Source organism: Anguilla rostrata, chromosome 13 (assembly GCF_018555375.3).
Source record: "Anguilla rostrata isolate EN2019 chromosome 13, ASM1855537v3, whole genome shotgun sequence".
NCBI classification, from domain to species: domain Eukaryota; kingdom Metazoa; phylum Chordata; class Actinopteri; order Anguilliformes; family Anguillidae; genus Anguilla; species Anguilla rostrata.
Window position 1 is genome coordinate 26,089,467 of NC_057945.1, and position 288,358 is coordinate 26,377,824.

Genomic DNA, 288,358 nt, shown 5'->3' on the forward strand with positions numbered 1-288,358 from the left:
TGATTTATATAAGCTGTTGCTTTCTTGTCGCTCCTGATTAGAACATGTTTATTTGCCCCAAAGATGCTGTGATCTCCAGCACATTGATTTGAGCCAGAGGAGGGTCCCACAACCCGCTTGCCTGCCATGCCATTGCAGACTGCACCCCACCCCTTGGTGGTGGCATCTGTGTACACAGGAACATGAGAGGAGATTGTGCCCATTAGACCACTGACACTCAGCATCTGGACATTCCGCCAACTGCAGAATGCGAAACAGCTTTATGTGGTCTCTCATGGGATCGAATTTCATTCTCCTGAGCCACAGTTGCACCAGTCTCATGCGTAGCAATCTGAATGGGACAATAGCAATCGCAGCTGCCATTTTTCCCAACAGGCGCATCATCGTGATCCCACTGATACAGCAACTTGGGAGAAACCTGCGAGCGCAGTCTCATAGGGAAGCAGTTCTCTCCTGAGAGAGGCGTGCCATCATTGATAGTGAGCTGAAGGCCAAAGTATTGAACGTGCTGTCTTGGGGTGAAAACACTTTTGTTGCGATGAGGGTGAACCCAAATTCTTTGATGTGGGATGTCAAAATCTGAGTATGTTAGCTCACCCAAAGCTACCTCCAGGAAAGCAGCTAAAATGAGCCAGTCATCTAGATAGGTTAAAACCTGTATACCCTTCTGATGTAATAAGGCGATAGCAGCACGTACCACCATCTCAAAGGTGCGTGGTGCCAGGAACAGCCAAAATTGGAGTTCTGTAAATTTGTATGTTTTCCCCAGAAAGGCAAAATGAAGGTACTGTCAATGGTGCTGTACAGTGCCCTCATAGAAATAAGCATTGTTTAAATCTACATACATGATCCAGTCCCCCCTGGCTGATTCAACACATTACAGGTTGGAAAACATTGTTTCTCCAAATGACGGTTCAGCGTCCTCAGATCTAATCTTGGACTCATGCCACCACAGTTTTTCAGGACGAGGAAATAGAGGGAATAAAAACTCATTTCATTGTGTTTGGGGACTAAACAGACCATACTTTTTGGGAGGGGGGAGCCTCTATGTCTAGGGAAAGAGCACTACTTAAGTGTAGGGACATATTTGTTTCCCTTACTCCTAGAAAAGGAAGAGGAAGGATAGCCCACACTGATTGCAGTCACGGAATCAGTATGCACTTCTGAGTCCATGTTCTGAAATTGAGTGTGGACCTGAAACCACTTCGGACTGTACTGCGGGCTTCTGAATTTCCTGCAGAGGCTTGGCTCTGAGGTGGGGGTGGGGCTGAGTTCACACCAGTGACCCAGTTTTTCCCTGACATACCAAAAAACCTGGCCGGTTTTGCTTTCAACCGAGCACAGATGCTAATGCCGCCCCAGGGGAAAAATATGTTTTTGACTGAGGTCCACCGAGCGCTGATGCCAGCGGAATGCTTGTGCGAGATTGGTGAAAGTGTGCTTTGTGACAGTGGGGGCCAAACTAGCTCCAGAGCAGGCGCCAACAATGTTTGTGGCACAACTACACAGGACTCCGGTCCACTGCTTTTACACACTCTTGACACAAGTCCGACATGCTTCAGAGGTTTGGGTTGTGGAGGATGAGTCCTGGGTGCAGCAGGGTTGAATGGTCTTGTCTAAGCCTTGCCACCAGCTTTGGCAACATCTCTCTGACTACCAGGCAGCTCTTCAGATGAGCCCAGATGATATAATTGGGAGCGATGACCTTTAGCCCTTGCGCGACAATCCTGGCATCTTGCCTCTGAGGCAAAAGGCAGGTGTTTCTGCAGGGTGGACCTCTACTCATCCAGGTGTTCAAACCTTGCGAATCCTTGAGCTACAAAACTCTTCAGCCTGCAACTTCCGTTGGCTTTCCACTGCTGTGAAAGGTGCATAAGAAACTACTGGCAGCTTAGTTGAAAAAGATCTGTGCCAGGAAAGTTCAACATGATGCTGCACAGACGGGCACATTGGAGTTGGTTGCACACCGTAGTTTGACGTGTTGTGCCTGTTCACTGGAGCCACCAGCTGGTAAAAAGGCACTGAAGGGGTGGGGGCCAGGGGAGCTCTACTCTGGTTGGTGCCATTTTCATGATGGCTGGGAAGTCACTTAATTAGCCACTGTATGAAAATTTTGTCACAAAAGTGCATCCTTGCCCTGATTAGTCATCAAGATGTCGTTGCGTAGATCTTTTCAGTTTTGTGATTGGATGAAATACAATTCCCATATGTGGCTTAAAGTGACGCTAATAGGAAATAGAACTGAGGCTATTTGTGATATCTATTTACAACGTGTATAGCCAAAGATCTTAAAATAAATATAAATGCGGCACGATTCCCATGGGTGTGGCATCACCAAAACATGGAGGTTTGCAGTTCACATTGTATTCACCCACCTGCCTCATGTCCAGCTGTGAATGTGTTATTTGCATGCTGTTTATGTAATAAGTGATTATATACATTTATTTGATTATCCATCATTATGCCTATTTATGTTGCAAGTTCAATAGTGAATTAATTTCTAAACCCTGGCTTCTTCATTGTCTCCTTTGGTGCAGTAAATTTGATTTAATTATTTAATAGGAACCTTTTACCAGGTGTGTCTTTTTAATACCGTCATATTAGAACATTTGCATTAGTGCGCAAAAAAAATCAGCATTCTTAATATATTTCTACCACCATATCAACATATACAGTATATCGGCTCAGAAATAGGAGAGTTGCCGGGTAGCTCAATGTGACACTACTTTAGTACATGGGCCTCACTGTCTAGTATATTCAGATTGTTCCATTGAGCCGTGGTGTCACAAAGGGATGGGAGGATTCCAGTTGGCTGGGAAGACCATGTCTCATTGGGAATCTGCAAGTTCTAATTTTCTGATGAACGTTATGTCAGTGCAAGTTTGATAAATGATTTCACACAGTGGCATTATGCAATGACCTATATACTGCTAATATTATTATATTATTATATATTATATATATATGTGTGTGTGTGTGTGTGTGTGTACATACATACATACATACATACATACATACATCTCAACAAATATGTGACAGCATGGACAAAGTATCAAAAAGTCAGTATAAATATTTCACATCACCGTTCATATCTAGTACATTATTTTGACACAGAGATATATATTGGAAAATATCATGGTGCTACTCAGAAAATACTGAAAAGTAATTGAAACAGTTACAGTTCCCTTGTCATAACATCCAATTCCGCTTGAAATGAAAACCCACTGGATTCAGCCCCTGAGGAACATAACAAAACCTTGGTTTTCAGGACCACAATAAAAGGACAGGTAGTGAATATAAATTAGAGAAGCCAGACTCAAAAAGAGGCATACACCACATGTATAGGTAATAATGAGAAATTTAATATATCACAGAGCTAACCAAGAGTATTGCACAGATCTCCAGACCTGTGGAAAGTACAGCTTGCAGCTGGAGTTTAAGATACTAGCATTTTGCTGTTGTGGAATGCAATGAAAATCTGTTACATTTCTCTTGAAATTTCACTTGAGGGCCTTTATGCATAGGATTTCTGCAAAGAAATAAATAAATAAATAAATAAATACATTTTTACCCTGTCAACCATTTTAACCTGGATAAGACATTGCATTTGAATGGTGCTTCTTTAGATTGCTGGTCATACCTGTCAGGTTCAGTTAAAGTGTTGCTTTAGAGTGCTGGCCTCCGATGCTATCTGCTCCTCTGTTCTCCACTTTGCCGGCATGTCCTCATCCTCCCGATCATGTTTCTGGAGCTGTCAACAGAAACATAATATATCTAATATGTACTGATGAGTCCCCTGGGCCCCTTTTCCAACCACCCATTCACTCCCATGGGGGATCAAGTTCTTATTTGGGGGGACTGCTTATGATGAATGTGAAATTATAGAAATCCATGAGGCACCTGAAAGTTCCATATGGTGTTGACTGTTTCTGACATGTCCACCAGTAAATACTACTGGTGGAACTACCTTACGACATGTACAAATCTTAAATAATAGCTATGCATACTTGAAATAAGAAATATTATCTTGTATTGGATTATTTAATATATTAGCACAATGCAAAACCACACATCCAAAATGTTCCTATTTGACTTCTACAATGTATATATTATTTGTTTTACAACTAGATTTTTTAACCAAATTTCTACCAAAATAAATGGTTTGGAACATCATTGCTATAAGAGAGAAAGAGAGCATTGGTGAGCTCAGTAATCACAAAGGGCCTGTAGGCCAAGGAAGACCTCTACAGCTGATGACCAAATAATTCTCACCATAATGAAAAAAAACACCTTATACCCGACCAAACGATCAGAAACACTCTCCAGGAGCCAGACAGGTTGGCCAGGTTACATTTAGTTAAGAAGTACCTAAAACAGCCTGCAGTTATGGAAAAAGGTCTTGTGGACAGATGAGACCAAGAGCAAAATGTGAGGACAAAAGTAACTGCCCAAGATCCAAAGCACCTGACCTCATCTGTGAAACATGGTGGTAGGGGTGTTATTGTTTCAGCTTGCCTGGCTTCCACAGGCACTGGCTCACTTTTCTTTATTGATGATGTAACTGCTGATAGCAGCAACTGAATGAATTCAGAAGTGTACAGAAGCATCTAATCTGTTCAAATTCAAGCAAATGCCTCCAAACTCATTGGATGGCACTTCATCCTACAGCAAGACTGATCCCAAACATTCTTCTAAAACCTACAAAGGAGTTTTTCAAAGCCAAAAACTGAAAAAATCTTGTCTGGTTAAGTTCACCCAACCAACAGAACTGAACATGGGTTTCATTTGCTGAAGAGAAAATGTAAGGCAACTAGCACCCAAAATAAGCAAGACTGTACAGGAGCAGAAATCACATTTTTACAAAGAAACATGTACTTGCTCAAACAATATGTGCAAGAGGGATGTGTTTGTATTCATCAAGGACAGAAATTAACAACAACAAATGTGACACATTAGAGACATCTGTTTTCTCCCTTTTCTTTTTGGATTTTGTAAGAAACTGGATATTTCTCTCACACCAATATATCTCAGCCTGGACAGACTCAAACCAAACCTGCAATTTTTCATAATACTCACAGCCAATGGCTGAGCATAGAGAAAATTACACACAAGTACAACACCATTACAGCAGGGAGCCTTTTTGGCCGCCTCAGTAACACACTTTGCAAGTTGTTTGTGTAATGTTGAGTTACATAGGTCCCTTAAGGGAGTACTGTTTGGGAAATCAGGTGTCGTTCTTGTTCCCAAAGAGAAAAAAAGAAAAACTCTGTAATTTCCTCTTACAGTATGTCACAAAAGATTTTTATGCACAAGCTTTGAAATGGACTTTATAAGATTGAGAGAGGCGAAGACACAAAAAGTTAGCAAACAAACTAAAAAGCAAGTAATGGCATCATGAAAATGGCAGCACACACAATACATATCATATGTTTGAACGTATTTTTTAAATCACTGTTGAAAGCATTAGGCTGACATTATTTGAGTGCTCTGTTCTTTTTCTAAATGCTTTGCAGGAGCTAGCCTATGTAATATGAGACCATCCTTTTAACCTTTTAATACAGTTCATGATTTCCCGCAAACTGGGTGTTTATTTGTTTTTTGCTGGGAAGGAAATGTGATCTGCATGATACTGGGGGGCGGTGCCACACTTACACCAGTAGGAGTTACGGGAGAGGGGAGCACTTGGGGTCACCAGTACAGAGACCTCCAAATGAAACATGATAAGTGACTGAGAGGTCTCAAGCCGAGACAAACTCCTGATGCAGCTTCTGCTCATCAGTGACAATCACATCACATAACAATCTTCAAGATAATACCTCTGCCACAACTCCTGACCACCCACACTCATTACCAGATGCTCTCTCTCCCTCTTTCTCTCATTATAATTTCAATTTTGTTCAAAATAATTTGACTATATTTGAATTATAAGAGTATTTGAATGCTAATGCAAAAATACAGAAATTGCAAATCAATACAGTCAATCTACATCTCTTTGTTACACCTACAGAGACTCACAAGTGCCACAATAACTTACAGTGTATTCTGAAAGACTGACTTGAAATTGTGTTATTGGTTTGAACCTGCATGTATTTCCTAGCACAATTTTAGTTTCACCCTTCACAAGGAGTTTACAAATTCTACCTTTCCTGTCATTGATAGTAATTCCCTTATTTCCCTTCCAAAATCACAAGGATAATACCCCCCTTACCAGTTGGTACAGATGAATGATACTAAAAAGTAACGATTCACATAGTCTACATTCATCAAAAAATAAAGTAAGCTATATTGTAACTGAATGAAAAATATATGTAGGATGCCCAATTTAAATTAGTTCACTCAACATGAGTTTCAAGAGCAATTTTTCACTTTGAACAGCACCCTGAAAAGGTGAATCTTGTGTCACCACGGTGAGGCTCTAGTACTTAATATTATTTTGCCAAGAATGTCTCAAAGGGCAAAAATGTTCAAAATTGAGGTTGAATGGGTCATTAAACTTAAAACAGATGATCCTCTGAAAACTAGTGAGGCTGAGAGTGTCGACACACCAGCATTACCTTAGAGGAATGCATTTTCATCTATAAAACAAAAGCATTCCCTGAGCAGAACACATAAAACAGATATAACCTTTAAAAAAAGACTTCAAATAAGTGTGTTTGGCAAAACAAGCAGTTATTTTTGGGTAAGCAAACCCCATTTCCCAAACTGGCAAAACTAATTGAAATTCAGAAAATGCTTTATATTTACTCTGATACTGTATCTGTGTTTCCAGTTGCATGGAACTGAGAAAATGTCTTATTTTTGTACATTCATACAATAAACCCAATTCAAGTCGACTTTCAGACCTTGCAGCTTTTCAGTAATTTCCACTGAATTGAGCTATACATAAAATTCATGCTCAGGTTTTAGTGCACCACTTGACCTGATATAATTCCTGCCTCTTTAATAGGTACAATCCACTGTCAGGACAGCAGAGTAACGGATATTCATACCAGTACTCCTGCCATAAGCTGTCTACATATAAAGAAACAAGATCCACTTGGAGGCAGCGTTCCGGGGTAAATCCTTAACAAATACCAACATGTACAATTTGAGACCACTGCCCTCACTCACTAAATTCTTAAAAGCAACAACACTGCTACTATCAGCATGTCCATAATATTGCAGTTGTAACCAATATGTCCACATTTTGCAATGTGATGAACAGTAACAGATGTGAAAGTATAGCATGTCTTCAGTCCCATTGCCTAACATCTAACTTCTTACATTATTATTATACAGGAAACTCATGTAACAACTGTAACACATTCAATCAAATTGGGACCATTTCTATATAAGAGTCAGGCCCTTTTCAGACATGTACTTTGTATCCAGATATGTCCAGATTGAGTCTAGATTCAGTCGAAATGGATGTCAGTTCACACCTGGCATCAGAATATCTCTCCACATGCGTCTCGAGGGACCACTTGTGATCGGATCTCACTTCCCCGCTCAATATGCAAATAAACACGTACATCATTTCCGTTTGCAAAGACCAAATGCGTTGTTGTTTTTAACCGGCGGGAGGCAGCAACGCATTTATGCATTGCTATGTCCAGAAGTCCTCAATAATAATAGTTTTTTCCAAGAAATTACAAAAAATCGTTGACAACATTTCTTTAGGTGCAGCGTCTTTTACTGCTACCACAGAGTGATGATAAGAACATTTTTGGTTACGCTGACCAATGGAACGCTATTCCAAAAGCAAAATTAGACATGCTACACATCGTTAGAAAGCTTATACTCTCACCCACTGAATAAATGAATTGTCAATCAAGCCAGACTGTACTAAAAAGGGCGACAACGCCTTAAACAACACATGTGGTATTATGCACAGCTATTTTGGATGGTATCCAGGCATCACAAATGCCTGCATTTTTCACAAACCGATTATTCAAGACAATATATGACCGCTCAGTCTCAAAATGGACATCTCTACGCATAAAACCAATGGTAAGGTTGTATATTTATTAAATATTTAGTCCCAGATATTGACTGTAGAATGACGTGGTATCATTTTTTAAAACTTTGTCTCATTTATTTCGTTATTCAGTGTGGCTTCTTCTTGTTGTTTTGCACTTTAATATGACGCCGTTGGCGCGCGAATGAGTATGTACTTCCGCTTACGCAGAGGACATCAGTTGCCTAGGCGGTCCTTCAATGTGGCCCAGGACGCATTCGTGTACACACTGCTAAAAGAATGTGGCCATATGCGACCCAGACCACCGATGAATGTGGTCTGAGTGATCGGATCTCAATGCGTCCTCAATGCGTCATAGTTAGAGCTGTCCACTTGTGATCGGATCACCCAAGACACATTTTAATGCCAAGTCTGAACAGGGCCTCAGACCAGAAGATAGTAATTCCCCAAGTATAACCCGAAAGAATGGACCCTCACCAGCTCCCCACCAACACACACAGACACACACACACACACGCACACCCACAAGCACACACATAAACACACACACACGCATGTATGCACGCACGTACGCACACGCACATGCACAAGAACACACACACACACACGCCAAATGCATTTGAAAAGCATATTGTAGGTCTGCTCTGCTGGCTTCCTATAGAAGCAGCACAAAGTCACCTCCAAAGACAGGTGGGGGCCTAAGAAAACCCTTTACCCGTAGCCACGGATACAGTAGCTGATTCTCAAAGACATCAATAAATATTGTCCCAAGGGAGGCCTTCTCTTGCCTCATCGGGGGGTGTGAACAGGAGCTGTTCCACACGTGCAGACGTGCAAACATGGGCAACTCTTCCTCAGAGGGCATGAGCAGCCTTTGTATTTCAAACAATGGACTATGCAATGACTTACCCCTCCAATCTGAACAAAGCAACAGTATCCACACTGTAGCTCACAATATTTCAGTCATTCCTGTCATACATGCGTATAAAACTACTCCTCTGAATACTGATATCATGCCTCCTGCTTTGCGCATTAGAATCATACATACGAGAGGTTGTTGGAGACAGCTGTCTCATAATCTCACAGAGCTGCCATTGGATTTTCAGTTCACATTTGCTAAAAATAAAAAAAGAAGGATTTACAAATTTACCTTGGTGCACATTCATGTATTAATCCAAGGCTTTATTAAAGATATAAATGCGCAACAATGGAATGTAATGGGTTTTTTAGGATCTTTTTGACATTTAACATCACTCAAATGAAAGACAGCAAGCTGTGTTATCTGGTTCTTGACTCCATGACCTTGACTTATTTTAGCAGCTTTAAAATGTGACATTGGATGTCACCAAGTAATTAGATAAAAAATAAAATAAAAAAATCAAAGGGCAATTTTTTTTTTTTTTTTGGAAGCTGATATGGCTAATTCACATTACTAAAATTAATTGACATTCTTAAATTAAAATGTTTAAGGATTGTTACTGTAATAATTGAAGATTGAAGAAACCTGTGGGGTGGATTCAATATTGATGGAAAATGAATTAATATGAATATGGTACAGTATTTCAATGTAGAATATTGGCTACCCACTGCACAACTATAAGAGTATAATTCCTGGACATAATTTTTAAAATATACATATTTTTAAAAAACAAAACTTGATCACATGGAAACCTTATGCACATTATTGTTTAATTCAACTGGAGACTCTTAGTCAACATATAGTATAGTAGCTATCCATCCAAAATGTTTTCATTTGACATTGGGTTATATATGCTCATTGTTGTTCCAGCACTATCCACATTATCCTTCTGAAGGTCACATTGCCTGCAGCTATACCATCCTGTAGCCCTTTTATGCTAAACAGCTGAAGCTTTGTAGGATTTAATTTGTTTAGTAAAAGGATTGAGTTGGTGTGCCAGTAGGGGAAGTTCCCCCGGCACTGACTAAAATCCACTGCCCTTGCGCAATGATATAGGCACATCTCAATAGTTGTACGAGATACTATCGTTCTGATTAAATTTAAACCAAGCTCTTGACTCAATGGTTATTAAAGATCCCATGTTCCATGGTTCCCAAAAATCATTGAAGGGTTTCCCATGATCCTGGCTAAATTCCAATCTAGTTTTATAATCCTCCCCATTTTAATCGGTCTAATAAAGACAAATCAATGTGGAAATGCATAGTGGCTGCTGTGCTGGTGCTATGGTGGTGGCTGTGGTGCAGCAGTGTAGCAGAATTACCATATCATTTACATTATTTGGTCTTGCGCAAGAAAACTAACAAAGGGTTTAGAGTTAATTCATAATAAGCCAAGGCTATTCAACCCAAGGTGAGAGCATTCATAGGGAATCTACTGGCATCCAGTCCTCAGTAGATTGTGCCAATTGATTTTACCATATTGGAAGTTACAGTCAGGAGTTACAGCAGAGTAACGGGTATTCATACCAGACTGGAGTTACAGTCAGGAAAATGTGTTGGTAATAACTGATGTCTTTTCAAAGTTCACCCTACTCTACTGTGGATCAGAAAGCCAAACCATAATTCACATTCTCACATAAAAGTGGTTGTACACATATGGAGTCCCACAGCATATCTATTCCAATCAGGCGCAAGGGGGATATCTTGAGGCATCTATGTCAAGTGTATGACACTTGGGAAAAGTTGTATGTCCTCTCATGACTCAGAAGGTGGGCAGTGCGAAATATTCAGTAAAATGCTACATGACCTTTGGACCCTTTCTTGAGAGAAGAAGAGAAAATGGCCTCAACACCTTCCTCAGGTTCTGTTTGCATATAATATGACAGTACACCAGTCTACAGTTACTCCCATTTTGAATTAATGTTTGGGCAGAAGCCTCAACTGCCAGTAGACTTTTTGTTAGAGGTCACAGAAAAAGATCCAGCTTGTGTGGCTGCAGAACACAGCGTTGGGGAATATCAAGAGCACCTTAAGTCCTAGTGCTAGCGCTAACTGACAGCTTGTAGCTGTGGTCACCCATCGGGCACATCAGCTCATGGAGGCAGCAGTCTCCATCCTTCCTGAAGGTATTGTAGTGTACCGAAGAAATCATGTCCAGGGTTGCAACAAAATTGCAAATGTCCGGGAGGGTACCAGATACCAGATTGTCAGGTGCTTGGATGAACTAGGTGGGGTGTATACCATCTGTCCAGTAGATTGAACTGGACCAGAGATAAATATCCATCACACAGAACTGTGGGTTATTCTGGCTGGAAGCCCAGCAAGGCAGGATGGAACCCACTATTCTCTGTACCCGTGAGTACATTGCGGTATCCTACAAAGGATATTTTACCGGTGAAGTATACATCCAATGCCGCCTTGAGAATTGTCTTAATGAAGGCACCTTAGCAGGCACCATTTTTTCTAACTTTCGAATGAGATGTGACTCAATGCCTTCCTGGCATTGAATGGCTGCATTTTTGCCGTTTGAGACGCAGCCATAGTTTTGCATACTAAATCCAATGTAAAGCCTGAATCGGAAGCAAGTGTTGCATGTAACACTTTTTTGTTAACTTCTTGGGGCAAACGTTATTGGGGTCTAAACAGAAATTTTTATACTTCTTGTTCTTACAAAATAAAACTTTGCTTTTCTGTGTATCAGTCTTCATTTAGTTGAATAAATCCTGTGCGTGGAACCATAGCCTTAACTTACACCACACAGGGTCTTCCAGCCTTGTTTCTTGGGAGTGGAATAATCATGTTTACCCTATACTGTTTTTGCCCTTGCTTGTAACCAGCCTGGGCTCACATTATTTAAAGGGGTAGGAAGAGAAATAAAAAAGCAAGTAGAAGTAGCAGGGGTATTTTACTTTTTTATGTTAGTGCTGTATTCCGCAAGAGACCTATCAAAGTCTGACCAACTATTCACCCCAAATTCAACCTACAGTTTACTGGCTAACAATTTCTTGCATTTCCTCTACAATCTGTTTCTCCACAATACCATTTCAAAATTCTCAAATTCTCAGATGACCTTCCTGGCTGATAAGATAAAAAGATCATTAAACAACGAACCACAGCCAAATCTGTATGCAGGGTGCGTTTGAGAGGAAATTAGGATAACTATCTAGAAGAAAAAAGGACACAAGGGGTTGGAGCGATTAGGACTATTATGTAATACACATAGCTCACAGTGCACAGTACATCATTATAATAATAAATAAATAAATATGTCCTTTTCAACAATATCCTTGGGAATATTCCATATTTTCCTGTAATTTTGTAGTCACCACACTCAAACAGCTATAGACTTCCATGTGAGTGATATCTTTTAATCAGTACACATAATTGCCTATCACAATTGGCAATGGTGGAAATATTTACATGAGTCTAATTAACTGAAGCTTGATAAAAAGCCCTTGGTCTTTATGTGGCAGGACACAGAGTGAATGATTCTGATAATACTGCGAAGCTTCTCTCCATCTTGTCCTAGACATTTTCCATTGACATTGTCTGACAGCTCCTTTGTGGTTAGTCACAGATGTTCTTTCTACTTGTGTCCTACAGATGACTTTAAGAACAAGCAACAGTAGCCCATAAACTAATTATTTAAATCATCATGCACGCAATGCGAACACAGAAGCATTTGGTTCATATTACTGCCACTTCGGGAATTACAGAGTATTCATCTACTACATTTTTTGCAGGTAATGATTTAATTATAGCTAATACAAAATTAATCTACGATCAGATCAAAGGCAGATTCAACAAGAGCTTTTCTTTGATCAATATGCATCTCTAGTCTTTTGTCCATTAGTGTGCGAGTCACACATTAGCTATTGTTTTCATTGCAATTAACTGCATGTCATATTAGACATTTGTAATGCAGGGCTGCTTGTGCAAGGACAGTGCCCACAGAGGGATGGCATAGATCCTTGAAGCTCAGAGGTCTACAAATGTCAGAGAGCTGTGAGACTTGAGTGTAGCCCTGGGACCCTATCATTATTGCTTGCCATACTGTAAGGTTTCAAGACCTGTTTAAGAGAGAAATTCTGTATACTTGGCTGGGGAAAAAATAATAAGCAAATGTGGTATGAATCCTTATTAATATCAGGCTACATTTTCTATTGATAAAAATGCAAACTATAACAAAGTTTGACAAAGGAACGTGTCTTCAGAAAACCATAGGTACAAGCATAATATTATAATATGATAAATATTTAGAACTATGTTAATATATATGAAAATGATGATGCCATTGTAGTGTTAGCCATTTTAGACAAATGATGAATGGCTATGTATGGCAGGGGATTTCAACCTTTTCTGATCCAGGGACCCTCACCGAGGCTGAAAGGTATCCAGGGGACCACCATCATACACGAGGTGATTCTTATAGGGTAAGGTTCTCTTCCCAGGTTTTATTTCATTGAACCATGTATTCTTTCAACAGCTCACTAATTAACTCCAATTTGTGAATAGCCTCAAGATATTGGGTAGCAGTGTGGCACAGAAGTAAGGAAACTAGCAAATAGCAACTTTCAGGTTTCAGGTTAGAATCATATCCCCAAACCTGAACTGCATTCCACAAATAAAACAGACTATCATTGATCGCTACTGCAAATCTTTCTTTGCCTATTCATCTTTGTCTTGCCACCATAAAATGCTTCGATTGACTGACCAGGAAACATTTACATTGTCTGAAAGGGGGGAGGGGGGTGGTCGTCCTACGGTCCCCTGGAAAAGCAAACTATGAAGAATGACTGTAAGCAAGATTAACTGTTGGGGATATAAGCCCATCCCCATCAGCTCACTGAAATGACTGTGACAGCACAACTCTCCCCAGCTACCGAGATGCAACACACCAAGGAGGAGGTGGCCCACTGGACCAGAACACAAGGCCTGACAAGGCAACAAGAAGCATTAATTATGTTGATCCAGGCAAACAACTCTACACAGGATGATGGTTCTGAGAAAAAGGACACACAAAAACAGCACCGCTGACGGAAATAGATTGCCACAAGCCCTGATTTATTTTGGAAATGTTCTTACCGATGGTGTGAGTGTCAGAGCTACTCTCAGTGGTGTACAGGGGGAACGGGGGTATTGAAAGGTGCTCAGGACATTAAAGCCCCCCATCCCCACAAACACAGACACACAGGAACATGCACACACACACACTCCCTTCATTTCTTGCACTCTGCAGACTGGGTATTGTTTGTCTCTCATTTTTTTCTTTCTTTCTTTTTCTCTCTCTCTCTAGTCTTCTCCTGTCTCACACATACACACTCTCTCTCTTTCTTTCTGTCATGCTGAAGTACTGAAAGAACATGCAAAGAGTATGATTATTTAAGGGCTATTGTGGAGTGTATGCATGTCTGTGCTGTACCCTGTGCTTGGTCATCTTTTGTGCACATGACGTCAACTTTAGCAACTTGAAATATGTAATAATGTAATAATACACTCTATTTTTTGGATTTCTAGGATTTCTAAAATGCTAAATTTTACTTAAAAAAAGAACAGCTTCAAGACCCAACACACACCCAGACATGCACACACTGAGAGAGAGAGATAGAGAGAGAGAGAGAGAGAGAGAGGGAGAGGGAGAGGGAGAGAGAGAGAGAGTTTCCGCAGAATTGGATATTTCATTACATGTACAGTGAAGCACAGAAAATATGGTGCAGTTTTTGATTAATTTTCTGATTCAAGCCAGACCGAAGTTCCTCAATCTCTATGTCAGTGTTTGCCTGCTGGCATTGTGACCTAAGTAACCCCAGAAAAGGAAAGCAAGATTTGCAAGACCAGAAATGAACAGATTGTCTACCCTTTCTTTTGGATTTTCAGCTGTGGATGTAGCCAAAATACATTATCAGCAGCTGGCTATTAACTGCCCCCAAAAAAGGGAGAATAAAATCGCAATGTTTTCAGGAATTCAGGAAGACAGCTTTTGAATGCGGATCAGGTCCCCAGTGCCCTGATGAATTTTTAGTGAGGATGTGCAGTAATGTTGACTCATTAGGCAGTAAAGAAAATATAGACTGAATTCATTCCATGGTTCCTCATTATCCCGGATACCTTAGAGGGATGGGTTGGTGTGATCAAAATATGACTTGTCTAAGATTAGAGCACACATCAATCTTATATGCCAATGACTGCTTACTTCGAAGTATAAAATGGTCATATAATATGATCAGAGTTCCTGACTGATCAGTATGGTGACCGTAACAGCATGAACCAATGAGAAACGAGGAGTGAGTGAATGACAAGGCAATATGTTCCTAATAAACCCCCAGTGAGATGGAGGTATTTAGTTTGTTATATCAGAACTGCCTCTGTGCTGGGAATGATCCATAAATTTTGCATCATACTCTGAACATGAAAATGGAGAACATGCCAGAAGGGAAGAACTCATATATACTTAACAAAAAAAATATATTGAATAACTGAGCATCATGTTTTCAGCTTTCATAAAAATATTTATTTGATGTTTCAAAATACATAGATCCAGTTGTTAACATGTTATAGGCACGGACGTGGAGGAAAAACAATTCCGCGTCTGTCACTGTTCTCAATAGGGACACACCGTAGATCAACTAATGATCATTTGTTTTTGTCATAATATCAGGAAATTACATAGAACCATTGTTTTTTAAAGGCCAGCAGGGGTATTTTGGCAAAATAATCTTGATACAAGTGCTGTCCTAATGAGTTACAGAGTGGACAAATGATCCAAGGTGTCATTCCCTGATATCTTCTATCTTACTGAATCCCCCAGTAAGGAACCACGTCATCTAAATTATGGTCCATGACCAGGAAAACATTAGCTATCTGACCATAATCAAATGGTTTCACTTTGAACATTTGATTTCAGAAGCAATATTAATGATGTCATTTTATGGGCTAGTGCCATTAGATATTGTTATACAAAATAAATAAGTGTTATTGTTGGAAATAAATAAAAGTGAAAATCTGGGTTTTTAACTCAAAGCAAATCATCAAATCAATCTACAGTAAGCCACACAGTTTTTTCATTTTGAAAATTGCAATGCTTTTAATATATAACTGAATTTTGTCTTAATTTAAAGATATATAACTGACTATTGATAAGAAACTGCCAAGGACAGTTTATGGCATTTTTCTGGGCGTGCCCTCACTTGCCAACTGTATCTATAGAAACTTTACACACTGCAGTGTGTGATATTCTGCAACAATGTCAAGCTGGCGAAATCACACAGAGGAAAAAGTGAATTGGACTTGATTAACCCCCCTGTAACCCCATTTTCTGGCATGGTGACAATGTGCCATACCATATACAGGGCAGGACCCCATAAGGACCCCATAAGCCAAGGAGGACATGCTATCATTAAGTAATGGCCTTGGGGTCAGGGGTCATAGGCCCGGGGCATGATTTCTGAATTACTCACTTTTTACCCACCCCAAGATTACTGGAGCTCCTCAGGTCTGTCCTATAAAGGTCAAGGTTCTGACCTGTGGGCAATTTGGCAACGTCACCAGATTCCCAAACTAGCTACTTTTAATACTTTTGAACAGAGATAAGCATTAAGAATCCACTCGTCTGCCACTTAAAAAATCTGACTGACATGACTCCATGCCTCCTTACCAGCATGGCATTTGATCCCAAATCTAGATGAATGTTCTTGATTTGGGATCAAGTGTGCTTCAACCGTTTTATTTTGCCCATTAAAAGAGACCATTATCTAATTGTACATTCTTCCCACTGGGACTTAACTGAAAGTCAAGTGTGTCTGTGAGAGAGAGTACTGTACCTGTACTATACATAGTTGTTTATATTAGAATAAATATAATTTGAATGAGAGAGAGAGAGAGACAGAGAGAGAGAGAGAGAACAGTTTTCTAGTATATTCAAAACTGTTTTGTACAAAAATGCTATCTGAGTGATTTAATAGCAGCTCTGTTTAGCTGATAGTTCATCTGGAATACTCCCTGATGTATGCTCACCACCTGTTTTCACATCCCTAATCCCATGTCTCTCACTGCAATCTGCCACAATGAAGAACTAGGGAATAAGAAAATATGAAGAGAGTAGACAAAGGTAATGGGCACAGTAATTTAGAAAATTCTGTAACTGGTTGCAATATTAAGGAATATTATTGTATTATTTCTCGGAAATTGCAGATTTATTTATTATTATTATTATTATTATTATCTTATTTGATAATGGATAAATAAATAAATAAATTCACATCAAGACTCAGATAAAATATTTACATGTAAGAGTTTTGTCCCTCTGACATACCATAACAGATACCAATTATATTTATAGCATTTTCTCTCACGTGATAGTTATGTTTACTGCAGAAGGCTGTGCCGCTGTAGTCCTTGCCCTGGGATTCGGATTTACCTCACACAAAAACATAGACATTTGCAGGTCTCCAGCACATAAATAAGTCTTTATATTCAGAAAAAGCACTGAAGCAGTCCAGAATTGTGACTATGCCAAAATGTGGGATCCAAAAGAACCAATTCTGACAGAACAGCAAGGTGTGACCTTCAAGGAAGCAGAAACCCTGTCCTTTACTGTGACCTCTTTCACCACATCGTCTTTCCCTTGGCTTATTTTGAGCCTCACAGACTCCATAATTTCACTAAGTCATCCTGTGTGTCAGAGTAATGTTTTCTCCATTTGACATTCCGTCACTTGTGCTCATAGGTAACGCAGCCCACTGAAGAACTAGATTATAATGACGGACAGCAAATTAGTTCACTTGGAAAACTTTCAAGAGGGGGCACTGGGTTTAGAATTAATTTTGTATTTAGGAAGGTATTTACTTTAAATCACTAGTGACAGAAAAATGCCTAAACAAAGGTTCTCAACAAGCAAAACAAACCTTGTACTTACAAAAAGCCTTCATAATATGTTTAGAAAGTCAAAAGGGCACAGTTAATTTTCTTAATAATTTTTCTCTTGATTACCAACATTTCTGCTGAACTATGGTGCAAAAGAAAAAGCCCAAGATAACATACAGCAATATAAAAAAGAAAACCAAAATTTATGAATTAATGGAATATTTTTCACTTAAATTATTTGCCTTTGTGATAAATTTTAAGTGCTGTTGAATTTGTTTCTTAATAGTGGCTGGGATCCTGCTTCATAGAGAGGATGGGGGTTGGATTGGGGTGGGGATACAGTCCCACAAGTGACCCGCTTACGTGACAGGGCCCTGTGCGTACAGGTGGGCAATCAAGCGCATGTCACCGTGCCAGGGCCTCCTTCTCCAGCGATGAAGAGTAATTACCCACTGCATCAAATCCTGGCCCCCACCCACCCCTCCATAAGGGAGTGAAACTCAGCAGAGCCCGGGACCGAGCTGCTCTGGATGGGTATGGCTGTACTAATTGAGCCATGGCTGTCGTTCCCGTCTATGCTTTTGCTGGCACACAAAGCGGCCTCACAAGCCCTGATCTACTTCCCTCCCTATTCCCTGTCTTCACCTCTCCCAGCAGCTCGGCCTAAAAATGTCTGCCACCAAAGTGTAGTCAAAAGTGGCTCAGATTCTGCCGTTTGGGGAGAGCTGGAGGTACTCCAACTAAGTGTCTGCACTCACTAGCGATGGGAGAGCAAGACATCATTCATCTTAAAATGGATGGAGGTACATCATGCTGTCAATCACAGACTGGTATGATACATTTTAAATGAAAACACAATTCTGCAATCAAACTGTAAAATGGAAAACATCTCCACCCTTATCTATATTTTAGGGAGGAATATTCTCCCTACTGCATGCAAAATTGAATGCTCCATTATTTAGTCATTTTTATAGGGATCCTTTATACGGCACCATGTTAGGAAAGAAACTTTCCCAAAAATGCATAGCTCACCTCTTATTGCTATGCCAGCCCTACACTAACAGCACGGAAATCTGTGGAATGATGTGTTCAAGTTAATAAGAATAAAACAGATTCTGACTTTGTAATGAAATTAAATACTATAATGCTAAAACTGCTCATCTCTGTAAATGCTAAAAATGCTAACTCTGTAATCCTGCTTCAAGAAATACCCTCCCAGGTTCCATCAGGAATGTATAATTTGCCTGTGTGACTTCTAGTTAGTCCGTGATTAGCCTGTGAAACTCAATTTGAGAATTTCCTTCAATTTTATAGCAATGCGACATTAGTGGGAGGAGTGATAATGAGGATTGCGGTTTTCAGTTTTGTTGTAAATTTTCAATGACATGCTTCAATAGTTGACATGACGGAAACAAGCATAAACACCAGCTGCCCAAACAGATGACAGTTTCTTGGATAAGAGCACTGTGCATCCGTGGATATATTAAAAATAATCTCACAAGCAGAATCCACTTGCGCTTGTTTACATACTCCTCACTGAATGATCTTCAACCTGAAAGCACAGCCTAGACTTCAATTATTTCTACTTACAGTAAATTGAACAGATGGGATTTGCTCAGGTGCTACAACAACAATGGTAATGACTGGTCTGCCTCAAAACAATTCACACATGCATAAATATTTAAAATTCAGGTCCCAGAGAGATTGTATAATACGACAACATTGACAGCCACCACATGCCATGATATTGCAAGGAACACAACAGGAGACCATAGCTTGGATTCAATTAACTTGGACTTATACATAAAAATGACAGTAACCGTTTTCTTCAGAAATACAGTTTGGTGAGCTTATTTTGGTGATAGCTCAACTCAACAAACTGTAAAATAAAAGCTTACATTCAACTGACAGTCAAGTTAAACACAATATTTGAGTCCAAATGTTAAAGATGTTTAATTTATTTACTGAATGCGTCAACTGAATTATTAACTGAATTAATTTTGGGCACACTGTTAAGGTCGGCCCCTGCAATAGTAAAAATGCAAAAGTGACTTTCAATCAACTGACAATCAAATGCAGCCAGAACACAAATTGTAACAATACATATTTTCCTCTAGAATGTTCTTTTGATTCCCAGAATATAATGGAAGTTGAGGTAAATGTGTTTTGTCTGCTTGAATTTGTGTATGGAAGAAGATCTTTGAACTTGGTTGTTTAAATCCCAATTTCCAATCTACTTTTCAACATGAATGAAGTCATTCCCTTAATTTCTGCACACTGGTCATTTTAAAATTCAAGAACACACACTGTACTGTTTTTCCACTGTTAACAGAGAAGCTATAGCACTTAAATGTATGAATGTATGAAATTGGCATTTATAAATTAAACATCTCTATTAAATAAGTTAGTGTAGCAATTATGTGAGAAAGGAAATATCAAAAGCTCTGTCTCTCTAACCATTGATTAGATTCTTCAGTAATCTGAGAATAACGGGCAAAGAGGATCAGAGGAAGCAAGCAGTACATACACTTCCAACAGCCAAATGAATCCTCTTTAATGTTTGAGGTTTGAAAGAGCTTTTGATGTGCTTTAACAAGGTTTCTCTCAGTTACTCTACCTAATAACAATCATTTTTATTTGCAATAATATTAATCTTATTCTAAAATACATTGTATTTGCATTACAAGATTTTAACAAATTAGGTAACTGTAGAGTGACATTATTATTAGATTCACACTGTTTTGCACCATGAAGTTAAAATTAAATTCAAGTTATAAAGACCATTTTGGTGGTAGTAAACACTGATGATGTATTTTGTGGATGCAGACAAGCCAGTGGCAGAAAGAACGGTCTCTTGAAAGTTTGTCTAATGTAGCATTGGTAACACAAGAAAGATCTGAGCATGAAACTTTCATTATTAGCTTGTTAACTGATAATAAAGAATATTATGGATTCTCAGAACACCATGTATAATTTTAAAGGTTTGTTGGTACAAGACAAATTGAATTACACCAATAAGAATAGATTAAGAGTGTTCACTACTCCCAGTCAAGTGAGGGGACCAACTGCCCAAGGTGGAGGAGTTCAAGTATCTCAGGGTCTTATTCACAACTCAGGAAAAAAGGCATCGGGAGATCGACCACTGTCTAAGTGCAGCAGCCGCAGTAATGCTGGCATTGTATCAGAAGGTGGTGGAGAAGGAGCTCAGCCAGAAGGCTAAGCCTTTGATTTGCCAGTCAATCCTCATCTCTACTCTCATCTATGGTTACATGCTATGGGTAGTCACCGAAAGAGATCATGAATACAAGTAGCCTAAATAGGGTTTCTCCATAGGGTGGCAGGACTTGATAGGGTGTGGAGCTCGAATTGAAAGGAGTTAGTTGAGGTGGTTTGAGAATATGATTAGGAAGCCTCTTGGGCGCCTCCCTTTGGAGGTGTTCCGGGCACGGCTATCTAAGAGGAGACCCCGGGGGCAGGCCTAGTATATGCTGGAGAGATCTACTGGCTGGCCTGGGATCACTTTATGATCCCCAGGATGAGTTTCCAGATGTCACTGGGGAGAGGGACGTCTGTGCTGCCGCTTTGCACCATTTTACTCTACCAACACGCCCCCAAATTGCAGATACCTCCTTACATCCAATACATACTAAAGTTGGTATGCATGATATTTGGAATAAGTTTTCAGTCCATGACAAAGTATCCCCCAATGCACTATAGCTCATTAGTGATTGGCCTCCGATATCATTGCATACAGCTATTATTATTATTATTATTATTATTATTATTATTATTATTATTATTACTATTATTGATAGAGATCCAGCAGCTTAATTGCTTGGACCCTAAAAATAATTAAAATGCAGGACACAACTTAACCACCTGGTCCCAGAAGAACAAAACATGTCCCAACCTCCAAATCTAATGTCTGATTTAAAGCTGCCATAAGGGAGACATTTTGGCTCCAAAAAATTCAATTCAGGATGCTGTCAACATTATTAAAACATTTTATTTTTGTAAATATTTGCAACTGGAACTAATATATTTCTTTGCATTGTGATTAGTGATTAAAATTACCCATCATTTTAGTAATTGGATGATCTAAACTGTGATGCTTTTAATGCTCTCTATGTATGGAAGACCCCCTCCCAAAAATGTATTCTTACTATGGATGAAATGAAACATACAATGACTTTCCCCACCTCTCACCATCCCCATTAGGGATCATTACATCATTTCAACCTTTACAAACCCCTTTTTCTGTAACCTGTGTGGGTGACAGTATTACACTTAGTGTATTAGACACTGGAATGCATACCCTCTCAATATTTATTTTAGGTTATGGGGGTGGTTTTAATGCATTGCTCTCATTCAAGTATATGCATACTAAATAAATTACGTAAGACCAGGATTTCTGAGACATGAGCAGAATGTCCTTCAACGTATCCCTGGGTTTGACTGTAAAATGCATACATGTAGGTGTTAATCTTTAGTCTAGATTTTCCATAATTATGGTTAAACAATGTTTGCTTAAACATTATAATCTGTTGATTGTTCTTCTGGTAGCTAAGTGTTCTCTACTCCACCTCCCCAATGAAGTACACTTAAATTAATTCTGAATGTAACTCTTAAATTATTCTGATTATTTCTCTCAGAAACAAGTCTCTCAAAGCAAAATTCACAATATCATGATATTCATATTTTCCATCGTGATGTTTTTTGCTTAATAGTTTATTGTTTATAATTTATTTCTCATTCTTGTGAGGTGTCCAGAACCGAACGTAACAAGAAAATCATAAACAGGTTGTCCCCCAGCAGTGTCAACACCTCCAATTTAATTGGGTGGGGGACAATTAGGCTCCTTGACACCTAATGTTGGTAGTATGAATACAGTTAAGCCAAGCTTTTAATGAATAAACACTGGACTAATTTGAAATATTTAGCTAAATTTGGATGGCATTGTTCTGAAAAATATGGAACTCTGGCACCTGCTTTTGACGAATGGCATATACAGTAGGAGATTGCAGAACCTGGCAAATCATCTTGCAGCTACCTATTTTTTGGTATATTGGGAGCTACAATCCAATCACAAAAAAAACAAAAAAACAAAAAAAAACAACAACAAAAAAACAAAAACAAACGGAAAAAAAAGAAATTCAAAAATAGTTTTGTACTTTGTTTTCCTATAGTGGTTCCATCTACTTCTTGACAAAATCAGATTTCTTTGATCATACCCCAGGATGGACACAATACCAGGATAAAAGTTTAGAGTGGATTGAACAAATCAATAAAATTTGACATGTGTTTTTGGCGGGCCCAAGTGTACTCAAAACCTTGCCAAATGGAACCAAACCTCTCCAAATTGGAATGTATATTCCATGGAATATTGTGTGTATATACTTTTTAACAACCATATTCTACTTTCAGACGTTAATTCTATCGATGGTGCTATATGCCCTTCATTTAACCATTTTCGATTTTTGGCTAAGCCCTGTACTTCAGTCATAATGTACCATTTTGGAAAGCTTTAATGTACAAAACATGTCTGTAATGGTTACTTATCACACACACTAAATTATATAAGAAACAACCAAACCACTTGGTTTTGCCTTGCTGTCTGCTCTGAACTGCACTCTGTAAGTCTGACCTGTAAGCAGTAAGCAGGCTGCTGCAATTTACATATGCAGACAGTGACTGTATGACATGAGGCAGAGCCTCCCAGCATCCATTTTATGAGTTATCAAAGCTTACAAAGGAATTTCACTGCGATGTGAGGGAGCTCATGCTTTTCACCAACAGCCTCACATGCAGACACACATACACTCACACATATGTGAGCAGGCAGTGCTCTCAACAATAAGTTGATTCAAGTGTGCTAACCTCGCACATTAGACCTGCACAGTGTTGAAAAAGCCACTAGTGCACTATGCGAAAACAGAAAGTGAAAGTAACTCAGATTGCAACAGAATAGCTAAGACACTATTTTTAGCTGGAAGGAATCTGAAAACTATGTTCAGAAGCTGTGTAAATGAGCTTCAAGAACACAAGATAAGGTTACTGTAATGTATGCTTGTTGCCAAGCAAGGGCAAAAGCCATGATGGGTAGATCATAGAGAGGGTGGTTTTTTTCAGGTAGTAGCTGATGGAGACTGGTCCATATTCCACCCCCAATTAATTGGTGGAAGAGACAACTAATGTGGTCCAAGTGGGGAATCAAGCCCAAACTTATAAAAACAAAGCTGACAAGGCCAATTGCACACTAAACAAGAGCCTCAGGTATCAGCTCATGTTTTAATTTTAGAGGATGTGATTACATTTTTAGGGTGTTCATCTTAGCTCCATAAAAGTAGCTCACAACTGCAAGAGGAGGAATACACTGAAGCAGGGACCACAGAGATGTAATAGTCAGTGAGAAGTGCCACCTCCCTGTGGACAAAACCCCCAATCCCAAATAAGACATGTCAGAACATCAATGGGTACATTTAGAGGAGGTTGTTTAGTTATTAAGTGCCATTGATTTTGTAGTCACAGTCGTACACTGCAGAGAGCAGGATTACTTTCTTTAGTGAAATCTCATGACAAAGAGTCTCTCCACATCTGCTTCAGTTAATGCCAATATGCTCTATTGATATTGATTCACTGTGTATCCATACTGCCCGAGCCAATTGCTCTCTGAGCTTTTTCAGTCAAGTAGGCAAGATGGAATGAATTCCTGCTTTCATACTGGCGCTTTGATCTTGATACAAGCCTACAGTTCTAGGCCAGTTCCTCCAGAGATAATAATGCATCATTTTCGGAGCCTATCATCAGGATGTCTCATAAGAAGAGGTGCTCTGCTCAGACCTCAGTTGGCCCAACAATTAGTCTAGCCCTTTTATGAACAAATTTATTCAATTTTATGGCATTTTAACTGGTAAAAATGTGGCTAAAAAGAAATAATATTCCTGTAACATATTCTTTTAAGCATCCTTTGCAACCCCCTTAAAAGCATGCAGTGTAAAATGGATTGATGTCATCTGTCGGACAGCAAAAAACCTCAGCTACCTGAGCTTCAGGTTGTTCCACATGCTTACCATCTACTCGGTGTAGGTATGTTATTGAGCCTGTGACAAGAATTTCATTTAACCTGCCATGGAGACCTTCACAGTCATTATAAATAAAAGAATCTCCCTAGTCCGGATTATTGTCAGCTATTAAAGACACCCATCACTAAACAAATATATGTAAAAACAAAATGTGCACACAAATGACAAAGAAGGTAAATAAATACTAAAATACATAAACAGATGGTGCATTCACAGCAATTATCATGTGAATAATACAAATAAACTCTTGAAAACCGAGGTTCAACTATGTTCCTCTCTGAAAACCAGAGACCCCTTTGGATATCAGCTCATGGTGACAACATCAATATTCCATTACATCACATGACAACTGCAGCAGGCAAGAAATCCCACTATAAACTGTACTGACTTATTCATTGTTCTTTATCAATTAAGCCCAGAACATCAATCTTTAAAGGCTATGCAAGACAATATATTGTGACAACTGGTTTTATGCCTTTGGTTCTAGATGCAGATATTAATCTTAAAGTATGTCCCTATTCAATCTTAATGCAAAGCATCCTGTCCTTTTCATTGTAAACTAAACATAATGTGTTTTTTAAATTATTTTATTTTAGTTACATTCACACCTTTGTCTATATGAACAACAAGATAGTTCAATCAATAATGTTCACACTTAATTTATTAATGTGGAGGCCAATATGCTGGAATGCACTGGGAGAGAAAACAATTCCACACTTGACTCCAATTATGCTACAGCATGCACTGCATGGATTTAACCCATACAGCTATCTTCATAAGGGATTGATGAGTCCTGGGCCAGGTGCAGGACACACAAAAATGCTATATTCATTCATAAATGTAAAATAAGTAAACTAAATAAATTGGATTTCTTTTCATTTAATGTAAAAATAATACAAGGCCATGGTGAAAACCTGATGGAAGAAATGTGAACGTATCCCCCAAAGCAATCGCAGGTAACAGGAAATGCATCAGAAAACCTGTGGATGCCGCTGTTCAATTATCTGCTCAGTCTCAAGGGGCCTCGAATACATTCCTTGCCTTGATTGCACCCAACGACAGGTTTCTGAGAACACCAGTATCCTTTAGACCTCAACGTCCTTCCCCCTAATGTTCCCCCATATCTGTGGTTCATGACAGGTGGCTGGTTAACATCATTAACAATGCATAGGACATTCCCTAACCCTTGACTGTTTTTTTAATTACACTCTTTAATGTCTGATTAATTCTGTCATCTTGTGATAACAACGCAAGATCTGATAGTGACTAATTAATATGCAAATTCACAAGACTTTATTGGTAATAAGATTCTGTCCTCTTTGATAGCTTCACCTTTTCAATTTGTGCATCCATGGTTGATGTTAAAGGGAGGGGGAAACCTTTGGAGAGTCACAAGTTATTCAACTTGACAGACATGTTTTGCTTGAGAAAGTCAATTTAACCTGTCAATTGGTATTACCTGGATGCCACGATTAATGTGTTTTGTTTGTGAAACATTAAAAATTCAATACTTGAATGAATCATTAATGCATGAATGAATCATTAATTTACTCATCCCGTGCATGTACTGTAGATTATTTTACAAAATTAAAATAAATAAATAAATAAATAAATGTGTGTGTCTAGTTGTGTGTGTTGCTGTTAGACACACAATGCAGGCTCTATTTGAGACAAGATCTAAAGGATTGAGTATGTAGAGCTAAGAGCGGAACACCAGCAGCAGAAATTGGCAGCTACTGCACTTGTGTGTATGCCGATTTGGGGTGAGAAACTAGCCAAAAAGAAAAAAAGATGTCGAATGTGGACAATACCATGGTTAGGCAGATGGAGACAACATGAGTTGTCCTTCCTGCAAAGAGAATTGTAACATTCAGTGTAGAACCGCGACTTGCCAGTTTTGTTGTTTCTCGCCTTAACCGTGTGTAGCCATCTGTGCATGGTGCTGATGAGAAAAGAGCTCAGCTCATTGGGAATAGACAGTTCTGGGTTAGAAATCACATTGTTGCACATCACACACTATGCGAGCCATGCCTAAAGACTGCCAATAAAATCAAACCTGCTTGACATGCTCAGACATCCAAGAGAAAGGATAATTGGGACAGAGTCAATTGCATTGCTAACCATGCCACACTGACAGTCATGACAGGGGCATACCCCAATAAAGTTAAAACTGTGATGATTTCTCTCTGGTATTGAAAACTTTCTGTGCCTGCAAAATCACAGCAAATGGTGTATAGCATATTGGCTGTGATATCATTCAAGTCCAACACAGAAACTTAATCACAATGGTTGTTTCAGGACTCTTATTGAATCAATCCTTAAATTTAGTATAATATAAAAATGGTTCCAATATTTGTTGATTTGTTATGGAATATATCAAATCAGACAGTTTAAGAACTAAACGTCTAAACCTGAAATATTTGATTCATAATTACTATAAAAGGTATGACAGTGAATAAAGATAATACCCCTAACTTTAATATAAAAAACAAACTTGAATTATGCTTCCTCCACATTAATTTTATATTTCAGTATGATTTTCACAGAAATCTGATAAAAGACTTTAAAACCTTACCTGCTCTCATAATGTTCAATTAAAAGCCTCCTGATGAGGAACGCTCTAACAGTCCTGTTACTGCAGTTTAAGGTCCTAATCATCTTTAATTACACTTATTGAGAGTATAAGTATCGGGGCAATTATTTGTTCTCATAATCAGGACATGGCAACGAAAGCTTTAAAAACGCACTTATCTGAAGGTAGTTCACTGATGCACACATCTGGCTCACCTTCCTATTTCAAAGACTGATCAAAACTACTGCCATGCTGTGCGGAACCTCGCCAAGCCCTGGGTACCATATGCAAATGCTAGTGAATGCCCCTAATCTCTAAATTAGGCAGAGAAGAAATGCAGTACTTCATAGAACGCATGTCAAAAGTCATGTAATTAGAATATTCTCCCACATCCGATTCCTTCTCAGCAGACTATCGATTTTGAGTACTATTTCCACCAGATGAGAAGTCTCGCACTGCCTTTCTAAAAGACACAAAAGGTTTTGGTGGTTCTTCATGGCATATACTTAAGAGAATGAATAGACATCATTTAGCTGAATGAATCAATGTTCTGATGCACAGCCACATGCAAGAACACGTGTACAAATGGACATATTGCATGTGCACATGCACACAAACACAGATCAGAAAATACACTTGTACAACATAGTTTACAGCACAGCGTACTTATAGTTTGCTTACTATCCATCCACATACTTTACTCAACCTCTGGTTGAGCTAATATGCTAATCCTGATGCACACAAACACAAAGATGATGACACAGTCATGCAGTACAAAACTATTTATAAACAGCTCAACAGTGTCCCACAGGTCTTCAACTGAATGTGTTTTCTTGAATGCATCTGTAACTCTCATTTGCATACCATACTTATAATTAAGCCACATGAGTATAAGTAAGGGCATATGACAGCTGAAGAGCTATGGGGAAAGAAACCAGCTTCTTTGGCAATCCAAGTTGCTGGCTGGCTAACTAGCTGGCCACCGTGTCTTGTGAATGGTTTGAGTGTTTCTGTAATACTTCCTGGTTTTATGCACAGTTATTCTGAGATTGAACAGTGAGATATCCAGTTAGGCTTTAGCTGTTGTGTTTGCCAGATTCAAACAAACTATATATATATATATATATATATATACATACTGATTGTATGATATGACTACTAAGCTTCATGTGGCTGCTGTCATTTCTGTACAAATCCATAAAGACCAAAAAAAACTTTAACTGTCAAGATTCCCAATTGAAATTAAAAGGGGGATTTGTGTTTCTTTGTGTTTCCTTCTATCATGTTTTGCCCATGCTATCTAAAATATGTGTCAGTCCCCACAGGATGTCTCAGACATTTTTCGCTTTAAAGGTTTCTGAAGGGAAAAAAGCTATAACAGGGCAGAAAAGAGGGGGGCAGAGATGGCTACAGAATGGCAGGTGATTTTACTTCTCGGCCCAAGGATTTTCCGGAATCAAATTACAGTTTCCCAGCAGGTACGCCTCAGAGCTGCAATTTTAGGATGCGTCATTTACCGCTCCCCGGGTAACTCGCTCGCTCGTGGTGGACATGACAGAAGTAAATCAGACATGATTTCTACAAAGGCTATCAGGCATCATCCACTCTGGCTTTCTTTGTTGCAGGCTGCCACTTTCGATAAGACCACACTTCTAACACAAAGACAATATTTTGAGATTTGACTGTTTTGCCTGTAAGACAGACTTACGTACATTTCTGATTATCAGTGACATAATATTATTGACATTGCTTTGAGGAACAGGCCACAAAGTGCTGCATAGTGCATTCTTGGATCTGTCTATCCATGATTTTACATTTGCTTTTACATTTGCCATATGTTCTCCTGTTTATGTAGATACATACTGTAGATTTAGACACTACAGATGCATACATGTTCATCATCACTCTAAACCTGAGGGCCCTATTTTTGCAGTCAAAGCACAATTGTCAAATGCTAGCCATAACACAAAGTGCTGGTGAATTAGGGCGTGTCCCAACTCAATTTAGGCAATTTTGTAACTCCAGGCTTTAGCACAACAGCGGTGCAGTTGTAAAAGAGGATGGTTTGATGGAAATAACTTAACTGTAGTTGTGGTTGGAGTTTCATTATGTCTATATCAGAATGCCCTCTTTCATTTCCTTTAAAAATTATGAGTTAGCACCACAGTCAACTGCTAATTTTCATCATGGCTGAAGAACAAGCGAGTCATAAGAGGCTCTGTTTCAAGCCTCTGTACAAACCATTACTTTGTGATATCAAATGGTGAGACTAAATAGTTTTAATTTTCATATTAGCCCCCCCCCCCTCACAAAATAAATTTTTCCATTTATATGCCAGTGCTAAAAACTATAATAAATTGAGTGAATAGTCCCAGACTGGGCAAGAGCAGGAGGCAGCTGGCAGAGAACCTCCCACCCCCACCACCACCAGTCGGCCACTCCGTTCTGCAGCTGCCGCTGCTGTTTCAACTTGGCAGGCATCCTGCCTGCAAACCAGAAGACAGGAACACATTTAGTGTAAATTTCATAGCATTGTTTTTGTTTTCTTGCGGTCAATTTTTGTTTTATAACATTATTTAAATAAACCAAAAAATCATCACTTCAACTAGGTTTAATTAATTTCAATGTAACCTACCACCTGTCCAGTCCAAACATCAGAAATACATTTTAAACATTCAGAAGGTTTGCTCGGTCATTGACCTAGCCCTTCCAAAAGGAAGTTGGCAGTGTGTTCTGGGCTCAATGTATGGAGTAGCCACAATTTTTATGCCGAGCTATTGTCCCTTAATGACCACCCATCCAGGGAAGCCCATCCAAATGCTGCAGGAATGACAGAGTTGGCCAGGATAAAGAGTCATGGCTAGACCCTGGATAATTTAATAACACATGTCACCCTGCAGTTTGCATAACAGACTACCTAGATATTGATGGAGTGGTCTCCCTTCTGATTCACTCAAAGGCAAATTCTTTGCACATTCTTTGTCCGTGTCTCAGGTATATCTGACGGATTTTTAGCATTCCCAGTTGCAGTCAGACATTATTTTCTCTCACCCTCATCTTGTGGTAGCTGGTAAAAAAAATCCTTCTTTCGCCGATGTGAAACCCTTGCAATTTTCCACGCTACTGCGAAGTGGCATTTTATTTTCAGCAGAACTTAAGCATAAAAGTAAACTGAACTGAACACCATAAACCTTTCTTTTTTTTGTGGTTAGCTCTCAAAGAATGGCCAAGTAGTAAAGCCCAGCCCCTCCATTTGTATTCTTCAGGAATGACAGCCTGTGACTGTCGTTGTCACCACTGTAAGTGTCTGCCCCATTGTAGTTCATAGTAAAGGAAACCGATGCATGCACTGCATGGACAGAAGTTTGAGGCTGTACCTCTGCACTCACAAAGTTGGTTGAAAGCCTGACAACCAGGAGGAACAGCGATGCTGACAACAGTCAACAGGAACATCTCATGTTGCTAGTGTTCATGCTAAGAAAATGCAGTGGGGCAGGCTCCACAAAATTACTCATGTTATGAAAGGGTGAAGTATCCCTTTAATTGATTACATACTGATGGTGCATGCAACTGCACATGTGCATAGCCAATAACACCCATGACCCCAGGGAATCTGCATTTCTCTTCGAACACTTCTGGAAGAAGTTGTGCTGCCTGTAAATGTGCTCCCTGTAGTGCCATCTCATACGGCAGCCCATTAGGGACTTTAAGCATGGATGGCTACGGGGACAGCTACAGTGACTGGAAATAAACCTGTGTTTATGCGGTAGCCACGGAAATCAAAGTCACTAAGCAACAGCTCTTCAGAATCAATTGTCATCTTGAGGAGCAGAAGACATGCCTTCGGAAAAATGGGAAAATCTATTAAATAGGCTAGTTCTCTGAAATCACTGAAAGTGTAGTGTCATTACATATTGTAAAACAAGTTTTAACAATAAAAAAGCACAATAAAAATGGAAAATTCACTCACCTAAACCACACATACCAACTATGTGAAAGTAGTGTTTTCCCTGTCGTAGATCAGCAGGCTACAGTGGCAGATGGGAGCAAGTCAAGGTCACGCATGCATCAAAGAGCAGATTTATTTCTGGTCACCGTAGCAGTCCCAGCAACCGTTAATGTTTAAATTTCGTATGTACTTTATTCATGTTCCTGAATCTGAATACGATATTTGGCAAAGCACAAATAATTTGTTTTATATGCAAATGTGTTCCTTCTGAATTTCTTCAGTATTATTTATATTCGGAATCATGGCAAAAAGCTATAGTCGACTGAAAATAAACTGCTTGACTTGCTTTTCGCAACTGACTTCAGATGGAATGGGGCATCGTTTGTTTGTGCTCATGGGCAAGTTTTATGATAGGACATCACTTGCTGGACACAGGGTGGAGAGAGAGAGCTACCGGTTTATAGCTTACGCTTTGTGCACTGCAACACAAAAAGTTGTATTTTGACGACTAATGTTCATTTATTACTAATTACTAAATGGGGAGGGTAGTAGCCTAATTGCGTTGTCTTTTCTTCTTCCATGGGGTCTGCGCACCTATTCTGAAACTTAAAGGACCATAGGCCTCAGATGTTGTATCATCAGCATTTTCGAGACCTCCGGATCAAAAAAATGCATGGCCTATGGGAGAAATTAATGGTGTTTTCCTAATTCCTTCAATCCATTCACATCATTGCACTGACACAGGCCAAGACTGGTGCATTCTGACAGGTAGTGTTCAATGCAGCCTTTCTAAAATGCCATCAGGAAATCAGCCTCATACGCACACACATATATTTATAATGCACATATTTATGTATATAAGGTATTGTACCACTCAAGAGAACACGGAGTACTATGCTGTAAACAGAGAGAAATTGTTAAAAAAAAGTATGACTGTGCCTTAGGTTCATGGCTTCAAAATAGTACCTCTCCAAGTGGGGTTTAACAAACTGACGGGCAGTTTTGACTGCTAAGGCATTGGGAAGTGATAATAGCCCCACCCCCCATCTCATGCTCATTTGTATTCCAAACAAAATGCAAATAACCCTTCTCTGACATCTCTCTACCCTTACCTTGCAATTCACTCACAATGAAATTCAAATCACGTTCAGCTTAAGCCGCTGTATGCCTGTCACCGATGAAAGTACACATCAGAAAGGTGTCTATTTTTACTGGCTAATTTGTTACTTCTTCCTCCGGCTGGATGCAATTCACATGTGGTGGCTGGATGCATGGGGGTCTGTTTCAATTGGCTATTCCACATGCTCAGCTAAATGATCTATGCGTTATGCAGTCATTTGAATAATTAGCGGAACCATCAACTGCAAACGCTGTCAGTAGCAGGTTGTGGTGAATGTGTTTTTGACCTGATGAGGCCAGGCCCCACAGGAGGCTGGCTGTCACTCTCAGTCACTCCTTCCATCTCCAGGCAAGGGGCAGATGTGAATCTCAGAGAGCTGTGAAGACTTGATGCGCTTTAAACAACAGGAGGGAAGCAATGTGCGTATCAAAAGCCAGCACTAAGAAATCAATACTTAGAGCATGGCTCTGCCACCCATGGTTCCAGATTAAATTAGTGATAGACCTTCACTCAGAAGTGTTCAGGGAGCGATCGATTTTTCACTCTTTCCAATTTGGAACAAAAAATTATAAAAAATACAAACAAATAACGAAATACATGAGTGGCTGGTTTTACTGTCAGGTCATGGAATATTATGTCATGAACAATAATTTGTTTGTAAACAAATAAACAAACAAATGTAGCTGTATTCTGAAACCTGAAGTGGGCATGGAGTATACCGTAAGTTCTGTAAACACAAAAAAATGGCAGGTTCCCAGCTTTAAGTGCATTGGTGATGCATATGTTGTACATTCAAAACACACCTATCTGCGCAAAAGTAGTGCTAGATCCTGCCACACTAGACAATGTCGGTGAAGAGGGAGCGCACAAATTTGTTAAACCTCTACCAGCTTTAATGATCTTCTGAGTCCATTAACAAAAAAATCTGGATGTTGCTCAGGTGTTTCTTTTTGCATGGATTGTTCATCATCATGACAGAGAAATAACTATGGCTTGAAAAAATTATTTGAAATCTGAGAGAATAGAAATATTCATAAAGAAAGAAACCACTGCTGGACTCAGACATAAAAACTGTACAGTTCGGCCAAGGAAGACAACTGCAGCAGTAGTAACATTGATTGATCGGGCTAGCCTAAAGCCTATTATCTGGCAGCAACCGCGTTAATTAGCACAGTAAACCTCAGGGAGAAATAGCCTATTAATATATAAATAACTTTAACTTATATACAAGTAATAATGAACTTAGCAGGTGAAATAAAACGATTGAGGTGTTGTAGCCTATCGTGTTGGTGCACTGATACTAGCCTGCGCTCATGTACTTTGCACCAAGTTCTGTTCCGCTGCACAATGTATATGAAGCATTCTGCTATAAATTTTAAAATAACCTTTTAAAAGCACGTTTGATTAAACGGTGAGCAGCTACATTTCATATGTATATTGATGGACACATTCATTCAACTCCACTAATATAAACCCAAAGTGAGAATTTAGCATTTCGCATATTTTGGAAACAAACTCTTCGTATGTATACTGAGAGATTACTTGCCCGCTGGTCTGTGCTTTGCTTGTGTCCTGACAGAAAGCTCGCAGATATGAAGCGAAAGGGTAACATCTACTATCCATTTGGTCATTGTTTGCACAAAGAAGTGCACAATGGGCTCTTTATCTCTGTAATTTATCTACACCTTAGGTGGAAACTCATACTCACTCCCGTTGAAAAATAGCAAATTTTGCCTCTCTGATAAAAATGTTAACTAGGTGAGTGTCAGCGAGATGGATCACAGACTGCCACTGCAGACAGGAACATGAGGATACATTGATATTTCTCATTAAATTGCCTGCTCCCCCCCTATGTTCACTAATAACACTGCCACAGAGGGGATAATAAATCACCAGCACAAATAACGGCCCAGCTCATCGCTTGCATATGATAGGTTTGTCTCAGCATCTCAAAACTTGCGCTGGAGAACCATTGATAAAGATCTAATGAGGAACGGTATCACACAGCATCATCGTCACCAGGGACTAGTGCGAAGCAGAAAATTTCACTGTGGAGATATGTCAGTATAAAGCTGGACCTTTTGGGGGAAAACGGAATTGGAACCGAAAACCATCTATCGATTGGAAAGGTAGATACTGAAACAAAAGATAACAATCAAAGCTTAAATAAGTGAAATTCATTCTCCACCCCTGGGGACTGCAGTTTTTAAGAGCGAAAAAGCACATTGACCAAGCAGATGCAATTTATGAGCTCTATGCTCAGCATTCAGGTCATCACAAAGTAATGATTTTTGCTTTTTTAATTCAATAGTTTTCTATTAGATGCAATAATATCCCTGGCGGTACAGAATTCTTCCTGATATATGTAGCTACAGAGAGCCATTCTGTGGCACATTTGAGTTTATTTATTCTGTGGTTAAAAAAAAACTACATGATTCTCATGATGGTATAATAAGGAAAACACTTTTTTAAAAGCATGCAAGTTATTTTAAGCAATTATTCCTTGTGCGCAAACATCAGAAATGGTGCCCTATTGCTAGAATTGCAGGTGCAACTCCATCATGGGAAGAATAAAAAACATTAAAGATCCTGTACTTTATTGTGGGGCCGATTGCAAATGGTTCACAGCGGTAGATCTGCCAGGCCGCCCAAATGGACTGCTGGCACAGAGGTCTCCCTGCGAAGCAACCACAGGGGCGCGCTTCCAATTGAAGCTCCTTACGCAGGTTTGCTCCAATGACTGAACCGTGTACAATCAAAGTTCAGTCAGAGATTGACTAATGGGGAAAGTGAGAGAATTTATGATGCACATCAGTTCCAAGCACAGGCCATTATTGTAACAGATATAAATGAAACAGGGGAGCTACAAACTGAGCCTTTTACATTTACTGCCCATAGAATTGAATTTGAGCAGCAAACATTGAATTCGAGAACAGCATGCCAGCCAATCTTTAAAGTGAAGTTGGTGATCAGTTGGTGTTGTGGTCAGATAATACTAAAATTTTGTTTTTTGGCCAAGGATACCAGCAGTGGCTTTGGCATTGGAAGAAGGACATTAAAAAGAACATACCTATGGATAAATATGTTGATAGATCTTTGATAGTAGATTTTTGAGTAAATAATATAGCTACAGCCTTCTTTGCTTATATTGATCATGGGTGTGAATAATTTTGGTGGTCCCTATATGTACCTCCAAAATCAGATTGCACAGTGATTGCTGTCTATTATTTGCCCTTCTCACCCAAAGACCCTGGGGAAAAAAGATGAAGTAATGAGACCTAAGTGGAGGAAATAACATCATTACAACTTATAATCATTTCCTGACATTGTTCTCACTAACAAGCATGGCAGCTTCATAATTGAGTTCCTACTGATCTCCAAGGCGACTGGGAGCAAAGGCAATCTGTGCTGCCACTGTCGCAGAGCTTTCCCCTAATTAAATACCCATAAAGAGACGCTCTATCATCTCGAGAAACGTGGATTGCGTCCTCTGTCAAGGCCTCCTTAAAATGAGAGAGGAGGAGTCCTGGGGCCAAGAGGTATAGTGAGTACTTTGGCTATATCCTTCAGCTGGCATAATTTCAATCAAGAAGAATGAAATAATTGTCATTACTTTCAAATTACTCAACATGTGGGAAATGTTTATTGAATAAACCTCATGCTTAAATTTTTCCCATTAACTTTTGGCAGCAGGGAAGAATCCTCAATTTCTCCTCAGTCAGTTCAACCAATCAACACATATCAACTAATAAGCACGGTGACTCTTGACAAATATACAGTATACGTGGTCTTAAAACGGTATGTTTTTCACCAATCATATGCCTGAATCATTTTTGTATTTATTTTAAACACAAATTTAAGTATGAAGGTTGACTTAATTTAGACCACCATTATCTCTCAGGGGTCAACAGGTTTTCAGATCAGTCACTGTATAATAGTATGTGTGACACTATGATGAAGTGGTTTAATGAATGTGACTAGACATGAACTTTTCTGATACTGAAGAAGAACTTAAAGTAAAGTATGTAACACATAAGCTACTGTGTATAAGTTGCCTCAAGGTAGCGCAAATGGGGGGTGGGGTAGGGGGGTGGGGGGAGCTACTGTGAAATTATCCAAAAGGAAGGATTGCTACAGGGATGAAATTGTGTTAGATAAATGGCAAATGTGATTCAGTATTTTTTTTCTGGCCGATTAAAAGGTCAAAACACTTATTTTTGAAAAACCCCTGACCTTTACAGGGTGTAATGAATAGAGCCTTTGGAGATTGCTATTGAGGTGAGCAAAAGGGAGCATGAGCCAGGGTAGAGCATCCTTATGTTTGCATTCCTGGCCATGTTCCTGGAGGAGGATGCTCAGCGCTGCCCCAGACTGACTGGTCACCACACATATTCATTAATCCCTTTGTTCATCTATTTCCCTTTGTTCCTAATTGGGTGCTTTTATCGCAAAAAGGTTCAGCATGATTCCTGACGCATGCTAACACATTAGAGTTAGCTGTAAGGCCTGCATGTAGATGAGACCATAGCAAATTTTTGCCTTTGAATTTAGAATGAAGTGATAGAACCTGTGATATGCGGAAGCCTATGACTGATTTATGGCCGAAAGAGTATCCCTTTTTTGTCATATCTTTCTCCTTTGATACATATAATACCTTGACCTTTACTATAGTCCATGGTTTGGACTCGACATTGCTGTCAAACATACCACACATACAACATGAACAAACTAAGTTACAGTAGTTCTAACTAGTTTCCACCTTCCACATAATCCTTCATCCCATCAAAAACAAGTACACAGCTTTTATTAGTCCTTGATGCACACCACTTAATTGATGACATTTTCCAAAGTATCAACATTTAAATGTGAATTCAAGAAAAAGTGCATTATTACCTGAGCAAAGCCATTACAATACAGCAGAAATGTCACAGATTGAAACATCTCTTCTATTTTGTTATGAATGCACTCAGTCACAATAACAGAACTGTCAAGGTTTGTCCTAGACTGTACCTACTTGTGAGTGCTCAACAATGGAAAGTGACCTTGTTTGAGTGTAACTTTTGTTAATTAAGGGAGAGGCAAACAAAATAAAAGGAAAGCTAAAAACAAAAAAAATGAGACCAAAAATCAAAATGTGTTCCTCAAACAAGACTATATAAAATTCAATTTTATTCTATTTCCACTATTTCCTCTGAGCATGCAAGTACATAACCATAGGTAGTAAAATTGCATTGCATTTACAGCCTTGAAGAAACATTCTTTTTAGTATGAGTTTTCTGAGTAAAGATTAGCTTCACAAAACACTTTGAGGGCATATCCCTCCCTTTATTCTGTACAATAAAAAATTGGGGCTTGTTTTACAAAAGCGTTTTGTGAAGATTTTCACAATCACAGTATCACAAGATCTCAAAACACATTTCACGAAAATGCGTTGCTTGCGAATCAGAAATAAAATGACTACAGGCCTCTCACTCAATTTTTTTCCTTCTAAGTGTGGCATTTGTGTAGAGTGGAAGCAGACTCCAAAAAGAATCTTCCATGATCATCCCCACATCCTTGATAACTATGGAGATGATGACTTGATCAAACAATATATATTTCAATGGCATGAAATATTATGTTTAATCAACCTTCTTGACAGAGATCTTAGGTCAGTCACTAACACAAGCATGACCCTACCAGTCTCTTCTGTGTGCCCTTACAGAAAAGTAATGCATAAAGAATTTATTTTTAAAAAGTATTGACTACTTAAGTTCATCAAGCTTATTTTTAAAGTATTGTTTTAGTACTTTATAAACTAAATTCACCCATTTAAATTATACATAAAGTATTTCCTGAAATACATACACCATTTATTCAAAACGACTTTTTATTTACTTTCATTTTACTTTCACTTTTTTTTTTACTTCTAGGTGACAGTGGATAGGTTTAATTTCAATATTGCAAATAGCAAAATGCCTATTGTTACTATTATTTATTGGCTATGTATACTGGGGAGACTTGATAGTTCAAATACAAGAAATTATTAAAGTTATATTTTCATATTACAACATATAATTCCAATGTACCCCTTGGAACCTTGGCTACTGACAACTGTGGCCAGCCCATGTAGAGAAGGGAAATGGTACCCAATGTTGAGCACAAAAGTTCAATATAAAACCAAAACAGGGTAGGGAATGAGAACGATTGCTGATTTACTGATTGCCTACCTGATTGTGCTTTGCGACGTGTTTGTGGCAACAGTGATTTCTTTGTGAAACACTTCAAAAAGAGCAAGAGAAATCTATCACATCATACATAACCGCATTTGTAAAACGAGCCCCTGATTAACTGAAGATGCATACATATTGTAAAATAATTTGCAGATAAAGATGTTCATAATGCCTCTCACCCAATGCACACTGGGATAGGCTTCAGCACCCCCTGCAAACCTCACCTGGATAAGGATAATCATACAGGTGAATGCAAACAAGCTATACAGGGATACGGAATGAAAACACATTTCAAGATATGAATATGTACCAATCAGATAAACAAAATATTTTACTGACTGAAAACATCAAATAATAAATTACAGCATCATTAACAACAACTGGCTTGGCATCTTTTCTGATGTGGCTCTACTGAAAGTGGAATGTGTTGATGAGTGATTTAATCTTTTTTGCTTAAATGGTTGCAAAACTATCTAAAACATAAAAACAACCAGCAATTACAATAAAACTTAAAAAAAAAAACGAACTTAAAAACAACTATGATATGCCATGACTGTTTGAGGATATAATGCAATAAACTGCTGTGGCTTCTTGGCGTACTCAAAAAAAGACAATGGAATGCTGAAGACTATATCTCATGTAACATGCTGTCAGAGGGAAGACAGGCTTTTTCTGCTCCCGCATTACGAGCAGACAGGCATGTGCAGCTACATCTAAATAAACTGACAACTAAAACTGTGCTCCAGAGAGCCTTCCAAGCTTAAGACAAACCCCTGGCTTTGACGTGTCTCCAGCTGTCACATCTTGGTGTCATGTTCCTTGGATCCCTGGTAACAGTGTAATGACTGAGATAACGGAATAATAGAGCGCCCAGGTAATTAGCTTAGCGCTCATGCCACTCGTGCTTTGAGTGTGGAAGAGAAAATGCTCAACTGCTCATCCTGTAGGATTCATTCCTGCTGCCATGCCAGTCTCTCTACTCTACTACTCTTCTGCCTCGAAGTTGAAGCTAAGTGTGGCTGGGCTTGGTTAGTACTTGGATATGAGGCCTACTGGGTGGTTCTGTAGGTCAGTAGGGGAAGTGTTCCCTTTGAGCCAAAGAATAAAAACAACAGCAAAGTGCAATAATGGGAACATTGAATTGTAGGGGGTGGTGTCCTTCTGATTGGATGTTAAATCAAAGTCCTGACACTGTATGGCCATTAGAGATCACACTGCACTTCAGGCAAGGAGAGCAGAAGCTGGTTTCAAAACGATCAAACAGTAATGTCTTTTGAGAAATGTCCTACATAAATACAATGTATGATTATTATGAGTTTTATTATTATTATCGCACAGACCGAACAAGCTTGGGATTTTTGAGTCTTTGTGAGAATTGTTTTTAGTTCATGTTATGAAATATTTAGGGTATGATGCACAAGGAGAGAAATCGATGATTATTTATATGAAAGCAAAACACCTCAGAGATATGTACTTCATCTGCCATAAATTACAGAAGAAATATTAATGGCAGTGCTGCTTTCACAATACTCGGTGTGATCACATGCAAATTAAAAACAAACCTATTTATATTTTGCTTGTGCAGCATTGATGTAGATAAGGTCTCCATCTCCCCAGAGAAATATAAGCAAGCTTCCCATTCATTGGATGAGGTTATCAGAATTTTCCAAATGAATGTTGGCCAGAATATTTCATCCATAAAACCAACTGACTTATGGGGTTATAATGTCACAGAAAAACTGAAAAAAACATCATCGAAAGGAGTCTGGTGGTGTGATACATTTTAATAAATGTGTTCACCACTGTTGTTGCGATGTAGCCTGCCCTAGGCTGCACTGCTGATAGATAATAGACAATAATAGAACATGCGCGGTTTCTGAAAACAGGCTGGGTGCAAAACATGCCTTAATATCATTGGTCTCAATCACAATCAGAAGATGGTCATGCTGAACCCGAGTGCAAAACACACAAACAGGCCCCTATCCCCTCCCCTCCCCCAACCATACACATGCAGTACAAACAATTGTATGTGCACACTGTAGTCCTTTGACTGTAGCCTTCAGACTTACAATAGGGAAATTATTGCACAGTTCAGCACCGTGAGGACAGTGCTCAGAGCATTTTTCAACTCACTGTGACAGATAAGCATCAGCCGCAGGCACATACAGTAAATACTAACAATATGATTAGAACAATTGGCAAGGCAGCCCAATGACATAACCAGAACAATTGGCACGGTGGCCCATTAATATAACCAGAGCAGAACAATTGGCATGGCAGCCCATTAATACATCCAGAACAAATGGCATGGCAGGCAGCCATATTATAAAGCCAGCACAATTGGCATGGATGCCCATTGATGTAATGCTTGCAGCCAAGTTTAGGTAGCAAATAACAATGGCAAAAACTTCTGATGTCATTTACATAGCTACTGTAAGCACAGATTGCTTAGCATGGCAGTCAAACGCAATCAGGGCTCATTCAGAAAATACATAACTTTTGAGGTTATTCAAAAGTTATGAAATTCAATCTTATACTAGAACTTTTTGTTCATTAGCATGCTGTTCTTTTCTGTTCTGAGTGTCATATTTATGTTTATAAAGCATTTTCGACCGACAGAATTCACGTGCACTCCTGTCCAGGTTGACCTTTCAATTTTGGCAGTTCTTGATGATGACAAAGCACATATTTTACCCAAATTTTCAGCCACACATTCATGCTGCGAACCTCCTGTTCCACTTTATCCCAAAGGTGCTCTACTGGATTTAGATCTGAGGACTGCGTAGGCGATTAGGGTAGCCTGAAGTCACTGTCATGTTTGTGGAACCAGCTTAAAATGATGCATAATTTGTGACATGATACATTATTCTGCTGGATATATCCATTTGAAAAAGGGTAGACTGTGGCCATGAAGGGATGCACATGGTCAGGAACAATACTTACCTTTCTATGGCATTCAAAAGATGCTTAATTGCTATTAAGGGGCCTAATATGTGCCTAGACAACATTCTCTACAGCATTACACCATCACCACCAGCAGCCTGCACTGTTGACACAAGGCAGGATGTATCCATTGATTCATGGTGTTTACACTAAATTCTGACCTTACCAGCTCCATGTCAGTGGAGAAATTGAGATTCATCAGATATAGCCTTCAGTTGTCCAGTTTAGGTGATCACGTCCCCACTGTAGCCTCACCTTCCTGCTCTTCGCTGACAGGAGTGGAACACAGCGCAGTCTGCTGCTATAGCCCATGCACTTCAAGCATTCTGAGATGCCCTTCTGCACACCACTGTTGTACACAGCTGTTATTTGTGCAGTTGTGGCCTTTCTGTTAGCTTGAACAAGTCTGCCCATTCTCCTCTGACCTCTTTCATTAACAAGGTGTTTTCACCCACAGAACTGCCTCTCACTGGATATTTCTTGTTTACCGCACCATTTGCCACCCCATTCTCTGTAAACTCTAGAGATTGTGAAAATTCCAGGAGCGTAGCTGTTTCTGAGATGCTGGAACCACCACATCTGGCACTGTTCTACCATCATAGCACTTCTGGGCCAAAGTTTCTTAGATCATGCATCTTTTCCATTTTAATATTTTGTCTGAACACCAATTAAACCTCTTTTATTGTCTGTTTCTCATTGTTTATGTTTCTCTTTTCACGAAATGGCTTGGGGAAACAATTAAAAAAAATTTTTTTTAATTATGCATAAATATATATAACTTACCTCATCATAAATGCTGTCATTTCTCTTAAAGTCCCCAGCCCTTCTTGGGAGTACATGAACATGAACATGCTGGAAAGAAAAGCATTCGATTAAAACAAGGCTGCCATAGTTCATATATAAATACAAACAAAACTTATCTGTTTTCCATAAAACAGGATAAAGGAGACTACCTCATTTCATTTACTTTGAGCAAGCAACACTGAAACAGCTCAAGGGACTGCTCGGTGGCACATCATTTTAAGACACAGAGGCCACACAGTCTGGTGTCAAGTCCTGCAGACCAGTAAGTTGGTGCCCAAGTAGGGCCTGTTCTAGGCACAGGTGGACACCTAGGGCGCTGTCTGTATGGGGGACACCAAATGAAGGGAAGAAATGTGGAAAAATCGAACACCCCTTCACAATCAAATCAGACCATAGTGTCATCCCAGGAGAGAAGGTGTCAGTCAATTGGACTGCCCACTTCTCCTCACAACAGACAACCCCATCACTCAGTTGGGTGACTGCAGTGTTTATGCATCAACTGTACATGAACTGTGCTCCTCCACTATATAGAGACTAGACTGCAGTATGAGAAGAATTAGCAGCTGATTGAACACTTCAGAGTAGAGCTTGTGCTTGTCTCCACTCTCCCAGACTGATGCAAGTCATTAACTTATGGAAGTCATTACCAGTGCACAAACAAATACGGCTGGGTATCCCATACTGGGTGAGAAAAAAAAAAATCAGGCTCAAAAAATTTTGAAAGCTAACAAAGTGTAGGGTTTGTAAAATGTACACCACTGATCATTTTGAAAATGTTGATATTGACAGATTGTCTTTTGCAATACCCTCGGGCAAACAGTGGGAACAGGACCATTTAATGAATTCATGTTTAATGTTTTGGCCAGCTGCAGAGCTCATTTAAATTTACGTCCTGACAATATGCTCGGCAACAAACAATGATAACAAAGCAACGCTGGAAATTCTTACAATATTATTTTGTGGACAGTTTGCCAACATGAAAATTTAACATCGTACTACACAATACAATACAAATACAGCATTCTATATATAGACTAGTATGTTTTCTGATTTCTTGCTATGACACCAGCAACAATTACGTTTTTAATTGTATTTCTAAATTTACTTGTAAGACACAGAAGTACACAGAAGCCAGCTGTGAAAACACATGAACATCTGCGTGTATTCTGAAGCTCACTAATGAAGCATTGCTTTATAAAGACTAAGAACCAGGAGGGTCAAGCCTACTATCCGGTAATTGCAAATGTTTTAAATGGCATGCAGTCTTGCTGAAACAAGACCAAAGTAAAATGGTTTTACCCTTAATATTTGCTGAATGCGGGCAAGTTTTTAATTAATTCAAGAACAATGCATTTATGTTTCTGCAATAAATATTGTAAACGTTATTTTGGTGGCATTATTACTCATTTTATTTATTATTATTATTATTATTATTATTATTATTAATATTATTATTATTAGTATTATTATTTTATTTTTATTTTTTATTCAGGTGGGATGTATACTGGAAACTTCAAAGGAACACAATGACATGCGACATGACTGTTGAATGGATTCATGGGGGAAAGAACCTCATTTACCTCTGACACTGTTTCAGTGCAAAGAAATCTCAAAGTTGTAGCCAGCTATTGTAATTCACACTGACAATGCAGCGGGAATACAACAAATCATTGTGTCTCAACAAGTAGAAACAATGACAGACGAGGACTGAAGGACTTCACTGTCAGTGCTATTCATATTTAAAAATCTTTCAAAAAAAGCAGAATCTTTGTTCCTTTGAATTGTCAATATGTATTCATATATCCTTAATTTTTGTTAAAAAAAATCTCCACCATCTTTGTTTCCCTTATGAAAACTGACAAAAGTAATTGTCTTTGCCTCTTTGAATGGTTTGATTTACCAATTTGAAGAAAAGAATCCACCAAGTCTTGATATTCTGAAAAACAAATAACTCTATATTCTAGAACTTTTCTGATCAGTTTCATCAGTTAACTCCTTTTAAAATGTTTATTTTTGAGGTTCATTTTTGAGGACAAAAAGCAGAATACAACTATATTTTATATAATTGGGTGACAATAGGAGAGTTGCAATATGGGTTTACACCTAACAGCTGTCAGACAGGCACATCTCATAACTCAATTGATGTAGTGTGATGATGACCTCAAACACATCAAAAATACAGAGGTGGGTGATTTATTAAATCTATCTCATGAGACTCCATAGCTTCTAGAAATAACGTTTAAAGGGAGAAGAGAATATATATTCCTATAGCACTGCTTAGTCAACAGCATACAAGCCTTTGTCTTCATTCCTGTAATCAAACATGTAGTAATGCTGTTCTGTCTGCACATTTGCCAAGAACAATATAAACTTTTTTTATTGTTAACAACAGAATCAGAAAAAAAATTAATGGCTGCATTGTGCACATTTTGGCAAAAGAACCTAATTTCCTACTTTTATTCACATTTTATATTTCATCTGACTGCTCTATGATAAACAGAACAGCCTGTGCAAAGAACTACTCGAAAGTGTTACAGATAAAATAATGTGTTAAGAAGTCCATTCTGTTTTACAATACATTCTCTATTTAATGAGTTAGTTGGCATAATGCATTATTTAATTGTCATATATTGAGGAAACAAAGGCAAAAATACTGCATATTCTTCAAGAATACATTTTAAAACTCAAGGCGTAGTAGATACTAACCAAGCACTTACAAATATGCTTAATTACCAGAAATGTATGGTGAACCGGTAGACTATTAGTCTCACTGGCTAGTTTACATTTTATTTAATTATACTATACGTCATGTTGAGGAGTCCGTACATTTGAATTTTTGTGAGGATGTCAAACCCCTGATCCAAAAGGGGTTTCCATTTTTCGGGGTGGTTGAATCAGCAACATTATAATTTGAACTCAGATGCTATTGATTTTAATTGGGACTGAGATAGAAGTCAAACAGTAGGTTTACACTTATGGGTAATTATAATAAGAATTATGGTAAAAATAACGCAATTGATTTGTCACAAATTCTGATGGTTATAACAGGCGTCATGGTGAAAATGCTACAATAGGCTTTACATGGTTTATTGACATTATAACTGGAACCATAGTCAAAATGGCACTGTACATGTGACACTCAATATGGTAGTTGTAATATAGACTATGGTTGAAATTGTAGAGTGACATCGCAAATGCTTGTCCTAAACTGTAACAGTAACAGACAGTCGCCATCCTGTACTATCACTCTCTAACCTTAAGGCACTCTGCCCATTTGTGTCACAGTACAGCTGAAGAAGGAAGATGAAGACATTCATTTTTTTCCAGAGAATTCAAGGATATTAACTTTAAGGTAAATAAACAGAAAACATAATCAGCGAGAGACTGCTGGGAATTCCTATTGTTGTACACACAGACATATCCCCAAACACAGAGTAAACTTAGAGAGGCTGCGGTCGGGCTGCAACCAAACTTATCCTAGTAAGTAACCTCTCGCAGCTTCACTGCCAAGAAGGCTCCATTGTCTTCCTTTTCAGGGGATGTGGTGATATATAAGAGCTCTAAATCTAAGACACCCTATTGTGAAAACTGCAATTGGTACTCAAAGCAGACCTACCAAGAATTGAAGCTCCCTCTCCAGAAATCACACTATATTGCTTCATAAAGTTAAAAAGAAAACGAAAAAACGAAATATTTCCCTTATTCAAAATATATTGTGTAGATACAACCAACTGAGGAATAGTTTGGAGTCACCGCCGTGTAATCTGTAAACATTCATGGAGCATTGCAGCTAAAGCATGTGTACTCTTCTGATGCAATAATCCATGAGCTATTGATCATAAACCGGTCTGATAAAATGTTCAGACAAGTACAATATCAACGAAATATAAGTTAAATTATGCTTACATAGTACCATAATACAGACGATCAATCGAATGATTCACATAGCTAACACGTATGAGAATAAAACTGCTGTTAAAACATAATTTCACAAGAAAAAAAGTGCTGGGGGTTGGATTTAGAAGGGAGCCAAGACACAGACTGAAGAGGTGGGTCTCCACGGGACACAAAATGCATATTAATCAAGATCAACCTTTAAATGGTTATCTAGTCAGGGTTTATTTAATGCAATAATTGTTCACTGTCTCCAACATAGCATGCATTTGTTTCATTATTTGCCCTTTAGGAAACCTATGGTAGTGTCCCGCAAGCAGGGATATACAAATCATAAAGTTATTTTTTCCCAAACCTAATTAAAACAGATGTCTATTAATTAGTTCCTGACTGGAAACAAATGAGTGAAGTGATTATACTGCTATTTATATTGTTTAGGGTAAATCTAGTAAGACAGGCAAACAAATGCATTTTGTCACGAACAGCTGTGTTCCCATTAAGACAAGGTTTGGGGGAGGTGGTGGGGGGTGGGTAAGAAACACAGCTAAGCATCGAAGCTGCTAATTAGTGGGAGAATGATCCATCCCATCCTGCTTTGCTTCCTCTGCAAATCAGCCACTTAAAATAGGAAAACAATTTACACATAGATTCATCTTGCTTTATGTTTTGATTGGACACTTCATACTCCTACAGTAACATATGTGCTGAATTGCCCTCTGAAAAGGCTGTCTGTAAAAAAGGGCAGCCAGTGCTAACATTTACATAGCCTCTGGTCAGGTCAGACTGGCATATATACTTTTGGGGTAAGATAAGGGCTCAAAATGAATTATAAATACAAATAGTAAAGTATAAAGTAGTTTGTCAGCTCTATAACACCCTATAACTTCAGATTACAAAAGCAGCGATGAAGAAATGTACACACTTTCGTCTTACTGGCCTCTATGGCGCTTTTCTGAAATTAAAAGTTTTAAGCATGACCTGGAAATCACAATAACATCTTCGCAAAAAAAGTATGATTTAGACATTCCTTTCCCATCATGATTTATGTCAGAACACATTCTCCAGTGCGACAACTGGTTTAGTTCTGAAATACAAAACCCTGAAGAAAAGAGCAAGCAATGCTTCCTGTATCATCAGTCTTTTCTTTAAGTGGTGTCATATACTATATATATTTACATATTCTCTCATTTCAGTACTTTTCTACTAAATTGATTCCAGGTCGTACATTACAAATACCCAACATTAGAAATAAATGACAGTATTTGTTTCAGTTTTGAGGGTTTTCGTCTACATTCAGCCAGAACTTGTGCTCTATTTTGTCTCACCAGTTTGTTTAGCAGTTTAAATCTGTCATCATTCCCTGACCTTTCCAGTCTGTATGAGGTCATTTCAGACTTTAATTTCTCTCATAAATCAGTCTAGAATCTTCTGTTAGTGAAGGGTCAGCCTGCTGTGGGTTACAGGACCATCATCTCACTGTCACACTGATTAGAAAGCTCTGAGTCAAAACAATTGGTACAGACTGCTGCCACAGAATTATAATGTGCTACACTGCTGACCTTTAAGATCACTTTTAAGCTGAGGCTAACTTAATGTCATCACGGCCATTACTACATATCTAAATTTAAACTCCATCTCTGGTCTTGTCTGGAATCATATTGTGGTCCATGTCTGATTAAAAGCTCTTATTCTTCACCATCATCATCCCTTAGAAACTTTGGTGCCCTGAATTTGGGGGGTGGGGGGTGGCATGTATAAAAACCTGTATAAAAACCACTAAAATGTCTACAGGATGAAAAATGTATGAACGTACCTTTCAATAAAAGCTTACAATCTGCACTGCAACCACGTATAAATTGTTTGCTTACAAATCTAAAATTGTGGTGTACACAGCCAAATCAAGAAAAAAACCCTTCATCCCAACATTATGGAGATCACTGTATATATATGAACACATAATTAGACACCCCCTTCAACTCATCCCTCCAGAATGCTTGGGTGAGTTTGAAAAAGCAAGGATTTCAACATTTTTGTAATGCATCATTTGTGAACCAATGGATCAACAGAGGGTTACAGTTAACATCAGGGTCTATTTTCTCACCACCGACCAACACATCCAGCGATACCATATTCCCAAAATAAGTGTGAATGAGATCAAATCACAGGGTGATGTAATAACAGTGATAGAAATCACTGCAGCCAATTATCACATAATTGGCCACTACTGCGCAAATCCATATCACGGCAGCCACACCGCAGCAATATCGGACTTCTGTTCTGTGACTTTTACTATGACCTCGGAATAAACACCAAGCTTTGTCACACCTCCACAAAACAAGTTTATACAAGTAAATAGGCATAACCTTCTGGATTCTTTTTTTTTTTTAACAAAAAAAAACGTGATACCATATTTACTATACACAAAATACAGTACACATTTTCAGATTCCACTTCTATCTTCGGGAGGACCTGAATTCACAGAAGTGCACCTGCCGCAGTAGACTGCTGTGCACCTATTCAATCAAAGGGCCATTTTTTACCACCAGCACACTGCACCTGATCACAGCAATCCGGGTGATAGATCTAAGCTTTGCAGAGTCATAGCAGATACGCTGCATGTGTGCGTTAATCTGTTTTCATAAAGGGCTAAGCAGGATTCTCATTTACAATAACATCACGTTTAAAATTAGTCTATCAAATGTGTACTGCTTTCTCCTCACACAGTCATTAAACATTAGCAACTCCTCTATGTTACAGACCTCATCTAGTACTGATAGGTTCTTTCCCACAGATTAATGTGAACGTATTCTCAGTGCACATTCGTTCTCATTGATCAGTTCAGGGCTTTGCTGAACCAAAAAAGAAATTTTCATCTTGCCATCTTCTTGGGACCCTACAAAATAATATTCCAGATGAAATCCTCACCCAGGCAACAACAAGATGAAATTGATAGAAAGAAGAAAAAAAATGGTGCAAAGCTGGAACAAGACCATGCCTGTTTGCCTCAGCCTGGTCTTTCTTTGTGAGGGACACGCCTGATCGGGCTCCAGAATTTTCTGAACTAAGGACTTTGCAGATATTTATTATTCATGTTGGTTATTACATTGCTGAGCTGAAAACTTGGATGGGCAAAAATGGCAGCCAAACCACAGGGTGGGTTGGACACTTCGATGTGCTCGGCACAGATGGGGGACTCTGTCCCGTTGAGCCCATCGGAGCCACCAGCATTATTCATAGGTAAGAGGGGAAACCGGGAAGAAAATACAGAGAAAAAGAATAAAAAAGAGACCTTTAAGAAACCAGAGTAGTGAAAGATCATTTAAAGTATTTCCTCACACAGAGATGAAACCCTGGCATTCATTTAATGGAATGACTGCAAGGCTGTTTTTCTCAGCTGGAGAGGACTGATGTTCCTTACATGCTGTGAAAAGCTAATGAACATGAAAAAGAAAGAAAAAAATCAAAAGACAACTCAATTCAACAGCCTCAAAAATTCTTCATTGAGTAATGGCTAACTTCAATATAGCGTTGCTTTGTTACCCCATTTGCAAAAAGTCATGCATGAAACTGAGAATAAATGGTAGACAAGGCACAGAAACACTGGTTGAATTAAGGAGGAGTAGTTCAGGTGTCACAGACAGAGTCATTCACCATGATGTCCTGTTAGTTTAGGGAACCAGTGCTGATTTGGCCATGGCATATCATTTTGAAACATAAGCTCTCCATGGAGATAGTTTGACAAGTTTTAAGGTTAATGTGGCTATCTATATAATGAAAAAAAGGAATATTTAAAATAAAAATTAATTGACAGGCAAAATTTTCTTTGATGGATGGCACAGTCAAATCATACCCTTTCATTGACTTTACATAAGAAGATGAGGTTGGCACAGATTCACCTGTGCTTCAGTAGTGTTTGAAATAGTTTTGAATGATAACCTTTATGTTTAATACTCGCACAAAATAGGCTGTGACAGACAGCTCTGGCTCGTTGGCCCCCTTCAAGCACCCCACCTTCTGAGCCTGTTTTGTAACAGATGCAGATTTGGCATTTGTCAGGAAGAATGTAATTAGCATCTATCACAAACTCTGCAACCGATAAGAAATCAAAAGTGCTGCGATGCTCCCATGAGCCTTTGAGGGTGAAATAATAAAAGCAGCGCAGTTTACTGGCTTCATTGACGGTGCCATTTTAAGAGCTGCTTAATTTGCATGAAGACAGATATCCCACTGAGAAGACAAAGTATACATCTAACATGCTTTAGGCGTTCATGGTAAATACCACAGGACACTTCTGAGTTTGCTCGTGTCACGCTCGGTCAGGGTAATGAAAGGCTTTTGAATTTAATGTGGTTTTCAGTGATTAAACATTTCTGCGCCAGAGTCATTATCTAGGGAACAGGGAGCCATTTGAAGAAGGGATATGTACACTCATTCAGAGACCTCCTCCAGTGAGGACACTGATAATTCCAACAAGACTAATGTGAACAAGCTTATCCAAGAAACACTGAAGTGCTTAAAAAACAGATAAATGTACAGTTCTGACCCCACGCACCTGGTCACTGACCACTGTTTTGCATGAGGTGTTTGAGGCTTCTTGACTAATTTGACAGAGATATGCAGTAGGTACTGTATACAGTACAAGAGCCAGAAAGGAACATTTACAAGAGGTTCTGACCTTACCTTATTATAAATGACAGATGCAAATTATGCACATCTGTAATGACCTTGTAAGTTGATCCATATCTTTGTGCTTGTTAAAAATAAATAATAATCCTAGCATAATTGTGAGTTGCATCTGTGTGCATCCTTCACTAAAAAGCCTGTCCTTTTATTTTTCACACTGCATTTTCTTCATTGCACATTTGCATTTTTATTTATTAAACATAGTGGGTGGCAACTTGTATATTGCAGAAACTTAACAAGCATGATGATTCTGAATTCTTCTGTTTGCATAATTTTCATAGCCACACTTAAAAATAAGCAATTAGCATTCTTCAGTGTTATGCCATGGTTCATAATAGCCACAGTTCTCATGGTATTATATTTTTAATATTGCAGTGAAATTTAAAATGAATGTGTGGACATTGGGAAATGACTTAATAAAATATGCAGTAAAGAAATCTATGTAGCAAAAGTATTCTAACAGTTTTCTTTGGGGAAATTTTTGGGGATATATTTTAACTAATATTTGAGGCCCATGTATTTTGCTTATTACTAAGGTGTCTATACAACTCCCCAAAATAAATACTGAATTGTGGAAATTTATAAAACAGTCAAACAAAGCTCATTGTTTTGGAAGTTTTTGGCAAAATTGTGGAATCTGCCAAATTGTAGAACATGTTAAGATTGATGTACTGTTTGTTTGTATTCTGTTTAAAACATTCCTTCTTTTGTTTGTTTTGTTCCTGTGTCTGTGAGAACCTGCCAGATCTTGAAGGTTGCATGGATATTATGTGTAATCAGATTCTTCACATAGTACTTGGACTGTAAATGAAATGAAGTAAAAGAAAATTGCAGGACCGCTGGTGAAATCTTGAGCTCAGTTGAGGATAGGTAGTTACACTAGTATTTTGATAAAATAAAATATGTGAAACTCACTGTTATTTTTTTATTGGATATGCCAACAGTAGTGTTTTCTATGATATTCTTTCATGGAAAACTGAATTTCACATTTGCTACACACTGTCCTTTGGTTAAATTTTATATCTGACATCTATGTGTTCTGAGAAAGGCACGGCATCACAACATAAATATTCCATTACTTTATCCCAGTTTTGCTCTATGTTCAAAGCAAAAGTTTTGCATGCTAACAAAATGAGAAGACTGTTTGAATTTATGACAGAGTTCATGGCTCAGAGCCAAGGGAGGCACCCCCTGGCCCCCACCCGGCCCCCACCCTTCCAGAAGAATGCCACTCAAACTGTCCCCGAAAAGACAAAGACAGAGCATTTAAAACTGCCCCAGCATGTAAATAATTAATATGCTCCAAGAATTTGGGACCTGTAAATGAAATACTATTATTATTTAATGTGATATAACTGTCACAGAGATTTTGTAATATATTCAAAAGAAGTGCATTATTAAGTGCTCACCTTCACAGTCTGTCCAGCTTCGGGGCCATCCTGGTGGGCAAAACCAGATAATTAGATACCATTGGGAATTCAGGGATATTCTGTTAATAATTCAGTATAATTTTAATTTCAGATGAATCACAGTCCTTCCACATTTTCCTTGAATCTTTAAGTTTTTTTGTAGGTGGGGGAGGAGGGGGCATGGGCAGGGGCAGGGGTGGGGGAGAGATTTGGAGAGATTAATTTTGGTCCATGTCTAAGTGCAAGTGCTCGCATGTGAAGAAATTTGATGGATTTGGGGTACATGCTCACAGACTCAAATAGTTTTATGATTAGAAAACAACAGCATAAGAGCAATTGGCATTAAGTATGGATAGTATGATTGTATGTTAATACCTTAAGTTAACTAACATCCTAAAAAAAAGTCATTTTTAAATTAATTAATAACCAAAGTAATTAAAAACTAAAAAGCAATTCAGTCTGAGTAATAAAGAAAGATATGGGCATAGGATAAACAATATAAACTAGAATTGTGCCAAGAATTATAGATATGACTTATAGCAGCAGCAGTAGAATGAAATTAGTTTTTATTGCCATATACTTGAGGCTTTTGCATATCTGAGAATGGAATGACTTAATGCAAAAACAGCTGTTCTGCTAATGGTAAAACATGCACGTGAAAATAAATTATGAAATAAAATCTGATTGTCTGTACTTTTATTTCATATTCATCATTTGATCTCAAATCCAAATGCCTAAAGTACATATCAAAAAATAAATAAATAAAAAATTCATTCTAACGTTCCCATAATTTGTAGGGCACTGCGTACATGTAAAACAGTGGATATTCTACAAATGCATAAACTATGTATGACAAAACAGGGTATTTTCTTTGCCAGTGGAAGAGAAGATATTCTTTCTAACACTTCTTTGTAGAGTATACTCTGGCAATCAGGCACATAGCAAGAGCAAGAATGTTTATTTAATTTTATTTAATTTTATTTTATTTTATTATTATTTTTACTTTCTGTGGTGCATAGCAGAGTATATACCCAGTATGCATATACCCCAGTACAACAGACAGCTTTTCTTACTGTGTTTGGGCAGTTATCTGAAGAAGTCAAGTGCAATCTAAAGTCATATATAAAAGTACAATTATATAATAATGTAGATGAGTTTTTGTTTTTTTGTTTTTTCAGAGTAAATGTGGTAGAGTACTGCATGTAGGCCTGCGTTACTATACTGACAATGTCATTTGGGAGTTACCATATAGGCATTATGAAATATATCAGCACATTTCCAAGAGTACGTTAAAGTCTGCTGCACTGTAAGTCACTCCAAAACTGTTTCTTTATTATTCCAGCAGGTGGTGTTCTTCTGTTAAATCTCAATAGAGCAGGCCTTGGCTGATTATCATATTCAAAGCATATTCATAAGCATGTGAAATGTTACATCAGCATTCATCCTCTCTACAGTTCTGAAACTAGAAAATTACTGACACAAAATGCTAAAATAAAAACATTTAATCACAAAGGTATGCAAGAATACCTTCATGGTCAAAAAAAAAGCTGAATAAATGCAGTTACACAATAAATAAATAATTACATTATCATATAAGATCATCCCTTGAAAACACATGTTCATAAATAAATTAATGCACACATATATGAAAACACATTCTTTAAGGGTATGTTTCTCAGTCACATTTCTGATGTCGTGAAAAAATATTCACATGTTTTGTATTGTGCTTAGTATTCATAACACCCCTTTCTACATTTGTATTAATATTAATATTGTAATTCTAATAATATAAATGAACAATGGCCAGCATACTCTAAATGCCATTTTTCTGAGCAGGTTTTTCATCTACTATATTTTAGTATTTTGTCCCAATAAAACTCATTGCTATAGCCTACTATTATCAGTGCTCAATCCAGCACTACTGTTACGGCATCAGATTAATCAGAATCAGATTAATAGCATCAGAATAATAACTGAAAGACTTCAAAATAATTCAATTAATGAACAAAACTTTCATAATGTGGGTTGCATAAATTCTCAATTTTAAAGCAGCCCATACTATACGTTAGGATTGCTCATAACAAAGGGTGTGTGGGAAATGTAGGAGAAATTACTAAAAAGGATGTCAGACATGAGAAGTAATAGTTATGCCTGCAGCTTCAGCTTCTAAAAGACTACATTGTTAAAAAAAAAATTTAAAAAAACGAAGCCTAAAGAAATATTAATTATTTACTTTGACATGAAGGTGAAGGGGTCTGTGCAAGACTATACAATTAAGCACTGCACAAAAGTTAGTCAGTTTGCTGTATAAAAAGAGATTCAAATAGCTAGCTACCAACATTCAAAGCTGATGGGATAATACAATTAGGAATGTGATTGTTCCTCTCTTGTTGCTTTTGACAGTGAATGACAGAAATACTGCCACGTGTATATAACACCAGACTTCAGATACAGGTTCACTTCCCACTTAACACCTCTATTTCAACTTTCAACACTTTCAAATTCACGTATGGCTTGCTGTTGTTTCTAAAATTTTACACTCCTCATAATGATGGAAAATTGAGAGTAAAAAAAAAATCTAAATTTTTCAGACACAATCACACATTTCAAAAGAATGTCAGTGAGCACAACACATTTAGTGAGATCATTACATTTAGTAAGATGTATGGCACAACCTTAGCCTGTATGACCCACCCTCTTACATGCCACATAGTGCATACCTGGATAGCGATGGTCAGGGAAGATCCCTGGAAGTGCTTCTCCACAATGCCTGCCACTCTTTGTGTTGTCTTGAATAAGTCGGCTACCTCCTCTGGGTGCAGGTCACAGAAGCGTTCGACAACACGGAGAGGACACACCAGCACATCTGAAAGAGGCACTTGTAAAGGAAAAGACCCAGGAGGGCATAGCAGAAGACCCATAAAAAAAACAGAACAATAAACTGAATTATAGTACTGTACATTCAGGACATACAGGAGCCATTCTCATCCAGTAAAAACAGGATAAATAAAAGCATAGATATTACAGAAAAAAATAAAACTATAAATATATATAATATAATAACCTTACACCTAGTATAGTCAACCACTAAATGGTTGACTATAATCACTAAAATGATTATATGATTTCAAGAAGACTCTCGTATCCTACTCTATGTGCAATGCATAGGGTTAAGCTTCCCACTGTTCTGCAATCACGAGGGACCGGTATTCCAATAATGCATGTCTGATATTATATAATGATACCAAAATCGATACAATTTACATAAAAATAAATAGCTTCTGAGTTGAATGAGCAGTACAGCTAACCATTCAAAAAAATTATTTTTTTTTGTTAAAATATTCAGCCATTTGCCATTTTAAATGACATTTGAATATAAGTAATGCTGATGACACTGATTATGACACTTGCAGTCACTTGGGTTTTTTGAGACATTTTTCTGCCACGCTTTAGCTTATGCCACAGCACAGCCAATCTGTCTGTAGCAGCTTTGATCATTAGCACTCGGTCTGGTCTGAGCAGATTTTGTGTGGTGCTGACCTTGTGTAGCCAACAGTCTTTATTCTGCAGTCTTTATTCTGCAGATTGTCAAACCACAGTTTGCTAGGTGCATAAAAACTGGCAAAGTCAGACTTAACCTAAAATATACTAAGCTCTGCAAAATGGATGCTTCATTTGCTTGAGCATGAGGCTGTTCAATTGCAGCTATCCTTGCTTCCTCATATGGACCCCACTCTTAGTTTTATGAAGAGAAAATGTAAATGAAGATAAATTCACATGCGCAGGGTTCCAGTTATCTTGTTTAGATTCTATTTGAAGAGTGGGACCAAGATGAAGTGAGAGGGGGAGAAGAGGGGGGTTTCGTTCATGAGGAAAGCTATTGACACAGTGAAAAAATATAAGTCAGTTTTCCAGGTTAAATTATTTTGGTCATTTTTGATGCCCTTCATTGATTTTTCTAGATGAAAAAGCTCAGATGTGCCTTTTGTTGTGTTCAGATCACACAGAATAGCTTTTCTAAGGTAATAATGCACAACCATTTTCTGATAGTTTAACAGGAAATGCCTTCAACAGCATACACCATTTGTCATATACAGTGTAACACCACACAGCTCTCCTCACCAACAGCGTAATTAGCAGTTCTGCTCATCTGCAGTGTGATTAACAGTTCTGATCTGCCAAAAAATACAGCATACCTGAATGACTGCAAGAGAGGGCAGTGGTCAATAGGTTACTTCTTGCATAAACAGTACACTATCTGTACTCTGGAGAAGAACTGTGCATAAATACGATTGTATTATAATTCAAAGTGAAGACAAAGTAAAGAAGGGATAATATGCATGAAAGAAAATTAAAAGAAATCAAAACCAAAAAAGGGGTGAATTTACGGAAAGCAACTTGAACACCTAACTGGTGCGACTGTACTAATATTTCTGTATTATAAAACTAAAAACTAATGTGTGTGCCATTGTTACTGATGAAAATTAGGGACTTTGTACATTTAGTTCAGATTTAAATTTTTTTTTTTTTTTAAACCTTCAGCAAAGTAATTAAAAGCTGTGTTTCAGCACAGGGACTCCAAGGTTAGTTCCAAATAAAGTATTTCATCATGTAAATGCATTTGTTAAGTCCCTCCCTGCTATGCTTTGTTCTTGCCAAAAGGCAATTAAGCATAAGTGTTTGAGTAATTATCATACTTTATTCATGATGTTCTACCTTGATTTCAGACAAAGGAGTGTTGTGAAGCACAAGGGCCGCATAAACAATAGCATTGAATGTACGTGGGGAAAATCAGTCACTGCATTTATTGATGTTTTTCCATTTTTAAAATCAAATATACAATGTAAAAAAAAATGGAAATGAAAAGATAAAACCGTATTGTTGCATATATGTAGATACAGTACATAATGCATTTTTGAAAGGCTCATGCCTAAACATGCTGAGTGGGTATTTTTACAACTTTTTGTTTTCTTGTTGTGACATTAGTGTATAAGTTACCATATAATAAATGTTTCCGTAAACTAAATAAAATCACTTGTATAATCAAGTTCATCACCTGCCTTTTAATGTTCAAATTCACTTATGGTGGTATTTCAGAGTGTACAATATGGGAATACATCATGAGGATTTTTATTAACATGAAAGCACACACGAACACAATCAGCACTATAAAGGGTGACATTGAGACTGTTCAAGATGATTTTTATCCACTGTATAAGCAAAAAGTGTTCTTTTTATTTTATTTTTTTAAAGGGCTGAGGGCAGACAGTGTGCATACGGGGACTCTGTTTTTGGTTACTGTCCTCAGTGCTCAGAGTTTTGTTTTCCCAGAGGATCACATGCATTAGGTTTCACCCATATCAAAGAGGTAATTAATTAATATTATTTCTGTTGAGTTTTGACTGTCATAGCGTACACTGAGAAATCGTTTTGATTGGGAAAAACCTACAATTTTACTTCTATTTGTGGAATAATATAGCCTATGTGTCATAACATATCTCATTCTTTGAATTTTGCCTGCACATACAGGAATAGATTGTGCAAAAATGTTGGATTCCCAATGAAAAATGTTTCAGTGTGAATAATTGAGTTAAATGTTATAGGAAGCTAAATAAACAACAGGTGGTGTGTTTTTTGTGTTGGCTAGGGATTACAGGCTGTTGGCTTTTGTGTTGAGCAGAGTGATTCTACAATCTACAGTCTAGCGCTCAATAAGATATTTGGCTTCGCTCGTGCAATGCACCCCGTCCAGTCTCACATGTGTAGGCTATCTCTAACAATTTTTTGATGTATCCAGTGTTTGGAACTGAACTTGTGTTTTCGTGTTTTGCGAGCCTGTCATCAAAGAAATTGATGAAATTGAGTACTATATTAGACATTTATATATTATACATCATATTAGTCTTATATTATCTATTGTTCGGAGAGATCTAGACAATCAGGTATATAGTGTACTGATCATTATTGAAAATTGAATAAACAAATAAATAGCAAAATACCAAGCCAAATAGACTGTGTAAAACTAGTTTAACGCTAGAAGTTTATCAAGGCGTATTACAGGCCCATTGAGAAAAACATTAAAATGTAAGTGAATTTTAAGTGATTACAGTACATGTGCGAAATCAGTTTCTACAGTAATTTTTCTCAATGTGTTGGTCATTCTGTTATCAGAAGCATTCCTTTCTTGGTAGCCAATCAACACCTTCTCCCTATTGTTTAGTGGGGGAGGGGAAGCTTTTACCACAGACCTCTGCAACATCTGAACAAAGTGATGTGCCAAGTTGTGGAATTGCGAGGAGGACCAACTGAACAAACAGCGCTTTATTTAAAGTGTCTGTGGTCTTTTGCTGTTGTTTTAATAATATCATTAAAATCCCTTTCCTCAAATATCTTGGTTTGAGTGAATTTATTGTCAATTTATCCATGGTAGCACAAAAGCCTACAATGAGAATATAGTATTCAATGTGAGTTTAGTCTCATTTTCCAACTGAACATGTGTTTCACTTGCTGAAGATGAGACTCAAGACCCTCTGCATACCTGCCATCCCAATTACGGTAAATATACTGTGAAATATATTACAGCATCTTACGGCCAGCAAGTTACTGTACATTTCACAGTATTACTATTACAGTGTGTAACAAACATGAACTGCAGATGGCTGCAGTGCAGGCCCAGCAGAGCAACACCAGGGAAGATCCCAAGCATCTGGCGATGTCAATGTGTCGCAGACTTCAGGAAATCATCGACTGCAATGATTTGCAATCAAGTACTAAATAGGATGACTTTATTTCAGATAATGTTCATTTGTCCAATTACTTTTGCTCCCCTAAAATTGGAACTGTGTGTACAAAGGGCTGTAAGTCCTACACAAATCACCCTATATGGATGTAAATACCCTCAAATTAAAGCTGACAGCCTAGTTCAGATCCGATGTGCTGGATTACAGTGCCAAAACAACAGAAATGATGTCACTGTCCCAAAACATTTGCATTGAAACAGTGGTGTGTTTTCTTTCCAGTTTAAATTAAAGGCAAAATCTGCATAGCCAAAGATACCAAGGCTCAGCTCCACATTGAATCATTTGAATCATATGTAACAAAATGACAATGAAACAACAGTAGTGTGAGAATGTACAAGCAACATGAACAAGAAAGCACTAAGTCTACGTTCTTTGTGTGGTATCTGGAATGTACAGAAATGAAAGATTTTGGGGGAAGGGGTGTGCATGTGTGTGTGTGTGTGTGAGAGAGAGAGAGAGAGAGAGAGAGAGAGAGAGAGAAGGAAGAAAGATTATCAGAATATCAATAGACCTGATGAGACAGATAAGTCTATTTGAATTGGAAATTGCAAACTGATTCAGATAAGATTTTCCACTTCATTGAAGAGGAGTCAATACAAACCAGCAATTTTATCATCCCAGGAGATAAGCATGTTCCATAATTCACTTTGCCACTTATTAGCATAAACAAATTAATTACCGTAAATCAGAGAAACTGATGTTCATTTCACTAATTCATATACTAATAAACACACTGACCTTAAAACAACACAATCCATAATGCAGTGAATAACAGGTTCAAAAAATGCATGTTAGAGTTTAATGTAAAGTTATTAACATAACATAACATACCATAACATGACAAAAACAGGCCATTCAGCCCAGCAATGCTTGTCATTTTCCTGACTGAATTAATACATTAGCAGGTAAGCTAAAAGCTGTCAAGTACAACTTCTGACCAGCAGTAGTGGCATTTCCCAGCACTGCTCCCTCTCCTCTTCACTCACAGACATTAAATTTGATGTACACTTTGTGCCTTTGCTCCTACCCACAATCCTATGCAGCACAAAATTCACAAACTTACAGTACATATGCCATTCATTGTTCATTTCTAATGCTTGCCATTATGCTCAGATCAGTGAATGCCATCAAAACTGTAATGACTGTGTGAATAACACTTAGCTAATGATAGCTAAAATTTTTTATTATGTTTTATTTGTAAAATAAAATTTGGATTTGATAATCCAAGCCAAATATAATTATTTATAAAATGATATCATACTAAATATTAAATATGAATATAATATTCTTTGTAATACACTAGAAATAAGGACACAAATGATAATTAAATAATTAACGGCAAAGAGCACTGCTACAACCATCATGTTGAAATTCCCAGAAAAATCATGCAATCCCATTCCATATGATGAGCATAATTTTATTTTTTGCTCAACAGCAGCTGCATTTGAACGGGATTAATCTCTTAAGACACAAAAAAGCCTACATTTTCTCCTCTTTAATGGCCTGCTCTCTTCTTAGGAATTAGATATGAAATCATGCCCTTCCATCTCGATTATGAAGATTAATAAATAAATAAATAAATAAAGAATAGGGCAACCATTCATTCAGATGCATGCTACAGCTGGTTAAAAAGTCCCCCTTGACCACAATTGCAAAATACAACCTGGGAAGTATTTTATTTTTATAAATTCAGACTGTGTTCATCTTAAATTTGACAATGTCTCTGCTGTCAATATGGAAATTCTTACCTGCCAAAATGGCCCTGGTGTAAAAGCAGAAATATGTTCTAAGAGCACCTTATAGCAGCTTATGACGTCTGTGTTGTATAATGCTGCCTAGGAAACCAGTCAGCTACTATATTTTGAAGGTGTATCGCTACATCAGAGCTAATGAAATTACGTTTCAATGAATTTTAAATGATTTGAAGTAGACAGGAGAGGTAGCATTAAATCAATTACAGGAAAAAAGACCCAGTGGTAAACAGGGGTGTAAACTGTCTGTGAAACTGAAGTCTTCATACAAACAAAAATGTATCATATTAAGCTTTGTTTACCAAGCAATAAATGGAATTAAAATGTAATAAATGTAAGCATGGTAGGATGATTACATCAGTGCTATGAACCTCTGGTAATTACTTCAACATAATGCCTTTTAAAAATAAACTTCAATTTCTACTACATTGTATGTGAACAGCACTGCCAATAACTGTCCTCATATACAAAATATGTGATTATTCTTCAACATCAAGGTTACATGAAGCAGAAGTAAAATGGTTCTGAAGGACAGACAAAAATTCAACTTTTTGAAAAGGGGAATATTAGATTAAAAAAAAAAAAAATCAAAGGCACATCCATTCAAAGCAGGCCAGGGATTTAAAGCAATCTAATTTACAATCACTAAATACTTCTTCACGTAAGGAGGTACCGTCTGGTGCCACATGAGCTACTTCAATCTCCATCTCTCAGAGGAGGCACGCTAAATTCAGTTTTCTCTGCCTGCAGATGGGAACTTGTGGGGCTGACGATAAACCCTTTCTGATCTTAGCATTATCTGCTATAACAGATATTTGACCACCTTCATCTAATATGCACCCAGGTCTCCTAGCTTGTAATAAGAAAAATTGGAGTAGATTGCTTTTACATTGCAAATGCAATCACTTCTTTAAGGGAAAACATCTGCCCAGAATGTTATCATTTCTGCTACATTGCTGAGCCGTGTGACACATAAAAAAGGACAAATCAATGAACAGTTTTCCTGATTAGGCTGAGATATGAGAATATTTCACAGGTCAAGCTAAAAAAAGTCCCTCTGCCTTTTGCTCACAAGGCCAGTTCTGCAACCACTATGGCACACAGTGGTGCTTGCAAATGGCGTAGCACTATATATCATCATTTTTATTCAACTTTGATTTACAAATGGATGTCTGAAGATGTTGAGCGCAAAAATTCTTGTATCGGAAGGTCTGAAAAATCCCTGCCTGGAACCACAAATTTTCCCAAATAGCCCCATCCATGGTTCTGACATTACACAGTACTGCTGTGGAAAAGTCAAGAGAAGGTTGGGGGGGGCATGACCTACGTTACATGTATAATACCTAAAGCTCTTGACATGCACAAACACATGCACCATTGCTCTCTGAGTTTCTTGGTGAGCGCAGTGATCTTACAGGGAACCAATCTGGCCATTGCCACATGCTTGAAAAAATAAAAATGCTGAGAAACATATCACAGGTTGCAATTCTGTCCCTCTCACTGATCACTGCTCTGGTTAAAATAACCCCTCTGGAAAAAAAAACCAACGTGGAACTGCTGATATAAGTATATCACAAGGGTTTTCCCCCTTGCATTCTCTCTCTGGTGTAGGACCACAAGAGACTGTTTCCCCAGCATTTTCCTACATTTTGTTTCTCTCTCTCCCACCCTCTCTCTCTCTGTCTCTCCTCCAAGAGCATCCATTACCCCCCAAGGTCACCTTTGCACACAAAGAAAAAAAAAGAAGAAAAGATAGAGAGAAGAGGGAATGCAGAAGCAGAACTTACAAATCAAAACTGAAGTGGCTTCCTTATTTTGCATTCCATGATGCCTTTGAATGCTGCAAGGCGAGCTCGATTATGAAAATTACACTCACAGGGTTTAATTACTATTGGGGGCCTTTGTTGAAAACACACGCACACTGCAGAATTGGGGTTTATTACAGTCACAAGCTCTCTAATCAAATCATATGAGCAACATTCCATTAAATATTTAAGCTCTTACACAAGCTGTTCAGCTGAGTTGCGGATGGATGTTGCAAAAAAAAACATTTTTAATTTCAATTTGTAAAACAATAAACGCAATTTTCGCCTGAGATTTTCACTGAACTGTGGCTCAGCGGTGTGCAGCGTCATGGGCATCTTTGTCTGTCAAAAACAGGCAAGACGGCGTAAAATGAGTGGATGAGGCCCTGCTCAAATACACTCCTTACATTTCCAGCCAGATGCCACTTTACATAAACAGTAATTAAAGAGCCAACACATCTAATTAGAAGCTGAATCATGATGACTACCCAATGGTGGTGTTGGTGGTGGTGGTGGTGGTGGTGAAGGGAGGGGGGGGGGGTGGCAGGAGAGGGATGTGATGTTCCACTGCTATGGTTGAGGATGTCAGAATGAACATGGAGGAGAAGGGTGGTAGAGCATGAATCATGCTGAAAAAGTCCAGCCTTTGACAGAGAAGAACTGGGAACAGAGGTCAAAGGACTGTAGATCCCCCACTTCTAAGACACTGCATTTGGAGCCAGGAAACACTACCATGTAAGGATTTTGTGAATGGAAAAAAGGTTTCTAGATTTAATGGCTCAGTAGTACAGAGGAATGCGGAAATAAGTGAGCAAGTAGATAAATTAATTAGCAGGGGGGGGATGATCGGGTTCAAAAATATGATATCATTTTACAAAATACTACCATTTGCAAAAATACTTTTCAATAAAACAAGTTTATATGTATACGGATAAATAAAATATAAAAGTGTACTTTTAGTATGTCTTCTTCATTCGTTGCAGACATTCGTTGCGTTTCAATGCAAGTGCATGTTTTCCAGCTGTAAGAGGCTCACACTGTTAAATAACACCTTGATTTGTTCAACAAAATGCACCAAATCACTCTTAGGCAGTGCAAAACCCATACTAAAACTCAAGAATGATAGGTGATATTGTCAAATATTTAGAAAAATGAAATCCACTTCCTACGGCCACTTGTGAGCACTCCATGTACTTTGATCTTTGCTTGGGTTAATGGCACTATTCATTCTAAGGACACTTCATGGCCCTTTCGATCTTCCCTTCAAAATGACAGACAGGAATGTCAGGATCCTCACAATCCTCGCCTTCACCTGATTGCAAAGAGAGGAAAGAAATCACTAGTGGACAGGCACTCAATGCAACACCTGCGCAATGCTCTCTTTCTTCCCCTGACATCTGGAAGCAATCTGAAAGGGTACCATTTCAAGAACGTCCAGTGGACCCCGTTTGTGTGTGTGTGTGTGTGTGTGTGTGCGTGTGTATGTGCGTGCGATTGTCTGTGCAGGACACCAGAATCTGCCAAACTGGGATGGATGGATTGATGTGACACAAGGCATCACTGATAGTGGAAAAAACACAAGAGCCTGTCTGTCTGTTTCAGTTAATGTCAGTGAATGGAACAAACCATCAACCCCTGGGATGGGCTCAGGAATAAAAGCTCTGCTTCAGCCCTTCAGACAGAATAAGCTGCTGAGGTGGGCCTCGACTGTCAGGCCAGTCAGAGAAAAGCAATTCTTGCTTGAAGAGAGAAAAAACACCATCTCCACTTGCCAGGCAGACAAATAGCATTGTTGCCACTTTGTTCTGAAACTATTATGGCTCTGTTTTATTTTTGAATCTCTTCAAGGTTTAAGCATTAAACTACTCACAACTTATTTGTGTAATAGTTCTTTAGACACATACCACACACATGCGTCCAGCACCAATGGGGGCACTTCCCAAACATTTATATAAAATTTAAAAAGAATTTCTTTAGATAGAAGGTTGGCTAATCTATATCTGTCTGTCTGCCTGTCTATCTATCTATCTATCTATCTATCTATCAAGGACGGAGTGTGGCACAGTGGGTAAGGAACTGCGCTTGTAACCGAAAGGTCGCAGGTTCGAATCCCGGGTAAGGACACTGCCGTTGTACCCTTGAGCAAGGTACTTAACCTGCATTGCTTCAGTATATATCCAGCTGTATAAATGGATACAATGTAAAGTGTGTAAGTCGCTCTGGATAAGAGCGTCTGCTAAATGCCTGTAATGTAATGTAATGTAATGTAATATCTAAATGCTATGTAAAAGGTTGTGCACCACTATATTACATTACATTACATTACAGGCATTTGGCAGACGCTCTTATCCAGAGCGACGTACAACAAAGTGTATAACCATAACCAGGAACAAGTATGACGAAACCCCTAGAGAGAAGTACCGGTCCAAGTACAGGGAACAACCGCATAGTTCAACCTGGACCCTGGTGGTTAAACTGATTAACACTAACAACGAGAACGGCAACAACGCAATCTATGGAAAAATAAAAATAAATAAAGATACAAGTAGTCGTTAAGACTGGCGCATCAACTAAGTCACCTATTAAACAGCTGCCTAGTTACAACCCTAAGTTTAGTCATTTACAGGGGGGGAAGGGATGGGGAGAGGTGCAGCCTGAAGAGGTGGGTCTTCAGTCGTCGTTTGAAATGGGTCACAGTCTCAGCTGTTCTGACCTCCACAGGGAGGTCATTCCACCATCGTGGGGCCAGAACAGAGAGGAGACGTGTTCTGGAAGTGCAGGTGCGAAGAGGGGGAGGTGCTAGGCGTCCTGAGGTAGCAGAACGGAGGGATCTGGCTGGCATGTAGGGTTTGAATATCTTTTGAAGGTATGCTGGGGCTGATCCCTTGACTGCCTGGTATGCTAGAACCAATGTTTTGAATTTGATGCGAGCTATAACAGGCAGCCAGTGGAGGGTAGTGAGCAGGGGAGTTACGTGGGAGTGTCTGGGTAGGTTGAAGACCAGACGAGCCGCAGCATTCTGAATGAGCTGCAGGGGTCTGGTGGCAGATGCTGGTAGTCCAGCCAGAAGAGAGTTGCAGTAGTCCAGGCGGGATAGAACCATTGCTTGGACCAGGAGCTGGGTTGAGTAGGTGGTGAGAAAGGGGCGGATTCTGCGGATGTTGTATAGGAAAAATCTGCATGCCCGGGTTACTGCTGCAATGTTGTTGGAGAGGGACAGCCTGTTGTCCATCATCACTCCGAGATTCTTGGCGCAGGGTGATGATGTCACTACGGTGTCCCCTAAGGAAATGGAAAAGTCGAGGAGGGGAGAGGATAGAGCAGGAATAAAGATTAGCTCCGTCTTTCCCGGGTTGAGCTTCAGGTGGTGATTGTCCATCCAGCTCTGTATGTCCCTCAGGCAAGCGGAGATGCGGGCGGGGACCTGTGTGTCCGATGGGGAGAAGGAGAGAAAGAGTTGCGTGTCGTCGGCATAGGAATGATAGGACAAGCCATGGGCAGATATTACAGGGCCAAGGGATCTGGTGTACATGGAGAAGAGAAGGGGACCAAGGACTGAGCCCTGGGGAACTCCGGTGGTGAGGGGACGGGGTGGTGATACCTTACCCGCCCAGGCAACCTGGAAGGAGCGGTCAGAGAGGTAGGACTCAATCCAGTCAAGGACTGTGCCGCGGATCCCTGTTGCTGCCAGGGAGGACAGGAGGGTAGAGTGGTCCACAGTGTCAAATGCAGCGGAGAGGTCTAGGAGAATCAGGACAGAGGAGAGGGAGGCTGCTCGTGCGGCATGGAGTGACTCACTGACCGAGAGGAGTGCAGTCTCAGTCGAGTGGCCAGGCCTGAAGCCAGACTGGTGGGGATCAAGCAGGTTGTTCTCAGAGAAATAAGCAGAGAGCTGGTTAGATGCAGCACGTTCGAGTGTTTTGGATAGGAAAGGGAGGAGAGATACCGGGCGGTAGTTCTGAATGACTGAAGGATCTAGTGTGGGTTTCTTCAGCAGCGGGGTGATGTGGGCCTTCTTGAAGGATGAGGGGAAACATCCAGAAGATAGGGATGAGTTCACGAGGGAGGCGACAAAAGGGAGGATGTCTGGTGTGATTGCTTGAAGGAGAGATGAGGGGATAGGGTCGAGGGCGCAGGTGGTAGGGCGGTGGGTGAGCAGAAGCTGGGAGATTTCAGTGTCTGAGAGGAGAGAAAATGTGGAGAAACAGGGGGCGAAGGACGCAGAGGGGGCGGAGGACGCAGAGGGGGCGGAGGACGCAGAGGGGGCGGAGGACGCAGAGGGGGCAAAGGAGGTGCGGATGTCTGCAATCTTTTCGTCAAAGAATGCTGCAAAGTCATCTGCAGTGAAGGAAGATTGGGGTGGAGGAGGTGGCACGCTGAGGAGAGAAGAGAAAATAGAGAAAAGTTGACGAGGGTTAGAAATGGAGTTATGAATTTTGGTTTGGTAGAATTTTGCCTTAGCGGCAGTGACAGAAGAAGAGAACTCTTTCAGGAGAGACTGATAGGCTGAGAGGTCAGATGGGTCCCTGGATTTGGCCCACTTCCTCTCAGCAGCGCGGAGGGTGGCCCTGGAGGTGCGCAGGATGTCAGACATCCATGGACTGGGAGGGGATGAACGTGCTGGCCTAGGGACGAAGGGGCATAGGGAGTCGAGTGCTGAGGAGAGAGATGACGTCAGGGTGGAGGATGCAGAGTTAGTGGGGAGCTTGGAAAATGATTGAAGAGTGGGGAGGGAGGCAGTCACTCTGTGAGCAAGAGAAGAGGGTGATAGGCTGCTTGGCCATGGAAACCCATTTCACGAAGCTCTTGACGAACAGTTCTTGTGCCGACATTTTTGGACAGATGATTTCTACACTACACGCTTCAGCACTCAGCACTCCTGTTCTATGAGCTTGCGTGATCTATCATTTTGCAGCTAAACAGTTGTTGCTCCTATACGTTTCCACTTAACAATAGCAGCACTTAGAGCTGACTGGGGCAGCTCTAGCAGGGCAGAAATTTGACAAACTGACTTGTTGGAAAGGTGGCATCTTATAACAGTGATACTGAGCTCTTCTGTATGACCCATACTACTTACAGTGTCTGTCAATGGAGATTTCATGGCTGTATGCTTGATTTTACGCAGCTGTTAGAAATTGGTGTGGCTGAAACTGTTAATTATATACCCTATATTTAGCAATAAAAGGAGATAAGAAAGAAGTAAAGCTAGAAAATAAGAGCTGCTCACATAAACCACAGTACAAAGAGACCGAGTGCTTCATAGATGTCACAGAGTGACTTGCCAGTATGTATTGCTAGATACAGGGTGACATTGACAGCACAAGCAGGCTGTTAGCTGAAAAGACTGCATCCAGTCATGCTCTCAGAAGAACAAAGCCTTGCTTTCATAAGTGTCACACCTTGCAGTCTGCACGTTTCAACATCCAGTCTCAACCATACATCATTTGGAGGGGCATATTTGACAAGCACGAATAAGATGAGTAACCCAATGAATCTCTTCAGTTCACATGGCAGGTACAGTGTCATTTGCCATATAGCATATCCTCAAAAAAGAAAATACAGAAAAGAAATCACATCACCAATGCACAAAATGTGCAAACTGCCACCGCACTCACCCCGCAACACACACACACACACACACACACACACACACACACATAATTTTCAGGCCACACAGTCTCTGTCTTCATGTGTCAACTCCAGTCAGTGGAGAAAAAACTAAGAAGCCAGTAGACAAACCAGGCCTCTTTAGAAAAGTAGCTTGCACCTTTTTAAGTGCCAAGGAACCATCACAAACAATTATAGCAAATTAGTAGCATAGTTAACCTCTCATCTAAAAGATTGTATTGCTGCACTGGGGCATTGGTTTCTCATATTTGATCCAAAGTGAAAACTAACCCCTGCTGTTCCATCAATGATATTTTATCAATCTGGCTTTCCCAGGAGGTCTACCATTCAAGCTTACAAAACCCTGCTCCACTGATCTTCTGCCAGTTTTACAGTGGCATAGCAAATCCAGTGTAACATTGGTTTTAGGTTTATTTTATTATTGCATGGATGTGTTTTTTCCCCACCTGAATATGGCAACCCCCCTTCCCCCCGTACCACACACAAACACTCACACAAAACATCTGTATGCTAAAATGTTTATCCACACACGTGCACAAACAAACAAACAAACAAACACATACACACACATACACACACACACACAAGAAATTCTCCCATCAAACTGGCCAGGGAGTGAAGGTTTCAGTCAGTTTTTAAAGTGGGGCTGACATTAGGAAATGGAAAGGGGTAATTTCATCTGACAGGAAGAAGTGGGCTCTCTTGCATGTGACACACAGCTGAGAATGGACAAGTATTTACAGACACAAGGAGCTCTGTCACATCGTACTAGGAAACAGCACACAAACTCCAAGGTAAGGCATCATTAAAAAACATAATACTTCTGTTTTCTGCTCCTTATTTTTGTATGCAGACCAGACGTTATGGGAAACTACCATTTAGTATATAAGGATAATTACAAGAGTAAGATAAAGGCCAGATTCAAATAACTGCACAAATCTATATGTATTCACAATATGAGAAGCACTAAAGAGGTGTCTAATGCAAAGCTACCCTAAAGAGTAAACTGTGTCATCTTTTCTTTTCCAGCACCCATTTCACCTTAGATGCTGTCAGCTCAAGGTATGAGGTATTTTTGATATTGCTCATGTGTAATACCACTGCCTAAAGACTAAAAGACAATGTATGCTAATCACAAAATTCAAATCATTTTATGGTTAGTCTAGAGAGTGATTCCTCTCTAAACAAAATTCAATCAGTCATCCATTTGTGGTGTGGTCTAATAATTTAACTGACAGTCCAAACGGACTCACAATGGGAGCTTCCTGACATCATGTTACTTGACACTCCTTTCTTCTGGATACTGAAGTACATTTTACAGCACATCTCCACAGTGCCTAGCCAATATCAATCAGGCTGTCAAGTTAGGTGACAGTTTGTTTTTGGGGCGTTTCATTCATTACCCAGGCCTTACTTTGCAATCCAAAGGCACTGAACTATGTCAATCTCTCTTTCAGTCATACAGATACAGACACACACATGCACACTCGCATTCACGCATGCACGCACACACACACACACACACACTGTATCTGCATGCTGAGTTTATGCTGTATGAATGCTGTCTAATTCCTTGGCACAAACATATAGAATGTGGGCTGACAGAAACCCCTTATATAAACACAAGGGTATGCAAACCATTATGCCTGCAGCAAGAAGAATATGCCTTCGAGTAAAATTATTCAGAGTGATGTCACTTTTGTGATATACGAGGGCAATATCATCCAGCTTGAGACATGCTGCACCCAAACGATAAATAATCATATTAGAGAAGATTCAAGGCTTGAAATAATGTTCTTGCAACTTCATATTCGGCTCATAAAACTGACATGAGCACCTTTAATTTGTGATAGATATACTGCGAGTGTTGCAAGTGAACAGCTATATGAGACTTAATTGAGAGAGAGAGGGAGGGAGGGAGAGAGAAAGAGAGAGAGAGAGAGAGAGAGATGTAGAAAATAGCTGGGGAAACAGGGTCTTGTGGCTCCTGGTTCTGCAGAGTCCCACGCCATGCAAGGGTGACAAAAAATAAGGTTCCCATCACTTTCAGTGAGGTGGGAACCTCAGAGGGAGTTCATTAATTTTCGGACAGTTTATTCCTCGTTAAGTGAATTCGCTCCCAGGGCGCAACAAATGCTCCCACAGAAACAGTGGGATGATAGAAGAAAAGAGCTGAGAATAAGATTTCTCACGCTACAACTTACAGCCTTTCATCATTAAAGAATAGGATTTCCCTCTCCTGTCAATAACCAACGCCAGTTCTTGTTCTATATGCAGTGTCTTGGGCGAGTGTTGCCTTTGCAATTATCACTAAACTGTCAAGCTGGATTAGAGAATCTTAAGCTGCCTTGAGTGATCTGTAAAAAAAAAAAAGGAAAAAAAAAGAGAGAAGAAGAAAGAAAGAAAAAACATCCGTGGAGATATCCTCTGACATTCGAGGTCTTATTTTATATCCTTGAAACAGAACACTGAGAAAAGGAGAGCAGCTACTCATTGGGATAACAAATGCAGCTCTTTCCATGGCTTTATCTGCCCAAGATCATAGTAAGATTTCAGAACCTAGATCCAGGATGTTAAAGCTTTCCTGACATTTTAAAAATGTTTACATAAAGACCACATAAAAGCCCACAAAGAACCTGCCTTAGGTGCGACGATGCCATCAAAACAGCACCCGAGTGACCTTCTTATTTCCTGAGAAAACCTAGCAGGCTGTAAAAAACAACTAAAGACGTATCCCTGTGGTTTGCATTAATTAACCCGCACTATAATGGAAATGAAAAGTTTTAATTCAATGCTGTCTTTACAAGCATATATCTGTTTATCACCTTTTGTTAACAATATAAAAAGGCTTAATACTCTAAGTAATGGCTAAGTTTAAGTCAAAATTATGTCTGAATTATATTATATTTTTAAAGTTGACAATGGTAAGATACCAATGGTAAGATACCAATTGCAGGAACAAAAAAAGGACAAACAGTCATACAGTGAGTTGGCATCAATTTCAATACAAAATAAAAAAGCAACATAATATGATCCCACAGTATAACTGCCACATGGTGCATATTTGAATTTTGCCACCGTTCTGCATAGTGCGTGATTGCCTTTAATGGTTGGGAGTTGGGAGGGGCTGTTTCCTTGTTTAAATTTGGATAACCATTTTGAATTTTGCAACCTTTATAGCATAGAAGACAAAACAAATTTAATTGCAAAGACAAAAGGCTCTATTTCCCTATTTACATTTGAACAACCATTTGAATTTGGCCACCCTTATTATGTAGCAGTGAGCAGATTAAATGGCAAAGATGGGAGGTGCTGTTTATCCTTTTACATTTGGACAACCATTAGAATTTTGTCACATATATCGCATTTGTCTTTGATAATTAAATTTCAAATGCCTGATTAGAGAGCGAAAATGCATATAAGGTAAATTAGATTTTAATTATTATTTTGATACCTTAATTGCATACTCAGATGACACATGTACATGCAGTTTGTGAACTACATTATATTTTTTTAATTTGCCTTATTATTTGAAAAAAGGTACTCACAAAGCATGCAAATCTCTATTTCAATGAAACGTCAGTATTAGTACATGAAGTGGCAAATGTAGAAATGACATTATTTGAATTTTAATTCTAAGACAAAATGTGCATATATGAGTGGGAAATTAAAATTAGAAAATTCACTGTGATTTTACGTGCTGCATTTCCATTTCGAATGCATTTTGAATTGTGTCAGCAATACGCTTCTACAGACACCTTGCTTTAGCTTGACTTAGCCAGGGTGCAGATGTTAGGATTTTCACCAGTGGAGCGTGCTTAGTGTCAATCTGTGGGCTGCGTCTAAGTAACTACTCTATGCATTTCAAAACATTGTACTGTGTAGGCTCAAGTTAGGTGTCCCTTCAAGTTGCTTTTCAATTAAATACATAGTATTTTCAAGATTTGCCTGCTTTTTTTATTAAAAACCAGATTCAAGGTTAATCGCTGATTTAAATCCATTCAATTCATTTCTCTGAATTGCAGAAACCAAAGGTACAAAACCAATGGAAGGTAACAAAGTCCATTGTCAAACCGGACCTTTGCATCATAGCAGTTTTTCTCGCAAAATGAAATGCTAAATCTAATCTTCAAGCAAACCAAAACATCCTCATGCTGAAACAAAACCAAGGTGTTGATGTGCCCTCAGAAATCCTCCAATTACAATAGGGCAGATGACTGAGACTGATGAAGAATATAAGTGGGAAAAGAGTCATAACAGCATGAGTATAATCGGCAATGCCCACTGTGTATGCAGGTTATCTGGACAATATAACAGAAATGCATTAATAACTGCTATAATCTGAAACTGAAAGAGTATCTGATGCCTATATTAAGGGGCTGCTGTGGTGAAATAGCTCGAGTAGATCAATGAGGAAATTAATAAAGTAATAAAGTGCACGGAAGGCACCACAATATAATATGTCAATAGTTCGGAGAAGATCATGGGCTATTAAATCATATGCCTAATTAACCTGCTTTTTTCCACCGAGAAATGACAATCACAGTAAACCACTGAGTTCACTGAGATAAGGCAAAATTCTATGCGCATTAAACATATTGCCTATAAAGCTTCATGCAAACTGAAGCTAACAATGAACTTCAATTACCTTTGATGCGAATCAAGCTGTGACTCAAGCTACCCACGTTGTGCACACCACCAAAAGTGAAACATATCGAAAATAATACATCAGGCTCATTCCATAATAAAGTATAGACCATATAGAACCCAAATAAATAGGGAGCCAAAGCACTCCACTGTATGTATATAATAAACAAAAAAACATATGAATTAATTCTGAATGAATCATTGAAGCCCATCAGTTTGGTCTGGTAAATAAAAAAGTTTGCACCTTACATAAACTAATTTCAGATATTTTAAAAAATAATGCAACAAATTGGGCTTTGAAAAACTAAAGTATTCTATCTGTTCAGGGTTTGCCCCAATTCTGACGTGAAGAAAGGAGGGAGTTTAGGGCAAATCAATAGCTGTAACAAGCAGTCCTGGTCAGGCATTTGGACCCAGCCCATTATAAAATCAGATCATTCTCCACACAGAATATTGGTGTAGCATATTGGCTGACAATGAAATTTTTTGTCCCCTGAAATCTGAATAGTGTGCTGGAGCACAGCAGATCCCTCACAGTTCAGGAGGTTAAGGCAGCCAGAAAGCCAGGGACCTTGGAGAGAGAGATAGTGTCAAAGCATTAAGTCCTCCCTGTCAGTTTTTATGAAACTAACATCCAAGCTGCCCTGTTCACTCGTTTTTGTACCCCATACTTTTTCTTTCTTCTCTTCTTTTACTTCCTTTTCTTTCTGACAAGGCCACACTGCCTCCATCATTAGACAGGGTCCATCGCTGGCTCCTGGCAGAAGGTTCAGAGGAAGGGAGGCACAGAGACATTCGCTTTGTAACATGCCATTTGTCTTTTCTGTAAGACTCGATGGTGGCCAGGAAAGCAAATATAGAACATGCTCCGGAAGAGAAGAATAATGTTTATGAAGGAGATTAGAGGAAACAGGAGCGGGGATTGAATCTAAGCACGATGCAGTGAACAGATTCAGAATCATGTTTGGCACATCACTGCAGACCTAGCCTCAGGGTGTCAGTGACTGTTGGTTTAAAGATGCAATCAAAAAGCTGCTTTGCACTTTAGGGACATTCTTTCAGTGTTACTGGGCAGCAGTTACAGACTTTGAAGAAAATAGACAACTGGGATATGGTTTGGGCTTTGCCAGTTGTGAGGGAAGACAAAATGTCTCTGTGTTCTGCATTTTTGCCCATCTGGTGTTGTTCAGAACTGAAGGTTGGAGTATTAAAGAATGCCAGCACCCCAGCTGTTCAAGGCAGATTTTCCCCGCAAAAAATGATGAAGTGACACTAAATAAATCACTTCCAATATGAAAAATGGCTCTCCATACTTTTTCCGTTAAAAGTTCTTAAGGACATTCATTTAAGGCAGTGTTGATATATTTATTTTGTTGTTGTTGTTTGTTTGTTTGTTTGTTTTAAAGTAAAGAAATGAAATGCTCATTGACATTAACACCCAGTTTAACATAATATTTGCATGGACTGAATAGATTTTAATTTGAGTTTCAGATCAGATAGATACATATTAAAGGAGGAGAAAAAAACTTTAAAAAATGAGTTATTGCACATTAAGGAAAAGTCACATTGCATTTAGATGGAATCTTATCCTCAGCCATGGGCCATACAAAAAAGTCAGAAATTAAAGCTGCAGTAACAGCTAGTTTACACAAATCGTATACATGCTAGAAATATTTAGATAAGGCCAGTGGAAACAACAGCCTTTTCTTGTGCATGTAAACATTGAGTAATCCTCTTACTTAAATTGCATAATCATTGAGTACTAAACTTTATCTGTATTTACCTATTTTGTGTCATGGTGAGAATTCATATAAAATTTCTGTTAATTAACAGTTTTGACGGAAAAGGTAATGTCTAAGAGTGTCCAATAAGAAGAGCCAGTGTACATTATTATGCTGGAGGGTAGTGCTACTTTAGGGTAAATACTGACCTATAAATACACACAGAAAATAATGCGTTAAACTTCTAGCTTAGCCCATCAAGTCAACGGCGTCAGGCTAAAATCTTTGCATAAGAGGCTTGATGAGGTATGAGTTAATACTGCATAAGGCCATCAGTACAGTTTGAAAATTCCATACAGTAATAACAATACACAGCTGATTCAATTTCCAACTTAACTATCTCTATTGGAAGAAATAATGAAACAAAAATACCATGAAAACTAATCAGGGTTATACTATGGAGCAACAAGGCAGTCAAACGGCTTTCATTTGAAGGGAGCTAGGAGGGAGTTGGAGGCATTGTATTGGAATAAAGATGGGATTTTGTTTTTGCCAAAAGGTAGAGGCAAAATCCACAAGGGAACACAACACTAATCAAAGTGTTCAGCCCATGAAAGCAAGCAGGCAGGAGGCCCCCATGGGACCGTCTTCAGCTTGTGCCTCACTCCCTTGCGGGAAAACAATGAGAGAGGGAGCCGACTTGGTCACCCTCGGATCCCTGTCACCCTAGTCTGCCGCGGCATACCGTTCCACATGGACCGCATTTCAGCCACATAATGATTTCAAAAGCACAGCACATCCGCGCCCTGCCGACCCGCCATGAACCTTCAGAGTTTAACCGGATTAATTCAAACTCATCTACAGAAAAGTGGCAGGAGTTACAAACTTCCAGAAAAGTGGTCTCTGTGAAAAGAAAGAAAACAAAGGAAATAAACCTAAAACGTTGACACAAATCGCAGTAACTTTCTCCATGATTTCTTGTGCTTCTTCACAGATTCCTGCATGACCCAAACTCACAGATTTTCACAGTTCAATCAGCTCTGCAGTCATGCCTCTTGGTTCACAGTAATTTAGAGGGACAGGGCCCGCGCACAGTCTCCTGGTTTCTCAGTTTTCACAGTACTTCTTCAATCAGTTGAATGGTGGATGCTTGAAATGTTGAAATGTCAGTTGAAATGTTTTTTTAAGACCGTTCCCACAGATTTGCGCATCACCCATTGATGAAATTGATTAGTTTTAAAAAGCTAAATTCATACTTTCTCTGAAAATTTTACTTGCTGTATCCCTGAAAACAAGTGTGAATTCTATAATGGATTAAAGTGTGTAAGAACTATGCCTTCCTTCGCATCACAGTAAGCTGATAAACTAATTGCATTATCACTTTTCTGCAGCATTCAAATAAGTTTGAGGATTAAAACTTTTTTGTACCAGCGACATGCTGTATTATTCTCTAGAGATGAGATAAACTCGTAGTGTTGAAACATCATCAAACCAGAACAAATTGAAGTCAACGGCTTCGACACATGTAGAAGCAAAATGCTATTTTAAATATAGTATATACTTTCTGCACTACATAAATGCCCAGTCTTCTGCAACCAGTGCTAAAATATATTATACATCAAGCGCTTGTTGTCTGCAATAGATGTGAAGAGTAGATTCTCCATGTTTAACTGTTAAAATCTCTTTAAATGCACACTCACTGGTCACTTTGTTCTCCAAATTATGTGATTGGAACTAAATATATAGAGCATGCAGACATGGTGAAGAGGTTTCATTTTTTGTTTGTCTAAACATTAGAATGGGCGAGGTGTGTGATCTAAGAGACTTTGATCGTGGTATGATTTTTGGTGTCAGCACCTCAAAAACTGGTTCCATCCTGGGATTTTTACACACTATGGTCTCTGGAGTGACTTGTGTAAAAGGTACAGGCAGGTGGTGGTGGTGTAATGGTGTGGGGGAAAGTTTTTTGGGCAGACATTAGGCCCATTAGTAGTAATTGAGCATCATTTGAATACCACATCATGCCTAAGCATTGGTTCTGACCATGTGGCCACAGTCTGCCCTTTTACAAATTGATACTTCCAGCAGGATAATGCGCCATGTCACAAAGTACACATCATCTCAAGCTGGTTCCACAAACAATAAGTATTCGGTTTACTCCAATGGCCTGCACAGTCTGCAGATCTCAATCCAATAAAGCACTTTTGGGATAAAGTGGAACAGGAGGTTCACCACATGAATGTGTGGCCAAAATATCTACAAGAACTGTGACATGCCATTGAGTCAGCATGGACCAAAATCCCAAAGGAATGTTTCCAGCACCATGTTGAATCCATGCCGTGATGAATTCAGGCTGTTTTCAAAGCAAAAGGGAGTCCTACCCAGTAGTAGATAGGTGAGCCTAATAAAGTGGCCAGTGAGTGTACAGTATACTGTATATATCTGTGTGTATGAACCTTGGGCAGATAAGTATTTGCTGGTTCACTCACTGTGTTTATTATTAAGGTGGTATATAACTGAATTGAACTGGCTATGTACTTGTAGCACTATTAACAGGACATATATAAAACAATCAAATTAGGTAAGTAAGGAGAGAAATAAAGACCTGCACATTTTCCAATTTCAGACTGACCTGGAACAGCACTTATCCAAGGAGAATGAGAATCTGATTACGAATGTACGCTTAAAATGCTATTTTTAGACACATCATAAATGTGGGTTTTGAGTTTTCAGAGGGAGAATCGGGAAAAGTATTAACATGGTCAAGAACAAAAGTGGAAGGTGTGAAATACCTTAACAGGCAAGTACTTTGATGCAGTATTATTATTTAAGATGTAAATCACAATATAAGCAAACCTGAGCTAATTTCCATATCTTAAATGCCAAAATGAAAATGTGGCTTCCAGGGCATATATATTTATGTTTTCAAACAAGGATATGGTTAGAGATATGGAAGCATAATCGGAATCCCTTCGAATATATAGATTTTTGATTATTTTATCATTAACACCCATGTCTCATATAATGGGTTTTATAAAGGAAATGCAATAGAGTGGGAATTCCAGGCAAATTAGCATTTTCCTTCTTTGGGTATTGGTCAAGATGAGCTGATTTAATTAATGAGTTAAGCAATAGCATATCTAAGAATCTATGTGTCTCTGATGTGCTTAAGCATGTGGGAAAGCTGGGCTTTATATATATATATACACACACACACACATATATATATATATATATATATATATATATATATATATGGGGAATGAGACAATAGTATAACAGTAATTAAAGAGCAGAGTAGAGGTTAAAAGCAGGATCATAACAGTCACCAAATCGTGAATTACATGTTTAAAATCAGCAATCGATATTCATTTTTCAAGTTAAAGATTTTTTTTTAACCGATTGTTACAAATATAAGGTGCAACGTATTTGAAGCCCGGCTTTCCAAATTCAGTAGAGGGACAAGGGACTCTAATAAGTATCACATCCCTAGAGCGGAGGTGATAATTATGTGAATTTATCATTCAGACAGCTGAGTTAGGAACAAAATTGACTAATTATTGTTTTAGAGATGATTATATACCAGTGGATCAATCTGTGCAGGTGTAAAGAAGTCAACCCAGGCCATTCATATATGAGACAGTGATGGGATAAAGATATGGCACCCATAATGTAGTGCAGATCACTAAAAACATTAAAAATATTGTGTTTCTAGGCCTTATGGTTCATGAGATCCAGGTCAAAACGTAAAATGCCTTGTTATATGTGGTCAATGTGAAAGGATTCATGGTGACTGCAAGCTATCTGTTAAATTTGGTAGCTCCACACCTTACAATTTCTGAGATCCAGATACCTTTAGGGCAGAATAAATAAGAATAAAAAGAATAAATAAATAAATAAATTAATTAATTAAATTAAATGGAACACAAAATCAGAGGCAGTAAAATCCCATTACAATTATATTATATTTTCAATGACAAAATAGTTTTGGAAATGTGTGTGGTATAAATATAACTATGCAGTCATGAGGCTACTTCCCCTGTCTGACATTTTATTGAACTGTCTGGTATCTAATGGGGATCATGCCCTCAAATAAGCCATAATATGCAAGCAAATATGTCAAAATATCAATAAATAGTTTATAACATTTTATAAATCATTTATAATACATTGCAGTTCCCACAATAAATTATGCATAATAAATGCTCTTAGAGGCAACGTCCTGGCACAAAGTCAAAACCTTCAATATAGAGACCAAGACCTCAGTCCAAGACTAGACCCCTGAGACCAAGACAAAACCAATACCAAGGTTAAGCTGTGCAAACAAAATACATAACTTATTAAATAATTTGATTTTATTTATTTATTTATGTATTGTTTTTCTAAGTCTGTGACTGATCAACACTAGCCACACCCAGAATTCCCACATGCCGTGCCACTGACTGCACCCATGTGCCGTGTGACATTGATTCCGGAAAACTTTATGGCCACTGAGTCCTAAGCCCAGAAACCTATAGTGCCAAAAAGGAACATTGGGTCAACATGAATGCAAACAAAAACGTTCCCTCTAAATTTGATAAGAACTGAAACCTGCAGAACTACTGACTTGAAAAGAAATTGTAGACCAGGTTAGAATGATGAAATGACATCAGATATAGGCCATTACATGCATTTACATTTGTGTTTTGGTCTATTACAATATGTTATCTGGTAAGATGAGTAAAAAAAGACATGGGAAAGACATGAATGATAAAAAAGAATTAGTCTAAATTAAGAATTAGTTTAATTAAATCCACTGTGTATAAAGCAGAATGTTCCGTAGAGCTTTTAACTGCACTCACTGTTGACCTACTTTATTATTATTGGTGCGATTTATTCTTTTTTGAAATGGAAAAAGGTTAAATTGGCCTTTGGAAATTTACCTCAAAGGAATGACTGCATTTTGCGGAGGTATTATATGTGTAAACACCCTCTACTTATAAAGGAGTGTATGAAGACTTAAATTAAAGGAATGAATGGCTTAGATGCTGATGAAAGTAACAAAGATCCAACAATGCATATTGATTAGATCAGTATTTAGACGTATCCCTTAGTATGTATCACTGCTCTGCAGCAGCCATTTTTACTGGCCTAGGTTTCTAAGCCTAAGTATGAGCAGTATGTGTGGGTCCTCTCAAGCTAGGGGCACATCAATTAATCTTCCTTGTTGCTTATAAATCCTGCCCCTGATTGAGAGATCATTCTTGTGATGGGTCGAAATGATGAGCAATGCCTTCACTCCGAGCCAGCCTGAAAGCCAGAGAGTTCCTCAGGGCGACCAACAGGACAAGCCACCATCAGTCACTCATGTCCTGAGCCAAATTAAATTAGTCATCCCAAATCAGCTCTGGAGGAGCTACATGGAAATTGTACATGGATCATACAAAGTTACTTTCAAAGACATGAAAAATCAGTTGTGATTACTTGTTTCTTGCTTGGCAGGTAACACTAAGAAGAATGACCCTATCCACAGCAAAACAAAATAATGCACTTTGTAAACCTATATAACATGACATTCATTTCACCTGAGAACACTTCACATTTTGTAACATCATGGTATATTTTATGTATTCTGATAAACAGCCTTAAGTAAATATAATTATCTTCGATCTATCCAAATAATGCACCGGTCATCTTATGATTGTATATCTGAGTTAATACAGGAGAACCTATACGTTTTTTTTAATGCAACTTAAGCTGTGGCCTATTTAACTGCAATAATACTGTATAGTAAATATTTTTTTTTTAAAAAGGAAGTGCATTCAGGTGTGGATTGCTCATAAATAAATGGATGCACACTGGAAGGCTGATTAATGGTTATCAGCATAACTCCTCTACAATGTAGTCCTCCCCAGGTGAGGCTAGTAGAAGAAATCTGTCAGGCACTAATTTCATTTCCGTGTATCCGCCATTCCTCCAAGGGCCTGGGAAACAGGCAGGGCCGCAGTTCCTGCATTCTCTGGGTCCCATTACACTAGCCACAGCCCATCTGCTAAAACTGTTGTTGTCAACAGCGGTTAGCTGCCGGGCCCAGGAGACTTGCAAAGAAAAAAAAAAGCTATCATTAATCTTATTTCACTTCCTCTTTTTTTGTCTCAAAGGATAAGAAAACAAGGTACCAACTGTGCTTGCAGATCAGTAATTAAAAGGTGGATCCAAATACTGATAAATGGGCTCCTGATTGACAGTCTAGATAGAAGTAAAAAAGTTTGGGAAAGATCATATACTGTACTTCCAGCAAGAGTACATTTTACTATTTAGTGGTGCTTGTATTCAGATCAACATTAAAATAAGAGTTCATCCAGGACATGGTAGTGCCCAAAAAGAGAGTGACATGTGATGCCAAAGTGACTTATTTTGCCTTCAACATTATTCTGAAAAATAAATAAATGTCTCGTGAAGTGTGGCCTGCAAAAATACCCACACAGTGTTCCTGTGACTGTTTCATAATTTAATATATTAGCAGAACATAGTTTGTTTCACCATTCTAATCCATTTTCAGCCCTTTGTATGTCTCATACTAAGGTAAATGAGCATCAAAAATAAATAAATATATTCATGAAATTCTGGAGCTAAAATACACTATGTCCTTTCAGTAAAATGCATATCACAAAAAGCCCATTTTCTCTACAAATAGTGTATAAGTCATCCAGAATGCTGAAAACCTGCATGTAGTTTTGCCTCATCTTTGCAAGCAATATAATGTATATCAAATGGTACATTTCACAAACAATGTCTTCTGATTGGGTATACAATCCATATCAGTGACATTGTGGATTTCAAAGGAATTTAAAGGTGGACTGCAGAGAATAATGTACAGTTTAATGTGCTAATATACTGTATGTCTCTGCTTACATATTGACCCACCTTATGCACATCTTACACTGACTTTGTTTACTGCAGAGATTCCTCTTCTTCCACAGAAGTGATTAGGAGTTTAAGGTAAAGGCATCTTTGTGCTTTTTCCATCCGCCTCATTTGGACTGGAAAAAGAGACATTGCTCTGGTAACCCTGAGGCTAAGATTTCTCTGCTCTGGGATTACATGGTAGAGATTGCACGTCCATCCTTTCCAGACAAAGTATTAGCCTTTGGCCACAGCTGCAAGTTTCAGTGACCTGGACTGGCACCTCCATGTTTTGGGGTACTGTAATTGAGATCTTGCTTTCCAGGGGTCACTGACTCATGCAGGTCAATGGATCAAGACTAAAACTAAAACTAGACTCTCTCTCTCTCTCTCTCTCTCTCTCTCTCTCTCTCTCTCTCTCTCAGACATAAAAAAAACTTATTCCCTTTCTACTTCACAGTTAAGCAACTATTAAAGCTTGACTTAAAAATCTTGACCTTTTGAATTAAAAGCTTTACTTCCTGCCTTTTTCCTTTAAAAATGATTAATGCAGCCTAAATAACAGTTTATAAGTAATGCTTGCTAAAAAGGAAAAAAGGTATTAACCTTATGTAAGTGCTATTGAAATAATAGGTGCAGCTTTCACTTGCATGAAGTTTCAAAGTTTCATATTGACTTAAGCACTTTCATTATTTTGTGCGTGAGTGTGTGTATGTGTGTAATTAAATAGAAAGTAAAAAAGATAGCTGAAGGTGTTTCACTTGAAGAATTTCAGGGCCAAGTTGTGAAATATACAATACATCTTTTATGAATACATCGCAATCAGTTTGATTTGCCTCACAGCATGGCTCATTTCAATACATTTAAATTCATTTAAATATATTTAAATACCTCGATCCATCTTCTTGTTGATTTGCATGAGTGGAACAGAAAAGGCATATCTTTGAGAGACTAGAGGAAAGGTGAGTTTGGGTGAAGGTGCTGTTGAGAGGAGAGCAGGAATAACTCCTATACCATAATAATGCTTTTCTGCTATATGCAGTTTGCACATGGAGAGAAACAGAAGTTGGCCAATATTGAGAAATGAAAACAGAGCTATCCTCGAGTTTCTATGTTGGAAATTAAACTGAAGTGGATTTTAGAATTAGCTCATTTACAATGTTTACTTAATTTATTCAAGACTTGGATGACAACCCAAAGCCATTATGGGTAGAGTGCATTCTTACAAATGTCATAAAACTAAAGCTTGCCAGCGATTACTCATATTTAACTGTGACTTTCTGCCTCAGTCTTGTTTGATAAAATAAGGGATTGTGCTTGTATGTACTCTCTTAGAGTTTAATTAACACTGGAGGTTTTATTGTGCAGCACTAGGAATTGTGAATATTTACATTACATTGTGTAAATCTGTGAGAACAGTAGGGTATACAGTGGTAAGGAAAAATATTGTACCCTACACGTCATACAGTACTGCAGGGGAGAACTAATGCCAAATGAAGAAAAGGTGTATCTCTTCCTGACAACAACTGTTAGGCTGTGGCAACCGGAGGAAGTAATGTAGCGATAGTTGTCTGAATTGTATTCACTGGTCTGAATACAAAGACAACTTATGAAAAATCTAAGATCATCAGTTGCCAATTGCTATTTATTTTTTAAATGCCATCTTTATGCATCTTTTTACCCTCTAGCCTCTTAAACTGAATTGAATCTGATGAAATTCAGCAGTTATATCTTTTTAGCAGCCATCACACATACACTGCATATACTGTAGGCCATTACTGCTGCTTCCTGAAGATCATGCACACCGGACAGCACTAAGGACAAGTGACTTCATTCTGACTGTAGCTTCTCTTCTGGCATCAACACTTTTACCCAAGAGCTTGCTTGTGACATATCAGTGCTACTGACAAATGAACACATTGATGCTAACTGTTGAGGACCATAGCAGATCATGTATTTAGCATGAACATTACAGGATAATTTGATTGAGACAATGGCAGTTCTACATGGTGAATCTGGGCCTGGACCCATGCAGAATAGTGGAAAATTCATGACTCAAAGAGGTTCTTTTTTAAATCTGATGAATGCAAGTGCTGCAGTGAAACTGTCAGAGGAATTTATTAAAATGCAACAGGCATCTCATGCCTTCCCGTTGAAATATTACTGGCATGTCTACAAGTTTCAATTTTTACTCTTCACAGAAAGATGCATGTGACTCTTTGTATGGTTCATAATAAAACAGCTTGGTTTGTAATGGAGGTAAATGGATTAGAGAACAACCTACAGAACTTAACTGGCAACTCCTATTAACTTCATTTACTGACTGAAGAGACAAATGGGTTGCAGGCTGAAGGCACAGGGCAATGTATATAGCAAGGACCAGAACCACAGAAAAATGAAAGAGTAAATGGAAAAAGGAAGAGGACAAAAAGGAGGTAACCATTCTTTTTGAGTAAGTCTACATAGTTTCAAGTATGTTGACTTCTTTACTTAAAGAGTAGTCGAAATCCCAGAAAACAGAAAAAGATCAAAGTAACTTTTAATTGAAAGGAAAATTGCTTCACAAAAGGTTTTTCATAGCCTATTTTTACAAGTAAAATTCTAACACTCTGCCAGCAAGACCTGTTTTGTATTTAATTTTTGTTATGCTTTTCACGTATATTATCTGGAGCATTAAGTGTTTGTGCTGTTCTTATGATTCAAATGGTGGAAAGTCCCTGAGGACTGGGGAATACTAAATAATTCAATAACATCTTTAACAGCCACTGCTCTCTAATTAAAATGGTAAAAATAAATAAATAAATAAATAAATAAATAACAACACATAATAATGTAAAAAAAAAAAAAGGAAGAAAGGGCCAGTTTTATCAAGTGAAACACCAGAATAGAAATATAAATAAAAATAATAAAAACAACTAATTCCCTCATATCATGTGTATAATTATATAGAAACATAATCATTTTAAATGACCAACACAATGTCCAATGCTGCAAATGAAGGATACATTCGCAAGTATCATGAAAAACAAGGGTGCATGCTTCTTTTAGGAATTAATAGGAGAGAGCTTTTTGTTAATGTTTTCTTGATGTGCAAATAAGGAGCAAATAATCTAAAAGAAAAAGGAGGGCAGGGAAATCATCAAAAGAAAAAGTTCCCTGTCCTAGAACCTAACGCCTTCATGTTTTTTCTTAAACAGTGAGTTTATTTGTTGTTCAGCAGGGTGAAATTGTGAATCAGAAACTGTATTTGCAACTGGAAAACTGCATGTTCAGGTCCCAGGTGGGGCATTGATGGTGCATGCTTGAGCTAGGTAGCAAACCCGAATTGCTTCGGTAAATATATTAATCTGAGTAAATAGCCAGATAATGCATAAAATGTAACCTTTATAAGTCACTATGGATCTGCTAAGTAAATGAAGTGGATACACACAGACATAAGGTCATTGTGAACACCCTCTAGGTGGACATTTTGGAAAATCAAAATAGGATCAGATGCTTGAAATTGTGTTTCATAACCTCTGATACTTTCAGTCCAAGGTTGTGGGGGTGATCTTAAATCTCTTAAATATCAAACAGCCTGTTTTCTAAGATATAGGTAAATAGTAAAAGAGCTCAATGCATATTAATATAAAAACGTATCTCAGTGACAATTAAACTGAAGCTCCAGCTATGGATAGCAGTGAGTTATGAGTGATAAATAAAATACCCAGAAAATGGTGCCTAACTGGTTGAGGTTTTATCGCAATATGATCCATTTAATGAACTTTCCCAGTCACACAGAGGTGCAGAAGGATGGATTATTAAGTAGTTATGTTGTATAATGATAAATATTGGACATTTTCAGACTTTATGATGTAGGTAAAATTTTATATCATGGCTGTTTGGAGGAGCTTAACTGTAGCCTGAAAAGGTTGTCCCCTTTAAAAGCATTAATCAAATTAAATCAGCTGAAATCCAAACCATTATGTGTTACCAAGGGTCTACCTATTTGTGTCTTGTGGGGAGAAGAGAAATGATGAGTGATATTTGCACTTCATTAAGTCTATTAAGTTTCTCATTTATGCTTTTGCCATTTAGGGACCTGACCACAGTCAACCATGGGGTCCATTCCCATAAACCTTTCAGAGCAGAAAAATAACCCAACGTGTGTTGTTTGGCTTTTTTTTTTGCTTGTTTATTTATTAATTTAAGTGGCACTATCCCATATGTGCAAAATACTATTTACTGAGGACACTGAAGTTTTTCTCATATGCCCTGTATTTCTGAGGTTCTTTAAAAGGAAATTCCACCACAAAACAACATTAACCTAATTGATTATTATTATTATTAGTAGTAGTAGTAGTAGTAGTAGTAGTAGTAGTAGTAGTAGTAGTAGTAGCATTAGTATTATTGTTATTATTATCATTATACAAATAATAATAATAATAATAATAATAATAATAATAATATATTGTGCTCAAAGCACTTTCCAAAACAAAATATATTTATAAATAAACACATTTCAGGTCAGTAGCAGTGTGAGATGCAATAGCAATTCTTCAATTAAAAAAAGGAAAAGTTTTAATATTTCGAGAGGCTGACATGTATAGGGGCCTTCTGTTTGATTTGCCTCTATCATGACATGTGTAAAATAATTTCAATTTGCAGTTGAGTCCACTATATCACCCATTCTGATAAGGTCCTTGAAAGCATTCACAAGTGCTCCTGTTTATTTTTCCCCCGGTATTATAAGGGTACTGAGAGGCGCTTTGATTTCCAGGAAAGCCTGGCAAAGCCAATGTTCCGGCACAGTTAGCTAAGAGAGCTGACCGAGTGATACTATCAGACTGCAGAAGCGGAGGAGTTGAGGGGCAGGGAGGCAGAGGAGTCACACACATTAATTCAGGGTCCTACCGAAGGGGGCTGGAGAAAGCGCAGCGCCTGAGATGATTGCACCTCAGCCCAGACGTGTAGAATCTGGTTTGCCTTTGTGTTCCAGAATCAATATTCCGATACCTGTGTGGCGTATGGAAGTGAGAGACAACACGGAATCAATCCCTCCCAGCCACTTCCACATGCTGTTGGCCCGATCCTTTTACCATTCTGTCCCATTACCATATTCCAAATTAGCCTGCACCAGCGTTGTGTTTCAAGCCCATGACTTATCAAAGTGACCCCAACCTGAGGAACTCTTTGAATTAATCTTTTCCTAGACTGATCAAGCAGACTAATTCATGGATACAACAACACAAAAAGCAGGTAGTTTTCTCACTCTTACTCTTTAACTGCAACATCATACCAATGCCTGTCATAACCAAAGCATATTAATGGAGCAGAGTGGTATGAAATGTCACTCCTTGTACATGAGCATGTGTTCGCACCACGCTTCCTTGCTCCACATCCTTTCCCAGCTCCACTCCAAAATCTTTAATATTTAAAACACTGCTCAGCAAATTTAGCTAAATGCTTGCTACGGGGTAAGTGTTGGGAAAATGGGGAAGCAGCGCAGGCCTACTGGGCCAAGTCTTCCGTCTTCTCATGCACAAAGCTTGCGAGTGAGTAATACTGGAGTGAAATCCTGCTCCGTGCTCCAGTCAAATCCACTCCTTGCTCTGCTCGCACATCCACATCAGTTAGAACATAACTCAGCAGACATGAGCAAGTTTAAGAAAACAATTCTCGAGACATTGGGAAGTAGAGACTTGTAGGGAAAGTAGGTGGGGTAAATATGGACTGTTTTATCTTCGACTTTTAAAATCACTTTGAAACTGCTGGTAACAGCTTTTTAAGTGGTGAGAATTGGCTTTGAGGTTCTGCTCCATATGGGTCGATGTGTTTCTGTAGAGAATTCAGTCAAGGCTCACAGCTGGTTCTCTAACAAGCCTACGTCATCAATCAGCCATTTATCACACGGTTTGCAATAATGCGGTTACTACCCTGCCTCCTGCGCATACTAATCAGTGGTGCTTTCCATGTCAGGATAGCGGCTTATTCATGAGAATTCAATGCCGACTGAGTGCAGTAATGCTGACAAGTTGAGCAGTCTGGCTGCCCGGTTGTGAGAATAATATGCATATTGATATTGTCATTTATTGGTCTATAGAGTGCTCTTGACCAAAAGTAGGATGAAAATAATGTTGGACAGGGGTCCTGAAACATGTCATGAAAACAAATACCTTCACAGCTTTTCTCAGAGTGACTGGTTACAGCTGTGAAGCCTGCGGTTAAATCCTTTTCTGGTTGATCAAAATTTTTAGAATTCCTCTTTAATCAATATATGTCATATGCAGCATGCATACAAAATGCACATCTATAACCATATACATACAAACAAGCAGGGCTGGTGGACTGCTCTAGTTGAATATCTTTTTTTTTTTTAATGCAGGCTCCTTGTGTTTCACTTCACAGCAAAGATTGCATAACTGTGGTGCACTTTTTTCACTTACATTGACCCTACAAATGTGAAGAGTTTTCAACATTACCTGCATGCCCTTTACAATATCAGTCAGTGCTATTTTTTCTCCAGAAAACAAGAAGTTGGGCTGCTATCGCCTTGATATTTGGTGCACAACAGCACTATTTGGTCTCTTACAGTTTAAAAATAATAGCCACTTCCCCCAATGACCTTCCCTAAGAAACCATAACGTTCCCAGGGTCAAGGGCTTTTCACCCGTGCTGCTTTATGAAAAGAAAGATAGATTGAGAAGCAAGGGAAGAACATCACAGCCACAACTAAGCATAGGCACTTCTGAAGGGTTGATAGATCTCTACCTGCAATCCTCCAAATGAAAGTGTTGAGCATTTCTACACCCTCTCTCTTCCCCACATTCCCGGGTCCCAGTAGACCATCCATTTCCCTGACCAAGCCTCTACTGTAGCTGGGTAATTCCTCCTGAGTTTGATCACCATTTCTAGCCACAAGCTGTTGATGGGAATAAATTGTGGAAACTGGCAATGGCTTCCTTGGTAACTCAGTAAATGTCCCAATCAAACAGATTGGGTGTCATTTCTTCCCCAGCTCACAAGCTGTGCACTTTGATTGAATCTTAAAGAAAGCCAGGTCTTGATCACCCAGTAACCAATCCTTAACATCTTTTTTTTTTTTCTGAACATGACACTGTGACAGATGTTCTGAGAGTAGGTGCCTGTAATCATTGCTCTGATTTTGTAGAATGGCATGCAATACATACAATTAATTTCTTTTAAAAATGATCCCGGCTTCATAATCAGCTTGCCACTTGTTTTTATGGCTAACACCAATGTTCTTTCTTTCATTTTTTTTTCTCGACCAATGCTGTAACAGCTTTACAGTTCACCCTTCACATTCTGTTTAAATAAGTACTAATACCCCTGAACTGAGAAATGACGTTGAGTTCCTAAGTCTGCTAGTCCCCAATGTCACTCACCAGGCAAAGGTAAATTGACCACAAGCAATAGTTTCAGAACAGACCTATTTTTAATCTAAGGGTATATTTACTTTCCAGGCAATAGACTAAAAGCAGGCAGTTGAGAGTTTACATAGCACTGGATCTGAAGTTCACTCAGTGCAGCTGATTTCTTTCTCTATGTTTTTTATTTGCCACCTGGCTATAATAATATCCATCACTGATACCAGATGTTCTTCCAGGTCTGTGCTATAGTTCTGACAGCCAGAAAAAAAGTGTTTGAATCATACCTTTTAACTGTCATGTATTGCAAGTATTTGAGTATTTGGAGCATACAATCCTCACTCCACTGATATGAAAGATAATTGCATTTTGTTTTCTTTTTTTTACTTTTTGGTACATTCATCACAACCTACTGATATAGTCATTGATTTGAGTGTAACAATGATTTTCACCAACAGTTTGGAATATCTGAAGAAGTTTGCAAAAATGTTATTTTTGAATCATGGAGAGACACTCAAGCTTGCAATGTTTGGTTTCATTTTAAATCTATGAGTAGCCATTACTATTTACATATATACTTATCAATTTTGCAGTCTACTCTACTGGTCTCATCTCTGTTGTGAAATGCATTTTCCCTGCAGTCAACTAGTCACCAGTGGTGATCATTTATCAATATAACAGACCTCTCTCTCCCTCTCTCTGCTTATGGACAGAATAAAATGTATAGTTCACACACACACACACACACACACACACACACACACACACACACACATATATGTGTGTGTGTGTCAGAAAATACAGGTTGCAAGAAAATGAGAGAAGAGCGTTTGCCACTTTGAGTGCTGTTTTGTATTTCTCACAATTTTCGTATCTACAAATGAGAAAAAAATATCTGTGTGTGTGTGCTTGCGTGTGTGTGTGCAAACGGCCAAGTCTGGGTCACAATTTCTATTATGAAAATTCAAAAGAAGAATCTGTCTTTCAGGAAGTCCTTGATATCTGAAATAAATGAAACAGGGAGAAAAACAAATGGAATTTCAAAGACAGGCAGAAGCACTAATTGAGTTATGCAGATACTTGGAACAGATTGCCTGCATTTCGAGATGCTATGCCATGCTCCTTGGGGAGTCTTCCAGGGTGAAATAAACAACATTAATGGAGTGAAATGAAAAATGCTCAAACTTCTCTTTATATTTCTACCATTCATTTGTTTATCCAATTTAAATAAAAAAAGAATCCATCTTGAAAATGAACAGACTATAAGGCCGTTATGAACAATTCTGTCGGGTACAGTTAACGCATCATAGAAATTTAACAGGGTAGTTAATAGCTATGCATAATTTCTAGATTAGACAAACAGATGTGAAAAATTGTGTATTTTACTGATGGGAACAATTGTACAATTTCCTCCTAACAAGCAATTGCGGTTATATACTTTGTACACCCTGGTTTTTGTTAGACCACTTAATTATTTCTAAAAAAGTAAATGTTTTTTTTATGTGAATAAAAAGCAAGCAACTCTCTGGATGTGTTAGCTGAAGTGTATTGCTATTAATTATTTGTGTGAACACCCAGTAAAGGAATATAGTCTTGTTAATGATAATACTAAGAATGTATGACACAAAACATAATACATAATTTCAGGACTATTTCTAGCTAGTTACAATGCTTTGTGCACCTTGATCACTTCTCTTAAGCATCCAGTATTATAAAGGGCTATTAATTATTTCAGCAATAAAAAGTCACCTTGAAATCTGTCTGACAAAAAGCAAACAAATAATAATGCTGATGAACAATCTAATGAACTCGTTTCATGTAAGCAAAATTGCAAAAGCAATTAAAGAGAAACCATCCGGCTCATTAAAACTGCTATTCTCCACATTCTCCACAGCCTGTGCAACTTCTTTGCTCGTGGCTTGAGCCTGAAGTCCCTGCATGTGCTGCTGCATGAGCGCTCGGACTTGTTTAAGAGGGAGAACCAATGGAAAGAGCATGTCATTCTGACATCTGCTTCCACAAAATCGAGAAAATAAAAAGCACTAGTTAACTAATTCTTTCAGTTAGCCAGTGCAGAGAAGTTACCTAGAAATACAATTCCTGAGAAATGTGTGGTGTTATTAGCAGTCTAGCTAAAGCAATATTAGTACATTCTATTGGCTCTGAAGGAGGACAGCATCTGGTCTTACAGACAAAAACATGCACATATGCACCCACACTGTTCCGGTACAACAGGGTCTCCAGGCCTCATTGCCTGCATTTTATAGAGTCCCCTACTCGCTTTGCTTCTTTGCATTATTTGGGATGTCTTCTTTTTTCTCCCGCCATCAGAAATCATGCCCATGCTTGGGGGAAAAAAGGCTGATGATTTATGGCATAACCTTCGATGCAGTATGACACCTGGTGAAAAAGGCATTTCTATAAAAGTAGACACATCCATCCTGGGCTTCCTGCTCTGCTTTCACACATGAATGGTTCAGCAACTCAGCCATCAGCGTCCATCTACCCAGCTTGATGGGAGGGAAACAGATGCAAGATTTCCCGCTGTATATGGATGCACATGAATGTGTTTAAGTCACCCCTGACTTATGGTGAATGGTGAACACTTTAGGGCTTTTTCGCAGCATACAGGTGAGACTAAAACTAAAGGAATTTTTCAATAGGTCTGAGTTTGGAAGTTTCATTTGCTTATCAGAATTTGTGCACCTGTGTGTGTGTGTGTGTGTGTGTGTGTGTCTGCATGTTCCCACATGTGTTGATGCTTTGAATTAGCTTTTTATGTTTACAATTTGTATATGGCTTTTGACAAAGCTAGTCATTCTAGAGTTGTTATCTTTCCAAGGTTTGGTTTCCTGTATTTTTTCCAGTTACAGTCATATTAATTCAGCCACCTACACATAACATAGAAAATAAAGAAGATAAGATGGCTTCTTTATTTCTCCATATAAAAAGTTTGTCAGACAGAGAATGCTGTATTAGCATTTAAATAACATCAAACTTGATTTGATGCCTCAGCAGACATCTTATTGTAAACAAGCAAAAAAATAAAATAAAAATTTTAAGTCAGTTCTGATTGTTGCGAGAAAAGTGCATGAGTCTATTTGAATTTGCATTCAATGTTGTTCTTAGAAATAAAATATAAAAATAAATAAATATAATTTTTTGATACATTTTTACTGAATTACTGCTAAAAATGCTTTCTGTCATCATATTTAGAATGCTGGTGACAAAAAATATATTCACACCATGATTATTTATTGAATTGCGCAGTATGCCTGCAAAGGGATTCCATTAATATGACTAATATGAATTTCAAAGCAGTCCTTTTGAGTTATAGTGAGGACAAAGCAGTAGTTAAAATTATTTAATAAACCAATCGTGGAATTTCAAGCTGGTTAACAGCCGCTTCATAAAATTCTCATTTTAAGATGTGTAATGGCGCGATGGCAAAGCAAAACTACAGTGCTACAAGCACTCTCCTTGCTTTCTACCCAACAGCAGCACATTCAAAAGAATAATTCTAAAAAATGTATTGTTGCCTGTGGTTCATTTATAATGATGGTTGAACAATGAGCTGGAATTTTCATAAACACACTGCCACAATTTGCCTCATCAAATTGCTATACTCGGTACACATACAATTCATAACTGAAAACATGCAATATTAGCAAATATACATACTTGTTACAGCCTGGACCAGGACCCTGCAGTCCCCTTCCACATTTCAGTGACATTACTGCATCATTAGGTAGCAGTTCTCTGTGGTAGGGTGGACATTGCTACCAAACTCTCCCAGTTATATAACCAACTTATCCTGAGATAAACTCAAAACATTTTCTTATTCAAAACTGAGCTCCTAAATGTTAATCACTTCCAATTTGTAGAATCACTGTTAATCTGCTGTGAGATCAGACTGAAATGGGAGGCATTCATAAATGATAAAATATTACCAGTGATGCGCAGGTAGCAATGGCTCAGACTGAAGCCAGATGGAGGATGAGCCAGTGGTAGACTGATCGCATTCCCCATTTCCATGAAGAAATGTCAGCCCACATCATAAATTTACTTCAGGAAAAGATACAGCTGAAACAATACACAGCTACATGTATTGTGCACAACCAACTATACTGTAAATCCAATACTAGTATAACTAGCAGGACAACAGCATCTAACCATATTTAGAAGTTCCAGAAAAACAGTTCCTGTGATCTCTGCCATATTAAGACCAGACATGGATTTGTGTTTGATTTATATGGCAATATAATAGTTATGTGCTTCAGGTGTGCCACAGGGGATTTTGGGTCCCATTACATTACATTACATTAAAATAAAGTATTCTATTCATGTCGATTTCAATAACTGATAAAAAGTGATTAATCATATGTTGTAAGGCTCATGTCAGACGTCTGTACATTTTTTTGCATCTGTACGCACAGGTATTTTGGTTATTGAGTTTAACATCATAACCTTGAAGTGTTCACTGAATTCAGCAATATGACAGGGTAAACATGTAAACACACATACACACAAAACACCAATATATACAAATAAATAAATAAATAAATAATGTGAAGCAGACATGCTTGAATGCAGAATTCCAGCATAGCATTGGCGACTTCCCTTTCATACACTCAAAGCTAAAGATGCAAAGGTTTTAAAGTTGCTCTCATCCCTCTCGCAGTTTGGATTTAGCCAAAACGATCAGCCCACTTTTTTGTTTTTTTGTCTTTTATTTTTGTCTTTTGGAAATAAATTCTACACACGCCAGACGGACTGATGAAGCAAGTCGTGCAGGCAATTGACTTGCCTCTAGGGTTGCGACAGTGCTGCTCGACCAGGATTCAAACAGGTCGTAAAGCCTGCTCTGATCGCCTGAAGCAGACAGCGTAGCTCTTTCCCTATCGTCACTCATCCTTTCCCTGCCACAGTCAAGCGCTTGTCATCACTGACAAACTCCCTATCAGTCCTAGACACTTGGTCTCCTTGGTTAAGCTGTCACGGAATCAGACGGCACTCCAATCAAGAACCCGTCAAAACGCAACATGCAGAACATGAAGCTGACCCCTGAGACATACAGTACTACCAATAAATGTGAACCCTTACTGCATTCAAGGGAAAAAAAAATAAGAGCTGCTGTATTTTCTCTGAGACTCTGACACGCAGGTTTGAAAATATGCCAGAACAGATAACTAACTGAGTAAGCAAAATACTTACTCAATTAGTTACCCAAAACATACCGTGCTGACAAAATCTTAATTAAAATAAACCCTTAGAGATCTGCTGATATCTTAAACACATAAATGTTTTAAGGGAACATCATATGGCAGAAACACTCAGCAGGGCTTAATGTTGGTACATGAGTGTGTGAGGTGTAAGCAAAACATATTTTATGAAATTTGGTTATTTGTTTTATGTATCGTGTACTTGTATTATGTATTTTATATTACTTATTAAATTATTCAACACTCAATTGTATGCCTGCAATGCACACATAACGCTGATAAAGTGACATAAATTAACTAACAATTAGACTATGTGCTTGACCCCACAGTCTTGGATCAAATTCAGATGGCACCAGAGTTGACTGTGGCCGGTAACTCCTTAGGGCAATGAGCAATAGGCGCTTGCTCCACCCAGGGTAGGGGAAGGTTCAGTGGGTTAGGGGTCCACATTTCATGACTATCTGGCCACCCTTGCTGGTCAATCGGGTGCCCATAAACTGCATGTTAAAGCTGCATACGAAAGGTCGTTCTCTGACTCCACTCTATGTAAGCTTGGTGGTAGTCTGTGGTGTGAAAATCAGCATCTGGTGACAACGTGTGTTGCGGAAGAGAACCGTGGTTGGCTGTGCTCTCCAGAATCACCAGTGGGGTTAGTGCGCGAACATGGCTGCAGCCGCAGACATTCGGCCATTTTAACTGGAACTACCGGAACCCTTTGCCTTTCCATTTACTTATTCACCACCTCAGCAGAAGTTCATATTACAAGGCTTTAGAATTCTGAATGTCACTGTGGTTAACCACATTTGTTCGAGGCTTTAACCTCCAATGAAGTTACTACCTTCTAATGTGAAAACACTGAAGTAAATTCCTTTTTCTTTCCTTTTTTTTTGTTTGGGGAGGGGATTGGGAGTTCTCTGTTTTGCTCATCCTCCTCTGTTTGTCCTTATATCGTCCTCCAAGCATTGTAATATTTCACACCATTTCACCTCATATGTCACTGAATATATGCTTGAATTGTGATTACATTTTCAAATAAAGTTCTGTTGTTAATCTCCATCTGACCAGAAGCTACACATCCTGATCTGGAATAAATTTTAACAGTTTTGTACCCACATTATTTCCGGCTATATTTATTTATTTTTGAACAAATTAATGCACTTAATCATGGCTTTGGCACGACAGTGGAATTATTCATGCATTATTGAAATGAGACTGGTGTGCCATTAATCAGGTAGTAACTGCAGTATGCTAATGGAGACATATCATATTAAAATATATGTCCTTTTAATTTGGCTACATGAAGCCAGTAAGGTGCACTAACATGCTTTAACATGATTTAAAAGTTAATAATTTGCATTTGAGGGAGTCAGGGATTCAAGTAAGGGATACTTATTCCCTTGTCCTTTTCCAAGGTGACTGAAGGGGCTGTACGTATGCTGCAGGGTGCATTTGAAGATCTCTGGTCGAGGAAAGATGAGATAAGCTTCCTATGTACACTATCGAATACACATAGATACATGACTTCACATAATATGATATCCAATCAATAAATGCACATCGATAATAATTCATATGAGAGGTAAACTGCATCACCAGCAATGCTTTCTGTACAAGATAAGAAGTGTCAAGAAAGGAGAACACGATAAGACCCTTTATGCAATGCATTATTTATTAATGTGAGAGGAAGTGGTCAGTTGAGTTTTCATGTCCTAGTTCTATTTCAGACAGTAGGTAAAGAGCCATACCTTTGCCTGGTGCTCTAGTGGTTTTGGAAGTGGGGATGACATGGATTAGGCTATGTGAAGGAGAACACAAAACAGCAACAGAAAATTAGAAATCTGGCTGGGACCTGTCTTGACAAAGTGACCATGACACCAAGTGTGAACCCACAGCCAAAAATAAAATAGTGTTGAAGAGGTGATGTCACCTTTCTAACTTGGTGTAATGCCATTTCTATAACTTTATACTGTGGTCTTTTTTTTCTCAATGATTAGTTTTTTTTGTGACAGAGCACCCAGCCAGCATGAATTTGGAGGAAGTGTACCTGTTACTAGTATTTAATGTACCAAGTGTGAACCTTTGGCCTCTTTTAAAAGTGTCGAACAGGGGGAACAGGTAGTGACTGAGGCCGGGATCCAATCAATGTTTGTAACTTTGATAAAAGTGAATGTTTTTCTCTCTTTCTTTTGATAAATACAGTCTGATGGTGTAATTTGTTGATTCTAAACTCGCCAAACTTCCTGTGAAAAAAAAGGAAATGAACGCTGGCACTTTAATCTCGAGTCACAGCCAGGGTCTTAAGTCATTACACCCCAAAACTACACACTCCAGAATTCAGTGCTTCAAATGGCTGCTTTCCCCCATGAATAAAAATAAATAATTAAATGAATAAATATTCTCTGAAGAAACTTTGTCTGGCATCCAACGTTTTGACAGATGCTGGGTAACACTTAAGGGAACAGCTGTTGAGACGTCTACACCCAGAGCAAGCTCTGTTTACGGTCACGATGGAGTATTTACAGTGATGAGGAGCATATGAAGCCAATGCCAGTGAATTATCCACTGTCAGTAGTACAGCATGTTGTAGTTCTATCCATGTTCTCCTCCCCTGCAGTTTTCTGCAAGACTGATGGAAGACGAGGGACGTTTTTCCAGACCATTCCCTGGTTTCTTTATGCTCAAGAGCTACAGTCGTTTAACCTTCGTCTGCAGTGAGCATCTATTTAACACATCACATACAGCAATGCACCTTCAGCCGCTGAGCCGGTCTCCATTAACATTACTCTACAGTTGAAGTGTTGATTTAAATGTCTTGTGAAATTCATCTGCTTGCTTAACAAGAGCGATTTTGACATGGAAGTGAAGAGAGGGGTAGTTCTCCATATAAATTTTTCCTTTGGTACGGGCGCCAGCTGTGCCAGTGTTGTGTCGGGTGGCTTTTCTTTCTCCCTTGACCCCCCCCTTTTCCTCCCACCAAACCTCCCCTTCCCACCACCCGTGTCCCCTGCCAGTTGTGCGCCAGCGTTCAATCACAAAAGCGAAATCTCTCTCCACGGACCGAACCCACATGCCTTACATTGGAGGCAATCTGTTCCTTTGCTTTCCGCGTTTTCTTTCTTTTTTTTTTTTCACCAGATGCAGGCATGAATAAAAACTGAGGGGAATTTTACAGCTGAGAGCCCTTCCGCATCTTCATCTCCACATGCAGGAGCCAGCCAGTGATATTCCAAAGGTTATCTTTTACTTTTAATCCAACATGCCGCAAGAAAAGCAAGGAAGAAAACAATGTCGCTCAGACACTCAGGAGAATTGTGTGGTAACAATATATAGTAACAAATATATAAATTAATTGCTCTTTAACTGAAATAAGATCAACTATGTAATGCTGTAATGGAAACATTTTACTTATATATAACCCATACACTGTATACGGATTACCAGAATTGGTCAGTAAGAAAATTTGATCAAGTTACTGCGCAAGGTTAGAAAATGAAATAATGAATGGCAGATAAAATACACAGATCTGCAATGGACTTAATGAGATAACAAGAATATAATCTTTCAACATGCTGTACACTGTGCATTACATTTACATTTACCAAATCTAACATGTAAACTGAACAGTTCCCCTAGTCCCTCCCTGCATCGATACCAAGTATGAAATACATAAACAATAAACATTAATGGGAAATAAGTAGCAAAATTAAATTAGATGCGCTACAATTTAGCAGAAGTCCAATATTAGTGGTCCCTTAACTCCAAGCTAACCTACTGCTGAGCAGTCACCATAATGTTCTACATTTTAAACTTATTTCATCAGGAGACATGTGTCCTCAATAACAAGGTTCTTACTGCTCTTATAACTGAATGATGACATAACATTGAAATGTCGACATTCACGCTTGTACGCGCACACACGCATATATACATGAAAACAAATGAATTCACAGATACATCCCAGGTCACCGAGTGATTATGCCTTGCGTGAGCAGCAAGCAGACTGACAATGGTTTGCAGTTTTAATGAAATGTAGAGGACAAGAACAGTTTAGCAAAAAAAGGCGCTCTATGACAACTCAGTAACAACGCTAATTTCATTTTATGCAAATGTGAAGCTGTGTCGTGTTGATTCCAGCTGGGGAAGAACCAGGCTGACATTTGTGAAGCCGCAGACGCAGAAGGGCATGACAGAGTGGGAAGTCTGGGAGGTGCATCTGGACCTGAAATTATGAGACTACATTCTGACTGTGCCACTCAGGAAAGGTCAGGTGCTCAATTTTCACCTCTCTCTTAACTCATGCATTTACTCCCCACGTCTTATTCATTTGCTGTTTGTCTGCCATTAGATGACTCAAAGTTAGCCATTATTTCTGAATAAATCAGCATTTATTCAGAACTTTAGCTTACAGTAAAGGCAAGCATTACAATTTTTCTTCAGAAACTCTTAGGGACCAATGAACTTGCCTGTGTTAGTGAAGAAAATACATTTTGCTTTTAACTGTTAGCCAGGTCGAGCACAATTGTTGATTGAATGCCAGCAAAAGAGTCTACACAGTGTTTTTTGTTAACATTTTGATTTAAGCCCCCTCTTGAGAGTAAGGTTGCATTCCTAACACCTTCATGAAGAAAAATGGTTATACTGGTATATGGCAGGAGTCTGTTATCAACCATAATTACATTGTCATGTATGACGGGTAGAAGGCACAACCAACGGTTTGAGGGGTGATGAACGCGCAACGTATTTTAAAATTACACATTTTATTAATGATATCTCACAGAAAGTGCTCCTGAAGCATTAATAAAGCACTCACAAAGCGTTAATCAAAAGCACTTTCAGGGGGTCTCCGGGTGCCTGAGCACTTGCCCCTTTTGCCCCAAGTGCTTGATATGCCAGCTTTGATCTGATAATTAAATATATATATATATATAAATATATGTTGTTGTTGTCATAAATTCATTCATTCAGTCATTCATTTTAGTATACATTCTTTACAATAACTGGTTGTCATAATAGTTTTATTGGTTGGTGTGCCCTTTTTCAGTTTGAGCACCTGCTCATTACCATATTGTGGTCTAAACCTAACCCTAACTTAACCCTTCACAATCCAGACCTATGTATAATGTGACACTTCATAGCAGTTACCCAGGCTTAAATTGCAAGTTCTTGTAGTATATCGAAGAACATAAAACATGAAAGACAAGAAAAACACAAATTCTCTATGATTATTCCATTGTGGAAGCAGTGTAATAAAGTCTATTTGACTGACCGATCCCCTGCTAAAACTAAAACAGAACGGGACTAAAACAATTGACTGAAACAATTTCCCTTCCTCCAGCCGTAGTTACCAGTCATGATCAACGCTGCAATCACCACTATCAATTCTGAAGAGCACTGACCAGCACGCGCTGTCCTCCAAAAGACGATGTCAAGCCGCTGCATATTTTCACACAGCAGTCCATAAGCTGATCTTGCACAGCTTGCGAAAGCAGTCTGCTGGCACCCGACCCAGCCATGCTAATGAGTGAAAATACATGATCTGTAGCTCTGCCATCGTCGGTACTGGTGAGGTCCACATTCGAGACCAGACTGTGGGGCTCCCCACTCACTGGAACTATGCTTTAACAGAACGAAGCACCTAGTGGCCCTAGTAATCGCGCTAGAACACATGACAGACGGCCACAGTTAATAATCACCAATCGCTTCTGACCCTGACCTCACATCAACCATATCATCAGTACATGCTTATTGTTTGTTTCAGTGATTTAGCCATGAAACATTGCTTTCTCTGTGTGGCCCAGCCTTTGATACAACGGCACATTAAAAAATCCTTCCCCCAGAACTTTATTTATTGCATTTCTGTTACTTACAAAAACCATTTACTTAATGGATGAGTGTCATTACTTACCCAGCTGCAAAATAAAGAAGAAAATGATGTGGGTTGCGGGTTCATTAAAATAATATTTTAAAGGAATCATTAGGGATGAGAAGTTAAAGATGCGAAAGACAGCAACTTGCCTTTGAATAAATGAGGCTTTACCCTGAACCCTGAGTCCAGATGCCTGTTTCCAGGGCCTTGGGGAAAATGAAGCAAGATAGATGAATGGTTTAGAAGAAAAGTATAAGTTGATCATATACATTTTTATCTCAATTGTAAACAATCATATGGTACTGTATGCATATCAAAACAAGACAACAAAAAATGATTCAACAAATTAAAACAATGTCCAATGGGTACTCAATAGATGCTTTAGTTTGTCCTTACTCTATTACTTTTTATCTTGCAAAGGTTTGTAACACAAGTCCATTAGTTATGGCATGCTAGTATGATTTTAGGCATTTGGACTCTGGTGTGTTTCATTATCATGATTATCATAAATACCTTCCTTGTGAAAACTTCTTGAGCATTAATAAACAAGTACAGTGTGTGCTTTGCTGAAATCACTGTAGTACATTTGCTTTTAATTTATAGGAGTACAACACTACCTCACCCAAAGTGTGCAACAATCTGGAATGAACTTGTGTAACTCATGAATCTAGGCTTTAGCTTTCAGCTTCAGCTCAATTAATTTTCCCTTAGACCTGTGAAACTAATGATCACCATAACTTAGCTACTTCAAAACTGATTTACACTTCTGAGGGTGATCAGGGACTTCTGTGACCAGGCTGGGGGCATTGTGCATCTCCTTGGCCACCTCTGCAGTCCTTCAAAGTCTAAATTTGCAATTGGATCAGTAGGTATGCTTAAGGTCTACATAAGCATTCAGTGACAAAGAGAAGCTGATTTACCTCATTCTTTTCACCTTAGGGAACATCATAATAAGCTTGAAAATTTTACCTCAGTAAAAAGTTGTGTGCGTGTGTGTGTGTGTGTGTTTTCCCATGAGTGATCAATTAATTGTTGAAAACTACTCAGCAATTATGGATCAAAGCCAGTGCTGAAGCAGTGTTCTTCAGCTTTGAAGAAGTTTAATAAGACACCTACAAGCCTAACAGCTTTACCGCTTATCAATTAATTTGGGACTTAATGAGTTACTAAGATTATCACCTCCCATCTCTCGCTCCCAGGAGAGTGGGCTTATTTTGGTATTCTTGAAGGACAAGCAGATTCTATTACCCATAAAAAAGTATTTGCTGTGTTTGTAATTATCATTAAAGTGTTCTTATTTTATCATTATACAGCAAATGTTTGTTGACCAGTCTCATGCCACGGTTCTGCTACTGCTACTTTAATACTATTACTACTGCTACAAGAATAAAAAGAAGAAGAACAATAACAACAACAACAACAACAACAACAACAATAATAATAATAATAAATCTTCATTTCAGAAAATGATCAATGTTTCAGACTGAAGCTTCCACACGGGAAGCTATTAACATGATCCAGAGCAAAATGTACATGCTGCAAAATTGAACCATTATACCACCCCTGAACTACTATGCCACACAGCTGTCACAAAACCAAAGGGTTCATTAAATGGAGGCATTATGCAGCTGTGCGTTTATACAGGTGGAGCATCAAGATGCTTCTGTCCATCATTATTACAGTCACTTAATTGGATAGATTCAAGATGAAGGATTTTTCTTGCCATAGGAACTGTATCTATACAATGGAATAATTGCTCCACTCACTCCCAGTCTAATAATAACAATAGCACCAACAACAATTATTATTATTATTATTATTATTATTATTATTATTATTATTAATTTATTCATTCATTAATTTAAATAAAATATAATTTAGTTATACAATTGGTCTGTCACTGAGCAAACAATTGGACTCTTATCCTGGGGTGCTTATCCTGACTCCTGAAAGAACAAAATGTAAGTGGACTTCAAAACTGACCTCTCAAATCGGACTGTCAGTAGGTATGCTTACAGTACACATTTGCTGCGTACACATAGGTTGGGTCAGTTACAGTACCCTCAAAAAGTATGGTAACAGTCAAGTGAAATCTGTTATTTTTGGTATATACTTAAGGTATTTGGATTTGAGATCAAAAGACGAATATGCCACTGCCAGCATTGGCTGCCAGCATTGGCTGAAGGTCTGGCATTGGCAAAGGCAACAACTGGCCTAGCCTCGCTGTGGAATGACAGGGGGTAAGCAGACCAGTTCTGTTAAACTCAATAATCCTAGGTAGGTACCTTGTTACTGGTTTCCCCAAATTTAATAGGTTGTTTCCTCCTCTTTTATTTGCTTACCTTTCTGGTCAAATGATTTTAATCTCAAATCCAAGCGCCTTAACTATATGGCTAAAATAGTACATAAGTACATAGCCTTCCAACAGTATGACCATTAGTACACTTTGGAAGACACTGTATGTCCCAATGTGTATGGTTCTGGGTTCTGCTTTTGGCCTGCACAGGAAAAGAGATCTAAAAAAAATTTTTTTTTATCTCTAACCTGCTGTTGCATTCTATTCAAAATGTAGAGGAAATTAATTAAAACACAAGCACTCACAATTTTTAAAAGTAAACATTCCAGTAAAATCTACCTGAAGTTCTATATTTCAGTGCAGATTTTATATCAATTATGTTTATATTGTCATTTCACATATTGCAACCTCTGCAAAACTTTACAGATCATCTATCAAACGTGTTTTCTTTCTTCTCATAGTGCTCTGCAGGTTCAATAAAGTAAATCAATGCATTTATCTTCCTACAAGTAAATTAAGTTACATAATTGATAAATTTCAGTCTCTGTAGCATAAACTTGGTGCTGAAAAATAAATACCCATGTGTTACTTGGTACTGCAAGTTAGCATCCGCTACTGCAGGACTGTTATTAACCATGCCCTGTCATCCCCCATCTGTTAAACATTCGTTCAGCACTTTTGTTCAGCGAGGGAGGAGAGCAAGCTGTCCCCTAACTTACGGCTTCCCAGAAATCCTCCTCAATACCTCTGTGCTCTGCTCAGCACTTCTCCTCTGATAACACCAATATGGCACCAGGCCTCAGCCTAGCACATAGCTTGTTTTGCTAAACGTAATGACAAGCACAGCCCACAGTGATCTGCACAACAGCTGCGGCCTTGCTGGCTTGCCGCTCACTGGCAACCAGTTCCTGTTCAGCATGATTCCCAATAGGCACATGCTCTCCCTCCAAGGACAATCGAATTTCAAATACATAATAATAATTTATTTTTCAAATGCAATTTAAAATGTTTATCTAAAACAAAAAAAAAAATTTAACCACGTTTTTTTTGTTGCCTTCTAAAGTCAAGGTAGACGCCCAGTCAAGCATTACAGCATCGATTTCAGCTCCCACAGCAACCTAATTTCATAAAGATTATGAAATCATGTTGCAAAACTATTTTCTTGAAATAAGGGACACAACTGTATCATTTTCAACATTTTTATTTCGAAATTAAATAGGCTACTGCCTGTATGTAGTCATCAATTCCACAGGGAACGTACAGCTTTGGTTTGTGTGAGCAGGGACCGCACACAAATCAACTGCATTCCATGTAGTTGTATTGAGCCAAAGTTGTAGTTTCAGTGAAAAACGAAACACAGTTGCAATTAATTAATTTTCTGTGACTGCTTGTGCAAAATTTGTTTCAAAAGTGCTTGGTCAAGCAATTTGTATTAAAGCATTGGTCATTCAGTTTCTAAATATCATGCCAGAGGAGAAAGCAACCCATTCAGACCAGGGTACCAGCACCTGTTACCTATTGTCTGGCGGGGAATTTTTGTGGAAAAAAAGGCACAAAGTGCCAGTATCTCTTTAATGAGTTGGTTTTTTAGAGTTATAAAAATGCCTAAATATTTGAGAAAAGTCACAAAAGCAGGGAGATATTACATTTGCAGTGTTTGAGTAACTTTAATTTAAAAATTCAAACACCCGATGGTGGCGACTCTGGCCTTTCTAGTGTTAATCTCATGCGCCTTTGCACAGCCCTTCACTTCCAGTGGCGAGCCATCAGTTTTGCTGTTACTGGAAGCCAGCTGAAAAAAAAGAAAATGAAATAAATAAAAAAGTGGATCTGTCCACCGTGGTGACCTGTCAGTAGAAAAAGCACCACCTTTCATTGAAGCCTTGAAAAAGGGTAAATACAGAAGGTCAGCTCTGGGGTCAACGTGTCGGGAGTAAAGCGGTCTATAATTTCACCCTGGGCGCGAGCCGTGGGCCCATGTGGAGGACACAAGCCCTGGGTGCACCTTAAAACTTTTTAATGAGACAGTTAGACTGGACTGCTGGTGGCCTTTCACAGGAATTTGGCAGTTGAATGTACTGATGAGAGAGAATATTGATAAAGCTGTCAGAATCCCTGTACTCACAATACGTTTAACAATCCCTTCCTACAGGAACAGACTGAGCTCATGTCTAAAGCAAGTGAAGCCACTTTCTCAGTTGTTGTTTTTTTTTTTGTAGTTTTTGTCAACTAACTACATAACTTTTGTTATTTGAGAAGCTGACAAGATGGGAGAAATTTGACATGGGAATGATCCCTTCATGGAAAATAACTGGTGCATTAGAAATAGTGCATCTTCTGCACCAGTGCCACTAATATATAAAAAACATTTTTTTAATCTCTATGTTTGCATCCTGAAAATAAGCAAAAGTGCCAAATCTCTAAAGCAATAATGTCAATAATCTACAGTTTCCCTAAAACATTGAAAAATAATGTGAAAATAAAAGTATATTTTATTATTATGTACTGTGTGTACATGTGTGTGTGTGTGTGTGTGTGTGTGTGCGTGCGTGTTTGTTTTACATATGAATAATTACTTTCACTGGCTACCAGTGATGGATAAAATACAAATGGATAAAGTAAAAATCTCTTGTGCTGGCATACAGTGCAACAAGAGGAACAGCGCCCCCTTACCTGCAATCTACAATTAAAGCATAAATTCCAGCCAGGCCACTTTGCTTCATGTCCACCGGCTGCCTTACTGTCTCCTCCCTAAAGGGACCCTGCTGTCAATCACATCTCTTCTCTATCCTGCCCCCTCATTTATGCAATGACCTCCCACTGCAGCTGGGGGCTCAATTCATGTAAAATGTGATATGAAAGCTAATCTGTGAAATTCAACCTTTTTTTAATCTCTGTTTTCGGAGTACTTCACAAGAAAATAAAATAAAATAAAATTACAATTTCATTTCATAAACAAGCTCACTTCCATCCACTTGTCTTCCATTGTTTCAATGGCAACTTGTGTGCCATTTGTTTCATAATAATAAATAATTCTTCATTTACCTCTTGCACCTATTATGGCATGTTATTTTGTGTTGTAAGATGTTTGTTGTTTTAACCTGTATGCATTGTTTGCACTTACGATCTGCTAAATGGCAAGAGTTCTGGTTGAAATGTAGTCTTTTTCTATTACATAACCATTGTCATAATACTGTTACCATTTACCAGAGAAATGCAAACAAAGTACTTCGCTCAAGGTCACAGTGTCCAGCAGGAATTCAGTCCCAGCAGCCAATGGCTCTGCCTTAACACTGCCCTTCTGTGCCAAAAACCTGCAGTTGCCACTTATGCTGGACAGTCATACTCCAGCCATTTAAAAATCCCAGACTGTAGCTTTTGGAACAGCCAGAGCAATGGAACACCTGGTCTTTTCTGACCCTCCCTGGCAGTATGAGAGTTGCTCTACAATGAGCCAATATGGCAGACTGCATATCAATTGAGAGTCTCACCTCCAACCCAAATGTTGCTGACCATGCAACATCTTTGGTTAACATTTTTTTGGTGCAGTCCACACACACCCATACATTACTTCTTTGAGTGACTGACCAAAAAGTTATGGCTAATTTGTGTAGATGCATGTGCTTTTGCATGCCATGTTTTAGAGAGACCACTGACACAAACTATCATTGTGAATTATGATTAATACGCAGATAAAACAAAGATTTATGGCAAGACAAGCTAGTGATAAACTGTAGTTTCTCGCCATGATACTATTAAAGGATGGATATCGCTTCTTGCACTTGACGTTTTTGGATTCCAAGACAATCTACTTCCATATCTGAGGTAAAGCCAACAAATTAGTGAGCCCTGCTAAATTTAGTTGAAATAGTCTTGACTTACAGGGTGGGTTGGTGGTTACGTTGTATCGGTAGAAATTGGTGTTGCTTTACACAAGGCTTATTTTACTGCAATACATTAGCAGGAAAATCACAACCATCAGGTCTAATGTCTTATCTAGAATAAGACACTTAATTTTCAATAAAAATAGCAATAAATCTGAGATAAGTAAACCAGCAACTACATCTCCTCTCTTTACCTGAAATAATTTAAATGAGTTGTGCATTGCACATAAAATAACCTCTAAATTATTATTTTTTTTAATTCATTAACCTTCATTGTGTTCTTTGTATGAAATTAAGCAGAGGGTATTGCATCACTATGTCAAATATTTATCGTAGGATGTTTCCCTTGATCATCAACAAGATTGTTTTCACACCAAACTTGAATACATTCGGTCAGCACAGCAACTACAACAAGAAAAATGCATATTATTAAGAAGAATAAGTAAAATTATTATCAAATCTCTTAGGCAGAGCTGCACACACAGCCATTTATGTTAATGGACCAGTCTCTTAATGAAATCTAGTCTTTCCCTAATGCTCACAAATAAGATATTTAAATTATAATCATGCAAAGAACAACAAAGAGTGATGCATATTCTATTTTGGAGTGAAACTAATATGACATCTCTCCAAGTTGTTGCCACATTACTAATTTTAATAATCATGTCTAAGATAAGAAAGTATAAATAACCCGACCAAATTCGGTGTGATATTAATAATTCACAGCGACTTCATTCGACGGTCCACAGGGAGCTGTCAGATGAAAACGCAAACACCTAATATTAAAGATTTTATCTGCCGTACCTGAAGGAGCCACACTTGGTTCTATATACAGGTTATGAGCTAGAGTACCACACCATATGCTGAAGTTTCAGAGCTCCCAAGGAGGCAAACGTCCTCTCAAAAAGTGCTTTAGGAAACCCTGGTCTGTTCAAGGGAAAGTTTAAAAGCTCTACTCTCAGTTATAAATAACTAGTTTTGCTCATGGAGTATATGTTAAAATTCAATATTCATGTCTAACAGTTAACACACCCTGTACGGTCCCTTTAATATGGTCTCCCATAACATTTCTTATGAACTGTATCCATGAAAACTACTGGCCATTTATCTTTCAATGCATTTAAATGTAAAACAAAATAATCTGGTGGTCTATTGGCTAGGATAATATTTCCCATACAGAAATAGTTGATATTCTCAAAAGCAGCATGTGAAATGTTTGTAGATTAAACTAAAATTTACATTTTGCATGAAATATCACACAAAATTGACATGAAAAGAAAACTTTAGAAAACAGTCACAGGTGCACAGAATCATTGGTTTTCAAAATTAAAATAAAACTGCAAATACATCACAAACAAACAACAAAAGTTAATGTGAATGCATCACATGTAAACATTTTTGTAAATTGCTAGGGATAATATAATGTAATATAATGTTAAAGGCCACAATTATATCAATTTTTTTTTTTTTTTAAATATTCAATATTTGTACAAGCAGTGCAGAGAATGCATACAATTTTGCATATAATCGGCCAAATGAAAAAAAATAAACTACATTACAGAAGAGTAGCCTGCCCTCTATGGGTGGCAGTAGCCTCTTTTCTTTTACAATGAAAGCATCAGTACCCAATCTTTTGTTTTACAGTACCTAAAGGCTCCTTGATTGCATTTAGAAGCAGAACCCATACCCACACATCCACAAATTAGAGTGAATCCACAAACCAAACAACCATCAATCTTAATGTTCTCAAACAGCCACAAATTATTTGTATTGTCTCAGTCAGTTAATTTTGCATTCATCTTTCACTTGCTGCAAAGTCATACACGCTCTCCCTCCTCATTACCCCAATCAATAGAGGAGTAAAGGTACTCCCACACAAGCTCTCTGTCACACAAGCACACAGAGCGAGAGAGAGAGACTGTATATGCACATTATGTGCACATAAACATAAATACCGCACACACACGTGCATGCACACGCACACCACACATACACAAACACGTGCATGAAGCCAGGCAGATTTACCACATCCAAAAGCAAGGAGCTCCTGATTTTATCGTTTCTTACTGTTCACCATCTCAGGGTGTGGGATGTGATGTTTGAAAACTGATTCGGCAAGAGAGAGCAGCAATATTAAAGAACTAAAACACCCCGCCAAGAATTAAATTGGACCATGCCACATTTAGACTGCATAATGTATTTTAGATGCTACAGAAGGCATGAGATCAGTCATGTGTAAGGCTCTACCCGCAGTGAGGGAAGGCGACGTGCTTCAGATCAAACTGAGCTTGATTTCATCATGTATGCTAAAGACCGTCTGGAATGGGGTGGACCATTTAGACTAAATATCTGTGATGTACTGAATGTGCCAAAATCTCTCAAAAGAGTTGTCTCAATAGCCTGTCATTTTTTAATTTTACTATTTCATCTGTCACAGCAAAATACACACTTACGTTGTGTACGTCATTAAAAACTGCACTTCAAAAATGGTCAAAAGTGTCATGAGTGTCAGAAGGTTTGGGGAAAATTGTTTGTGTCCACTACGAATGTAAATTTTTTAAAGACACAGAACTGTTTAAATACATTAACATAATTGGTTCATTTCATTTTTTTGCCTTCCTGAAAGATATTTTATAAGAGCAAGGACATGTGGGTTGATTTGTGGGAAGAGATCAGACATGTACATCAGCAACAAAAATGCAAACAACAGTTAGTAAAGCTGCCAAAGTATTATTTCACTGTGCTTGTGTTGCACATAGCTTACTTTACATAATAGTCTAACAAAAGGTTCCGTGCGGGGCATTGCTGTTGTACCCCTGAGCAAGGTACTTACGCTGAATTGCTTCAGCAGATATCCAGCTGTATAAATGGATTGTACGTTCGAGAATGAAAATTGTGTAAGTCACTCTGTATAATAGTGTCTGCTAAATGGTAAAATGTAATGCAGTGTCCTTCAATATTGGGTCACAGATGTACAAAGAAGGATCAGAGAAATTGTGCCAATATGTTTGCATTTTTTTTCCAGTACTATACATAAACAGAAGTAGGCTGTGTCTGTTGTATTACAGAATTTTTCTATTTGTATTTTAATAAAACTCTATATGAAAATGTGCTGCTGTTCTGCTGTCCTTTGACAGTGTCCTCTCGTTGCAGTATTATTCAGACATTGAGACTGAATGACATCATGGCAACCTTATTGTTAATCTTGGCCCAAGTGCTTAAGGTTTGACATGCTGTTACTTTTGAATGCTGAGCCACAGTACCATGGCATAGGGCATCTGCTAAAAGATTGTAGATTGTATTAAATGCATTGTGCATAATGCTGTATGATAAAGCTGTAAAATAAGTAATGGGAATGTATATTGTTTATTAAAAAATAATTGGTCATCTAGCTTAATTTCATCACTTGCATTTTATACTTGTATAAAAGTATAATTGGAATAGTGCAAAAACATTGAATCGCCATTTTTTGTTTTGTTATTTTGGTTTTCTAACATCAAATCACCATTTGTGGTTTGTGTGTTTTTTTTTTTTTTTTTTTTAAGCAGATTTTTAGAAAATAGAATCAGATTTTTGCTGTCCTTGAGAATTCAATTTTTGGAGATATGGTGGTTTGTGCTTGATACCAAGAGAATGTCTATATGTGCACAATGATGTTATATTTCATTAATTTTGGAAGTTGTAAAGCTGCAAACAGGCGCATGGATTATTTGGACAAAAGCTGATGCCTCCAGACATGGAATCACCTCTTTGTATATCTTTAGATCATATGAGTATAAGGCAATACCCTGTAAGCATAAGGATGATAATTATAATTACGTGTATTAATTCACAGAATCAATTGCCCTTAAAGTGGCTTAGAGAATGGGATTGAACCCAGACATATAAAGGTATTTAGGCACTTTTTAATTTATGAGCATATTGAAAGTTCCCATACATTTTCATGTACTGTACTGCACTGTAAATAATAACTATTAAAGTTGGTTCAAAAAACCACATAAGTAATCATATTTCCATTCTGGAAAAAGGAAAAAATAGTTTTTTGCTGCCCTTGAGAACTTTTTGTACAACATTGTTGGTTTGCCTGCCTGTTCTGCATCATACAATATTAAACTCGAAAACTTGTGAGCGGAGGGAGTGTGTTAGCACAATTCTTCTTAGAGGAGTCAGGACAAATAAGCAAACATTCTTAGCTTTTGGGATCTTGGTAGCATATCTGCTGGCTGTGCAAGAAATTTGCATTAATTGCCTTGTCTGTGCAGTTGAGAAGAGACAAGGAGAAATAATTTATAAACCAGCCCTGAGACTGCAAGTGTCTTTTGGTTACAGGGAGCAGTTCAGATATGTGAGTGCAGCTTGTGTAAGTGTGCTTTAAAAAGTGAGGCCGCTGAATGTAAAGCCCTTGGAGAAAAGTGAGAGTGACTGTGGAAGACCAATATGACATGTTTCAATTCTCTAAGCACAGTCATCTCAGTGATGAGCCCATTGGGAACTGATTGACTAAAGGAACGTGATAAAGGCTCTTTAAAGTTTGAAGGCCAAACCATGGGGTGCTTTTTCATAACTGTACAAACTGAAAACATTTGTATTGAAGCTAGAAAACATGCTGTATACATTCTTACAGGCTTCATATGCATTCCTTCAGAGAGAGAGACAAAGAAAGAGAGAGAGAACTGATGAAAAAAGAAGCGACACGTTTATTCCTCTTAGTTAAATCTTTCCACAGAACAGTCACTTCTGAGGCTTGCAGCTTTTTGCAGGTTATTCCTTTACATTTTACCCCAGAAATGTGGATTGTGCAGATCCTTCAAAGAAGATTCATTTCCACAGAATTGCTATTGTGTCTTCCACGACTCCACTGCGTTAATAATCTGCTCAAGTCATACCAACAAGGTAAAATGTCATCTCTTAACAATGGGAGATTCAGTGACTTCATAGAAACAATGTGCACTCAGCAAAGCTTGATGTGTTTCAGATGAACTGAACAAATTAAACATTAATTTTGTCTCAGCTGGATTTCCTTCTGAAGTATTATTTTTTTATTTTTTTTATTTTTGCACCTTGGAAAAATGCCTAATATTGGACACTGGATGCTATGCATCTGTTTTCGGGTGGGGGGGGGCGTTATTCTTTTAAAAATCTTTTTCTATCCTACACTGAACAACTTTTGAACTTCTGTACATTCTATTTGAAAGCACACCGATTTTAGATTGACCCCAACACCCAAATACAGAGATCAGAAAGTGAATATCTATTTTCTCAATCAAGAGAAAAGAGTGAGTAATTTATTTTTAATGCGTTCCTTTTGCATCCATGATAATAACACAGAAAATCTAAAAATAAAAAAATGTAAAAAAATTTAAGCTGCTTGAATATTCTGCTTCTGGGGCCATACCCTGTTTGGCTGACCAGTCATTCCATAACTGAGGGTCATATTTCTGAGGTTCTACAACCAGACAGTCAATTTTTTATTTTTTTTTTGCTTTATTCAGACAGAAAGCAGAGAGAGTAGCAGACAGAGAAGAGACCACAGCTGAGAAAGTGCCATGGTGGGGATTGAGTACATGCCCGCACAGGGGATTCTCATACAGCTTGAGAGTTGGCTGCCCTACAGACTGCCTCTACAGTATTTCCAACATAATTTAACATTATTGTTCTCACATGACATGTCAGTTAGCCCACTAAGCACAGTAAAATGCTGAAATATGGATTAAAGTGGTACACCTCTCACCAATCCCCAACCCTCACACTCGCTTTCAATTGCTAATGATTAGCCTATGCAACTCGTATTTGTTGAATGCATAACGGGCTGTTTGCTGGAAGGCCTGTATCCACAGCGTTCAGGGTAAGAGAGACAGCTGCAGGCCCTCAGACGCCCGGGTGGCCCGGCTTTAGCTTCGCATGCATCACACACATCGAGAGGCTTGGACACGCACCAGGCAGTCCATCATCTCCCTTCGCACTCCCGCCACGGACTGCATCACCCGCCATCTTGGCCGATAAGGGGCCAGGACGCGGAAACACCTCCCGCACGCGCTCATCAATCACGGCTACAGCCCTCAGATAACCAGAGATCAATTTGATAGCGTAGCAGAATGAGTCCAGGACAAGGTGTAGCCATGTGGGCACAACCACGGAGATCTCCCTGAGCCTTCACGCTCCCTTTCCAGGCTCCCCAGACAAGTGACTGTACTAAGTGCCGCACAGTTGGACAGAGGCAATGTTACTCCACAATGCACAGTGCCTCTGTGGGCGCCGCCAGATGATACGCAGAGTGCTTAAACAATCGTGGGAAGAACGAAGGGACCAAAGCGGCGTTTGAAATCCAATTTTTGTCCAACAGGCTTTTTTCTGTAGATTACCAGTCTCCTCGTCTTCTGCCTGGAGCCCCTTGGCTGTGTCCAGAAAACAGCACAATGAGCTGGGAGATAAATGCCCCCCCTCCCCCCCCCAACTCGACATGCTCCCCCCAAACCTGAGAGCGCATGCACTGCCAAACTGCGCCAGGGAGCAGGGAACACACGCCCATTCACAGCTAACACAATGACTGCTATTGTGTGACAAAGGCAGATCCATCCACTGGCCCAACACTTCACCTGCTTAACACGTCTCAATGTGCCTTTTTCTAAGTGGACACACACAAGTGCACTGCACACACACACGCGCACATGCATTCACGCACACACATACACACACACGCACACATACACACACACACACACGCGCGCTCACACATACATGCGCACACACACACACACGTACATACATGCACACACATGCACACACACCAAACAAACACACACCCATCATCAAGCATCTTGCTGCTTGGCACGGTAGGATTTCAGTAATATCTTCAGCATTCTGCTCTGCAATGAAAATGAACCCAGCAGCTTTTATTCAGATGCCACTTTTATCTTCATTTTTTCTTTTGCTTTTCTTTGCATATTTTGGTATAATGAAATTCCGTCGCTCTTTAAAAGAGGATTACAATTATCTTGCACGCTGATGAAAATCACACATCATTGCAGGAGGAAACAATCCATATTAAGTCAATTAAAAGTTGTGTTGCTTTGTGCGCATATTGACACACTGTGCAATTTGCCTCTAAGCTCCCTGTGGGCAAAAGACTGACAATGATGACTGCAAAGCCGGATGGGTTCAGTATTCTCCAGCAAGATAACACCACTCTACATTAAATCACTAAGGTTGCATTCAAAAGCTAAGCAATCTAAGAGCAAAGGAGCATTGCACACGAATACCAAGGACACAAGGGAGCAAACACTGTTATTTTCTCCGTTAATATCGAAACACATGACTATTGATCAAAATGGGGGTCATTTAAATTCATGTGACATCGCGGGGGGACTTGTCATGGAGGATCAGTTTAAAGCAACAGGCACCGCGACTGACCATGGAATTTTCGAATGAATTTGGAAACAAGGCGTGTGGCACCCAGCAAAGGAGCTCTGTCAGGGATGTGCCACACACGGACTATGCTTGCCTCATCTCATCTCGTCTCGTCCATCACGTTCTGCAAATTAGGGCCCCATTTCTCTGAACGTAACATCATCCATCTCGCGTGTGCCCCTGCCAAACTGCAATTTTGGAAGATCATATCCGCAATTAACTTCCGTCATAATGCATGCCACACATTATCAAATATGATTCACTAAAGGGGGGGTAAGATTAAACAGGCCAAATTAGGAAAGAGCCTAGAAGCCAAATATTCTGTATATACTGAGAAGCAGAGAGACATTAACATGTCCCTCTTCACAGTGTAGGATATATGATTAATCGCCACTATTAGACAAAATAAATCTCAAACACCAGTAATAATTATAACAAAAGAAGCTGTGGATCTCAGAACAAAAGAAGCAAAGTGCAGTAAATGCCTGTATACAAAAATATGTCCAGAGAACCACACACAGGCACACTCAGACATATAGGTAGAGTATGTTATGTGTTTATTTCACAGAAAGTCTAAACTATAAATACATAGTTTGTATAGGTGGTTCTCTGTGCATGCTAAATACCATAACTGCTACCAGTTAATTAATTAACAAATTATATGGATACATTGCTTCCTCGGTCACAGTATCATTTAAAATTCTAATTCCTTCTCTCATAAGTGACCACTTACTAAGCAGCAGCAGCTGGGAAAATAAATAAATAAATAAATAAAAATCAGGAGAATGAATAAACATATATTAATGGTCACTTTAATAATAAATTCCAGCCAAGATGACGGGTGTCAGAAACAGCCTTTTTAAGATGTAAGTGATTACCAAGCACTGGCCTCTCCCCTAATGAAAGTGCTCCCGTAACCTGTAGCTGCACCGTGTCCCTCATTACCATGCAGCGTGGTGGATGCCAGGTCAAAGGGACAGGCATTTTGATGGCATGCCAAGATCCCCACAGCTGTTGACCATGCTAATGACCACAGGAGCCCCAAAACGGCTTCTCCAGGGGGTTGTTCCTGTCTCTGGAAGTGTCGCAAGTGGACTGATCGCTAAGCTCCTCCATACTCTCAACACCTCAAAACTTGGCTGTCAAAATACCTGGGAATTGGACTATATGTTAGAATGCAATTAACACCTTTATATATATATATATATATATATATATATATATATATAACTTGAGGATATTAAATCAAGAAGTTATCATCAGGGAACTAACCAAACACTGACCAGAGGGTATATTAGACAACTTACCGATGAACACATAACAATGAATCAACCAGTGAGTGGTAAGAATATGATCTTGTTTTTGATTATTATTGCAAGAACAATAGCTGACAACAGTAACAATATTTACCAACAAATCTACGTTGTGGGGTGGCTACTGCGTGGAATAAGAAACTTCACACGTTTAAAAATATTTTGGACTGGGATACTGTCTTTTATTATCATATGCTACAATACATGCATGTCCCTTTAATTTATCTATTTATTTCCCCACATGGCTGTGATTTGCCCTGAATATAATCTCAATACAATACAGCCATATGCATTTACTTCAGGAGTATACCTGTACAAATATAGATTACAAATGTGACCTATTGCCTTGGTCTGAATCCTGGCCGGGGCCTTTCTGTGTGGACTGTGTTTTCCCCGGGCCTGTGTAGGTTTCCTCCGGGTACTCTGGTTTCTCAGGCACTCTGGTAACCTGAAAGAATAAGTTCATTGGAGAGCCTAAATTGCCCTTAGGTATGAGTGTGTGAGTGAATGGTGCCAGAGCCCTGCGATGGACTGGCATACTGTACAATGCGTGTTATTGCCTCTCACCCAATGCATACTGGGATAGGCTCCAGAACCTTCCAATGACCTAACCACAAATAAGGTATAATGGATGGATTACAAATGTAATGTAATTTCAATGACAATCCTAAGATTTAGAAATGTAAGGTATTTGGCAAATGATGCTACAGACAGTTCTTTTGGAATTTTCAGCAATATAAATCTGAACACAGTTTATGAGCACAGAAAGCTGAATTACTGGAGTTTTTCAAAGAGCTTTCATTGTTACACCAGAAATAAATAAAAAAGTATTTCATTTAATGTATGTAACTTCTACACAGTTAGTCTTGACCATCTGACAAGTGGGGCATTATAAATGCCAGTAGCAAAGTGCAACAATGAGCATTACTTAACCCAGAATTCTTGGGCAGCCTCCTTATGGGCTGCAGAAACCTTTGCCACCAAAGGCCAACAGAAAGACAGATGAGCTCTTTGGGATGGTAATGTGCTGCATGCCACCCCGCTGCATGTCTCACCCTGCTCCTAGGGAGAGGTGGATCTCAGGGATGTGCACAGCAGATGCCCAGTCTCGAGTCATTAGGCACAACCTGGCACAGCCATTATACACAACAGGGGTCTGCCGAGCGTTTGATCATCACACAACGAGGGAAGAGGTGGGTCGCGCTCTTTTCGTACGCCACGGACGAAGGGTTTCAGTAAAGGTTTTGGACCCAAGTGCTGGGGTCATGTTGAATCAGCAGTGGCCCAAGAAATGTGCTTCATATGCTAATGGAATTGTAAGCATATAACAAGAAGGAACACTAATATTATATTTATATTGTAAAACATAACCTCTAAATGCTTTTTCGCTATTTTGTCTTTTGTCTTCCATTATTTTTTTTCATTCTGCCAACTCTGACTTGTTTATATTAAAATATATATAAGCAAGTTTCCTCAGAAGGATTTGTTCACTTGCTAACTGTTAACTTGTTAACTATACTGTTTTATTAAACAGGTAATAGGGGTAATATTTAAGATCCTATTGAAATTATCTTGCCAAACAATAATAATAGTATGGTAAAAAAAAAACTAAAAAAAAAAACAATATTAGAAAATTACAATACCTGCTAGAGTTGGCTTAGACGAATGCAGATCGATTATTGTTGGAAGCAGGTAATGAGATACTTTGTCACCAAGGTATTAAAATGTATTTGCTCAGTGCTGAGATAATATGGTGCTGCAGATGACTCCATGCTGTGACTGATCTGTAAAGAAAGGACTGTTCCTGGTTTTCAAATTTCCCTTAGTGCTCGCTCTTGTTGAATAGAATGTATGTTACATGCATGTGCTCATAGATTAAATTTCCAGTGAGCTCCATAATGTTTGAGACAAAGACTTTTTTTCTTGATTTGGCTCGGTGCTCCACAATTTCAGAGTAGTAATCAAACAATTCAGAATGTGGTTGAAGTTCAGATTCTCAGCTTTATTTATAGGGTATTTTTTTATGCATTTTGGTTTCACCATGTAGAAATCTGTCCACAAAAAGTCTTGTGGACAGATGAGACCACAGGCCCTATTTCCCAGAATCAGTGTCCCCTCAATGTCGGCCTATTTTCTGGAATTAATGCTTTATGTATAAAATCCACGCAATTCTGTATTTCCTACATGGTTTACCCAGTATGCATGTAAATACCCAAAATTGAAAGCTGACAGTTTACACTTCAACTGCTTATTCATTGTATTCATTTGTGCCTCCAGAGCCAAAGCAACAAATATTGTGCCACTACCCGAATACTCATGGGGTGCACTATATGTACAGTATGCCATCAACACATTTTTACTCCTAATCTTAACTTAAAACACTAAGGGTACATTTTTTTTGTCAGTTACTACATTTTTACTACATCTGCCCACCAATGGCTGCCATCCACTTTATTTAAATGCATTTGTGCAGTGATGTGCACCAAAGTCCAGATCATAGCCTGACTGTGCCAGTGCTGACTGTGGCTTGCAATCTGGCACAGAAACACATATTTGGCCAGACTGTCACTCGGGGAGAGACCATTTCAGAAGGCGGGGTATTCCCCGCCTCATTGCTCAACAGCGTTTCTAACGGTCAATTGAGCACCTGCAATCTGCCTGCCCCAGGGGCATCACTTATGCAGACTTCTGCTGCAGTAACTACAAGCTCAGCTGGTGGTTTGCAGGGTGAAAAGAAGCAGCAGCTGGCTGCACATGCTAGTGTGAGCACTATAATAATGGAAGATACAGGACTGGCCTACATTCAAAATAAGGCATTCCAATTTGAGGGAGAAAGGTAAAATTGGGAAATAAAACAGAAAGGATCAGAGGTCAAATACCTAAGACTATTAGACAGATGTCAAACATTCAGTGCACTCTGTTGTTATAAATCCTGACAAATCTTTATTACACAACACGAGAGTCTTCAACCCCGCCCACTCACCTTGAGTACCCCATTTAACATAGCTAGCTGGATAGCTAGACGTAACATTAGTACCATGAAATGAGTAACCACAAGCAACAGTAAAAAGGCAGATTTGATTATAGCTTAATTCATTGCATTATTTTGAACGTATAACTTAATTAATTCCATTATTTTGAAGGTAATGGTGGTTTTATTGTTGGGATTTTTTATCTTGAAAATTTCTGACTCAACAAAAGTCCTTTTTGTTGCTAGCTTCTCACTGCAGGTAACATTACTTACAAGTCCAACAGAAAACAAGCCAAGTCCACATTGCTTTTCATCCACTTGATGAACTTCACCTGTCGCCACTGAGGAAAAGCAATTCCAAGGTTAACTGTAGTTCTTGAACAAGCCCTGTTGGTTTGTCTTTTTGCTTTGCTATATCTAGTTCTTCGTTAACTAGCTAGCAACAAGCTTGACATTGAAATCTGACCCCAAACCATAGGCTCTGTAAGCCATACCCACCCATCTCCACACAGAAAAGAGTTCCACGCCTAGAAATGTGCACACTTTCTAATATTTTCCAAGATAAAACTCCTGCATAGTATTCCTTTAAACTTTGGTCGTCATGGATGTCAAACTAGCCCATCTGCCACAAGAAATATTCAACAGCGTATCAATAAAAACTAATTTCCTCAAGTCTAATAATATTCTCTTAATTTAGAAAATTAATTTTCTGGATCGTGTTGGACACTGGATAACCAACTTTCCTGTCAAACAGAATCAGGTAATGTCAAGTCATCCAATCAATAATTTAGATAGAGGTTAGTAATTACCTTGATGTTGTTCCATCAACATCCTACAGTTGCAACAGAATAACAAGCAATTGCCACTGTTTTTTTTTCTCCATTGTGTCTTAATTTTTCCTTCATCATCCACGGACATAAATTATGAGGCTTGATAAGAAATCTTCCTCTGATCTAGGCAAAGATTCTGCCCACTATGATGGTATTCATCTGTCTAAGCCTGAAATTTGCTTGTTCCCCTGATTTCAGGGAGAAATGTTCTTTAATGATTTCCCAAGCCACGTTTTAAAGTGGCGCAAATTGCAATTCCTATATCTGTCCAAATCAGACATGCTGAAGAATCACAAAAGAAATTTTCAAAAATCAAAAAGCCATGCTAATCATGAAGAAGCATGGTTTTGAAAAGAGCAGATAACCTTTTTTTCTGTATTACTTGCAAAAATGAGTGCTATTATTTAGCTTGGTAATTTGTCTGAGAAGCCGTTATGTATAATTTACAATTTATAAGTATAATTTCCAGTAGCAAGGGAAGTCATTCTAATTCCATCTCCACCTACTGCTGTAAGCCAATTCCTTTTGCTGTACTTCATAGCTAACCTATAAATGCTGACTAAATAGACATCGTAGCCCAGAACATATGGCAAGAGTATCATTAGTAATGGGCCATTCCAAATAAAATGAAATTAACTTCCTCTATACAATGCATCAAGGTTTCAAGATTACATGCTGTTACCTACAGCATCATTTTAAACTTAATTAAAAAACAAGATGCAGGGGGAAGATTAAAAAATGATTTTACTAATATTATGTGATTTTTTTCTTTCTTTTGCAGCTTCGTTTAAGGAGCTCAGTAAATTCCATGGTACAACACCAGAATAAATCTGGGTTGATTTTTTTCCCTCTCAATATTGCAGATCATTCCCAGAGAGAGATAGAAAAAAACTGTTGACTCAAATGAAAAAAACATCAGAATGAAATTTAGAGCAAAAAGTAATATCACCCCACCTTCAAGTCAGATCGGCCAGAATCCTGAGAGACAGGAGATTGCAAGCCCAGAAAAGACACCACTGTGTGCGTGAGTGTGTGTGTGGGTGTGTGTGTGTGTGTGTGTCTTGCGTGCGCGCATGTGTGTGTGCATGCATAAGTATTAAGCACTTTCACTTACATCCATATTACTATGAATGATACATTTCCAAAATTATCTAATTGTATATACCAGAACTACCATGCAGTAAGTGTGCTCTCCTCACCCTTCACCTCTCCTCCCTGCGGTATGATTTTGAATCACTTCATTTCAATGGATTGCTCCAGGATGCCTCAATTTAACATTGAGATAAAGAAGAATGAAAATCTTTGTGAAGCCAGAAACGGTTTGATACGGGTATTGTTTCTCGGAACATTTAGCTTTAAACAGGACGGAGCCTTTCAGGCTGTGGCATGGGCTCAGAGTCTGGCAGGAAAATCCAGACTCATTAAAGGTATATATTTTTTTCCCAAAGCAGGATATCAGACAGATGTTACTCTGATCATCATAGTACAAAAAGGCTTAACAACCGAAGCATAGAATAAGCATGGCTTCACCCTCATCACAAGAACGGTTTTACAGGATGCACAGTAAAAGGCTAAATATAAGGGAGAACTTCAATAAAAATGAGCCAGAGACTGTATGCGGGGTTATAACAGAAAAAAATTAAGCACACATGAAAAAAAAAAACAATGAATAGCCATGAAATCTACTGTACTCTAAATACAACGTAATGGATTACATCTATAATTATATTACAGCACTTGTCTGTCTCTGAATAAAAAGCAAAATTTGGAATCAAGGCTTTTCTTCTCTCTATTATTCTCTCACTGCAGTTCAGTTTAAAAGCTGGGATTCTCGATAAACCAGTTGCTTTTTACTCTCCCTCACATCAAACTTTCCCTCCTGCTGCTACACTTTAAAAAAATACTCTTTTCCTTCCCATTATACCCAGAATAATAGATGAATGAATAAATGCTGCTTCTTAATACGTATCATAAATCCCTTCATTTATGATCAGCTTATCACAGGCATACACGCGGCAGCGGCTTAACATTTGCAGAATTTATTTTGCCCAATAGAGGCATTATGCTTTGCTATGCCAAAGCAATCTACCCTGGCTGCTTGTGACAGGCTGGTGGCTTGATGCTTTATGTTCAGGATCCAAACAGGGAGATAACTTCCCCCTCGTTGCACATACTGTACTGCATGCCTGGTCAACACGGACTGGCTCTAAGCTGGAGTCTCTTAAATGTTGGTCTAAAACAAATTGTTAACTTTGGCTAACACTTTGTAGACTTTGACAGGAACTGCTTATGAAGAAGGTTCAAAGCCAAACATTTCAAATGACACTATGTTCCACTCATCTCACCGGCTGGTGCTCCGGCTTTTCAAGATGGATATCAAAGAGTTGTCTTTTCTCTATGCTATGTTACTTGAAAGAAACAAAGGAAAAAATAACAAGAGAGACAAAAATCAATAAAAAAGAGCTTCATTATGGATATCCAGTCTGGTAAGCTGAAGTGTACAGCTCTGCAATTAATTTGAGGCAACCATCATGTGTACTGTATAGCTACATTAACAAGAGTAAAGTAAGATGCAGTATCTAATAAAAATAAATAAATAAATGTTTTGTTTTTTATTTTAACCTAGTAAAAACAAAATTCCTTCAAAAAGTAAAGCAACAAAGAGATGTAGGTAAAATTGCTTTTAAAGAAAACTTTTGATGATAAATACATTTTATGTACGAAATGGGAGCTTTAGCACAAGTTCTGGCAGGGAGATTTCTGGCTCACTAGAGTGTCTCCACAGCCAATAAGCGCAAGTTGCCCTTTAAAGGTCACGAACCCATGCCTCTCTGCCATTTCAGCAGTTTCCCCACCTTCTTCCCACTGCCACCAGCTCCATTTCCTTCTTTTTTTGGGGGGGGGGGGGGGTGGTAGGGATTTCACATGCCTGCTCTGCTGCCACAGGACAGACATCTCTTCTGCAAATCCATACTGTGGAATCTCCATAAAGGCAGTCTACCCCAAGCTTCTCTTTCGTAACCATGTACACCAACTCAATAATATGGTTAATTTAGTCAGAATTACACATGGCTGAATTTTAAAAGTTTAATTGCCTTGGTTCATAGTCACAAAGAAGACAAAACGTCTTGTAGTCAGTCATCCTGCACAATGACACATGCTCTTCCTTGTACCTACATTGCTTACACTGCCCTAATCATTTTGACATAGATGGCCATCAAACTGGTCTTTGAAGGTAAAAATCCCATTGAGATATTATCTTGAACAACATGCGTTACCTTCTTCCTCCCTTAAACATCCTGCTGTATGACTGCAAATATGCATCATGTAAGTGACGCCCCTGCCTTGTTTATGGGTGTGTACTTAATTTTTTTTTAATAATCCATGGTAATCATGTAATCAATGATGGATTATTTTTATTTGTATCATGTAAATCTATAAAAAATGTATGCCAGCCAACTATGCATCCAGACATGTAAACACTCCCAACAGAGACGGTGACCCACCAGTGAAACGATGCCTACAGCTGCATATATATTCTGTTTGGTTACTCTAGGTACTTGGTAACGGCAACATTCCATCCATGTGGCATTCGTCTCTGCATCAATGCTTACACCCATTAATATGAAGAGCAACACTATCCATTAAAATGAGGGATCCAAGCCGATCACCAGAATGCAAATGAGGATATTTGCCTGTCTCTCAGTACAGCTATTACAAACAGTGGAGTGTGTGTGTGTGTGTGTGTGTGTACGCGCGCGTGTCCATGTGTGTGTGTGTGCGTGTGTTTATGTGTGTGTGCGTGTGTGTGTGTGTGTACACGCGCGTGTCCGTGTGTGTGTGTGTGTGCGTGTGTTTGTCTGTGTGTTCACTTATTTTCTTGCAGTGGAATGGGAAACTCCGCTGAATGGGAAAAAAGACGGATCAGGTGGTATCCTTAAATCCCCATGACTCCACTAGGGATACAGGTGAGAGATAATAAACGCTGAGAGCACTATAACATTTTGCCCTCCAGTGATCCATGTTATGGGAAAAGTGCTGCACATAACAGTCCAATTACATGGTGTGAAGACCATATTAATTAGTATGTGCTCATAATGTCCAGTTTCACAGGTTCATCACTGTGTTTCACTAAAGCTGTGCCCAGACAGCTATCTATGCACCACTATGGAACCAATATGGATTCCTTTGCTGCTGTGCACAGCTACACTATACGAGGACAATGGATCACTAGAATAAAAGGAAAATGTTTGTTGTTATTGATATTGTTCCAAAAAATGGTCCATCATTGAATACGATAACTCAGACACAATCATTTTAAATACTGTATTGGTGCTCCCTTTCTGTTTTTCCATTTCTCTCTTACTGTCATAGACAAAGACAGATAGAGAGATAGACACAGCGGACAGATATACAAAATAACAAATGAGCTCCTAAACATATGGAATGCAATCTTCAAAAAAGGCTACAGGACTATTTGATGGTAGGCACTGAAACAGTCTTCCAGACATTATTCTACACATGCAGCATATATTTGCAACAAAAAAAAGAAAAGAAAATCCAGCATCTACGCTAATGAGGACATTCAACAGCAGGTGTTTTGACAGAATAAAGGATCTCAGCAAATGCAGGTGGGTGAATGGGGAAAGCCATTTATTCCTCACCATGTGTGCATAAAATGTGGCAGTAATTATAAATACGGCAGTTTAAGGAAGAGACTCATTATCATAATCTCACTGTGGTTCCTTAAGGTCAAAGTCATTAGCTGACCATTAGAGATTAACCGAAGAGTAACAGAAATACCTGCTCTGCATAAAACTCAGGATAAAAGTGGCTTATTCTACTTTTGAGACAGTTTCCTTTACTCTCTTCACACAGAACATATGATTACATACTTAATATGCATGCGGAGCTACTGAACCTTGAACAGCGAAAGATGGTGACAGGCACATTTAACCAACATGAATATTTTTTTTTTTTTAATTTAAATAAATAAAAAAAGGTTTAAACAGATATATTGTTAAAAATCAGTTGTTATAGAAATGTGTGTGTGTGTGTGTGTGTTTTCAAAACAAAATTACATTTGTTTTCATACTAGATTTTAAGCTGTATTATTTTGGTACCTGCTTCCCCCAAATCCTGTACGTTGAATTTTAATTTTACCAGCATTTGACTTTTTTGTTTGCTTGTTTGTTTTTTGTGATTCTACTCTTGGGTAGGAAAAGTGATCAATAAGCATATTCAGGAAAATCTATAGACAGCCATCAACAAACCTTTCACAGTGGTGCAATAATTTACATTTCAAAAGGGCATACAATAAAATTGACAGCATTGACTGTTGTTGCGTTAAATCCATGAAGAGGCAATGATTTCACATTGAATAATTCCTCCAGGCTTTGGGCCAGATACTCCAACATGACTTTAAATGATCTATCACTCCTCAAGGGTATGCAGAATATTACAGTTAATGTAATAATATTCTTCATTTCTCCCTCTTGTGAGATAAAATTGCTGTTCAAATGAATCCATTCCAAAACATCTGGGTACTATTCCAATTGTCAAATCCATTCCAAATTGTTAAGTATTTTGAATAATTTGGAAGATTTAATTTTGTACGCAAAGCCAGTCGATTTGAATAACGTTTGTGTGTTCAGCCATGAATGTTTTTTATTTCTTATTTTTATTTGTGTTTTTTTATGGTTTACTTGTTTTCAGGCAGAGTTGTGACTTGGTTGGTGTCCAGGTAATTGAAATAAAAGTGGCAGCTGTTGGTGACGGTACAAACAGCTGCAGTCTACCATGTGCTGAAACCCCATTTCCACTGGTTCTTGCTTTACAGATCCTGTACACTGGAAATGCACTCAGCCTTTTGCAGTGCAATGGTTATTAACACAAGCACGCTATTTCTCTATCTCACCGTTATCACTCAAAGCTTAGCAGCAGATCCTGATGATGTGCTCCAATGCTCAGGCATTCACCAGGATCAGGAATGTAGGGAAGAATGGCATGGCTCTGTCTCACACTTCCCAACATTTATAATCTTTAATGAACACGTAGCAGCAGATAAATGCAGTTAAAGCAAAGTGAAGTGGGAACTCCTCATCACTTTTAGCCATGGCTAGAAAGCTTCCACAACTGGGTCAGGCAGTAGAAGAAAATGATGCCTGCCAGGATACATTACATGGTTTCTTTGATTGTTGTTTTCCCTCCAAGTTCTATTTATTTATTTATTTATTTATTTTGTGATTATAGGGGGTTGGTGCGTGCGTGTGTGTGTGTGTGTGTGTGTGTGCATGCGTGTTGTGTGCGTGCGTACATGTGTGCGTATGTGTATGTGTGTGTGTGTGTGTGTGTTGGAGGGATCATATCATAATATTGTTCATTGTTTCATAATACAATATTTCTGCTCCTATTTTAGGCTTAATGTTGAACTTGGCTGGCTTTCAACAAGATTAGGCATGTGTCCATTTGAGTGTGGTCTGTGTTAGCCACTGATTACTATTCTACACAAGGCTAGCCTCAGTAATGAAATGTACAGTGAGCTCCATAATGTTTGGGATGGGCATTTTTCTTTTTGATTTGGCTCTGTACTCCACAATTTTAGATTTGTAATCAAACAATCCACATATGGTTTAAGTGCACATTTTCAGCCTTTATTTAATGGAATTGTTTACTCTTTGGTTTGAACATGTACAAATTACAGCACTTTTTACTTTTTATTAATTCAAAATCTATATAAATGCCCTTTCATAAAAGTTGAGAACTGGCACTTTAACCACACGTTGAATCATTTGATTACACATCTAAAATTGTGCAGTACAACCAAATCAAGAAAAAAATATCTTTCTCCCAAACATTATGGAGCTAACTGCAATTAAAATAATAATGCTTTTTGCCCACCTGAAATCCAATTCTAGGCTTCTCACACACTGACCTTAAATCTTTGGACATTATCATTGTCAAAAATAGCTCACCTACTCTCTGTATGTTTTAGCAGTAATGATAAGCTTAGCACAATAACATTTTGCCCTGTTACACTTTATCATAGTATCTTAATCGATAGATAAATACGACATAAATACAGAAATGAATGCCTTATATCAAGGAGATATGCATAATATACTCTCTCTACCTCAGTACAATTCATCTGCATTGTGCCTTTGTATTTTATGCAGCACATTTGAATAGAGCCAAGAAGTGGTCAAATGAAAGAACCACACTCTTTCTTTTTTTTTTTCTTTTTTTACAGTAGCAAAATATGTAGCTAAAACATACAATTGTTTGCTAATGTAAGACTGAATTAGCATTACAAAGCAGCTTTCCTTCAACACAACTAACACACATAACAATACAGGCAATAAAAAATGATTAAATTGTTGCAGTACAGATGATGATCAAATTAAAAACACTGCACACCACAAGCCACCCACGCTTTTTGCACACGCCTCCAATTATCGCAAATTTCACCAAACCAAACTGCATTTTTCCCGCCGAAACTGCACAAGGCCCTGGGATTGCACATCACCCAGCTATTCTGATCATAGCATTGAGGTTTTCTCTATTGATGAGTGAGAAGTGTAACTGATTATCAGATGAAGTATTTACATTTCCGCCTGCAGTTGGGGAGTGTTAATACAATTTTTAAAAAGAAGAGAAAAAATGTGGAATGACCGTGCTCACAATGATCATCCTTTAACAAAAGTGTGCATATTTAGAAAGGATTCATCCCCTGCTCAAATGAGTCTCAGCTACTAACCTAAGGATTCACCAGTCCACATCAACTGAAAAGCGCAATTGCTGCACAGAAAATAACAATAATTACAATTACGATGATATGCTAAAAAAAGTCAAAACCATTACTTATTCAGTCATTTTTTTAGGGTAGAAAACACTCATGACTGACTGGAAAAACACTGTAATAATACAAATTATGGGTGGTGGAATAGAAATTGACACAGCCTTATCTGCCCAAAAGCCTCTCCAAGTACAATCCCATTCAAATCATTCATAGCTACCCAGAATACTCAAAACACTCAATACACAACATATGCATAATAAATCAGTTATTTATTTAATATAGTGTTCTACAACACCTCTAGCTACTAAGAGCTCATTATTATTATGTATTTTTTTGCCATCACAATTATTTTCATTTCCATGTTTTGAAAATCAATACACCAGCAGTAAGAAATATATTTGGCAAACACTTTCACCTTCCAGAGGGTATGCATGAATAATATTGCATCACAAGGAGACCGAGACTCATTAAAAAGAAAACGTAAAGAGACAGATGACTGGGTTCACCTGTTATGACAACATTGCAGCCCCAACAACCTCAGGCCTTTCTGCATAAGAGGCCCTTAGCATCATTAATAATTAACAATGCAGCCGTGTGTGTGGTTCACTCACTGTCCCATTGATGAAAGTCGTAAATTGAGGCATTAATTGCGGTCTACAGTGCCAAAGCAATGCAGTTATTAGGATTTAAAATAACAAAAATACATAAGTGAAGTATGACTGCAGTTCAACAGTCATACTTTACTTATGTATTCTACAAGAAAGATAAAAAGACATTGGTAGATAGAGAAAGAAAAAAAATATGCAAGCAGTGGTGTCATCCATCTAAATGTTATTTGCATTCAGACACATTTATAATAATAATAATAATAATAATAATAGTAGTAGTAGTGTTTCTTTTTTAATAAGTAGAAAGAAATAAGGATCATCATCAGCATCATTACAATATAAATCAAAGGGAACTTGCTAAATAGGAAATAGGATCTGAAGGGAATTATGGTACAACATACTGATATAACAGCTTTGCATTAATTATGGCAAAGTAAAAAGATGTTGATAGTTAACTTTTTATTGTGAAAGAACATAAATGATGGATCACTTGACCCAGAGAAGGAACGGACAGGAGGGCGTTTGGGAGTCTCCTGGAGTCCTGACAATCTGATGAAAGAGAAGCAATCACAGCACCATCCCCCCCCCCCCCATAACTACCTCACGCAGCAGGCCGAGACATTAGAACGCTGACTTCTGATTAACGGCAGTAATAACCTAACCAAAAGAGGGGGCACGCCTGCCAAATTCCTCCACTATTGTTCTCCCAGTCCTCCTGACGTCACAGCAGAACTCGACGAAAGCGCTCCACAGAGCCATATAGAATAGAGGAACAGCCAGGAATCATGCTAAAAAGCAGGCCAGCTAAATCTCCTCTACAACATAAAAAGAGGACTGTGGCTGTCAGAATATAAAGCACAGCATGTGTTGCCTACTTCCAGGTCACGCTATAGTCTGAAGTACAGTAGCAGAATATGAATTAGTTGGCTAACTGTTATGCGGCCACACTTTCAGGTTCTTATTTGGAAAGCATTCATGGCAAACCGTTCCCTCATCACCCCTTTCCTCTAAGATGTGCTCCTGGACAATTAATTAGCAACTTCACCTTCCATCTTTTTGCCATATTCCTTGGAAAAACATGGTTCAGTCAGGCTAATAAAAGCCAACTGAGTCCAAACAGTAACTTACTTTTTTAGATTATTTAATTTATTATAATGATTGTTTAAATTATAGTTTTGGACATTTAAGCTAGTGGTTCCTTTCCTTGTAAATATGAATGATGACAAAATCCTGAAGGAAATGTCTGCAGAAGAGAACTGAAATATAAGAAGAGTTCCTTTTCCCAGATTCAGCAGATAAAATCAGAGCTTATTTTTAGCATATTCTTTTATCAATATTCATTTCCAGATACCGCACTAAAAAAACATTCTCTAATAAACAACAATAAATTGAAAATGGAAATCCACAAAGGAAAGCGCAAGCTTGTGCTAAAATGAATTATTTTGATGAACATTTTATAATGAACATGATGTTGCTTAGATGCAGAGAGCTGATATATATATATATATATATATATATATAAATACTTTCTTTAGTGCCTCTGTCCACTAAAGAAAGTAATCTCATTCATCAAGGCTGAGGAGAAGGCAACACCAGCTGCTAGGACCTCCTTCACTGGCCTTCTCACTGCGCAAGACTGGGAGCTGAAAATTGACCAGATGAAACAGCTTAAATTCCCAGAATACATTGCAGGGACAGCACTGGGTCCAGATATTGTCCTGCTGTGCAAGGCTTCTAAGCAGGTCATCCTCTTGGAACACCATCCCTTGGAAAAATTGTATCAATATAAATACACACACACACACACACACACACACACACACACATTGTGTGTTATAATAAAATCCTGCCGTAGACAAAGGACTTCCACAAACTTAAGATTTCTGTAATTTAATGGTCTAAAGCTGCCAGACAATTGCATTATCTGACCTGTTTACCATTTGCTTGCTCCCATTAAAAACCATAATTACTGCCTGGTATTGTGTTTCAAGATTACATTCATAGAAGTTGATTTGCCAAGGAACACAGCAGAATGAATACCCCAAGTCAATCAGTTCATTTGGATTACAAGAATAAAACGTATAATTTGGGACTCCATTATCAGCTGGCTCAGTGTGGAAGGTGTCAGGAAATGCATTTATTTGACTTTCCATCTTAATAGAATTTGCATTATGAGACCTATGAATGCAGTATTTTTTTTTCTCTATTTTATCACATCTTAATAATTGTCAATTTAATGAACAGGCTCCAATGAAAGGCTCCGCCCAATTTTTCAGTCATTTGTTTAAAATCTAAATCCCATTCAATAAAATGCTATAAGAGTTCAGCTGTCGGTTGGAAATACAGAGAGTCGAGGATTCAGACAGGAATTTTGAAGGCATGTGGAGAGATTGCAACATTATGTGAATAAAAAATACCAAATGTAAGTTATAAGTTTTTACATTTTAGATAAATAAATAGATAAATGGTTTTGGTCATTGAATTTTTTTAAAAACAAATAAAAGAAAGAAACCAATTGCTTTTGATTTAAATTCCTATTCAGTAAGTCAATAATACCCTTGATTGCTTTTCACATATTCAATGCATACAGAACACTAAGAAATTAAGACGGTACTTTTCATCATGTTGGGGTCCATCAAAAAAGTTTTCAAGAGGGGAAAATCTCTGTGGGAGAAGCATAATGAAATAAATCAATGGCACCTATTCCAGTATAATAAAATATTTTTAAAAACATGATTCCAGTGTGTTATTTGACTGATTAATGAGTGCATTTATTCATTAACAGTACAACAGTTAATGTGAAGAAGGGTAGTCAGAAGCTACCTGATGTCGTGCTTGTTCCCTACCATCATTGAAAGCACTTAAAAGCCCTGTGAAAGAAGATTTTCTTGATTGGTAGCTTTCAGGTTCTCAAAAATAGACACATCCATTCTTTGTTAAATTTCCAGTTTTGTTTATTTTTTCAGCAGTTTATGATTTTTATTTTTTAATAGAGATTAAGATGGACAGTATTTTATTATTTATTTTATAATGTATTATTGTTATTATTATTACTATTATTATTATTGGAAATAGATATCAAATAGAAGTGCAAGCAATTCGTCTGTGTACATGTGTATGCGTTATCCTCACATACACTCCATATTGGAGTAACCTGGAAGTCAACCCAATAAGTTTGAGTTTATAATTTGACCTGAGTGCATATTAAAATGGGCCCATCCACAAACAAGTGGGCATGGGAAAAAATTAAATATAAGAAATTTGTTCTTTATATTTACAGAAAAACAAAACAAAAGTCTGTCACACTGATAGCATGATGTTACTGTTGTGTTTTGTCATTGGAAGTAGCCAATACAGCAGTAAGCCAAGGGACCCAGGCAGAACACAACCAGGTGTGTTACACTGTTGCACTCCTAGTCATAGGCAAGGAATGATACAGCCCAGCTTGGGTCAGGAGGCTCCCTCTCACTTCCACTTTGCCAACCAAATCAGAAAAGCTTAGTATTAACGGGACCTACAATTAATTATGGGGGAAAAAAATTATTTTAAATTAATTGTATGGTTGGATATATTAGCATTGATGGCTCTGAAAATACAAATACATAAAAATGAGTTACATTTATAAATTTGGATAAGTTCTGGATAAGTTTACAAAATTTGGAAGAGTCATCACTTCAGCAGATCTATGCAATTCCCAGAAATGAAACAAGTGCTGTACTCTCCTAAAGAATATGGAAAGGCCCATAACCTGCTTTTATGGAGATATGAGCGTGTTTACTGTTTGATACCTGTGCAACACAGTAAGAGTTTATGTTTTATTGTTATAGCAAACTTTATCACTTCTCCACTTTTGTCCAAGGACGTAAGTGACAGGTTCAGTGGTATAAAAACAAAGACCAGGAATCAGTCTTGAAAATGTCATATATTCTGCAGTATGCCTGGTCCTCTTAGAAAACTGTGCCAAGCAAGCAGCACATTTCAAACCACCACTAGTACTTCCATGCCGCAAAACAAGCAATTCCACACCTAGCAGTTATCCATTGAAGCATGCTTCCCTTATGCTTATGCGATGACGGTTACAGTCTTAATCACTCAAATGATACAAAAAATGTGAAAGAAATATCTTGCTAAATACTGCATTCCGTCCTTTGCTGAGCCGAGCATGCAATGGCCGCTTGCATGGCCAAATCTAAGCATTTAAGGAGGAGCCAGCATTAGTGGCTCATTTAGGACAGATGGCAGTGCATCCGAAGTTTGTGGCATTATGTGCCATTAGTTTTGATTTAAATCCATAATGACTTGCTTTAATGACAAGCTCTTTTACTGATAGTGATTTAACAATAAGGGAACAAGTATCCCAAGTCATGTGATAATAAATCCTGGTAATATGTCCTTACTGGAGATTTTCTATTAAATAAATAAAAAGCTGAAAATAGTTGAGCTAATTGGAGACTTGTCTATTTAGACTTGTAATAATCTCTCATTATCCGCTAAGCAGATCGCTAGTTAAATCTCTGGCTGTTTTCCACAATGTGGCTGTGAACATAAAAGATGACAGGCAGTCCTATTCTTCCTGTAATCATTCCACAGACAAACTGGAAATCATTTTCCATCATGCAGGACACAGTGGATATTCTCTTAAAGGACAATAAGCCTGCATATTCAAAGACAGCAAATCTTTGTATTGAATGCTTTTATCATACATGAAAGAAAGAAAAGACCATGACGGATGTGGATGAAGTGTATATTTTGTGTAGTGAGGATAGCTGAATTCAAGCAGACCCAATCAGGGATATGTTAATGGAATTCAGGATGAACTGATTAAGCTCACAGTCAGGCAATGCATAGACATGCTGTCAATAATGGGAGATTCAATCAATACTATACCGCCAAACTATTCCATGCTAACAGTACAGTATGTGGCATTGTGCTTAATAAAAAATATAACCCAACCCCAAGTGGGGCACTGCAGCTGTACCACTGAGAAATGTGCTCAACCAGACTTAGATCGTGTAAATATAGAGCTGTATAAATAAGTAAGATAAAGAAAGAGTAATACAAGTATCCCTGTAAAATAACATACTAATGAAAATACACTGCAATATGAACTCAGTAATTTTTACTGTGGAATAAATCCACATATTTGACATAGTAATTATAATGTACACTTTATCCATAGTGCCTGGTGTAAATTCCCTCTGACTGTTCTCTATTGAGATTTCAACCAGCCAAAAAAATAAAATTAAATAAACAGTGTCATGTCAAAACATAATTTTTTAAGATCTGGAAATGAGTGCTTTTTGCATCGTGGATTTGGCTATTAATATCAATCATAGGACACCCTAATACTGGGTACCTTTCCAAACCGTAGCAGACACGTACATAAAGTTCATACATTCATTACTGGCTAACCCTTAGAGGGCTGTCCTGTACTACTTTGCAAACACTCTCCCGTCTTAGGCACCATACAATGAAACAGCAGTCACACTGTGGCAACCTCACAGCCAACATGTTCTCTGACACACACACAAAAGAAGCCATATCCTCAATAAAAAAGAATTGTTTTCCATTAAATTTTCTCATTTTGGCTGAATAATTCAGGGTAATTATGAATAATGATGCTATTTGACATGCTAATGGTGCACTGGTACACTTCTATGAGCCATCAGTCATTGTCAAAAAGGTCAAATATATGGACCGCGCGATGCTGTGCAGAGTTCATTAAACAGTTAAATGGAATGGTGCGTCGTGATTTGCTCCTAGTGGCAAAGCAACTGTGGCTGTGATACAAGTGTTGTTCTCCTTTTAAAAGAGCACGTAACCTTGAGGAAATCAAGCACAAGAAGACAACCTCTAAGGCACTACTGTGGTTCACCAACTGCTCACCACACTAAGGTGAGGGCACATCACTGCATCTGGACAAAGTTCGAAGGTGGAGCTCGAAAGGTCAGATGACTCTCAGTGCACCTGAACGGTCACATTGACCGCTATTTTTACAGTCTTGCACAGCAACACAGAGAAACATTGGAATATTTGTGGCAATTCAAGGCTTACTCTGCCTTCATATAGGGACACACTCAAAGATGAATTTTATTATTATTATTATTATTATTATTATTATTATTATTATTGCTAATACTACTACTACTACTACCATTCATGGCATATTCATATTGAGAAAACTGATGACTAATCAAAGGTGGATTAAGTGGGCTGAAAGTAAACAGAACATTTTTTAAATTGTATTTACATTGATTTTTTTCCCTAAGGCAGCTAATGACATAACAACAAATGAAAATATTGCTCAGTACAATATATTGGGCTGCACAAACAGTTATTTGTGCAGGTTTTGACATTATTAAACATAACAGCACAGCCATTATAAACTGCAAATATAAACAATCATATTATCAACATATCCAATCACAGAGTATCTGAAGGGCATTTTAGAAATAAGAAAATAAAACTATTTGACAAGGTTTAATGGCCCATATCCCCACAGTGGTTTTGGTAATAATTAAACTGGGGAAAATGTCAGCCAGATCATATCTCGTCCAAGGATGTTACATATATATATACACTACATTTCCAAAATTATGTGGATACCCCTTCTAATTAGTGGTTTCAGCTATTTCAGCCACATCCATTGCTAACAGGTGCATAAAATCAAGCATACAGTCATGCTCAGTGACTTCCAACGGGGCACTGTCCTAGGATGCCACCTTTTGAACAAGTCGGTCTTCTGCCCTGCAAGAGCTGCCCAACTGTAAGTGCTGTTACTGTGAAGTGGGAACCTATAGGTGCAACAACAGCGCAGCCAAGAAGTGGTAGGCCACACAAGCTCACAGAACAGGACAGCCGAATGCTGAAGCGTGTAGTGCGTAAAAATAATTTGTCCTCGGTTGCAACACTCTGGAGATAACATCAGCACAAGAATTGTCTGTCAGGAGCTTCATGAAATGGGTTTCCATGGCCGAGCAGCCGTACACAAGCCTAGAATCACCATGAGCAATGCCAAGCGTTGGATGGAGTGGCGTACATGGGTTCTCTGGAGTAATGAATCACGCTCCAATATCTGGCAGTCTGACAGGCAAATCTGGTTTTGGTGGAATGCATAGTGCCAACTGTACTGGCCGAATAGTGCCAAGAAAGGTTTGGTGGAGGAGGGATAATGGTCTGGGGCTCTTTTTCACGGACTGGGCAAGGCCCCTTAGTTCCAGTAAAGGGAAATCTCAATGCAACAGCATACAATGACATGAGAATTGTACACTTCCAACTGTGGCAACAGCTATGAATAACTGTACAAAATGAGTATTTTACCTTATCGGACCTGTGTTTTGTAGTTGTTCCAATGACCTTTAGCATGCACTGTTATTGTATGTCACTTCGGATAAAAGCATCTGCCAAATGAATGTGTTGTAACATAAAGTAACAGTTTGGGGAAGGCCTTTTCCTGTTTCAATGCCCCTGTCCACAAAGCAAGGTCCGTAAAGAGGTGAGAGCACAGAGAGAGCTTTAAAGCAGCTCAATGGGGAAAAAAGTAATGCTTTGAACTTTGTCCTGGAGGACCATACTGCATGGAACAGTAGGGATAATAGTTCTTCATGCAGAGGTTCCTGTAGCGGCAGTATACAAAAAGCAATTATGATGAATTCAAAGAGAAAAATAATATCGTTTTAAAACTTTATCACATTCAAACTGAAGTCCATACAATAACACATTCCTGAATTTTGATGTATTTAGGTGGAGAATAAGAAAAAAAGAAACATTCTCATAAAAACTTTGAGAAACACATTTAAGAGATGTGTGCAGGGAGTTTTTGTGTACCTGGGTAAAACCTCTTTAGCATAGGTAATGTTTTGATGAAACAGAATGTTTGAGTGTTTGTAGTCCAACAGGATCTATTTGGACCTGCCAATGCTATGATGTTGATTGTAGAGGATGATGGTTTGAGACAAGGGCCTTGTCAGATGTTGACAAAGGGAAACAAACAGACAGGACATCGACCACAAACAGACTTTTCCAAAGAGGAAAACATGAAAGGCATGAGAAATGCATAAGGGATTATTTAGCAAGGCAAGTTTGGGGGTAAAAAATCTTAAAAGAAATTGGCAGAGAAACCCATGCATATAAACTTTTAATTGGAGATTGTAGTGTAAGTGCATCAAATATTCACAGCAAATCAGAATGGTCTTTTTTTGCAGTTTGGGCTTCCTAATGGCAAAAAGGAGATTTAAAAAAATGTTCAAACAAAAGCTTTTGTTTTTCTGACATTCTTGCACCACTAACCACAACACTTCTTCAGCTTCGCTGTAAAATGAAATATGAGATCTTTCTCTCAAACGGGCAAATGTGCCTGACAGCACGAATGTCCGTTGACTTGTATGGCCAGAGGGGACTTGCAGAGGTGGTCTCGGGCAATATGAACGGACATGCAATATGTCAGCCTTTCAATTCTCCTCCCCCTGATGGTCCCAAGCCAGCCTGGCGGCAACTACGCCTGGGACGAGACAGCCCCGCCCAGCTACGGCACAAACTCACGCCACTCTGGAGCATCTCTTGGATAAACACTACGAGGGAAAAGGGTTTTTTTTTTTCTTTTTTGCTTTTTTGTATTCTGTCCTGCAGCTTGGAATATCCAATGACCTGATTTCTCTTGTGGTTTCCAGCACAAAAACACAGTGATCCACACAGCCGGCTGGTCATCCGGTGTGTGCTGGGAACAGCGTGCAGCAGTGCCCTATCAGCACACTGGCCCTGGAGGGGTGGGAGGGAGCGTCGTTACAGGGAGCATCGTTACAGGGCCTGACATCAGAGGGGAGCCAAGACACAGAGAGATTTTTAAAGGAAGATTCTGTCAATCTGTCAGGGGCCAAGGCGGTGAGCTTGTCAAAAGCCATCAGACAGAGGACTCTAGATGTCTCTGCTGTGGATACTCAGCACTCACACAGAGGACCAATGAAAGCCTGACAAAGGCAATAAATAAGCCATGCTCTCCGGTGACAACACCATTCACTGTTCTGAATACAAGCCCATGAAGAACAAAATGAAAAATAAAACACAAAAAATGAAACCCTTAATTTTCCATTCGTATTTTAAACTGATTCACTGCATTCACAAGCAATGGACCATACAAACTTATTTGTATGCATCTCATTTTTTAAAAACTATTACTCGTAGTGATTTGTTATGCATCATATAATTTCCATTCCATTTCATGTCATATCTGTTTTATAATTTGCACTATGTCTCTGTAATGCACTCTGTGGAACATTCTGTTACAAGTCATTTGTTAAGAGTGTTGTGTAAAAAATTTTAAAAAAGATTGCTCTGAAACAGATATTTTCTATTTTACTTTCATTTTCTTTAGCCATATAATTTCTTTCACCTGTATAGCAAATTAGCAGTAAATGAGCAATTGATAGCTACCAATATAATGAAAAAAGTATCTAATGGTGACGTTTATCTGATCAATGAGATGTGCCATAAAAAAGGCGCAGTAATATGGTTTTAAACACCCCAGCATATTAAAACTGGACAGCAGTTTGTTCTTTATTTTTCCCGAAGTGTTGACTCCAATAAAGGTTATTCACCAAATTAGCTCCTGCTTGTGTAATCTTTAATTTGGGTCAGAATGGTACAGAATGGTGTTCCGCTTGGAAGTGGGAGATAATTTAATTAGCTGTATTTTATAACCTTCTAGCAGTAGTCTAGCAGTCTCTAAATGCAATGTTTCATAAAGAGATGAATAAACAGCCCCTGCAGACACCAGTTATTGGCTAGTAAACATCACTAATGCAAAATGTCAGGTATGCCCGCAAGTTCAGTGGGTTAACCTACAGTCAACCAAGCTAGTATTGCAGTGTGATATTATTACCTCAATTACCAGGTAATTAGCTAATAAGCCATGCTAACTGTCTCAGAACACAGAGTGTACTTCTTATGTTGAAGTCATGCGTCCGGTTTGACACTGCAAGCTAGTTAGAAAGTGTCTAATATTGTAGTGATTATGAATTGCAGAGCTCATCATTTCAGCCAATTTGGCAACCATTTTGAGCTAAGTTGTGGCCTTTCTCTATGCACAGTTTTCATAAGAAACATGAAACTAAAACAAACGTTTCGGTGTACACTACTACTACAGTTCTGATTTGTGATTCTAAATGTCTTTTCTCAAGTAAGCAATTAAATACATTAAGTCAATTGCTTGGAACACATGCACTATAGACTATACAGATTGTATTGGGAGCTTCCTTTCCATTATAGCCCATAAATCAATAACATAGAAAAAAAAAAAGAATATCCCACATCACTTCAACTTGTTTACAATCAAAGATGAGGATGCCCGGAGAGGGGCACACTCATCAGTTTGGCAAAGGCTTATCAGAGAATGACATGCCCCACACACACACACACCAGTGTTTCCCACACATCCGTTTTACTTGGGTGGGTTGCTCAAACACTTGGAGACCCAACTTTTACCATTTTCTATTTTTTACCCATCTGAGGAAACCACCATCCTCGATCAATTAACTACCAATCTCCCCTCACTATTTCTGGTTATTATTGTTCAAGGGCACTAGCTTATCAATTTAGCATATTCTACCCCCACCCCCTTGCCGGTCTGCAATCGCAAAACCCAACTTTTTTTTACAAGCACAGACTAGGTAAAGCTTTCTCCTTTTATGCATATTGTTTAATTATTCTCTGAATTCTATATTGGCAGCAATGCAGCACACTTGTAACATAATCAATTTTAACGCACAGTGAAGTTGTTATGGCCACTCATCAGAGAGATGAAAATGCATTTATGCATTTATTCAGTAGATGTAATGGAGGGGAGGTGGGGGTAACCCAATAAATAAATGTTAAAGGTGGTACCATTTGCATTTGTTTGTCAAATATATTATATATAAATTATTTAATATATTTTATTAAAATTTATTATAATATATGTAATGGACCATTTTTACATACGCCATCCTCCCATCTGAACGACACAAGGTCACTACGTGATGAGGTGGTCGTTTTATTTCTTATTTTGCTTTTGTTTGAAGAATAAAATTATTGACAAGGATAGCACCGCAGAACAGGGGCATTGTGCTGTGACACTCATTTCAGTGATCTGGAATGGTTACATAACCATAACAACGTCAGTAATACAATCATCATTATTCTGTAGCTTTACAATATATAAAGCTGGGAACAGTATCCCGGCACAGGAGCACCATAGCGTCTGATGGCTGTCACGTTGATCAGGCACTGATCATCAGAACTGATCAACAAACCACCTATTATATAGCAGAATATTATAGTTATCAATGACTGTGCATTGTACACTTGCATTTCTGAGGTATAATGAAGGAATGACCATTTTGCTGAAATGATTTCAGGTCATTCTAGTGTGTTTTCATTTAGTACCTCAGGACGACTGGAAAAAATGCTGCTAATTATGAATTTTAATGGGATTAGTAGGATCTTGTAATCAACTATTCACAACGTTGTTGTAATGAATTAATCCTGAAGGGAACTGTTTAATCAAAATGTGTTATTCATGTTTTTAAAGGATTTACATGTTCCTGATGAGGTTGCCTCTTTTCTATGAGAAATTCAAATGCAATAGAAGCAGATATGTTTGGCCTGATATGAAACACATAATCCTTCACTCATGTTTGACCTTGAGTACGTCTCTGGCACTGCAAAGCAATGCTACTGTAACATGTTTACAGGGATTGTTTTTTTTTCGTTTGTTTTTTCCCCCAAAACTAACAGATTAACTATTCAGGTGTTTATCAGATGGCATTTTGGAAACCTTTTTGACAAAGATAAAACGATCCCCCCCATACATTGTTTGCATCATTTAGGACACATTTCTGGACCCTGGAGGACTGCAAGTGAAACGCCTTATTCAATGTTAAAAGAACGGTAGGGTCAACTTGACCTCGAGCAAAAATGTGATACCATGTCCCCTTTCAACTGACCAAAGCCACACAAAGAAGCGTATTGTTGATAGTCAACCATCATGACACTATTCACACTGGTAGCTTCCTGAATCAATAAATAAATAAATAAATAAATAAATGAACAAATGAATGAATGAATAAATAAATAATCTAGGCCTAAAGAATGTAACCACTACTGCCTAGTGATATAAGAGATTATACATAGCCTTACGTAAATCAGTATAGTGTATATGAAAACAGACATAAGGTGGTATTGAAATGAAGGAACGAATGTCACATATCCACAGTTCAAAACATAACCGGATGTCAGCAGCTGTCACTGTTATATTCTGAACTATGAAGTGAAATGCAGTCTGGATTTTAAATTCCCATTTTTGTATACCAAAATACAACACAGACTTCAGAGTGAAAAGCATATTTCACATTCAAAAAGAAGAGGGAAATGTAGTTTTCTCTTGAGAGCCACTGACTGGATTAAAATCCCCCAGAACAGAAAAAAAGGTCCAATAGCAAATCAATTGATCTGGTTAGTGCGTAAAACATATGCAAATTCAGATACTTTGATGTTTGCCGCATATGTGAATGCAAACAGTCATACACAACAGTTTCTATAATAGAAGATGCTGCTCTGCTGATAACACGGGCAGGCTTACGGATTCAGCTGCATAATAAGCTATGGCAACAATTCAACCCTACATTTGCATAAAGCAAACAAACTAAATGACAATGCGGATTTACAGCAACAAAGAAGAAGAGCAGGCATTAAACGTATTGTGCAGGATTTCAGAGAATTATCGGACTAAATTTGCAGCAGCTGAATTATAATTTCAGCAGCAGAAGTCATTTTTGTCCCGTAACAACAAATTATATGAGCTGCCACTTAAACACATCATAAATAGCACATGCATATTACACATACAGTATGTGTTCTCACACACACACACACACACACACACACACACAGGTAATTAATTTTTAATAATTGTTTTTGTCATTTGTTGCCTGACTTACAATGTAATGCTCACATCTCACAGCTCACAGAAAACTGACTGCATGGAGCAGGTATGAAGGACAGTGCAGTGAATAAAAATAACTGGTTTTATTAAAGGCTTAAGATTTACCAGTAACCACCACAAAAACAAAAATACAACTCAACAAATAATTTACAAACTTCAAACACATGTGGAAGTTGCGAATATACAAATCATCAGCATCAAATTGCTGCTCACCTCAGAGGCTGTAACACAGGCAACCCAGGTATATGAACCCCAGAAATGCAGGTGACCTTCGACCTTTATAGTGGCCTGAGGTCCAGTCTGTTCCATGGGGACAGCCATGATACATTTTGGTCAACTGCACACACATACAGATCAAATACCATGGAAAATACAATTTTATTTTTGTCTTATTTCAAAACATAATCTATAAATGTCATTGCCAAATTACTGTCTCCCACAACATTTACGTAATGCTGTTTAATCCATAACATGAACTTTTTAAAGAGACTGGTCTGGGACACCCAACTCAACCTATGAACTTTACATATACTTCACTATACAACAGCTAGTAAGGAGACAAGTATACTATAATCACACATACAGAATAAATAATTTTCCACATTAACAGTTCCAATTACTCTACCCTGAGCCCTACTTTTTTCCAAAAAAAAGGTAAATGCTCACACTAAGTTACCTTCAGTTCTAAAGGCATTATACTCATGTTATCTACATAAATTGACCTATGGAATATGTGAAACCACAAATTAATTTTCACTCTTCCTGTGACTGAGTTTATATTAGTCTTTCACAACAGATACAATAGATAAGGTTCAGAGGACAGGCCTCAGTGAACATTAATTGAACATTAAGTTCATTTCAAGCAAATAGCATTATTATTTTCAATCAGCAGCATGTGGGGAACATGACAAAGGTATAATTTTATGGTCAAATAGAAGTGTTTTTGGTTTGGAAATGTTTTTGATTGAACTCTGAAAGCCACTGATTAGGAGCTCTGTGTACTGGGGGGGTCTCTTGAGTTTAATCCCAATCTGCCACCCTCTAGGGCTGAATTTCAATCTGAAAAGGATCCCTGCAGCATGTTGTTGCCACTCGCCAAAGCAGGCTGCCCTTCTCTCAGCTCGCATGCCCTTTTAGGCCCTGTCGTTTTAGCACTTCACTAGAAAAGCAATAAAGTGCAGAAACATAGAATCCACCACGAGGGAAGTCATACTTCAGCTGTCCAGCTACCTTTCTCAGCCCAAAATGTATGCAAATATTGCTTAGATATCATACAGCCTAAGATGGAAAACACCTACCCAGTAGTAATAGTAGTACTAGTAATAGGAATGAAGGACATAATGTATTTCAACATGATTTAAATGGACACTGAACTTCAACATTGATCAATTCAAGTTGAGTTTGGCCATTAACAGTAGAAACTTACTGTAACTTTGCTCTGGTGCTGAACAAGCAATATAATAGAAAGCTCTACAATGGGTCAAGACATTGACCTTAAAATGGCAGACTAGGAATCTTAACCACAATATAAAATATGAAACATTCTTTGCAAATAATAAAAATATGTGATTGGCAGCATTGCGCTAATAGATAGGCACCATGCATTAAATCAGTGGCAGTTAGCCTTCCTGACACAAAACAGTGCATGAGACAAATCTAAATTAAATGTTGATGCTTCCAGCAATTAATAAACCATAGCACTATAAATCATTTACATGCATTAATGAATCTTGGCTGGACTGAGACAGGGAAAAGGAGACAATCTTAGAACACCTGGCACATCACACCTTTGCATGTGGAGGTTCATTACCTCAACATCACAACAAGTTGAATTGTTTCACAACAAGCTTAATTGTCACCAGTCAGGACAGATCTATTTTCTATTCATTTTTAACAGCTCATGCAAAAATGAATTCGTCTTTCTAGTGACCGCATGCAACATATGCGGGCAGCAGTGTAGCATAATAGGTAATGAGCTGGTCTTGTAACCTAAAGGTCACAGGTTCGATTCCCAGGTAGGACATTGCCGTTGTACCCTTGAGCAAAGTACTTAACCTGCATTGCTTCCGATATCCTGCTGTATAAATGGATGCAATGCTATGTAAAACGTTGTGTAAATCGCTCTGGATAAGAGCATCTGCTAATTGCCTGTAATGTAATGTAACAGTCTGGGTGAATAACACCTTGCTGAAATAATGTCATCAACACAATGATATTGTGACATGGCTGTTTCAGTGGCCTTTAAATGAATGTGAAGAATCAATACCCTTCAACAATGTTAAAAGCAGTCTTTTAAATCATATCACATCATATGAAAAATACTGACACTAGTTCTATGGTAAGTAAAGTGTGTGTGTGTGAATTGAAAGACAGAGACACAGAGAGAGTAAGAGGAAACAAAACCAGGGCAAAACCTAGTATATGGCTGGACCTAACACACTTCATCCGGCCGACCAATGGTGTAACTTCATATCTCGGTCGACCAATGGGGTAACTTCATCACTCACTCAGTCACTCAGTCACAGATATTCGCGTTTGTAGGGCTGGCCCCGCTGTTGCTGTCCAGCCAAAAAGACAGACAGAAAGAAAGAAAGAAAAGGAGAGAGAAAAAAATAGAGGCTTTGATCTGGGGGAGCAATCACCCATGAAACCTATTGCAGGTAATGCTCAAGAGCAATTCCGCTACACACAGAGGCAAGCAAACAAAGAACTATTCTTATTCATCTACCACTATGCGCACTCATACATGAAACCCAGGCTTGGCATTAACACCCGCCACTGGCCAAATGTGGGTAGAATTTGGCAGTGGCATGTAACTCAGTCACTCTTACTAGTCACTTCAGCAGGAGCAATTTCTATGAAGAAAATGTAGTTTACAAAATCTGAAATAGTTAAGTCAATTTGTAGTGATACTATATGAATACTACAACTCCCATGAGCACTGTGTGCACACTGTGTGCTCATCCCATTGGTCATCCACTTTGCTCCCACTCGCTCTCACTTCCTCAGTGGAAGAGGGAAGCATCTACCAAAATCCAACAGCCGAATACAGTGGCACATACAAACGTGTGTATACCTATACTCATTACAGCTTCAAAGATTTCATTTAGAGCACAGATTCAGATTCTCCTGTTTTGAAAACAGAGAAGTGACAATAAACCTCATTTACGAAACATGCATACGATCACATTCGATCGTAAATTGTGTGTAGGAATGTTTCCTAGAACATTTCAGCATTCATCTTTTTTCTTTTTTTATCTGTATTTGTTTATGTCTGTTTCCTTATGCTAATCACATGAACAGGATTGCAGATAAAATTTATTAAGTCACCAATCATCATACACCTGGGGTATGCACAAAAACAAAGGTCTGCGCACGTGTTCTGAATCCCATAGTGGTTCTTCATATGAACATTTATAATAACAAATGTAAGTATAATTTAAGGAAAGTTTTGTGAATGAGGCCCAATGACTGTAGCATCAAACAGATAACAACAATGGTTTGGTAAAGCAGCATGAACTTGGACTACAGACAGTTCTGTGACTTGGACAGATGGATGTCCATGATTTCAAAGTCACTTTAGTTTATTCAGTGCTTCAAAAAAGAAAAGAAGAAAGCAGGCTTGTCACAGTGGCCATGAAAATAACATTGAAATAACACTGCCACTACACTTTGTGTGCATTCTTGCCCACAAAGCCAAGAATGCACTGTATTATTCAAAAAGAGAATAGGCACATTATTCAAAAAACCAGAGCAGAATGTATGCAATTGTATTCAAGCTTTGTTTGTTTGTTGACCAATCAGATTAACAGACTAAGTATTGGGCATTTTGACATAGTAAAATAAAAGGAAATGGCAAAATTGACAGTGATACATGATTGCTCCTCTTCAGTATTGCCTGCACTCACTGCAGTGTTCATTATAAAACATCTGTTTTAATATATGTTCTATCCCTGGTTTAATATAGGTTTCATATCTGTTTTAATATAGGCTTCATACATAAAATCAAATCATGCTTTGTTTTGTCATGAAATTGTACTTCTCCTGAAACTTTTCTGCCATAAACATCTGTTTATATAGCCTTTTCATAAGGTCATCACACACTTCCCTCAGACCAAGCTGTTGCTGAGCAACCAGAGGCTGTTGTGATGCTCCATTGAGCACACAATGTTCCAGTGGCTGGCAAGAGAAACAAGAAAGCAACGTCTTACCTGGACCTGATTTAGACCAGAATGGCTGTCAGTTCACCCTCTCGCCTGGCATCAGCACGCACAAACTCACTGCCTGAGTCATAACAGGCCTTCGGAAAAAATAATATATAAGGAAAGAAGGATACGTCCAGGGACCACTGGTTTTCGATTTACCAGTGCAAAGGACAATTCCGTCTGAAGAAACACCGCTGATGCCTTGATGATGTGCTGGCCAAAACGAAATGTGGATGTGTTCATATTTCCGGGCACTGAAAGAAATAAGATAAGTCAAACGATTGTTACTTACTGTGGTTTGAGTTTGATATTGGTAGCTAAGGCTTTCCTAAATAGGCATCAACCACATCCTGAAATAATGTTTCCGCAAATAGGTGAACATCCTTTAAACAGGGGATGAAACACAGGGGAGACAGTAAACATATTCCACAATATCCAGCAGAACACATTTTCTGTGATCATCGAGAGAGAAAACTCAAGTCCTTCTTGATGTTGAGCTGCCGGCTTCACAGTTGGACAGTCCCCCAGCTAAGCTGTGCAGTCATTGCCTTCTAATACTTTACTTGTGAAATTGCCACAGACAGATTTCATGTGCAGCTGTCATAGATTAGTAGTCGTCACAGTACTCGTAGTACTCAAAATCTGGTAGTACGGAAAAGTACTGAAATCTTTAACAGAAACCCATTTTGAACATATTTGAGTAAGCTTGGACTTATGACAAAAATGCAGGCTTTGAATGCATGCCATTAACCAAAAAAGTAAACAAAATTATCCCATTTCATGTCTCATTTTGGGAAGATGATCATCTATTATCATCCAAATTAGAAGATGCCAGGGATATTAACAGGGTCTCTGTGATTATGTCACATCCAACCAAAATACGCTCTTTATAAAATATACACACGATCCCTAGCAGCAACATTAATTACTGCAGCTACAGAGCTTTTTAACAGGCTATCTTCACAGAGAATATTTTAAAGGACTGATCCTGAGGAGAATATGCAATGCTCTGAATGCTTAAGGACAGCGTTTTGATTACAGATGTGATGGGTTAAAGGGCTTGAGTCTGAAAGGCGCAGCATCTGAATGCAAATGTTGGATACAGAAAAGTATGAAAATTAAGTCTCAATCGCATCAAAACCAATTTTTAAAAAATATTTCTCCATGTTGCTTGGCAAACATAATTTACAACATCTTATGCATCGAATTAAACAAATTCACAGTTCCTGTACATAGTTCACAGTTTGTCATTGCAATAATACTGAGGCATTTGCTTTATCAAGGGTAGTACATGCTCAATACCATTATTGCACCCATGAATAACCCTCTCTATATATACATATATCTTCCTGAGACCCAGCAATTCATTTGTGCACCCGATAGGGGACATGGTCTTTGGTCTTAATTTCAAGAACAATATATTCTACTTTGGTGAAACTTACACTGCAAGGGACATTGCATAAAAATTAAATGAATAATATTTAAAAAAATATTTTCACTGAAAAAATTAAAAACTTCTACTTTTTTTCTCAAGAGGTTATAGTCTGATGCGCATCTGGATGGGTGAGGAACAGGCAAAAATAATTATTGTCAGATGCAAACAAAAAGAAAATACTTCCTTGTTTTCCTATTCCTGTTATATTTACATATTACCAAACCATATTGCCATGACCAATTTCTCTGGATTGTGCATGACTTGTAGAGGGTGAGGCAAATTAATTATGGTAATGAAGGTAAATTGAGCCTATATGATTGCATTGTCAGATTGAGGGTCTAGGTACAGAACATTGCAGCTGAAACTTCAGGGTAATGAGGGACCATTTTCCCTCTCCCTCATGCACAACATTCTCACTGTGCCTCTGTCCTCATATTGCATCAATTTGGCTACTTTGGTTAGCTTGCAGAGCAGAACCCTGGCTGGATTTGGACAGAGTCCCAGAAGACCCGTAAACACAGAGAACGCCAGCTGTCTCAGACATTAACATTCTGAATGGAACCCAGCTATTCCACAATTAAAAATTAAGAATAGAGCAATTACTTTATTTTGCATAGTGACAGCCCAATTAATGTTCATTACGCCCTTTTTCATCAGGCAGAATTTCTTAAGCAAAAGTTATATCAGCCTCTTGATCAGAAATATGAGAGAGAGAGAGAGAGAGAGAGAGAGCTCACCTAAAACTGAAGCGTTTCATCAAGAATAGTGCTGAGTTCACTGTGCATCTGGTTCACGTGTGCTATCTTGGGGCGACATAGCTCAGGAGGTAAGACCGATTGTCTGGCAATCGGAGGGTTGCCAGTTCAAACCCCGCCCTGGGCATGTCGAAGTGTCCTTGAGCAAGACACCTAACCCCTAACCCCTAACTGCTCTGGCGAATGAGAGGCATCAATTGTAAAGCGCTTTGGATAAAAGCGCTATATAAATGCAGTCCATTTACCATTTACCATCTTAAGCTTTCCCAAAACATTCTGACAAAGTTTGAGGAATAACTGTTAAAAAATACATGAAAATGTTTTTCGTTTTTGAGATACCATTTACATTTACAGCACCTACCCATTGCAATTGAAGCTAGAGATAAATGTTTATACATTTGTCGGTTCATTCCACTCTATACACAAAACTTTCCAGGAGGTGACATGTTGAATCCTTATCTTACCTTGAATACACAGATTGAAAGGCTATGGTGCAATCATTGAAATACAGGAGGCTGTGTTCAACCTGTGATACATATTTTCCCTCTAGATGATATAAACCTATAAACCTGAATGCTATGTCTTGTGTGAAGGTTTAATTTAATCTGAAAATTCATTCTAAAAATAATCAGCAGGAAAATCAACCTCCATCGACTTCAAATTTTAAACTTTGTGTCTGAGATTATTGGCATTGACATGTGATACCACACATGGTTATTTGAAATTGAATGCACGATTGAAATTGTGATTGCGAAAAGGGAGGGGGACTTCTGACAGGTGTACTGTTATCACAAACTGGGGTGGTGGGGCAGGGTTGGGGGTTGGGGGGGTTTATGTTTGAAAATGTTTGTGAACCAGTGCAAGAGGTGCGAGATCCACAGAAATCCTGGAATGCAGCCAATCCAAATCCGGCACAAATTCAGTGCTATAAATGTACACAATCTCAAATAAACCAATGTTTAATCTGTCATGATATATTAAAATGGTAGCACTGACAAGACTGCATCCATGCACTGATAACCGCAGATGTAAACGGCACAATGCCACGTGGCCGTGTGTCTGCACACAGGAACATTAACACCCACTGTTGGATCAGAGCTTAAACATGCACAACAATAGTATCTGCCTGTCTGTCTGCCATTCTATTATCAGTCTAATATCTATCAATAACAGTTGTTGAAAAAGACCAAATCTATTGACACCTTTGTAAATGGATTAATTTGCATCATGAATTGGACATTTAATAATTCAATTAATACATAATAGATACAAATTCATGTACAATTCATGATGTATATAAATGCAATTATAATTATGTTGACAGATGAGTTGACGGTTTAAAAAAGTCATATAAACAATCTTATGAGTTGATAATAACTGCTTACAAGTGCATGAGAAGTCAATTATAAATGCTTTATGAATTGAAAACATACTGTTATCAATAGGCTTATAATGAGCTTATAAATCATGAATGCATTCCTTATAAATATATTTACTGATATGTAACTATTTACTGAGCCCACTAACAGTATATAACAAAGTAATAATAAATAATGGGTTGTAATCTATTTGTTGATGCTTATGAATACATTATTATGCGGGGTTATTATAAAGCATTACCCTAAATTCATATAACTATGAATTTTACACAGGGCGAACATAAAAAACAATGGTTTTTGTGGTTACAAATAAACAAGATGTGGTAAAATTCCATGTATCTATCCATCCATTTACTATACTGCTTACTCCTGGTCAGGGTTGCAGGGAGCTGGAGCCTATATACCAGTGTATATTCCGTGGGGGTGGCCAGGATGCGAACATGGTACCTTCTTGCTATGAGGAGACAATGGTATTCCCTGCACCACTGGACCTAATAATCTTGTTAGCTGAACAACATAATAGGAGTTCAGAAAACTTATGGTGGCAGTGTCTACATAAAAGATTTGTCATTACAGCTTAGAATCTGTAATTCAAAGAAATTAAGCCAACTTAAATAATGCATTGCAATCAGTTATTTACAATTTTGTAGTTGGAGGAGCCTTATTATTTTTTACAGTGCAGTATAAGTCAATACAATAATAACACACACCATTAGCTGTCCCCATGCCCACTCCCGGTAACACATCCAACTGTTTGCTTCCTCTCTGAAGGTTACAAAGGTACTGTTTGTGAGAGACAACTTAAATATACACAAAGAAAGCAGGATTAAGAAACTGAAAGCCTATCTCTGGGAGAGCAGAGTACAGCATGCGGCTGAAAGAGTCCCCTATGCCTTCACTTTCTCTCCCAGAGTTCCTAAAATATACTCAGGCATGACGCTCTGGACAAAGGCAGGGTGCGCCCATTACAAAATCATCTGGGGCCTGCATCACAAAAGCTACAGGCTCGGGCAGTCACACTTACAACCTTGAGCAGTTTAAAAGAGGACTATGATATCATAATCTAAATTGCTTTTCACAAAGCAACTCAACACACAGTCATGTTCAGCCGCAGATACTGCAAAGGTTGCAGGTACTTACAAGACTACTATTATTATTATTATTATTATTATTATTATTATTATTATTACAACTATTGTTCGGATCCATTGTGAATCTATACATTCCTATTCCTAGAAATGATTAAATCCAGAACTTACCCACTTTAAATCACAATGCAAGGTAAATCATAATTTTCTATAGTGACACACTCTTGCTCCAATTACAATTATTTCACAATTATGTTCAGTTTAAACTTTCATATTATGGTAACAGTATTTAAGAGTAGTCCTTATTTAATGTGATGTACTTTGGAGGACACAGGTGATCGATGTCTGAAAATATTATAAATATTATAAAATATTTTAAAAGGTATAAGGTAACTCATCAAAACTTGGCTCTGGGTTTAAAAAATGCTAAATGGTCCAGAGAGGTAAAATTCTACTTCATAAAATGAATAATTGATACAATACTACAGTAAGTCAACAACAAGATCAATCAGTGCAAGTACTTTTTTTAGTCATGTCATACTGTATTGCACAAGCTCACATTTTAGCTGTGTGGTCATTTTCAGAATGCATTGTCATTATCGGTATAATTGATACTTACTAAACCATAACAACATGTTGAATGCACATTTTATGTCTTATATTTCTAATAGTTACTATTTCACTTTTATAACAATAATGACAAAGGCCACCAATGCACAAGGTTGTTATACTAAATGAATTCATGGTCATTAAAATTCAAAGCACACTCAGTCAAGGAAGAAAAAAGGTAAATATATTTTTGTAATCATTAAAACACCCAAACCCTCACACGTATAGAGATTCAACACCAGCAATACTAACTCACACAAAGAGACTGGGTAACCCTTCAACCTCTTCATTCACACCTGCCAGTCTGGGTATCATAATTGGCCCTAATTATCGAATATTCCTTATAAATAAAATGTTAAATGAGGAGCTCAGTGGCTGAAAACAGAATTAATGTACTTGGAGTGGTTTGAAGAACCTACTGGCAATAATTTTGCTCTAATGCCCAGTTCCTCTTGAAAAGAGCCAATAAGGCCTCTTCCTAATGATCAACAACATTTCCTTCAGTGCAGACTGAAGAGACAGATGATGCAAGACCTATCTGACACAATCCATTTAAAGTAACTAAGAAAAACTTGTTGAGCACAAAGGCTAATCACATCATCTTGTGATCATCTTGAATAGAAGTGCATCTGAAAGCTTAGGTTTTTATCTGAGTGAGTGCTATTTTATTTGAGTCAGTGTTGCTAGATGTTGCATTTATCCTTTTTGTGACAAAGTTCAATGTTATTAAATGAAAGCTTGTTAACATCAAGTCAACCCCTGGTTACAACTGCGAGCACCATTTATCAGGGAGAGTAAAAATAATCAATCAGAAGCAAAAGCAAATGAAGTTGTGTGGTTTTCACCTGTAAAATAGGTCCTAATTATCATGAAAGAGTGAAGTGCAATGTTCAATAAAATCCACTGTCACCATTGTGTTTGCATGGAGAACATCTGTCATCCTCAGTGGTCTGTGAACTACTCAACCTCTCTCAATTCTATAGTGAATGCACTTCAGCATAATGAAATTCAGGAAAAAAAGAGAAGAGGAACCGGAGAAACAGAAACAGTGAAGCTATAGGATGCAGACATGATTAAGAAAAGAATAAATGATGACAAAGTATAATCTGATCGTTTACAAACCAAAGACTTGGGTATATTATCTCCAACTCTGCCTAAATTCTGCAAAGGAATCTTAGATTCAATTTTCTGATCAGCAGGAGCTCAACAGTAAACCTGTCTGACACAGAGTTATCATCCTCCCATCTACAGCACAGCCCTGAACACTATGATTTAAAAAATGAAAGAGCTAGTCTTGTTACAATGAGGACCAGTACAGTGTGCTCAGACAAAAACAGGCGTGATTATTTCTATAAACTACAGTGTGGCACAGTATAAATTTATCTACAAGACACATACCGATCATGACCAAAGATAAGAAACCAATAAGGTCATGATCTATTATGACAACCACCTCCCAAGGGCAATCACTTTGTCTATAAACCTTGTGTTATTCTGGAAACGGTAAAGCTGTATGGGTTTTGGTTTGGACAAGTAGGTATTTGTCCTTATTACTGACTTACAAATAAATGCATCAGTTTTTTCCTCAGAGATTGGAGAGTTAATTTTGGTGATTGCTGAAAGTACCAAATATTGTATGACTAAAGGAAAAAACACTTATGTTTGCTTGTAAGTCAGAGCTTAGCACAAATGTTATTTGAATCCATGCTGTTGCGACTGTAAGCAGCATTGATGCTGATTCGAATATGTTGCTGCTTGTAGGTGGAGAGGAAAGAAATACTTACACCGAGCAGTCTTCCCACATGAATCATGTCACCAGAACAAGAATAGTAGGATGACAGTGAACACCAGATCAAAGGTGGATGAAACTTTGAAACTGGCATACATTTATTTAATTATTTGTTTATTTATTTAGCCATATAAAGTAATTGAGAAAGTAAATAAAAGAAAATAGACACAAAAGCCTAGCTTGTGACAAGAGTCTGATTGACTTTCTTGGTTTCCTAAGTACTGCGCAGATAAGCTGCTTAGCCCAATCAGAGAATTACAAACAGAAACACCACGGAAAGGCAAATCTGTGCTAAATGAGCAGTGGGTCTTTACCAGAGAGCCACTCTCTTCCAAGCATTCCTTAGTTTCCTAACAGCTCCTTACAGTTCACTCCACACAAACCTTAGCTCAGTGTCCCCAGCTATTCACTCCAAGCTCTGCTGAAACACAGAAATTCAGAACTTCAGCTGTGCTTTTCCAAATACTCCTGGGGTGGCTGTAATCATGAAAGTGTCTTGTTTCATCTCTGTCACCCTGAACGCTTACCCCTGTTTTCTTGGTAAAAACGGAGCATGCATGCAATTCGGAAGGACTTCAATGTTTTTACAACTCAGCTATCGTTGGTGTACTTCATTTTTCGATGTGTGTGCATGTACTTGATAGGAACCACATGCTTCCTGTGTCTGTGGCATGATCTCCCCTTGAGTAAGAATAGTGCTTGCACCTTGTTCACGCTTCCAAAACAAATTTTTGATTGTGTGTTATCATTTAAATTTAAGAGGATCTTCATCAGGTCCGTGGAAGACAATACACTAATAAGCACACTTACAGTGCATCCACAGAGGACACAGCCTCAGTCTAACCAGCAAGTGTACAACAGGTTGTAATGGTTATATTTTCTGACAGCTGGATGTTATGTTTAGTAATAGTTCATGTCTTTCTGTGTCTGTTTGTCTATTTCCTGTAAAAAAACATTGTTACTTTGTGTCAGAGCCTGAACATGCTATCTAGAAAATTATTTTATTTCAGTGTTGAATTATGTAAATTAGTTCAAAACATGTTATTTATGTCAATGGAATCAGCCTATTGCAGCAGACACCTCTGGAAAGAATATGTACAATACAGTACTGTATGTGCAACATCCTATTTGAGCGAGTACATAAATCATTATCATAATGTGCAGTGTCAGCACACTATCTCCAGGAAAGGCATTAGCAGTGGAAATTACATTAGGTGGACAAGGATCCACTGAGAAAGGGCAACTAAACGAGCACAGAAAAGATTAAGCCTCTGGCCAAATAGCCATATCAACATCTCTGGTGCTCCCTGGGGAGTTTTGTTGACCCATTGATTATTTTGTCACCATAACCTTTGCTGTGATTGAGGATTGTTGGATACTTTATGCGTGTACATCTGCACACAAAAAAGCAAACTTAAATTCCTCTCCCTGCAGTCATATTCATTAAAAAATGCAATGGTTACATTTAAAACCAGAGAGCCATCTGTCATGGCCTACAGATCCATGGCAGAAACAATAGTGCCTCTCATTCATCAAGTAAGTAATGGGAGAGAACAATTTTTGTTGACTTGAACATTGAGCTTTGAGATGTAACATATGTTTGGAGAACACAGCATAATTGATTACAGTAAATTAAATGAGATTCCGTGTGAAGAGACAAAACACTGACCTTTTTAACCCATCAGTCATTGTAGGACCTTGTATGAACTACAGATACAGTTACATAAAAGATCAGAAATAATAAAATGACTTATGAGGGAAAAAGGCATTGAGAAATGATTACATTCACTATTGACACAAGCCATGTTCTGCACTTGCTTTCTGTCCATGTGATCAAAACAATGTTTTATCTTGCACTAAAAAATAGGTTCAGAATAAAAATACAATCATCTTTTTTACTGGTTACCAGAATCTAATATTAGTCTTCCTTGAATTTAGTTCATGTTTATTTAATTTCAAAGACTAAAGACTAAGTAAGAAAACTGTAGAATGGTAACATTTGCATTTCTTGCAGAGTGAAGGGTATATCACACTGCACTGAATCCAGGCCAATATTGCCCCCAGCCGTGCACTAAATTTGTCTCTGCTGCATAAAAACAAGGCAGAGTTAAAGGTCAAATGACCACCCATGGTAAGTAAAATACCGAATATAAAGCTTAAATATCTGGAAAAAAAAAATTATTTAAGCAAAGCAAGAAAGGAAACGGGGAATCAGAAATCTGAAAGTTTTTGCGTAGTCACAACTCAGTAAAAAAAAAACTGATGGTCATTCAGGATAACATGTTCTGTATTATTGGTTTTACACTGTAGTATTACTGTACTATTACAGATCAAATTTAGTTTCTCAAATAGAGGGATGTGCAGTAAATCAAAAGTTAATTGTGATTAGCATGTTTTTCCCCAAGGTAATTAACACCAGTTATACCATAAGTTAGATCAATCTATGAATCATGTAATGCCCAGAGAGTGCCTCGTTTTAACAAAATATCGGTTCACTCATTGAAATTCTATCATTTTCACACTTGCTGCATATTATTAAATCTTGCTGTAAATTGGAAAGTTCTGAAAAAGTTGCTGGTATACATTAGGAGATATACATATTCAATCTACTCATTATCATACTGTCCCCAGAAATTCACAGAAGTGAGGTGATTTTGGAAAGAGCTGAACATTCTAAATCCAAAAGCAAATCCCACATCAGCTACACCTGTGCCTTCAATGTCATTTTCTCAGTCTGCAGATTAAAGTATTAAAGAAGGAATATCCATCAATCAAATCCTTCACCCAAGAGTGTAAAAAAAGAGCTCAAAAGGTTTTTTTTTTCTAGCTCAAAACATTTAAAAAGATCACAGTCTAGTTAAACAGAATATATATATATATATATATATATATATATATACCAAAAAAATTTGATTTCTAACAATTCACAAAGCATAGAGTCTCAGCTTTTATTAAACTGTATATTTAAAAACGGTATTGAAGAATAATTTGAAAGACCTCAAGAATTTGGTGGACATTTTATTTGGCTCTGTCTGAATGCTGATAGGATGATATTGTAACAGTTGGTTTGCTAGCAGTTTATGACAAAAATGCTCATTGTCCACATTTGTTTGCGAGTCTGACTGTTGATGCACATAATTTGAAACCGTGATTAAGCTTTTTCTTGTACAGCTTCATAGCTGGATATATATGAAGAAAAAATACAGAACTGTCAGTGAGTCAGATATAAGTATTAAGCCAAGCTGTTGTGTGTGTGTGTGTGTGTGTGTGTGTGTGTGTGTATATATATATATATATATATATATATACAACAAAAATATAAATCACCAAAAATTGTTTATTTCCCAATACTTGCATTTATCTGCACACACATACATTGTGTGCTGTCCATACCTGGAAATGTTATACACTTACTGGCCTCACATTTCTTTCATTCGACACAAAGTCACAAAGATGGGGGAAATTAATCCGAAAAAGCTATTGCAGAGACCTACTCCTTCCAGGTAATATCTGTTGCATTCAAAAGCCATCTTTCAGTGAGAGAAATGCAATGGAAAATGATTAATCACCCTTGACATTAGAATTTAGAATGCCCTTCATGCAAATCTGCTACTCTTACCATCGTTTGTATTTTGCTGCCAAAGTGGGAATTAGAATTGCAAAATATCATAGAGATACAAGGAAATTACACACAGAAGGGTTTCAGTGAAGGGGAGAAAAGGGAATGAAGTATGTACAGTGGAACACGGATATAATAGGTTTGTATTGTGGTATCTTGTCTGTCTCTCTTAAGACCTCTTACAACATGATTAATTAAAACATGTGCTTCAAGCCAATTTTTCATTTAGGAATACCATTTTCAAAATGCTCTGGCCCACTCGTTGACTATGAAGCAAAATGTACTTTATTGTCTTTACTCGTTTCCCCTGTAAAGTGTCTTTGTGACAGTGCCTCTGTAAAAAGCACTATATAAATAAAATTGAACTGAATCATTTGAATAAACAATGTTCTGTGAAGTGGATAGAATAAATATTAGTATATCACAGAGAGACAGAGAAAAATGCTTTTGTAATGAGTGTAGAATCAGAGGATTTATTTTATATAATAAATATAATTAGGCATACTGCTAGAGGCCACATATGAAGTAGAATTTAAAACTAAAAACATAGACAGACCAACACACACACACACACACACACAAAATCACATTTTGATGTAAGGCTACGAGGTAGTTCATAATCTCTAGATGGATGGCTCAATACACATCATTAAACAAAATGGGTCATCCTTAATCCACCGGATCACATATCATCATGATCAATGAAGTTCCCATTCCCACAATAACCATTTCTTTACTGGGAATTTGCTTTATTAACTACAATTAGCTGTCAAGCCTCAACTTGTTTGAACTAATAAAAAGGTTTTTATTGTCACAACAAAAGACAATGATTGGGCCAAAGCAGTGAGTTACTGGAAGCATATGGTAGCTGCACCCATTTTTTGTTCTATGATACCTCATTATTCCAAAACTCGGGCAGAATGTTCTCTGGAGACCAAGAGGGCAAAGTGTGATTGGCCACAGTGTCCCTGAGAGAGGGAGGGTGTCACTCAGCATGGCACCCAGTGCATTGCTCAATGCACCCTCCAGCTGTTTGGACAGTTGCAATCTGCCTGTGCCAGTTGTGCCAGCTGTGAGGTTCTCTGGCACAGAAACTGAGGTAGTTCAGCTGGTAGATTATAGAATAGAAAAGATGTGGTCAGGTGACCTCACTGATACCTGATGACAAACATGCTAGGTTGTACCCACCTGAATTGTTGTACAGATATGATGGGAAAATTTGATTTCCAAATTGTGGGAGAAATGGGAGAGGTCTAGCCTATCACTAAGTGGTTATTTGTTACGGGTGTGAGTTCTGTGGCCATCCTTGTTGGGAATTAAACTCAAAATATCACAGTCCCAGGGATATTTCATAGATGTAAATAGGTAAATATTAACATCAGGAAGCACAGAAAATCTGTCATCTCTCTCAAATGGAAAAGCTCAAATGGATTGTACACAAGTACATGTAATGTGATCTAAAAATCAGCAATGAGCTCTAAGCCTCGACTGTTGTTCCACATGAACAGTCATAGAGAGTCAACTTCCAAGTTTATATCCATTGGAGAAGGTGGAACACTTAGAGACCCAAACCAACAGCCCAGCACTGCTACCACGGCCCCAACAGACCTCCGATATGAATCCTCTGAACAACTGCATTACTGAAAGCGTAGGTGCCTACATCAAAGCACAACAGGCTTACTTAATCAGCCAAAATAGATATTCTTAAGCCCAAACCCACTAATTAGAGGAATTGTATGTCCATAACTGCTGAAATGCATGTTAGCCTTTAAGAATACTTGATCATTAAGTATAATATTGAACAATCTCATGAAAAAAATGCTGCTTTAATCATGATGCATAATAATGTATAAAAGACCTTTAAGACCTGTGGAATTATATTACAGCTTTACACCTTCCATTTAATTATATTTCATTCATTCATTATGGTGAAATATATTCTGTACACTAAGTGTGTGTCATAAAAATAGTTTTTAGGTATGTCCTTCTCTGTCTTTGAGCATGTGCCCCTCAAAAGGTCTCTGCATGGCTCTGCTTTGCCTCACATGACAGAATTCCCAAGCTCAGTTTTCAGTGCTTCCACATCTAAATTTGCTTAAACTCCATTGTTTAAGTTTAAAATCCAACGTCTTATGCCTTTGTATGGAAATTATGCCACAAGCTGCTCTGCACACACAGTACAAATTCCGGAGATGGGAAAATAAACTTCTAGTGTAATATTTCCTGATCGGAGCAGAGCGACACCGGTCTCACAGGACTGGCAGATTCAGCGTCCTGTGAGCTGACTGCAGATGGAAAGTGTCTTTTTCTCCTCACACATCAACAACACAAATCCCCTGGTTATCTGCACAGCAGTGCAATGCCCGGATCTGTCACAGTCAATGCCAAAGCCGAAATACAGAGAGCTATAATTCATTCCCAAATTATACCTGGCCTGGTAAATCATTTATCAGATGCTGAAAAGAGGCCAATTACCATCTGAATTTACAGCAGTGGCTGGCAGGAGAGTGCTTCTGACAGTAGAGATGACACTCTGTGGTAAAAGGTGGCTAGGGTCAGCCTTCAGTCAGGTACCTGCTGGATAAGATCATGCCTCTTCTGTGCATTCATTAGTCTGGAATCGGCATGTACACAGAAACACATTTCATCTCCGATGCAGTGGTTCCAAATAAAAGCGGGGAAGGAAGCTTTGCCGGGACATCTCCCCGTCGCATGACAGCCATCGCAGAGAGGTACATTTGGAAAAAAGGTGGCGCTCTTTTGCCATGCCAGCCTCTTCTGATCTTCCCCCAACAGCCTCTCGCAGGGAAAAAACAAACACCGCTTTTCAACACATGCTAGTGCTGACAACAGCAGTGAGATGAAATACAGACACTGCAATTGGAAGCAGACTCAAAATAAAGGTAATTGCAGATCGACCTTCCAATTCAACCAGAGGAACCAAAGCGCTCAGTAAATACTGCATTCAAAAATATAACAATGAATTTGCTGCGTGTGGGCAACAAAATCTGTTAAGAATTTTAGAATGCGTTATGTTGCTGAAGCTGTACCTTTTTCTTGACACAGCATTGGCCAAGGTAACATTGACTGCTTGCTTTGTGTCTTTAAAGGTTTATTGTGACATACATCTGTACACAGGAATGTATTTGAATGTAAGTCTTCACTGAAATAATCATATCTTCATAGTTCCTGAAATGAACGAAAATCATATAAAAGATCAGAAATGGCAAATTTCCAAAAAAGGTATTTTGTCTAAAAAGACAATGGGCACACTGAGCCTGTACTTTATACGGATTTCCATTTGTGTATAATGTATATCTGCTGCAAGCATGCATGTGTGTGCAAAATGCTATGGTAACTTATGGAATTGCTTCCATGGTAACGACTGGTCTTGGGAGTATCAGGAGTGCGCGCCTTAGAGTCTTGCAATTCAATATGGCTTGCTGTTTCCATCACAGTGAGATCAGCTTATGCAGACCAATGCCTGATGGCTAGACAGCAGACCCAATGAAATACAAGCAATCCTGAACTGTCAGTCAGGACTAAAAAGCATTTAAAGGATTTTCACAAAACTCAAATGACAATAACAATGCTTGAGCATACATTAGAGGTATCAAAATATGTGGACCACATCTTTGAGGATAATCATATGGAACTATGGTGTGTCAGACAAGCAAGGATTAATTAAAAGTATGTTTATTTTCTGAATCCAGTGGTTCCAACAGTCAATGCCCTTGTAAAAATGTTTCAGCACTCTGAATACTGAACACAAGTGGTACATCCGCTTCTTAACAAACCAGACGATATCAGTAGACAGGCATTGGTTAAATCACATGAGTTGCAATCCTCACCATAAGGCAAAGTATTTTCCGTGTAACAAAACCAAATAGCACTGCCGTGGTTTCTGCTTTAAACTGGAACTGCTCCGAAAATTGTAGACTTCATTTCACAGCCTCAACAACCATTTGCCTATATAGACATTTTTCAATCAGTTATTTCAGTTAAATGCCTCAGATTGCATTCAAACCTAAAAGGAATATGGATCTTTATGCCGCATGTAGCCACGCAGGGTCTGTGACCCCAATATGGTGTCCTTTGTCTCTTATGGGAGGTAATAAAGTCATAAAACTTTCAAAGGACAGAAACCGCTCCAGGACACCACAGGTCTTTATAGAGATAAGACCTGAAACATGGCTAAATTGCCCCAAGGATGTTTCCTGTCATGTTTGTGGAGCGGAGACCGGGAAGAGGGGCAGAGAGAAATCAGATACATTCCTACGGTCACACAAATGATGTTGTCTGTTTCGCAAATGTGATGATATAAAAACTAGATACACGACAGGTGAAAAAAGCTACAATAACTTAATAATCATTCAAAGCTCATGGAATCTGAGAGCTAATATGGCTTTATTTGACTGATAAATTTTTTTTAAATCAAATAGCTAATTATGGGAGACTGACATCAAATACCATAAAATACATGGTGTTTTTCCATTATGTTTGTTCCAATAAGTCACAGATTGACACCTATATGAAACCAATATAATGTGTTACTGTGAACTAAAGAGAGAAAAACTTTGTTGGTTCAGTCAGTCAGTGATTGACCGCATACATCTCTCTAACCAGTATCAGGCTCACAATAAATTCCACCACTAAACAGACTAAAATGGCCTACAGTGCAATGACTCGCAAAGATCACAATCTGTCAGGGAGCCATGCTGGTGGCAAGAAAAAAAGCCAGACGGCAAATAGCCCTATCACACAGGTCATTTTAGGGACAATGGATCGATGGTTAATGAAATGAGATAAGCGAAACTATAAGCATGACAACTGAAGCTCAGATAGAGGGTTTTTCAGTCAGGAACACTTCGGTGAGAACAGCCAATTAAAAAATGGAAAGAATGCTCTCTGTTTATCTCTCCAACGTGAGAGTAAACCATAAAATGAAGGTGAAACTGACTAAGCAATTATGATGGAAACAAGAGTCAGGTAAGGCTGCAGAGGAACCTAGAGGTACTTGAGGTCACAAACCTGCCCAGTAATGAGTGCTTGCACTCACCTTCCTGAGAGTAAGTCAAAGGAGTCAAGGATTTTCTTCTTTTTTTTTTGAATACATTTTCATAGAGCTAACAGGTCACCAAGCAGGCTCCACACATCGAAATGACTTCCAATCAGTGTTCAAACACTCTCCCCCAGCTTTTAACCATTCAGGCTGCCAGCTTCCTCTGGCTGTCAGATGCTGATGGGGAACGGGAGTCAGTTTCGAACGACTGCTATATTTTTCAATAAACTTAAATAATAACAATAATGATAATCCTCAAGATTCTGCCAAATAGAATATGTGAATTGACTGCATGTTTTTTTTTTAATGATTGCACCATCTAATTAAAACCTCCAAATCTTTGTTTGTTTGACTCTAAAGTACATTTTAATCATCAGCTACTAGAAAAAAACAACAATCACACAGGAAAGTGTCAGCTTAATGCTAACATTGCACCATAAGCGAGCAAAGACCTGCCGAGATACTTTAAAATATTATAGCCTACCATCAAGCTTCTTCCAGCAAATGAATTAATTGTTTCAAAATACCTCAAAATAAGAGACTAATTCATTACACATTCTGTTGACACATTTTGATATCTCAGAAATATGAGCAACAGAAAGACTGTCTGCTAAGAGAATGGTTTCTATGATGACATCTGGACAGTTTGTGTAATGCTGCTGAAATAATAAAGGCCCTCCTTTCAGTAACCTTTCTTGACAAAACTGTCACAATTAGGATGGCAAACAAGAGAGTCCACTGAATACTGGTAGAGTTCATTATCAAAGCCATTATGCTGACAGTTAGGCAGCATTTCCAGATGGCTCCAAGTGTTGAGGTCATTAACACTGAAGTACAGTACCTCAATGAAATTCAAGATGCAGAGAAACACATAGCTTACTGTAACTGACAAGAAGTGTATTGATGTTGCAGTTGGTCCTCAATTCCTTGTCCAAATAATGAATACAATTCCTGCATTCTCCGTGGAACATCAACATTTTGGGGGGAAATGTATTTAATATGACATTTTTACTCTCCTTAAATAAATGCCTTATTAACAGAGGCTTATTTTACAAAATATATAACAGTTGCTCACATAACTGTCAACAACAACAAGTTATAAACTGAGGGGGAATGCATGATTCCCAAAGCACCTGCAATGAGTGGAAGGCACACACAACTGCATGGCCTGAGAAATAGCCACACAGTGATAGCCAAAGACTTGTATATTTAAATTTTGTTAAATATATTAATTTACATGAATTTCAGTGCCCAGAAGACTATTGTTTTGCCCGTTCGATAAAGGTGATGCCAATACACATAGATTATCACAAATTACCATTCACAACAAGTTAGGATTTTTCTAACCTGAAACTTGGTGACAATATGGCACAGTCCATTAATTTATCAATGGCCATGACAGTTGTCAGACTTTCGAGAAGACACCACTAACTTGCTAGGCATTCAAGAGGGTGGATCCTCCGTAAATGATCCATCATTACAGGCACGCTAGAATTGTTTAACAAGAAAGATGACACTGAACCTGAATATTTTTGCTGCCATAATTTAAATAGGAAATTTCTTGGAAAATGCTGTATTTTGACCACAATAAGATGTTATTTCAATAAAAAGCATTAATTTGAAATGGGACAATTCCATTAATTAAGATATTAAGGATTTCCAAGAAATATTGAATTCATTTGAATTTGAATTAATTTGCTGGTCATTCAACCAATTTCATATGTGACTCAATGGTTCTTTTAGAGTCTTTATTATTTCTGCACCATTACTCGCGCAAAAGTAAAATTTAAATTTATTAAAATGAATCCCTTGCGAAATGATATGCAAGTTTTCAATTAATGTTGATCCAATACTTGCTGAACATAAAAAAATAGATGTTTTGCAACAATAATTGTGACATATTATTGTATTTGAGAACATCATTCACAATTTGGGAGTGGTTGCATGATTGCTTGATAATGTGGTGTGGACAGTATTTGCAGATGTGCTGCAATACATGTCATGAACTGTTCTCACTACTTTTTCTTAGTAGTTTTTCTTATACTGTACCTATAAATTTCTAGGACAGATCAGGCCATTCTCTGGAAAAAAAAAAGATACATTATTTATATAACCATGGTTATCTCAAGATTCAGACAATGGTAATGTAAGACTATCTCTCATTTATTTCCTGATTCAAAATCGGTTGAGTTTTTTGTTATGCGCGTTTTAAAAAGTCAAGACTTTTATTTACAAATACAATGGAGAAACGCATTTTGGGATTGCTGTTTCTCTCAGGCTCTGAAATTTCTTTATTTGAAGGGGTGTTGTCTGTACTCTGTATCTAGGGCTGTGGGGTTATCGGTCAGTGACTTGCATTAATGTGCTTGCATTGGCTTTTTTTATCAAGTAAGGGGTGTGTCTAGCTAGAGCCCTGCCTGCGCTGCTAAATAAATCTGACTGAAGAGAGGAATGCCTCTTGAATACTTAAAATAGAATGAGCTGTTCTATTTAGCAGTATAAGGACAGTTCCTGTAGCTGTACCTTTGAAAGATTAAGTTTCATGCAGCAAAAATTGTTTTCTGAGCTTCGATAATGTTTTGGCTTCATATTTCCCCCCAGTGGATGTTTCCTTAAAAACTCCCCTGTGGTTTAATTTCCCAGAGAGATACCTGGGGGTCTTTTCATTTAACTTCTGGACTACTGGACACTTCATTTGACCACTGTTGACAGCACTGTGTTATAGTCAGAGATGGAGAGCAGTGTTGCCATGGGGAAGAATACCAAGCACAACACCCTCTTTCTAGTAGGCCACAAATTAAGTGTGAGAGCTTGCAGTGTTTTAAATCATGAAATGACAGGATGCTTTTCAACATGCAGTTGACATCCTTTTCACTCCTCAGCACAGCATAAAATCTTAAAGCTGAACAATAAATGTTCATTCTGAAAAAGTTGAAGAGAAGGAAATTCACTTTTTCTGCACCCCATTCAATTACCTTGAATCTAATCAATGTGAATTATCCAATTGAATGGGTAATTACATGCCACAAGGACAAAGAAAACTAAATAAGTCTGATTTTGAGCACATAGAAATTGTGTACTGTATTTTAGTACTTTGGCTTTCAAGCTACTGTTTGGATGACGTTTATAAACTTTCTGAAGAAAGACTCTTTTCAAAAAATAAACTAAATCATAGTTTCAGCTCTTTTTGGAGTGTGTGTGTTTGTGTCCGTGCAAGTATGTGTATGTGTGTGTGTGTGTGTGCATTCATGTGTGCATGTATGTGGGTGTGTGTGTGTGTATGCCTCCATTTGTTGCATGTATACCTCATTACATGAATTACATATACTGGAATTGTAAAAGTACATTTTGGACAAGAAACTTGATTTGTGATAGTCCACTTATAAATGAGTATCCCATCAGATTAATGACATATTCTCTCTACCAATTGCATTCATGCAAGTAAAAAGCCCTCGTTTTGGTGTCCAGTCTTATCTGAAAGGGTCTGATGTGGATGCAGGTTTTTGTCTTAATGGCACTATGGCATCTGATTAAACTAATTGTGGTCTTCAGTCAAGACCTTGACAAGTAGAATTCCGTGTCTTAGTGCTGGGCTAAAACAAAAGCCTGCAGCCACATTGGCCCTGTTTGGACAAGATGGGATACCCCAGTTTTAGAGAATGCATTCTGAGAGTCTCACTCCACTTTACAAGCACCAGCAGCCATGAACATGTTCTACTTAATAATCCATTTTACTTCATTAAGATGATTAGTGTCTTTGTAATAAAATAAATAACAGCGGCAGAGAGTCAACATAGTGAGCTGGCAAACTATGCCCACAAGTCCTTTCACACTTGAATGTCTTTCTGAAGTAGACCTAATAATACATTGCATAACTAGTATTCTAGAGTCACATGCAGTTAAAAAAACCCTGATTGAAACATAACCAAGCTTAAATTTGGTATTAAATTGTGACGTACCATAAAACATGAATGCATAACACATATACCACATTAACTTATGATTATGTGACAACCATAGCAAACACAAAACGGGAAATTTGGAGTAAAGCTGAAGAATAAAAAAGCATTGTTAATGCAAATGCACATTACAAGTGTTTATTAAATTGATAGACTCTACTACACAACCAGCAGACCAGACCTAATATCCATGTAGTTATTTCAGGACTTATGTCTCTTGTTATGAATGCCATTTGAAAACATACAGGCATTCTGAAGCAATGCTGTGTGAATAAAAAGGATGTTTCACTGTTGCAAGTGAAACAGGAAGTAAGATCTTACACAACACTGAAAAAATGGATATGGTGTCTCATTCATGAAAAGAGGTGTCATGTCTTACTCGTGAACAGGGATGTGTTCTCTCACATATGAACAGGGATGTGATCTCAGACTCATGAACAGGGATGTGATCTCTCACTCATGAACAGGGATGTAATCTATCACTCATGAACAGGGATGTGATCTCTCACTCATGAACAGGGATGTGTTCTCTCACACATGAACAGGGATGTGATCTCTCACTCATAAGACATAACAAATGGAAAAAGTCAAGACTAAGGACTATGATGTCTTTCTTATGAATGGGATAGGAAAATATTTTTCTTTTGAAATAGAGTTGGTTGCAAAATGGCTATTCCAAGCCAACATGCCAGACATTTCAACAGCTGATTTGGTTAAATTAGTAAAGGATATACTGTAAGGAATTAAAATTAATTAATGCAGTTATATTCAAAGAAAAGCTGAAGTGGTGAATGGTGAGCTCATGTTATCCGAAAGAAGGAGCATCCATAGAGACAATGTGAGAATTCCTTCTTAGAACAAAATGCACCAGGAATGTGCCAGAGGATTTTCAAAAGACAGTTGCTGAGGCCATGCCTGGATTTGGCAGAAAGAAAATCACTAAGCCTAATTAAAGTGGGTGCAACATCAGGTTATGAAAGACTAACTGTAGCGACATGACAGATTATTCATAAAAAAAGGAAACTTTTTCCTAAAATCTAAGTGCTATGTGCAATTAAAAGCATTATCTGTTTCCCACAGATTGTCATGTTCTGCTTCCCTAATTAAATTCAGAGAGCAGGGGAAGGGGAGGGGAAGTGTGTGTGTGTGTGTGGTTGGGGGGGGGGGGGGTGTAAGATGTGGGAATCAGGAAAAGCGTGGATCTAACAATACTTTTTGTCAGCTGGAATGAACTTCAAAGTAGATCCTTTCATACACCTGTTCTAACTGGCTTCTGGGATCTACAGTTGGCATGTCAATTTGACAACAAATCAATCCTGATTGTCCTGTCCTTGAAAGAATACTGATTACTCTTAGTCAGGGGAAAAAAAAAAAACGTTTTTTGGGTGGGGGGGAGCAAGGCATAGTCTTGAAAAAAAAAAATTACAGGTTGGTTAATTAAATGATATTGAAAAGAAAGAAGAAAATCTCAAACCAGTGGCTTCCAGTGACATCTGATACTGTCTCCCATTTGCGTTTGTAATTCACCTTAACTGTTTTAGTTTATGACTTTTCAAATGTCTACATAAACTCAAGAAATCATTAAGAGCTTCAGTAAACAGTTTACAGCGCAACATCAGCATAAATTACACTTGCTATTACCATGTATGCTACTTTTTATACATATATTTATGGCTTTCAGATTTGACATGAATTATGGACCTTTAAAATCCAGCAAACATGAAGGTAGGATTTATAGTGCAAATAAAAGCCTAAGCATTTTGGAGACAGGAGTGCAGCACAGCCTGAAAATATGGGTTGCTGGCGTATGATTCTAATACCCACATGCTTCTTTGTCAATATCAATCCCCATCTCAGTGTTCAAGGACACGTGTCTTTCAGGGTCAAGCATGGCCATCGAGCCTAATTATGCAGATGGCTACAAGGCACTAAAAGCTGGCTGTCATTAGGGGATGTAAAGGTTGCAAACCTTCCTTTGACCTTTGGCCTGCCACAGCCTTGGTGAATTTTTATAATCTAAACAAAGGTGAATACGTGGATAAGGAAAAGAAAGCATACAATAGACTCACTTACTCATTTATTGAATAGAGCATTCAATATTAAGGAGGCCAGGGTTTTGGTTTCTGAAAGAGTAGACTACTTTCTGTGTGTGTGAGTGTGTGTACGTGTGTGTGTGTGTATACATGCGTGTGCATGTTTGTGTGTGTGTGTGTGTGTGTGTGTGTGATTAGAGGCTATTGTGTCTATGATGAACAGAAAATAGACTGTTTTTAGATACCAATTTCACCTGTGGGCATGGTGGGCTTCCATATCCTCCCACACCCTTCCCCCCGCTTAAATAAATAAATAAATAAACAGCCTGGTGGAATTTGTGGAAGGCAGAATCGATTCCCAGCTGGGGTATTGCCATTGTACCCTTCAGCAAGGTACTTATCCTGAATTACTTCAGTAAAATGTCCAGTTGTATAAATGGATTGTGTGTAAAATAAAGTGTAGTCTGTATAAAGTACTCTGGATAAGAGCATCTACTAAATGCCAGAATGTAAATGTAAAGAATGTAGTTGGAGGTAATGGGAGAATGGGGCTTCAAGAAACAGAAAATAGGTGCCACTCTCAGTGACTTCTTTGAACCAGTCAGTATATATTGCTATGGAGAGAAAAATATTTAGATTCCAGCGACACAGTGCTTGACAGTTCAGTGTGACTCGATACATGAACCCTGTTTTGCATTATCAGTAGTTGACTCTTACAAGAAAGCTACGGGTACACAAACTGTCTTCACATCCTCTGACATTAATATCAATGATTCTAATAACTCCAGTCTGATTTAAAATAGCTTAAAGCCAAGACCTTGAATGCATAAATACCTCGGAAAGCAAATCCCGCTTGTTGGCCATCATTGGCAATCTTACTGTCATGTTTGCTGGTAAAAAAATAAAATTAAAATAAAAAATCTGACTGAGAATAGTACAGCCTTCCAGACAAATAAACAAATTAATTAAATATTGTAAATATTTTATATTTATGGGCTAGAGCTTAAATAATGACTTATACTATTTCAAATATGCATTTCACTTATGTTTTCTCAAAACCACAGCATCATTGTTATCACCCCCACATCACACTCTGGTATGAAGCAACAATTTCTATTGGATCAAAACCACACTGAAAAGCCACCTGGAAGAGGCCAAGCTAATGCTAATGCCAAGCTAATGCCAATGGATGAAGTATAGCTGAAAATGAAAGGACATATCCTAAAAAAATTGTTGGCTTACTATCATAGCCTTTATGTTATTTTTTGCCTGTTATAAATATGCTGTTTTCACTCTGTCAAAACTTGAAAAGGCCGAAAGATTTACTTGATATGATCAGGAAATTGCCGTTTTATTATCTTATTGTTAAATGCTCTGCAGGAAAGATCAATTAATGCATCGTCCACTGTCCATATAACCTCCTTCACCATGGTAAATAACGAAAACGCATCCTGTGGCAGGGCTCTGATCGAGAGAGGGAATCCTACTTTAAGAACTGATAACACTATACTAACACATCCCCATGACAACTTAACCACTGTCGGCAATCTTCTTAGCCTCCCAGGATTTTCAGCAGTCTCCAAAGCTGCACTCCTGAGGTTATCAGCTTCCAAGCATACAACTACTCCCACAAGCCCTCTCTCCTTCTGCAGTCCTGCACCTCAGTCATTGTTACAGTATCTGCTGTGGTCAACTCCTTGCTGAGCAGTGGTGTTGGACCGAATGAATGTAAGCAGGCCCAAGTAACACCCTTAACTTATAAAAAACAAGACTGGACCCATCTGCTGTCCCAAACTAGCATCAAGTATCCGTCCTCCCTTTCCTCTCGAAATTCCTGGAACGAACTAGGCTTGTAAATTACTTAACCCAGAACAGCCCTGACACTATCTGGCATGAAAGCCAACCACTCAACAGAGATGACTCACTGTACCAGAACCACTCAAATCTGTAAAAGCAGCATTCCTGTCATCTGCATTCATCCTACTTGATCTCTCTGTTGCATTCAATAGTTGATCATCAGGTCTTTTTTTGCAACCCTAACTGATATGGGTATCTCAGGCAACGGGCACAGTTTCAGTGCTCCATTCAAGCAACCTCGAAGGACTTTTTTCTGTTTGTCTGCCCATTTATCCGTTCAGTCACCTCCTGGTTTCCTAATACATTAAATCTCTTGGCTGAATAATATGCTCATATGGCCTCTCCTACCACTGCTATGCTGATGACACACAGCTATTTCTCTCCATTGAAATGGCAGAGGAACATACTGCCTCACTTATCAAACCCTATTTTAATGATATGCCGAATTGGACAATCAGTTGGTATCTCAAACAGTTTTACTAAGATTTACCTAACAGCTATATCTGCCACATCTCTAGGATCTTTCCATCACCCTTGATAACACAATAGTGTCTGCATCACAAAAATGCTTGAACATTGTGAATAGATTTACAAGCTGTACCTATGCTAAATATAGCTATATCCCATAACTAGTAGTTGTTAAACTGACAACTATTATCATATTAGGATTGTTCATCATCTAAACATGTATTTATGCACTTATGTAACGCACTCTATGTAAGAGTATCTGCTCTATGCCAAAATGTAAATGTAAAAGAGCTGAATTAAAAATGTGTGAATCATTAAAAGTGACATGACTGATTTTTAAGGGAATGGACATTACAAAAAAAATACAACATGATAGGAGTGAATTGTTTAATGTGTAATGCACTGAGAACTGTGTCCATCTGCAGCAAGAATCTGGTATCCACAAATTACAGCATAGCATGTGTCCCACTTGTTTCTGCACAACACAAGTGGAAAGCCGTATATCTTTGTAACATTTGGCCAAATAAATGCTGCAGTATAAAATTAATAAGAACTGGGATACAAGCGTCCACGTTTAGCATTTTCCCCAAACCAAATATTATTTTATCTTTTCCGTGAGCCCTTAAACAATAGCCCACAAGCCACATACTGGACAGCTGCCAAAACACATTGAATCTGAAACAGAAATAATCTCTTCCCAGTATTAACCAAGCAATCTCTCAGCCCCAGGGAACCAAGGGCAATATTGGCATCTCTGCGTTTATACAGTTTACATGTGGCACAAAGAAAACATAACAAAAAGGAAATATTTATATATTACATAAGTGCAAGTTTGTGTCCTTGTCATGTCATGTAATTACAACATGGTGCAATCTGTAATATTATACTTAAATAGTAAGAATAAAAGGTTTTTAAAAAATCTACATTGCTGGGCTGAATGACCTCTTCTAGTCATTATGTCATGTTATGCTAAGTATTTACCTTCCCATCTTGAACCATGATGTCTTTAAAACACACCCACACATATATGCTCACGCATATGTGCATACACAGATACCCAGGTCTTGCACAGCTGATGTCTTTGTACCCTCACAGAGCTACGGGTAGTCAAAGGTCCCCAGTCTCATGGCCACTCTCAATGCCAGGTAGGAGACAGCCTAGGGACACAGACTGGAGCTTTCACTGTTGGCATTCACACCATAGACAAGGCCACAGTTGCTTTATTATTCTAAGAAGCACTTTATCTTAAACTGCTCTTGCATAATTACAGCTGTGTAAATGGGTATGAGAGCATTCAAAATTGATTTTAGCATCAAGTCATCACTGATAAAGGACGAATGTTCTGTACTATTTAAAAACAAAGATAAAATAAAAAAGTGTAATTGAACAGGGTTATTATCGGTGTTAAGTTTATAGCTGTACATTTTCTGAAAATCTAGTTTTGTCAAATTCCTAGTGTGCCAAATTACAGGAGCACAAAAATCTAAAAACCAACCCAACATTCAATATACCATGCAACTAAGTCAAGGCCCTTGGTGACTTCAAGTGATCAAGAGTGATCTGCCGATATGAATCCATTTAAAGTCTGAAAATTATATTTTACTTTAAAACAGACTACACAACAGAGACTAGGGGTGCAACAAGTAGAATAAGAAATTAGAGAAACCACAGCTGTTACATCACAGTAGTCTTGGTGTTGTGCGTATTTGTACTGCCCTCATTCTTAATTGAAGATAGAACAAGACTGCCGTACACACGCTTTGGAACCTGTTGTATTTTAATGTCAGTATTTTCCATGTGCAAAACATTCCAGGAAGCCCTGAGAGGAAAGATGGTTGAAGTTCTACTTACATATTTTTAGCAATCCCACAGTGGGGGTCAGCTTCAACAGCAGTTCCAACTGACATGTGCACACTAGGAGCACTTGATTTTATATTACTAATGTGAAGATAGAGGGAGTGAGAGAGCTAGCTTTCCAGATCTCACTGCACTTAGGTCAGGCTGACCTTGGAAAGCTCATTTTTTCCAATTTTACAGAGTACTCTCGTGCAAAAAAATACAGCAGTGTCAAAATGTTAATACTTGCATTCAGATTTCTGTGATGCGTGACATGTCTCAGTAATGGAGATTTAGAAGGGGTTGAAATTTCTGTAGACCCCTGCACTACACTCTTATTTAGTGGAGTCTTACAGTTTTGCTAGGAAAGTCATTATTTACAGAAAGCATAACAGCACCCGACTAATCTTAATTAAATTTCAGAGAATGGAGCAGAGATTCCAGTTGCCTTAACAACTAACTTATTTCTACTGACATGAAATATTTCATGTGGCGATCCCTTACCAGGAAAGGGCTGATATTTATTTATTTATAGATTTGTCAAAATGTCCAACAATTTGCCAGGTCATGTAGTAGAAGCAGAGACCCTTAGGTTTTTCAAATTCCAACTTGTGACACTGTGATACTAACTCCAGTGGTAAATGTTGAACCCAGCTGGGCCGACTGGCATGTCCTCATCATAATATATTTGTGCGCTCTTATGCTCTTGCCAGTGTGTTTTTTTCTGTATCTCTTTTAGTTGGCAAATTTGGGTTTTTGCTTGGGAAAGGGGCTTGATTTTGTCATGCAATAAAAACCACAATTCAGTTCTATTTCAGAACAGATCACTCCCTTTTTCTTGTTCTTCATTATTTTGATTAATAAGAAACACTGATACATATGCTGCCATGATGTATTTCTCTGGTGAGCCTCATTTTGGAGTTTGTGCATACATGGATTTTGGCACTTAGCTGTTGGTGATTTGTGCTTCGCCTGCACTCAAAGTACGCACAATTCGTGTCATATCAGCAATCATTTATTCTTGGCTTCTCTATAAATGAGTAAACTAACATACAAGGCAGTACCAACATGACTGTATCTTGGCTACATTTTCGCAGAATGTCTCTACATGGCAGTATTGACACATACTTCAACTCTATGGTGAACTTAGTCCTGCATGCACTAGTAATTTTGGTGTTCACTTAGCTGCGATGCAGGCCACACGTCTACCAAATGTCAGAACAAGTTACCAATACACATTCTGTTTGGAAATTCCTAATCAAGGCTGGTATACAGACACTAGCTATTTTGCTGCATACACCTTTTGACTACATAATAGGCACTATGTCATCCAAAATACAACGTTGATATTTGACACACATTTGATCTTGTGCAATGTAGTATCAAGAGACTGTACAGGTGAAACCAGTTTTATCAGAATTCAAGGCTTTTTTTACTGTAAATTTTTATCATCACTCCATCCAGCTGTCAAGGTAACTTACAGGCTTTTTGTGTTCTGCCTCTAAATTGAATAGTAAATTTCACCTAAAGCCCTTTGCAAATACAAAGAACTTACTTCAACTTCAGCATCCATGGTGATAATCTTAAAAATAAAGGAAATCCATTATGCCAGTAAAACAGGCTATTCACTGAAACAACATAAGTGAATTGATCCATTGACTGATGCAATTTCATCGCAGATTTAAAAGAATGATTTGTCTGTATTACAGTGGCTCATTGATCACCTTGTCCCCCAATTAAATTATACGGAAATACAAATAAAGTGAAACCATAGGGTTTGTTGGTCTGCAGTTGACTTCACTTCAGATAAATACAGACATGCTAATAAAGTGGAGGATCACAGAATGTCTGAAAACAGTGACCTTGGAGCTTCACTGACTGCTCCAAGGAAAGGCTACCACTTTCAGCTCCAGAAGCATGTCCTTGCAGGGCATTCCTGCTGTAGACCCACATTCAGATCAGGCAATTCTGATACCGACCTCTCATTCCACACAACAACTCCTCACGGCACTCTACATCTCAACATTACCACTCTGTGGTCCTCATCCTCTTCACTGCCACTCTTAACCACTCCTCTTTTGGTAAAGCTACTCTTTCTCTTTCTCAGCTCTTTCGCTCTGCCCTGAAGCCTTTTTTTGCTTTTGTAAAACCACAATTCTAGATATTGTATATTTTACTTTTATCTTTGTATTTGTTATATGTTTCTAGCAATTCTGGAAAACAAACATGTCCCTTACCGTTCTGCATTTGCAAAATATCTTAATACAGTGAAAAGAACTCACATTTCACTACCATCATGTATTGTAAGTGGTGTCAGAACATGCTACCATCTAAGCACAAAGAAAATAAAAAATGTAACATGCCAAATTATGTAAAGTATATACCACCCACACTTTCTCTTGGAGGTACAGAAATGAAGTAAATTGAGAGGAAGCAAATATTTGCAAACTGCAATGAATTCAAGGTTTAATGGTTAATGACATAATCTGAAAAGAGGTGACACATGGTTTAATACAATTGACTAAGATTGCAACTATGGTTTATTCACTTCACTTACAGAAAAGAGACAAATTATTCAGATGGGATGTAAAAAAAACAAGATTGGGATAAACAGTCAAATAATTATTATCTTGGTGCACAAGCAGATAGAAATACTCTACAACAAATTTGGTTCAACTATAAACTGAAGCTCTGAATTCAAATTAAAGCCAAACTTCTTTTTGTATTAAAAATACAAGATTCCCCAACTGTATGTTAAAGTATACATGGAAAAAATTAACAAATAAAAAAATCACATGCTGTTTTGCTGCAGATAAAACATACAAGCAAATTATAAGATTTTGCAAATAGATTTGTAAACTCCATCCATCCATTATCTATACCTGCTTATCCTGGGCAGGGTGCTAGAGCCTATCTCAGCGTGCTTTTGGTGAGAGGCAGGAATACACCTTGGACAGGCCACCAGGGCACACACACCATTCACTCACTAATTCCAATGGACAATTTAAAGTCTCCAAAATAGCCTACCTGCATGTCCTTAAATTGTGGGAGGAAACTGGAGTACCCAAAGGAAACCCACACGGACACGGGGAGAACAGGCAGACGACTATACACAGAACCCAGGACCTTCTTGCTGTGAAGTGACAGTGCTACCCACTGCAATACCGTGCCGCCCAGATTTGTAAACTGATTCAAGTGAATACATTTACTTTTATTCTGATTGAACAATTCATCCACTCATCAAGAAATAAGGCCTCCGGGTCACCGTGCCTTTGAAGTGAAAAGCTTTCATATGGAGCATAGTTGCTGTAATGATCCCATTGAAAGAACAAGGATTAAAAAGAACTCTTAATGGTAGAAAATGGCATGATTTAAAACTATCATGAGTATTTAAAGCAACTGCCTTTTGACAGAAAAGGCAGGATATTTAAAGCAAGGATGTAACAGATGAAAGGGCTATGGTATGCAGATGAACTGCACAGCAAAGGTACAGCCTGGCTTTTCAAAGGTTTTGTTTATACTGGATTTCTTTTGTTCAGCTAATAGAGTTTTATCAGCAAATCTCAACTCAGTCGCTTTAATTCAATCAACATTAGTTCTGCATGTTAACTAACTAATATAAATATTGTTATTTTTTCTTCATAAACAGTGAAGTAAATTTTGCCGATTGCCAAATTCACCTAATTTTGTTGGCGATGATAGGAATTACCATGTGCATGTAATTGTGTGTTAAAGGATGAAGCCCAAGCCAGTGTGCCCCTGCCTGAAGTTTTTTTAGACAGGACTGGCATAGGGGAAGCTGTGAAAACAAAGTGTAATTTCCTTCAACATTTCAATTTCATGTTTTTATTTACAGATGTGTGCACTGTCCTTGCCAGATAATGATACTCATGTTTGCTAGTACTATGTTCAGAAATCAACAGTTTTACTCACAGGATTCCATAAGTATGAATTTACTTTGAATGAAAAGTCTTCAGATTTCCGATGTGGAAGTTAATCTATTCTGTTCCTGTGTGTCTGTAATGTTACAAACTCAAAGCTGCCACCTCTCCTGAGTTTCATAGAGGATGAGAAAAGAAATGTTTCATTTATACTTCAATTGTGCAGTCATTAAGGGATGTTTCATAAAATATTTGCTTTTGTAGGTACAGGAAATTTAAAATATAATCAAATAAATGCAATTTGTCCATATGTTGCCTGACAATATGAATAATAATGGAATATCCAATATGACGGACAACAGACAAACATATCATTTACCAAAACAAAATAATCTTTCAAGCCTAAACCTTTGAATTAGCTGTCTGTCATTTTTCACTATTTCTGTCTCTGCATTCCCATCTTGATATATTCGAAACTGGATTTTCTTTCTGTCTGTCATTCAACATAACCCTGAAATGGCATGTTTATGACATTGGTAATTTTCAAAATAAACTGAACCACCTGCCAGTAAAAAAACACAGAGACAGGAGATGTAGCACTTTATGTTTGGAGCCAGCCTTTCTGAACTCCAAATAGCACAACAATTATTAAAGTTATTTCCGTTGAATTTTCTTATTCCTGTTGCAAGTGAGTCAAGATTCAAAGAAGTTGTGTGTACCGATTTGGAGATGTGGTAGAAAGATGAATGAATGAATAAATAAATAAATAATCTCACTTTTTGAACAGCTTCTACTTCTCGTTTTAAAATTTCTTGATCTCAGTTTCTTTTTATTCCATAAATCACTTGCTGTTTACACTTTTGTTGACCTTAGAATTCCCCCGACTGTTCATGCTTCCCTTTCTTTGCAATCACACAACCATAGAGTTTCCTTAGAAGGTGATCTCTCTGTGCATTGCCCTTCGTATGATAGAGTCCTCCATGACTCTGCTCCAAGTCAACATGTATTCTCCTCCATTTTCTGTTAACTGGGCCCTTTCAATAATTTCTGTGCAGATGATGCCACATGATAAAGATTCCCATGCTCACTCTCAGCATGTCTGCATTGGTCGCACCTCTGAAAGCATTTTCTAACATCACTTTCTACTTATCCCTGTGCCCTTGACCTCATCTTGTTCCTTTACTGTGATGTCAAATTGCCTTCTATCAAAAACTTTTACATAGAACTAACAGGTTGATCATCATCTGCTAGTTCTCTTCACATATTCTTTGGCATGGTCTCTGTGTTCTTTCTTATATTTGAGAAAATTGACTCTCCAGGCCTTGGCTGTTTTACATATTCATTAATATGATTTTGCTGGACTTCTGTCTTGTGCACTAAAGCCTCCTCAGCTAATAGAGAATTCTGCTGTTCAGCATCTCTTCCCTCTTCTGAGCTTCTCTCACTTTACTTAATTTCTCACTTCCCCCCAATTGGCTCCCTACAGCCGCTTCAAAGCCCTGGCCTTGACTACTGCTGTGCCAACCATTCAGCCTGTCTTCATCCTGGACCCATCATCCATCTCTGTGCACTTCCTCTCATCCACTGAGATCATTATCTACTGGAAGATGGCATTATCTATCTCTTCCATGGCTCTCCTTCACACTTACATCCCTAAATCTGTCTTCTGTAGCTTCAATGTAAGAATGAGACTATTTGCCAACATACAAGCTGCATAGCCCTTTACAAGCTTGAATTGTCCCCAAATGCCTCTGTGTTTCCTTGCTTCTCCAGTTTATTTATATTCACTATTCATTTCATGCCTTAAAAGAATCATTCCCCTCTTATAGATATTACTCATACAGTTGTGTTTGATCTGAATTACTTTAGGTTATTTACACTCGTTATAGCAGTCTTTCATTCGTGCTTTTTTCTTTGAATTCTTTCTTTTATTATGTTTCACCCTATAGGGCTACCAGCATGGTCAGGACTTGATAGCAGGTCAATGTATGCCGCACTACATTGATATTGAGTGCTTTAGCAGAACTGTCCCATTCGTTTTAATAAAAGATTTGGAATGAAATTCAGAATAGTTGAGATATAATGCAATTAGACTTCTGAAATGTTTACAAAATATTTTTAAAATGCACAAGAATTCCTGTGATGCAGCTTCCATCAGAAATTCAACTCTTAAATGATCCCATTATGCAATTATGGGATGAAAAAAAAAATGTGTTACCCCCTCAACATTACATTAATTTATATTTTACTTTATGTTTAACAAAACATTCTTAATGAGCAATACAATATTGTGAATACACATTTTTCCAAATTGACTTAAGTCATTTATTTGTGATGCTACTGGAGCATAAGATACACACACTGATAATATGTGCACCATAAAAATGGCTGTATCATAGACTCAAACTCAAATTCTTAATTTATTCATTTAAAAAGCAATAAACCTTCAATTACAGTATATTTGCAAGGCAGCACATGGGCCCAGCTCTACACAAACATTTGCTTCAAAACACATAAATATCCCTCAGCACCTAATTTGAGATAGCGAGAAATTAATAATTCAAGCAAGGTTGTAAATTTTAGCAGCACTTCACTGCACATTAATATGGGTAAGTGAAACCTCAGCTGACAAAAGCCTCGCTGATTTCTGTGCATCAGCAACTCTTCCACCCAAGAAGGCTGTAAAAGCACTGAGCTTGTCTCAGTCTTCTGTAATTGCCCATTGGCAACCCCCTCCCCCCTCGCCCCCTCCAAAAAAAAGCCCCCATTACCACCCAAAACAGAATCAGAGAATCTCTCCAGCAGCTAATTCTTCATAGAAATCAGAAGCGTCTTGTACAGATTCACTTGAGAATCAGACACATTTCAAAACAGAAAACACGGCATGTGCTCTGCTGTGTGCTTGCAATCAAAAAATCAGTGAAATACACTACGGCACATTCACAATTTTTTTGCCGGTGAAATGTTGTGCGCAGCATTTACAGTAGACCAGCAGTATTAAAAGATTTGCAGTTTCACTCTCTGCAAATGAATACCTTGTGCATCACCGAAACTGGTTGTGTTCATTTCTTAAATTGAGGCCTGGAATCAGGAAACCACTTTTTCCACAACATTACTTACAGTATATGTGGGTGACTTGCATGTCATATATTTAATATCCCGTAAATCATATAGTGATGTACTGGGAATAGGTACTTGGGTGTCTCACAGGATTTCAGCCTGCAGTCTATTGGTTACAAATCCTGTTCCCTAGTCATTAGGCTGCAGTGCTGAAAAACCCCAGTCTCATTAATATGAGCAACAGTCTTGAATTAGATCACAAAAGGGGTATTATGTCAGGCCACATTAATCATAGTATGTCAGATCATATCTTTGTCAGTTTTAGTGGTAACTGAATGTTTTATTTGGTGGTCTCTTCGGTGTGTCGTGTGACCTTAATCTGCCTTACTATTAATTGACTTCTCAAGAAAGTAAGATTTTAGAAGTCAAGAATGCTTTCCTTTTCAAGAGTTTTGATATAATCGGTTTTTTTTTGGTTTTTTTTTTAAACACCAACTCATCCAGCAAAACCTGCCCCCTTGTCAGACCTTAATTATGTCAGCTAGATTTTAATGTGACATATGTATGGTGATTCTATGGTTTATCATACATTATGTATACATTTTTTTAAACAAACTGAAGCCAAAAGATCTTGTTTCAAAACTAAGGCCAAACCACTTTATGTGAACTGAATCATTCCCATAAGCATGGTTCCCAGGGATACCTCTTTGTTCCCACTGAGGAGAGCATCTGAGTTAAATTAAATATCATTGCTGGCCACTGTCCTAATGCACAGCAAAGGAGGCAAATTAAGGACCAAAAGTGAGGTTTGAGTGAGTGAAGGACGTCAGGGAACCCAGTCCACGCGTTTCCATATTGAACCCTTTTAAGGAGCCTTGCGAGGTGGTTGGGGAATTGATGGATTCTTGATGCTAAAAGGTTACATTTAAATAAAACGAAGAAGGATTCATGTGGAAGAAAAGTATTAAAGGGGAAGCAGCTCCAAATTCAAGCCTCAATCAACTCGGATTGATATGATGGGATGGTATCCCATTTGGTACTGTGTAGAACACACAGACTCTGATTTACAAAGTGTTTGCATGGGGTTTCACACCTGCAAACCCAGGACACAGAAAATAACGAATGAGAACATTTCCCAAATATGTGCAAATGCAGCTGTGTGTATTAAACATCAGAGAAGAGCGGAATCCACTCTCACTGCGTGTCAGCATTTATGCATATGTAACTGTGGCCGCGTTGACGGATTAATGCAAAGCAAAACATAATGAGACATAATGATGTTTATGAAACCAGCAGCTACCTAAGGCATGACTGCAAGTTTAAGATGCTTGAAAACCAGGTGTAAACTTTGCATCATGTGAAGCAGTATTGTCTTTTTAAATTTTTATTTAATTATTTGTAAGTGACACCAAGTTGAAATTCAAATGGGGCGCACCATTCAACACAGCTGCAATTCATGATTTTGACCACTACAAAATATGTAAACTAACTAACGGCACAGTACAGTCACTGTGGTGCGGGACATGTTTTGAAACATACCATTCAGTGTAGCTTACAGTACCTCACTAGCATGGACCACTACGGTGTATCACAACAAGAAGGATGGATGGAGAAAAAAGAAACACATAATGTAATGTCACATCATATACCACTTAATTCTCTGCAACACTGAATGGAATGGAGACACATATTCGATTCACGTCATATGAGCACATTACAAATATCTCCACAAATAATGTACCCCCAAAATCACCCCATTCAGAAGCAAGCCTCCTCATCACACTATCTGCTAACACTGGCTGGAAATATTTCCATTTATAGTGCTCAAGTTTTTTATCGTGTACATAATTACATACCCTACTATCCTGAGAACAAAAGTGTATACAAATTTTCACAAGATGCTCAGTAATTTGAGACTTCTGTTACCTTTCTCAGTAATTTCCCCCCAGAGATAGTGATGCAAGCCTGGTGATAAGGCATTGTGAATAGGGATGACAAAAACACCATCAGGACACCGTGGAATATCTCAGTCCAGCTACAAAAGGAATGCCATGATGAATATGCATGAGTTTACAGCCATTGACAATACAATGTATCTAAAGGAGCAAATGATAGAGGACTGTTACGGGTTGCTCAATGGAACAATGATGCAATTTCAATCCTCTGAAAGTAATGTGTGTTTTTTATTTCCATTTTTTCAGTAGACAAACCATAACAAGAATTACAACATAAAATAACACAAAACTATAATACAGGTACTGACAAAGTTATACATAAATAAAAAGTCAATTTGACATTAATAATAGTGGATTAAATCAAGAGAAGCACAAATGGAAACAATCTGTCTTCATGTTTCTGTTTGTTTTTATTTTTCATTTTAGAGTGTGTCTAATTGTGTCCATTGATGCACTATACAACTGGAAAAATAAGGCCTTAGTCCAGTGCAACCGCCATAAACATTATGCATTCAAAAGTTTATAGATGTGAATAGCCTGGTGTTCAATCTTGCATTTCAATAGCCTCAGAGAGATTAAATCTAACTGTGTTGGCCCAGTTACATTCTGTTTCTCACAATTGTTCCACACATAAACTTTTTAAATTTTTTCAGGTGGAGACTTTTTTTTACAGTCCCTGTCACAATGTTTCTTTTGTTACAGGTGCAAGCCAGGGCCGTTTCATTAAAAAATATGATCAGAGTCAGCAGCAGTAGTACTCAATTTCCTTCATACTGCCAGGTATAGACTATATTTGAGAGGGCAGCTTTTATCTAATTACCGCTGAATATTAGTTTCTCTCAATGATGAAAAACTAATGATACAACTGTTGCCCAAAGACCACTCTTATCACGACCTCTTCCAGTGCACCACCACAGATGAAATGCTTCCCAAACCAGCTAATTGGCATGTGCATATCCCTGGGCTGATAAAAAGTTGAGTTCTAACTCAAGTCCCTGTTTCAAAGAATGCTGCAGTGAGGACTTTCAATGTCTGATATAGCACAGAAAAGCACCTTTACATTAGAGCTGAAAGTACAAGCTTGATAAAGCATCACCAGAGAAGGTACTAAGCACCTGGTGATGTTATTGGGTCACAGGCTTCAAGCAGTCATTAAATGCAAAAGGATATATGACAAAATACTGAACTTGACTACTTTTCATTTCCATAACATTAATATGTCCCAAACATTATGGTGCCCTAAAATGCAGGGACTATATAAAAAAAGTGTGTATAGGCACACAAAACACACACACGCACACACACACATATATATATATACATCTGTGTGCCTGTGTGTTTAGTGTGCGCATAGGAATCCATGAGTGCCTTTACATGCATACTTTCAAATACCCTACTATAAGTACTATACCATACCATACCTGGTATAATACTTAGAGTAGGGTATTTGAAAGTATGCATGTAAAGGCTCTCGTGGATTCCTCTCATCACAGATCTACAGCTCTGGGAGGTTCAGAGCAGCCGAGCTTCATTACTGATCCAGTATAACACATCTACAGTGACAGTTAGAGATTTCAGTCTTCAGCACAAACACAATAAGTGGGGATTAAACTACAGATTTTCTTCTGTCAGATTTGTTTTTTCCACTGTTCACTCTAATTACCTAGCCTCCAAGACAAGTTGTCTGAAACTGAAGGCCCCCTGTTGTGAAAGCACCCCCTCAGACTTACACACACAGATACAATTTGAAAAATGATTTCAAAAGCAACAGAATAACAATAATAAATATAACCACAAGTGGTAATTAACGGGGACAAACAGCATGCGGCAATTACGAATTTTAAACGGTAAGGACACATATTGGATGAACGGTAAAACAGCTTTTTAGTTTCCTTCCAAAATTTTGATAAGGTATTCCCTAGCTTTGAGGTCAACATACGTTGCATGCCTACCAACAACTGATTGGCTGATGGCAACCATTTTTTTCACATATGACTTTATCATTGTACATTCAATGGCTGACTATATGTAAATACTGTGTTTATGCAGGTTGGTGGGCGTTGGTTTTGCACCTGTCAGTGGTGCTGCATTTACTATACAGCATTTGGTACTATATTATTATTTGTAACTTTATAAAGAGATTTTTTTTTTCATTTGCACATTTATACTGTAATGTGGACTGTACTCTTATAAATCAATATTGCCAATTGAGCAAAGCTTGTCCTCAAAAGAGGAATGTATGTATTTTACATCCATTCAGGGCTAGCTCTAAGCTATTGGAGGGCCTAAACAAATTGCAAATTGTCTTTGGCCTTTGGAGGCTCCCTTTGGGGTGGGGGCGGGGGAGGGGGATTCCAGGCGCAAACAGTATATCTGCTGCTTTAATTATGGTGTGTAGATATGATACTGGAATTTGGAAGCTGTATCAGTTAAAGGTTTTGACAGTGTGGGAGTGGTGAGTTCTAAGCACCAGATGGAAGCATGTAATGAATTATGGGCACTAAAATTGAGAGAAAGACAGACAAATAGACAGACAGAGAGACAGTCAGACAGATGTCCACAACTTCCAGTTATTCTGCCCTGAGTATATCACGGAAAAATTTGCAAATACAAGCTGTGATATGCAAAACTTTAATCTCTCTCAAATGTACATTTAAAAAAAACATGCATACATTTACATTTCATAAATTATTTTTGATTATTTGTTGGTGTCATCCAAACAGTTAAAATATTATGCTCAAAGATATGGAATTCTGCCAGCTTCACCTCTATGCTCTTATGTGTAGAATAAAAAAATTATAAAAAATCAGAAAGTGAATAACTCTACTGTAGCTTTAGCACACAAAATAAATGCATGTCAGGCAATGATGCAGAGTAAGAGTCATTTTTGCCTTGAGCAAAGGCAATGCACTTGAATTTCAGTGATAGGATAAGAGCTGTATGAATACTCTCTAGAACACGCAGAGTGTATCTGAGGTCATAGGTGAAATGCTATCAACAGAAAACATGAGATGTGACATGATAATGACCAGTGGAACACCACATTCCATTAAGGTTGCTACAGACAATCCATGACAGAACAGGTGAACAAAAGAAATACAGCCAGTGACAATTCAAAGGGACACATGTACAAAGCACACACTCATGTGGCAATGCTCAGGGAAAAGTTGCACATAGCAACAGCACATAGGGAAAATACTCAGCACAGTAAAGGATGCTGTTTGAGCATACAATGTACAGTGGAGATAAGACACCAGAAGAAGTCGGTGAAGCTATGGTGGGGGAGTGATTGACGTTTGGTCCCTGTGGAGCTGTGATCCCCCTCTGCTGGCTCCTGCAGGTATGAGCAAAGGGAATGGACTTTATCTCCTGCCATACTGTCTGCGCTGAGCTGGAACTGGCCCTGATGTCTGCTACTATCAATTCACAGGCACTTACACTGTGTGTGTGTGTGTGTGTGTGCGAGCATGCGTGCCTGTGTTTGAGTGTAACTCTACAGCAGAATGAATAGCAGCAAAATATCTCTGATATCAGTATCGAGAGAGAGGGTAACAGCTGGCAGGAACAGAAGGAAAATACCTGTGGACCTTTACTCACAGAGTAGAGGTTCCCTCAGGTGCTTCCTTTACTCACAGAATGGGACAGAGGCCATAGTGATACACATACAGGAAGTGAGGTAGTTTCTGTACAAACTATTAAGTACAAAACAAAATGCTCAACTGGTTAAAATGACACTGACTGGATACACACACATGAACATGCGTGCATACACACACACACGCTCATGCACACACAGACACAGATACAGACACACACACACACACACACAAACTATAATAGTTTTAACTTTGTAAAAGTTTGATCTAAGGCAGATCAATCACTAATTAGCTATCCAGCATTCCAATGATTTTTAACATTTAGGGTAAAATTGGGGCTTTTTTTTCAGAGTAGTGAGACTGGATGCACATTTGCAGTCATTATCTAGGTATTGAGAGTGGTACTCAAACTCCATTAATATGATTAAAAATGATCACAGTAAAATGAAGGCTGGTTATTAAAATTCAAACACATTTAATGAGGGGGTGGTTATAGAATGCCCAGACCAGCTTTTCCTTGATTATACTTCACAAAAGTATATTCTGCAACATGGAAGTAGCACAAAAGTCCAACCATCCTATCTTGCTTGTTACCGTATGTACAATATTATTCTACTCATAGCAAATCTCACCACATCAAGACTACTGGCAAAGTCTTATTTCACAACAGTCAAGCGTGCATCTTTGCCCTCTTTTATATTATTTTTATAAAGTATTGAAAGCCACCAGGTGAAATGAATTAAAATGTCATCTACACAGTGACTGTAAACCAAAATGGAACGGTTTTATGAAGCCTGAGCATTAAGCAGTAAAACAGGTCGCTAACTCGTCTGTATGCTCATGCCACGGATCACGTCATGCCCCAACACCTTTATAGCACCTCTGACCTTGCTTTCAGCTTTTCTGCACATCTTCATTGTCTTATATGTGCAATGAAACACAATACAATAAATAAATAACATGTTTTATATGTATATGGATGAAATTAACAATAACAATCTTTTGTTGGCTCCCTAGCATGTGAAGGACAAACTGTGCTCCCAAGGTGTTCAGAAACAACAAACTGTCTGGCCACTCCCACAAGGCACAAGGGAAGCAGGGGGTTATTTTCACATGTGTCTGGAGACCCTGCAAAGGAGGATAGAGGGAGAGGCTGGAGCACTAACCATGGAAAGGCGGTGGGAGAGGACACACCTACCGGAGGATGGCTTTTATCCGACAAACCCCTGTGCCAGATTCTCCAGATGATGTGAATTCAGACAGGGAGACCTCTGAATGCAGCACAAAAAGGGGGGGGGGGGGGGGATGGGGCAGCTCACTATCTCTAAAGGAGTGGGGCTCTATGCCACACAGAGCCAGGAGGAATCAGTGTGGCAGGACTGACCCGGACGGGAGCAAGCGGGTTTATGGTGAGGACAGTGTTCCATGTGGAACTGTAGCATCATGCACAGCCCAATCCCCCAGTCCAGGAAAACAGTCAGGGTGGGAACAGTGCACTGCCAGTGGCGTTTGCGCACAGCGTGAAGGACTCCCTTCCTTGTGTAAACCACATGTAGCTGGAATCAGTCTTTAAATTCTGGCAGAACAGAGCTGTATGCTTCAGCTGCATCCCTTCTGTTCACCTCTCCGCACACTTAATAACCTACAGAGCGGACCGACAGCCTAACTACAGCGCCCAGTATATGCGCACTCCAATCCCTCAGTGAAGACTAAAGATGTGTAATATAGCTCTGTCCGATCATTACGATGTGTACAGCAGTGATGATAACAGATATCTTTGCGATAATTGTGGGTATTACAACATGTTTATAATACCATCCGAGTATAGGTAGTTATTTATTGTCTTGAAAGTGTGACTAGGGCCTGACTGGTTGTGAGACAGTTCAAGGGAAAAGTTTGGTCATAGAACCAGGTGCCTGCAGATACAAATACCAGGTGAGATACAGTTACTGCACCCTTGAGCAAAGCATTTAATCTAAGATGCTTCAGTAAAAATATTTACACTGGCCAACTAAAAAGCGTCAGCCCAAACCAATAAAGAACAATAAGAGAAATAAAAACAAAAAACAAGCAGAATATTTACTATTTAGCACACATACTGTATCTAAATATGTCCTATACTGAATGAAAAACAAAACAAGTTTACAAAAAAATATATATATTTTTACAGTACTGTATATGAAATTAATTTTAAATTCCTATGAGAAAAGCAACAGAATAAAAAAAAATAATTTTGGACTAAGCTTCGGACCGTTTGGTTGACACGTTTATGGGTATTTGTATGATGTTTCAATGGCATTTATAAGGTTCAGAGATTTGAAAGCTTTCCCCATTCTGCATTTAAATGTACCTCTGTTATGTTATTTCAGTTTAGCACCTCAGCGAGAACAATGTGAAATATCTGGGTAAGCACTTATGTTCCTCAAGAGACTGATAAATGTTTTAACACAACAATAAAATAAACCCTTCAAGAATATCACAGTGTATGTTTGGGGCCACTACCATCTGGGACCAATAATATCTTGTTCCAGGCAAATATTAATCTCCGAATGCAGAAACATGTTCATCTGACCTCACTGACCCCTGAAGGGTGTGGCCTGCATTTAAATCAATGCAATTACGACACAAAGGTAAGGGAGTAGACACTGGGTGTCTGACCACCAATGAGTTCCATCGGCAGGAAATCAGAAAGACATAACATAAGAAGTCTGAGAGGAATATGTTTAAAACCACCCAAACCCAAATGTGTACAGCTCAGCTGCATTACTGCAGAGTGGCAAGTTATCATTCAAAAAATGTTTTGCCAGGTGTATGAGTGGAGGTGTCTGGTTGATCAGTGGCCTGCGATGCACAGCTCTCATTAACTCTCAGAGGAAGCTGTGATATTTCTCCCAATAGCCTGACCTGACATCACAGGCCAAGGGGACCCAAATGGTCTCTGTAAACTGAAATTTGTTTCTTTGATGATGGGTGCATCGGTGGGACAGCGATATCCTTTCCACACTTTATGTCTTCTGTTAGGACGATTGCCAGGCACTTGCATGGCATTCTCAGATGTACGGCTTACTCTGCAGGGTACACCCACGCTTGCCTTCAAAGTGCACGTCCGTGGAGATTTAGAAAGTCCAGACTCTCTCCTCAAACACCACCAGCGCTTTAAACACTTCTCTCAGCTCCCAAATTCACTTGACTGGGCTGAGATTTTAGCCAACTAGCAGCATGCTATGAGATTGAACTCAATGAAATGCTCCATCAAAGTTAGAAGTTTAGAGTGCGCAAACATTAATGAGTATTAATGGGGAACACTGCGAAAACGAGTGGCCAGCTGTCAAATCTGGAAGATAAAGATGGGGTTGCAGTATCAAGTTGTAAATACTGACACAATTACCATTGCCCATATCAAAGTTCCACTTGAAAAAATTTGCAATAAAGCAAGAAAGTTCAGAGTAAAATATGAACAAGACCAAGAACGCTAATGACTATATATTTTACAGTCCTTTGATCAATGGGTAAACTGGTACCAGTTGGCAAGTGTGCACAAATAGTTGAATTTTATATTTGAACTGGCAACTTTGACAAAATATGGCTTCTCCTACTAAGCTGACCACTTTCCATCATCATCTATATCATCTATCATTTCCATTTTGATCTGGTGTTGCACTGAAGAATTCATCAGAAGTTCATATTAGATTTACTATAAGCAATAAAACAGAAGATCAGGCTGAATGTGCATAAAAACAGACCTTTCCAGCTGATTGCCTAAACGCAGCACTCCGCTCCAGCCCATAGGCCTATACGTATTGAGCCTTTAATCCATTTTCTGCGTCATGTTACTAAATGCTCACATTATTATCAGACAAAGACTATTGATTTGACCTAAGCTGTAGTTATTCATCCGAAGACTGAACTACTCTCTGTACACCTCATATAATTACCTATTCTCTTTAATTGCAAGAGTAGTTTAGATATTAGGGGAGGAAAAGAGGATCAATATTTGACCATTTACAAAGAGTTTTACCGTAAATTGGTTTCACAAACAAGGAAATCTCAAGTCAACAGAGGGCAGCAGCAGAAATAATGAAATGTGACTGTGGCCTTGTGGGTATTTATTCCGCCAGGTGAGTGGCTGTGCAGGTCTCAAATGGCAATCACAGTAGATGCTGCAGTTTCGGTCAACCAAACATTGTCCTTCAATTACAGCCATAAGATGAAAAGACACATCTAAGCAGTACACATCACAATGCAGATTTCCACGTACCCATGTATTGTTTTTACACCTTCAAGGACCCCAGTAAAGGGAAGAGAGAACACATTTATAATCCATTGATTTCACAAACGTCTGAAGCTGGGCAAGTAAACAAACGATTTATGTTAGCTACTCTGCATCAATGCTATAGTGTGTTGCTGAAAAAAAAACACATGATTGTAGACATAGAAGGAAGCATATTGAAAAAATCTAATCCTCTGCCATGTCACTGCCATTCTATGGAAAATAGTCTCCTAGGACATGTAAGAGAACGGTGTGTCTAATCAAAACACACTCTTGAGTTTGGCTTTTGATGCGACCATATAATTGAGCAGCATTCAACTGCCAACACGCATGGATTTACTCAGACAGTGCCAGCTGCAACCAGATTGCAAAACAACTTGACACACCTGATGGTGTTTTCTCTTTAGATATCCAATTCTCACAATGGCCACTTTGGATTTAGATTTATATTGTAAAAATGTCCAAATTCAGCAAGTATATTTCTAAGAGAAATTATAAAGAAAAAACAAAAGAGGTTAGTTATACTTGTATCTGCACAATATTACTGCAGTCATTTCCCAATTCTATTAAATACAGATATGATTATGACAGACATTGAACACTGTGCCTGGAACACTGTGCCTGCTCACAGGAGAAGAAGTTGGTGTTTTTCCTATGTTGTATGATGCGTTTGGGTTGTCCCAGTGCTGGCTGTAGCCTGGAGATCCCAAGGGCAGTACAGAGAGGGATTTCAGTCGGCTGGAATTCTATGTATCATTGTACCAGCTACCTATCCAATCAGTCAAGCACCCATATCATGCCTGCAGAAGCTACACATTTAATGTTCTCCTACTACTACATGTCTGTGTGAACATAATTAGTGAAGTGAAAAGAAGCAGTGGTGTGCATGAGAACAGTTACATGCTTAACAGAACAGGCGTATCATACCAAAATTATTATTAGTACTATTAGTTGAAAAACTATATTCAACACTTGATGCAAATGTACAGGATGTGAGACTAATAGCCTTTAAATAGCACCCTCTGCAGTTTCCATCAAATGAATCATGGGGCTTATGCGACCCATAATTGTAGAGTCTGCATGTTTCTTGATCTCACTGTGGACAGTAATGGGCAAAATAACTGTGAGGAGAGCTGAGTTTGTGGCAGTGTCAGTCGGAGAAGGAATTTCATTAAATTTTATATTATCAAATATTATAATCAGAAAAATGCCCTGACAAACAACTTGGCAAACACAGAGACATTCCACATGGTTTTGACTACCTTCTGTACCTGGATTTAACAAGAAACAATTCTTTAATTGATTATCCTCTCAACCATAACTCCAGATGAACAGCAGATATCTAGCTTTAAACTGGAATTATTATCCAAGAAATGACAAACTTAAGTCTCAAATATCCCCTAGTCAAACATCTAGCTTTCTACTGCTTTCTGGATACTTCATTTAGTAGAGGCTTTCAAATGAATCACTGCATAACTTGTCTTGATTAATTTAATTCACATAACAAGTGCTGAATATTCACATCAGAAGATCTATGTACATATTTTGTTATATATTTTGCACATCTTTATGATTATTTGTCTGTTATGCCCATATCATGTGTATCAATGTTTGCTTCTTGAATGTCTGCTTCATAATGAACTGTGTGAAGTGATCTGAGACATTTCATGAGTAAAAAGCACTATAAATGAAATCTGATTTGCTTCTTGCTTGTTGTATTCTGGCCATTTTGCTGTCTATAACATCTCAAAATGCACAGGAAAATGGTTTGTGGGACTGCTGTACACATTTATTTTTGAGAAACATTTGATACTAGCATAGTGGATGTGCTGCAGGTGCCATTTAAAACATCTTGCAGGAAGCATAGATTAAAACCCTGCAGCACTGCTAGCTGCCCCGTGTCTCTGCATGTCCAGAACAGCAGCTGGCAGATGGTGGTTTCATGCCTGCTTCTTAGTACCGTGGTCCATCTGGACAGCATTAGAGGTAGGTGCAATCCACTGCCTCAGAGAATACACTCGGTTTGCGTGACTTCAAAGCAAAACAATATGGCCGGTCATAAAAGGGAGGCAGCGATTTTCCTTAAGCTGTGGTCAAGAGAGGATACTCCTCTGTTTATCAGCCAAAGCACCAGGGTGTCCGTATTTCCAAAAAAAAAAAAAAAGGGGGGAGAGTGGGAGAGGGAGAAAGAGGGGGAAAGATAGCTATGGAGAGCAGAGGCTGTAAGCTGATCATTCTCTGATACAGTACTCATCTTCTTGTACACCATTCCTATTGCTTAAAGCCAGGGAATGATGGGAGGAGTGATCTTTTAAGAGGCATCTGAATTCTGCAGCACAGGGATGAAATGATAGTAGGCATTGCAGCTTCCATTGACACTCTCTCTCTCTCTCTCTCTCTCTCTCTCTCACACACACACACACACACACACAGCCACAGTTACAAGTACATTTATGAAGAATGACATGCATTATCCTATAGCGACACATAAGGCTAAAACAATCCTTAGAGAATATTTCTATTGGTGTGCCTTCACAAAATGCAGTTTACAAAAGCCATCCTTGGTTTTATGACTGACTGCCAGACTGAATGCTTGGAACAAAGCAGATTTTTATTCCACACAACAGGTTTTTTTTTTTTTTTGTCTTTTCTCCACATCGAAACACGGTAAAAGCTCAAAACAACACCACCTTCTAATCTATTGTTGCTAAAATGAAGGATACACGAGTCGAACACGTATGGCCAACTTACTTCTAAAACATTGGTAGTAATGTCACATATTCAGCACCATTTTTTTTTTTATTATTTGATTTTCTCTCAGTGCACAATATACAACAATCACAGGGAATTATACAGGTATGTTCTGAATAATTAATTGCGTGTAATCAAGTATGATTTCAAAGTGACACCCGCATTCATAAAATATACATAAGAAATGGGGCAGAATTCTACAGTATGCGTAGCCTTACAGAAAGCTCATCTTGCAAAATAACATATTTTGCAAAAAAATTAATTAATTATTTTTAAAAAAAGATTGAAACCGGAAAGTGCACTTTGTGAAACTGAAAGGCAGACTTGTGAGCCTGTGCTGCAGAGGATAGTTAAGGTTGGTCATTAAAAAGCCAGTGGTAATTGGAGGTGTTAATGGAGCAGCCATCAGAGAAAGCCGTGCTCACTCACATAATGAAAGTGAACAATCCCCAATAGGATAGGAGCCATTAATTGTAATTTTATCATGCACTTAAAAAAAATCTCTCTGAACAATTCAGTAAGCTTAGTTCCCATACCTGCCAATCTCCGGTGTCATAAAGCCTGAACTTTATAATAGCGGGGGCACTTTTCAAATAGACCCAATCCAACAATGGAAATTATTGTTAAAAACAACTAGACTGTGTACAATGCCTACCCAGCTTTTTACCCATCTTCCAACAGTTAATGATGGTTACAGAGTGCATGGGAAAACAAATGTATAACAACAATTTACCATATCTACTGTGTGCAGATGGTGACAATAAAGCCAAGCCAGGATTTTTACATTTCTTATTTTTAACGTACTCTTGGTTGGTTGAGCGACCAACATCTGAATGAATGAGAAATGTACGTTATAATCTCAAAAGATGTTTCTATCTGATATTAACCACATATTTTGTTTTACATTATTTATTTTACATTTTCTTCTTGTTATGAGTATGAGGTACAATAATGATAATGAATCAGTTTGGCTATGACAGTAGCCAATTTGACTAAATGTAAACAATTCTAAAAGAGTTCCACCTAAGTGGCAGCAGTCTTATAGGTTGTATGTCAGGTAGGGAAACAGGAAATAAGTTCAATTTGATATCCTGCCATTAAAGTCTGCTCGTTGTTGAAATGTCTGCCCACCCATCAAACAGTATACTATGTGATATATGGTATAGACTCAACTATTAATAAAATTAGGCAAGGAGGAGTCATCCTTGTTATATTCTATAAGATTGACATTTGGTAATTGACCACCTCACACTCAATTTTAACTTTGATGCTGTATTTCATATTCGCATATGTACTGTGATTGCCAATAAACTTGCATCTGTCAGTGCGTGAGAATAGGCAACCTAATTCCTGTCAAAAAAAGGACAGATGAAAATTGTAATATATAAGCTGCCAAAAAAAAGCTAACCCTGTTATTTACAAGATCAATGCTAATTTAACAACATAATTTGCAATTTTGCTGGCTATCTGTTATACCACTGTGGTGTTTGGTGTATTGCAGCATGAAAATGATTTGCCATGTTAGTGAATCTCCCTGGAGAAGCATCTCTATCCTTTTCAAGTGCAAATGAAAAATATGTAAATTTAATCAACACAAATTTGTAGAGTTACTATAGATAATACATTTCTTACCCTGTGATATTATAGTAAAACAAGGTAGGTTATTGGCTTCCCAAGCCACTGTCTAAATTCAAAAAAAAAAAATTTTTCCTCAGTGCCTAGTTTCCTATTGTGAGCAACATGTATTTGATGAAACAAGATTTTGCACCCTGAAGAAGACCAGATTGGTTGAAACATGTTGCTGCATATCACTAGTACCCATAGCCATTTACCGTTAGCTCATTTTCCATCTGTTTGGTGAGCTACCCATGCATTCTATGTCTTGTCAAGCTCAAACAGATGGTATCCTTGTTTCTCCAAATTCAGGTTGTGTGCCTTTTTGGATGGTGTGTGCTTTTGCAGATTTTTTTTTTTTTTTTTGAAAATTAAAGCTGCACCATGTTGATTTGGCTGTTTTTTGTGTTAAAATACTGTGACACTATCTACCTGCCATGAAATGTACCCATGTTATTGTGCATTGCCATCAACATGCCCTTAACTGAACACAGTGGGAGCCCTAATTTCAGTCTGCAATACCTATAGTTAAAAATTTGCAGCTAACACCATCTATTGTTTACAATCAACTGAAACTGCTTATTAAAGGATATTAAATACAGTTACCATTCTCATTGCACCTAACTTGCATTCACATGCCTATGATATAAATTGTTTTTAGGATGCTCAGAAAGGTTGCTAGGTTACAAATCATAGCTTGTACAATGCCTGCAATTAAGCAGTCAAACGGTTTATTAAAATATTTTTCCAGGCAACCTCAACTGGAGTTCTCTCTGTAAGACAGTTTTGAAGCCATATGTTCACATAAATATGGGAATCATAAAAATAGCACCACCAGGCTTATGACAACATTGCCTATTTAAACAGATCATTGATTATTTTAGAAAATCTGTCTCAGAATATCTGGCTCAAGTAGGCTTGATACTTGCAAGGGTGAGTGCAATCTCCAGTGAACAGACTTAACTCACTTTTTATTTGCAAATTTTGTAATTTACCATACATAATAATTTATATTTATGTATAACACACATTTAACTGTGTTTAACCCATCACTGTATGTGCTGTAACCTTCACTAGAAGTGAGAATTGCATGTGTTGATGAGAGCATCTTCAGAAAACCTTCTATGAAAAGAGGGTTTGTTTCTGTTTGGAGCATGAAAGGCATACCAAAATAATAATAATATTAATAATAATAATAATAATAATAATAATAATTCAGTAGCCCTTACATGTGATGATCTGATAAGTAAATAAAATCAAAACTTGTTTGAACTAACATAAAAATATGTTAACCTCACAAGGAAAGAGTATTTGCGTCATTTCAGCGTAAAGTTTTCATATTAACTTGACAATGTAAATTATACACTAGGCTTTCTTTACCCCAGACTTTTTTAGAGTAGCAGTAAAGTATGGTGTATTAGAACCTATGATTAAGCACTGTGTCACCATTCCATACCCCCTCCCCCAATACTACTCCAAACTCTCAAGAGTATAAATTAAATCCATTTTGCTTAAAAAGTTATGATTTTAATAACTTTTCCTTAACACTGAAGAGTTGAAGACATATACCTGTTTTGCATAATTACTTGAAATGGTTCAGATTTTATGTGGAGGTCTTTAGAAATTTATGGGTCTATAATGAGAACCAACAGATAAAAGCACTACCTTTCTGAATCCATTTGAAAAATGACATGAAAAAGTGCAACAATTACCAACAATAAAACTGTCAGGCTAGTTTCTAAACTTTGTCTGTCTTCAATGTAAGACAGATTCTTATATATGTTATGGCTCAAACTTTTCCATTAAAAAGAAAATAGAGAAATAAATCACAATACAAAGTGAGTATCACAGGGACAAATGTAAAATGCACTAAGTAAAGTGGGCTAATATAAAGTGGGCTTTTCCAGTTCCTGAATGAATGCAATATTATTCTCATGATATTTAATACTCAGAGATGCAGACACATTTTTTTTTTAAACAAAAAATAGATTTTTTTGTTGTTGTTTAAGTGGTAATAGCTTCAAGAAGTACAGTAGGGCATAATAGGTTACACACTCCTATTTTTCTGTGGATGTACCCCGCTGGGGGTACCCTGGGCAGTAAACAGATTCTATTAAAGAGATGAAGGAGCAGGGGTTGAGGTCAACAGCATGACATTTGGGGCAAAGTGACCCAGTACAGCAAAATCATAATAAAATGAGTCAACCATTGGCAAAAAATAGACGGAATAGAGAAAAAAAAAACTAAGTATTTCCTTTCCCTGCTACAGCAGCAGCATTGGTCAGGAAATGCATCATTTTCCAGTCTGTGGCAATAGATTCTCAAACAGAAAAAAATAAATTGCTAGTTTGATTTTAACATGGAGTACGGAGATGCAGCCCTGGTCAGCTTTCCAGGGCAACAAAAAAAAAAAGGATAAACAAAGCTGGCCTTTTAATGACATAGGCATTCATCAAATATCAAAGGGCCATGATGGCTCTCTGTTCTGCTTTCATGCGGATGGGGAAGATGAAATCAAAGAACAAACGGCAGACCCACATCCGGCATCTGTGTCAGGCAGACAGACAGGCCTCAAAGGACCAAGCAAATCTCTTACAGTGTGTGTTTATGGCCCCAAAGTGAGGTTTCAATCACTGAGTGCAATGGTTTCTGTCCATATTGGACCAGTGAAATCATTAGAACTATCTGGGGGGGAGACACCATTTTTGTTGTCATTTTGTATTGCTCCAGATTGAATGTTAATAATAAATAGGAAGTGGAGTCCCTTTATTTCTAAGTGAGCAAGTTAGCATACAGTGAGCTAAAGCTCATCACAGGCACATCTCATTGCTGCTGTGCAAACAGAAATGGAGTCTGTGAAGGAGAATGATTTGCTGTCATCCTATGACAGCACCGGTTTCTCCTTTGTGCCAGCAGTCAAACACAGCCCCTAGCCTGTATTTCACCTGCATTTGATACCTCAGCCACCTGTGAGGATGCTGCTACAGCAGTTTGGGGCCTACCCTCCCTGTGGCCATGTGCATCACTTCTGTTCATTAAGCAGGGACTTCCACGACTTTGTAAAAAAAGGCTGCCATTTCTGATCTGGGGCTCACCTCACCCTGCACCATAACTAGACGTCACATTATCACAAACTGCATGATGATACCTGTTTAAAAACACCACCACACCTCAACGCACTTTAACAACTTGAAACTAATGTAGGGTGCAGATGATTGAGAGCAGTAATGTTTCACACAGCTGAAGTTCACATTAAACAGAATGGCTGCTGTTTGTGTTGTATGTTCTCAACAGAAAGAGTCCATGGGGAAAAGACATGTTTCAAAGAACGAATCCAGCAAAATGATTTTTAATGAGAATTACACTCACAGGTTAAGAAATAAACAATTCTTATTTTTAGTACAGCCCCACGGTGTATATTTGACCTTTTAAAGGAATTTCCCCTTGGTCGGTCAGATCATCACAACCCGTGCGAGTGTTAAAATACCAGCCTGCTGAAGCTGCACTTTAGCATTTTCTGGTGGGAAATACCAATTTTGTTTCCAGAACTGGGGAATGCATTAGGATGAGGATGAATGATAGTGCCGCTGTAAAAAACACAGGGTCTAAAACCAGCACCAGACCACCTGCCAAATGCGGGTAGATTATGTCAGTGGCAGGTAAACGGGACCAATCTACCAGACACAGTGTCGTGTAGAAACAAAGCTGTTGAAAAAACGGAAACATACATGCAAGTTTATTCAGTTACAGCAATCACAAGCATAGCCTTAGGATATGAGACTTAAACTAATTTTGACATACTGATATATAACCAATGGAAAGTATTGGCACCTGACAGGTGAGCTTTTCAGATGGCCGGTATTAATTAGGCATTACTAGGCTAAGTCATGAAGCTTACTGTATACAGCATATGAAAAAAGGTGATAATTTCATTTTCTTTCTGGAATCTGGGGACAACCCAGGGAAAGCCCTGGAAAGCTCTTGAAGAGGCATTCTGTCTGGTCCCAACCTTTGGGAAACACCTTGTAATGGTTTTTTTACACGCTTTTGTATTAATCATGTCAGAAATATTTAACAGCCAGCTCTGTGTGTATCTGTACCACACACCTCGGACTCAGTGGTACTCCTCTCATGTGTAATGCCCACTTATTCTTCCCATTCATTCATGTGGCTGACAACTGGCATGGACCCACACTTTCATTAATAGCATACAAGGCCTTCTGGCTTGCAATAATACAAACACTGTGTTATCTAATTATTTAAACCTAGTATCTGCTCACAAATGCACTTAAACTGCTTTGCTCTTCCACAAGGGCTTACAAAATACTTTTACTTTGACACACAACAACAAATAGAAACACCAGTGCTAAACACTGCCAATCAGTGCCTTTGCCTTATATTACATACTTGGAAAGAGCAGTAGAATAGCTGAATATGAATGTTTAAATTTATTTGAATCAAGCATAATTCACCAGACACAAACTGAAGAGAACAATGTAGTTGTACTATGATTCTCTGGACACTGATCATAAATTGCACTAAATACTGATACTGATATTTGTGTCCCCAAGAGAGCAGATAAAATAACCACCAGCCAGACCAGAATAACTTTTTTCCAGGTGAGTTAACATTAGTTAACTCACTAACATGTTCTAACTTTCACATTTCTAGTTATTATTTTGCATAAGAGGTCAAACTGAAAATAATACTTTTCTCTCGTTGCTTCTTCCCTTCTTTCAGTTTCTTCCATTTCCCCCTTTCAACCCCAGGTGTACAAGTTATTTTTGAGACATAAGTGAGCCAGTTACTTTAGGTAATCACTTTGAAACCAAGGGACTCCACATCAAAGCCAAAAACTGGAAAAATATTGACTGGCCAAGTCATTCACCTGATCTAAATCCAATTGAACATGCTGAAGAGCTGGGGCGGCAATGTAGTATAATGGGAAAAAGGAACTGGTCATGTAACCTAAAGGTCACAGGTTTGATTCCTGGGAAGGACACTGCCGGAGTATCCTTGAGCAAGGTACCTGCATTGCTTCAGTACATCCAGCGGTCTAATTGGATACAACGTAAAATCCTATTTAAAAGTTGTGTAAGTCGCTCTGGATAACAGCGTCTGCTAGGCTAAATGCCTGTAATGTAAGAGAAAACTTAAGGCAACTACAGGTAGCCCCCAAAACAAGCAGAAGCTGGAGATGGCTGCAGCACTGGCAGAGCAGCACCAAAGAAGATACTCAGTGCCTGCTGATGTCCATGGGTCAAGCCGTTCAAGCATGCAAATGATATGCTACAAACTACAAAACATGACTACTTTCATCTACGTAACATTAATATTTCTGAACATGGTGCCCTGAAATGGGGGGCTATGGATAAAAAGTGCCATGAAAAAGTGTTATAATTTCTACATGGTGAAACCAAAATATATACAAATAACCTTTAAAAAAAAAAATCTGCAACCTGGCCGTTCTGGAGCTCTAAGCAGCCATTTATGCTGCATATTTGGTTGGGTGGGCTCTGCTGCCAATGCAATTCAGTGTTTTGCAGTGCACCATGGCACATAGCCTCGGTTGAGACCTCAGGGACGTGGGTTCAAATTCAAGATTCGTACCTCAAGCAATGTACCTCTAATCCAAATCCAGCTGATATCAACAAGACTGAAAATTGAAATACTGCCTCTGTGGGTGATGAAAACTGCTTTGAAACATTACAGTATAAAAATAAAATGTCTGTAAATCTAACTGTCTTGATTTGTGTGATTCAGAAAATGTGTCACATGTAACATGGCAGTGACAGTACAAAGCTAAATTAACTATCATTGTTTAAGGTTGTACTCTTCTTCAGGCAGTTAGAATCAGAGGTTTTGAAGTTCAGTTTGTATTAACTCAGGTGATCTATAGGATTATGTTCATTACATTAAAGGAAATGTAAATTGCCAAAAGAGCTGTACAGTGTTTCTGCAGTATGGATGGGCCTAGAGATGATGGTGGATCTACCCAGGCATGGAAGGGTCAAAACGAGTTTGCGAAACTCTGCTTGGACTGAAAAAACATCCAGCACAGACATCTACTACTACCATAATCCCTGCTGCAGCTTCAGAATGACTGGCATGAGGTAGGCTACATCTTAGCACCCCAAAGGACCAACAGAAATGTACTACCAGCAGAGTGCTGCAGTTGGGTACTGCAGGACAGACGAGCCATTGACTGCAGAGTATTTACATCGCATGAAGATTTAACATGCTGGCTTACACCTATGATAGATTCCATTAGTGCGGCCAACTCTTCATTATCCTTGCAGATCAGATACGTTATATTTTTTCGTTCATCTTTTCTCCTGGGAGACCTTCGCTCTGTTCCATTGCACATCACCACTCAAACCCCTTTCCATTAGAGCTGGTTACTGCGATACAGAGCTTTACAAAACAGTGCTGTCACCACAGAGGAAAAGAGCAAATGAAAGCAATGCATATAAACTGTAGGTGCAGAAGAGACTCTATATCATGGTTGCACAGGATAGCTTTCCCAGCTCTGTGAATATTATCATATCTGCAAGGAATAGCCACAACCTCAAGACTACCACTCTCGATATCTAAGGAAGAAAGCCAGAATACCACATTAGTAAATCAGGTCAGTGTCCTGACTGAGCCACAATGAACACAATGGGGCCTCTCCAAAAACCTCAAAAGGAATGATTTAGAGATGGACAGTACATGTGACTTTAACTGATTAAGTACTTGTACTTTATGTGACAAAGTAACATATACTTCATTATATTGTCTGTAACCATTGTCCATAATTTTATTAAATCCAACCATTTATTTATTTATTTGAGTGTATGAGAGGGAGCAGGACACAATTTGTGTTGTCCTAGCCAGGGCACAGTGATTTTAAGCCAGCCAGGGTTCATCCTGTTTCTACTTTATCAGCTTCTCACAATGCGCCAGGCACCTACAGCAGGTAACCATCAGAGAGAAATATGCCAGCAGTGAGGAATCGGGACTAGCTCTCATTGGGCACTCTGCAGCATTTAGCATGAAAGATGGTCGCTGGTTTTGTGAGAATGTAAACTGAAGGAGGGCACACATTTCAGCTGCAGTATTCTATGCTAGGGTGCGGGAGGGACAGTGATGACTTGAGGGACATGGTTACAGATTCCAGATTTTAGAGAAAAGAAAAAAAAGATACACTAAAATCACTTTCATTTTCATAAGAAATAGCAGGCATACTTATGCAATGCTATGAGTTGGGGCACAGTAATAACTGAGGAATAATTATATATACAAGTAATAATTAAGAGTATAAGCTGTGAAAACAATGCTTTCATTCGTTAGTCCAACTTGAGGACAAACTTCAAAGAAATGAATAGCCTCCATGACTGAAATCACAGTCACATGGGCCTATGCAAGAAAATCAGGTGGAACAAAAAAAGGGAAAAATACTTCATTTTTACAGTTATTTACTGTATAATTTACAGTAATTTGCAGAACTTTCTCTCCCAGGGGCTTTATTTAAAAATGCACTATAAGACCTTCACTTTCATTTGTGATTAAGAATTACATTACATTTATTTAGCAGACGCTTTTATCCAAAGCGACGAACAACCCCATTACTCTGACTTCTGGGAGGGCAAGGGGCATATGCAAAAATAAAGAGAAGAGTTGCATGTGGGATGTCCCAGCTGCAGATGTGGCCACCAAGCCCACTCATAACCCAATAACAGAGCCACAATGTTACTCCTGCCCCCAATTTACTTGAAGGCTTCTGATCAGTATTCTTTCTGATAGGACAAGCAAATAGGAACACCAACTCTGCCATCTGCTGTATCTGTAATCCGCTTGCTTACATCCCACACAAAAAAAACAAAAAAAAAAACAGAAAAATCAATGAACCGGGCCAATCTTATTGTCAAAGTGATGCAGTAAATGCACTTACCTTCAACCTTGCTGGCATCCAGTCTCTCTTGGAGGTAATTAAAGAATGGAGAAGCACTATGGAAAACAAGCCTAGTTTCAGCACTGAAGTTGAGATATGCACTGCAGCCTATAATGAGGTATATACAGTAAGTATAGTAGATGGAGTTAACAAGATACATGAATGTAGGGTTTTATAGGTAAAATGAGTCACTTTTGACGGTTGTAACATAAAATCATTTGACAATTTTGGTAACAGAAAGCAGGAGGTTTAGGGGTGGCAGGGAGCTGGACAGGTAATGAAATTGCGTGAAATCATATCTACCTTAAGTGTTTTGTTTTTTTTAACCACAGGTACCCTAATACCTTTAGCCTTTATTGCAAGTAAAATAGGCACTAAAGAAGGAATTAGTTCTGGATTACAGACAGTGCTTTGTATGTGTGAGTAACTTTCCATTTTTATATGTTGAAAATGTGTTTTTGTTGAGATCCAGATGTACAGATATTACTCTAAGTAAGTGGAAACATACTTTAATTTCACTTTTGGGTGAACTGCCCCTTCAACTTTACTCCATGCTCAGATCTGGCCTATTTCATCTCCATCAATAAAATTACTCTTTGGAGGAAGTTGCATGTGAGACACAGCAGAATAAAATGTACAAACTGATGATTGCATATCCCATAAAGTGCACATAATAGCCGAGTCCTGATCATATTTTGTCCAGCAGACATTAATGGTGATGTTTATGATAGCCAGATAGCACAGGCTTGCCTGTGAGTCAATTCCGATTAGTCACTACAGAGAAAACTCTGCTGAATTTCATACCATTAAACAAGAAATGGATGAGTCTAAGTGCTAGCATTTTGTCCCATGTTTTTGTTTATTTTCCATGCTTTTATATTTTTTAATTGGCCCTGGCCTCAGGAATCATGGTTCAATGGCAACTCCACAATGAAAAATTACTATTAAAAAAAAAACGTGAGAGCAACTGTACGTGGGAGGAATTGTACAATGCAAACATATACTGTACATGAAGCACTGTTTCAGTGCATTGTTATAATGACTCCTTTTCATTAACAATTGACAATGGATTTAGTTTAACCATAAGGCATATAAAATATTTATGCGCACTGAACTTAATGTTTCCTGTGCAAGTCACAAAGCATTATGAATTAATTGTACTGAAGTGGAATGTGACCAAGCTGAATGGAAGTTTGTATGTGTTCAAGGGTTGTATGCATACAGGCTTGTTTTGAAGAATATTTAGGCCTACAAATTTGGAAACGATGCCCCCTGTGTGATGCCTCCTGTTTACAAGACAGCTAGTGAACTACAGATGGACACATGCCACTTTTAGAAGCAGGGAGTTTTGCCAAGGGAAGAGGAAGGGGGGTGGGGGGGGTTGGGTTCTAACACCCTAACACTCAACCTTAGCGGTCAGTATATCCCAATCACATCAGCAAATCCCCTTCTTTATTTTTATGAAATACTTTTTCTCATCAACATCCAATATTATGGGGGGGGTTTATTTGTATGGTTTTGTAATGGGTGTCGACAATTGATTAAAAGAACTGCACAAAATTGCCATCCCTAATTCTAATGATGCATTATGCATTTATAACATCAGCATTACCGTCCATACAGTGAAAACATAGCATTCATGGGAACAGTACCTTTTAAAATGGTTTTTATGGAAATATACTGAAATGTTGCATAGTTTATTGATAATATAGATCTACTACATATTAGAGGTATCAATTAAGCAAGAAATACATTATTGCTTTGACTTGTAGATCAGTGATCCTACAAGTACAGAGAACTGTATGTAGAGCCACTTGAGCACCTTATACTTGATACAAATATTTATTTAAACCGGTCAAATACTGTCCTCAAGGGTGCCCTGAAGTAGACCTTCAAACCTCTATTAAAAGAAGTCTAGCTCCACAGCCACAGCACCACACTGTAAACTGTAACTGTAAAAGCCCAATATTGAGACATTCCTTTGATAACTAGGTAAATTGGATCCACAAAAGCAGGCTACCCGCTTACTGCTTCAATACCGCTGATCGTTTATGAATTAAATTCAAAGTTCTTGAATATGCTCCTCCACCTGCACTAAAATAAAGCCACCTAACTCTAAATGGCTGACACTACCAGCAAAGTGAGCTAGAATTCAGTTGTTTAGGTGGCCTCCATTTATGGTGATGATAAGCATTTCCCATCTGGAAAAAAATATTACGTCAGTTTACTTCATGTTTGTTTTCTTTTTTTCAATACCAGGTAAATAATCAGCAGCACTGTCCACCCAAAGATTTTACAACTAATGGGGCTCATGTCAGGGTTTTAATGATAAATCAAAGTTTTGGACTAGCTTTGACTTTTCTCATCAATTCGCTTACCTCAGAAAACAAAATCGTAAAACATACATGCGTAAGTAGGTGATAGAGACATCTACTAAATTCAAAGACCTTTCACATAGCAATATACGTTTGTGCAAAACAAATTTATCAGAAGAAACAGTCCTCCTAGGCTAGAGATTCTGACTCAAGTCCAAAATACCACAACTTAGGCCTGAGCCCGTAATTCAGTAGGAATTACTGAAATTGAAAATTTCAATTCAGCACTCCTTGTTAGCATTCAGTAGTGCATTTCCTTTTCAGTTGCTACATGCAAAGGAACATTTCTGTAATATGAAATCCGTGGATTAGCCTAACAAGTGAGCAATGCATGCATTTCACATTGCCTTTACGCTGTTGTTTTCTTGTTCTTTTCTGGTCTACTCCAAAGTTCTCTTTGAAAAGTGCACTTAAAGCTGAATGATTTTGAATGAAAGGAGAAAAGAAAGGAGAAAGTGTGATTTTGAATAACAAACTGATCTTAGCAAAGAAAAACATCTTGAACCATTCCCAGCTGCCTCAGCATTAGTACTATAGCCATTTTGCAAGATTATAAATTCAGCTCAGTTAGATGCTCTGAGAAATATATTTTTCTTTATTGAAGTTGAGCTGAAAATTCCACAAAGTGGTGAGTTGTTCATCATTCAACAGCGAAATGCAGGAAGCAGAAAGGGGAAGAAAGACATAAGGATAAAGACAAAATTCACATTCATCTGACATTTAAAATGATTTTGACAGGAAACAAAGATGGGGAAATCAGCTACCTTTTTGTCTTTATATTTTGAACCGATTCAGTGGGTTAGCGATTAGAAACTCCAGCTTGATAAAGAGACGGTGTTAAGTTCAAATACCTTGAATGCATCACACTATCGCACACAGTATCCACTGTATCTGTGATTTGTACTTGTAATTATGAAGAATGACAGGAACATGAACACTTTTGTCTCTGGGTGTTTCATGTCACAGATAAAAATGTCCTAGCCTAATTACCCCTAGGCTAAAGCATGCCCTCCATGCATAAAAATATATATTAAAAATAAAAAATATTTATATATATATATATATATATATATATATATATATATATATATATTTCACTTTTTCATTGTCATTTCATGTCTTCTATTTGTGTCTTCAGCTTCACAGCATAGCCTATACTCTTTCCTTTTTATTTAGTTTCATATCATTGAACTCTACAGAAACTCTACAGAAAGTTGTAACAGAATGTTTCAGAAAACAGAACAGTTTAGAAATGCAACATCATGATTAGCATATTATTCACATTTAGGTAAGTATTCCACATCCTGCTGAGATGGAAAGATGAAAATGCACAACGCTGAGTCACATTAAAGAATTGTGGGGGCATAATAATTCTGGAAAAGAGCTTGTGTTTATCAGAAATGTGGATGAAATTGTTGAAAATATCAATTACGTATTTTAAATGACTTTTCAAAGCACGTTAAGCCCTTCATGCAAGCCTGCGTCCTCAGACAGCTCAACTCGGACATTCAGCGATCCGGCAACCAAACTATGAGTGGAAACAACAAACTGTGTTCAAGTTTGATACAGATGATACAGGACAACGACCAAATATGCAGTTTCTCAGAGCCACCATTACCGTGCAGTTTTCCCACTTAACAAGCACCACCTGACCAGTCTCATCTGCAACTAGTGTGACACATTGGACAACAGCGTCTATCTGGCAGTTCATAAAAATATACTTTCGCCTCCAAAAAGTTGTATTCAGTCATAGCAACAAGACAAAGTCTGAATACTGCAATACAATACAGTGGTGAAAAATTCACACTGGATAGGAAAATTAACAACAGGATTATTGTGTGATTCTATGTGCTATATGAATGTAAAATTTCATGTGGAGTGACCATAAATAGTAAAATGTAAAATGTCATCTCATGCCCATGCAACAAGATTGCATACTGTAGGGAAAAACATACAAGTGAATAATGACATATTATGTGCCCCACAGTGTCACAATGTTTTTGCATTAATTTCCTATGCTAGTATCGTAAATAGAACAAGTGTCTATCTCTATTTAAGCCATTTTCCAAGTCTCTGTGATGCTCACATCTGGGGTTATAAAGCACCCCCTGAACGGGCGAGGATTGGCCAGATTTGGCATATGCGCAAAGGGGTTAATGTACAATTTTTTCAATTATTTATTTTTGGTGTAATAGCCAGGGCTATTTTGAGCTATATGGCTACTAGGGACCTAGAGTGCACCATGAACCGCATTATTTAGAAAATATTTTGCATCGACAAAGGTACAAACCACACTTCATGCTCTAGCTGCCAATGACTTCTTAAAGTACGATATTCCCAGTTGTCCAGTTATTCAGGACTACCTCTTGATATCGCAAGGCCTGATAGAAAATTATATCAAGCCAGTGATTTATACAGAAAATATATGCATTTGCCTGCTTCTTTTTTGGCTACTTTCCCAGTCTTTTCAAGGACAGTGGAACATTTGACCACTGTCCATGACTCTTCACAATTTTCCAGAATGAAAATATTTTCAAGGGTTTTCAAGGACCACAGGAACCAAATTAATTGCTGATATAATTTATCTGATGTGCGGACCAATTGTTGGAAGTATGTGTTGACAGACAGAATATGAGCTTTTTATGTGCATCTCTGCTTTTCTATACCAAAAAGTTTGAGACAGTATATTACTACAGTGTTACTGTATTACATGTATTTTCTTAAACTAATGTAATTTTATTAATTAAAGCACACAACCATCTTAATCAGCTTGCTATCAAACCAGATGAAGGCAGCCAGAACTCAATGATAGCTTTCTAATTCAATGATAGCTTTCTAATAACAAACAACTGTACGTCTGAAATGTGGAACTAACAGCCTGGTCCAACATTTATTTTCCATCTAGTTTTACATTAGTCCATGACAGCGATTCTTTCACTGGAATCAGCTTGATGAAAGGCGAGAAGGTCAGCAACCTCGTTGCACTTGATCTTTTTAATGACTGGGGTTGCTGGACTGCATTTTTCACCTCTGTGGAACAGGTTCTTTTCATGTCAAACAACTAGGCTTTTGCCAAACCCATGTGTCCAGGGATATTTCATTCCTATCCCAAATCCAGTTTATTTTTTATGATAAATATGCTTTGTGTATGTACCTTAAAAAATAACTTTGAGACTTACTGCTTTGTGTTCTAAGATTCATAGGCTTTGTGTATTTTTGGAATTCATTTGAAAGGAAGCTCTTGTGTAAACCATAGATAGTTATTCTAAAGAATATTTTGAAGTAAGGCTTTTTAAATGCCTTTTTCATAGCATAGCTACTGTATATAAAGTGATGAGTTATTTGACAGAAACACTGGCAAAGAGCAGCCATGACAGACCCATTTGGATGACTGAAGCCTACTGTATGTAAAGTCAATGTCAATGCCTTTGAAAAGGAAATTTTAGAAAAATGCAAATGCAGCAGTAGCAGTAGTAGTGTAAACCTGGTTGGAAGGGCTTGCCTGCTGTAGCGTTTTTAAATTGCAGAAAGGGCATGGAGCTCCTCTGGAGCCTGCAGCATCTCAGCATTCCTTTTATCTTTAATGGAGTGTGTTACACAGAAAGGACGATTGGCAGTGCAATCCAGATACATCTAACATGCGTCTTCTGTTCTGATGCACTATATCATCACCGCACTTCATTTTTAATTGAACACCGCAAAAAAGAACAAAAAAAAAAAACATGACGGATGTGGCCATTGTTAGCGTCTGTTGCTGGGTGTTTGTGTCCAGCCGTGACAGTGAGCCAGCTTTAGTGCCGTGGTGGGTGTGCACACACGGGTTTGACAGATCTGTTCATTAAGTCCCACCGGTGCTGACGTTGCCCGCAACTCAATAACAGCACTACTATGTCCTTTCCTTCAAAACATTGGCTCATCCGAGCAGAAAGATGAAAGCGGCAAGGTTCTGGAGGAACTCGTCGACCAAAATATAATTTGCTTCTGATGGCATCATCTTATACTTTCATTTAAAAATAACAAAAAATACTTTTCCTATTCTTGTGTTCCTAATATAAGTAATGGTTACATGTTGAGAAATGCAATTAGACAAGCTCCATTGCTTTTATTGCCTCCGGTTACACGTTCTTGATGTGATATAAAGAAATGTGGCATTTACTGGGGCTAATATTTCCTATCACTGTTCACCCTACCATGGATATCCACCAGCTGCTAAAGATAATGCACAAGTATGATAATAGATCAACTTCCCGCCATAAATTTTTCCTGAAAAGGACGAGGAGAGAAGTTGCATGCTGTGGTAACCCAGTCATAACACACACTAATTGAAGTGAGAGGCACAGTTTAAGATTTGTGCCAAGTCCCCTTCCATGCATAAAGAGGCTTAATAGTTTTGAAATTGGCTGTCATAAATTTCATCATCCCTTTCCTCTCATTCATTTTTTTTATTTATTAAAAAATTGGTATTCAGACATAACTGCCTTATATACAGTACATAGGTCTTGCACAGAGTGATTCTCCTCTCATTATTCCTAGATACTGCATTACGGGCCTAAAGATGATGGTATTACTAGAAAGAGTTCAGGGGGGGGGGGCGGGGGAGGGCTTTGTCTATTACAGAGTGTTAAATATACAGACTGTGTTACCATTAAGTGTTTATAGGCTAAACCATAACCCGAACACTTCCAAAATTTCTTTTCACCCCCAATTCTTAAGTATAATTATACAGCTCTTTAAAGTGTCTGATTTTAAGAATTTAAGCATACAAAATATGTTTAGTCAAATATTAGTTCTAATCATGTAAAGCGTTGCACTAAAATGATGATAATGTTACTGATTAAAAGAAAAATTCAATGAAATAAGTTTTTGCTAAACAGACAATACTAAATTAACAAACATGCTGCAATTCATTCAAATTGAGGAATGTTGACCCCAGAAAGTTTTATTTCTAATACATGTACTGACTGTAATTTGACAGATTATAACTTTGAACTTACCAATTTTATACAATATATGCAAAAAAGGACAGTACAACAATTTGTAAAAGTAAGCATTTAAGATAAGCATGTGAAAGGCACTTGCTATTTGCAAGTTTAACAATTTTTCAACAAGAATACATCTGCTAATCCTTTATCAGTTTATCTATCTACCACATGACAAACACCTCAACCATTACAAGACAGCACTGGACTTTTTATCACAACAAGCTCACATATAAAAAAAAACAAAAAAAAAATACTAATAATGTGTTCCTTATCAGTTAAATGGTGTAGGACATGTACTATCATGGCAATTACACAGTCAAACCAGTTTTGTTCAATTGGTTTCTGTTTCAGTATCTCTAAATAAGAATTTCATATTTTGTCTGCGCTGTCATAGATTTGAAATTCTTCTGACAGAACAGAAATTGAGACACATGGAGAACCCTAGTGGTGAGCATGCGTTACTGCGGCTTCAGACAAAACATGCAGAAGCACCCTGAGAGAGAAAACGCACAGGCGCACATCAAAGCTCACAGTGCTACTGCTGCCATGAGACATAGGATTAGGGACAACAAATTTCCAGAGGCAATAATGATGAAAGAAAATATCCCTAAAACAGGGAAAAGAGATCCTTAGAGACGGGTGATAGTGTTATTTTCAGAGTAGAATCTTATTATTTATATGGCAGACAAACAAAAGGCTCAGCTGTGATAAAGCAGACATCTCATAAATTCACTGGACTTGCGTTTAGCTCAACAGTAAAGCATTGTGGAAGATTCTCCACATGCCCCAAGTGGGAAGAGAGCTTGAACAGATATGTAAAACTCTATCAACACTGAGCTTTCCCTTTCATATTTAATAGTATTCCTTTCTCTTGTTCACCCCAAAGACCCGACGAGATACTGAAGATTATCTGTCTGTGTCCCACCAGATAGGTAAATAGCATTTGCTGGTACTGAAATGGATTAACCAGACTTCAGAGATGCCAACAGGCTAATTTGATCCAGAATGAAGCGCTTTGTTTCCGATTGGATTAACAGCAGAAGCGCACTCAGGAGAAAAGCGCGGTACGCCAGATATTAGAGTCAGGGCTCATCTCCACTGTAGCAATCCCAGCACTGACACCGATAGAAAAACACTGAAACCTAGGAGGTACAATACACACAGCAGGTCAGACCGAGATCTGTTAAGCACGTTCAAAGGTGCTACAATTAATACTATGAATGCCCATTGTAAAAGAGATACAAATCAACCAACATGTTTTTAAAATACATTCCTCAAACTTAAAATATACTGAAATGCTCATTTTATACCAAATTCACTCCAGGAAATTGCAAACCATATACTTCTTTCTGGCTCACTTTTAACCAGTCAAAAAATGAATTTTCTACCAAAAATAGGCCGCAAAATCAATTTTGTTCTTGTCACAGCATTTGTGTGTGGGTGTGTCTTTCACAGCAGAATGGTACCAGACACACATTATTACAGCATGCAATCAGTACCACAGTCCTGACTTTTTAATAGCAGAACATGCAAAAACAGCACAAGATTTTCTGCCAGTTAAGCTTTGTCAGCACACCAAATATTTGACATGTGAAGTGGCAAAAGATCCATTCCAAGAGAAACACAATGAGGCCATCTCTGATCATCAGCTATTTACTCAACAGAAGGGAAATCAGAAAAAAACACAAAACGTTGCATATATATATATATATATATATATATATATATATGTAAACAAACAAGTAAATATGAAGACATTTATAAACTGACCAGTATGGCATCTCTTTCCCCTAAAGCAGTACAGTGCTCAGGGATTCCTGCTGTGAAAATGGCTCAGCAGGTCTTTCACAGCGTTCTGTGACTGATACTGCTCAACTCGACCTCAGGACACGGGGATGAGGGCCTCAGAGCTTCTCTTGCATTAGCCCAGTCAACACCGCAATGGCCGTTCTGGTTTTTTCACCCTTTTGAAAGCAGTGTTATGTGAAGGTCAAGACAGGGAGCAATCTTTCGCTCACCCTCATCTTTTCTTTTCAGACAGGAAATTGTACCCCATTAAAACGCACCTAGAGTAGCACTACATGAGAAATGTAAACCAAGAGAGAGTGTTTGTTAGGGAATGGACATTTGCAAATTTCATGTCTATTTAGTGTGCACTTAGGATTTTTTTTTCATGCGGAAATCTCACAGTGCATCTTATTTCAGAAATAAAGAACAAACAGTATTATGTAGTTATTACGTAGTAAATACGTAGCCTGTGCAAATAAATTCCTGTATATTTGAATTTATACCATAGTTCGCAGCAGACATGCCCTTCATGCACAACTCACACGACAGAAATGAGAAATTATTACACAGAACGCATGAGGATCTACCGGGAGAAAGCAGATGTAAAATATAGGCCTATACGCAATTAATAATACATGACACTGAGAGAATCAAATCAATTAGATATTGCGGCGGCAAGAATAAATGGTACATAATTGATGCCAGTTCTCGTACATAATGCATAGCTGTCAGTGAGTTTCAATGTGCAAGTTATGTGTGGTGGGTGGATGGGGAATGCAAGGAAGAAACATTTACCTTAGGTTGAGGTGAATTTAAGATTCTTTCTGTGTTCACCCACTTTTTAAACCACTGGTGAGCCAGTCAAACAACAAAGAAAAATAACAGCACAATCATAATATCAATATCAGTATATAAATCAATTTGCATTTGCAAAAGCTACATTTGCACTAGTTCTAGGTTTTCGGTAGTTTGACCTTGCCACAAGTATCTTTTGAACAAACTGAAGAGAAAAGTGGGTCTATTACATAATTATTTAATCTCACAGTGAAGATATTTTTTTGACCTCATGCAAGAGGCAGTGGTCAGTGCTATACTGGTCAGAACTGGGTCAAGGAGGAAGCGTAATGTGGATTACTGTAGACTTGGTCCGAGCCAAGTGATTTAGAAAAGGAAGGAACAAGGCAGGGTACCTTTTTTTTTGGAGAGTAGACAGATGGCTCACATTAAAAGGAGGAGCCATGTGACATCCCCCTAAACAGCACCACTGAGAACCAGATAATTAAAAGGTATTTAATCAAATTCCTCAAATTAAAAATCCAGCTGGACTCTCCCTATCTCCCGCTGTTTGCTACGTCTCCACCTCTGGATGGCCTGGATCCATCCTGCTATGGAGGGCAAGGGTAAAATGTCACAACAAAAATTAACTTTCACATCATCTTTCCCTAAAGTATCTACTCCAGATCCAAAAGTTGTAGGCCTATGCGTAGGTCCTGGAAATGTTCTGCTAGTGCAGCCTGCATTCAGTTAAAATCACAACGTGTCTCTAGAGGCACTCCATCTGAACAGATAAGACAAGTGGCTGTGATCAGACAGTGGTTAATAAGTAGGACACCAATGACAATATGCGGTGCAATCAAACAAATAATTGTGGTAAATTGTTTTACCAAAGACTTCTGACAATTACTTTTATACAATAAGTAATACATATCATGTGACAAATCATATTCTGTTACTGCAGTATAGCTGTACCTTGCTGCAGGAGGACTGAATGTAAAACAGGTGCTAAAAATGCATGGCTCCTACCAGTTTTACAGGGATCTCTAACTTCAGTACTGCACCCAGTTTTATTATTATTATTTTTCAATTAGCAGCCAATTTAGGCCTTGGAAACAAAGTGTGAGGAGCCTTTAATCAATCAATGACTTAAATTAAGCACTTAAGCGCTGATCAACGCAAAAAAAACCAGCTGACACTACAGCCTTCCAGCACGGTAGTCTGAGATCCTTGTTATAAAGGATGAAACTGTGAGAAACACCACCCCCTGCACAGGAAGCCAACTCATAAGGAGGTCATCTCACTGGCCATGAAATATTACCATGACCTTCCACTACTATACAAAAATACTGCATATACATAGTAAATGTACTAAAATGTCATTACCCAAAAATGCCCCATTCCAACAGGCAGCAATATTGATGTCCCACAGAGACATTCTGTCCTCAGGGTTTTGATGCAAAACAAGGGCAAAAAAATGATGACTGGCCCATTTTTGGACAGTTGATTCTGGATAGGAAAACAAAAGGGGGCTTGGGTGTTTGTTAAGCCCTTAGAGGGGAAAGTGACATTCCAATCCGGCTCCTGGACAGAGCTATCCTCCTGTCATTGCACAGGCAGCCCTGGCATACCTCCAATATCAGGTCCAACTGGGCCAGGAATCTATTCTGACATTCAAATCAGGCTCAGTTGCCCCAATATGATTAAATCCAGCGTGAGACAAGTCACATTTAAGGGAGGGATGATCACACTGGCCAAAATAAAATTATATGTAAAGTCGTATCACAAGCAGGGCCCATCAATCAGGGTTTTGCTAATAGTATGATCAGATTCTGCTTCAGATGCTTTCCCTGGCAGGGCACAGTTATAATGTATGCATTAGCTTTCAAATGGCCGTCATAAATCTCTGTAACTTGGCATCAAAACTCCACCCTCTCCTGTCAAAATTCTCAAGTTTACAAAAAAAGCTAGATTTGATGTAAAACTGATAAAGTGGTACAAAGAAACATAGAAGAGAGGAAGAAATACTTTTGCAAACATCTACTAATGCTTTCTGTTACTTCAGCTAGCACACATACATTTGTGAAATCTCAAAATCAATCATATTCTTTTTAACACTTCTTTGGGTAATTACTTTCTATAGTTTTATGTGAAGATGGAAATATTAGTGCAAAAATACTGCAAAGAAAAACTCTGCTGTTATTAGGCAGTTAAGTAAAATGGCCATGCTATACCAATGAAATCAAATTTGCAAGCAATTCCTTCAGTAGCCTACATCCTAAGGGGATCGCACAGGGGCATAAAGGGAAACAGGACCTTATGCGAGAAATAATTTGCCAGGAATGCGCTACATTAACAGAAGATACTATTCACGAGAAGGTTAGAACATGCGGCAAAATAATCAGACATCACTTTAATTTGTAGCAGCCAAGCTTTGAGTGAGTCTTAAAAGACAAACGTATGACTGTTAATGGCACCGCACAAAACCATACTACTTCTGCATCTAAATACCACTGCTGTCTTCCCAAGATATTTTTGGATTTCAATCACCATTTTGTCAGCCTTCCAGCTTTCTGAGAATACACTCCAATTAATATTCTTTAGTACACCTGGGACCTTGATAAAGGGGATTTTGAGTTGATGGTGACTTTAAGCAAAGGGAAGGTAGAAAAAAACAACTCAGTACACCCCACAAACCACCATGATCCATGAACAACCACTGCATTGAAAACAGTTCATGACAATATTCATTTATTGAAAAACTTTGTTTGTGGACTTCACATAAACCATAGAAAAAACAAATACAATTGACCACCTACACCATAAGGGAAAAAATATATAAATAATAGATTTACTGAATGCGCCACATGATTTTGAATGCTCAGGCTTGCCATAACTGACTTCATTCAATGCTGATTTGTGGTACTGAGGTACACAGACACTGTAAATATTAAAATATGAGTTTACATTTCTGTAAGCTTTAAAATTAACCACAAAGCTGCATAATTTGATTTCACTGAATTTTGTAAAGCAGTTTGATCTTTATTGGGCTACTGAATCATTAAGACATGTTACTGCATTTATCTTCACTTATACCTACGGTACTGCCACATACTACTGCTGCATGATTCACTTCAAAAGGAGCAAGCGGAGTTCAACTGATTTTATGATACGTTCTGAAGTGCTTCTTTAAGTTCCACAATCTCTTGAGCCCTGAAATGACTACTTGGGTATATGAAGACACATGACTAAAGGAGAGGCCTCAAAGAGGGCCTGGGGCTTAAGGGCTCAGACTGCTATGCATTGGGGATGTTATTACTATCCATGAAGAGGAAAAATGACCACATCACAATAGTATGATCCCCATTCTGTTTGACCTCTCACTTCACACAAATAAAATAGGTTTCTCAAAATGGTGAAGCTCTTATAAATACAGACTGCAGCCATTAATCACAAATAGATGGTGAACGAAGTTCAAAAGCAGATAACACATCCAAGTCCATGTGGATCTTTTAAACTGACATCTATGCCTACCACACAAGCAGTTTGGAAATCAGTGATTGCTTGCCAAAAGTGCAGTAATGAATGCCGAACAGAGTTTATATGATTTGAATAGACACTAATATCGGGGAGTACCGATTTGGAGAGAATATTGCTAGCCATCCTGACATGTCAAAAAGCAATGCTACACAAAGGCTGATGCACGACTCTGTACACTCGCGGATACAATAAGTTCAATGAATAGTTCAAATCACAAAAATCATTTGCGTCTACAAATAGGAAAGGCGTAACAGACAAAAGCATAATATGCCTCTTAAGCACACAAACATCAACACATGGGCGACCAACGACTCTACGTGTTCAAAAATAAGTGATCGAAAACAATATCTTATTGCTGAATCTAATTCGGTAGTTGAAAGTTACACACACACACTAGCCAGTTTACACATAAAGTATATGTTTGCGAACAAGTAGCTAATTAGCTACTTACAAATGTGGGCAGCTACGAGCGAACTACGACGGACTAACCTAGCTGGCTAGCCACAATTAAACATACAACGCTAGTCTGCTCTATCTCAAAATTACTAAGTAGAATTTAGTCTATTGAACACGCTACCTACTTAAAGAAGTTTGCGGATTAAAACTATTTCATGAAAATGACTGAAATACAACAGCAAATCCCAGGAACAATGCATATTTTGGTCAATTTCCGTGCGGATGTGATAGGAACTGAACAGGAACTCACCAAACTGTATGCTTCAAGGAATGGAGCGCAGTGTATTATGGGCGATGGAGTACACACTTGGCTTGTTGCCAAATCACAGACGGTAACAGTTCAGTGCGGTAAAGAAAGTGTTATGGCAATGACTACAAGAACCAGACTGCTCGTCTTGTAGTTAAACTTAGACATTTCCGTGTTGACACCGATTAACTTTCTACTTTAAGTGTTACTATTCTTTATTGAGAAGCACGATCATCAGTCATACATTCCTCTAGGAAATTCAATCAGTTTACCTGTGAGTAAAGATGGTTATTGATATGAGATGGTGGATCTACACCATGGATACTCAAGTCTGGCCCTCAAATCCAGGATCGTGATTTGAATAACAGGGATGCAGACCTTTCAGCAAAAAAAAAAAAATGCTATTGCTAAGGTTTGGGTTTGCAATATTATATATTTATTTAAATACTCATTTTTCTATTAAGAATCAGGCTTGTCGTACAATGCGATTTGTAAGGTTGGGAATAGACAATGTTGTAAAAATTTTATGTGGCATGATGGTTGGTCCAGGTGATATTGGTAACTGCTGTTAATAAACTCCTTTTGCACTTTGAGGGAGAGGGGATGATGGTGACTATTTATAGCTGTATATTGTTTCAGAATACTAAATGTATCATTTTATAAAGGTTGTCCCTTACTGGTAAGCACAAGATTATCTTATCATACTGCAAAGTGGCACGCACAGACTATAAGGTAAATGAATGAGCAAAGTCAAATAGGAGACAGACCATCACTCATAGGGAAACACCAGCTGTGTGGCACAGTGGTTAGGAGACTGGATTTTTTCAATGTTCAGATCCTGGGTGAGATGCTGTTACTGTGCTGTGAGAAAGGTAAACCTTTACTATTTCACTAAATATTCACCAGTCCCAATGGGTAAAGGATTACACAGTGATTACCCTCTAAATTTCTCGGAATAAAGTTTAGACCTACTATTCAAATTAATAATGCAATTCAATTTAATGCCATCTTCTGCCAGAGAAAAAGTGTATAACTTTCCAATTAAGAAGTTAATTTTACAATATATAATTGATCCTAACATTAGGGGTTCATTTCACAGACACAGATTAAGCCTAGTCCTAGACTAAATTTTACTTTGAATGGAGATTCCCCATATAAAACTCAGTTTAGTCCAGGACTAAGCTTAATATCTGTCTGTGAAACTGGTCTTAGGACTTTCAGTCGCTTTTATTTTGGTCAATTCATATTTAAGCAGTTGTATAACAATATTATCACTTTAAAACTACTAATGGCTGTAGTCATGATCATAAATTGTGAGTGTATCTATTTATACACTGTCAGTGTCATGTTAAAGTAATAATTTGGTGTAACAATTAATTTGCATCTTTCTAGGGTGGCAAATGCCTGAGTTGTTTAAATGTGAACTAATGGCAACAGTCATTTTAAGTAAGTAACTAGGATACAAATTGTTCTAGCTTGGACAATTAAAACATAAAATTGCAGATGTTTATGTTGGGAGCCATTGGAAAAAGGTTTTTGTTGTTTATCTGTAATTAATAGTTCCTTTCATCTGGTGTTCATGTGCAATAAATGTACATAATTAGACTGAAAGCATATTAATGGCCACTGTGCCACAATGTGAAACAATCTGAAATATAATTAGAACTCTGATGCAGATATAACACAATTTAAATGCAAGACCTTTTATTGAACACAGAAGCTATACTGAAACAACGGTTATTTATTTAGTACAGTTCATTTCTATTACAGTTTTCTAAAAAAAAAAAAAAATTTAAATATAAGGAATGTAGGGTGGCAGTTCTTATTATTATTAGGCTTGTATTTTTCAACTTTTTCAACCTGGTTTTTCAGTTCCATTTGCTGACAATTGAGATAACTGTCAAACCTCTACAAGACTCAAGTTTTGAGATATATTTAGGAATATTTTTACTACAAATTATTACAACAAATGCTTTACTATTTTCTTCAATTTATAAACCTACAGAAAATAATATTTTGCAATTAAAAAGACTTACAAAATTACTTTGAACCTCTAGCACGTAATTTAAAAGAATGAATAAACATTATTTATTTAATAAGCAGGGCTGTGCTGGCAGCTGCAATGTTTATGTTGATTTTTATGTGAGTTATGAATTGGCTGTCAGGAGAAAAGTTTTCACTGCCACACGTCATTTCTATGAATATATATTGTTATAAATGATATTAATTATTTGTTTCTGAATTCACTCTGAGAAGTTGATTGGAAAATACAATATTGATAGACCATCTTACAGGTGTCAGACAGACTAATGTTCCAACATCTATACACGACTGATTTATTTAAAACCAAAAGTCCACCCACACGGCAGCGTTTTTAAAAAGATGTCCACTCTACCTATAGTTCAGTGTAAATAGTTGGGAAAATCCTCAAATTCATATCAGATTTTAAATGCATAATGCATTCTGATGTAATAAAGACAATCCACGTTAAAGGGTGAGGTGATGCCACTTCATAGTTATGAAGAGAGATTGTGAGTGAAATGATTGGCGATGTATGGATGTGCATTAATGGAAACTAACTCTTTATGCTCCCTAAGAAACAACAGTTGTTTAAATTGCACAACCTGAACTGGTGTGATTTTTAGATTTAATGAGACTTTACCATTTGTCTCTTAGCCACACTTATTATAGAATTATTATTTTGTTATTTATTTATGCACCTGCATCTAGATTTACTTACATAACTTGCAATCTCTATTTCAGACATTATATATTTCAGATAGATGTTTCTGGAATCTAGTAGGATTATGTATTTTGTATTTGAGCCCATGGGAAAGTCCCCCTTGGGAATCAAACCAGATTGCAAGCCTAGTACCCTAAACATTGCTCCACATTGTCACTATACACTTATACGTTCCATAGCTCATATAATGGAAAATTATTTCTGCACATGGAAACTAGGTTTGACATGGGTATGTATTGACTGTAAGTAGGGCCCAAAGAAAATCTTGGGTGGTCATCTTGTATGTTTTTCGAGCTTTGCTGCATGGTCTAAATATACTTGCAAGTAAAATAAAATTTGTTGATACGCCACGTAGGGTACACCAGCAAGATATTATTTTTACTCTGTCATTGAAAGAAATGCATCTTCATGTTTGTGGGTCCATGTTCCACTTCCTCCAAAAAATCCTGTAGCAGTGTTATTTTATTGTTTCACTGCTATGTACACATCATAATAAGTACCTAACAGAATAAATTAGTCACGTGTCTTTGCTGGTTGCCAAACAATTTCTGAACTTTGAGTACCCATAGTGACACCTGAAGGATAACAGCTCAAATTCAGTTTGACAACCCAGATGGTCACATGCTAAAACTTTTCGGAAATTGTACTGGTGCTTTAAATTATCTCCACTAACAGTTGAGTGTGCTGCGTATCAGTAATTAACACTGACATACTGTATACACAACAAGCTCAGGAATCAACACAGCAGTGCCAATGCACTCTCAACTAACTGCCACAACATATGAAACACATCCACCTAGCCTATATGATAACCAAACAGAAATATTTTGACACACGGCTTATCACAAGCACAGTTGACTTGAGAACTGTAAGTTATTATTACCTGGAAGTACTACTTCTAAACTGAAATACAGCAATGCCAAAATCAAGTGGCACCTGCCAGATTATGTTGTCCTCTCCTCACCTCTTGAATATCATCCTGAAAATGTATATATACACTGCTGTAGTTCCTACACTGCATGCAGACTGGGGTGCTAGTTTTAAACATGCTGTAGGCATGTTTATAAATATGGTCTGTATTTCAAAGCAAGGACTAGTGACTCTTTTTACCACTGTTTCATCAGACTTTTGTTTCCAGTTCTCACCTATGGCGTATATAAATATTGATTTAAAATAGGTTGGTTTCCCCTAAACAAGCTCTGAGGAGTAACAGGCATATAAGTTTCCTGGAAATTGTTATAATATACGTGATAGCAGTGCATTGCTCAATGCTTAAAATGGAAGGAAAGGAATTAGCTCAATGTAGTATCATTGATTATATTCTTTATGTAGTAGCCTAATCAATGTTCTGTAAAAGGCGAAATGACATTGCAATAGTTAATCACACTGAAATCCACATAGACGTAAAAACGAGTAGGCTACGTAGCCTAAAGGATGCTATTCACCGCAATGCTCCGACTTCAAAACCTCAGAACATTAATGTAGGCTATCCCATAAACCAGGCAAACTAATACTATGCTCACTTGTTTAAATTCACAAACAATACATCGGGTAACACATTCCACAGGAAGGGCGAGATGATATGAGATAACCTACTAGTAGCCCACCACGTATGCTATAGTCTAGCGGAACTAACAACAAACAACGGCGCTAGGATCCAGAGGCGTATGCCTGGACTCTCCCTCCCGCTCCCTCGCCTTTTTTCTCCCAAGCCTGTTTTAAAGTCTCTGCCAGACCCGGGCTCACATGCTACTTCCTGGATGGAAGGATGGAAAGCTTCCAGAGCGGCTCCAACTATTCCCTTTCTGTTTTCGCAAGACCCGCTGCGGCTTCCCGCTGCATGGACTACTACTACTAGATTCCCCAGTCCCTTTCCCTCCCTTGATAAATGAACTGATAGGGCTTGACCGGTGCCCTCGTCATGCTTTGCTCTGGAAGTATGATGAAGCGGTTTGCATGAAGGAGATTTTTTGAGAAAGAACACTAAAACCTGTATTATTTCCGTCTTAACTTCATAAACAGAAACAGAAGCCCGAATTTGTAGCGGCAGCAAGTCACATTGGCTCTGCGGTTTGCGTCGCAAATTCGTTCGACTTGAATTTATTTCCATTGTTGAAGCTTCTAATTCAAAATTTAAGACGGATAACTGTTAACAATTTTCTTTTTTGCTCTCGATGTGCATTGTGACATGCGGAGGCTACTGGAATCGTGTTGTTGGTGGATCTTCTCGTTGATTTTGTCAGCATTCGTGCTTTTTTGGGCCGACTGTCACCCTGGTAAGTTTTTATTCTTATATTTACTTTCTCAAAAAAGAAAGAAAAGGTAAAAGTTATCTTGCTTTAACATTACTTCATAAACAGTTGATGGCGATGGACATTCATAATCGCCGAAGTTAAATTGGACCACAAGTGGAAAACAGAAAATAGCCTAGTAACGTTACAATAAAGGCAAGACACGTATGTGGGGACGTGTATGTAGCTACATAATTACGCGTCCAAGCAAACTACGTTTCTTCACTGGAATGTTGAATTAAATCACAATCCGCAAAGCACCGTAGACTATAGGTTATTGAATATTGATCACACAAAGCTGACGCAAATGTAGAAATAGTCAATTTGATCAGTTAGACTAAAATACTTAGTACATTCGTCGCTAAATATAAAGCTCCCTACCTGTAACGTTGCAGTCTTAGAGAAATAGTGCAGCGAGTCAGCAGTGTCATATAGGCTGTTCACTAAACCGTTAGTTTAGCCTGCATTATAGGGTGTGATTTTACTAGCCTAGATTAGGTGCCACATAAACTTGTTATCAGCGCTGACATTGGATTGTTTGGTGACCAATTTGTCCGCTAGCGTTTTCAACGCTACTGTACATTCGCACAAAAAGTGATGTACAGGTACAGTGGACTAGCCTAAGTTACTGAATGTTACCGCTTGCTTTAGCCTCTGTCTTCAGTCGCTTAAGTTAAGCATTTGTAATTTCGGGTTTGCAGAAGACATCCGTTTAATCGAATCGGAAATATGTTCCCAGAGAAGGTGAAAAATAAGCAAACATTCTGGACATTTCTCCCTTTAAAAATGTCAGTAATAGTCGTTTGTTTTGGTGCAGTGCTGTCTTAAGCGGTAGCCAAGCAAATAAGAGGGGGAAAACGAGCTGGATTCGTTAGCCAGCCTATTACTAGTGTAGCAATAGGACACGCGGACAAACAATCTCACTCGCGGTACTCTGTTTTGAAGGGACGTTATGACGGATAGGCTGTCTATCTTCAGTAAGGTGAATTAATTTTGCGTGCAGAGAAGGAAAGAAAAACTAAACTAAACTGGACATGGATACTTGTTTTGTTGTTATTTTTATGACCTTGGATGAGAGGCACAATGGATTTTTTAAAATTTGTTTTCAACTGAGATTATGACCACGACAGCGGTTAAAGAAGTAGCTATCTTGCATGAAGTTACTTGCCTGTGAGGAAGAAGTGAACCAAGTGGACGTGGTTATCTGTACGATACTAAGCGCAAATGCTTTAGTAAAACCAAAGTAGAATTATAGGCTCCTAATTATTGCAGTCATCGTCTACTTAGGTTATATGCAGTCATTTAATGTGACTGCGCGTGTGATACAAAACTGCATCAGTTGTTAGGTAGTGGTATGCTGTACAGTCTCTGCGATATTTTATGTGGGTGGCTAATAACTCATAAAAATCAAAGACGTAAACTGTAGCCTCTTGTAACGCAAACTTTAGCAAAGCATACATTTTTACAGTAAATCAAGTGGTGTTTGCGTTGAAATACTTGAGGAGACTTATTTGAGACTGCCGCGATGTAAAATAAACATTCATCATCTTTATATTGATTTCTTCTCGATTTCAGCCATATCTCTGGAACCACTTTCTCAGAAACTGAAATAATTACATTTTGGGGGCGCTGCCGGGGAAGAGAACACAAAATCGGGTAGCCTCCCTCAGGCTGCCTCGCGATCTGATAGAAAATAGAAATGATGTAAAAAGTCTTCGTTAACTTTACAAAAAAGTGGCTAAATCGAGTTTTTCAGTATATGTCGTTTGTGTATCTTACGTTGATGCATCACTCATATACTGCCGATTAAACAGCTTATTTTAAATTAACACCCGCTGTCGTTTTGTTTAGTAATGGCTATATGGTGCAACACAAGTTATGGAAGACAGGCTGGATCATCTCAGTTGGACACATTTTCAAATTCTTAATTTACAATTCGTTAAGGGGAAAGCCTAGCCTTTCTTAAAACTAGCATGTGATTAGAAAGAGTTACATTGCACAACTAATGGCATCTGCATTTCACTTCGTGTATGAATTGACAAAAGAAACAAAATTCAGTAGACCATAGGGATTCTTCTCCTTTTTTTATTAGGCTATACTATTTGTACCGTTTATGTTTAGGAAAAATTATTCATGTTACTATTAAGTTATTTTTTATTTTTATAATCTTGCCTTTCAGCAGTTGATCCTAGTTCTAATGTAACTCCTCATCTTCCAGTTTTCATTCCTCATTCTGTCTTGGCAAGGTGTGAATTTGAAAGGTGTGTTTTATAATAAAAAAGCTTATATATATATTATATATATATGTGTGTGTGTGTGTGTGTGTGAAATTCATTTTTTGGGTGATGAGTCAGTTATTTAATGTCTGTTTATCGATGTCTAACTCTTGTTAAAAGAGTTGTCTTTGTAAATGTAAGACGCAGTAAAACTGAAGGGCAGATGCTGCAGTAAAGGACTTATTGTCATATTGATGTCCTCATCCGTGTCCAGCCCACTCCTCATCCCTGGATGATGCCATGGTGTCAGAGTATGTAGCATTTGGGAAGGCGATGGAGAGGTAGATTGGGAGACCTGTAGTGGTCATAGCCCTTTGGATGTTGTGTTGTGTTGTGTGGCTAGTCGGTCTGCATAGACGTTTCAGAAAACTGGCCACTGCTGCAGCAACAACAGAAGGGCTGGTAAAAAATGGAGACCATTGCCATTTTATTGTAGTGGGTCCATTCCTGCTTGGCTATTGCAAACAAGTGTCTAGCCTCTTCTTTGTCTGACAATGGCCAGTCTGCTGACTCTGCACTGAAACCTTGAAACATCTGGTGGTAATATAAAATTGCTGAGCATCAATCTAGGCATCTCACGCCACACAGCTCCTCTGAGCTTGATGCAGTCTCTGAACCCTGTAGGGCAGCCACAGAGTTAACAATTTGACAAATTGCATTTTCTATTTCCGGGCATAATCGCAGGTGACAATAGTAAAAGATTGCCTTTTTTGGTAATATAACTAATACGCTGTATTCTCTAGAAAATGAGATAGCTATTGTAGCACTACAGAAAATGCATAGGCTGGCAAATCTTTTTTCCCCTCCTTCTGGTGAGGTAGAATGGCTTTTGTGAATTTAATCCAATAAGATAACATGTTTAATATCCATTTTGAGCGAGAGCTGAAATTTTAAATCCCTGGTGTGCAACCATCAGGCTTGGCATTTTGGGCGATTGGATGTGCTCTTGGCCCCAGTAACAACATTATCATCATCATCATCATCTGAGCACAAGCCATTATCTGTCTAATGCAGGACCAAAGCAGCTATAATGTCCGCAAGGTCTCTTTATCAGTCACTGGGCCTGTCGTCGTCAGCGAGCATCCTAATAGATTGATTAAAAAGATATTTTGATCCGGGGAGTTAACTGTGCGGGTTACGAGGTGCATGTGCCTGCCTGGTGATTTTCGAATGGAGCTGTTTGATGTACCAAAGGCTGTGTGTGACCGCTCTGAAGCTTCCGTTATGTTGTGTAAAATACACTGTGCATTTTGAGGGAGAAAGCAGGTTCTGTCTGTAGCTGAGAAATTTGTGCATTTATTTTGCTGGTGTTGTGGTCGTCCATGTCTTCTTCCTGCTGCCTTAAATAACTTTTAGCAGTATTTGCTCAGAGGCTATGCAAGTATGTTCCCAGGAAACAGATAAATGTTGGCTGTGCTCAGAAGATTGGAAACTGTGTTTTCCTTTGCCCTGTCGTTGCTTTTAAGTTTAATGGAGTGTTGTATAATTGGCTTCATTCAACAGTGTTCCCTCATGTGGCTGTTTCATTGTTTCAGCTCAGGAACACCCAAACAATGTATGTTTTATTATTTTCTATAGGAAGGGTGGGAGTTTCCCATTATTCTCTCAAAGGTTTTAGAATTCAGACTCCAGTCTGCCCTTGGCTCCCTCCAATTATTATTTACTTTTTTGAGCGCCAGTTCAATTTTTTGCATGAGCGTCAGTTTGGCTTCCTGTCTGGCCCCTCTGCGAGTAGCAAATTTCATGCCGTTAGATACAGACCCTCCGTTAGCCCACGATCGAGGATTAAAGAAGACAGCTATTAATTGAAGATGTTTAGCGCTAATGCTGTTGGCCCTTTGAATGGCGCTGTAAGACAGAAAGGCACAGCGTGACAACCCCCCAACCCACCCCACCCACTTCCCTGTAGCTGAATCGGGGGCAGTAATCAGGGGTGACCAGATCCTCTGAAGTGGAAGCACGCCCTGGCGCTGTTATCAGACGAAGCTCTTTTTTTAGTGGGGGGTGGAAGGGAGGGGCTGGGGGAGCAGAGACTGGTAAATGTGCTGTAGATGACTCAACTCAACATTCCACGAACCCCACCCCCTTTCACGCTGTCCCATCCCCCCCCCCCAACACACACACACACCGGCAGGCCCTGGCAGCGTGCGGGCCGTGTAATGAGGAGGACAGGACGGCGTGGCAGCGATGCCCGCTGCGCTCTGTCGGAGGCGGAAAGCGGGGCAAACTCCGGCCCCTTGTGACAGCTGCTGGAGTTTCTCTGCTAAAGAGGATGTCAGTTGGGAGGATGGGATGCTGTTAAAGTGCTTCATCTGACAGTGTGTCGGCCCTGACTCTGGAGGCCCACTATCAGATGCCACAGACACGCAGGAGAATAAATGGAAGGGCAGAATAAACAGAGAACACATCAAGGGCTGCTTGTCCAAAGAGAAGTGTCAATGCTCTTCCGCGTACCTAAAACCTTGCTCTTCCTCTCTCCAGAATGAAATCACAGCTCTTTTGTTCAAACCTGCATTCTGCGATTGTGAAAGGTACCATCAAAATGATAAAAAAGCACATACTTGCATGGTTCCTCCTCCCATCAGCTACTTAAAAATATTACTGAAAAAAATAATGATAAAACAAAGGCATACATATTGGAATAAAATAGGAATATTGAATATCTTTATTTTTGTCAGGTTATGCTTTTAGATTGATGCATTGTTTGCCTTTATTGCTGTGCTGTCTCTTTTGGACCACCCACACTCCACACCTCCCACCCCCTCCTGCTGAGGAACCATAGATACTAGCCTGAGCAGGGGCGGGCAGTGAATTTACTGAAGGGATATGTGAGGAATTCTGTGGAGAGAGCCAGATATTCCCCACCTACCTCTTTTCAATAAGCGACGTTTCAGAACACTCCTTTTCATCCTGATCATCAGCTTGAATACTGTTCATTTTATGATTGTGACAGGACCTGATCCATTGCCCTGCTAAGCCTTTAGTTTCTTCTGTCAGAAAGAAGATTGGGCAGTGTCCTTAAAGTTAAAGTCTAGACCGGTGCTGGTTTTGAATTTATCAAATTACAAATGTAGTCAGGAGCTTATTCGTAAATGCAATCAAGACCAGATTGGTTTCTATTTAACAACCAGTCTCTTACAGACGAACGGACTGCACAGTGCTCAAATTTTTTTTGTTTGTTTTGTTTTGTTGTGGTTGTAACTATGACACAAATTCCATGCAATGCATTGTGGGTTCACCCTTAACAAGCGAGATACCTTGACCAACAGATGGCAAATAAACCATAGCATGCACATTGTCTACACTCTTGTTTCTTTCGGTTGTGAAATGGAATATTGTAAAAACCATTTATTTCATAACTTTTTTTTTAGCAATATCTCTTGGACTGTTGGCATTTCTTTTAAGGCAGTGTTTGCAACAATATCCAAGATATCCAAGGTGGGCACAGGAAATTGTTGGTTAACATGCATTTAAGCAACTTAACCAAAATCAAAACTGTTACATGCAGGGTGAAAATCATAAAAAGGAGAGAATTGTATGGTCAGTGAATCTACTGTGTTGAGTTGTAATATGCAGTTTGATACTTTTGTATATTTCTTGTTACAGTATTTTTCTCAGTTGAGTGCTTGAAGTTTTACATTAAGCTCAAGTGGAGAATGACAGGCAGTGGGCCTAGAGTGTCTCTGAAAACACACTTTGCATTGATATTATGCACATTGGGAAATATTTGATTGATTGATTAATAAATTAATTAATTTATGTATCTATTTATTTATTTTCCAAAGAAGTATAAAATGAACTATAAAAAAATACATATGCACGCTGCGTTATCAGCGTGCATATGAGAGAGAGAGATGTGATTAACTGTGTTGCAAACAACAACAAAAAAAATATAGGCTATATGAAAGGACTGAGATTCAGAGGAATATCCAAGATAAAATATCATGAGCTTCTCATAATGTACAGTGTTGTACTTGTTATATATTAATAAGCACTGTTTATGTTTTCTTCTGATGTTCTGATGTTTGGGGTACCATTGTAACTGCCACTAGAGGGTGTGTTTAGTGTAAAGGACATACTTATTTTTCCACTGTTGGATTTTTCTTTGAATTATTTGTTGTTGCCATACACACTGTAGAATGCTTCGGTATGCTTACCCTAGACTGGTGGTTATCGTATTATTTCTCCCTTTTAAGGGACAAATGGATTTGCTCCATAGGACTGTTCGAAAAGGGGATAAACCACCCAGAAACTATGCTTACTGTAAAAATGCTTGGATGACTTTTAATGATCCAAGTGTCTCTCTCAAAGGTTTCCAGGATCTGAGGTATGGAAACAATTCCAGTGCGCCATTTGGTGCCAGTGGCACAGCAGTTGGCCCGGCTCCCATTGTTTCTGAATTGGTCCTTATGCTTTCTGAGCTCATATTATTTAACAATTGCATAGATCCAAAGTACAGTAAAGCTACTCCTTCCTTTGTATTTTAGTTAAAGCGAGTTGGGCTCCCTTGATCCAGACATCATAGTTTCTGTTTTGTTCTTCCTATTGTTAGTGTGTTCTCTCAGTGTTTATGGATACGGTGCTGTTACGTGGACACAGATTAGTCATATTAAAGGCAGTAATTGCTCCCCTGTTACCAGTTGGCAGTTTTCACCCAAATGAATGAAATGTTTACAAATGTGTGAAGAACTTGTTGGCCTTGACCATAGTCTTCTTATTTTGAAAGACTAGATCCACTTGAAGTGCATGCAGGTAAGGGTTATGAAGGTTACGCAAGACATTTTTCTTTCGTTTTAAGTCTTTTTTATTATTATTTATGAACAGATCACACATTGTGGTGTTGATGTATTCCTACATTTTAGATGAGTTGTGAAAAAGCTCCTGAAACAAAAGGAATTTAATTCCCCCATGTTAGAAAGGCTTGCCTGGAAGACGCTGTTTGTTTTTTGTGCAGAAAAATAATAAGACTGAAAAGAAGGAAAGTGATCCCAATAACTGAACAGACTAGAGAAATACTATGTATAGTTTTCACGGAAGCTGTTTGGTGCATTAGGGTGAATGAAGGAGTATGGCTGGTTGTTACTCTGATCTCTGCTTCATTTTCCAAGGAGAGGAAAAAAACACCCACACGCCAAGAAGCGTTGCTGTCACACAGTCATCGGCAGGCCAGAGAGAACAAGAGTCTCCTCATTAAATTCTCGCAGTGGCGTTGGTTTTTCCACTTTAATGCTTGGGAGACACTTCCTCTTTGGAGAGATTGGAATACGGACTGCGGATTCTGCAGCAGCGCCCAATTTGTCTTACTTCTGGGAGGCCGTTTCAACTCTAATGCTCTTGCTCTCTGCTGCTAAATTGGCTTTCTTTTGTTTTGCACATTCACAAAACATGTCAGATAATCAGTCACTCCCGTATTGAACAGTTGGAGAAAATGTGTACAATCAAGTTCAGACCTAAACCGATTACCCAGCTGCCAATATTCAAAATAATTTTGGTTCTGTGGAAGAAAATTAGGCAAGGGCCTGGTTGTCAGTTTTTTCCCCCTGTATATCTTCTCAAGATATGAAAAGATTTTCAGTTCATGGAAAAATATAGTCAGGGACGTCTCCTGGGTGACACACATCACAATTTCCCTGTAATCATGTTTGAAAGAGATGGAATGTTTACTCAGGGTTTTAAAGCATGTTAACTTGACATGATCAGTGTATGTCTTGTCTGCCATTAATAATCTTTAAAAAAAAAAAAAAAAAATTATTAAATATTTTCACTATTCCCTGTTGACTGGTATTGAGACAAAAATTGTTTGCTTGTTAAGGCTCATTTCGAAGATTATAACTGAATAAATCTGTAACGTATTATTTTGAGCAGTGGAGCAGTACAGAGGTTGGTAATGTTTAATAGGTACCCTATTGATTCTTTTGACATACCACCTTTGGCTAATAAATGTGTTTGGTTTCTCAATGGAAACTTCCATTATTCCCCCTTGTGGAGGACCTCTAATTAACCAGGTATTTGAATATTGTGGCCTTTTCTTATGACATTTGAGCATTTCAGAACCATTGTTTTCCATGATTCTGAACATGTGCAATCCTCAGGTCACCCAAAGCACTTAACATCTTTATGTGAAACCTTTTTTTTTAATGATTTAATTCAGCAGGAAGGGTATCTCAATTTTTATAGTGTGAGGGAGAGAAAAAAGCACACAAGTTATTTATTGATTTATTTATTTTTGCACATTCAGATAAAAAGGCTCTCCTTAATAAAATACCCGATGCTATTCAGAATTGTAAGACGCGATCCAGTGAGAACTGTGGAAGTGAGAGGTGAGAGAGAATGAAAGCTTGAGACTGTGACCACGGCAACCAGACTGTGATGGAACCCGGCGATAGCTTTGCGCTCAACTGGAGGCCAAACTGACAGCAGCGCGTTTTCATATCAATCCACACTTGCACTGTGGGTATTAAAAACAATCAGTGTAGCAGGGAGTGCAGAATATAGTGCACATTAAACTCTGCACAGGTGGGGTGTTTTCAAATAAACCACCGTGAAATTAATTCGGCAGTGAGCATTGCTATTCGCTGTGACGATCTGAAGCCTTCTGGCCAGCCTCCCATGGTATTGTTTGGCCTTTCCCCTCATCCTCCTTCCTCTGACATGTGACAACAGGTGTACTGGGCCCTGTTGATGTGGCCAGAATACCAGGAACTTCCAGAAAGCTCTCATGGCACGGCATATAGTCAATTTAAAACCGTGGAGATACAGAGAATTCCCTCACGTTTCAAGGTCAGGTTTCTTTTTAAGGCATGATCTCCTGTCTAAGTCACTAGTGGGGTGTCATTCCTGTCGCTGGCTGTCTCAGACTCCTTCCTTTCCAGCACCCCCCCCCCCCCCCCCATTTGTTTTTACCTTGGAGTGTCATATTTTGTCCATGCTGTCAGCACATGGTGGTGTTGGGGCCCCCAAAAAGAGTGGACAGTTGAAGGAGGACCCGGAAGAGTGAGCCCAGGGTTCCACTCATCTTACTCCCTGTCAGAGGGACAATCCTCTGCGTTCCACCTGAAACTCCATCAGATTTACGCTGCAGCGACAGCCATCTCTCTGCACTTAATCACCTATGGCTCCCGCAGACCCACCAGCCGGCAGGATGGATGACCAGAGGACAGACTCGATGGAATCCAGTCAGGTGGAACAGTGTGTAACACTTGTAGGTGCTGCACCCACAGCCCCCACTGCCACCCCCTCATTTAGCTTTGGCACACGCATTAGTGAAAAGGAAGCACGCAGGCGCGCTGGAAAGGTGCGTTTTGAAGCGAGGCGCGACCGTACGTGACTGCAAATGCCGCCACTCTTTCTTGCGAGGCCATCTGACGGCTGGGTCAACACCCTGTTCCGTGTGTCACACTTGAGTGTCCAAGTCTCCATCTGCAGTCTCATCGCTGATGAACGCCACAATGGCGACTGTAGGCAGACCTGTTAAGACAAGTGTCAGACGAGAACTGTGGCTGGATGGCACTGCAAGCCTGACTTCAATGTGTGAGATATATATGTGAAGAATTGTTTTGATGTATGGTTCCCCTGTTGTACTATAGCAGGTGCCGCAGGAACTTTTGTGTTGCTGTGGTAGTAGAAAGTAGTAGACATGAGCAGTCACTGTTTTAAGGAATACAGAAATAGCATACAGTAGGTAGCCTACTATTTTTGAAAAGGCAAATTCTGTGTTGGTGCATGTGGGTGGCAGCTCTTGTTTGGGTATGCAAGATTTTGCTCGTTTTTTTTCTTCTCAAAAGTTTTAAATGGATGTGCTGCATTCAAGGGTGGGCATTCAGTGAGTTCGCCGTATTTTGCACTGCAGATAATAGGCTTGGTGGCAAAATGTCAGAGGCGCTTTTATTTATTTGCATACCAAACACTCCCATTTGTGTGAAGCAAATATTTACCCATGCCAATCTGAGAACAGTGCTCTGAATGGGAAGGGCATGCATTTGTTTTCTAGATAGGTCAAGTCTTGTGCTTTGGGACTATGGAAATATTCCCTAGCTCTCAGGCCATGTCACTGTTAGGCTTCTCACACTGTGACAGCATCTTGACATGCATTCATTGAATGCTCAAAAAAAAAAGAAAAAAAATCTAATTACCATTAAACAAGGATGAAGTCCCAGCCTAGATTTGACTCTGGGGCATATTAGAGACAATTAACAAAGATCAGGAGAGACAGTTTCCCTGGTTTCTGGTTCCATGATCACGGAACGTCCTTGCCAAAAGCACCCTTCCAGTCTTATTCTTTGCACAGATGTGCCCATGCTTTTGTTTTTCTCTACTTGGGTTGCTTTGTTTCAAGGATGTTCAAGATGTCACAGAAGATGTTCTGCTAGCTGTTGACATGCTTATTTATTTATTTATTTATTTATTTCCCGTGTCTGATCTATAGGGGTGTGGCCTGGCTCATACCTGATAAGCTGAGATTTTCGGGGAGTTCATGACATCTTTGTGGGGCAGCGATTTACCCTGCGCAGTGGGTGTGCATCCACGGTATACAGTACAAGATTCATCATCGTCACAAAGAAGGCTACATTGTGTTGCGAGGAGGCACTTGTCCATGTGGCCGAACTGATGGTGGCAGATGGCCGGTTGCTAACAAAATATCATTACATTTCCACTCCGCGTGTGAGCTCTCGGCCAAATGATGATGCAAAAGCCTTGGCCCCTGGAAAGTAATGTGGCGCAGTGACCTTCTTACCAAGGAAGTACAGGATGTAGTAAGAGGACACAACTCTAAAGGAGAAGGAGAGAGGAGAAAGCGTTGATTTCTCTGTTTGCTTGTGTTGTGGTGTTCCCTGTGTTTGTTGACTGCTACAGCGACATGAATCCCATCTTAAGCTATTAAATCCACATTCCGGTGTGCAAGGATACACAGCTGATGCAAGCGAAAAGTGATATCCAATATAGTTCATATTCATTAAAATTTGAAATGCCAGCACATTAGTCAGCAAGGGAAGCAGTGGAACCCTTTGTCTTAGGGAAACTGAGTAATAGAATATAGTAATAGTATAGTATCTGCATGAACAACTGTTATCCTGAAGTTAGGTTCTCGGTTGGTGGTGTCACTCCCTACCGTCTGGAAAACAAATTTTGACGGTGCCAGTGCTGACTGCTGCTGAAGTTCTGTAGGGCAGTGCGTAATTGGGCATAGCGTCATATGAGGGATATCCCCTGCCATATTGCACCAAGGCAACTGCTCTGGTTGTTGGGGCATCTGCAGTCTGCTTACACCAGCTGCCTTTCTTTTGCTTTACTTGCAAGTAGAAAAATTTTCTTACCGCTGGTCTGTTCTGATCTTTAAAAAGCTGCTTTAGAGGGGGGAAAGATTACCTTTGCCTGCAAATCAGATGATTTTGTAATTATTTGTTGTGAGACCAAGCCAACGTGGAGGAAGAGGCCCGGGATCCATTCTTCACCCTCCCTGCCACGTGGAAGTGTTCCTGTCTGCCTTAAAGTGAGGACTGTAGCCATGAGCCCAAAAGGGCAGAGGTTGTTACAGCAGGGACTGCAGCCCTAAGCTCTCTGGGTAGGATGCATGGAAAATGAAATCCTCTCTGGCTGCCAAGGAACCCAGATCCCACATTTCAGTCCGAGGTTTCTGTCTTGACTCAAATCAAGTCTCTCCTGTGTCAGCACAGGAGAATAAGGTAGGACTTCTTGGGGATTTTGACAGGTGAATTACTTAAAGGTCATGCTGACCAAGGCCCACAATAATTAAAAAAAAGGTCTTCTGAGATTATGAATTTGTGGTTTGTGTATGATGACTACACTCTGAAGTAATTCTGCAGAAATCTTGCTCTTTAAGTTTTACTTTTAGTTCTGAACAATGACGCTGTCGCCGAGAGAGGTTTTTCTGAGTGATCTTTGGTGGCCCAGTAGCAGATGTAGGTGAGTATGAATATTTGTGGATGCTTATGCTGGTGTTGTGAGGCACTTATGAAAACGATATGGACGCTCCCACTGATAAAATGAAATCAAGTGTTTTCATTTCATTCTAGAAGAGGACTTTGAAAAGATCAGATGGCATTGGGAAGACAAAAATCAATTTTGCCTTGGTTCAGTTATTAAAATTCTAGGTTTTGTTCATGGTGATTTGGCAGTGGTACATACTTCCGGGTGCCTGTGATTCACAAGAATGTGAGTAGGACAGTGATTTTGAAAATTTGTGGTTAAAGAAGGTTGAATTTCTCAGTGTGTTGCTCCTTTAAACCTGGCAAGAAATGTTTGTCTGATGTGAAATAGCGTACTCTACATATGTTGCTTCAGATTCTAAGGGCAGGTATTAAGCATGCTAGTAATTAGGGACTTATGCACAATGAGTCCTATATATTGATAATGGACAGGATGCATTCTTTGTTTGATTTTTGCAAGGATAGTGAAACTATGTGAAGGTATTTATGTGTCTTTGATCCACACTGAGGCTCAAGGATATATTGTCAGTCATGAACCCACACCAGCATTGCTGTGTCTTTTGTTTTTTTTTTTGTTCTTGGTCTGATAGAGACATGGTGAATTTGTAATTTTGCCAACATATGATATACTTTTCATTTTTGGCATAAACTCATGGCATAAACATTCCTACTAAGATGAACGGGCAAAGAAACGGTTATAAATCCAAACAGACAAATGTCATTTCTAAACCGCTTGTCTGTAGCGGATTGTCTGCCCTGTCTGTAAGGCTGCAGTCATCTGAGGCTTATCCTCAGTCTTCATCTGTATCTCGGACACAAAAGGATGGTCATTCATGGAGCAAATAAAGAAGAGAATTATTTGTAAGGCCGGGCAAGGTTCTGAAATTGGGTAGAAATTGCAGTTCCCCTCCAGCGCCATGAGAGTGGAAAGAGGTGCCTGTGACCCCGATGGGTGGGGGCTGATTGGGAAAGCTTGTAAGGTATTCCCAAATTTGTTGCTGATTTATTCTGCCCTTTCATGACAACTCAAAATCATCACCGGTACATAAAAAGATACAGCATTTTTGCAGTTATTAATCCCTCCCTGTACAGAATAAACATGTTGTTTTATAATTTACATCTCAGTAACTTAAGCTAAACATGCATTATGCCTGGAGAGAAAAAAATAATATAAAATCCTGTGAAAACTGACCAGAGGTATCTACAGTACATGTGAAAACCACTGTAGGCTCATTGGAGCTGGACTGGAATACACGATGAAAGTACAAAAAAAAAAAAGATAATGTGTAGAAACAAAATTAAGTGGGGTCCTGGGATGGGGATTCAGTCATGGAGCATGTGTCCTGATTTTTACGAGGACTAAGATAAAAAAACGGGTTGCAGCAGCAGGTTTTCAGCTCATTTCTTGACCCTCAGCACTCTGTTCGCATTTAAGGGCCGTAGCAATGTTTAGTCAAGGTCCATTTTAGCCAAACGAACACACCAAGATAGTCATATCATAGAACAGCTCATACTCAGACTAATGGGGCATTTTATTTATTTATTTATTTAAATCTTTCATAGAAGAAAGAAAAGACAGTTTCAGAGGTTATACCTCAGAGTAAATGGAAGTGAAGTATATTTTGACATTGACAGTTACTGTTATCATGGGCTGTTATGTATTGAGTCCCAAGGCTTTGTGTTATGCATGCTCAATATTAAGCTCAGTGCTCTAAAATGGAAACCTTTCGTCCCCTGCTCGTCCCCGTGCAAAAATTGGAACATTTTGTTTTACCAATTAGAATTGAGGGCAGATATAGACCCATTTCATCTTAAAAGATATGGCAGTTTGAAGAAGAGGGCTACACATGTCAACCTTACTCATCTTAACAAAGTCATAGAGCCCTGTGGTATTAGACTAGCTTTGGCGCTTAAGTAATGGGTCACTGCTATATCAACCTAATTCACATTCACTCTCATTATAATCTTTTTAATTAACGGGCGTTATGCTCTGGCGTTTCAAAGGGTTGGGGTGTATTTTAAATGGCATAGATGCCTGCCGTGATTGACAAGCCGTACGATTCTTCTGGAGATGCGTGACTAGAGAAATCAAGTCTCGCATATCTCAAGGGGAATTTTTTCAGTGACACCATGAGCTTAATTTTCGTACCCCTGCCTTCCTGTCCCCCTACCTCTCTGTCGACCTGCTTCTCTGCCACTGGGGGGGTGGGAGTTGTCTTTTCAACGCTGTAATGATCACAGTATATGTGTTGCGATTATGCATGCCTATACGTATTCATTTTGGTGCGCGGGGAGCTGGAAGAAGAGAAAGCCGGCTACCGGTGGTTTGTGGTGCCAATGATGGGAATTGAATTCACAGAGGGAAAATGGGATTTGGTTGCAGCCTGAACTGATAATGATGTAGCCCAAATGGATTTGTAATGGCTATTCATGGAGATGGCGAGCAGCTAAAATGGTTTGACACAAATATTAATACAGGTGGCAAGCGTAGCTGGCAGGGGTGGCAGGGGCATAAGCCATCACTCATGGCTTCAGGCTACAGGTGAACAACAAAAAAAAAAAAGAAAGAAAAAAAATTAAGCTGATAAATGTTTTTTTTTTTTTTTGCCATTCTCAGACACTAACTGAAGAAAACTATTTTTGTATGTCCCCTAAATATGATATATGGACCACCAGAATTGAGGACAGTTGCATGAAATAAATGCCATTTACTGCAGTACACAAATCGGTACACACACAGTTAATCGGTAAGTTAAAAATAATGTCCCCTGCTGCCTAAAATTACTGCTGTGACTAATCCCACAGACCTGCTAAGAAAAAGGATTGGTGCATGTAAACCATAGACTGCATGAATGTCTAGGGACAGGCAATATTCTGCCATTATCATTAACCTAAAAACGATGGCTAGATGGCCACAAAGTTATTGTGTATAGTGTTTGGGGGGGGAGGAAGGGGGGTGAAGAAAAATGAATACTGGTGACTTCCAGGCCATGAGAGATAAATTCTACACAAGCAGCCTGTGCAGGCAACCTCAGCTCAGTATGTTCTATTGTTTTTCTTTGTCAGTCACAGTGTCTACTTTGTGATCTTTTGCACATGTGAATTTCAGAATGTGATCTCATTTTTTTGCATACGTCATTTATGAATGTAATATCAGTTTCAATATTTTCCCTGATTTTCATTTTGTAAGGCATTACTGGTTTATTCCCATCATATCTGTGCAAATATTTTAATATGCCTTCTGTCACTAAGGTCCCTCTTGTTTTGTGATCTATGATGCCTCATGATGGCCTGCTTTTCTGGCATTGATTCTTCTTTGGTCCTGATTATGAGAGACAATTGCAACAGACTCAAAATGCAAATGCCACATCTGGAATTAACTCTAGACCTTTCGTTAGCGTTCTTGTGCATGAACTAATGATGCAACAGCACACAGTTGGCCAAAAAACAGCTGGGCAATCAATTGTCCAATTACATTTGGGGCCATAAAATGGGGAACTTAAGCTGACAGTCTGCACTTGCCCTGAAATGGGGAACTATAAAAATGTGCTGAAATTTCTACGGAGTGAAACCAAAATGTATAAAAATTCTCTTTAATAGAAGCTGAGAATCTGCGCTTTAACCACATTGTTTGATTATTATTGTAATCAACAATTTGAATTGTGGTGTACAGAGACGAATGTAGAAGAAGAAGAACAAAAAAGTCTTTGTCCCAAACATTATGGAGATCTATATATATATATACATATATATATAGATATATAATATATAATTGCTCATCCCTTTACATGCCACAGCTCAAAACCACAGAGAATTAATTTGTTAATTTTAATACATTTGTTTCCTATTTGCCGTCAGGGGCAATATCCATTGATTTTATTTACTCTGCACTGCACAGTGACTGATTGAATGCATTGCTTGGCTGATAGAAAACATCATTGCCTGGCAATGAGTCTTGCATACACATTGTGGTACGATAATCATTATTCCAGCATATGTGTACATGCTAGTCCTTCACAACACAAGCAGTATGTTCTCTGTGGGCGTGTGTGGGAAGTGTCCTATTCTCCTCTCATATCATCACAGATGCTTAAGGAGAAGAAAAATAATCATTTCAAACAGTCACAGGAAATGAATTTCTAACATCCTTAAAGCAGAAAAGACAGCATTCAGGATTAATGCAGCACGTTTTAGAGAAAGAGGTCCTCTGACAGCGTTTGTGTTAACTGAAATGTATACGTGGAATGACACTTAACAATATGCGGCTTACAACTAGATCTTTACCTGCTAATGTATACGGTTGTAATTGAAGCAATCATGTTGGTATTTTCAGTTTCTGCCCATGGTGATGCAGGAATTGTGCCCCACGCCAATAGGGGCCTAACCTGAAATTGCTTTTCTTCCTCTCGCTGTGTGAAAAATTGCACTTGGCCAGGACACAGGTCACACACATAATGAAAGTGCAGGGCTTCGCCCAGCTTTGTTAAAAGTGAATTTAAATGTAAAATATTCCTTTTGTCGGACAGCACTTAGTGAGTGTATCGATCCCAAATGAAAGGTGACCGGGACAGAAGGGCCAGGGGGCAGGTTGTAGTGCGTTTTTCCCTCCCTCCCCTCGGTGGTGTCACCAGACTGCAGCTTCTTCTTTCTTTATCCATTCCCAGTCAATTTGGACTTCTGTTTCTTTTTTCCTTCTTTTTCTCTTTCTTTCTTTAGTTTTTGCACATGTACAGATTTCTTTCTAGTCAACACCCAAGTTTTATCCATCAGCTTTATCAACCTATGAAATATACTGTGAAATAATCTAAAATCGATCAGGGAACTAAAAGAATTCTGTTCCTAGTGGCCATGTGGGACATCATAACTCCTGTTAATAGTCTGAAGAATGACCCTGGACGTCTTGCACGGCATCTCTGAGCTCAGACCAAACAGGTCCCTCCTCTCCCAGTAAATCTTTAATATGGCTGGATAATATATGCACTATGGATTTCTGTAATGGTCAGATCCAGTGCAATACAATGCTGTAAATAGCCTTTGGGCATTAAAAAATATGCGATAAATAGTTCCCACCCCTCTCTAGTGCAGATGCACTGGGTGAAGTGCCTGCAAATAAGGAGCACTGGATGCGTGACCTATGATTTAACAACTCGTGTATGATTAACTCGTTAATTAGTTTACCGAAACCCCGGTCGTCTTAATCAGAGGAGTGTAAGACCATTTCGTTTAGTATATCCATCCTCTAGACCCACATTAGTAATGGCTGCAGGACCCAGACACAGTTAATGTGGGACCTAATAGCCCAATTAGAGGGCATGCATCGCACAGATGTCTAGCAGAGATTGCCCTTATTTCGGAGCAGTGTTACCGGCTAAACGGAAATGTTTTTGGACCGCTCCAAGCTTGGGGCTGGGGAGTAATGTATCTGCTCTTTTCAAGTGTTTGAAGAATGTATTTTTAAAAAAGCATGGTTATTAGCATTTTAAAATCTGATGCTTTATCAGATTTAAAAGCTTAACTTTTCTGCTTGATTTCTTTATCTTTTAGCACGGACACCAGTGTCAATAGTAACATTATAGTTTTCTTTTTCATTTTTAACTTATAATTTACTTCAGAGCACTGTTCTGTAGCCAGTCAGTAGAAGGCCCAGATTGGGCTGTGAGCTCATGACTGGTAGGGGTCTCCATGCATGTTGTCCTGAACTCTAGAGTGACAAGACAAAAGGTCCTTGTGTCTCAGCTCTGTAGTGCAGTGAGTCTATCGCAGTCTAGTCTTTATACAGTAAGACTTCTCAGTCCATTAGTCCTGTCTTCAGTTAAAGAGCGGCCTGTCTAATGTACAGACGAATGGCGTGAGAAGTGTCGCAGATGTGGTTTCTGTTTAAGCTGGAGTGAGGCACACTGAGATGAGCATGTCTCAGGGGGTGTATAGGCGTGATAGCATGTGCATCGTGGGTGTGTTGTTCCAGTTTTCTACAGGCTGTATTAACTCCGCCTGAAGGTGATGATCGCAGTGTGTGGTTTTAATTAGGGCTGAGGTTTGCAGGCCTTTGCTGGTGAGCTAGGCTCTGAATTGATTTTTTTTATTTTTTATTTTATTATGGATTTCAGCACTGTAGGAATATGTGGGTGTTGGAAGGCTGCTAGGTGAATTCACCCTTTCTGGATCGCAGTGCCTAAGCTGACCCCCTTCACAACGGAGGCGCCACATGTTTGCTTTCTGTCCACTTCTTTTTCTGACAGTCTCAGGAAAAATTCTGCCAGATGTGGCCACCCAAGCTTTGCACGTTCACACCCCTAATGACTGCACTGAGCATGTGCCAACTGAGTGATCAGCGGAGTTAATCATATCTCATTTTCATTCATACTTTGATGAAATCATTTTCCACAGGGCCCAAATATGCAAGGTAATTTGGATCAATATTTACCTCAGGATACAAAAATGAACCATATGTGGAGTGGAATTAATTTTGTTTTAGAGCTTGTGTGAGCGCGTTCACCTTTGTATGCATGTCTACACATTTTCCTTTAGTTTTTATCAGAGAATCAGAGCTGCTTTAGCATTACTGTTTTTTTCAGTTTTAGCTTTCTGTAGTTAACACACAGAAATCCAATCTCTGTATCATCCCCATGCTTCTTCACTCACCACACACACACACACACACACACACACACACACACAGAGCATGTGTTTGTGTGTATCTCACATGTACAGAGAAAAGAACATTACAGCTCAACAGGTTCTCCTGACCTCCCGGGTTACTGCCGATACTGCGTATTTTATTTGAAGTATGGAGTATGTCCAATGTTGTGGGCTGCACTGGTGCCCGTTCTCTCTCCCTGTACTCTCTCCCTCAGGCATGGGGCTACATTACAAACTGAAACAGGTCAGAAGCTCTGGATTGGTGTTCTCCAGAAACCAACACAGGTCAGGGCTGTGAAGAGGGAGTGCTAGAAGGGATGGTTTGAAATTTTCTTTGTGTAATCAGTGTAGTGCAAAGCCTGGGGTGAGCTTGCTTTTAGCATATTGCCACCTTTGGGTGGCTGACCCCCATACACTTGAGTTACTTCATAGTCTGAGGAGTAATGGCCCTTCCAATAATGTCTCGGCCGCTTTTCTAGGGTACTGTCTGAAATATGGCTGAAATCTGGACAGAGGCATGTGATGTGTATGTCGCCCACTCGTGGTAATTGCAAAAACATGGATCTTGTGCACGGTGGTTTATGGTGTTTTAAGCATGTGTGTAAGTGATTTGTGAAGACGCTGCCTGGTGGAGTGATTTAATGCCGTAGCTATTTGTGTGCGTGTGCATTTATGTGTGCGTGTGCATTTCTGTGTGCTTGTGCATGTGTTTGTGTGTGTGTGTGTGTGTGTGTGTGTGTGTGTGTAAGTGAGTATCTGTCCTTTTTATTTACTTCTCTGTGTTTTTCTGATAATTCCTCAAGCTAATTATCATCCACAGAGTCCCTTCGGATTTGAATCTATTTATGCTGTGAATGTGGCATATTTTTCCTTTTACTATATCAAAACACATTATATGCACTTGTTTATTTATAGACTCTTTTAGCATTTTGCTCTTCAGCTCTTAAAAGGTGTTATTAAGCAACACATTTAAAACAGATCAAGGAAAAGAAATTGTTTCCCAGAGGTGGAATAGGACGGCTCTAAAAGCTTTAGGCATAGTCTTATATTGTAGTCAAAAGCCCAGGAACAGAGTTGAACTCAGTTCCTTTCTGTGTGGCTGAGACCGAAGATCTGAAGGGCGTATGAGGTTACATTGCCACATTGGCTGATCACTGGTACAGTGTGAATAATGGCTGTAGGGCCCTCTAACCCCCTTATTGCTGACTCGTTTAAATCCGACAGAGTATTGGCAGTGCTGTACGGTCTTGATCTTTTGAGGTCAGGACAGCCAAATGTCTGTGCACTCTGCTGAGAGTCGCAATAGGACATACAGGCCAGAAATTGGAGCTTATCCCTAGAGTCAAATCCACAAAGCCATTTGGGATCATCCTGTAATGAAGGGTAAGATGGCTGTTGCTAAAAACAGATTACGCTATTATGATCACAGTCAGCGGGACCTTGTCTGTGGTGTGGTCGCTGTCTCTGTCACCACAGCCGATGGAAGTGGGGATGCAGGCCCTTGCTGTTAGGAGCACTCAGGCTGCATTAGACCCAGGACCTCAGCAGGTGCCATGATAGCAAAGAGAGGATGCGAAAGTTCCTGCAAGCAGTCTCAGCCAGGAGTGGCCGGGAGGGGATCTGGAGGAGTTATTGGAAAAGAACAAAATTAGATTCTGTTCTGAGCTGCTGTCCTCATATCAAGGGAAGTGAGTAGACATTTTATCTCTCATGAAGAGGTGCCTTTATGGATTTTCCAATGAGCCAGAGGGCAAGGGCACATTGCTGATGGGCGGAGCCATTTCAGATGGACTGACAGGTAGAGCATCGGTAGACAGACTGAGAGAAGGATGTCTGCCGCCACCCTGCCATGTAGCAGAAGAGGCCATGTTAACCAACCAGTAGGCTGTTTGTGGTCAATGGGATACTTTTCATTGGGTCATTAACATGCTGTCCATCAGCGCCCAATCAACCAGTGGGATAGCTAGATAGCGAAGAAATGTAGGCCCCTAACCGACTGAACCCTCCCATACCCTGAGTGATGCAAACAGTAATTGCACGTCGCCCTATGGGGAGCTATTGGTCACACTAGCCACTAACACAGTCCGGATCCAAGCTGAGACTTTTTTCTCTCTCTCCAGATATTTTTTTTTTTTTCATATATCAGGCTAAATATTTGGAAATGTTAATCATTTCCCAGCTGCTAATCTTTGTTGGTATACAAAAAAATTAATGTTGAATAAACAACAAAAAATAATAACAATTAAACCCACAGAAAATTATTTTCCCGAAGCTACTCAAACATTCAGTGGTTGTAGTAAGAGACTGAATAATTATATTTACTTCGGATGTGCAGCCATGTTGCAATAAGAGCTTAAATAATTATATTTACTCTTAAAGGCAATGAGCTATTTTTCACAACTGTCCAGTCCGTCAGGTCATCATTGTAAATGAGAACTTTTGTTTTCAACTGACCTACGCTGTTAAACAAAGGTAATAAATGGTTGCATCCATTCTAGTAATTGGGGTCACAAGTTCAGCCTTGTTCTAAAAACAGATTTGCCAGTGTTTGAGTGGGTTATCGCTGGACTCGCTGGAGGGGTAATTCTGATGCTACCAGTGGATTGGTGTTTATTAGCGCAGAACTCTGCAGTCGCCTTGATGTGCCTGTGGCGTTAGCTGATAGGAATGTAGTGAAGTGCCAGGTTTGTTGGTTAACTCACTCCCTGTCCTCACTGTGTACCCTCTTCCTGCCCTTCAACACACTAGATTACTTTCCAGGGCAGAGAAACATTGAAGCTTTCATGGGTGTTTTTCACAGCCTGTATTTGTACACAGCATATCTCCCTCTGGTTGTACCTATGAGCGACTGTTAAAAGCAAGAAATTCAGCAGCTGCTTTGTCTCCTGAATGACCTCATAAACATCTCGATAGTTCTTTTGGTATGGCTTTCTAACACTTATTAAACTGTGATCTCATCCCTGTGCTTTGGCTACCTAATGTTGCATACTTTTTATTATTTTGTTGTGCTTATATTGTCATGTTGAAGGTAGGGATCATAGGTACTCTTCTAGCTAGCCATTAGACATTTCCTATTCCTAAAGCCATATTGAGTATCTGTTGTATTTAATATATCAACAACCCTTGATTAGACCCTGTTGCATGGCTGTAAACCATGCATGGTACAACATCCTTCTGAGATTTTCATCACTATAGAGGTCATATGGAGTTGCACATAGACCTATGTGTAGCACACGTTACCATTGTTAGGCAGTTGTGTCAAATGTAACATTGTGCATATTTTTACTAACACATAACCTACTAACTCACACCAGCTGTGTGAGAGTAACAGGATCTGTTAGTACTGTCAAGAATGGCAAGAAAACAAAGGTCTTGTCGGTCTGTGAAACATAGGCTAGAAGTTGTGCCGTGTCCTCAAAATGTATTGAATGAAAGATTAGGCTAAGTCATTTGTATTCTGCAGTATATTTGTTTATGTGTTCTACAGTCCCCATGTCTGTGCTGACAAAGACTAGCAATTGTTTAATTTGAAATGTGCTGGGCATTGGCCTGTGGGTTCTCTTGATTAGCATAAAATGCTTGTTTGATTATAAAACAAAGCTAAAGAATAACTTTGGTATATATACTTTGAATACTTGTAGTCACTATAAACATACATCTGTATGCAAAACTGCTGGTCAAAAGAATGTGTAAAATTGAAAAAAAATGGGTTCTGTTTCCTTAATTATTTTGTTTCTGTTTGGTTGAAACTACTTATTAGTAGTTATGGGCTCTTCTGGGAATACTGTCATTTCATGGGAATCCAATTATTATTAAATCAAAGAAAATCGGGTGAGTAAAATGTGAGAAGCTTATCAGGATGTAGCCTCCTCATTTGGCAGCCAACAGCTTCTGAAGGACTGGCATGTCTCTCTTATTTTTTCACATCAGCATGATCTTTAGTCATTTGCTCAATTAATCCAATTGATTTTTGGAGGCAATTCTTAGTGGTAATTGATGCCCACAATCTGCTTCACTGCTGTGTTCTGATTGGCTAGCTTTATCAGCCAATCAGAACAGATGATGCTTCCCCTCTCTACTGAAATATAATATATTTTTTTCAGGGGATCTTTGAGTGTTCAACAAACAGGACTCTAGTACCAGGAGCATGGTTACTTGTGGAGGGTCATGGGAGACCGACGGCGCTTATATCACTTATTCATGGAATAGCTTTGTGTGTGAATGGCCTGGCCTAGGCTTACCCTTCAACATTTTCCATTATTACATGACTGAATAAAGCACAAACTCTCACCACCACACACACACACGCACACGCACACGCACACACACACACACACACACACACACACACACACATACGCACACACACACACACACACACTCACACACACATACGCACACACACACACTCACACACACACACACACTCACTTCTCATTATAGAAAGCAAATAGAGACTGGAGGAAAAAAGAGAAGCGGTAAATGTGAGCTCGAGGTAGTGTATTCATTCTGCACTTGATGTGAATTGGGTGGAAGACACACCAATCCTTCAGCAGCAAAGTGAAAAGAGCGCAGAACAAAGACTTCTTGAGGGGACATGGCCAAGGACTGTGACATTCAGGTTCCGTGACCCCTTCCCCTGAAAACTAGTAAAGGATCCTGCAAGTTTGAAATCTTTTTTGTCAGCAAATGAATAGGCCTGCGAAACCCCCCCCCAGCCCCCTTCCTGTGCACCGGTATCTTTAGTTACAGGTGCGATATAGATGCTTCGGGTGAGTTGCCAGGGGAGACATTATCTGGCTTCAGTCTGATTTCTCTTAGCCGGCTCTGGCAGAAGGAAAGCGAATGCATCTTTTGCAGGAGAAGCAGAATCACAGGTTTTTCCATTTAGCAATACAAGTGCTCCATTTTTTCAGGTGAATATGGAATACTCCACTGTTGTCAAGCCAGTTTTGCTATATAAACATAAAAAGTAAAAAAAAAATGCAGAGGTATGAGCTCACATAATAAATATAAACAGTTAGGCTACATGGTGAAAGCTTGCTTGCATATTGTTTAGCTTGTTCCTCTTTTACATGAAATTTACGTTTTTCATTTACTTCTGACAGTCTTTTTCGGAGCGACTTTTTTGGAGAGTTTACATATTTATACAGCTAGATATTTACTGGTTGGATACATTTCTTGCTCCAGGGCACAACAGCAGTGTCCCACCTGGAATTTGAACTTGAATGCCCTGATTCTTAACAACTGTCCACTCTGCTACTGATCTCCAGGTCACGGTTACACTACAACGGTGGAATTGATATTAAACATTGAATTTAATTTATTCTTAAAACTGAAAACAAGCCATAACTGTTTTCCCCCCCCTTTGGCACAGTCTGACACTGTCTAAAATACATTGTGGACCAGCCAATGTGATCAGCTAATGAACAGTCTCCAAAATGGTGGAGAGCTTGTGTAAGATGACTGCCAATGAATGCATGAGAAAAATAGTTTGGATGAAATTGCACCTCTTAAAAATTAATTAATAATAATAATAATAATAATAATGGTCTCAGATGATGCACTGATTTGATTCAAGTAGCTTAACTTTTATGCATGCATGCAGCTATAAGCACAATTACAATTATTCAAGGGCTTTGAGGGTGAACCCAAGGGTGGAATTCAAACCTATGACTTTTTGATGCAACACAGTAGATACAGACTTGAAGTTGTCCCAGGTGGGCTCAGGCCGCTGGCTGGTTTGTGCATGTCTCCTTGGCACTTTGGTTTACCCTGTTGTCTCTGCGGAAGGTAGAGACAGAAGGGTGGGTTCTACGCCTTTTTTCTCTTGGTGATTTGGTGGCAGCTTGTTCAGTGAGATCATTTAAAATGTAACACAAATACCTGCAACACTACTACCTGTGCATACAGCTACAGAGGTGGGTAACACCCGTGCTATTATTGTGGGGTGAATTGCAAACATTTCATTTACTGTATTCGATTAGCCTGTTATCTGCAAACTGTGTCTGCAGCTCTTTGATGGATAGAGCTTATTTTCTGTAGGGTCGGGAGTCAGGTTCCGTAGAGATATGACGAACTGTTTGTTTTCTATTGCAGTACATTCAAAACTGTGTGGAATGAATTCAATTCCGAACGCTGATGTACCGTGGACCTCGTTGGCTCTCTGGTCTCTTTGCACTCCTGGAATTTGATTGCAGTCACCGACTCTGTAAATTGCCATGTGTGCATGTCACCCAGAGTAAAGAGTATGGTTAAATTCTACCAAAAAAAAAAGCTAAATTATGCAGGCACCTCAGGCATTTTGGATGCCTACTGTGTCCCGACTGCGCTTCTCAAATCCTTTCCCCTCTCTTAGCTGCATTTCATAGCTTCTGGTGTTTAGGCTGTTTTGAGGTGTTTGAAACATAGCTCTTTGTAATGCATAAAATGTGTCTTTTTTTTTTTGCTCCTCTGAGATCTTCGTGCAGCACATCAGTGATTAGGGTGCTGGGGATATGGTATCGTGCTGTTTTTACATGTCTTGCGACAGGCAGAGCCAACATACAGTAATCTGTTTTGAACACGTGTCCATGCCCAGCCCTTCGTCCTGGCTGCTACAGCAGTGTCATCTGGGATATTTTCCTCCAGCTTGGTTTTCCTGGAACAGGACACATGTTGACCAGATGTGAACAATTTAGTCCACTGTGGAATCTATGTGGACAAAAGTGTATGTGTGTATTTTTATTTTCCTGAAGACCTAGTACTGTGCGTCAGGCTTGCAATGAATTATGCCTTTAAAATATGCCCTTCCTTGTTTGCTTACATAATGGGGAATCTGTGGGAACCAAAGTGCCCCCCCACCCCCCAATAAGTCATTTTCACTTTACAGTTCTATGCTGATTCTAAAGGGTAGACAGGACCTGGGAACATGCTGCTCTTGCCGGATTTAACAGCCATTTATTAATCAAAGTATCGCCTTACCTGTGCAATACACTGAAAATCTGCATTGATCTTCCGTCGTTGATGTCTGCAGGCGAAACGAAGGCTCTCTAACATTGCCTGTTTGGGCCTGCGCAGTCATTCACTTCTCTTTCTAACCTCTGACCCAGTCTCAGCGCTCCCTGAGCTGGCACACCAGTCCTCATTGCACATGAAGTTTAGTCCTTTTTTTCCCATTCTGAATGTAACTTGACCTTGAACTGCCGCTTTACAATTTGGCTGACCGAGAAATAACCCGCGCACAGTGTTCTTATCCAGTGGTTCCAGAGCTGGCTCCACACGAGCGGGCCTGATTTAGAACAGCCTTGTTTAATTTTTATTTTTATGCGGGGGGAGGGGCGGAGTGAGGTGGGTGATTTTTCTGATCCGGGATCCTCGCTATTGAGTCCTTCAGTTTTCACAGCGTTCTGCTATTTCTGTGCGGGTGAAATCCTGCGCTCTGCGCTGAGTGACTTTCCTGAGAGGGCGTGTGGTGCGCGGTAATGAGACCCCGGCGTTGTCACGCGGGCGACTTGTTGAGCGCTCCCCGGCGTGCTTTTGTCTCAGCGCCATGCGCCTTGACAATGCCGCACTGGGGGGGGGGGTGGTGCTGGAAGACCCCGGAGGGAGTCAAGTTGGGGCAGTTACCCTGGCCTACATCAGCAATCTGATTCGCAACAACTCGAGTTGTGCATCAGTCATGCTCAGAGAAGGTCCAGCCTCCTCTGTTTATCAGCTCCTGGCAGACGAATGGAAAGTTGGTTCACCACCGGCTCTTCCTTCATTGTGCACCCCATCCCGCCGCGTGTCCTTTACTGATAATGTTGCTGGATATGCGGGACAGTCTGTCAGATATTCCCACACAGGTTTGCAGCCTTGGTTAACCTGTGAAAGGGCGGGTGCATACCGGTGTGAAGACCAGTTTCCCAGGTGGCCCGAACTGGGCTATTAAGGGGCTCTCAGGATGGCTGCTGGTTTGCGAAGTGATCTTGGCATGTAGGGGCAAGCAGAGGAACATTCAGGACAGAGAGTCGTAAATTGAATGTCCTGTCTTCTCTGCGAGGTGTAGTTCCTGTGCATCCAGCCAAGTCATTTCAAAGGTCTGCAGTCCTTTATAACATGGCATGATTTAGAAGGTTCTGCCTGATCATGATCTGTTCTCATGTAGAAGGGGAATTCACCGTTCTTTTTTATTAATTCTTTATTATTATTTTTTTAATACAATGACTTGCCAGGCATTATTTTTCCAGCTATTTTTTTTTAATGAATCCCCACTAGAACATAAACTTGTGAAATGAAATATGACTGTACAGGCTAATTTTTTATATTAGATGTTTGTATTGATCTTGTTTCGTTGTATGTTGTTGTTGTTGTTTTAAAATAAATGTTTTCGTTTTATTAATATAGACTCGTACCTCCAAGGTTAAACATACAATTTAAATCAGAGTAATTTATAAATGGCATATTGATCTCAAATTTTACTTTCAAATTCTGGCAACTGCATTATAAAGCAATAACCTCGGTCTATGAATAGAGGTCATGCTAAATGTGTCGATTGAATATAGGTTTATTGGAATGCACCATTAGACTATCATATGGGGAATATATCATCATGTACATGTTCAGTCATTGCAGATGTGAGCAGAATAGGGGGCAAACTACTCTCCATCAGGTACAGTAAATTCATCATTTCTTTTTATCTCCTCTCTAATAGCTTTCTCAAGGATGATTGTATACCCTAGAATAAAATATGGCTCCCTGTCAATCTGTTTAAATTGAAATGAGATGTCAGAGAGAGAGGGATAGAGAGAGATGATGGATAGATGATATCTAAAAAATAAATAAATAGGTGCCACCTCTAAAGCACAACAGTCTATATATGTCACATGGTTTGGTTGCATGCCTTTTTAAAATATGCTTTGAATCTTTTGTATCTTGAGCCATCTCAGTCTCCATACTTTCTCTTCGTGGTTGTTATCGGCTGGGCCCGTGCACATCACAGGGATGAAGTGAAAATTCAGGTGATAGAGAGTCAGTCATCAATCTGCACAAACATGCATAAGCTGAAAGGGAATGGTGGGGGTGCGCTGGGAGAGAGAGGGGAGTGAGAGAAGGAGAGACCAAGGTCGATAACGACCGGTCTCACGGAGTGGCACGGTTACGGTTCAACCGCTCCCTCATCCTTTGCTGTCCACTCCCCACCGCCGACCCACCCTACCCTCAAGCGCGTGGCCTCGGCCATGTCCTTGTGCGGGCCGTCCGATGAGAGTCGAGCGTGGTGTCACACATGTTATGTGTGGGAAGGATGAGCGTAATGACTTGAAGCTGGGATCTCATCTGAGACGTACTGGATGTGAGGGCGACGGCGAGGACGGCAGGTGTTTGAACAGCGCTGTCAGGAGACCCGCTCCTGCTGACCCGGCGTGTAGCTCTCGTGCTCTCTGATAATTCGGGTCAGAGAAGCCCCTGTGATCTCCCCCGTCTCCAGGGGATGAGAGATGAGACCCGATTGTAAACAGTTGGCATGTTGACTCCCTGCTCTGATTAGAGTGGCCGGATTCCGTTTCCCCTTTCATGTCACCCGCAGTCATGTAATCTGCCCCCTACAGTCGGCACATTTTAGTCTATGTGTAGAACTTACCGCCATTCTGCCAGATTTCTCTGTGTGAAATCCTGCATTGGGGAACACCATTTTAACATGCTTTTGCAGCCAGCTGTGGCGCTCTCTCCATTAGGGGTGGGGAGGTGGGCAGCATAGTATTATGATACTTTCTTCTGCAATACCACATCGATTCAGTGGTGCCAATATTTTATCTAAATATACACACATATTTGTATAATAGATATTTTTATGTTATGATTTTAATGTGTGATGCAGAGGTGAAGAAATACCATCTGCAGTGTGTACTAAAATCGTATAACTGCACGTCTCGTCGTGGATTATCTCATTTATCATGGTCTCGTTTATCATTTTGGAAAAAAATGAAATAAAACAAGACCATTAATTTATTGTCCTTAGATGTTTTGCATTCAGATTTGCAAGAGAGGTGCCGTTTCAGTGACAACACATTAGGGTCAGACTAATATCTGGAAAGCAACCACCGCTATCCCATTATAAACATTAGTTTACAATACAATGGAAACTCATGATTCCAGTAGCTCAAACTGTATATTCTTCTTAGCAGCCAGACACTCATTATAGTCCCTCTTTTTTCAGTCAAGTATCAAGCCAGTGTTATGCTAGCTTTCCTGTCACTCGAACGTAGTATTAAAATTCAATTTGATCTAGGGTCAAAATGTTCTCTCAGTATGACTTCTATAATGGATTGCTAGCTAGCCATTACCCCATTTACTTCAAAACTGCAACTGTACTGTCACAGCAAAATCATAGTGAAACTTCCTTCATTCAATTAAGTGCCTATGTGATGACATTTGCTAAATTGAACACATATGTCACATATTTACACCAAACTGTTTAGCTAGTTCAGTTTTGATGTATCTAAGATATTCAACGTAAAAGAAGTGTTACATGTTACGCATCTATCCCCCCCACTCTCCATCTATTCACATTGAACCACATTTTACCTACTGCAAAATCCACTATAGAGTGACTTCTTGCTGTTTTAAAGTTACAACAAAATGTTATATTATAAACTCTTCAAGCTCGTAACTGAGTCCGGATAGGTTGAGTCAGTGGTTTTCAGTCAAGTCGTTACTGAAGAGTTTTAATTTATTGTTTGCAAGGCTCCGACAGGCTACAACATAAGCTTTTAGTTGTTTAGCTACAGCAGGTTAAATACACTGGTGACAAAATTACTTTGAGAGGGAAAAAAAGATATTAAATTATCTGTTATGGAATGCAGGATAGGCAAGTTTTACATTCATGTGATCTACACCCCCTGTTACCCCCTCCCTTGCCCTCTGGAATAATTAGATTTGGATGTCCCTTGAGAAATACATTTTCCAAGGTATGTTTTATCATGTGCTAAAAATACGTTCCAGCAGCTCTACTAATTTATTAGTTGGATTCACTTCACCACACTGCAGCTTTATCGGAAATTGCTCTGAGCCGTTAACACAAGGCATTTTACTTACAAATGTCTAATTGAGGGAATATTTATTCCTTGCCATACGGAATCCAAATGGCTGATGCCTGGGCCTAGTGTTATGCTGTGGGGGTATAGATGTCTTCGGAAAACTGCCGTGTTTCCCCTGTGTGAGAGGTGCCTTATTTCGCTTTTAAAATCTGAAATATGCTTTCCTTCTATGTTGCTGTGCATGTGGATTAATAGAATACCTTGGCAACTTTTATCGAATGTTTTTTTCTTTTTTTGATCTCAAAAGCTAAAGCATGGAGGGGGAGCGGTCAATACTAGTACCTGCCTAAGAAACCAGGGGTCATTTAGCACTCAGTTTCTGGATGCCTACTAAAGCTAAAAAAACATGCTATGTTGAATGTACAGTAACAAAATCCCCCAGTTTGCCTCAGAGTCTGCTTGTCTTCAGCCCGCAGAGCAAACTGATATGGGGTAATATAAATAATATATGAGTTGCCTAAGCACTACTATTAAAGCAGCTATGTAACCACTATATAACTATAGTTTAATTTGAAATGCATCACATCTATAAAGACAGACTGCTGCATATAAAACAGATAAAAATAGCTGTACTCATGACCAACATGGTGTTGAATGTGATACATTGTTGCTAAATATGTAGGCCATAAATATTGTAGCCCCTTGATATGTTGCTGAATTTGTAAAAGTAACCAAAGCCTGTGCTTAATTGGCCTCCTCTCATTGGCCACAGTGTCCCATAGGAGATGTCTTTTGGCTATGCTATTACACAGGAAATGTTAATAATCCTACTGAACATACTGCTAGGTGTAAGGAGGTTAAATGGTAGGCTTTTTATTTACTTAAAAAATGAATAGACAATGCCACATTATGCCTGGAAGTGAAAGAGTATTGCCTTTGTTTCCATATACATTCCTGTCCTATATTCCTGTATATTTCTCTCTTTGGTAGAAGGCAGGATGGGAATATAGACACATACCACAAATTCACTATGGCCATGAATCTTATTTAGATTGATGTAATTAAATAAACATTATGTCGCAATATAATTTTAAACCAGCACAATTCAAATTATTTTCCATGTGTTAGGAAATGCAGATAGGTTTTTCTTTTTTTCACCATTGAACCATTGAACAGAATTTAGATTTTCAAATAATAAAAGATAAGCTGAAAATCGCAGTTAAAGGGTTAATTTAATCATAAAGTAATTAATTTTCCCACAGACTGGGGAGCTGCTTCCACAAGACAGCACTCTAGCTGAAGAGTCGGAGGGGGTGTATCCATTTCAGTTTGCGTTCAGTGGTGTCGGCCCTGGCATTGTGGTCTAATAACAAACTCGGCTTCCTGGAACTGCTCTTTTAAACATGCCCATTTCACAATTGGCTGTATAAACCCTTTTATCCTTCTTGTTTCCTTACTCTGACATCAGGAATGAGAAATGTAGCATGTCTCAGAAAATATATAGTAAGGTTGTAAATGCATACATTTAAAGTAGGCAGGCAGACAGGATGAAGTTTTTTTTTTTTTAACGGAACCATTATAGTATAGATCAGCAAACCTTTTGCTGAAATCACTTGTGGTGGAATCGTTCTCCCTGGAATATCCTGCTCAATAAATTTATAAATGGTTAGTTCAAAATGACTAAAAACTCTTGGCCTAAAAAGGCTTATTGGCCTTTTGTATTATGTAGACAGGGCATGTTCTGTGATTATAGTTTTCTATCCAGTCAGACTACATTGTCATTTTTACTGCAGTGAATCAATGCAATTTATCAGACACTCCCACTCTTTTGGAGATCTTTCCCTATCCACTAACACTTATATAAACAGGTAGCCTACTACATGTTACGTAACTCAACAAAACACGCTTGTTGTACTGCCTCCGACTCACTTGATAACCTGATTAAGAATTGTTATATTACAGTTACTTTAACATTTGGTTTAAAAAGCAGGCCTTTGCTGTTTTAGAGTGGAGCGCTGGAGTGGCACGTCGTTAAGGAGAAGCTTGCCGTGCTCACGAATGCTTCTTACGGCTTCAGTCCTCTCGCCGTCTCCAAGCTGTTGAGGGAGACGCACGGGACGCCGTTGCGTGCCCGTGTCTGTGTGGGAGGAATAGAAAGTCACATGTCCGTGAGTGTCAATGGAGGAGAGACCAGGGCTTTACCCGTTTTTCTGTTGGGGAATCGGAGATTTACGGGAAAGTTATATTTAGAGCTGACACGCTGAGCGATCGCGAGGCAGCTCTGCACAAACCGAATAAGCGGCGCTCTGTATCCGAGCGAACGTGTGCATTCTGATGAATGAATGCAGTCCACTCATCTGCCCTGGCTCTGTCCTCCGCTCACGGGTGATGAATCTCTTAGAGGTCGTATGGCAGAACGGCTATCTGTTGTGAGGAGAAAAATAAAAGGTTTCAAACAATGTCAGGGATTTTAATTTCATGTAAAAAAAAAAATCAAATAAATAAATTGTGGATCGGTAGCCAATCCCACACCAGGTCTCTGTGGCAACATTTTGTTTTGTTAAAAGCCTCCACTGTCAGCAGATGGACACCTGCCACCAAACAGTAGGCCTTTGTCATCAGCCATTGGCAGCAGGGTTGGCTTTGTTGTTTATATTGGACTCGGTTTTAGAGGGGCACTGGCGGGGACGTGCGCCTTGCGTGGGCATTGGGTAGATGCGCCGTGTCCGGCGTTCAGCTGCGTCCAGCCACAGCAGAATCACAGACCGCAATTCCTCTGCCCCTGGCAAACCTCCCGTTTATTGTCTCGCCACTGCAATTTTGCACTCTCCCAAAGAACCCCACAGCCCCCCAGCCTTTTCTCATTCAGGTGTCTTAATCTTGTCAGAGGATATGAAATGCTGGGATTTCACTTTCCAGGCCAGCGCTGTCCTCTTTGTGAGGCTGAAATCCCTGTCACCAAAGTCAGGGCTACAAGAAAGATGGCCACAAGAATGACTTTTGCAAATATACAACAATGTTTTTTAAAATTTTTTATTTTTATTGATTAATTCATTTTTTTTTTGACAACAGTCACTGTAATAGCTGGGGAATGTAGTCATACAATAATGCAGTTCCACAATACAAATAGAGGTTATTGGGGAAACAGGACAGCAGCTACACTGGGGAAACAGACAGGCGGAGTGGTGGGATGGGGAAACAGGAACTGGGCTTATAATCACAAGGTGGCTGGCTGAAATCCCATGTGAAACACTGCAGTTGTATACGGTGAGCCGCTTCTGTAAATATGTCATATACAAAAATGTAAGCTGTCTGATTTGCCCTGTATAAGGACATCTGCTGAGGAAATAAATAATAAATAAACAGTTTGAAGGGAAGTGAGGAATTTCTAGTGTGCTCCAATTTCCTGCCTGGTATTTTAAAATATTTGACCTTCTTTTGCCTGGCAAAAAAAAAAAAAAAAAAAAAAAAGACAAAGAAGAGTTGCTGATGCTTGAGAGGAGTGAAATAAGGATATTTAATAGAGACTGAAATGGAGAAGACTCCTCTCAGGAGAGGAGAGGAGTTATTTCCCTAAGAAAGCTGTGTATTTTAGGTCAAGTTCTTTTTATCTTCACTACGATTTTGAGCCGTTAAGTTTATTGCTGATGATGTAGACATTTGATGTGTTTAACACTGCCGCTTAGAAACTACAGTACAGCTATATTGAGTATAATGTTGTTTAATATTTGATTTGTTTGTTTACAAGTCAATTGGAAATGTCAAGCATGCATAAGAAAGGAGCTTGATAGACATCCCATGGATTGCAATAAATGAGCCTTTTCTATATGAGTCTTCAATTGTTGAGACTGAAGGCCTAATAGATGTGAACCAAAACATGCTAATTAATTCCCTATGCAATGATGCAACTACTGGAAAGCTAGGCAAACTCAGAATAGAGGTACAGCATGTTTGTGTGATTATTCTCAATTGCATGTCATCCCAAATGTGCAGGCTGTTCACGAGGGGGATGCTAAAAGTAGTAGCTTCTCCCCTGACTAGGCTGTGCTTCATTTGTCACCAGTGCCGCTGCACCTCCACGTCGGCCCGCAGCGGTTGTCGCTGCGGTGTTTACAGAGCGCGTAGCACCTCCGCCGCGAGCGTGAGGCGCGGGGACTGATGCGGGCTCGAAGAGCGATCGGCTTCTTCCGGCGCTTATAGCCGTCGCAGGGCTGATGCTTTGTGCGTGGAGCGGGTTCTCGGTTAAACGCGCGTTTGACTTTCCTGCGCTTGCTCAGTGAGGCTGGGTGGTGATACTCGGGGTGAAGGACTCCCCGGTGCTGGAGTCGAGTGAATGCTGGCCTGAGATCCAGGTGCATTTGATCTCTGAGCTTATGTCGATACACTGCTGGAAAGATAAAGGCATTTAATATCATATTATAGAGAGAAACCTACAGAATGAGGAGAGCCAAGGTTTATTGGCAAAGTGTGTGGGTGTGTTTGTGTGTGTGTGTGTGTGTGTGTGTTTGTGTGTGTGTGTATCTTTACGCTTTTGCCCAAATGTGTTAACACACATGGGAATATGCTTTGATTTGTCCGCATCAGGTATTTTTCCCGGTTTCCTTCCTCCCTTTATAAAAGACTTTTCCCCCTCTGTTACTCTGAGGTGGGTTTACAGATCACTTCCTGTGCTGTTGGCCTGTTGGGACAGTGTGTGCTGGTGGTCTTCCCTTTCTTGTGAGCGTGTGTGTGTGTGTGTGTGTGTGTGTGTGTGCGCGTGTGTGTACATCTGTGTGCATACCGGGTGGGCTCCAGAACAAGACGCCGCGGTAATGAAGTCAGTAGAGAGCCTAATGCCGCCGCTGATGGACTCGGCGAAGCTCTTTGGTAAGCGCCGCTGTTTTTTTCCCGCTCCGCATTAACCCCAGGGGAGCCCTCTCAGCTGGCGGTGCCCGGCTTTTGTATGTAAATGAACGCCAGGAAGTGGCGGTCTATTTTGGGTCCCCGCTCCCGCTCCCTCTTCCTGTGAGCCCGGGCCGCGGCCGGACCGCCCCGCGTCTCCCTGAGCCCCATCGGTACGCTCCATTCTGCCCCGGCGTGCGCGGGACTGCACCCCCGCATTGTCGAAAGGCACAGATCTGTGCTCTGACATCTGAGAACCCGCTCAGCGCTGATGATATCTTAAACGCCCAGAACGAGCACTGTGGGTGGTAATCACTGGCAAGAGTAGATTTGATTAAGGTACTCAGCCCGGATGAGGCCTGTACCATGGATTCCTGTTTGGATGTGAAATATGAAGCGTCGCAGGAGGAGGTGGGGGAGGAGGAGGCGGAGGGGAGATGGAGTGACCGTTCTCTCACAGGCTGAAGCAGATGGCCATTGCCAGTGGATGGGCTTTAGTGACAAGGGAAGGGGGTCTTTTTTATGGCCTCCCCCAATCTTCCTAAAGGGGTGGCCAACATTAGTTCCAATTACATTATGTCAAACAGTGTCACCTTCTGCTGGAGAGCTCATCACCAGGGCAACGCTTCCTGCTGAAGCTATCCTATATTAATACATGTCTGCTTCCCACAGATCCTGCAACACGCACACACACACACACACAGGCTCTGTATAGGCCTTGACATCATCTAATATTTTCAGTCCAACTCCCTTTGTGTTCTACTTATTAATGTCAAACACACACATGCACCCAGCAATCAAGAGACCAGAAAATATGATGAAAATATTGTAATCTCTCTTGTTCTTTATTATATCTCTGCATTTATAATGCAGTAGGCATATTTTAATCACCGGGGGCAGACAACAGGGCGTCACACTTTAACAAAATATTGCACGCCCTTGTTGAAAGACTGTATTTGCTGTCGCACCTGAATAGAGCCAGTAAATTCACTCACGTCGGTATTGAACCATCACATGAGGAATGTGTTCTGATTTAGGAGGACTGACATGGGGCACATGCAGAACCTAAGGTGTGGTACGGTAGCAGATGTCTATTGTCGCTTCTGTGGTTTCGCTAAGCGACATCTGCTGCGGATTGTTCCAGAAGCACTGACCTTCAGGCTCCTGTTAAAAAAAAAAAAAAAAAAAAAAAATGAAAAGACAGTTCCCATTTTTCTTTGTTTCTGCCTCCTCAAACTGGGCAAAGGACGCCAGTTTTTATGGCTCTGTGCCTAATGCATCATCCATCGTACTAAAGAAGGCTGACCCTCTGAAAGTGATATGTGAATGTGAAAGTGAACCACGCCAGCCCCCTTCATCTCCATAAACCAGCATCCATGCAATCCAGCCACTTTGCCCTGACAAGACCAACGGTTCTGGTTAAGGTTTCGCGGACAAGAGACCTGAAGTAGGAAGGGATGACAACATATAATCACTCTGAGAAAAAAGACCTAGCCTATTTAGCAGACCAAATAAAAGATCTGTAATGTAGGCAAAGAGAGTACACTGATCGCGGCTGAATTATCTGTGGGTGAAATGCATCGAACGGAAAGGCGCCAAGCACGAGCAACCTTGACCGAGGCGTGGCACGGTCATTAATTTGTATTACTGGGCATTGAGTGACCCTCTATTGTGCAGATCAATGGAGACAGAGGAAGGAGACGGCAAAATACAGTTTTATGTGCTAGCTCATAAAACATAATGCACAGCAGATAAATGACGTAATTTTATCTTGCCCTGGTGGTGTTTTCTCTTCATGGCTGAGATGGCGACACTGTATATCCTCTGACCTTTTTTTCTGCCTCTGTAACTATAGCTAATTTAACTCTTTGTTTCAAAGGGTGATTGGCTCCTGCTGTTGGCCCCGCCCTCTCCAGCAGAGCATATCCCTGATTTGAGCGGTTTAGATTGTTCAGCCCAACAGCTGTTACTCCAAACACTGTTAGGTGGGGGGTCAAGGCTGAGAGCTTTGACTGAGCTGCATACCGACGTCCTTCAAGTGAACGTGTTTGGGAGTGATCTACAGAATGCTAATGAGTACACAGCGTGAGCGAAGACCTTCCTGGATCATTTTCACTCACTGTGGTGTGGGGCTGTTTCAAGCTTCTCATGAAACGGGACCGTAAAATGATAATCAACTGAATGAAACCTAAATCTGCTTTTTAATCACAGGAAAGGAAAGATCTAACAGTTCCTTTAGTTTCTCCAGGTGATGGATGATTTTTTTCCCCCTCATATAATTGAACTGTAGTCATGGCAGCATAGCCAAGCAAAGCTTTCTGTTTCTTTAGGCTTACGAAATCTGAGCAGATAGTTGGAGCAAGCGGTCTAGTTTTGGTATTCAAATCTATTATCCGTTTACAAATGTTTAACTTATAGTTTTGTCTTAGTGCTGATCTTATGTGCTGTGATTTTAATTTACAGCATCACAGATGTTCAGAGGAATTCAGTAAAGGAAACACACTCTGAATCCTCTGTGCATTGCTGATGTGAAGCTTATCTTGTGCAGCTTATTTCTGTTTGTTTTAAAATAATGTTTCATGGGATTTTAGAGCCCTCTCAGCAATATCGGTTTGTTCTTTTCCTTTCCGGCATTGTTTCCACAGAGATGTTCAGACAAAATGTCAGCTCCAAATCTCTCCCTCATAAAACTGCTCTCCCCTAATAGGAAAATATAAATCAATTATGTCTGAATTCATTTAGTGCAGACAAGCAGGATGAATCCTGCAGCCAAAACGGCACAGCAGATTTGATCATAGCAAACATTGCTGGCACTGCCTTTAATGTTAAACAATGATTTTACATATTAGATGTTGAAGTGAATCCCAATGAAGTGGCATGTTGGCTGTATTTGTGTGTATCAGTGTGTGTGTGTGTCGGGCTTGTTGATGCTTATTGAGTTTGTCAGGATCTGGAAGTGGATGTAACTGGTACTTTGCAGTAGACAGGACCGGAAGATCACGTGACCCAACATACTGCCTCAGTTTGGGAGTTTCGGAGTTCCTTCTCTTCTTCTTTTCCGTCAGGCTGTGCCCTTCTCTGCCTGCAGAGTTATGGAGGGCTTATCTTTAGCTTTGTACACCTGCGTCAAAGGGAAACCCAGTGTGTGCAGGTGTGTGTGTGTGTGTGTGTGTGTGTGTATGTATGTCTGTCTGCACTCAATGTGGTATAATGTCAAGATGTTCTTGTAAGTTGAATGCATTTATAAAATAGTATTTATGTATTTATTTTTCCATATGAGGAGACATTTGTTTTGGAATTTTGGTTGAACTTTTGCCTTTCCCAGAACGACCTTCTATTTGCAAACGATGCATGACTGTGCTATGGCTCCAGAGTGTGCAGAGTGAGAGAGCCATTGCTCCCCCTTCTCCCCTGCCCACAGAAGGCCTCTGTTCTTCCTTCCTCTCTGGCTACTCCAGCTGAACTGTTGCCAGGGAGCGGGCTGCCCATCACAGAGCCTCGACAACTGTCGCTATGAGAGCTCGCTGGGCTGGAACAGGGTCCTGCCCCACTGTGACTTGGTTCTGCACAGCTATTGTACACGGCTCTGGAGTGGAACCCAGCCCCCCACCCGTTATTACAGCTCAGGAAATGAATATTCCACTGGCTCTGACTGCCCCCACACCAGAGGATAAATCTGACCATAAATAGTGCTTGTTCTTTTGAAGATGAACCTCTGGACTGACACTGCGGCTCACTGGTGGAGCTGGCTCTTGGGCAGACAGTCATCGCTGCTGAGATATCCATACTAATGCTACGGAGCTCAAAACCGACCGCAAATCACTGTGGGCCAGCAGCGGCTGCGACTTGACAGGGAGACAAGTTCTCTGAGAACCAAAGAGGGTTGAGCGTGCTGGGGGGGATGCTGGGTTTTTTTTTTTTTTTGGGGGGGGGGATCTTGCATAATTGCATTTTCTGTTCAAAGAATATTGGAAATCAATAATGTAATTCATAGAAAAGCCATTGAGTGCCCCTTCATTGACATTCATGGGTGTGCTGAAGCTTACTTCCCAAAGAATTAAAGCAGAAAAAAGCTTGTCATTGAGAAAGGGGGAAAAAGTTACCCATTGTTTGCATCAAGCTTTAGCTACCCACAATGCCTAGCTATGCAACTTCTAAATGTTATTATGTTTGAATTGACATTTTAGTTTTAGTAGTTAAGTGGTTTTGTTGTGATGCAAAACGGCATGGCTTCCCTTACCGCCCCCACTTCCCACTTCCCACCCGCCCCCCACCCCCCCTTACCTGTTACTCTGTGTGCCCCTGGGCCCCAGGGCATTCTGTGAGGGCAGGAGTAATCAGAAATGGCAGTAACCCCAGGTCCTGCCAAAATGCATTCTCCTGGCATGGCAACACCCCACGCTATACTTGTGCTGCAGATTGGGTCCAAAAGGCCTTGCCAGTCAGGGCAGCTCGTGATGGCATCTGACACGCAGTGCTCCCTCTCTCCACAGCCCCACGTGGCTTCACGGCCTCCTTTCATGCTGAGAAACAGCCAAAACATCCAGCAGCCAAGTCTCTGCAATTAGCCTGCAAAATATTTATCGCCTTGCTCGCAGTCAGTGATTTTAACACTCATCATGAAAACGGCCTTAATTCATCCATTCGCCTGTTCATAGCTTTTTTTAATCGGTCAGAGTAATAATATAAACCACCTGATTATCGGCGCTATAGTCGCCACAAGCTCTGGATTACGTGTTCGGTGTGGTGAAGCGTTTCACCTGTATTTCGGACGCTAATGTCCGGACGCGGTTTAATGAAGAGCTTTATTGACTGAGCTGCTGCAGTAAATTAGGAAACGAGGTGTGTGCTGGTTCCAGGCGCTTGGACATGTGGGCCAGCGCCTGTTTAAACAGGGCGTTTACCTGTCTCCTGTGTCTTTTTGCTTAATCAGCTCTGACAGGAGGTCACCCGGGAACTTTGCGAGGAGGGGACCATGGGACCACGGCGGGGCCTCGATTCCGAAGAGCGGTGGTGGACTCCTACTGGGCTTACTCAGGTGAGTCTCCCGCATTCTGACACCGGGCTCGAGCCTCCTCCTCTTCCTGGAGCACAGACAGTCTGCCACTCCCACTCTCCCATTGTCCTGTTCTCCCGCCTCCAGCCCCACCCCCAACCCCAACCCCAACCCCAACCCCAACCCCACCCCCCCGTGCCCCAAGCTCCTCTGAGCTGTAGTCATGGCGACTCATTGTTTTTTTTTATTTTATTAATGTTTCTGCAGAGGAAAAAATGACTTCTGTTGTGCCTCCAAGCGATATTTGCTAAAGAAGCGCATTAATCTTTCACTGTGCAACCAAGCCCTGGGCACTAAATGATCTTTATTTTATTTATTTAAATATTTCTCTTACGCATGTCTGCTCTGAGTGTGCAACATGCTGCATTAAAATCCATTAGCCCATGACTGTACTGTAGAAGGGGATAGTCTTGAGAGTATTGATGTCATGGTCTTGTGATGGAATGCCTGGCTTTTACCTCTTTTGTAAGTCTATGATACTGTATGTGTACATTTCAGACAGAGCAGAGAGAAGACGCTGATAACCCAATGCATTGATAGGCGATCATTCACTTTTTTAAAATAGTGTTATGCTTATTTTAACTTGGGGCTGTGAGGTTCAGCTTAATTACATTAGTTGTTCATAAATAATTGAAAAGCAATGTTGAAAAAGATGACTGGTTGAGTCTTGTATCAGTGAAACACTGCGACCAGAGCTGGTGCGTTTTCACCATGCTGCAGGTCTTCTTCACGTTCAACACTTTGCAGTCCCATTGATGCCAGCATTGTAATGCAGACCCAGAAAATTCACAGTGATTACCTGTTCAACAATCCCAAGCACTGAAACCTTCAGATCTGCCATCTGTTGGGACTGTTTTGTTTTGACTAAAATTGGCAGAATTTTTTACCAGTTTACATGATTTGATTGTAGGAGTGTGAGTGCTTTTAGACCCAGTGTGCTTGTGTGTGTGTGAGTGTGTATGCGTGTGTGCATGCGTGTGTGCATACATGCATATGAATGGATGCATGTCTATTTTGCGAGCACGTGAATGCATGTGTGTATGTATGGATGTGTGTTGGCATATATGACTGTGTGTGCATGCATGATATACTGTGTGTGTGTGTGCGTGTGCATGTGTGTGTGTGTGTGTGTTTGTGTACAGTTACTGAAAGCATGCGTTGCCACCGTCTGCTTTAGGGAGATGTTTCAGATTAGGACAATCTCAGGTGGTTATCAGATCAGCAGGATCTGCTGATGGTTCAGAAACCTTTCATCTGAAGCTGTCGCAGCACACCTGATATTTAATTATCATTGGTGCAGCTGGGGGACTTCAGCGCTGGGGAGGAGAAGGGTTTGGCTCTTACTTGAAAAGCAGCCAGGCGCTGCCATTTTGGACCCAATAATGGCGCAGTGCCTTCAGCACACAGCGGCATGAAGGTTTTACTGGGGTAAAGCACAGAGGCAAGGTGACTTTTAGCATCACTCTGGCTATCGATGTATCTGCAGCCGCCGCTGCTGCTGCAGGAGAGGGCAGCATTCTGGACTTTGTCATTCACACTCTTTAAGATCTGATTAGGAGAAAGTAATTATTAGAAATTAACATTTCATTTGTGATCAAAGTGGGAGATACATAGATAAGCCTCTTTTTACCTTGAGGACAATACATTTAGAATGACACTTCATGATTCTGCATGCAACATGCATTTGTTTAAGTATGTAAAAACTATGTTTGTTTATATGCATGCATAATTTCTCTGTGCACCCACACACACAAATGTGCACACACAAACATAGACACACACACGCACACGCACACACATTAATTTCAAGATAACACAGATCACCGATGACTCGGTTTCATTTCTCAATCTGTTATTTTTTTCCTTTTTTCTCCGTGATTTAAAATAAATGTTCAAAGGCAGGATGTGATGGCTCAGATACGCTGTCAGGGGTGTACGGCTGTGTGCTTGGAATGAACGTTCTCAGGCTTTGGGCTTCAGGCTGGCAGAGGAGGCCTCCTGTCTTAGGGCTGGAAGGAACACGGGCTCCACGTTTGGCTGCCTAAATGACACTCCCTTGGGCGAGCTAATTTGCATTAACTAAATCTGAGAGGACATCATCATCACCATGCCTTTGAAATAAATGCAATTGCATTGCCTGTCATCCTTTTAGATTTTTTCCCCCTCCGTAATGCGCAGCCTTTGTTTCTATTCTCTTATTCTATTGCAGAAAAACTGCTCAGGGGATTCTATCTCATTGGTGGAATTCTACCCGACGTGAAGACAATGAAAGATTGTCCTCTGAGCGATTTTAATTATCATTGCAGATGATCCCAGGGCTGTGAATTTAATGATTCTTGTGCCCTGCTTGATTGTGTCTCCTTCCTTGTGCACTTTGGACATGAGCTCATCAAGAGGCATGCGCACCTCTTGCTCACTGTGGCATCAGGCATCTGTTTTTCCTTGGCCATCAATACAAGATGGCTGGGTAATTAATCAAACGCATCAACGTTTCATTTCCCTTTGCCCTAGACATTTCACTCCACAGTGCCTTACAGTGAATCATGCTAACTCTGCATATTTGCATATCGACCCAAAAAAGGCTGTGCCCCATATCACTTTTTTTTAGGTTCATTGCATATTACTTTTAAAGCCATCAGACATTTCTGTACTTATGATTTTAATAGACGATGAACTTCAATATTAATGGCAAAAAGCCTCTTATTATTATTTTCTTAGCAACTAGGCTAACCAATGCATTTTCACATTAGTAGTGGTATTTGTTCATGCAGTGTTTTACTTTGGAAAAGTTAGTTAGGTTTTTCACTTTGAAACTGCCTGGGGATCTGTAAAACCAGTGATTTTAAAGAGATGTTTTAAAGAGATGTTTTGTTATGCACTAGAAGGCCCATTACCTTTTTTTAAAAAAACCTTTTCACCTCATGTAAAATCAGTTTAAATTGATGTTTAAGTTGGAATAACTGAACTTTCAACAAAGGTATGTACTATTAAAATATATTTTCTTTAGTAGAAGAGGTAACATTAGGACCCAGCACAAGGCCGTACGACACCAATCCAAAGTCAGTGACATTTAATGCATCCTAGTTTCCTGTCACATTTATGTTCTGCTGCTATCGCCAGGGATCTTGCCCGTGGGTGTGGAAGCCTTTTTGGATTTCTGTCCAAAATTCCTAATTTTATTTTTTTCACCTCCAGTTCTTTTTAGTGAGTTCACAAGCTGGCCGATTGGCACGGCTAGATATGTGTGAAGAGGTAGTGTGTGTGCGCCCGCACGTGGTCTATTCCAGCTGCTTGAAAACTGTACTGTGTGAGCAATCCTTGTGCTAAAGTGTAATGAGGCGTTCTGAGCCACAGACAAGAGATCTTTTATGCAGGCGGGGAGGAATTATCTAGCGCGCACTGTATAGCGGGAGAAGCTTGTTCTGTTAAAGCGTGTTTAATTATGCCAGTTTTGTGGAGGTGCCACGCGTGGCCAGGCTGGTTCCGATGGGAGACCTTTGGCAAGCCCAGCATTGGCTTCTTGAAAAGTATTGTTCTCTGAACTGCATTCACAGGCAAAGCCAAATAAAGCAACTGAATGCACTCCGGGGATAACCTTGGGGTGGGAGAATTTCATGGTAACACGGTTTCTCGTGTAATTGTATTTCCTATTTTCTGTTTTTTTTTTTTTTTTTTTTTGAAGACAACATTCGCTTAGTTGCCATAGTTGCAGATAAATCGTAAGGCACAAGTACATGTTTGGTACTGTTTTGGGCAAAGTGCAAATTTGTTTGGCCTGTACTTCAGATAACAAATTGACCCCCTGCCCTCCCTGCAAGTGTGCAAGTGTGCAAGTGCATTCTCAAATTTTGAAAAACCATAGACTTTACACAAACATCTTTCTATCTTACTATATCTGAGCTTCATGATTTTATTATTTTTAAATTGATTGAATGGACATCGCTTTAGTTTATCTGCCATTTAAATTGCAAGTTGTATTTATTTATTTACTGCTTCCAAGTTTAATTATCAAAAGATAGGCCTTTATACATAGATGCTCAATTCCTCAGGATGCAGTAATTCCACAAACTAAAATTAAAAAGTATTCTAAATTAATGCCTCAGGTTAGAACCACATTTTTTCCCACTGTTCTGAATGCAAAATCAGCTTTTCCACAGCGCAGCTGGACCTGTAATAGTGAACACAAATGCAGCAGTGCCATAGCAGTGTTTTCCACGCAGGATCTGCACGGACTCAAGTTGTTTGAGGTTTTTGGGTAGAGTGTTTTTCACCAGTTGTGTGTTGATGACAGAGTGACAGACGCAGCGAGTAAACATGAATGAGTGACAGAGTGCTCCTCTCTGTAATGAGTAATTATTGCCTGGCGTCCAGATTGAGGCAGGACAAACACGGCGCAGGGGCGGGTTTTTTTGTGAAGGCCGGGAGCCGTGGGCGTCCGGCAGGACGGAAACAAAGGCCGGGCCTGACTGGGCATGTTAACGAGCGGCCCTCTAATTCAGCTGCGGAGCCCGTGTCGCGCAGATCCCCGTCTCACCCGCCATCGCCGCCATCGCCACCTCCCTTCATCCCTCTGTCTCCGCGGCGAAGGCGGGGTGTCTGCCGCGGCGGTTGATCTGCTGCGTTTGATGAGTCTACATTCTGACGACCGCTTCTTCAGTGGGGGGATTGTGCCAGTGGCAAGTAAATGGCTGCATGTGATCTCTTGCTGTCTCTCTCTTTTGCTTTCTTTTTGCACTCGTTCTTTTTTCCCTTATCTCAAAAGGGCCTATTTACATAATAAAGACGCTAACACACGCATCTGCACTAAGATCTCTATGTATTGCAATCGTTTCTTTTTTGGAAAATGCCCCCATCCCTTTTCATTCACACAGTAATTATGTCATACAGCAGGTTGTTCACTATAGCATCTCAGGTGTCTCAGGTTAATGGAATAGTCTACTTTTTGGACTAAAAAAAAAATATATATATATTTTAGTTTTAGTATACATTTGCGATTGACACATACAGTTAAAAAATTATTTTAGGTGAAAGTATAAAAAGTATCCTTTGTTGCAAACAAAAACTGCCTGGGCCAGTTGAAAGCACACTATGACATAATATCAAAAACTTCAGAAAGTTCTCCCTTTAAGTGCTGTGTTCTGATCAAGGGTTCGACATCGGTGCCCCACCACGGAGTTGAACCTGGAGACAGGAATTTAGTAAGGGAAGGGAGTGGGAGAGGATGTGCTACAGAAGATAGCGCCAGGCTATAGATATAGAACAAGAGAGCAAGTTAGTTCCCTAAACTGGTGACCTTGATCTTTAGCTCAGTGAGCTAATCGCATCTCTTGATGTGCCAAGTCGATGGCGTGGGCTGTGGACTGAAAGCTGCTGCGGGCATACCCATGCTACACTATAGGCATCCATCACCTTCATTTTCTAAGCCCAGTTTCCTGCTGAGCCAGTCTTATCTGTAGCAAAACTGAAAAATCTTAGCTGTTGTTTTATTTTAATCTTCCAAATTATAGTGTCTGTGTATATATGTATAAAGAAGGAAGTAAATAAAATAAAAAGTAAATAGTGAAATTTATTTTTTAAGGTGGAAGCAAGATGCTAACTGTCTTGTGGAGTGATTGTTGAATTTGTTTATGTATACATGGCAGAAGGATGACAGTGCTATGATGAATCCTCCCTAATAGAATGGCCCAGTACTGCTGACAGCACACTACTGGCTGTGTTTGCAAATGGACCTGCACATCTGCCACTGTATCTGCAGTAATTGTGCAATTTACTGTACAGCCAATAACCTGCTCCGTAATTGAATATGACTTTGTACTGTTTGAGTAATCTCTCCATTTTAGACTCTGACCCGGGGCACATTTCATCTGAGCGGTGTGTGTCGTAGGTAGGGGCTCTTTCAAATGAACCATGTAGGTCACTTTGAGAGCGGAGGCCCTGATGCAATGAGATGTCTCCCAGTCCCGGGGACGCGCGTTTCACATCGCCTGACAGTAAGGAACGGCAAGATGCTCCTGCAAGGCAGATTCCCCAATTTCTCTCCTGCCTTGTCCTTCTGGAGGCCAGCTGTGCCGTTTGTCCATTCCACTTTAAGAAACTCCGTCTGAACCGTTGCTGCTTTCTCATTTATTTTTTTCGTCCTCATTTTTCCCCTCAGCAAATCCCCAAACAAGGGGGTCCTCGCGAAGGCCGAGCCTCGCGGATTCGTGGCTGATATTTTTGGAATGTAAATACCCCCCCTTGCCTCCCGAATGCACGGCGCTAGACAAACAGACCCAGGGCTGTGTTGGCATTCACAAGTGAATTTGGGGGGGGGGGGAGAAGCGCACTGGAAGGGAAAGGCTGGAGTATTTACGGCTTGGCCGCTCGGCGGGGGCTCAGCTGCCCCCACTTGGGACGGGTGGCTGACTTCTGTGCTGGCACAAACACCCCTGACCCCATGACCTCTACAGTTCAGTTCAGCGGCCCCCCCACCCCCCTTCCCTCCAGCTGTGGTTAGGCTTAAAAGTAAAGCTGCTGCCCCCCACCCCCATATTGATAAACCCGGGCATTCATTCTACATTGTTATAATTTATCTATAAACATGTTAAGATACAAATTACGGAGTGCTTAAGGCAGTAGAATAATTAGTCTAGCTGGATAAGCAGACAATAGGTAATTAGCCTTCTTTTTTCCAAAAGATTTCAGTAATTATAAATGCATTACAGATCCTTCTGTCATTTATCCAGTGCATACAAAAAGCTGATTAACATTATTTTCTTCTGAAACAGTATTATTGTACGCATCTTTGTCAATAAAATCAGTACAACAATCTCAGATATCTTAACTGCTTCTGTTTAGGACACCAATTCTTTGATGCACACTAAAAGGAGGGAGGAGTTCAATGATTTCTCAGTTGTCAGTTCAACCATCATAGAACAAGCATGACTAATTTGAAATGTTAATGTGAAATATTTTCTTGTATGTAGTATTTACAAAATTGGTATTTAAATGAAAAAAAAAAAATGATGGTACAGTTACAGTATGAGCGGGCTGTAATACGTTCTATAAAAATCATAAGACCGGGCCTGCACAGTAGCAAGGCATTTTAAGCCACATTCCCTTTCTCTGTCACATGTTCAAGCATGTAAAATATTGTGCTATGGTTGTTTGACTTTGATAGAACGTTTGCTCATATTGAAGAAGAAGCTGAATATTACCTGTACTTTAAAGAATACAAAGTAAATATTCATGCTGACTCACCTGTGTTAAAAGAGATTTGGAGTGGTAATTTTTCACCGCTGATAAACTTGGGAAATTTATTATAATTAGAACACCTGTTATTACACCCACCAAGGCAGTTGCTTTGTTAAAAGAAGGTGGTTTGATATTAGGGATAGCAACCATTGTCAGACCACCACCAATTAACTGGATTAGGACTGGAGTTTTTAAATGAAAAGGCTACTGAAATTACCACTTTAAGTTAGGTAGCAAATATCCAGGATGGTCTAGAAGGCCCGGTGTACACACACATGGAAACAATAAATTTGAATAAAGACTATGCTATGAGTACACATTCTTATTTGTAGATTTAAATTAGCCCTTTCCCTTGGCACACATGATGGAACCATGTCTGTTTGAAAAGGTCTGGCATGTGAATGGAAGGTGAGAATTTATCCCAGAAGCACAGGTCAAAGCGGATATGGAAAATTTGTTCTCTGCAGAGCTTACCTGTTTAAATAATAGATATGAAATGGGGATACTGCCAGCAGGTGCGGTGACTGGTCTGGGAATTACCTACTACAAGGAACAATCAGCGAGCAATCAGTGACACCTCCATAGAATTTCCTTCGGCGAGAAACCTTTGATCGTTGATTGGGTGCGGATTTCCCACTGGGAAGAATTTTGATTAATTCTTGCCTCAGGTGTAAATAAGATGGGGAATTAACCATGCATTAACTTTTTTGCAGCTTGTTAAAGAAGTGTCAAGCAGGGGTTCAAAGTTGGTCAGAAAGATATTAAATGGATTTAATGTGGCCGGTAGTTTTTAAATGCTGTGTTAAAGGCCTATTCAGCGAATAAGGGAGTTGAGCTTGTAAAATCGTGAAAATAGAGAGCATGAAAAAAGACAGGTATGACCTGAAATGTACTTGAGATTTTAATGAATATTCCATTAATTCTAATGTATTAATGGTTCTAATAAAGGTGTTAATTATTAATGGCTGCCAACGAGGTAATGCATAACAATATGACTCATAATGCCCATTCAGAAAAGAAGAAAAAAAACGTATGCATTTTAATTTCAGCAAGCAAGCACGCTGAAATTAGTTTTTATTCCAAGAATAACTTACCAGTGTTTCCCTTTAGGGATCAGTTTTTTTTCTTCTTTTTTCTCCTTGTCACCAAAAGAGCACTTTGCTAATTGCCGTCATGTAATACTGTAAGTGCAGCGTGGTACTGTCACAGACAATATGTTCTTGAATTGTGGACATTATTTCTTTGTTATTTTCTCATTGTCATTTCTCTTGTTTGTTTCTTTTCTTTTTTAAAAATAATTTCTGTAGATTGCCCAGATTAACCAACTGAATTTATATGCATGAATTATATCCCAAGTATGTATTTTTGGATTGACAACAAAAATGTCCACTTGCCAATTTGGATTGGTCTGTAATGAGACAGAATGGTCGTCCTGGGCATTTGTGGACTTGTCGTTGATTGGCTGATGTGTAAACACTGTAAGTATCATCGTGCTGTGCCCTGGGAGAGGCGGCACTACAGTGTGTGACTGCGGTTTCTTTCTGCCGCACAGTTAGCAAATGGATTAGCTCGAGACCCACATTCTGAAATTGATTAAAGTTTATTTAAAGCCAGTGCACCAGGAGCCATTTTTCATAACTGCAGTGGTAATTTTGCCACACAGCGAGGCTCATGGGAAAGATATGTGTGGTTTGTATCATCTCTGTCATGTGTATTGTGTACTGTGTGTGTGTGTGTGTGTGTGTGCGCGCACGCGTGTGTGTGTGTTTGAGAGACCGTGCTTAATTCATATTAGGCAGGTGAAATATGCATGAATTCATGGGTAACCTAGTCTTGGCATTTGGTGCCAGTGAAAATATTGAATGATGTTGCTTTGAATGTATTTCCTAGAGCAAGTGCATCAGCTCATGGAATAGCTTTGACATGATGCAATGGCTAGTTCATCATATATCTCAAAGCAACTTGCTCCGATTTCAGTCCAGTTGCCCAATAATTGAGAATATCCACAAATGCTTTGTTGATGCCAGTAACTTTCTTTTTAATAAAGCATTGTTTTCAAGAATAGAGCTTTAAGTTTAGGGAAATGGGATAAACGGTTCTGGAAATAGTTCTCAGTCGAGTTGATGGTGAATGCAGAGATAATGATGCATTTCAGAAAAGTAACAGCCTATACTATGTGGGCACTGATGATTGTTGTATGTGATTCAGTAAATTACAGGGATGCTAATGATGTGTTGTGTGTTTCTGAATAAAGAGGACTGAAGAAGTCATTTTAATATACAGCCATAGGTGATCTCACTGTGCAGGTATATTTATATATATATACATATATATATTTGCTGTTGAACTGTACAGGACACATGGCCTTAGATGTAGAAGGGAGTATGGGGTGTTGCATGAGATGAGTTGAGGTTGGAAGAGCGAGATGGTTCTAGAGTGATGGAGTTCAAGGGTAGGACTACTCTCCCATTAATCTGGTGTTGACATTCAGTGTGATTTCCTCTGGAAGAGAACAGTAAGGGGTCTTATTAATTACACTTGAAATATTAAAAAGGCTCCATCATGCATGAAATATTAATTCATTTTGCTGAGATCATTTCAGCTAAATATTTCCGAGTGTTGTCATACATCATCAGATGAATGGTGCGAACTAAAAAAGATGACACTCCAGTAAACAGCTTTAGGAGTAGCAGTAATGAATTTTGTTTCAACACCCAGCATCGTTCAGTCTTCTTTTTATGTCCGAAAATATTTGATTGCTCAGGCATTATACATACATAACATATAAAATTACATAAATCAAGGAATTTCCACAAAGCAAGATTTCACTAATATAGACCTGAAATGGAAGAACACACCCTTTTAGTACCTCTTTCATTTAGTTGTGTGATATTTTGTCTAGGTGCTCCAAAGCATGTATCAATTCATTTATACATTTATCCATTTATATGTGATAAAATTGATATGTATTTTTCTGGCCAAGTTGAGTCTGGATTTATTAGTCTTCTGTGTGTGCAGGAGTTGCTTTTATTACAGTTTAATTTTTTTGTGTGGGTCTCCTCCTCTTCCAAGTCTTTTTGGTTTGCTGTTAAGGTTGAACTGAGAGGGGGGCTTTCCACCAAGGCAATACGGTGATAGTGCTGCTTACCCAACAAAAATGTGGCCTTTCAAAATGGTCATCGAAATGGAATTGTCTTTAAATATTTCAGTGAATTTTCCTGTGTATGGGTGTGATTGGAATTGCAGCATTTTTTCTTGTTCCTTGCCTGCATCTCTTTGTGCCAGAGCCCCAGACTCTTGCCTTTGAAGCAACAGCTTTATTTGCTACTTAAACAGTGCACAGTGCATTTTGTGATTTAATAGGACCCGGACAGCTGGATATGCCTCAGACTGACTTGGCTGGTACATTTTGAATAAGTTCAGTTCAGGGTCCTGATCAAAATGGCAAGAGCAAAGTGTTTACAGCCTTGGACAAAGTGAAACGGGTCTAGAAATACTGTATCAATTTCTCCCCAGTCCAGTCAGATGAAGAAGGAAACCTGCCTGGATCTAATCTTATGAGTTCAAAGAAAAATAATATTTCTAATAATTTATACTAGTTATGTATTTATTTTAGAATTAATCCAAATGCAAACATTTTTATTAAAAATGGTCAAAGACAATGATCAAGATCAGATCAGGCCCAGGAATATTTACCTAGTCAGTGTTTAGGATACACTTTTCTGTTTTGTTTCTTCCCCCAGCATTATTTTATGACCTGGCAATAGGACTGTACTTGAATCCTATGCATTTCCAGATACAGCTGTATTTTTGATGCTTTGCAATCTGGGTGCTCTGGTTTAGAATGGAGGCTGTCTGGGATCTTTACTCCTTGCTTCTGTGCTGGTCAGCCTACCTTCCCTGGATGCTGTATTGCTTAGCTGTGCATGAGTTTATAAATAGAGGCTGTTCCTTAACAGTATGGTGCTTTGTCTTGTAGCTCATTTTGTGTGGAATTTAAGCATATACTGGTATGGATGATTGCATTTGTGCATTTTGTAGAGGCTGGTAGTTTTGCAGTGCTATGTACATTTCCCTTTCGTACTTATGAAGGAACGCTTTTAAAGGGTCTTTTTTAAAGTTAAATATTTTGTGCCTCATTTGGTGAGCACTGGAGTTGCTTAAAAGTAGGGCCTTCTTGGATGTCTGCTGAATAGAGTGTTATGAAGATGATGGTGGTATGTTAGTTGGTATACCGTGGATTTTTATAGAGTGTGGTTGTCTGTGCTGGTGAGCACTGCAGGGTAATGGAAGCAGATAATGAGGCAGCTGGATGGTGGTAAGGCCAGCTCACTGGTCCCTCACAGCGCCTAGCAGGTAATTAGAAAATGTTGCTTAAGATAGTACGCTGCTTCAGTTCAAATAGCCACACACTGAATCCCTACTTGGCTCACACCATTTGTTCACTTTATTCCAATAATGAAATGATTTAGAAAAAAAATGTTGCATTTTGGGTTTTGCTTCAGATCAGAGTAGTGGTGCTGGAATACATTTTTTTCATTTTTGACAGACACAGACACAAAGTGTCTTGTGCATATACATGAATGTTCAGCAGGTTTTTGGAAACTGCTTATATTCTGGAACATGAAAGTAGAGAGGCCCTCCTCAGCTGTGGTTAGGATTGGTTCACAATGATACAATCGCTTGAGTAAAGTTCTCGCATCACAAAAACAGATGTGCTGAAACAATTGCATGCCCTTTCTGATCTCCTCCCGTCATGCGCAGAGGGTGCAGGTACATTAGACCAGGCTTAAGATTAAAGGAGAATTTTTGAGTGGTGACATTTAAGCGTATATGACTAATTCTGAGGGGGGAATGAGTGATCTCTTTGTGAGAGAGAGAACAGAAGAGACAGCCACATTTTAACATGCGGCACAGGCTTATGACTTCGAGCCGAGGGACCCAGGGTAAACAACAAAATGTCATTAGACTCCTAAACCTGATGGTGATCAGCATAGATTTTCAAGGGAGAGGAAGGAAATGATGAAATGGGCACATAATAGAGAACGGGGGAAAGAAGGCTTATTGTTGGACGCAGCAGTGAATACTGTATTCAATATCCTTTTGCAGATTTATACATTTTATGGTATTTCAATTGACGCTGTCATGCGGCAAGGGCACAGGGATGAATAGTTCCAACTAACTTCTCTTTCTGATGCAAAGAGTATCCAGATTCTCATTTTTAATGCCTTCATATCAGCTGATCTGTGAATTGTAAATGAAGTGTCACGCGGAATCATTCTTACTATTTAAAATATACATATGGTGTATGAGGAAAATGGAGGGTGCTACCACATTTGATGCAATGCAGAAGACTTTGTATTCTTTGATAAGCTATCAGACAAAACCTCCCTGGAGATTGAGATTCATTCTTGATAAAACCAGTAGTTGGGGGGGAAAAAAAAACTTACCATTTGTTTGAGTTTGGCAGCCAAGAGCAAGGGGAAATGCCTTTATGCTGTCTCCATATTCCTCTCGGTGTTTATGGCTGTGAAAATATAAGGGCTTAATTTAGTTGTTTCACCTCTTAGTTTTTGTGCTGTTTGCTGTGGTTGGCGATACCACGCACCTTGAGAGTCATAGCGCTCCACTGTTCACCACCAGCTTTGATGTAAATGCATGTACTGTCTGCATACTCCCCTCAGGTGGTGAATCTCAAATTGACTCCTATCATGTGATTTGTGTTATATGTGCAGCCACCAGGACAGCATATCTCAAATTGGCTTGTGCCATTTGATATCTACACCATGAATGAGAAATCTCCTGGTTTGTTGCAGTTCTGTGTTGCTTATTGTGAAGAGACAACTTTGATTGATAATCTCCCCTGCCCCGTGGAGAAGGGAGGTCCATTCACTTCTCCCATCCTACCTTGTTTCAATCTGCAATTTATAGACATTCTCAGTATCTGCAATGATGGCGATGATGGCAGTTAAAGCCATCATCATTTATAACCCTCTTGTTGACCCCGTCTCTGTGCTGTGTCCGTACTAAACTTGTACACTCCCCTCCTGAACCCCTTCAGTAATTTTCAGGAGCGTTCATTGACTGCCAAAAGGCAAATTATTAAAAATGAATTTCACCACACACATTCTGAGGTGGGATTCATCTTGGTTATCATTTAATGATCAGATCAGCAATTTACAAGCTTGAATGCCTCATCCATCTCTGTCCTAGGTAGGCCCTGTGAGTGATGTGCCAATATGGCGACACACCAGAGCAGGCCGCTCCTGGTCCAAGATGGAGCAGAATCACCTTTTAATTCTGTGTGATGTATTAGGGTGGCAGGAACCAATTTTGGTGTAGAATCGAGCCCTAAATCATCTTATCACTTTTCTGCTTTTACGATTTATTGCCTGTCTGAAAAAGTAAATATATTAAGAATGTAAATAAATTAGTATCTTATGATTGCTAAACTAATATTGTATTGACGGGATTTTAAGATTGATTGATTGCAGTGTTGTGGAACCAGTTGAGAGGGGTTAGCTCCCCCTTGGCTCTCAGATGTCTTTAAACTTCCCGTTTCCTTCAAATAGCCCCAAGCTGCCACAGAATCAAATTCAGGCTTGGTTACATATGGAAGTGATTAGAGTAAGATCCTCATACTAAAAACATTACCTAAATAAATTATTGAATTTAGAAAGTTTCAGATATTTTGCACCTTACAGTTGGAAAAAAATCTTAAACTTGACTAATTACTTTCAATTGCTGAATTTAAACATGTAATTCATGACTCTGTGACTGAAATCGACTCCTCTGCTCTGCTTTTTAATTACTGTTACTCTGCTATCTCATTCCCCATTTGATGTTTGTAACTCGTTTGTCTACTGTCTTGTGTAATTTGTGTTTTATATCAGGTCCCCCATCGATCTCAATGGGGTTTTTCCTAGTTAAGTAAAATAAATAAATAATACATAAAAGCTCTGGGGAAGTTACATGTCAAAATATAGTTTATTCAAATGTCTTAAGGACATTCACAAAAATAGCTGGCAGCATAGCCATTTTGAACTAAGTTTCCATGGGAAACAAGTAGACACCTTCAGGCTACACATGGCACATATTCTAAAGTATCACTGTAAGAATGAGAGCAGTAGAGGTGTAGATATTTTTCATATTGTATTGACGGTGTGTTAAGTGATACTCATATTGAGAGTGTTGGACCGAATGACTAATCTTCTTGGCTGCTGTCAGGAGGAGTGTGGAAAAAGGGCCGCATCAACCGGATGGACCAGCAGTGGACCTCCCGTTGTATCGGCTGAGTAGATGCCCTCCGGTGGCCTGTTCTGTCACTGTCAGGAGCGGAACGCCATAAAAGTCTCGACAGCCTCATCAACGAGCAGCCTGACAGACTGAGGCTTCACTGTGTCACGGGGAGCCGTGCGATGGGAGATGTCTAAATTGAGTTAGTTGGCAAGGCCCAAGTCAATTATCTGTTTAACTTGTTTTTATTGGAGGGCTCTCAACCACGGTGGGTAAATTAGAGCGAGCGTCCGGGGAGGCGCGATTTGGTGTGTGCGCATTATAATTGGTTAAATGGCGAACAGCAGTAATGATCCACGACTCCAGATGTAAATTGATAAAAGAAACGTAAGCACTTGCAACCAAAGGAATATTGCACTCTCAAGACGTCTCCATCTCATTTAGAGAAGCATTCGAAAGCTGCACTTATCCTGCATGCTTACAATGTCCTGTTTGATGAGGCCTTTCATGACTGTGCTACACATTTTTTAACAACTTTTTACCCCCTGTTTTTCCTCCATTTGGAATACCCCATAACAATCGTTAACCTGTCCTGTTGTGGTAATACTGCAGTGCTGGAGAGGAAACACTAGTTTTCGAGATGGGAAATACTCTACTGTCCAAGCTCTCCTACCCTGTGAAACCCTCTTTATCTATTAACCTGTAGTCTACTTAGGTCTATTGTGTTTTAAAATGCCTTTGCTCTGTGCAAAGTAGGTCACAGAATGTGGGGCCTGTTCAAGTGCAGTACCACCTTAAATTAAAGGTTCACGGCAGGGGAGGAGTGCAGCCTGTTGTTTAGGTTCTCCAGCAAATAGCCTCTGCGTTTCTTATAGGCCACGACGTCGTGTTGACGGGCACAGCGTTACTGAAGCCGACGGAATGTGAAGGAGAACGTTCCTATGGCATGTTTGATTGAGTGCATCACTGTGGCGACGACCCCCTGTCCTTGTGCAATTTGCGTACGCTACTCCCCGGTGTAATTAAGCTCTTAAGATGAGGAATCACTGCTGTTTAATTAATCAAAGCGGTTCTGGTGTCTTTAGTGCAGACAGAATGAATGTGCGTGGGCCGCCTGGGCCCGAGTGGCGGTAGTCGCAGAGGCCCACGCTCGGCAGAGCCGCGAGGATCTGCATCCTGGCGCCGGTCACACGTCACCCCCGTAAGCAGATGCCCCTCCTGCATTAATCACCCACTCGTGCCAAAAGATTGGGATTATCTCCCATGCTCATATTGCTCCCATACATGTGGATCAAATTAACTTAATCCCTGTGGAGTAATCCGCTGAGGGATTAGGTTTTAAACTCACTGACCGCCATTGTCTGATCATACGTGCTCCTGTGAAAAGACAGTCCCCGGGCAATCTCTCTCTCTCTCTCTCTCTCTCTCGCTTTCTCTCTCTCTCTCTCTCTCTTTCTCTCGCTCTCTCTCTCTCTCTCTCTCTCTCTCTCGGTTTCTCTCTCTCTCTCTCTCTCTCTCTCTCTCTCTCTCTCTCTCTCTCTCTCTCTCTCTCTCTCTCTCTCTCTCTCTCTCTCTCTCTCTCTGTCTTTGGCACCCGCATCTTCAGATGGGTTTTGCGTAATAGCTGGACCACTTGAAAGTCAGCAGGCATCGGAGAAGCATCCGTATCCTACCTGTTGTTTTCAGGGGAGCGGTTGTTCTGCGAGACCTGTCAGAATGGGAGTTGCTGTGCATTTCTAATGAAGCACCTGTTAATTTCCTGCATGCTGTTGAAGTGCCACTTGATTACAGAGCGCTCAGCTTCTTCACCTTGCTATCAACAGGTCCTGCAGTCATTTTCATTGTTTAATGTGCAATTATCAGGGCTGACAGAGGTAGATAATGCTGTGTGTGTGCGTGTGTGTGTGTGTGTGTGTGTGTGTGTGGTTGTGTGTGTGTGGGTGTGTGTGTGTGTGGTTTTCAGTTAATTGAGTTGGGGCAGCTATTTTAGATTCTTGTGATTGTATCATTTTTATATAATAAATCAATATAGTAACGTCAGTTCAAGTGAAGAACCACATTAAAATATTATTTGCCTGCTGTGTTGGATAATCAGCTAAGGATAATCATCTCGGAATTAAGAACTCATATGAAATTCCTAATCTGTCATTCCTCCTACTTTGTTTCATCCAGAAGTTGGTTTACACAAATCAGTGATTGACAGCACCTAGCAGTTCCAAAATTCATCTCATTAAGGATTCATGAAGCCTCAATCCCATCAATAACTTACCTCCCTCAGGATTTTCCATAAGGCCAACTGGACAGTAATAATGTATCAGTCACACATGTTAAAATGAGTTAAAATTAATGGAGTGTTTAGAATTATTACTTTTAAATTATGATTTTAAATCCAATAGCAGTTATCTAATTACTCTTCTTAACAGCTCAGAGGCTTACTAATTTTCAAAGTCAATGAAATAATGTGATGGAATATGATAAGCAATGCAGTCGGTGTTTTTTGGACCTCGCAATGAACTACTGCTTTTAAAGCAAATAAACTGAAGGAATATTCATATGTTCATGAATATCAGAGAAAACGTCACTCAGAATAATAAGCTGCGTGGTTTGATAACTCACCTTAATTCAAATGCAAGGGCCTTTCCTGCTTCCCCTGGGTTGTCATGCGGCAGTCATATTTGGCAGGTTTTCCAAAGGTGGCTTACCTTATGCTCTGTCTCAGCTCTGCTTTACGGAGCTGAAATGCACAAAAACGAGCCGGAAGAACCTAAAATGTCCTCCTTTAGAAATGTGCAGATGTGTAGTATTAAAGCATGGCATTAAAAGATTATAAAGACGGGTGCGAATGGCAGACCGCTCCACTCTAATCTGGTCCCTCTACATGTGGAATTTGTGACCTGCGGGACAGCGGGAACAGCTGATTTTTAAGCAAATAACAACGATAGCTGGTACATAACCTTTCCTAGATGAGACGGCACCATGGGGAGTAAGAAAAACATTGGTTAAAGACAACAGGAGTAATTAAACCAACGATAAAAAAAGATGGAATTACAGCGAGGCGCTCATCGCACTAAACAATATCAATTTCAAACACTGCAAATATCGGCAATGGCGCGCAGTAGATTACTTCCGTGCAAAGCACACATTCCGCTGGCTTATTGGCTTAAGGGTTATTTAATATTCCCTTCATAGCCTGTGTGTCGGTCTGTGAACTCAATGAAATTACAGTGCAAGAAACGGAGAGTACGGGGGAGCTGGGCGCGGGCGCGGGCGCGGACGGGCAGAGCCGATCGGACGCCAGCGAACGGTGGACCGAGGAAAGTATTTAAGGAAGGAGCGGGCTGAGTAATGAATTAGTTTAAGAATAAATCCATAGGATGGCGTGGAAGCGCACTAAGATGCCAAGGAGTGAGAGAGCAATCTGTGGAAAATGAATATTTTACTTGACTGAGACAAGTGTGCTTTGAGGCAGATGGTGGGACATTTCTCTTCTCTGACTGCTATTACTGTGTTATCACTCGCATCTACTCCCACTCGCCATGATGGATAACGCTGCCGCCTCGCAGCTCTCCTTATTGCAGATGTTTAGCAGTTTATAATTGAAAATCTGAGGGGAAATTATTGGTCAATCTGTCTTTAAATCCCGCTGTTATCGATTGGTCCCGGGAGCAGCTGGAAGGAGAATGATCTAATCAGAAGCCGAACATTGATTATTCTAGATCTGTTTCAAAGTTGGAGGCTGTAGGAAAACATAAACCCTTTTATACTCGGAGGTTCGGATTACTCTGTGCCCTAGAATTCAGTTTGGAGAGAAATTGCTGCTTTGCGTTCGTACAGAAGGAAGAGCTTGGGCCTCCGGTGCAGTCTGACATCCCACCAGACACGACTGCCGGAAACAGACCTGTTGCGCGGTGAATCAATTCACCCGATGAGGCTGCACATCCGTCTCTCAGTTGGTCTTCATGTGCACACCCCACCAACATCCCAGCAGAATATACTCCCACGTTGCGGCGTGTGACTGCAAAAAATCACTATAACGGCCGGTGGTGTGTGCCGAAAGTCCGCGTTTGGTGCGGTCCTGTCACGTAGAGACGGCTCGTTAAGAGGACCCGCGCTCTGATCAGAGCGCCGTGGCTAAAAGAAGGTCAGAAAAAGCCAGAGACGTGGCTCACCGCGTAAACTCGTCGGCTCTGTTTTGTCTCCCGCGCCGGAACTCTCGGCTCTCCTCCCTGGCAGGCTGCTGCGCTGGGTCTCTTTAAACACACGCCGCGCCTTTGTGTCACGGGTTCACGGCTTTATGCCGGGAACAGGATTAGACGCGGCGGCTGAATGGGAAACTAAATGCATCGGCTGGGAAGCCCGAGGTGCGCAGTCTTCCGCTAGGCCCGTGAGTCTTTCTCATCCGTCCCCACGCATTCAGCGCCAAATCCCATTGTGTGGATCTCACTTTATACAAATGCTGGGGTGTTGCGCTGCCCCATGTCACCACAACGCAAGCGGGGCTTCCAGTATTTTTGGCGTGCGCTGCGCTAGGGCGAAGCACACGGGTCCCCACCGAATTTAGAACATTGGAGAATTTTTTGGTGCCAGCCGTGTTGCTCGTGAAGTGGCCTTCGGGAGATTTAGCGGACATCTGTTTTGTCTGCTTGCTTGCTTGTCACCCCCTCCCACCCCTGCTGCCCAGTTATCTACTGCAAAGCAAATTAAAAGAGTGTCCATTGATTTTGGTCTTTATTCTGAAGGAGCTGGATGTTTATCGAGTAAACCTTTTGCCTTTGCTGTGCGTGGCATCCCAATGCTCAATCTACATGCTTAATCACCGTAGACAAAGAGACCAATGAATGAGCTTTTCTTTTTTTTTTTAAGGCAGATGGTTGGTAAGCGCTTTCCTCAAAATACAGCGCATTCTACCATTACTCACAAAAATGGCAATGATGTGTAATGGGTGTGATATCCACATTCCCCCATGTATGGCTCATCCACATCTCGTGAATGTGTGTAATAGCTGGTAACCATTTAAATGTATGGGGAGACAGATTGGCAAGGGGGTGGAGGTGGGTGTGGGGGGGGGGGGCAAATGGGGCTCTTGGGAAACTTACCGTGGCATTTCGGCTCAGATCCATGTTCTCTCTCCACGGTGATATACGGCTACAGTGGGAGCCAGAGACGGTGAAGTCATGTGTAGTCACGCACCGGCCCGTGGTCCGTGCCACGTTTGTTATCTCATGTGCTTTTTCTCTCATTAGCACCTGCTGCATGTTCTCGGGATTATCTTTCAGAGGTCACCTTGCCTCGGCACTATGTGTCTTAGTCTTTATGAATTTGGTGGTTTATCTGTGAAATTAAACTGTAGTATTTGTCATTGTGTGAAAAATGTTCTGCCTTCTCTTACTCTTCTCACTTGAAGAGCCTGTTAAAATGTGTTATGATGTGAATGATAACCAGTTTTAATGTCAGGATTGATAATTTTACCTCTACACATTTATTACAATTATGCCACAGATTTATACAACCAGCCAGTGTGTTATTACTGATTGGACTTAATAATTTAGGTCAGTTGTTATTATCAGTTTACATTGCTCTCATGAAATGGTTCTGTTTATACATTTCCATAATGTATAATTAAGACAAAAGCTCACCTCTTATGAAATAAGGTGCTGGGCACAAAATGGCTCTCAGCTGCTCTCACAAAGGCTTTGTCAATGACTGACTTGGCTTTCTTCTGGCCAAGTGTATCATCTGCTTGTTTGAATGATAATAGATAGGCTTCTCATCTGCTGGTAGCTTCATTAGGTTTTTCCCCCTCCACAGTGTGCATGACAAAGATTTTGCCAATTAGCTCATCTGCACATCACTCTGTTTATCAAAAGGTTATTATCATGTAATTGCTGTGAATATATTTGTTAAAGTCCATGTTAGCCAAGCTGCCAGTTTACTATCCTGTTAAGTTTGAAATTATGAATATCTTTATAGGCCTATGCTTTATCTTTTCTTATCCACTATTTAATCGCTGATTAGTTATAATTAGGCTAATACACCTGTGGCCGTCAAGGATCTGAGTTATTGGCTGTGCCTTTACAGTAGGTCATACAAAACATGTTCCAGCTTCAAAAAGAGGAAGGAAAAAGATGGAAATTCAGTACAGATCTATTGCATGTACATAGGACAGTACATTTATCCGCAAGCCCCAATAATATGCTGTAGGCTAGAAGAAATTGCTAAATATTTCTGTAATGCAAAGACAAGTAGCCTAATGCTATCACAAATGTGTTTTTGTGTTGTTGATTATTGATGTTGATTATGCACCAATTTAATAGCAGAATTTCTTGTATTGTAAAGTAAGAAAAAATGAACGGGAATATAGTTTATAGTGATGATCAGTTTAAGGTTTCTGACTGGTTTCTGTTTTTTCCCCTGCTGCCTATAGTGTATCTGGGGGTCTAGGCTAGAAACATTTCGAATCCAGTCATAGAAGATTTTTGTTTGATCCACTAGCCTAGCATGTACTGTACATTGATTTCCTTTTCAGACCTGAAGATGTTTTCCCCGACTCTATCAATAGAAGAAATATTGTAGGAAAAAAGCTCTTTTGAGTCAAAATGGAAGAAAGCTGTGTTCAGAATGGCTTTGGAAGTTTTTTTGTGGCTTGTTGTCAGACATGTTCAAGGCTGTACAGATGAATGGAAAGGGCACAGGGTCCAGGGAATGCTTTGTGGGGGTCGCATCCCAATTGAGACTCGCCCACGTGAGGGGGGGGGGATGACGGAAGGAAATAATTCAGTCGAGCTGCAGTCCCGTCCCAAAGCTCAGAGTGAAGGGGTGCAGGAAAGCGGTGTAATTTTGGATCCTGTTGGAAAGCCCCTGGGAGAACATGTGCTGCCGGCTGAAGATTCCCTACCCATAAATCACCGGGCTGGCTCCACCTCAAAGGGACCCAGAGTTGACTGGAGCAGAGCTCTCTTCCTCTGAAAACTAGAGAGGTACCATAAGAGCCCCAAGATTCAGGGATCGTCAGTTGACTATGCGTGTTAATGGATAGAACACTGTTTTGCATCCACTCAACATTTTTAAATTTTTTTTACTGTAGTGATATTTTTAGTCCCCTATAGTATTGCCAACAATTGGAAGTAATAATTCTCCATGCCAAAAATGATCCTGAGGTGTAACTAAACATAAGACCGATTTGGGAGATGGAAAAGCTTAGGATTTTCTCAAGGGATGAATTCCAAGAATGGAATATTGCTTTGAAATGAAAGTGAATACCAGTAATATATTTAGAGTGTTATTTTTTTCACACTTTGAAGGTTATTGCAGAACATAATTCAAGTGATACTGGGTATTGTCACCACATTGACCAGAGAAATGAAACCTCACATCAGCATAAAAGAAAAGGGGAAAAACATTTGTTGTTTGGTTGGCTAATGCCAATATCAAAAATGTTATGATGTTATATTCTCAATATATTCTTCTCAATATAATATAAGTTTATGATTATTTTCTGAAACCACACAACCAAAACACACACACATGCACAAATTGAAGTACTATATACAATATAGCATATATAATATAAACAAACCAAAAAAGTGTGTGCATGCATGCCTGGCTGGCACCTCCATCTAGCTAGTTGTTGTGGTAGTCACTTTTGCGACAGCCGCCCTTATGAATGATGGGTGATGGCTGAAAAGGAACTAAATGGCTGCAGCAGCTAGCCTAAGTGACAGGGCAGTGCAACACACAAGCTCAAACATGGCATTTGAATTTGGCGCTTTAGAAACTGGACACAGGCAGCTGCCAAACCTGCCTGTCTGACTGCCCTGATCTCACACGGTTTGAGTTCATATTTAGATATTTTGAAATATTTTATCAAATAAATATAAAACTAAAATCCAGGGCTGTACCACAGGCATTTGCTGTCATTTACACACAATCTCTCTTCAGTGACTATACAGCCTGTATTCCTGTATAGTCACTGAAGCAGCTGAAATGTATTTTTCTCTGGACTCAAGAACCCCTAGAGTCACCATTCAAAATGTGTATATTTAAACGGAAAGTGTCTTTGGCAATACTGTGCACCTTTCTGCTACCAGTCTGTGGGATCATTTCAGCTGTAGAAAAGTCTATGACTGTGCCTGTGACTCAGGTCCTCTTGTTTCAGAATAACAGTCTGTTCGTAATGCACCTAAGATCCTATGCCCCCCACTGCTGATAGTAAATGAGGCTCATGCTGCAGGTAGCCTGTGGGGTGGTGGTGTCACACATCTCCTGCACAAGTTATCGCTGCAGTAGTTATTTTGCCTCCCTTTTTAAGCACTTAATTTCTTAAGTTCTTTGGATTTCTGGTTTCTTTTCTTTTTTTTGTACAGGGCAGTAAAAATGCCATCTGTTCCCCACACTCTTCTCCATTGATATGTTTTCCAGAGCTTATGTTAACTGTGGTTATTTTCCACAGAAGAGGGATAGATGGCCATTTTAGTTTTCAGCAAGAAGCTGTGGTCAGTGCACAGGTCAAACAAAGTAATCATGCTAATGTTGGAAATAAAATAATAAAAGTAAAGTTGGCTTTGGCTCACTGTTCTGTACACTTTATTTTATTTGTTTTTTTATAGGACTTTGATTGAGTGGGGTGTATCGATTCCATAAAAGGGGATAAAAGTCACCCAGCTTTAGAGCGAGAAAGCCAAAGGGTGTATATAAAATCGGAAGTGTACCGCTTGTGAGAGCATTGTTTATTTATTACAGTGCAAGGCCTTCTGCCACTCCATGCAGTGTAAAGTTGTTTCAGCTCTAGAGATAGGGCCTAGATGTAAAGCAGGAAGCCTGTGTTTGAGATGTCAGTGTCTAATTACACAAATCTGTTTTCTTCACAAATGAAATTAAGCTGGTAGTGACCTCTTTCTTAGGGTTCAGTTTGGAGAACTCATTCATTTGGATTTAATTTCCCCCCTGGCATCACCTAGATAGACTTTAAAATCTTCACTCATACATGACTTCCCATTACATTTATTTAGGTGAGCTTTTTTTCCTGAAGTGGATGTGGAATTGGTTGGCTGCTCAGTAGTGTAATTCGTGGGAGTGTTCGCGTGTCACGTGCATTTTTGTGCCTAATTAGTATTTGTACCCCCTGGCTAAAAACCTGCGCAGTCTCCTACTGCTGCCCGCTCAACACCACCTGATCCGCTGGCACTCCATCAAGTCTGAAGGAAACGGACAAAAGACTGGACATAAATTATACAGAAACATCTGAATAATTAACTATTCGACAGAGGGAAAGTTTCCTGGCTTGATCAGCCATTTAATTGTTGTTGGACTAAATAAACAGTCATTGTTTGTGTGAGGTTAGAGGTCAATGACACAGAGACACAAATAACCCCTCTTCTGTGGGACAGTAGATGTGAAGTCTCAATACAGTGGGTTGTGGATCTGGTTTGCGACTGGAATCTGGATATAGATTAGACGTAGGTTGCCATGATGACACTATATCCCTGATAAATGAATGAAATGCTGGGACATTTGAGTCTTTATCCTCACCTTTAATGAAACATGTTGGAAAAACATACAGATAAATGCACTCATCTTTTAACCTAAGGGAAATGAGAAGGCCGTCCATTTTGTGTGAAATTAATATTTAATTTAATAAATTCAATATTAAAATAGACATTTGCACTCCCAGTTCTAGTCCAGTTAACCTCTAAACCCCTGTTGGTGCTTTAAAATTTCGATACGTACATCAAATTAACTGATTTATTTGATGATAGTTGCATGCCAATACATTTTAGCCTCATCTTGGGTGAAAAGCATTGAGTGCAGAACGTTTATAGATGTAGTTAAAAGATAAAGCATTACATTGGCAGCTGAAATCTGCTAACAGGCTCTACTGTAACTGGACATATGACAAATAAATGTTGTTTATAAAAACTGTTTTTATTTGTATTCAGTCCAAGTGTACAGTGAAATCTGCTACGAAAGCCTGCCTTTTATTCTAACTCGTAGCTACTGTATTTCTGCGATCAGTATCAGAAGTAAGACTAAGATCAATGTTATGACCATGATATAAATCATTGTTAATATGTTGTGTTAAGTGTAATAAGTGTGACTGGAATTTACTTTATCATTCTTCTGTTTTCTCAGGGTCATCTTGGAGCTTTGTAATTGAGCAGAATAGATAAGAGATACAACGGTTGGAGCAGATTTCGAATGGCATGTCACTTTTTCAAGCGTAATCGATCTACACTTAAGCTCCTAAGAGATAATCAGTTTGTCAAAGCGGTGAATAGAACTCCATCAATCGCAGAGGTTTTCATTGTGTACCTGCGATCTCCCACGGCTAGGCTTCTGTCATCTGAAACGTGTGCTGGAAATCAATTAAAGGGTCCCTCTGTTTGTTTATTGAATGCAAGACCGAACAGAATCCTTCCAAAAAGACTTCAAGGGAAAAAAGGAATGTGTACAGGGTTGTAAGGGAAATTGGTGTCTGTCTCTCACGTCTAGCATGACAAGTTTGGTCATTGTTGTCCTTCGAGGTACGATATGAAACCTTATCTGTCACCCTCTCTGAACTCCACCAATTCTCCCCCCTGTCCTCATGGAAGCAGCAGCATCCTTCTGGTCCTCTGGTCTAACCTTGCACTTCTGCAGTGAAGCCTTCAGCTGGTGTTTGCATCTCTTCTTTTGCCCTCTCGCTGAGCATCGGACATGTATATAACATATATACATATATATATATATATATATATATATATATATATATATATATGTATATAACATTCTACGTGGCAGTCGATTACAGGCATTCTTATGGCGTGCTAAGCCCAGCGCAACTGGTGCTGGGTGATCGTGGCCTCGATACTGAAGTTAATCTTTGAAAGTATTTCAGTGTGAGGTACGCAATCGTTCCAGGTGAGTCCCAGGATGTGCTACAGGCACCCTATATGGAAGTGCTCTTGGGACTTGATGTGATAGCTGTAGATGACACAGGCTTATGTATAGGATGAAGATGTTGAAGAGCACAGGTGCCAGCACACACCCCTGTCTCACCGCCGTATTCCCCTAATGGGACAGACAGACACACAGACACTGCCTCTAATACGCTGCTGGTTGATTGGCAATGGTGGAGGTCAGTCTTACATCTCCTGAAAGAAGTGGAAGGAAGTTTGTTACTGCCTACTGAAAGACACAGTTAAGGAGGGGTCGAGGGGGGGCACAATGAAGGAGGAAAAAACAAATGCAGGTACTGCCATCTTGGCTAAGTGGAAGGAGAGTGAGTTGACAGGAGGTGTGAAAAGTTTGATTAATAGGGGCCCTGAGTGATTGTGACAGTCCAGGTGACCAAACAGTCTCTAAGGAGCCTTTTTTTTAAGATCAGCAGTGAATGCTGGGATACTTCCGTTGTCTGTGATCTTTTGTGGCATCGTTGTGCGTGTTGGTTTTCTTCTTTCTGTTACACTTTTTTGTGTGAGCTGGGCTGGTGAGACAAGAACACTTTGTAGAAAGAAATTTTTTTTTTTTTAATCTTCTACAGCCACAGTTAATACGGCAAGCTTAGATGTAGTACTGTAGTTCTGATTGGCCTGTAGAAAAAGCATGGATTGCATCCCAGCCTCCCAGCCTCCCCAAGACCCTGCTGGTGTTGCTCACTCATTTTCAATCAACGCACACAAAGAGCTCTAATAAAATTGCTGCTGGTTTCTTGTGCCTTTTCTTGTATGAAAATGTGGCCCGTGAGCCTTCTTTTTCGGTGGGTAGGGCAGCTTCCCCCCCCCCGCCCTCTGTCCTGCAACTTGTGAAAAGAGAAGTCTCCTGGCCTTCCCTCACTCCTAAACGCAGAACCATTCAAATGCAAACGAGCCACTCCAATTAAACTGCTCTGCATGGTCACGTCTGTATTGGCGAGAGTGGATTCAAAGGCACGTCATGTTGAAAGGCACAGCAGATATCACTCACAAGTCCCCCGGGTTTCCTCATTAAACTGAATGCTGAAAAATGAAAAAACAGATGATGAGTGTTTAATACTGCCCTGCTTGATTATTAATGTAGAAAATGACAGAAAAAGGGGTTTACCTTTCTGGAGGTGTGTGAAAATGGCATGTTTGTACATCGCCTGAACTCATTTGCCGGCGTTAGTTTAATATTTGCAGATGCCGTAGTTGGCGGCATCGATTTCTGACATGTTGTTGACCTCAAATGGGGAATTAATGTAGCGTTTTTAATCAGTGTTTCTAACAGTGTACTGACTGGGGAATCTCCCTGAGCTGTGTGACTTGCCACCACACCTACTGTTTTACAATTAGTGAAATGTCTCCCATGCCACCATGCCTAGTGAGCGGACGCACAATCGCGCACACATACCCACACACATGCGCGCATGCACACACATGCTCGTTGCATTGACTCACAGGACCATGGGTCTCTTTGAATGAACCTTATTTTGTGGTCGATTGCAACTTGTGTGGCCTCGTCTCTTAAGGTGAAAAAGCATCCCTTTCATCCTACCACACAGAAAAGAAATTCCTCAGGAGTTTCCTGGTCTGCTACTGCTGCGTTGCTTTCACAAAGGGACTGCTGATGTCCTTCTGACAGTCTTCAAATAAAAGGGCTGTGGCCTTCAGGCCAAGCTGCGCATGTTATATGTTGAGCCTTGAGTAGTTTGAGTGGTTTCATGGTAGGATCAGGGATGCTCTATCACAGCGAATTGAAATTCAGAAGAATGGAGGATGGTGCAAACAATAATGGGAGGTTGGGAGGGGGTGATATTGCAGGATGTGCTTCATCCTCTCTCATGTTCATGTGTGGGAGGATGTGATGTCATGGTTCAGTTCCAGTTCTGCACTGTCTGTCATACCCATGTAGGTAATATGGGTGCGGTCCTCTCCGGTTGTGTTTTTGTACAGGTGCAGTCCCCCTGCGGTTGTGTTTTGGTCCTGGTGCAGTCCCCCTGTGGTTGTGTTTATGACTTGGTGCAGTCTTCTTCTTGCTTGTGCTATGGTCTTGGTGCAGTCCCCTTTCTGGTTGTGTTGCAGGCTGTTGTCTGGCATGTGTTGTCCTGTAATGACGGTGATTTATTTTGTGGCGCGGGATGCTAGCTCACGCCACGTGATGAATGACTGTGATCCGATGGCGTGTCCAGCTCTAGCCTCTCTGCTGAAGGCACATCCTGCAGCTGCCATTTGTCACCGTCCACTTACAGGACGCCGGCCGACCTCGGGTGCTTGATTCTTCACACTGCACTGTGCATGCATCCATGTGCTCAAGAAGCCTTAAAAATACACTGACGCTACCTACTTCAAGCAATCCACCACCTCCCTAAGTATTTATGATCTCTGATTTAAATCAGAATGAGTGATCCGAACTCAGACCTGGATAGGCCTACCTTTTGTCTGTAAATACTTGCGTGAGCACTTTAGCTGAGCTGATTTATATTTCGAATAACTTTTCCCTTACAAGAAGGTGAGGAAACCCTGGGCATTTTCTATCAGGATTCTTTACTGTGTTAAACTTGTTGGAACCTCTTGTACTTATGCCATGGTGGAATTTTCATTTAAAGGTGTAAATATCTATGTTTTCACACTTCCTGCTGTTTGTTTATGAAATCAGTTTATGTTCCTGCATTCTCTTGGCCTTATATTTTCACCAAATTAAAAAAGAAAACGAATAGCATCTGGACATGTTAAGAGTGAAACAGCATGATCCATACCTCTTGTGCAGTGTTGTGTGGCTTTGTGTCATACTGTGATTCAGAGCTGCAGTGCTGTAATTAATAGATACCTTTCCTCTTAATGTTCTGCGTGCTACGCTCCCTATATTGTGTTTGTAAAAAGTATAGGCGTTACAGCCAGAAAGCACATCCTATCATCTGAAACAAACCATTTCACTGTAGTGAATAATGTGCCACATTTCATGCCAAATGGGGACATTTTCCATCCACTTTACATGATATCACTTGAGTAATAGGTGGTTGGAGTGAATATAAAACTGAGGCATAAAGCAAATCACACAACCCACAAAACAAAGATACAGGCAGAAACGAGTATCTTTTATGAAAATGCATGCATGAAGATTTATATCTGAAAAATGATCAAAAATCCCCCTCAAACACTCATTTGTTGATGGGTTGCATAAATTAACTAATATATTGCGAGCGCTCTCCTGATTGTTTCGTACAGTAGCAGTGAGGTGCTCTATCAAACCTGGCGAGAACTTGGTGAGCCGTCCTCCCATATTTCTGTTAGCATCGCCACGGCAATATGGGAGCCGGCTGCGGTGTGACTAGGAGCTTTCTCAGAGCTGTAGTGAAACCGCGGCTTTTTCTGGTAGTTTAGCCCACTTTAAGGTCATTCTTTGAAGTTCCCTGGAATTTCGGATGTACTGTACTGTAGTAGGAATTATGCCTGCCCTTCAGCTGACGCAATAGACACAGAGTGTGTGGTCCGGAGTGGTCTACACAAAGACATCTTACTGTCTTTGCATCTTGTTTTTTTTATATTTCTTATACTTGCCATGGCTGTAAATGTCACATAGAATTAAAGCATGAAGAAGCAAGGGCTGGCTTTGGAGATTAGCTCAGACAGGCCACTTGCATTCTTTTAGTACTGCAAAATATATTGGTCAGGACATTGTCTGAGTTCTGGTTTGATATTCTTTCCAAGGGCCATTGCCTGCTGGGGTCACTGCTGACCAGGATGCATACTCCACTAGGGTCTTTGCCCACTGGGGATACACTCTGGATAATGGTTATAACAGTAGGCAGGACACAGTGTCTTATTTTATATGCTTTTCTGTTTGATCTGTCCTGCTGCAGTACAGTTTTGTGTGATTTTCTGTGTGCCTTTGAGCATCACAGCTAAAAGCTGAGTGGCTAATATAGCTGGCCGAAGTATACCGAAGCTACCACCTACAACTGCTGCAAAAGAGAGCCTAAATAGAGAACTTAAAGAGTGTCAAAAACAATAAGGCCCAGATACCTGTACCAGCAGGCCCGCAGCTGCCAGTGTCTAGCATTGATTCCAAGTGTGAGCATGAAATAAAATTAAGGTTTATTGGTAGTGGTAAACAGAATATTGGTTAATGTTAATAAAAACAGGTTGCTGGATTTGAGTTACTAGCGGCCTTTTGGAGTAATTGTTTTCTGCATAAAAGAGGCGCGTAATTTGTGCAGACCAGACCGTGAATAGTGGAGATACTTAATAAAGCCAATTTACACCATCCGCTCATTTTATTTATTTATTTATTTTAACAAGCCAGAAGCCCATATGCAAGAATAAGATTACATATGTAACTACTGCTGAGGTGGTCTGTGCCGTTAATTACAACTTTGACCCATTGCGAGTGCTTTTGAATCCCACATTACGTTTTTTTTTTTGTGTGTGTGCGTGCTTGCAGCTGCTTTTGTAGATGCAAAGGAAGCACAGCTGTTTGGTGAATATGCCCCACTGCCCGTATTTGCTTGAAGTGTCATGAGGTATGAGATGTAAGGGTTTTATTTTAGTTTATTTAATTTTTTAGGTAAGGGTTGTTTGGTTTTTTTTTTTTTTTTAAACAGAACACGTATTTTTGTCATCAAAACTACT

At 39.2% G+C, this 288,358-nt stretch overlaps 2 protein-coding genes across 4 annotated transcripts in view; one reads left to right on the forward strand and one right to left on the reverse strand.

Moving 5' to 3' along the window:
* Positions 1–3,340: 3,340 nt before the first annotated feature.
* On the reverse strand, positions 3,341–213,617 carry fhit (fragile histidine triad diadenosine triphosphatase). 3 transcript variants are annotated; one of them, XM_064304976.1, is made up of 8 exons: positions 213,500–213,617; positions 187,423–187,518; positions 144,517–144,639; positions 55,126–55,271; positions 52,406–52,435; positions 42,399–42,467; positions 3,641–3,751; positions 3,341–3,529 (listed from the first exon to the last, which is right to left on the reverse strand). In XM_064304976.1, exons 3-7 carry the CDS (start codon positions 144,626–144,628, stop codon positions 3,650–3,652), a joined length of 459 nt encoding a protein of 152 aa, XP_064161046.1. In that variant the 5' UTR covers positions 144,629–144,639; positions 187,423–187,518; positions 213,500–213,617; the 3' UTR covers positions 3,341–3,529; positions 3,641–3,649. The 3 variants fall into 3 exon arrangements, with proteins under 3 accessions (XP_064161046.1, XP_064161047.1, XP_064161048.1); XM_064304977.1 differs by lacking the exon at positions 213,500–213,617 and adding an exon at positions 199,335–199,353; XM_064304978.1 differs by lacking the exon at positions 187,423–187,518 and having other exon boundaries at positions 213,500–213,602.
* A 4,287-nt stretch (positions 213,618–217,904) lies between these two features.
* ptprga (protein tyrosine phosphatase receptor type Ga) overlaps positions 217,905–288,358 on the forward strand; it is a 196,909-nt gene continuing 126,455 nt past the window's right edge. The window contains exons 1-2 of the mRNA XM_064304975.1: positions 217,905–218,515; positions 258,204–258,308. Coding sequence (XP_064161045.1) covers positions 218,428–218,515; positions 258,204–258,308 — 193 coding nt within the window. The 5' untranslated portion in view covers positions 217,905–218,427. The remainder of the gene's footprint in view (positions 218,516–258,203; positions 258,309–288,358) is intronic.

Excerpts from the sequence above, each read along its gene's own strand:
- fhit (XM_064304976.1), bottom strand. The coding sequence starts at position 144,628 with ATGAACACATCCACATTTCGTTTTGGCCAGCACATCATCAAGGCATCA. Across the intron at positions 52,436-55,125 it reads CCCTGACCATCGCTATCCAG|GATGGCCCCGAAGCTGGACA; the intron begins GTATGCACTATG and ends TTTGCCCACCAG. Across the intron at positions 42,468-52,405 it reads AAGCTGGACAGACTGTGAAG|CATGTTCATGTTCATGTACT; the intron begins GTGAGCACTTAA and ends TTTTCTTTCCAG.